At 42.2% G+C, this 288358-nt stretch overlaps 1 protein-coding gene and 4 long non-coding RNA genes across 10 annotated transcripts; 2 read left to right on the top strand and 3 right to left on the bottom strand.

Moving 5' to 3' along the window:
- Window positions 1–9617: 9617 nt before the first annotated feature.
- On the bottom strand, window positions 9618–41867 carry LOC135183305 (uncharacterized). The gene is made up of 3 exons (XR_010305496.1): window positions 41731–41867; window positions 9805–9900; window positions 9618–9684 (listed from the first exon to the last, which is right to left on the bottom strand). It is a non-coding gene; the product is annotated as an uncharacterized LOC135183305 (long non-coding RNA).
- LOC135183303 (uncharacterized) lies at window positions 13790–27090 on the bottom strand. The gene is made up of 2 exons (XR_010305495.1): window positions 26993–27090; window positions 13790–15499 (listed from the first exon to the last, which is right to left on the bottom strand). It is a non-coding gene; the product is annotated as an uncharacterized LOC135183303 (long non-coding RNA).
- Window positions 41868–71624: 29757 nt separating the features above from the next.
- On the top strand, window positions 71625–77059 carry LOC135183491 (uncharacterized). Its single transcript, XR_010305580.1, has 2 exons — window positions 71625–71704; window positions 75416–77059. It is a non-coding gene; the product is annotated as an uncharacterized LOC135183491 (long non-coding RNA).
- A 2434-nt stretch (window positions 77060–79493) lies between these two features.
- DISC1 (DISC1 scaffold protein) lies at window positions 79494–269382 on the bottom strand. Of its 6 annotated transcripts, none has more exons than XM_064158529.1 (14): window positions 269269–269382; window positions 248327–249013; window positions 248034–248212; window positions 242477–242546; window positions 206212–206362; window positions 202001–202121; window positions 197533–197768; window positions 182164–182218; window positions 178845–178947; window positions 166648–166836; window positions 110129–110189; window positions 91045–91285; window positions 84766–84810; window positions 79494–80746 (listed from the first exon to the last, which is right to left on the bottom strand). In XM_064158529.1, exons 1-14 carry the CDS (start codon window positions 269342–269344, stop codon window positions 80519–80521), a joined length of 2442 nt encoding a protein of 813 aa, XP_064014599.1. In that variant the 5' UTR covers window positions 269345–269382; the 3' UTR covers window positions 79494–80518. The 6 variants fall into 6 exon arrangements, with proteins under 6 accessions (XP_064014599.1, XP_064014600.1, XP_064014598.1 ...); XM_064158530.1 differs by having other exon boundaries at window positions 248034–248182; XM_064158528.1 differs by having other exon boundaries at window positions 248034–249013.
- Window positions 229707–233422, top strand: LOC135183490 (uncharacterized). The gene is made up of 3 exons (XR_010305579.1): window positions 229707–229995; window positions 230273–230381; window positions 232193–233422. It is a non-coding gene; the product is annotated as an uncharacterized LOC135183490 (long non-coding RNA).
- Window positions 269383–288358: the final 18976 nt, after the last annotated feature.

The raw sequence follows: 288358 nt of genomic DNA, 5'->3' as shown, positions 1-288358 counted from the left end.
ACATTCTATTCCCATTCCCCTGAGACAGCACAGGAAACTTGGCATAGTGCCACAAAGGATTGTCAGGAACAGCTTTGTTTCTTGCTCTTTGGAGAATCTATGAGCCACCTAGTTAATGTGCACTTTACACCATGCTGCAAAAAAATAAGGCCAACACAAAACCTGCCAAAGCATGCTTAAATCTGACTTTATTTTCTATCCCCACTGTTTCCTAGGGATGAAATCATGCTTTTAATGCCCTGGGTGGAGATGGTTCTGAGGAGTGTGAGCCTCAGAGGTGCTCAAAGAACAAACTTTGCTTCCTGAAGGTACAGAGCTTTCTACCCTTTAGAGTAAGTAGCCAGGCCAGAAGTTCAATTCACTGGTTTGTTATAGGTCAAAGAGAAGCTAATTGTGTGACACTCTGCAAGATGCACCACCATTATTGCTATCCATGTTTATTGTGCTAGTGTCTTAAGACCAGCCATGAATGGATCCTTACAGTACAAGATTAGCTGGCAGTCTCTGACCCATAGAAGTTACAGTTCAATAGTCAGAGAGAAGGTTGGGAAAAGCATCTAACACACTCAAGCAGAAACACTCATGCATCATATTGGTCACAGAGTGCTTCATTTTATTTCTGTTCTCTATGTGTAGGTTAAATAAGCACAGGCAAGAGAAATGGAAAAATTAATGCAGCACAGATGAGAGAGAAAGCACATGAGGCAGGAACAAGAGGGACAGAACACACATTTTGAAAACCTGAGCTTCTCTTTGACTCAGAAACACTATCAGGTCTAGAATCCAATCTGTACATTTGCACACTCACTCTACTGTCACTCCCCAGCCTCATCCACGTGAGGAGGGCTTGAGGAATTTGTTGTGTGAGAGGTGGAGATTGTCTGTCAGCCATGCAGGTTTGTAAGTTGTTCTGTCTGTTCACGTTCATGTCTTCCATCCAGCTGCAGGAACATAGCTCCTAGTTTGATTTCTATTACTGGCAAGTATCCATCCAGGAGTCCATCTGTTATGCTTAGCCTGTCTGACACATGCAGCAGACTCAGTCCTGAGGGCAGGCTGGCAAGGGGCTGGTGCATGCTTGCATTTCCTACCAGTGACTGAAATGTGTATACCAGCATTTTCTGGGAGAGTACTTAAATGTCAGGGGGAGGTTTAACACCAATATTTCTAAAAGTCAATGCTTCACAGACAAGATGGCAACCCCATCTGTACCTTTGTGTCCTTCTACTGTTAATCCTTCCTCCAGAACAGGTCTCCTACCATCATGTCTAGGAACTGCTGGGTTATTTCCAAGTTCTCTTATCTGCCATCTGTGGAATTCAGTGAGTTTCCTCCTTTCTACGCTTTGGGTGCAAAGGACATGACAGCAATGCATGTGGGTATTCAGCAACTTTGAGTTTCATCCATTTTCAGTTTCCATCTGTTTGGACGATTCATGACCCTTCTTTCTTCCACTTCAGTTGTCAGTTCCATCCACACGACTATTTGTTTATATGAAAGATCTATTTCTGATCTTTAGATTGCTTGTGAAGAAGTGTTTTTTACACCACTGCACAAACAACTGTGTCTCGAAGCCTTGCAAGTGATCTGCAGAAGGCACTCCAACTGATCTAAGTGCCTATACTGAGACCTGAGAAACATGACATCATACTCTTGCAGTTGTATAGGGCGTTAGGGAGCTTGGAAACACAACTGATAATAGACCAACAAGCAGAAAAATTACATCTGTCATTAGCTGAGGTCTGCACAAGATACTCAGAGTATTGTGTGCAGAAAACTGAGTGGATGGGATAATATGCAACTATCTTATCCAGTGATACTACAGCAACTGAATAAAGGTACTGCTAGTGATTGTAACATACATATGTGCTAAGTATATGGATATTTACCCAATTAAAACAATGCAAAGTAAGTGCATGACAGAAAATGGAGTCCAATGCCAAGACTCCATAAGCATAGTTAGAATTTGTCCTGGTTTGCATTTCTATTTTCCATGTTCTGATTGTTTAAATTGTTTAATTCTGTGCAACTACTTCCTGTCAATAAAATACCCAAAGAATCTCAAGGAATTGTCCCAATTTTTAAAATATTATTAATAAAATTAATATTTAAAAAGTATTCATAATTAATGACTGATTATTATTTTCCAATACAATAACTGACTACAGCAAGGATGGAGCACCCTCTGCACAGACTGCTGGCTGAGGCTCACCCAGTACTGGCTGTGTATTTCCAGCCCTCATAGTCTGGGAAAAGTCTGCTCAGACCCCAAGGCTGTCAGATCTGCCAGGCAAAAGCTTTAAAGAACCTTCTGCTTTTGTTTCCACCCTCATAACTCCATGCATGGCCAAGTCTCTAGATCCATCCACTGTGTTCCCTGCCCTTGCAAGCCATTTCTGATGTTCTGTTATTAAATCAGCTGTGAACTGGTTTAGATACTGACTCTGCACAGCAGTGTAGCAGACCTATACACAGGTTCTAGGAAGGCTACAGCTAAATTACATCTTTTGCTCATGTAGCAGGTTTTTCCTTCCTATATTCAGTGCAATACAGTCTATTTTAAAGTACTGGACTATCTCAGAGCTGAAACAACATATAGAAGAGTGGTACAAAAATCAAGCACTTTCCCCAGGAAGACTTGGCACTTGATAGCAGCTCTGAGCAGCAGTTTCCTTCTGTGGCAGACTAGCAGTGCTGTATCCCTGGGGTCCGCATAAATTTTTGCTCAGCTCATTGTATTAATCAGTTTTCTGCAGGCCATGTCTCCTTCCACACCTTTTCACTTGTCACACAGGAAAACATATGTCTCTTACCCATTATTGCTTTGTATTTTCCAAGTTCATTCATGGATCCCATTGCCACACCACTTGCAAGCTGTTGTTTATTAAAACAGCTAGACCCAGGTGTTTCTTCCCTCTTTATGCCAACGTAGGCAAATGAATTGTGCAGAGAGGGAGTCCATCTCATGCTTCATTGCATTCTTTCCTGTAAATTCCTTAGAAAATGATGAGACCTTAATGCACATGTGCAGCAAGCTTGCTGGCTAGACAGAAAAAATCCCCCTTCTCATGAGTTCTGCAAAGTGATTAAAGCTAGTCAGATGGACATTATAAATACTCTGAAGTTCTGCATCTGTAATCAGTGGCTGGTGTACAATCAGAGAGAAAAGTGTCAATGATTCAAGATAGAAGTTGAGATACTGGAACTTTTCCAGAGAAGGGCAACAAAGCTGGTAAGAGGCCTGAGGAGAGATTGAGGAAGCTGAGGTTGTTTAGCCTGGAGAAGACGAGGCTCAGGGAGGCTTTAGCCAGGTGGGCATTGGTCTCTTCTCCCAGGCGACACAGTCTCAAGTTGTGGTAGGAGAGGTTTAGGCTGGATGTTAAGAGGAAGTTCTTCCCAGAGAGAGTGATTGGCATTGGAATGGGCTGCCCAGGGAGGTGGTGGAGTTGCTGTCCTTGGAGGTGTTCAAGAAAAGATTGGATGAGGCACTTAGTGCCATGGTCTAGTTGACTGGCTAGGGCTGGGTGCTAGGTTGGACTGGATGATCTTGGAGGTCTCTTCCAACCTGGTTGATTCTATGATTCTGTGATTCCATGTCTTTTCTAGGCACTGTAGCTGAAGAAAGGCCTGACAAATGAGGAATAACCAAAGGAGAGTAAGATGCCATCCACCAGACAGAAGCACCCACATTGCTCCCTCACCTCTGCTCTTCACACATCACTGCATTCAGTGGGTTTTCAAGGCTACAGCTCTTCTCTTTGCCACATAGATGCCATGATGAAGGAAATATGGGGCAGGAGTGGTTCAGGAAGAATTCTATGAGATTTAATGTGCTTTGCCTTTCTCAAGGGCTCCCTAAGGCCCAAAACAATGATTGTCTTGAGAAAACCATCAGTCTGCAGTGCTGCCTTGAAAATGCCAATTAAGCAGTGTAGTAGAAAAGACAAGGCAACGCACCTGGGAAAAAGGCTGTTGAGAAGGGTGAAAGATGAAATGGATTGCCTCTTCACTGGCTTTTAGTGGTTTCAATACAAATGTCCCACTTAGTCCATTCTGGACAGGTTGTACTACAGTGAAGGACATTCAGCATTAATGGCTGAAAAATATTTCCTTTCACAAGGTATTTTGCCTCGATTGGTCTGGTTTTTATACAATAGCCTGTCTAATGAGGCTATTTTGTTGTCCTTTGCAACAGTTTTGAAGTACAACATGTGCTGATTTTCTTGGCTGAACTAATCTGATTTCATTTATAAGTTGCTTTGGTTTGACATATTTTTTTCTTCTCTATGCTCCTTCTCTGTCTGAAGCACACAAAATTGTTTGCAGAGAAAAAAACCAACCAACCAAACATACAAACCATGTAATTCAGTACAATTAAAACCAGTTTGTTAAAAATATGCTTTTAGTATATGTGTAACCCAAAGTTTTTCTCTCTGTCACTCTTTGGTACAAACAGCATTAGCTGAAATTGCTCTGGGATTTCCATTATAAACCTATCTGTTTTCTTTCCCCTTTCTCTCTTCTCTTCTCTTCTCTTCTCTTCTCTTCTCTTCTCTTCTCTTCTCTTCTCTTCTCTTCTCTTCTCTTCTCTTCTCTTCTCTTCTCTTCCCTTCTCCTCTTATTCTGTCTGTAAAAGTCTCACAAATTATTTTCAGCTGAAATTACCTGTCTTTGCATTAGTCAAAGACAACATTTTGTATGAGTTTAAATCAAACTCATACACCTATTACTTTAGTTTCATCAAAATTATGAGACTTATCAGAAACAAACATTTCTGCAGTGGTTAGCCACAGCATGGGAAATCTCTCTATTCTCTTTTTTTCTTGCTTCTTTTTATCCAGCTCAAAGGAAGGCAATGAGAGCTTTGCTATCCTTCCACTGAAAAAGAAGCGAATGCCATCTCTTCAGCTGAAAAATGTTGTGACTCATTCTTGTGAACCAGGCCAACCTGCAAATACAGACTGCCTTTAAATATGTCTTTAACTCAACAGTTTAGCATATAGCATGCCCACAGTCATATACATTCACTGAACGTGATCCTGTATGTCTGGAGCTACTCAGCCACATGAATACATCTAATAAGTGTTAATTATGAGGCAATGTTTCATTCTGGAGATCTATCATTGTAGAAGCTTCCTTAAAAGAGTACAACTGTCTCAGCACTGAGACTGATGTGTTTGGACCTGCTTCTATGGCTTTACTTGCCCAGGCAAACAGCAGAAGGAAGAATGCTTAGAATAAAAAATTCAAAGCCAACGTGCTTTGAATAATGAATAAATAGTGGCAAGCAGGTAGGGATGCAGTTACAACAAGCAGCTTAGGAATCAACCAGCCACTGGGAATCATCTACATCAAGGGGCAAGACAAGGTGCCAAAACCAAGGGCAGATCTCAGAGTTGGGGAGAGAGGAAGAGGAGTCCTAGAGCCTTTGCCAGCCCTTGCATCTCACATCAGCCTGCATCTCAGGCACTTTTGCTTCCCAAGAAGCAGAATTAAGAGCAAGGTATTTGCCCTGAGCCTTGGGAACAAAGTGTGGGGAGCCAGGAGTGGGTGGGCAGAAACGTGAGGGGTGGAGAATGAAGTGTCCCCATTGGGCTCAGAGGCTCTCCTATGGTCACATCACTGTTGCGAACATGGGTATGGTTTAGTTTTTTGGCCATGTCTGTCCCCTCTCCCTCTGTGGCATCTGCCAAGAGGTTGTTCTGGAGGGACTGCATCCACTGCTTAGGAAGGGCTGGGTACACAGATGTTTTGTCTGGACCCTTGCTGGCAGGGGTCAGCAGGATTGGTGGCTGCAACTGTGGGCAGGTACAGGCAGACAAGAGCTTGCCAAGCAGGGCCTGATGTCAAGCTTAGCTGGGGAGAGGGGAGTAAGTCTCCCTTTACTGCAGAGTGGGGATCACAGGTTTTCTGTGTGAGGGAGAAGATGAGTTGTATGTCAGATCTGGAGAGGGTGGCCAGAGGTTGGGATGAAGAGCTTTAGGACAGGCCACAGCAGACAACAGATGTAAGGATTAAAAGAATGGATAAATGCATACAGAAAAGAGAAGAGAAAGTGAACTAAAACTAAAACCAGATACAGATAAAATATTTGAAACTTTTCTGTTCTTTTTATAGAAGAAAAAACAAAGGGACACACACAGACACTCTGGGAATAACAGGCCATGTATTCTGGACAGAGGAATCAGTTTTCAGCCACAGTCTGATGAAACAACGAAGCATGTGGATGTGCCACTGCAGAAGCTCCTGAGGGTCAGGGGTACCTCAGGATTTAAACAGAGGCTACACTTTTGCAGCCAAGATGGTTTGTGGCAACTTTTGGCCTATTAAGGAATAGAGACTTTGGAAATTTCACAGAAAAGATTAATGTCATAACGTTTTCATCTAAATTTACAGACACAAGAAGCTGAGGTGAAAGGACATCTGATGTTTGTTCTCCAGCTGGGGCTTTGCTCTTCTGCAGCAGAGTCACTAGTGTGAGGAGTAGCTTTCACCACTGCAATATTAAAAGAAAGCAAACAGGATCAGATTCATCAAGCTGTTCCCTTAGCACAGCGTGAACTTTGTCTTTAGAGTTTCTGAGAAGAAAATCAATCAGTCTCTTGAAGATAGAAATCCTTAGGTAATTAGGAAGATGGCTTTATTCAGAAGCCTTTGCTTTTAGCACCATTTACTGAACATTTGGGTTTGGGTAATTATAATCCCTGGGGGACAGGTTTCAGTGACTGACAGCCCCTAGCAATGTTTAGGTCTCATTCTTCCAGCTGCAGAGAGAAGTGAAACTGCACACAGAAGCAGATTTTGTTTGAATTTGCAGCAGCAGGGATTTGGGGGTGTATGTATGAGTGTATGTCTGTGGCTTTTTCAGGTTTATCATTTCCAAGTATAAGAGAGAGATCGTGTGAGGAACATTTCCCTTACATTCAGCACCAGTACCACTTTCAGAGTCTCTAAGCAATTAATGTACTTACGGATAAGCTGCTCTGAAAACTCACCAAGCCAAGTGCAATATCCATTAACCTATACATACCATAAGTACAGAATAAGAACCACAGGACAGATTCTTGTTCATCTCTTTGAATGAAAGAAAATCATTTGGACAAATTAATGGATGTATGCAATTCTGCAAGGCTCCTATACATGTGCACTGGAAATTAATAATCGGTTGTGAATTATGACAATTATGTATCAATATTATTTTTTATTAATAATATTCAAAAATCGGGAAAATTCCCTGAGGTTCTTTAGATTTTTCAGTTGACAGGAAGCAATTGCATGAATTAAACAGTTTAAACAATCAGAACTTGGAAAACAACAAGGCAAGAACAGGAAAAATTCTAACTAACGCCTATGGAGTCTTGACACTCACTCCAGCACACATTCATGACACACTTGGTCCCTTAGTAAATCTCCTGTATGAAAGATGCTTTCAAACTCGCCATGATCCCGGAGTAAAATACAAATATTTCAGGCAGAGGAGGAAGGAGATGCTGCTAAGCCACTGGTGTGAGCTGCATGCATGTGGCCGCCTGTTATCACATTGCAAATGCAGGCAAAGGCACGGTGCAGAAAGGCTAGGTGCAGAAAGGCAGAACATAGAAAGGCACAGTTGCTAAATCATCCCCCTTCATATACTTGATATTGAAATCAAACTGGCCAATAGGCACTAGCCCAGGGAGTTGTGTATGCGCAGAGCTCAGCTTCCCACAATACCATTGGCTCTGCATCCATTTATCCTTTAATTAGTGTGATGCCATGTGAAAGCCCATACTCTCCCACATTTTCTCTCCTCCTCAAAGACATTCCCAGTGTATTTAAATCCTTACAAACACGACTCAGAAATTCTTGCTTCCAGTTATTGTGCTTGAATGGTATAAACAGGGAAAAAATATGCTAGTTTGAAGCCAGAGCAACCGAGGAGCAGGAATGAGTGCTGTAGAAAACAGTCATTGGTGTTTAGGCTGACAAACACATGGCAATTATTTGAACTTCATGATTTCTGACTTTCTGAGGCCATCGGACACCAAGTTCATATTGTGATGCTATAAAGACTTTGTATACATGTGAAGGTTCTTCTTGATGCTATGTATGGTGATGAATTGGGTGTTAGGTTGGATTGGATGATCTTGGAGCTCTCTTCCAACCTGGTTGATTCTATGATTCTATGATATTGTGGTGATCAAATTGAACTTGAACCAGAAAATATAAGGGACATCAGAAAAGAAGCGAAACAAGTTAACAAGAGGTACTATGTGGGCAGAGGATAGGTGGGGGCAGTAGCTGCTGAAATAGAAGAATGGACACCTGTAGTGTCTCCAGCTGTTTACAACATCTGTGTCATCTGCTTGAAGACCTTTATAATGCTCTGATGGCAAACTTGCAGTGGTCTTATGAGATTGCCTTGCCTCTGCTCATCTGTTTCCCTCTCTTTGTCTTTTTCCTCATTTGTTTTTCTGTGAAAAAAAAACCACCTGATTTTTGGTAAGCAAACATAAGGTGCTTCTTAAATTTGCAGAAGGAGTACAAAGGGAATTGTGAGCATTTTAGTCAAGGTTTTCTATGCAGTTGTAACACAGACAATGCTGAGGTCAGGATGTGCAGGGAAAACTGCAGCAGAAGGCTATCCCCACTGCCACATGAGGTAAAAGCGCCAACCTAAGTAAAGGGCAGCCAGAAGAAGGACCTGCATGTCAGGAATAATGACACATGCCAAACACAGACCATAATAATCCAAAGGACGAAGGTGTCACAAGAGATATGAGATTGCTAGGTGTCTGTATGACTTGGGTATTAAGAGGAACAGGACCTGCAGAAGTGAACATCAGCCAGTAGACAGTACATAGTGGCAGCAATGCCAGCTCAAAGCACCTGCACACACTTCTGCGTTGCTCTGTGTTCAAAGGACTCCAAGGCTGAAATATCTTAAGCAGCGCAAACAGAAACTATGAACAGCACTAGAGTTTCCCTCCTTTTCCTTACCACAATAATTAGGAGATTATGGGATTCCTGCTTGGAGAGATCCAGAGCTCTTGCTTGCTGGGCACATCAGTTGACATCTGACTGTTCTTCTGGAGAATGACACTTTGGTAGAGCTGGTGTCGACCTGGTTCAGAAACACTTTATACTCCTGAGTTTTCCTAGCCTCTGCTGCTCTTCAAAAGCCTTTCTGCTCCTCCCTTTGAAGGACTACGGGTTTGCACAACTCTGTCCCCAGATGCTGGGAATTCCCATCATCTCTGTCCTAGCACAGCAGCACTAACATCCCAAGTGTGCCACTCCCATTGGGATGCCAGCACTTGGTTAGTCACACACATAGGTAAGCATCATGAAAGACGCTTCCAAAACAAAGAGAGACATGGAGTGGTAGTTTGAGTTTCAGTCAGCTCGACCTTGCCCCTTAAAGCTCACAATAAAGCCAATTGCAACTCAATGGGGGAGGGCTTTAGGGACTACATTTGCAGCTTTGTACCAGGGAACTTTCATATCAATCCCTTGTCACTCAGCCTATGCATTGAAAGAAGATTTTAAATAACAATTGTTTATTTAAAGACCAGAATTAAATATTCTGGGGTGCTGTAGGAGTTTAATTCCCACTACAACTAGCAACCAGTGTCTGTGCACCATCTGCTTCATAACCTGGTTGTGACTGTACGCTGAAAACTGGGGCTCCATGCATTCCTGAGGCTGGATCATAAAGTAGAGACAGAAGGGAAAAGATTAAGATCAACTGATACTTGGCCTATTTCCCATCTCTTTCTGAAGAGATTTATGCCTAGGAGTGAAGAAGGGAAAAGCGATCCTTACCTGAGGGGATGAACCTTGGCAAGGCCAAAGAACAGGTTTGGGAAGCCACTGTGCACCCATACCCCATCCTGTGCAAGAACTGCCTGTGCTTCAGTCCTTGATAATTGAGACAGACAGAGATAGGATTTTTAGCAATGAGTCTGACACATCACATTCCCTCGGCGGTGGCCAGTGCCAGGTCGCATTGACTTCTGCTGTTTTCCTACCAGTCTGGACCTCATCCCAAGGTTATGTCAAGATCAGGATGGGCCATGCTCATCCCTCCAACTAGCCTGAAGAGTTGATCTTTGTTCACTTTGTGAAGTGACTTCCTCTCTGATTATAGTTGTCCTCTTGGAAAGCTGCCTTATTTATCTTTGTGGGGATCACAAAAGGGAGTCAGCTAAATGTTATAAATGATGCATCTTTGGAGTGCATTCCTGTGCTGTATCCTTGACACAGTAAGATTGAGGATAGAAACATAGTAAATTGGTATTCTTGCCTTGTATAACATTTGCATGAAAGTGACATAACTTAGAGCAAAGAACTGAAAGAAGTCTGTGTTAAAATAGCTAACACCTCACTATTACCTCACTGTTATCCAATAAGAATGTCGGGAACAATATCTTACACAATCACTGTATTCTACAACTTGCAGAACTACCACAACTTGTAGAATGGGATATAAAAGACACTGGATATACAATTAAATAGCTTTGGGCCTTTGGGTTTTGGCTTCAACTATTGTATGTTGCTGTTATTTTGTCCATCACTAATTAATATATACAGTGACATAACCTCATTGAAAGTTATTGGCTAAAGGTGACCACATTGTTTTTGGCTCCTGCATCTATTTAGTTTGTGTTGTATAGCCCATGATGATTTCACTTTTGATTTCCAAACCTTCAGCACTGCTTTTCTGCTTCCTTCCCCTTTACCATCATCTTACAGTGTCTGGTCCATGTTAGTCACCCCCTGTCCCTTTCTCAAAGTTTGAACAAATCCTAAACCAGACCAGAAGTAGCTCCAAAAGGGAGAGGTCACAGGCTGTTCCACAGGGATGGAATGATCAAGTGTCTGTCGCTGAGCAGAAGCCTCACCCTTTGTGGTTAAGCAGTGCTACGTTCTGGTAAGAAAAGCTACACAAAAATTTGTGTGTGACGGTTTGGGTGTTACCTTCCCCCCCCCTTTCGAAATCATCCAGACTAGACTCAGCTGGCTGGAAATTAAGGAGTGAAGCTTCTAGCACAATATACAAGCAGGTATTTACAATAGATACAGCTAGAGACAGAAATATATATGCAAGGTAATACAGAAACACAACAGCCCTCCCAGAAACCAGAGTCCCCAGGAGGGGCTCACAACCACTCTTCCACCTCCTTTCCACCCCTCTACTTTATCCCAGAGTTTGCCTTACATTCAAGGTGAGTTTGAAGGATTGGCCCGAGGGGATAGAAAGCAGAAGGATTAGTTACACAGAAAGCAGGCCAGGGAAAAAAGTACAAACATCAGCTGCAACAGAGAGTCAATGAAACTGTGTCACCTATGTTTTGTGGTCTTGTTTTTATACATCTCAGCAAGCCTATGTGTGCAGTAGACATCACCATTGTTTCCTTCTCACAGCCTATAATCTAATCCCTCTCACTAGAATATTTCAGCTAGCCTCAAACTAGCACATTGTGTTAAAATGTCATCCTAACCAAGACTGCCTGCAGCACGCAAGTCTTGACTCCTCTCAAAAGCTTTAATTACAGATTTCTTCATTACTGGGAGAATTGTTAGGCCGTGGGATCATGAGACATCTGCTTTACTTGCCCAGATCTGCAGAGCTTTTTAGGCTGCTATGCATTCTGTCACTCACATCCCCTGGATTATTTTTTCTTTCTGTACGAATTTTGATTACACATAAACCAGCACACTATTTCAAAGAACAGTGATGAAAACCAAAATCAGAGCACAGGTGAAGCTGACTGCAGCACGCTGGTCTGAAAAACAGATTTTATAAGACGGCACATTTGTTAGAGTCTCTTACTTCAGTTAGATCTCCAGTTATAGCAAGCAGTATGACCTGAAAAAAAATGTGTTCCCAGTTCAGCAAATGCTGAATCATAGTGGACACCTTCTAACTAGCCTGTTTCATTCCAATATACATAAATTGGCAGTTGTCATTTTCCCTGAAGTGATGGATCGTGTCATGTAGAACCATAAGAAAGTCCAGCTGAGAAGAACTGAATTTTACTAAGTGTGAAGTTCTGGTTTTAGTTTAGTTTTAGTTTAGTAAGTTTTGACTTATAAAATTACCACAGCAAATTCATTCATGGCCTTCATTCAATCATTGCATACAGAGAAAATCTTGTCTCTGGGTGTAGCAATGTCTCAACCTCCACACACATGCCCGATGGCAGAGAACAATCCAGACTGCAGGCCAGTGCTACATATTAGTCACCAGGTGCCTTTGTGTTTGAGCTATAGGTCTATGATCCCTTTTTAACAGCAATGGAGAGGAATGGTAACTGAAAATGAGCAATGCTGCAAGGATTTTAATCTGCCTGGCACCAAAAGCCTCAGCCCAATTGTGGACTGTTACACAAAATGAGCTCCATAATACAGCTCAGTTCATAGTGCCGCTCAGAGTAAAGGAGTGATGATTCATACCTGTCTTCAGCCTACAATGCAGTCAACATCACAGGATCCTCATTTGCAGAGAAACAAAGCAGGAAGCAACTAAGCACCAAGAGGCCTTAAAGCTGGTACTGGTGAGAAAAGGAGGGGACTTTGTGTTCAGACCATCTTCCTTAGGTCTCTGATCTAAACTCCAGCTACTCATAGGTAATGCAGGAAAGTTAGTGTTTGGTGTCTCTGCTTGCCTTGCATAGAAGATGAGTTAAAGTGCTTTTCCTCCTCTGGAGACAATGCCTCTGCCAGAAAAGCTATGTTATGTCATGGCAGAGTGACCTGGCCTACCCTTGTCCCTGGCGAAGGGTGTGATGGCTGCACCATCTGCCTTAGAGAGACTGGCTCACCTGGGTACAGGAAGACTAAGAGTTGGGATTTCTGGGAGAGAGCTGCCTTGTGAGGAAAGGCTGAGAGACCTGACGTGTTTAGTATGGAGACGAGAAGACTGAGAGGAGATCTAATAAATGTATACGAATATCTGAGGGCTGGGTGTCAAGAAGGAAAGGACAGCCTCTTCTCACCTGTGCCCTGTGACAGGACGAGGGGCAATGGATGTCAACTACAGTACAGGAAGTTCCATCCCAACATGAGGAGGAAATTCTTTACCGTAAGGGTCACAGGACACTGCAACAGGCTGCCCAGAGAGATTATGGAGTCTCCTTCTCTGGAGACTTTCAAAACCACCTGGATGTGCTCCTGTGTGACCTGCACTAGATTATATGGTCCTGCTCTGGCACGGGGGTTGGACTCAAAGATCTTCAGAGGTCCCTTCCAATCTTGTGAGCCTGTGATTCTGTAATAATGATGCCATGACTTCTCACAGACTTCTGTGAGAGTGAAGGGTATGATTGGTGTTGAAATGAATGCATCATATGGGGGAGGAGATGGCAGGATGTACCTCATCCAATCATCTCTCTTGCTAGGCAGGAAAATGTAAACAAACAAGGGGCCATGCACACCACCTGGAGGTCACTCAAGGGACAGGGGAGGAAGACTCAACCTTCACCCCATTGACCACCAAAAAAAGGGACAAGACGACCCCAGGAGTTACACCACGCAGGTGCACAAACACTCTGCCTCTCCCAAGAACTGATTTACATAGTACCAAGAATTGCAATGCATATTCACAGAGCTCATTGTTTGTCTACAGCTTAGTCATACGAAAGGTTAAGTGCAGCCCCTCAGGAGCACACGAGCCAGTGGGCACAGACTGCCCTCACATCCAGTGCCGTTTGCCTATTATCCCGCAAAATAAAACCTTGCTAATTGGCTCATTAATAGCAAACTGCCATATTTATAACATCTGGAAAATGGAACTTGCCCCTTTGCCAGGACTCAGGTGGTACATGAGGGCTACTAGTCCCCAGGTATTCCCTCCCCAGACTAACCATGATGTCCCATGGCACAGCAGGATAGGTAGCATGGATGCTTTGGGGATTGGGACATCATGAAACATCCTGGGACATGTTCTGGAAAGGACAGGAGAAAGCTCTTCACACTCTTATCTTTGCACATTTATTCAGGGATCTGGCTACAAAGCTGTGGATCTGTGCATCTGTTAACACATCTGGAGAGAAGAAAAAGATACATTAGATTTCCATTAAGCTGACAAAACAGCAGAGGGTCCGCCTCTTCTGAGAGTCTGGAACAGAACTTGAAGCTACTCTATCCTGTGTGCAAACAGTAAAACAACAGGCTGCTGTGAAGCTGGGCTGTGCTGCTGCCACCAGTTTGCTTCAAGGCAATGGAGATCTGCATGAGATACAGAGTGTTTTTAAAGGCTTGCAACAGGCCAAAAATCAAGATTAAAAATCTGTTTGCAAGGTTTTGGCTAGCAGCTCCAGCCATCGTGGTGGCAGACTGGAAAGCTGGGCACACAGCTGTGCACACAGTTGTGCACAGCTTCCCACGTCCAGGGCTGGAACATTTTAAGAGGGGAAGTGTGGGGGAAACTGATGAGGCTGGAACCTTCTAAGGAAGATGAAGGCTTGAGAAATCTGGGAGAGGCTGGTGGTTTGGCTTCACTGGAGCAGAGTGGTGGGCTGTTGAGCCACCCTGGCTCTGCTGTTAGTAGAGGGAAGGGTCCTGCATAAACAGCTGAGCAGCAACAGACACTGTAGTATCACTTTACTTACTGCAGAGGTTTCCCACTCAAAACACATTTCAAAAGAGCAAATTATTTATAATTCACACTTTCTAAACGCTTATACACTTCATTTTGTGCTTGCTTGTTCTCAGCTTTGTGCCCGTAGCTGAGCTCACTGTTAGCACCAATTCGGTTTTGCCGTCTTCCCAGAACAGTGGATTTGTCCTGTTTATTGCTCATGCCCACTCTCACATACCACTGCTGAACACACATTTTCAGGCAGATATTTCAAGCTTCAGCATTATACTGTCTAACTTCAGCTAGAGGAAGTAACCGAGAGCAACTTTAAGATAGAGGAGGAATATATGTGGAAAGGACAAATTCTGAGCACCTGGTTTGGTTTGCTTTTAGCTCTGGTCAGCTACTAGATTTCAGACCTAGCAAAGGTGCTATGTGCTAGAAAACTTGTCTAATCCTTCCCAGATGTGCCATTTAGTCTTTGGGGGGAAAATCAGAGTTATAGAATAGCAAAGCACCCAGCTACCATTACTACTAGGTTGTCCCTTCCTTGTAGCAAGATGACCCTGAGGAAAAAAAAGCAGAGAGACATGAGCACAAAACAGGGGTGTTAATTTGTGAAGGCAGCTGTAAACAAGTCCCATATCTGACTCATGTCTTTACAGTATCATGGTTATAGCAATATTTCTACTGATATATTTCAATCATGTCATCCACTTGCCATTATTCTTGTGAGAGGACTCACATTGCCGCTGCACAGCTTCAGCATGTGCAGCTAGAAATAGCTGTGTATGTATCAGTTAAAATTTCCAAGGGCAATACACAAGGTGTTTCCTCTTTTCTTTCATAACAAGGGTATTTCTGACAGCTTCCAGGCACAAAAATTTGTGTGAAAATCAACATAGTCAGTTTTTGATTCTTTTCTTGTAATATGCTCTGTAAATGAAAAAAAAAATAATCACAAAAACATCTTAAACAGGACATAAATAATCCTTATAGGATCACAGGATGTTAGGGGTTGGAAGGGACCCAAGGAAATCATCGAGTCCAAACCCCCTGCCAGGGCAGGCCTTGAAAGTCTCCATAGAAGGAGACCCCACAACCTCTCTGAGAAGCCTGTTCCAGTGCTCTGTGATCCTTACAGTAAAGAAGTTCCCCCTTGTGTTGAGCTGGAACCTCTTGTGCTGCAATTTACACCCCTTGCTCCTTGTCCTATGCAAGGGAGCAAGTGAGCAGAGTCTGTCCCCTCCCCTCCTGGCAGCCTTCAGATACTTATAAACATTTATTAAATCCCCTCTCAGTCTTCTCTTCTCCAGACTAAAAACCCCCAGGTCCCTCAGCCTCTCCTCATAAGCCATGCCCTGTGCTAGTTTGAGCCTAGCTAAAATGTTTTGGTGAGAAGAATTAGATTACAGGCTGTGAAATAGAAACCCTCACAATAAAGAATGGACAGACCCTTACAGTAAAGCAGTTTCCCCTTGTGTTGAGGTGGAACCTCTTTTGCTGCAACTGCTGCAGGAGGAGCTGGAGACCTGCTTTAGGTTGAGTAACTGATGTAATTGTCATCACTGAAACATGGTGGGACAGCTCCCACGACTGGAGTGTTGTCATGGATGGCTATGTACTGTTCAGGAAGGACAGACCAGCAAGATGAGATGGGGGAGTTGCTCACTATGTGTGAGAGCAACTGACATGTGCTGAGTTCTATGCAAGGGGAGAGGCAGAACAGGTTGAAAGCTTGTGGGTAAGAATCAGGGGATGTGGGAAATGAGGTGAAATTGTTGTAGGCATCTACTATAGACCACCAGACCAAGAGGAAGAGATTGATGAGGCTTTCTACAGACAATTGGAGGTTGCCTCTAGAGCTAACTCCTTGGGAGACTTCAATCACCCTGATATTCACTGGGAAGATCACACAGCCAGGCACAGCCAGTCCAAAAGGCTCATGCAGCGTATTAATGATAACTAGTATATAGAATTATAGAATGGTTTGGGTTGGAAGGGACCTCAAGGATCACCCAGTTCCAACCCCCTGCCATAGGCAGGGACACACAATGAGAATGCATCTTTGAAAGTGCAGAACTGCTGCAATGAATCTGCTTGTGGAGGAAGATGCCTTGAAAAGCAATAAAAGTCTGAGAGATGAGCCCCAGTGTTGAAAAGCAGATCAATCCAAAGCCTGTGATTTGTTTCCTGGAGAACTGAATCCCTGGCCAAATGCACAAAGCCATGCACATGCACACACGGATCTAAACATTTTTGTTGAAACAATATTTCTATGATTGAGTATTTTTGAACTGAAGTACTTTGGGCTGCTCCACCAAAACCTATTTGTTTTTTAATCAAAGGAAATTGTGGAGAACCTCAACACTATGAAATTTGTTTGCAACAGTCTTTTATTATTAACTCCTGATGGTGCATCTGTTTTATAGTATTCAATAAAGCCTTTTATAGATTTTGATTCTTTCTTCTGCTTCTTGCTGCAGGCTCTGGATGTACACCCTTTCATTTCCTTGTTTTCCATGTGCTGTTCTTGTCCTCGAGCCAGGGTTTGCTCTCGTTTGCTTCTGCTTTTGTGAGGATCAGACAAACTGCTGGTTTGCCTTTTTTTGTTTGTTTGTTTGATTACTTTGCTCTTGACTTTGTGTTTTTAGAAATGCCTCTAGCATTTCACTTTATACAACAAGCCACTTTCATAAAACCTATGAAGACCAGTGGGGTTTTCAGCAGTTGCACCTCACATTTCAGATGTAGAATAGAATCATAGAATGGTTTAGGTTGGAAGGGACCTCAAGGATCATCCAGTTCCAGCCCCCTGCCATAGGCAGGGACACCTCCCACTAGAACAGGTTGCTCAAGGCCTCATCCAACCTGGTCTTGAACACCTCCAGAGAAGGAGCATCCACAACCTCCCTGGGCAACCTGTGCCAGTGTTTCACCATCCTCACTGTAAAGAACTTCCTCCTAACATCTATTTTAAATCTTCCCTCTTCCAGTTTAACCCATTATGCCTTGTCCTCTCATTACAAGACCTTGTCAATAGTCCCTCCCCAGCTTTCCTGTAGGTCCCCTACAGATACTGGAAGGCTCCTCAAAGGAGCTTCTCTTTGGTCTCCTTGAAGCCTTCTCTTCTCCAGGCTGAAGACCCCTAGCTCTTGTAGCCTGTCCTCACAGCACAGCTGCTGCAGCCTTCTGATCATCTTCATGGCCCTCCTCTAGACTCACTCCAACAGCTTGACGTCCTTCTTGTGTTGGGAGCTCCAGAACGGCACACAATACTCCATGTGGGGTCTGACGAGAGCAGAGTAAAGGAGGAGAATCACCTCCCTTGCCCTGCTGGCCACACTGCTCTTGATACAGCCCAGGACATGCTTATTCTCTGGGCTGCACATGCACACTGCTGGCTCATGTTGAGCTTTTCATCAACCCAGACCCTCAGATCCTTTTCCTCAGAGCTGCTCTCCAGCCATTCCTCACCCAGCCTGTATCTGTGTTTGGGATTGCACCGACCTAAGTGCAGGATCTTACCCTTGGCCTTGTTGAATGTCATGAGGTTGGCCTGGGCCCACCTCTTCAGCCTGCCCAGGTCCCTCTGGAAGGATCCCTGCCCTCTAGCAAGTCAACTGTGCCACACATCTTGGTGTCATCTGCAAACTTGCTGAGGGTTCACTGATTCCTCTGTCCATATCACTGCCAAAGATGTTAAGCAGCACTGCTCCCAGCACTGACCCCTGAGGGATATCACTTGTCACTGGTCTCCAGGTGGACACTGTGCTATTGATCACCACTCTCTGTGTGTGATCATCCACACATTTGGCTGCCTTCCATCCTCTCTTTAACAAAATGCTTCTCAGCCATCCACCACTTGACACAAATTACTTCCTTTGCTGTTTTCACATTATTATCTTTTCATTAGCTTTAAGAACTCCTCAGAAGAGGAACCAATAAAATGATACTGCAGCTATGTCTCTGTGCTATACACATCCATGCACAGGAAAACCCAAGCTTCCACCACTGAAGGTCCAGACTGGATTCCAAGCGATCATGGTAATAAACATCATATTTAAAAGAAACTTTAACTCCATTCCTTAAAAATCTTGAATATTTAAAGGCTCTGAAGTCTTCCTCTAGAAAAGCAAACTCCTTGCAAAAAATACATGTGAACTCTCTGCTTGCTGCTTCACTGTTGAAAGTTAGGAACCTGTTAATTACTCTGGAAGAGAAACATGGCCACGTTGCTTGTATAACTGCAGTTTTTGCTGATACAAAATGATTTTCACTCAATCCAGCCTTCTACTATATTGTGAGACAGTCATTTGAACATGACAGAGGTGTCTAAGCCTTGTACTTGCATCTAAACACAGGTATTCATCATGAACTACCTTACTGTGTCACCAGGGTTGAAGCTAATTCCGGGGACCCAGCGGGGTTTCTTAGCCAGACCAACTGTAGCTTTCTTATCCCCACCTGGGCTACTGTCCAGACACTCCATACAGGTTTTTGGCATAGACACAGACATGCTGAGCTATCAATTCTCAACATAATCATGATTCGTCACTGTAATTGAAGAGACTGTTCCTACTGTGTGCTGCAGTAAAGGCTTTTGCCACCAGAAAGGAGATTAGCTCATATTTACCCAGTTTGCTGACAGCTACATCACTTGAATGATGCTCAGTATCTTCACTGAAGAAGGTTATGTGCAAATCAAAGGAGCCATTTACAAAGCACTTACAAAACAGTTCCAAGAGGTTGTTATAAATCTTGAATCCCTTGCCTAGACAGAGCTGTGCTGGAGATGAATCAGTCTGGTTTGATAGAAACAGTTGTCAAGATCACAGCCAAAGTGGCTGTTAGAAACTGCTTTTGGCAAGCTCTGTTGCTTGCAACTGAACTCCAGTCTCTCAGAGGCAGAGCTGCTACCTTTTGCTAGGAAAACTGCTTTTGCTAGCTCACCACTAAATCTCTGACCTGGAAATCTTTGTACCAAGGGAGTGAGAGATTATTTTGCCCTGCCATCATATGATGCCTCCTCTCCATCCTAGCCCCTCTGGGTCCCCCTGGCTCCAGAAAGAGATGTTCTTCTAGCTCATCTTTACATCCAGATGAGTAGTGGCAACGCTCCTTTAAGGACATAGGAAATAAGTGTCCATGGCTGCAAACTGTAAAATAAACAATGCCTTCCATTGTTACCAACATGGGCATTGAGAAAAATGTCATACTATAAACTCCTTGTTTGCTTTTTCACTTGTTTGATGATGCGTTTTATCCCCTGAACCAAACCTTACCTCAAGAAATTGCTCCTCAGTAATTTTCTCAAGACTCATCAACATCATTCACAAATGTCCTTCCAGAGGTCAAGAATAATCCTCAAATACAGTCAACAAATGTTTTGTTGTTGAATCCAGTAATCTGTGATCTTAGTTACTCCTTGTTTCCCTTCATTCTTTTCTCAACACTCCAGCAATTGAAACCAGATTGCTTTGTGTGTGCACTACACAGACATTCTGCCAACGACTGTGAATCAGACCTTGGGGAAGGTGAAGATCACAGACCCCTAGCATGCACCAGCTCATGTGGGCCAAGCAGCTCTGACAACACAATAAATGGCTGAGATAATGTGATTGTCTGTGATAAGGAACTGTGTAGACATTGATGAAAAATTATCTACAAAATGTGTATTCTGCACATCTCTAGGAGCACTGCTGTCTTTCTGCAGCGTTAGAAGCTAGCCCCCTATGTTCAGACAGAAGGGGACCAAGGACAGGATGTTTCTGATGGTGCAGTCTCAGAGACACATCACCCACATTTGGTAGCTGTTGTAGCTGCTCTCCAACCACATCTGTTTTTCAAGTACTTTTCATTCAAGCAGCTTTCTGAAAATTAAGATATCTACACAGAGGTTTCTGCTTACCCTAGCAAATTCCCCTTGCACAAGGAGGAGTCTTCTTCCAGGCAACTAGAAACAGAACAGTCTCAAGTTGTGCCAGGGGAGGCATAGGCTGTATGTCAGGAGGAATTTCTTGCCAGAGAGAGTGATTTGCCGTTGGAATGGGCTGCCCAGGTAGGTGGTGGAGTTGCCATCCCTGGAGGTATTCTAAAGAAGCCTGGATGAGGCACTTAGTGCCATGGTCTAGTTGATTGGACAGGGCTAGGTGATAGGTTGGACTGGATAATCTTGGAGGTCTCTTCCCACCTGGTTGATTATCTAATACTATGATCCTAGGAGGCTGCAATTCTGAGCCTGTACATGTCTGCCTGTTCCTCCTCTGTGTAGATGTGTCTCTCCCTCTCTGACCCCAAGGTTTAACTACAACAGCACCAAGAAACCTTCTTTGTGCTCTGTCACAAAGAAGCGGTGCTTAAGTAGTCCATAGACAGCTGGTGAATTTGGGGGTATTTCATGCTGAAAATGCTTATGTTTAATAAAGACCACAAAGAAGCCTCAAGGAATATCCTTGAAGGAATTTTACTGATGCAGTTTGTTTTGTTGCTTCCTAATTGGAAGGAGGCCATTTGTGCCCAATTGCACAGACTGTTTACCTGCTGTTAGAGAGCTGCAGCTCTATGTATTTTAGTCAAAGCTTCTAATACCGTTATTTTCTGAGAGCACAGCCAAAAAATACACCAAAGCTGCCCCAGGTTAACATGATGGTACCTCCCCTCAGCTTTGGTCTCCAGCTTTGTGGTTACACAGGGAAAATATCTCCATTCTTGAGAGTTTAAACTTTAGTTTAAGTGGACACAAATGAGAACAGATTTACACTTCCAAGGGTTATTGCAAGAATGATGATGGTTTCAACAGCCTTGCTTCCCAAGCCCTTCTGAGAACCTCTATTTAAGCTCTGGGTGACTTTATCTGAGAAGCAGCTCCAAAGGGCTTAGAAAGCTCTGGCCAATACACACTAGTATCAAAAATTAGGACTGAGAAGAACCAGATTCTGTTTCCAGCTGTTCATCAACGCCTTCATCAAGCATGGCCCAGTGAGGCCAGGAGCCCTCTGACCTGAAGTTGAGTGAAACATAGTCAAAGAAAAGAAGTCCCTGCCCTGGAAGACAGGTAGATCTTCAGAGACTAGGCAACAAGGAACAAATCTGAATCACTGCATTTCCCTGGAACTACTCAGCTTTGCTAGGAGTGGCTCATTGTAGGAAATGAAACAAAGTTATTTTTGATACAGAGAGATGAGGAAGAAAGAAGCTAACTCATCAACTGAAACCATCAGAGAAACTGAAAACTCTTCTTTAAAGGGTATGCTCTCAAAACCTTTTGTTTAATGTAACATGAATGCAGCCATCAGTCTCTCTTTTAGTGACCACTCTCAATAAATTGATATTTTCCCCAAAGCACTCAGAAACATGCCTGTGTTTAGACAGTCAACTCTTATACATACAATAGGATATATGTCTTTACTAACCCATTACATTACACTTCCAGAGTGGGTGAGGAGGTCTGTGTTTGTTTTTTGTTTGGTTTTGAGTTGTTGTTGTTTCTTAAATCAGGTTGATCACAGCCTTTTTTTGTACGTGTGTGCTGTCTGCATCTGTGATGGCAGAGCCCCAAAACAGGCTGAGAAAGAGGGAAGTGGCTGGAATTCACTGAAGGCCACCACTTATTCACATGTTTCTGTTTGAAACAGGTGGATCTGGAGGGAGTTATTTTGAGCTTAAGTTAATGCTGACCTCAGCTGAAATAATTTGCCCTCTCGCTTTTCCTCTGATACAGAGTCAAGAGGGAGTTGTCCGACTGCTGTGTGTGATTGTACACATCTGTCAACAGAACTGAAGACCTGAATGCAGAATGTAGCACTCGGGAATGCTTGTGTGGTTTTCTGACACTCCCTGAAGGACATGAAGACCATAAACCAGTGAATGGATTACAATAAGGCATAAATAGAGCATTTTTATATGTGACAGATGTGATCCTGCTCCAGCACTGCTTATGCTATTTAAAGGAAAATGATCTCTATTTCAGACCAGCTCTCTGAACTTCGTATGGAGAAATAAGTCATAAGCATTTTTCCATGTGAATATTTGTAAACCTCCTCTGAAAGTGGTTTGGCAGCATTGTTTGGGAGGAAGCTGGCTATTATCTCTCACAGAGCACCCCTTCCCCATGAGCAGAAGGTGGGGGAAGGGATGGCAAGCTTTTGTACAGCTTTCCTCTCCAATCAGGAAGGGCTTGCTTTGCTGCCCTAGCTCGCCATTCAAAACCTACAGCATCATAAGCCAGCCAGGCTGTACCAGAGTTGTGAGGAATAACGTCCCAATGCCAAAAAGCAGGTGTGAGACATGCTCCTCTCTTGCACAGACATATGCTACAAAATGTTGCAACCTTTCCCACAGAATATCTTCATATACAGTCATTAGGCAGGACAGAGTGAAGAATATACATATGGAAAATGGCTCTTTTGGAGACAGGAGCACGTTCTTTCCCTTTGATGCTGACACATCAAAGAAAAACTCTGGTATGCCAACTCCAAACTTCCAATCACAATTTGATAAAGAGAAGGCAGGAATTTTAGCAAGTTCTAGACTAGAAACATTTTTCAAAAAGAATCATTCCCTGAAGTGACACAGCTGGAATCTGAGTGACTGGATCTGGATTTCAGTGCACTCATAAATCCTACTGGGAAAATAAATTGAAAGATGAAGAGTGGGAGTTCAATTCAGCTGTGCTAAATTCAGGTAACATGGGCAGATGACATCGAGTTAGTTCACTCCTTTGGACAACCTCTTATGTACTGGCAGCTCTTGAGTCAGGAAGGCAAATGTGTATGCCAAAGAGCTGGGCAAGGAGGTGCAGCAGAGTAGAATATTCATCAGCATAAATGTTTGGATTCTAGCGTTTTTGAACTGCAGGTTTACTTTTCTTTTCCCTACAAGTAGATCTCGATGAACTCCAGTGATATCTAATATTTTCTAGATTCTTTAGCCAGCTGAAAGGCAATCACAGACACTGACTCACTGTAGGGAACAAGCACACAGAGTAGCTGGTGGTTGGGTTTAGGTAACTCTTGCTTGTATTACCAGGCAAAAAGTAGGAGAATTCAGGCAGGACAGAATAATTTTGTCACTGCAAAAGACTAATTAAAGGAACCATATTGGTTAAGGGCTAATTAGCTGCAGATTTTTGAAAGTTTCAAACATCAAGATTAAGAATTATATCTACTAATACTGAGATTAAACCAGGAAGCTTAATTTTGAATTAACTTCAGAAGAACAAACAAGCCAAGACCCATGAGTCCAGGCCATGTGGTCTGTGAAGTAAACTTTCATTGAGAGAGGGGAAGTTTGATTTCTTGGGGTATTTAAAAAACTAGCCCAAAGCCTAGGAAATTACTTGTAAAAGCCAGACTTACATTGTTGTAAAAATGAATCAAATGAAGTGTATGGCACAACAGGCCTTTTTTCATCTCTCTCTCTTTTGCTACAGAGACATATCTCACAGATATAACAATCCAGTGATTTTGTAGACTTGATCTTTTGATACAGACACAAATATACCTCACCAAATACCTCTCCTTTCTCTTGGCCATTGTAGCTTATATTTTTATACAGATCACACCATGCACTGCAGTTCTGTTCCCAGCTGGGGAGATGATTGGTGGCTTCCAGGTCAAATAAATTCAGCAGTGTCTAACAGCAAAAATAACACACTGACGCAAATCTGTGCAGTTATTCAGCTGCCACTGAGTCTATGTTCAGGCTCAGTTCTATTGCTTGCACTGCCCTTTCTGGATACTCTGCATGCATGCAGGAACAGAGATGCGGGCACTGGAGCCACTCTGCTTCCAGCTGTCCTGTTTATTATCCTACTTTCTTAGCCTTTCACCTCCGCTACTCATATCCTGAATGTGCAAAGTCTTGAGCTTTCCCTCAGTGTTGCCTAGAGAAGCAGAGAAAACATTACTGACCTCTACTCTCTAATGAAGCCAATGAATACAGAAGTTACTCCTTCCCTGTGGTTCTGCATGTCCCAGAGTAAGGACAACTTTTAGATGGAGTATTCCTTGCATCTATTCATCAAAGATTAGGTTTGTGCAGTATGGACTATAATTTACGCAATCTCATGGTGGTTATAAGTTAGGTAGTGCCATGGTCTAGATGACTGGATAGGGCTGTGTGATAGGTTGCACTGGATGATCTTGGAGGTCTCTTTCAACCTGGTTGATTCTATGACTGTGAAACTTTGAAACCTAGTGGACTGGCAAAATTTCCACAAAGAAGTAAACCTTGCCACAATTGCTAACTGCACAAGCTACTTCCCACAGTGTACTTAGTCACCACTGGCTCAGCAGTCAGAAAGCTATGCAAACTTGTGAGTGAATAACTCAGCTATGGGCTCAGAGCAAAAGGAACACATATCTGAACTGAAAATATCTCCACATTTGGGTAGGCTACCAAGCTGGGGAAGGGAGTTGCAGTCTATCAAGGGCATTGAAGGAAAGGGATCTCAATGACAAATTGCAGAAATGCATTGGCACAAGTAAGAGCTTGTAAATCATCTACTCCTATTACAAGTGACACAGACAAGTTTTTAAAAGCAGGTCTATTTTCCTCTGACCAAAGAAGTTTTTTCTTTTATTTTTGTGAATGTTGAGAAGGCTTTTTTTAGCTTGAAGAAAGCTGTTTGTTCCCTCCTTTCTCTAGTTCCTGTAGTTCCAAAGGCTTTGATTTGAAACAATGTAGAGAAACATTTCAGTTTGGAATTATAGCAACAGAATTTCACTGGCATAGTTTTGTAAAATGTTATGCATTGAGATCAAAAATCCGCTGTAAAAAATACTGATCCTATTCAAGCTGCTCAGCAGTGGCAGTAAGATGGAAAAGAGGAAAAGTAAAATCAACTGTGTCTGATTTCCCTTGTCCCTCAGTGCAGGGAATAGCAGTCATGAATTTTCACATCAACATCCCATTATCAGGCAGTTCCTCCTTCGTTGCTCCAGGCTCAGCCTGCCAGGAAAGGGATCCCTGCCTTCAACCCTGTGCTCAGCTTCACTACAGAAGGAACTGCTGAGACCACAGATTGTCAGGGACCAAGTGGCCAGAGTGAGTGAGGGATGGGAGGAAGGGCCTGGGTAGGCCAAGACAGAAGTTGGAGAGAAGTGCTGACCTCCACACATCATGTGTTGCCCAGCAGGACAAGGTTGGTGGGCAGTTGGTGTATCTCTCACCTCACATTCAAAAGGGTTGTATGTACAGGTTGAGGGAAGCACACCTGGTGCAGAAAATAGGAAGAGGTGAAGGGAGAGGGCTCTTTTCCACCACTGGGCAGGTGCTACACCTCCTGCTTCAAATCTTCTGCATTGCTATTTGGGGCCAGATCCTGAACAGTGACAGTTTTTTCTGAAGAACCAGGATGGGAACTTGGCTCTCTGTACTGATCTATCAGTTCTTCCCTTCATGCATTTGCTTTGTCCTCATTGTGCACTTATTTACAAGGAAAGTCAATGAAGCTGCTCAGGAGAGGAGAAAAAGCTCAGCTAAGATGAAGTGGTGGTCTTTCTTGGAATTCAGCTTCTTCCTTGCCCAGTTAGGAATGTAGTGGGAGAGTTGCTTGTTCAGCCACACTCAGTGGTATGCCTGCAATTGTTTCTTAACCTCTCTTTACCTCCAGGACTAGACAACCAGCTAATATTGGATCCCCAGAGAGAACTGGCACTGTGCAGCTTTGTCCTTTTAACCTTTTAATGCTCTTCCAGTTTAAGCTGTTTGTGGCAATACCCAGACTTAAATTACTGGCCACAGATGTCTCAAATTGCTTTTCAGTATGCTCTGCTGATGCCTGGAGCTGCTGACAAGACCTGAAAAGGTGAGATTTAAAGAAGGGTTTATTTTGGACAAGCTTTAAACTACTTTCTCCTCTTTCAGTCACTGGTCTCATGAGTGATGAACCAGCTAGTGCAAAGGAAAAATGAAGTGCTTTCCCAAAGAATGGGCTCATGACCTGTTCAACTCTTTGCCAAAAGATGAAAGTAAATGTTATAAAGAAGCAGAGAGTTCTGAATATATTGGGAAGTGTCCTTCCATGGCAATATTCAAAGAGAGAAGAAGAGGAAATGTGGAGCAGGGCAGTCTGCAATTGCCTTCCACAGGATTATTGCCATATCCCTCCTAAGCAGTCCAAGGAGGGGACTGCTAAATACAGGGACTTGGGCAAGTTGAATACTCCTGAGTGATAGGTTGGACTGGATGATCTTGGAAGTCTCTTCCAACCTGGTTGATTCTATTCTATTCTACAATTCTATGATTCTCCCTCCAGTTGGTTAGAATAATTCCTGTCTCCTAATGACCTTTGATGGCTCAGCCAGGAAAAAGGAAGCTCTCAGAACATCACCTGAAAAAGGTATTATTTCAGCACTACCATCACCAAACCCAACAAACTAGAAACACATTTAAGAAAAAATGTGCCTCTTTGGTGCTCCTCACCAGAGTGGGAGAGAAATTACTGGAAAAATCCTCCCTCCAGCACCTCAACACGCTCCTTGCAAGCACTGCCACAAAAACTCTCCATCAAATTCTCTGGGCTTTAACACCATAACACAGGAGCAGTCACAAATTCTGCAAGACACGAGAGTGAAAACGTAGATGCTTATTCTTTCTGGCTTTAGAAAGGAAACTCAGCTTATCCTGTGCTCTCCCTCTGAGGCAGTGAGCTCTAAGCCTCCAGGGCAGAGATAAGAAGGGAACAGCAGCACTTGTACCCTGAGCAGCAGCTCAGAGCTGCACCTAGTCACCGCTGCCCTGGGAGCCAGAAAGCATTGCAACCTTCTAAGCAAATAGTCAGCTATGGTTTTGGAGCAAAAGGAAAGTGGAGGATAAAAGAACCTGAACTGAGAATGCCTCCACGTTCGGGTAGGCTACAGAGCCAGAGAAGGGATCGGCAGCCTAGGAAGGGTGTTGAAGCAAAGGGATCTTGGTGCCAAACTGCATGAGTGGCACAAGCAAGGCAGCTCTCCTTGTCCCTAATGAAAGCAGATATCTATCCTGTCTGGACACAGCTCTGTACCTATTTCCTGACTGCTACTCACAGCCTGCATGTTTATTTAGCTTCTAAACTCAAAATCTCTATGACAAACACCGTGTAGCACACAATAGTGTGTTTACTGCCGCTTCTCCTGCAAGCAGATTTCTTAATTGTCTCAAGTGATGACTGTATATTGCACTAATGCTCCTGGGCCCCCTGAGATCTCACGCTTGCCTGGTTTTCCTGCAGGGCTTTTCTCAGAGCAGATGGTTTTCCTCTCAAAGGCTGCATTTTTTTTTCTAGCAGAAGGAACTGTTACAACCCAGCAGCTGAGTGGTCCCAAAGGCAGGTGTGGGACCATCTCTGGAAAGAGCCTTCTGGCAGGAGCAGGGTTAGATCATATCTGGGGCTGCTGCCTACTGAGAGAGAAAAGGCCCAAAGAACAGAAACAAAGCACAGCAGGCTGGGCACAGCCCATTCCTGCAACAGCAAATCTGAAGTTTCTGCTGACGTTAACAAAATTTTGCAATAACAAAAAAAATGTGATTAATTCTCATTCCATCTGAGCATTTTGCCTTCCTGTCTTTAATAACAGCATTAGCTAATCAGGCAATTTTTATGTATGACAATGAACAACTCTTTCCCATAATGATTTTCTCTGCTCTCCGTGCATTTTGCTTTCTTATATTGAAAAGCACTTGGAGAGACAGTTATGACCACCCTGCAAATGAGGAAGATGAGATGCAGAAAAGTTATGTCACCAGATCAAGACTCAGTCACGGTCACAGAAATAGATAAGAAAGACCAGAAAATCCAGACAGCTGTAAAAGGTCTCTTGTTCTTTTTTCATGCTTTCAGCACTAGTACATTCCTGGGCATGCAACACTGGACAGGGGTATTTATTACTGGTAAAGTTCATCTGCTGTATACAACTACCTGAAGGGAGGTTGTAAGCAGGTGGGGGTTGGTCTCTTCTGCCAGGTAACCAGAAACAGAGCAAGGAGACACAGTTTCAAGTTGTGCCAGGAGAGGTATAGGCTGGGTGTTAGGAGGAAGTTCTTGACAGAGAGAGTGAGTGGCATTGGAATGGGCTATATGGGGAGGTGGTGGAGTCACCGTCCCTGGAGGTGTTCAAGCAAAGCCTGGATGGGGCACTTAGTGCCATGGTGTAGTTGATTGGACAGGGCTGGGTGCTAGGTTGGACTGGCTGATCTTGGAGGCCTCTTTCAACCTGGTTGATTTTATAGTTCTATGATCTTCTGTCTTTAATGGTTGCACATAAACTGAGCACTAAGAGACATTCCCACTCTTGAGAAGGCACTGTACAAATAGTTATTTAATCCATTGCCAATGTTTATGGTAATTTGGGTACATACACATTTGTACATCTGACATGAGCTCTGCATATGGAAACTGCTTTGTGAACGCACAAAGCATTGGCTTTTGAAGTGTCATATTTTAAGTTATGTCCTTAAAGAGCCAATGTCAAAGGAGTGCCCCCTCAAACTCTTACAAAATTCAAGAGCACACAATTCAATTAATCTCTTGCCAAAGTTTGCTTTCAATTGTCCTTTTTATGTATATTTAATTAGCATATACAAGTGCAGAAATGCAAGTCAAGCCACAAGAAATAATGATTTCACACTCACAAAAAGGCACAGCAAAACTGTCACAAGCATATCATCTTCAACGAATTTTGAAACCTTCTCTCTAGAGCAGGGACACTTAAATTTTTGAATCAAGGCTGTTCTTTAATAAAGTGATTTCTCCAAACCCCTCCTATTCTTAGACTACAGGAAGAGCTTAGCAAGACACTGCTTCTCAAAAAATAGCAGCATTATGTGCTCAGTAAAGCAGCAGGGGTAACCACGAGGGCCTCCAACAAAAAAGATTTGACTTGCGTGTGCCAAGGCATTTCCACCAATGTTTGGAGACAAAGTTTTGGGAATGAGTTCAGTCTCTGAGTTCCACAAAGTCCAAACTTGAAACACCTTTGGGTGCATACCATTCTGATGCCCTTGGGACTCACTTGAAGAGTGCCAAAACCACCTTATCCTTACTGGCACGCTGGGGATTAGTGACACTTTCTGAAGGCTGGTCTGGCAGCATGTCAAAAATCAGTTGCCTTCAAATGAGTTGCCAACTTTGACAAATTGAGCATGAATTTTTTAAGTCCTTTCAGCTATAAAGCTGTTGTCCACCTGATCCTGTCATTGCCTTCAACGTGCCTTCCCACCGACTTTAATGGCCTTTGGAGTAGCCAGTTATGGACCTTAATACAAACCTGCCCTCAGGGCTGGAAAGGAACAGACACTGTGAACACATCAGAGGTTTAACACTTTGGTGGTCTGAAGGCAAAATGCTGTGGTAATGAGTTTATGGAATGGAGGTCGATGGGATGCCAATGAGGGTTAAACCAACATCGCAAGAACCAACAGTGAGAAATTGTGAGCCAGTAGCTTTAAAGACACAGTGGTACAGAATAACTTAAATCCACCCAAGTCAACATCCAGGAAAGATGCTGTGAAGTGGTTTCTCTCTGGCTCCTCTACAAACACCCCACTCTTTCTGTTAAGGAGGCAGAGTGAAAGTCTGACAAAAATGTGGGCTTTAAACCGGTTGTGATAAGCAGTGCTCAGCAGCCAGTCACAGTTACCCTACCACAAGGAGAAAATATCTATTACTAGAGATAGCAGATGCCACCATGTCTGTAAATAGGGTGCAGTATACTACATGCAGGTGTGAAGACAGTGGTCTTGGTGGCATCCTTGCCTTGGAGTGGTGATTTGGCCTCCTGCCCGAGACAGATATAAAAATAAGCATCTTCTCCTCAGGGTCTCACTAGCAGTGGACTAAAACTTGCTCTGAGCACCAATGCCTTTATTTCTTAACCTAAGCCTTTAAACACTTGTTTATTATCAGATTATGCTTCATAAGGAGTAGAGTTCTCTAGCAAAACAACAAAAACCTCATGGGTGACATATAAGCAAGCTTGCCTGCTTCAGCTTCCCCGTCCTTTCTGAACAGAGAAGCATGTTTCTAAACCTATTTCACTTCCACCATGCACACAGGAGACAGGGCTAAGGCAACTCTGATGAAAGGCATTCTATGTCATCTGTGACAAGAGAGGCTTTCTCCTCTTGCTCTGCAACTGCCTCATGGAGATTGGTGAGAAATGGGTTTGAGCCATGTAGGGCATGCCCCATTTCAGCACCTCCCAGCCACTCTTGGGAGCCAACAAGCTGCCTGTGGCTGCATAGGCCACACCTGCCATGGATGATAGACTGGTGTAAGGTAATTCCAGAACTGCAGATGCTGTTCAGAGGCCAAACACTGTCTCTAGATTGTTTTTTTCTGTTTACAACCCAGTCACACAAATTCCACGTCAACATGCCCTCCCTTCAAGAACCTCGGAGGCTCATTTTAGAGAGATTAATGAGTGCCGTTACAAGTTGCTGAATTTGTCTTAGTGTGTCCTCGAGCTGGCAACATCTTTTATTTTATTGGAACTGAGGCAGGTTACTTCCTCCACCTCTGCTTGCTGAGAGTAACCTCGAGGTGCTCGACAGTAACACCACTGGGCTATGTTCATCATTCCCTAACACAACTGACACTTTGATACATTTTCTGTCAGGTGAAATTTAGAGCCACATTAACCTGCTTGACAGGAACAGTGAGTCACAAACAGCTCCTGAGGAGAAATGTCCACGCTGTGGAAAATGTTTCAGGGTTTTTCAGACTGCAGTTTGATACATCTACTAATTATATTTGCAGTCTCACTGATACTTTAAAAAAAAACCCAGCAACAAAAACAGACAAACAACAAAAGAAACCCCACCCTAAATCAGAAAAATACATAACCTTCTTAGAAAAAGAAAGAGCTGAGATTGATGCCTGAGTTTCCTAGACTTTTCTATTTTCTTTTGTGCTAGTTTGAGTCTAGCTGGAATATTTTGGTGAGAAGAATTAGATTATAGGCTGTGAAAAAGAAACAATGGTGATGTCTACTGCACTCATAGGCTTGCTAAGATGCATAAAAACAAGAACACAAACATAGATAACAGAGTTGCCCTCTGGCTCTGGCTGCCTCACTTCTCTCCCTAACCTGCTGTCCATGTAACTAATCCTTCTGCTCTCTAACCCCCCTGGGAGGTCTTCTAAACTCACCTTGAACGTAAGGCAAAGAGTCTAGGATAAGGTAGAGGGGTGGAAAGGAGATGGAAGGGTGGTTGAGATCCCCTCACACCCAAAAGCAAAATCAGCTATGAGACTCTCTTCACACCCACTATTCTGCTACTGATTTCATAGTTGTTTGCTCTGCATCATGAGAGCTAGTTGTGACCAAAATTGAAGAAGAAATAACCTTTCTCTGGCTGCATAGGGCTGCTTGTCCCACAGTATCCAGCGCTATTAGTACTGACATTGAGTTGAACGTGTTGCTGCTTGAGACTGTGTAGGGGCCAGCCTTGGTAGCTTTGTTCTTAGGAGCTCTGGAGAGCAGGATAGGAAAGGAGGCATTGTCCCAGGATCTTGACTGCAGCACAGTGCAGGGACTCCTGTTTTTCATTGGGAATCAGCTCCTTCTCAGTTTGTGCCTGAATGAGGCATTGCCACTCAGCTGATTTCTGGAAGGCTTCCTTGGAGACATTCTACTTCCACCGAGGCCTGAGAAGTGCCTGGGAGCAATTTAAGCATACTGAGCAGCTTGGCAACAGCAATTGGTACTGGTTGTTTCTTGTCATGTTCTTGAGGAGGAAGAGTCATTCTGCTGTGATAGCTGTTGTCCAGGGTGTTTAAAAACAGAGTTAATAGTGCCACTCACATCTTTAGCTTGAAAGTGGCCACAGCTAGGAATAAACCTTTCTGTCAAACTGTTGGTTTTCTGGGTTAGTTTCATGTTCTGCTAAGTAGTGTAGTCAAGCCACATCAATCACTTCTTTCTTTCTTTAACTCTCTCTCCTCTGTGTACTTGCATGGCTTTTGTCATACTCATATTCGAGTACCTCTCCCCCAAAGGAATTTAAGAGTAAAAATAACTCTTCATCTCCTTTCCCAGGCTTGGAGAGAAGTGCCTTTAGTTTATAGTTTCCTAAGAGGGCATTGCACATACTATATCCCAAAAGAGCTCCTTTTCTCCACAAAAATAGCTGATGAGGAAGCTACATCAAACAGTTGAAGGTGAACAGAAAAGGGAGAAACCCTAGGGCCTGGGTCTGATCCTAGCGATATAACAGGCATGTGATTTCTGTTATGTTTGTGTAATCTGAAATTACACCACATAAGGTCCAAAAGGCAGTTACATTACCTGCAGTAGTAGAACTATTTAATTCAAGTACAGGATGTTTTGGGACGCATTAGCTAATGCTGTAGGCCACTATGAAGATGTAAAATGCTATGTATGTGCTAAGTATTAGTATTATTATCAAGGCTGAATTGAATAAAGAAGTAAAGACACTGCAGAGTAATGAAAAAGAAACAATTTCTTCCAGTTGTTTGAGAGAACAAGCACAGAAAGATTAATGCCTTCTATAAAGAATTGGCAAACAGTTACCTGCACTTGCTGTAGGCAGTTAAGTGTGTGTTTCTTGGCAAGAGATCTTTCTACATAGCCACATTCATTAGATACTTCCAGTTATATCTAATAACATGTTTATTTTTACAGATGCTTTATTGCCTGATGCTAGTGCTAACAATTTATATGAAAAAAACTGACAGTCCTAGGTACTTGAAAGTAGAGCCACTATGAAGGAAGGTATTTGTCTGTAAAGCCACCTGGCAAAAGCTTGAACAAGAAGATCAGACGGAATGCCCAACCACACTTCCAATGTAAGAAAGTGCAGGGAGGTGGTGGAGTTGCCATGCCTGGAGGTGTTAAAAAGAAGAGTGGATGAGGCACTTAGTGCCATGGTCTACTTGATTGGTTGGGCCAGGTGATAGATTGGACTGGATGATCTCAGAGGTCTCTTCCAACCTGGCTGATTCTATGATGCTATGATCAGTTTATGCCACCACTTTTCTATCTTTACAGTCATTTCTGCCTTGTCTCTGTGGCTTTCCACAGGCTTGTATGCCAGTTCCATGTGTGAACCTATGCATTGCAAAATGACAAGCTTCCACTGACATCACTAATATATACAGAGGGAAAAAAAGATGACAAAAACTAGTCTGTGTAGGCAGTATTCTGCACTAGCAATGACACATTCTTCAGAAGAAGCTGCAAGGAACTGTATGTTGGGTATTTGGAACAGTATTTTCAGAGTAGCTGAAAAGGCAGACCTTGGCACTTGACTTGATGCTTCTTGGTGCTTAACTCCATGACTGCAGCTAGCAATGAGAAGTTAACAGAGCAACTAACAAATGCTTTTGATCATCAGTGTGACAAATGGGCCAAAGAAACTTAGAGCACTTGTTCAGAGCAAAACATAGCTGGACTGTTATGTACTGGTTTATTTACCTTAGAATTCCTACTTAGAAAAACACTGCTTTTCTATATACTAAAAGAAAGCTTACAGCACATGGGAGAATTTTCCTTAGGCTTCTCTGATGTGTAAATGCTGGGTAAGTGGCAACATACATTGTTTATAAGGCAGCCAAATCCCCAGGTGATTCAAATTTGAAGGATGTATCTGAGCTGACTGATGTGTGTAAGAGTACATCTGAAATCAAAGCGGTTGTCCCCGGAAGCTTTGCTGTGTATCCCTTCCAGGTAAGGCAGGGAGGCACCCACATTGTTCTCTGGAAGCTGGCAGCAAGCTCACTGAAATTGAATTGCTCTGTTGAAAGCAATCTCGAGGCTGTTGTATCTGAGTGGCTGAACTCTGTGTGAGGTTAGGTACAGAAAGAAGTTCTTTTGCATCAGCAAAGCAGATTAGATTTTCATATTTTACTCTTTGTTGTGACCTTGGCTATACATAAAATGTCAGTTGGATAAGATCTCATCAGGGCTTGCTTTTTGAGGAGAAGTAGGGAAAAAAAATGTGTGATAACACTCTTGATTCTGCCATTATCTGGGAGAAGACCCTCAAAACCAGCACTTCTCGCATTCCCAAGCATTGTGACTGTGGGCCAGAGCTCTCTTAATCCCCTTCTTCACTTAGTTCAATCATAAAAAGTCAGCATAACACCACACATTTTCAGAAGAGACTTGAGCCTTAATTAATGTTAGTTCAGAGTGCTTGATAAAAATATTTTTTTGCTATTTGCTACTGAACTTTCTTGAAGCAATAAATAACACAAATGCTTTCTAGAGGAAGGTATAATCTGGAAACTCCCCTCAACACTTGTTCACAAAAAAAGTGCTTGCATTTTATTGCAGCAGCAGCAAACCAGAGAAGCCTCAGAGTGCAAAGATGGCTAGACCAGCATGAAATTTTTAGTGTATCTATTCACAGAATCACAGACTGTTAGGGACTGGAAGCAACCTTGAAAGATCATCTAATCCAACCTCTCTGCCAGAGCAGGATTACCTAGTGTAGATCACACAGGAATGCATCCCGGTGGTCTCCAGACAGCTCCCTCTGGGCAGCCTGTTCCAGTGTTCTGCTACCCTCATGGTGAAAAACTTTTTCCTCCTGTTTACATAGAACATTCTATTCCTTAACTTCCACCCATTGCCCCTTGTTCTGTCATCAGGCATCACTGAGAAGAGTCTGGCTCCATCCTCTTGGTACTCAGCCTTTACATAGTTATAAACATTGACGAGCTCACCCCTCAGTCTCCTCCTCTCTGCAAACTAAAGAGCCCCAGCTCCCTCTGTCTCTCCTAGTAAGGAGACTCATTAACAGCAGCTTTTACTGAGACTCTTAGCAGTCTTTTGGCGAGTTTTACCCTTCTGCCAGCTCTAGTCATGATTTGGATAACTCAGGCCAATGGATAGGGGTTCTGGCAACTGACTGAGGCACCATCTCCAGTGGTCAGACTTCACTCTGTGCTGAACAACTGTATATCATCCTGTCCCAAACATTCCATGCGTCCTTTCATGCATCAGCAATTAAACCAAAAGTTCCACTAAGATCAGAAATCATTTTGATTTAGCAAGAGCACAATTTATCTAGTGTTTCTGTGTGAGTGTTCTTTAAATGTATTACTGCTTGGCTGTACAGAATTAAGCATGTCTGCTAGTTAATAAAAAACAACTCCCTCAAACTATGAATTTCTTCAGTTTAGGAATGCTCTGGTGTCATTAAGTGGTGGGAGATGTGGCTGACATCCAGTGTCTTCCATGAGTGAACTCTCAAAATGCCAAACTATTTACAATCAGGCTGAATGAACTGCTTCAATGTATTTCATTAGACATTCAGGATGATACTCATCTCAGCTACAATTGAATAATGAAGACACACAGAACACACTAAGCTAAGAGCCTAAGGCAGGTCAAGAGCCTGTGAGGACTCTGTCTCTTAATTGACAACAGCAAAAAACTAAAAGACTAAGTCTACATCCTGGTCTCCAAGCTGGTGACACATGGGTTTGATGGGTGGGCCACAAGATGGATAAAGAACTGGCTTGATGGCCACACCCAAAGAATGGTTGTCAATAGGTCCATGTGCAAATGGAGACCAGTGACAAGTGGAGTCCCTCAGGGACCAGTCCTGGGACCAGTCTTGTTCCACATCTTTGTCGGTGACATGGACAGAGTGCACCCTCAGCAAGTTTGCTGATGACACCAAGCTGTGTGGTGCAGCAGACACAGTGGAGGGCAGGGATGCCATCCAGAGGGACCTGGACAGGCTGGAGAGGTGGGCACAAGCCAACCTCATGAGGTTCTTCACCATGAGAGTGGTGAGAGCCTGGAATGGGTTGCCTAGGGAGGTCGTTGAGGCCCCATCCCTGGAAGTGTTCAAGGCCAGGCTGGATGGGGCTCTGTCCAGCCTGATCTAGGGTAGGTGGTGGAAAGGGGGAAAAAAAATTCCAAGTGTCACAAACAAAACGCTTTCTTCTCTCCAATGAAAGAAATTCACACTAGAAATTATTCTAGTAGAACTAAATAAGTCTGAATTCATAGCTTTGTTTATGCCACTGTAAATTTTCCATGTAGACTACCCCATACAGGGAAGTTACATTTTACTGGGTAATGAGGTTACTGTGTACTAATCTCCTTGGGCTGAAGCAATTATCACCTGCCTGCTAGGTGTTAAATGCTGCATTACAAGGGGATTATTTTCTGCTTTGTTCTGGCTGAGGGCTGGCCTACCCACAAATTCACACTGGTTCAACTAATTCAGAAGGGAGTTTGTATTTTGCCTCCTCTGAATCAGTTATGTATTGCATTAATAAAATTGGACTCAGTGACAATTCCCTTGATACGTTGTAATTTGAAGTAGTAAAATTATTATTTCTGGGCTACCTGGTCATTTACCATTATTTCCCAGCCTCATCTCTTTTTTCCTTTTCTTTTCCTTCCCCCCCCCCTCCCCCCCTTCCTTTCATTTTTCCTTTTCTTTTTTCTTTTCTTTTTCCTTCTCTTTTCCCTTTCCTTTCTCTTTTCTTTTTATACTTTTGTTGTTACTGTTGTGAGTTTCCTCAGTCTAACTTTGAACTTTGCATTGAAGCACAGCTAAATGTAGTAAGTGAGGCAAATTTGGGACTTTTTCAGTCCCTGGAACGACACAAGGCAAATATAGGTGCAAGGAGAAGTAGGTCAGAAACCTGTCTTTTGTTGTGGCTTCTCAATGCAACAAAATAGTGCCAGAAGACAGCTGGCTGTCAGAGGTGCAATCTTCTGAACAAGATATAAACATCTAGCCATTTGTGGAGTTCCTCCAGCCTTCGTGTCAATCTTCACAGCAATAACAAAAGGTTTCTTCCTCAAGTGTCCTCAAGCTGCAGCTTACATGTCTTGATTTCCTTATAACTTATTTGCATGAAGTAGTTGTCACAAGTCTTTGGTGTAGATATGCATCCAGTTTAGAGGCATCTGTCTACCACTTCAGAGCAGACTGTGGTGGTTAACCATGCACACATTTTACACAATCATGCATTACTCTTCACCCACTGTCTCTGAACACAGACAAGGAGAGAAATACCCACTCCAACGTGTGACTCTAATCTAGTATACCAAGCTAACTCGTTGCCACTTCAAAACTGAAGCTTGCCATTCTGCTGAGTATTCATAATGCTGCCAGCCACAGCTCAGACTCACTGCTCTGGGATACATCTCATTCTATCTATGTTTCTCATGGATTGTAGGACAGACAATGATTCTATAGCCAAGCAATTTGTGGTTGTGTACAGTTGTAATGGACTTGCCCAGTATTTTGAGCATATTGTCTTATTTTGATGAAAGACACCATGTATCACCAACATCCCCTTCATTCCTTAGTTGTAATGCAATCAGAAGCTCCTCAAAGGTCAATGGTATTGTGCCTATTGTTTCAGGAAGTTGGAAAAACGTAGACAAATTATCTCAAACCAAATCAGAGTTTACTGAGGTTGTGTAAATTCTTTTCAAGAGTCTGAGTCCTGCAGACACTGCAGTGAATTGCATAAGTCTGTGTAAAATCATCTTGAAACCCAGTTCATTGTCTTACTGATCAGCTCAGTCCCACGCTTAGTGCAATCAGTGTAAAACAAAGGATCTGAAAAATAATCTGACTTCACATAAGTCAGTACTGAACATTTACCTCACAGATTCCTACTGATTTTGTGCTGTGTACAATCCAGGGATGCTACAGGTAATGCTTATTTCCCCATTAGATAAGCAATATGGTAAAACTCACCAAGACTTCACAGAATCACTGAAAAGACCCTCAGGAGCACCAAGTCCAGCTAACAACTTTACAAGGTTCACCCTAAACTATAGCCCCAAGCACCACATCCAAATGACTTTTAAACACGTCCAGGGTTGGTGACTCAATCACCTCCCTGGGTAGCCTGAGACAGCAGCCTGGCCACTCTTTCTGTGAAAAAAGTTTTCCTAACATCCAGTCTCAACCTACCCAGTTGCATCTTGAGGCCATTCCTTCTTGTTCTATCACTAATTATCTGAGAGAAGAGACCAGCAGCAGCCTCTCCACAATGTCCTTTCAAGTAGCTGTAGACAGCAATGAGCTCTCCCCTCACCCTCCTCATTTTTCAAACTAAACAGGCCCTGCTCCTTCAGTCACTCTTCATAAGATTTATTCTCCAGACTTCCTGATTCTGCTGCTCTACATGATGACACAAACCAAAGGCCAACCCAAATCAGATAACAAAGTAAGTTGAATTGGTTTGTACTGCAAACCTCCCACACTGGCCTGCCTACCATCTTGAGGTGTGGTGCGGTGCAACAAAATCAGGTACATATTAAACCCCAAATTACCTCCAATGTCTACGAAGACCTGAAAAATGCAGGCCCATTCAAAGGGAAGGCAAATGATGTTTCGAAGAGGTGTTGCCATTTAGCAAAGGTCTAAAAGAAGAGAGAAAAAGGACTCTTGCTGAACTCTCTCAGTCATCTCCCTTCAGCATAACTGCATCATGAAATAAGGTAAAGGACATGGCCAGGACTGAGTGTGATCACTGTATTTATCTACAGCAGGTGTCTATGAGCACACAGCCAGAAGACTGACACAATGACATACTTTGCCTATGCTAGAGGCCTCAAGATCCACTGTTGTTGCTACTACTATGGAGGAAGAGAAGGTGGGAAGCTGGGAGAGCACTTGCCAGCACTGAAAAGAGAAGGGTTACTCAGTTATTTTTGCAAGCCCCTACAGTTCTTCTGATGGATGTTGTCCAGCATAATTTTTCTAGGGAGGTGCAAGTAGTCCATACACTAACCCAACAGAAATCTGAGCCACCTCTGATCCAGGGTGAAGATAAAAGGCAAATGCTCCATCTAAATTATCTGTTGACTGAGCTGAGGTCAGTGACAGCGCATAGCAACACAACAGCCAGGGACGGATATCTGCATTTCTCCTCTACCTGCACCCTTGATTATTAGAAGAAGAGCATCTGCAGGTTTATTGCAAAATGAGAAGGAATTATTGCTGTTTTTTCCACAATTGTTTTGTTACTTGAGTCACATCTGGTCTAAATCTTGGAGAAAGCCAAAACTAGAACTGTCAACACTGCTAGAGGATTTTTTTCTTCTGTTGATTAATGATGGCAAATATAATCCTGATGAGATCTCTGCCTTTTGTCTCACAATAAAACCCAGAATCCCATATATTGTGTGTGGCTTCCCTAAAGTGCTTCCCATTCTTGTCACTTTAATGAAGAATGCATTAGATATGTTCTTTGGAAACTAAAATCCTTAACTCCAATTGATGGGAGGGAAGGAAGGAAGTAGAGTAGGAAAGTCTTAGAGACATCTGTGATGGAGAAGGGAAGGAACAGCATTTGTAGGTGATATACACTCCACTAGTTCAGATCTTTGATGGTTTCCCTTCTGCCTGCTCTACCTGTGCAACCACTGTTGGAAACCAGTCTGGCTCCTGCATTTCTACCAGAAAGAGAAGTTAAGAGTGTACAAAGCAGTGGCTAGTACAAGGTCAGCCCCTTTAACTGGGGCAGCCATAGTCCCCAGTAGCCAGAGAACCAATAAGACTGTTTTATAGATCCTGGTATGCCTGGGGAGCCTTTTACCAATGCTGACTCTGCTCTGTCCCCCACTTTCACCAACCATGCCTTAGAGCTAACTGCTTCTAGACTTACTGGAGAACATGCCTGGAGCAAATTCTGCTGACCATGGGCTATAGTTAAGTACATTTCTCTCTGGTTAAGAACAAGGCAGACTGTTAGCATATTCTTTTGCCAACAGTCATTTCAGAAGGCTGTAATTCCTGTCCAAACACTGACAACTTGATGTCAGTCTGCAAATGACACTATCTTCCTAAATGTTGTCATTTTCAAAATGGTTTTGGTTGCCTCTGGCTTGTGGCATCTATGCCCTGATTTTAAGAGACAACTTTAACTTCAGCTCCTTCATGCAGACTTTTGAGCCTCCAGCACTACTCAGAGACAGGCCATCATACTTGAAATTGGGACTTGCACAGCTGATGATACCCCAAAGAAAGGAATAGAGGTCACATAAATGTGACTGTAAGTGTGTAATAAGCCTTTGTCCAGGCATGTGAGAACAATGCTGCAGAAATCCTTGCATGCACAGATTCTGCCTCTGTGGTGGAGTCACAGACACTATGTGTTGATCATCAGCTCATACGAGTTATTTGAACCTTGGAAGCTTTATTTGTTGTTAAGGGAAAACTTCTCCTTGCTCCTTTTCTTTCAAACTTGCAATGATTCAGTGTTCTGTGATTGTAAGCATTAATCTTTTCAGGATCATAAACTCTCTGTGCAGTTGCAATATTATTGAAAGAAGCAGTTTTCCTTGCTCATGCCATCTCTTGTTCACTTAGCTCTGAGTGAGGCGACTTGCAGTTGGACAACAAAGTAAATGGCACAGCATTATACAGTGGTTTAGGAGCTACCCACTGCCCTACTCTAATGAAATCACCTAGACTAGACTCAGCCAAGCTGGAGGTTAAGGAATGAAGCTCTATTTAGCTGAGCACAATATACAAGCAAATTTACAATATATTACAAATATATACAGCTATATATGGAAATGTACAAGTTAAAGGTAGTACAGAAACACAATAACCTCTCAGAAATCAGAGTCCTTGGAAGGGGCTCCCAACCACCCTTCCACTTTCTTTACACCCCCCACTCTTATCTCAGAATCTGCCTTAAGTGCAAAATGAGCTGGGAGGATCAGCAAGAGGGGTAGAAGCAGAATGATTAGTTGAGTTACAGAGATCCAAGCAGAGCAGCAGAAGCCCAGGGAGAAAACACAGATGCCAAACTCTGCCAGATAAAGACTGTCTTATCTGTGTTTGTGTCTTTGTTTTTTATACATCTCAGCAGGCCTAGGAGTGCTTTTTGGTGACTGTCTTGAAGCAAACACAATAGGCCTTGAGCAGCTGTTATGAAGGGGCTAGCTGAAATCCGAGTTTGGGGTGAAATGCAATGAGGCCGATTCAAAAGTCATTAAATAATTTATCAATATACACAAAATGATTCCCCCAAACTTATTTGAAACTGCCCACACAAGTTCTTGGATGCAGTTAGCAGAAGTGTTTTACAGCATGTCTCTGTACAATGGAATGTTGAAAGGGTTTAGGGATGTCTCTGATAGAGAGCCTGGCAGCTTCACTCACCGCTGGTGAGGTCAGTTAAATTCCTTTAGCAACTTGAACAAAGAGTTAAGAATACTCACCGGTCCTGATGTCCGTGGCCCAAAACATAGGCAGGAAAATATTCAACAGAAGTCCTGTGGCGAATTCCATGTGGGCTGCAAAGTGGAATCAGCTGCTGGCTGAGGCAAGGGGTGAGTGAGCAGCAGGTGAGCGAGGAACAACCAAGCACACAAGCTCCTTATTCACCTGTCCACCCCCTTTTATAGGGCAATGGCCGGGGCTAACGGTCTCATTGGCCACACAATCACCCAATCGCCTCTGGCCATCACCCAGATAGGCCCAGAGATGGCAGAACCCACAGGCTGCTCTCTTCCAGACATGGGGGGCGCAGGCGCCTTGCGCGTGACAGGGGCGGGGCCTTCTGAAACCCCTCTCAGGCGACCGGATCAAACCAGACTGCGCTGCCTGGTTTCTCTGTCCTGTTTTCCCGCCTCTGGCTGCAGTGCAGGCAGGCAGGTAGAATAAGACAGGACAGGCTCAAGCCCATTTTATGCCCTTTAGGACTATTCACCACAGCAGCCTGCTCTAGTGGGAGGTGTTCCTGCTTATGGCGGGGGGTTGGAGCCGGATGATCCTTGAGGTCTCTTCCAACGTAGACCATTCTATGATTCAATACCAGAGATGATATTATCACAGTATTATTAGGATTGGAAGAGACCTCACAGATCATCAAGTCCAACCCTTTACCACAGAGCTCAAGGCTAGACCATGGCACCAAGTGCCACGTCCAACCTTGCCTTGAAGTGCCCCAGGGACGGCGACTCCACCACCTCCCTGGGCAGCCCTTTCCAGTGTCCAATGACTCTCTCAGTGAAGAACTTTCTCCTCACCTCGAGCCTAAATCTCCCCTGGCTCAGCCTGAGGCTGTGTCCTCTCGTTCTGCTGGTGCTGGCCACCTGAGAGAAGAGAGCAACCTCCCCCTGGCCACAACCACCCCTCAGGTAGTTGTAGACAGCAATAAGGTCACCCCTGAGCCTCCTCTTCTCCAGGCTAACCAATCCCAGCTCCCTCAGCCTCTCCTCGTAGGGCTGTGCTCAAGGCCTCTCCCCAGCCTCGTCACCCTTCTCTGGACACGCTCAAGCATCTCAGTGTCCCTCCTAAACTGGGGGGCCCAGAACTGAACACAGTACTCAAGGTGTGGTCTAACCAGTGCAGAGTACAGGGGCAGAATGACCTCCCTGCTCCTGCTGACCAATACCAGACAGTACTTTCTATTTTATACAGGCTTTTCTGGCATACATTGCCACAGACACTATGTGAAAAGCCACCTCAGCTTATGACACATGTGAGAAAGCAGATGCCATTTAATTGTCTGTAAGTGGGTTTTACGCAAGATATTGCATCTCACATTGCAGTCAGGCAAGGATTGATTTCTACATGGATAAGAGTTGCTAATAAAACAATAGAAATTAAAATCTCTTCATACCTTTTCAAGAGTGAGATTATGTGGTCACTGCAGTCCTCTGTTGCCACTCTGATACCTCCTCTGCTCTTGAATAATCTAATAATAACTGAAGTTTCCACTCCAAGAAGCCTTCTTGCATTAATCATTTGGTCCTTCTCTATCTCAGCTCAGTTATTGTCAGCCTGCATCTCTGCAGCTAGGAAATTACATTAAAAGCTACTCCAAAGTGACATGTCAAAGTGCAAGAGTTGAATGGAGCAGGAGTAGCTGGGCTTCACATCTAACAGTCAAGCATCCTCTCTGGGACACTGCTGAGCTACATAGCAGCAGTTTCCAAGGGCGGGGGGGGGAGTAGAATTAATGCAATCAATTTACTTCACGTTTTGCCTTGTCTCAAAAATTATTGAGTCATTAATCTTAGCAATGTCATGGTGTTGTCATTCAATGAGTTCAATTAAATAGCACCTATGTGCTCCTCACATGTGGTAATACCCTTCCCGACCGTGAGGAGAGGAGCTCCCCTTATTGCATCAGGAGGAGTTTAAAGGAAAAGAGTTAATGAAGATGAATAAGGTACACTGCCTCAGTGTACTGTGTTCCATACACACCAAACCCTGAGAGTAAGGAGACAAATTCTTCTCATACAGGCACAGGCATTAAATGGAAATGTAATTTCACAAGCTTCATTTCAAGGCCCCTAGTTTTTATGCCCTTCCATTCTCTAATTTCTGTTTTCACTGAACTCATGCAGAGTTTCTGGACCAAGAGGCCAGAGGCTTTCATGAACCAGGGCACCCACTTGCCTTCTTCAGAAAACTCTGCTCTGAAGTGGCTTTCTGCTTTTGTGTTGCAGCAGCTGCTGCTGAAACAGCACAGTTTTACAATGCAGAGAAGTGCTCACCAAAGGAGCCAAGTCTGAAGGAGAACTCCTCCAGGTCTGAGGAGAAATTGGAGAAAACAATGTATGTCGAGAGGTTAATTGAACTGAAGCTAATTTACACTACATGAGCAAGCAAAAGTTTCTGTGATGCCAGAATTAACATGGGAATATCAATGAAACTGCATTACACTGGATCAATAAATCATCAGGGGAAAAAAAATCTGCTCATGTCTAAAGGAACTGCCAGAATGAAAAGTCACATAAGGGACTTACTTTTGTCCAGCAGGTCGAAATCATTTCAGTGGGAATGCTACAAAAGAGGGCACCCAGATTCTGATGAAGGGAAAGTGTTGCTGCTGGCTGCTAGGCAAAGCTTGGGGTAGATCTTTGGGTTACCTCTATTTCATACAAGAGCACAATGCCAGGAATCCCAGGCCTTTATTGACTGATCCCAGGCAACTTCATGTCACACACTGCATGTTATTAGCAATAGCAGATGTTTGATTCCCTAAGGATATATAGCACCCATAGTAATTAATCTTGCCTGTCAGAGAAACTAATCAGCTAAGGTAATAGTGATAGCATGATGATATGAAAATAAGGCTTCTGAATGTGGAGCCATCCTAAAAGAGTGTGCTCTACCAGCATTGTGCAGGACTCATGTCATCTGGTCTTAACTCCAGTCCTTATGCGGTGCTGTGTGTCAGATATCATAGGGAAGACTTTCTAACCTGTTTCCCAAAATTATTGATATGCAATAGAGTCACCACATGCATTGGCTGTACCTCTGTGTAGAATCAGCAGTAGGCAGTATAGACACACATGGTAAAAGGAGGTTTTGGAATCGACTCCTATGATCTTCCCTCAAAAGAGACAGAAGCGCAGGAAGGGGCAGAGCACATAGATACACACACAGAGTCCATCGTGACCGTGTAAACAAGGGACACAGGCAATGACTACAAAGAGATTCAACTCATTACAGGGAACAGAGTGTGTTAAATCCTTAACTGAGTAGTCTGATTTGAATGTGCATTATCTTTTCACTGCAACACAAACCTCTTTAGAGAACGACTGTATTCCCAAAGCATCTGCATAGAAGTTTGATGCACTTTAACTTGTGCTTGTTGACTTTTTATGATTAACTGATTTGTTTTTGCTATCTAGAATGTACCTGAGAAAGATAGAGTCTGTAGCACTGCAGATTTTATCTTCATGAGGGCAAGTTACTGCTCACACTGTCCTTCTGAGAACAAGTGGTACAACGTCAGAGTTGCAAAGGCAGTGCAGTTGCTGTCATTGCTACTTTCCAAGTCCTGTGTTGGGAAAGGAGCACGAAGATCTGAGGAGCTTTGCGCTACCCCTGATCAGATGTAACCACCAGAAACCAGATGTAACCTCAAGAAATGACATATGTATCTTCACGTCTGCTCATTTCCTGGCCTCCCAGGCCAGCCATAGCTTCTTTCTGAGGGCACATTAGGTTCTGGTCTAGCTCTCTATCTATTGCTCAGTACATGCTTTGCATATTTGAAGTGTTTCAACAGGCTTTGTAGTGACTCAAGGCACAGATTAGTGTTCATACAGTAAAGAGTTGTAGCAGCTTAATGCCCTATAATTCCCTATTGTGTGATTAACACTCCTTTCTTGGAGACAGATCCTTCCACAGAAGAGAATACATGTCTGCCTTTAAAAATCTTGGTTCACACCATCTCTCTTAACACAAGCCAGACTTCAGTAGAAGCAGCACCAAATTCTGAACATTAGAAGGAGGGCAGATGTCTTGGCAACACATTCTATCAGAGCCCACTACATTCTCGACTAGCTTAGAACTATGCACCAAGGATGCCTTGGTCAGAGTCCTGCAGTCCTAATGCTGCAAGTGATCAGCAGCTGGTACTCATCAGGAAAACAGTTTCGCAGAGAGCTCTGTACTCTGAAGTCTTTGCTATATTAAGAGGAGGAATGCTTGCCTACTGAAGTACAAATAGTTTTAAGAGCATGTGGGGCTAGTATTGCTTAACTTCTGCTTCATGAAATTGTCACTGTGAAATTGGAAAAGTTAGTAAAAATACTCACAGACTACTCCCTCAACATACACACTCTTATAGCAGCTTCCTTCTCCTTTTTTAACACTGTTGTTGAGGTAAACTCATTATCTTTCTCAGTTATTCTTTTTGACTATTTATGGGCACTCTTTCAAAACTGGCAACTCCTGCAAAGTCTTCTGCTTACAGTTGTGAGTTTTTTGCTATGGGATGATTTATTGTTTGGCAGAGGGCTTATTCTGTATTATTAGGAAGGGAAAAAAAGTATTTACAGAGAGATTAGCAGAAAAAAAAAGAGCATGGAAACAACTGAGAGTGATTCTGGTGCAAGAGCAGAAGAAGAAAGAACAAACACTGAATGTGGTTTAAGGAAAATGCAGCCATAACTCACAGCACAAACTGCAGGGAGATGAAGGGACGTTTTGCTGAGGGACAAAAGTGGCTTTCTTCACATAGATGTGGTTATTTGTAGCTCATAATTTTGAACAGATCTTCCAAGTAATTGGAAATACTAAGTCCTGTATATTTCTGGTTTTATCACCTTACACATTTCCCCTTGTTTTCTGCTCTTGTTTCATCATTGAAAAACTATCAAAGACTAGCAGAATGAAGGAAGGGGGAAAAGCAAGCCCAGAAACATCTTGAAAATGAACATATGTTTATTTTATGTACTTGCACTTTCTCTTGCAGTTCTGATAATAGATTCTCAGCTTCCAACATAGAATCAACCAGGTTGGAAGAGACCTCCAACATCATCCAGTCCAACCTAGCACCTGGCCCTAGGCAATCAACCACACCATGGCACTAAGTGCCTCAGCCAGGCTTTGCTTGAACACCTCCAGGGACGGTGACTCCACCACCTCCCTGGGTAGCCCATTCCAATGCCAATCACTCTCTCTGGCAAGAACTTCCTCCTAACATCCAGCCTTATACCTCCCCCGGCACAGCTTGAGACTGTGTCCCCTTGTTCTGTTACTGGTTGCTGGCAGAAGAGACCAACCCCCATCTGGCTATGGCCTCCCTTCAGTTAGTTGTAGACAGCAACGAGACCACCCCCTATCCTCCTCTTCTCCAGGCTAAACAACCTCAGCTCCCTCAGCCTCTCCTCATATCTACCATGGAAAATTTAGTGTTAGTGAAGTAGTCTTTGAATTTTTACAGGGCATGCCAGGAAACATCTTGTAATGTAACCATTTTAATTGGCTAGTTTAGTTTGACTAATAAGGTGCTAAGAGCAGCAGGGAGCTACCTGTCTCATGCCTTGGCTCCACTGCAGTACTTCAGATGCTGTAGGCAGCAGTCTGTGCTAAACTAAGAGTGTCTGCGCACCAAAGCTTGCTGTAGACTGGCTCACATCACGCTGCCTTGATCATGGGAAGTGACTGGTGTGGCAGCTGCCTTTCTTGCTCCACTATAGGACCCCATTTCAGGCAAGGAATTAGAGGATCGAGTGGGAAAGCTGTGGTGGAGGAGAGGAGGAAAAGAAAGCTGTCACTAACCTAAGATGGGGTTGGGAAGGGGAACTGGAGGAGAGCTGTGGAGGATTGACCCTGAAGATGAGTTGGGAAAACTGGGAAGGTATGGAGCTTCCAGGACTTGGGGAGACCTGAAACAAACTGAAGAGAGGGAGCTATCTGGGCAAAGGCACTGGCACGAGAAGAAATCCAGGGAGCAGAATTTGGGATGGGGTGCAAGGGGAAGTGTATTTAATGCAAGAGACAAAACTGGGGAAGAGAAAGAAGTTTCATCTGCCGCAAAAATCAGTGCATACATGGTGAATTAGGTGTTGAAGTGCAGAAAGTTAAAAGCTCATCTCAAGGAACTGAAGCAACTGATCACTCCTCTGAAAAATCCAATTCTGTCCCTACAGTCATTAAAGAGATGCTACGTCATGCCTGACATGCCACTTAAGCTGAAGCTGGCATCAGAGATCACTAATAATATGTTTCTTTTTCTAGCTTTCAGTATCTGACTTGGGATGCTGGAGCTCTCCCAGCTGCAGAGGCTGACAATGGACAATGACAGTGGGTGTTTCAACTTCTGAAATGCCACATATGCCCAAATCATCACATTCTCCTCGCTTCAAACAAGGTGCTGAAATCAGTGCTGCCTTTAGACCTCAATCGTTCTATGCCTCAGCTGTGAAACAGGGATCAGACAGACTCCTCCCTGCTTATCACTGATGTGGTACAAACTCACACAAAAATACAGCAGGCCCTGAAGTGTGAATCAACCTCAGGGAGGTGGAAGGTCCATGGGACACATCACAAGGCCAGGGGCCCAGATGCAGAGCTGGAAGCAGTGCTGCAGATGATGACATGCTGTCTTGGATACGATGCAAAGGAAGAGGGCTGTTGCAGGACTCACCGGGAAGGCTGTACTGGGAAAAACAGCTTGGGAATTGTTGGATCAACATTTGAGACGGATTGAAAGATTTTAGTGCTCAACTGGCAGACAGCCAGATGAGGAAACATCCAGCTTTCTGAGAAGCATTTGTATAGTGCCCTGAAAAGTAGGTTACATTTGCAGAAGGCTGCATGTGGAACAGAAAATATTGAATATGCCTCTGTCAAGGGAGCACAACCCACTGTGCACGACCACTGCAACAGGCTCTGTGATAACGAGAGAGGCATGGGCAAGGTGACTGCAGACATGATGCATTCCCAATTACCTAAATCTTGAGCACATAATTTGGTGATCTTAATAAGGCTTTTCAGTGATGCTTTTCCCTGTTATGACTGATATTAGGGATTTTTTCAGGACCCAACTAGGACAAAAGCAAAATGTATTCAGCCTCGCTCAGCAGGACTCCTGACAATGGGTGAGACTTCAGAAAAGCAATGCCTGTATTCAGCACAATTAGGCATTTACCTCTTTGGGGATGGAATGAGGTAAAAAGTACAGGTAATGCTGAATTCTATCATAGATTATCTAACTTCCTAAAGAAATTCTTATGAACCACACAGCAATAGGCTTTAGGCTGCAAAAAGCGCTGACAGATAGGGGAGTCCAAAGCTGGCCAACTTTGGGGACAGACTCAAAACAAATCAAAAGCATCATCTTATGGAAAAATAAATGAGATCATTTTCTTCCCTGACCTATGATATTTGGCATTAAATTTCTTCAGAAAGTTGAATCTGTCTCACAGTAGGGAGAAAGAAAGGACCAGTAGGTGAGAAACCTTTACTATGCAGCTAAGGTAAAAAAATTCTAATTGGGAAAGTCATTGGGTCATAGAATTTGTGATCTTCTTCAGCCATTTGGTCTCAGCACATCCCAGGATAGTCAGCTAACTAGTCTTTGTGACACCTGAATACACAGTTCCTATTAAGTGCAGAAAAAAGGAATGTGAAGACACAGATAATGTGGCAGCAGTGCTCATTATAAACAAAGCCAACAAAAGCTGAAAGGCCATCAGGAAAAAATGTCAGATCGGGGGGAAAATTACCCTGTGTGCTCTGGCCACATTGCAAAGTGCCAATACTACACAGGATCATAGAATCAGTCAGGGTTGGAAGGGACCACAAGGATCATCTAGTTCCAATCCCACTGCCATAGGCAGGGACACCCTGTCCTAGATTAGGCTGGCCACAGCCTCATCCAGCCTGGCCTTAAACATCTCCAGGGATGGGGCCTCAGCCACCTCCCTGGGCAACCCATTCCAGGCTCGCATCACTCTCATGCTGAACAACTTCCTCCTCACATCCAGTCTGACCCTGCTCTAGCAGGGGGGAGCTGGACCAGATGATCTTTTGAGATCACTTCCAGCCCCTGACATTTTATGATCGAGGTTATGTTCCTGGAAGCACACAAGTGAACCCATCTCTTTTTTGTTGCCTGGCAAGATGGATTAAGTTCAATAGATATGAAAGGCTGCAAGCAGCTACATGATATGTAAGCAGATTTTTACTTTGAAGTAAACTGTGTGGTTAACAGTAATAAGGAATATTCAGCTTCAATTCCATTTAGAAGGAGAGGAAAAATATTCTGCAAAAATGATGAGGAAAGTTTTCCCTATTAGCTCCCTTTAGAATTGCAGAAACCTTAGCCAGATCCTGAGCTGCTACCAAGGAAGATGTCTCCACTGGCTCTGGCTGAACTATCAATTTCATAAAGACCTGTCTGGGAGTTTTGCAATTCTTTACAAACTGCTTTCAGAGCTCTAAATAAAAACTAAAACAATAGCCATACATCCCCTCTCTCTGCCTTTTTAGGTGTTCCAATTTTAGTATGAGCAGTGCCACATATGAATAGTGGAGGTCAAATGAATCAATTTCTTTTTGTTGAAGTCAGTGGAAAGCTGCCGGTGATCCATGGGAGGTCTTGTGTCAGGAAGATCTGTTGTCTCAGAAGCTGGGGCACAGGGGATTATCTTATTTTTGAAGAGTATATTTTTAGTGAGGCTGAGTCAGAGTGTGACTTTCTCTCAAAGAAGAAAGAGATGGCAAAGTGGAAAGATGTTCCTCTGTTAGTTGCTAACACGTTTGATTTCTCTGCCACAGATGTATGACCGCTGCCAGCGTTCCACTCCAGAGTAACAATTCAAGCACCAATTTGGTTATATCATTGTTCTCCAAATCTCCTTCATTGCAATGATACAGGGACTTATAGGCTAACTTGGAAGAGGTGTGCACAGCGGCTTAGTTAAGGTTGGTACACGTGGGAGGCACAGATAGGCTTAAGGTTATGTGTGAGGTACAGATAGGTTAAATTTATATGAACAGCCCATAGGGTCAGCCTCCTGCAGCCAGCAGACCCTGCCTCCTGCAGCTTGCACCTGGGGGGTTTGTTTCACCATCTTAGTTCCTGCCTCCAGGATGGACTCAAGGACACTCTGCAGCACGGGTTGCTCATGTTTGTCAATTCATGTCCTCTGTTAGCAAGAAATCCATCCACAGACTGCCTAGACTGAAATGAGCATTTGACAGGATCACAGAATTAAGCAGGTTGGAAAAGACCTTTGAGATCATCGAGTCCAGCCTCTCACCCAACACCTAATTAACTAAGCCATGCCACAGAGTGCCTCATCCAGCCTCTTTTTAAACATTACCCTGAGCTTTGCCCCATCTCGGTGGGACAGTGGCTGCAAGTTGTATCCAGGATCAAAATCTGGCCTTTTGGAGATTGGGCAATTGTCAGCATCCCACTGCCCCGCAACAGATTTCCAGGGAATCTCTGTTTCTTGAGGGCAGGTTTTGCCTCTGTAGATTCTTCAGGAAAAAAAAATTCCCTGTTTATGCTGTCATTCAAAGGCTATAAAGCTTGAAGACCTAGGCTTCCTGCATAAATTATCAGGACAATTGAAGTTTGTTTCTGAAAGAAACAAAACCAAGTGTCTGTTTCAATCTCAAATGCTTTGATTCACACATTCTGTATTCAGCGCACTGGCTCTTAACATATAAACAGTTATTCCACGGAGTCATATCAGAGAGAGATCTGCCTGTTCCCATTTCTTTCCCAGCTAACTTCTCATGAAATGTCCTAAAGTCACGGGCCATAGAATTTCTTATTACTGGATACAGAATAGTTTGCCTTAGTGTCATAGAAAAAAAGCAAAATAAATTACCAAACAAATAATTAAGGCTTTAGCTCGCAGCAAATGCAGTTCTTGATTAACACAGGAGCTTCAACATCTCATCCCAACTACCAACATCTGTTATGTTGTGTCTGTAACAGGGCCCCACTTCAGGATCTGACTAGAAGAAGTCTCTCAGTAGAAAAAAAAAATCACAACTGACAAATAAACAAAAGCTTTCTCCATCCTTAGCAGCATTCAGAGGGGAGAGGCGAGTCTGGCAGCAGGCTCACCACTGTCAGGAGTGAGCATAATGTAAATACCTTGACAGGCAGAATCTGAAATTTTGACAGATGTAACATAGCTGCAAAGCAAGTAATAACTGAGTGTTAAACCCCTGTAGTGAGGGTGCAGCCCATCTCTGCTGGCATTCTCCTTATCCTTTCTCCCCTGCTCCTTATTCGTAAGATCTTCTTTGTGCTTTTTAACTCTTTCCCCCACCTCCTTTCTCCTTCCTTCCTTTTGTGCTTTCCCCTCATTTTCTCCCCTCTTGGGAGCAGTTTGGGCCCTGCGATTCTTCACGGTTCGTTGATCTTGCTTTGCAGAGCTTCATTCCTTCATGTCAAACAAAGATTGCAAGGGGGACAGCAGAGGCTATAGGAAGGAGGTTACATCAGGCGCATTGCAGACAGCAGTGAAATGTGTTTGTAACCTTGCCAGATGGATGGACAGCCCCCGCACAGCAGGGTCCCTCCCAAGCAGATTTAAAGTCATACGTACGAGAGAGTGGGGAGGGGGACAGAGAGGCAGGATGTTGAATTTCCATACATTTCCATGAGCTTACTGTCATTTCTGCCTAGCATGTCACTAGCAGCACATTACAAGGCTTTCCTGCGCTACTCCTGCCGATTAAAAGCATACCCTGGCCTAGATACTTCATTTCCCCCTCAAAACAAATGCACACTGTGGAAAGATTGTAGATGCTGCCTGCAGCTGGTTGGAAGCATCCCTTGTCATGGTTTGCTTGTTTGTGCTTGTTGCAGCTGCTGTTCTAAGACATGCAAAACAATTAAGCGACTATCAACAGGGATATCCCAGTCACCCTTTGAGTGCATTGAGGATTTGATACAACATCATCGAGCTACAAAGACACGTTGTGAGAATAAGCAGATCCTTGTCACATGAGCAAGTCCTATAGGTGTTTTAGTCTGCATTGCTCTTGTGCCTGCAGCCACAGCCCTGGATACAAATCCACGGTGACAGGCTCCATCCAGAGGGCAACAGGGAAGAGCCTGGATTGTGGAGATTACATTGTCAAGGCATCTGAACAAGCAGCACCATGGAAAATAGCAATTAAGAGCGTTCAACACTGTTTACAAAAGGAACTTTCAGCAATATCCAGTTCTTGTGACTTCTTTTCTGTCAAAGCACTAGAAAAGAAGCAGCCTAATCCCAAACGCAGTCTCTCTTGGGCATGGGGAGCAGCCCAAGCCCAGCCCTCCAACCCCTCAATGCCAAGCCATGACTATCAAGCTCTGCTCCATTGACAACCAAAGGAGTATGTCTGTTTGGGAAGCCTTAAGGACAGAATTTTCAAAACAGGGCTTTCTTGCAGGCCAGCAGGTCAAGAGAGGTGATTCTCCCCCTCTACTCCGCTCTGGTGAGACCCCACCTGGAGTACTGAATCCAGTTCTGGAGCCACTATTACAAGAGGGATGTGGAGATGCTGGAGTGTGTCCAGAGAAGGGCCACTGGGATGATCAGAGGGCTGGAGCAGCTCTGCTGTGAGGACAGACTGCAAGAGTTGGGGCTGTTCAGTCTGGACAAGAGGAGGCTCTGAGGTGACCTTCTTGCGGCCTTCCAGGATCTGAAGGGAGCCTACAAAAAAGCTGGGGAGGGACTTTTTAGGCCCTCAGGTAAGTGACAGGCCTAGGGGGAACAGAGCAAAGCTGGAGGTGGGTAGGTTCAGGCTGGAGGTGGGTAGTGTTGAATGCATGGACATAGCACTTCAGGACATGGTTTAATGGCCATTGTGGTATTAGTTTGATGGTTGAACTCAGTGATCTTGGAGGTCTTTTCCAACCAAAACAATGATTTCAAGGAGCTTTCCTTGGAAGTAAAGGCAGGGGTTGAGGTTAAGAGCATATGAATTTGCCCTGAAGTGCCAGAATGAGCCTGATTTTGCTTTTACACAGAGCAAATTTTTGTTGTTTTTCTAAAGGCATTTCTCTCATTGGCACTCCTTAAAACAAGGAATATCAAGGCCCTCTGATGTCCCCAGATGCTGCTGAGAAATTTGTCACCAAACCTTAAAGCTGTTGCTTAATTCCTTAGCTCACAGTCAGGTTCTTCTTGCTTATAGAAATTTCTGCAGTCTAGTGTGTGTTTTCAGGCAAGATCAAGCTGTTTTCCAGCAAAAAAAGGTCTTTTCAGATCTGCAGTCATGTCTTATTTGAACTCCAGCTGGGCTCTTTTCTGCGTACAACTTGTCAACGGTTTGCAACACCGTGTCTCCTCCTGTAGCTGCTGTTTTATTGTTCACATTTGAAGCTGACTTTGAGCTTCTGCTTGTCCTGTGCACACATCATTTCCTGGGAGAACATGCTGGGAAATGAGGTCTGCCACCATGCCATGCTTGGTCTGGTGTAATGCAGGCGATACGTAACGATATTATGGTTATGTTATTGTAAGGAGAACACTACAGCCACGTGTGCAGAGCTACATCTAGTAACTGCATGATGCCATGCCTGCTAGATGGCTGGTTTGCTTAAATAGCTGGTGAACAGATGAGAGACAAGAGGAACAGGCAGACGTGTTTAACACCTTCACCTCAATTTTCAATAGTAAGGCAGAATGTCCTCAGGATAGCAGACTTCTTGAGCTGGTAGGTGGGGTCAGGGAACAGAACAGCCCCCCTGTAATCCAGGAAGAAGCAGTTAGGGACTTGTTGAGCCTCTTGGAGCCACACAGTTGGCAGCTAGTGGTGTGCCCCAGGGATCAGTGCTGGGCCCAGTCCTGTTTAATATGTTCCCTGATGATCTGGATGAGGCGATTGAGTCCAGCGTCAGTATGTTTGCAGATGGCACCAAGTTGGAAACATGTGTCGATCTGTTGGAGGGCAGGAGGGCTCTGCAGAGAGATCTGGACAGGCTGGACAGATGGGCACAGTCCATTGCCACAAGTTTTAACAAGTCCAAGTGCTGGGTTCTGTACTTTGGCCACAACAACCCCATGCAGCACCACAGGCTGGGGACAGAGTGGCTGGAGAGCAGCCAAACAGAGAGGGACCTGGGGGTACTGGTTGACAGCTGACTGAACATGAGCCAACAGTGTGCCCAGTGTGCCACAGCATCAAGTTGTGCCAAGGGAGTTATAGGCTGGATGTTAGGAGAAAGTTCTTGCCAGGGAGAGTGATTGGCATTGGAATGGGCTGCCCAGGGAGGTGGTGGAGTCACCGTCCCTGGAGATGTTCAAGCAAAGCCTGTCTGAGGCACTTAGTGCCATGGTCTAGTTGATTGTCTATGGCTGGGTGCTAGGTTGGACTGGATGATCTTGGAGGTCTCTTCCAACCTGGTTAATTCTATGAAATACTAGAATGTTTCCTCCTCTTCCTAATTTCTAAATAATAATAAAATAACCCTTCACCCTACCCCAGTGGGTGTCAAGTGCAGGAGTAAGCAGTCACAGTAATGCTCACAACTAATGCTTCCTAGGAAATCACAGTTCTTTCTAGGATGACTCAGATGTGAACATTACAGTTCAAAGCAAACCTAGACATAGAGCCTAGGTATATCCCAGGTATGAATACAGCAGTGTCAGAAACCCATCCAGCAACCCATCCAGCTCATTTTCACTGAGCATAGAAATAATTTGCAGAAAATTAATTGGTCAATTATCCACTATTTGGTTACATGGACAAGAGAGAATAAAACACCCCCCCATAATTCAGAATACAAATGAGTTAGATATCAATGTAGTATCAGGATGTGTAGGATGACTGCTAACAGTAGCTAAATTCAGAGCTCACATATAGCACAATCTGTTAATTGACTTCTGGCTGCTATCCAGCAGGAGTGGAAAGTGTGGCTGGATGGGAAAAGATCTGATAGAAGAAAAAAAAACTACAAAGTTTACACTATGTTTATCAGTGTCTGCTGACTAAAGTGTCCTGTTAGAGAGGGCCACAGGCAAGTGAGCTGCAGGGTGTTGAAAAAGGGCTGCCCAGAACCCAGACCTTACTGCACCCCACCACCTGGACCGGTTCACTCAGCCAAGGTTGACAATGCAGTAGGCAACATCTCCTTCCACCCACCAGCATATTCACAACTCATTGGAAACTATTTTTTTTTTTCCCCTGAAATTTCAGTATATCTTGCTTGAAAAAAAAATCATGGAGTCTCACAATTTGTGCTTTAGGTGAAGATTTAAATCTCATGCTTACTTACATGTGCAGACAAAGTGGTCATTGGAGAGCACAAAGAGTTAACTCTTCTGGGTGAGTGGTCTGGACCCTGACTCCAGGTCCTCCTGACCCCTCCCTGGGGTTGGGTCTGAACACTACCAGGTGTGGTGGTTAGCTCACTCCCACTTTCTGTCTAAATCCCTACAAAACCAGAGGAAATGCCTGTTTCTCTCCCTCTTGCCCTGCCTCCTGCCTCCCTGCTTGCCAGCATCACCATCCTGTTTCCTGCTGCTCTTTGTTTTACCACGTGGCCATAACCCATGAGGTGGGCAAAACCACTGCCATCAAATCTGCTTGTATTTATGTATTTTGTACCTTGTTTTCCCTTCCCTGTACCTTTTGTAACTTCCCTACCTCAAATGCCTTTTATTTATTGTTAAAATGTTCTTCTTTTAATTTCCAAATCGAAGTGAGGTTATTTATTTGGGTCTGCATACCTTTCCTCTCTCTACATCTAATTCTTTTTTTTGGGGGGAAAGAAGGGGGAAGAGAGGAAGGCATCCTATAATTTTTTTATTGATTCTATTAACTATATTTGACTGTCTGGGAAATTTAAACTTGAACTGAGACAGAGAGGAAAACTATATGGCTTACATAGCCCCAGAAATGAAAGACCTCAGCTCCCACTGAAATTACTGGCACTTGGGTGCCTGTTTTCCTTGGAGTGATGAACTAAACTATATCCCACATGTCCTACAGTTAAAAGAATTCCAAAATGGGAACAAGGCTTGAAAACTTAATTTCTAAAATCAGGAGTGTGCTTCATTACAAAAAAAAAAACCCAAAAAAACCCTTGTATTCTATTTCACTCAGTGGCTGCTCCACAAATACTCTCAGCAGCTGTTGCAGTGTCTTGGTTGGGATTCCTCTCACCTAACTTTAGTTCTCCCAGCTGAGGCCTCCAATCTGAATTTGATCCCTTGGCCTCCTTTGAAGCCAAGTGGCTCCTCCAGATGGTCATCCAGAACTCCAAAAATTTAGTAAGAAGATTTGCTGTGGCTCCATAGTTGGATTTTCTTCAATCAGTTTATAGAGGCTTGCTCTGAGAAAATACCCTTACACTGCATTCTGTTACATGGACCATGAGATGCAGGGAAACCTGTAGGTAAGATAAAACAGCTGCATTTACTCTTTGAGATTTCAACTCTTGCTGTAAATCAGAAGCTGTAAATAAGAAGCTGTAAACCAGAAGCTGTAAACCAGCAGAGAGTTGGCTGAGGATGGCCCTTGGTAGCAAATACGGATCTCCCAAGGACCCCAAAGGAGAGATTCATTAATGGTTTTGGCTTCATTTCACTTTGGAAATGGTGGCAGGGCAGAGTGCTTTGATTTCAGTGGTGTTTGTTTTGAGTTGTGAGAGACAAAACCTGAAGTTTTGCAGTGCTGAGCATTACGTTGAAAATGCCTCTCCTGTGCACGGGGGAGAAAAGGAGTCAGGTGATTTCTCTGGAGTCCACAGTAGCCTTCTGGCACTGCAGGAGCAGCTCTGAGGAAACCATCAGAGCTGACACAGTTTCCAGGGATTGCAAAGAAATGCAGCCGATTCTCCAAGGAGTACTGGGGAAGTCCTCAGCACTACAACTTAGTCAAATTAGTAGGCTGTAGTTAAAAACATCTCATTCCTCCAGGTAAAATCTTATCAAAAGAGTATCTAGAACATGCAGAACTGAATCTTTGATTACTCAGAGACATTGAAAGAAAAATATTAAGACAAGCACCAATTTTTGGTAAAGTGATGAACAGAGCTATTAACCTTAGTTACTACTCTTGTTCTCAACCTAGAAGGTTTATGAAGGTTTTGTGCTTGGGTTTTTGTTCAATTCCATGCATGGTGATGGGGGTGGTTTTGATTGTTCAGGACACCTGAAAGAGGTAATTTAAACTGCCAGTGTTGTACCAAAGCAGTAATTAATCTCATGATTTTTCAGATCTGGAGCCTCCATCGACGAAGTGTCTCTGTCACAGCAACTTTGGGTGCCTGAAGAAGGTGCTGAGAGCAAAAGCAGCAGCTGTCTCTGCTGTCCGTCCTAGATCTCTGCTTACATTTAGTGGTAAGTGTTGATATCTACCTGCTAAGCCCTTGTGCAGCAGCTTGACTGCTGTTAACAGAACAGAACATGGTAAGGCTTGACTGCTCGAAGTATCTGTGTCATTTTTAATCACACCTGAGCATCCCTTTAGCTTTCTGATTGGCAGGTTGTTGCTTTCAGGGGAGGTAATTGTACCTTTGTGTGTTGACATTGTGCTGCCCTCACGTGTGACGTTTGTAGCAGAGTTAAATCTGAGAGTACTCTTTCCTGGTCAGCCTTTTCTTGACCCTGCTAAGGTCTGTGCACTTGCTTCCTTCACATGGTATTTCCCTTTCCTTCAGCCCTGGCTCCTAGGGCTTCTCAGGCTGATGTCACTTCCAGAAACCAGCTTTGTCTCTGTTGGCAAGGAGGGGTCTCAAGCCACTTGTCAGAAAACGAAACTGACCCTTTGTACCTGGATTCTACCTATATAATTTGTGCAAGTCCCTGTGTGTTGGCCCAGGGCTGTAGGGCAGAGGAGTACTTCCAGAAAGGCTTTAATTTGAGGAAGAGGAGGCATTAAGCTGGCAGTGTGTTACTGCTGCTGCAGCTGTGCCCATCTCAGCTTTGTGCTGTAGCTTCTACTCTCTTGGTAATTGAATTGAAATCAAAACATAACAGTATTGCTCTGATGCTCTGGCTGCTAAACAGCACTATGGTGAATAAATCAGAATTACTTCAGAGGATTGCTCTAATGTGACAGAATTGCAGCAATCAGGGGATGGAGTTAAGGCTATCTGGTAAAGGAGCTGATTCGCATTCAAAGGCAAACTGCTTCTGTTCAACCTTTCTGCAAGTGGGGGTAAGCATTGTCCTGAGGAATTAGCAGGACTTGAAGGTCAGGGTAACTCCTCGTTCCTGCTCTGCCTCTGATTTTTAGACTGTGGCTCTATGTAAAAAAAAAAATGGTACCCTATACTTTTCCCTAGTTGTAAGGGCATGCAGTTCCTGGGTTCTTAGTGCTGCTTTAGACTGCTTGTTTCACTGTATAAAGAGCTACACAAGCAGTTGTGTTGGGTTTGGCTGACCTGGAGTTAATTCCCTTCAGAGCCTCTTTCTACTGCTGTGCTTCGTGATGCTGTAGCTGGGCATTAATAATGCACCAATGTTTTGGCTACTGCTAAACTGTGCTTTTCCAACCCTTCTCTGCCCCAAGAGTGTGCTGAGAGGTGGATGTGCTCTTGGAAGGGGACACAGCTGGGCCAGCTGATCCAGACTGGCCAAGGGGGTATTTCATGCCATGTGATGTCAGCTCAGATATGAAAACTAAATGAAAGAAAGAAGTGCTGGAATATTTGTCTATGGCATCTGTCCTCTGGAGAAACCACTATACATGTTAGAGCCTTGCTTCCTGGGAGTGCATCTCGAGTACTGTGTCCAGTTTGGGTCACCACAGTATAGGAGGAACACTGAGGTGCTGGAGCAGGGCGCAGAGAAGAGCGATGAGGCTGGGGAGAGGTCTGGAAAACATGGTCTATGAAGAGCGGCTGAGGGAACTGGAGTTGTGTAGTCTGGAGGAGAGGAGGCTGAGAGGGGACCTTATTGCCCTCTACAGCTACTTAAAAGGAGGTTGTAGTGAGGCTGGAGCTGGCCTCTTCTCCAGAATTACTAATGATAGAACCAGAGGAAATGGCCTCAAGTTGTGTCAGGAGAGGTTTAGGTTGGATGTTAGGAGGAAGTTGTTGGCAGAGAGAGTGATTGGCATTGGAATGGGCTGCCCAGGGAGGTGGTGGAGTTGCCGTCCCTGGAGGTGTTCAAGCAAAGCCTGGCTGAGGCACTTAGTGCCATGGCCTAGTTGATTGTCTATGGCTGGGTGCTAGGTTGGACTGGCTGTTCCTGGAGGTCTCTTCCAACCTGGTTAATTCATGGAATCTATAAACCAATTTAAGAAAAGTAAACCTCATCAGACTCTTGATATTAGTCAGTTTGTGAAGGAAAACTTGTGCCACAGGCATGGTAGGTCCGTGTGAGTGGGGAGGAGTGTTGGCTCACCTGGCACCCAGTAACAATGATAGGCAACAGGTGATTGTTTAGTGATGCAGACCCCTGAGCCTCGGGGGGTTCAGGCACTATACTTTCTGTCTTCAGACTGCTGCAGCCATGCAAATGGTGAACAGGAAAGCTGATCAGAAGAGAACGTGACCTGGGTTCTTAAAACCAGATTATCTTCTGAGTATTCTGTTTAAGTCACTAGTTTTTCAGGGAGGCTGAGTTCTGTGACTTCAACATAATTGAATTTGTCAGGTTTAGAACCTCTGGAGACTTTCATCCTAAGTCCATGGATCAATGACTCCTTTTATTTTTTCCCCCTTTGTTAAACTTGTGGATTTTTTTTTTCCTGCTCAGTTTGAAATGGGCACAAAGACTTTCCATGTAGTGTGAATTGTCAGTGGGAAAGAAGTCAAGCCTCAGTCATGTTGTCACGGGGACCCACATTTTAATGAGTTCTAGTAAATGGCCCTGTGAACAGATAAAAATACAATTTACTTTTCTAACCTCTTTCATGATGGCAGACAAAACAACTCTCAACCTGCCCATTTGAAGATGTTTATTCTCATCAAGGCACATGCAAATTATGGATTTGTTGATTTTATCAAGATTACTGTGATGGTTTGGGTGCTACCCACCCCCCCTACGCTTAAGAAAATCACCCAGACTAGACCCAGCCACTGGAAATTGAAGAATGAAGCTATATTTACAGCTTAGCACAATATCCAAGTAGGCATTTACAATACATATACAGCTAGATGCAGCAATACACAAGTTAAAAAGTAATACAGAAACACAACAGCCCTCCCAGAAACCAGCGTCCCCAGGAAGGGCTCCCAACCACCCTTCCACCTCCTTCCCACCCTTCTACCTTACCCCAGACTTTGCCTTATGCTCAAGATGAGTTTGGAGGATCAGCCAGGTGGGTTAGGAAGCAGACAGATTAGTTAGGCAGCAAGTTAGGGAGGCTGCATGCAGCCCAAAAGCCAGAGAGCAACTCCCTTATCTATGTTTGTGTTCTTGTTTTTATCCATCTCAGCAAGCCTATGAGTGCAGTAGACATCACCACTGTTTCCTTTTCACAGCCTGTAGTCTAATTCTTCTCACCAAAATATCCCAGCTAGGCTCAAACTAGCACAAATAATTCTAGCTTTACCAAGAACTGCCTTTATTCTATAGTCATATTAATGTTGCAAGTCAAAAACAGTCTCTGGCCTCTCCAATCAACTAGACCATGGCACTAAGTGCCTCAGGCAGGCTTTGCTTGAAGACCTCCAGGGACAGCGACTCCACCTCCTCCATGGGCAGCCCATTCCAATGCCAATCACTCTCTCTGTGAGGAACTTCCTCCTAACATCCAGCCTAGACCTCCCCTGGCACAACTTGTATTATACAGGACCACCAACTTCACCTATCCTCGTTCCAGGGTACGCCAGACATTCTTCTCAGATGAATAAAGGAGGAGGGAAAGAATCATACAGGGAAGTAAATCTCTTCCTTACAGATTTTCTATGCAACTACAAAGCAACATGACAAATGGTTTCAGAAGCCTTTATAAAACACCTTTGTTATAATGGTAGCTGCACACCTTGGATGTCTGCTGTTTCAAAAGCTGCTGCCTATCAATACAAATGTTTCCCTATGCAAAGTTGCCAAACTGGTTTTGTCCTGCCTACAGACTTCACTTATTTCTGCTTATGAAGCTAGGTGTGAGCCAGAAGAATCTCTGAAATTGTGTGGTGTGAACCTCCCTCTAAAGTTTCATAAGTGAGACAAATGAATACGTTTGGACTGGAATACAGCAAGAATAACAGGCTGGGGCACTTTTTTACCTGCTTCTGATAAGCTATTTCCTGTGAAATGAAACCTATTTTGCATACATCTGGTGATCTCTCACATGTTGTTACCCAGAACATGGTTTAGAAGGAATCAGAAACTGTCCTGTCAGCGCCACAGAAGGCTCTTTGGTTTCTGTTCTGGCAGTTTCCATCACAGCACACAAGGGCAGTGGTGGAGTTGCTGTTTAAGTAATGTGTGGACCTGGTGCTTAGGGATACAGTTTACTGTTGATCCTTCAGTGCAGGGTTGAGGGTTGGACTGGATGATCTTTGAGGTCTCTTCCAACCAGATGTATTCTGTGATTCTGTGACTTCTGCTGTCTGTGCAACAGGGCTGCAGCAGTGATTCAAGTACCAGAGCAACTTTGCTGTTTCCACATCTGAGCCATGAGCCTGTGCTAAGGAATCACTTTGTATTGTTTAAGCCAGTTGTTACTGGCTTCTTACCTTTATTTCGGGTGGCTGGGTGCTAGGTTGGACTGGATGATCTTGGAGGTCTCTTCCAAACTGGTTGATTCTATGATTCACATAATAAACACCTTATTTTTTAATGTTTTTTTATTGGTGCTTATTAACTGGATGGGAAGATTGAGAAACTGTCTGGAATTATATTTTTGGGGTATGGAGAAGAGCTTTGGAGCACAGCAAGTAACCTCTGTGGTTTACCTATTTGCAGTGAGTGTATGATGTTTCTTCCATGCGTGCAACTCTGCCTCTTCTCTTAAAATCCATCTGGGAAAATAAGGGAATCATTTCTCATCAGGCTATAAGAATGTCAAAACTTCTCTCCAGGGTTCCTTTGACACTCTTCTGCATACATCTTCATTTCCTGTAACAATCCTAATCCACTTCCCACGGGTACCCACGGGGGCCTTGTTATTGAACTTCACTGGAAAAAGGATTGGTTTTCCTCCCCATAATAATTGCCGTTAACTGACAGTTCTTGCCTGTCTCCATTACAGGGGGCATTAACATAACAGGTAAGAGAAAGCAAGCCCTGCCCATGCCCCTTGTAAGGTGTGTCCACAGCACGGAGATGGAATGTGCTGGCTGTGTGAAAGGGAGCTGGTCTAGCTCCCTGTCTGCTCTGGGAGCACTGAGACCTGAGGCTGTCAGAAAAGGCATTCTTTGTCAGCATTCGAGCCCCTGTGTGCACATCTGGGAGATTAATACAGATGACAGACTGGAAAGGTCCCCTGACTGCCATTTTTAATTGCCTGTTCCTCAAGCAACCTCTGGGGTGAATCAGCGCTCCATAGCTTGTTACCTGCATGGCCTCCATTGGCTTCCTGCAGAGCCGGTGGGTAAAAGAGATGCTGAATTGCCCTTGGAGATTGCCTTTCTCCTCTGCCTTCCCAGAGTAACTAGGCACTGGAGTTAGGAAGAGCTGCCAATTTAAACAGCACCCTCTCTCCCACAGCAGTGGAATGAAACACTGAAGTATCATCTTCCCCTCAAGCATTGGGAACACCTGGGCCAGGGCTCAAGTGGGGTGACCAGAAACAAGTTTAATAGAGGAAATAAAAGAATGGTGGAGTCATAGAACCATAGAATCAACCAGGTTGGAAGAGACCTCCAAGATCATCCAGTCCAACCTAGCACCCAGACCAATCCAATCAAGTAGAGCATGGCATTAAACAGAGTGCCTCATCCTTGAACACCTCCAGGGACAGGGAATCCACCACTTCCTTCAGGTACTTGTAGAGATTAATGAGGTCACCCCTGAGCTTCCTCTTCTCCAGGCTAAACAACCCCAGCTCCTTCAGCCTCTCCTCATAGGGCTGTGTTCCAGGCCTCTCACCAGCTTCATCACCCTTCTCTGGACACGTCTCACTATCTCAACATCTCTCTTGACTTGAGGAGCCCAGAACTGGACACAGCACTCAAGGTGTGGCCTGAGCAGTGCTGAGTACAGGGGCAGAATAAACTCCCTTGTCTTGTTGGCCACACTGTTCCTGATAAAGGGCACTTAGCTTGTAAAGAGCCTGTGCTATGTCTGGGACAGGCCTGTAGTCAAGATCTGTCTGGTGCTACAGAACTTGTTGCCTGATGTCTGCACTTAGTGTGTTGTTGTGGCCATACAGACTAAAAGTGATCTATAGGAAGAGCTAAGAAAAACAAGCCTCTGTGCTGGGAAGCATATATCCATCAATCCCAAGAGATCAAAACCATCAAACTTCAGCCTGGATGAAGGAGGACTCGGTGCTATGCTTTCTCTGGGGGAAAAAAACAACCAACCAAAAAAATCCCCAGAAAATTAGATTAGAGAAGTACTGGTAGTTCTGTTCACAGCCAGTACACAGAGCTTTCTAAGAGCTGGAAAGATCTGTAATTGCATTTGCATGGATTATACCAATCCATGAATTTGTAACCTGTGAGACCAGGCAATATTGGGCTACAGAAACAGAGAATTATCAGATGCTGCTTTGTGCTGTGCTAGTACAAGTCTTGTGGATCTTTGTTTTCTTAACCCCAGTAAAACCTTCCTAGTAAGGTACTGCTACCCTCCCACTGTTTGGGTTCTGGTCAATGGTGACACTTTTCCTCTGTGTTTTGGAAGTATAGCTTAAATTGTGCATTTAGGAGGCAGAAAAACTTCAGCACCCTTTAAACTTGTCTTAAGGGAAAGCATAATCTAGGGTTTATGGCAATACAATCCAGAAACTGACTGATGTGTTTTGGTAGCAATTCCAAAGGGGAGAGATAGATGAGAAGCCCAAACAGAGTTAAGATGCAAGTAGGGATGTGGTGACAAAAGTTTGAGCTCTGTATCTTGGTGTCATCTTAGGTCAAGCTTACCTTAAGCAGCTCAACCATTATTCCAAAAGGGGCAATAGACTGCTCCTTGTGCTTGAATCTTATGTTTGGGTCAGGGCTACTTGTAAAGATTCACTTTGGAAATGAAATGCACTTAGTGGATGCCATTGCAGGAACCTTACATGAATATATGCCTAATCTGAGTTTTCTCTAACATTTCAAGCATAAAATTTGGGACCTGTATCAGCAGCATGCCTATTGCCTCACTTTTTCTCCTTACATCATTTTATGAGTCCTTGGAGAACTCTAAGTGATCCTGCAGGCTGTAACGTTCCCTCCAGCAAAACCTCTTAAAGGATTACTTTTGACTTGTGATTAAATGTGGCAGGAAACACTTGGCAGATCTGTGACTTGCAACAAAGCAGTGCAATCTCCTCTATGAGCTTTTTTTCTTTCCCCCTCTTATTTATGTTTGAGGCTGTAGTGGAAGTGGAGCTGCTTGCTGTATGAGTGGTGCCTGACAAAACTCAATCCAAGTCTCTCCCAGATGCAATGTTTTTCTCCACACAAGTGGTGGTGGTAGTAGAAGTTGTCAAGGTCTTCTTTTACCCATAAATGACATGAGGGAAGTTGCTCCACTTCTTGGTAAGATTTGATGCTAGCACTATAACCTCTTGGCCAAGAGCTGTCAATTGAAGTACTGGCATTTTATGTTTTAGGCAGGATGTTAGCAGGAAGTTCTTCACAGAGAGAGTGATTTGCCATTGGAATGTGCTGCCCAGGGAGGTGGTGGAGGCACCATCCCTGGAGGTGTTCAAAAAAAGCCTGGCTGAGGCACTTGCCATGGTCTAGTTGATTGGCTAGAGCTGGGTGACAGGTTGGACTGGATGATCTTGGATTTCTCTTCCAACCTGGAAGACTAGACTCAGCCAGCTCTGAAATTGAATGAAGCTTATATGTACAGCTTAGCATAATATACAAGCAGAATAGTTACAGTATATACAGTTATAGACAGAAATATACAAGGTAAAAAGTAATACAGAAACACAACAGCCCTCCCAGAAACCTGAGTCCTCAGGAGGGGCTCCCAACCACCCTTCCACCTTCTCCCACCCCTCAACCTTACCTCAGATGTTGCCTTGTGCCCAAGGAAGAGTGGAGGGTGGGCCAGGGGGGTTAGGAAGCAAGGGGATTAATCAGAGAGGTTAGAGAGTCGCAGCCTAGAGGTCAGACAGAGGGCAACCCCCTTATCTATGTTTGGATTCTTGCTCTAATACCTCTCAGCAAGCCTATGAGTGAAGTAGACATCACCATTGTTTCCCTTTCACAGCCTTTAATCTAGTTCTTCTCACCAAAACATTCTAGCTAGCTTCAAACTAGCACACAGGGTAAGAAATATGCTGTGATTGTCAGACAGTAGCTAGGAACAAATAGGTCTTATTGCATTACCTTACTGTATTTGAGCCAGGAGAAATTAAACAGAAATTAAACCTTTTAAATTTCAGTTCACAGAGGATGCATGAGGAACTTTCTGGAAATATACTTTAAAGCAAAAACAACAGAAAGGGAAAGAAAGAAAAGTTCTTATTTTTGTTTTTCTGAAAACACAGGAAGTGTCCCTTCACCACCTCAGTGCTTGAGGCACGGGAACAGGTCAGCCCTGGTATCCCCAATTCAGTTTCTGTGGCACAAACTCACGGCACAGTCCTGCAGGAGCCTGGGTCCAGGCTGCTGTTCCCAAGTTTTTCACTGGGACTGCTCCTGTGAGTGGGCACAAAGCTCTAGGTTTTGAAATTGAGCTGATACACTCAAAGTCTTGATTGTATTTGGCAAGAAACCCTAGAGAGGCTTCCTTTGGTGTTTTATACTCTCCTTGTTGGAAAAGTAATACATTTGAGGTTGTTTTCTTCCCCTTATTAATTAAATTGTCACTGTGGGAAGGACTCTGAATTTTGCATTTCTGTAGTGAGGCATATCCTGTGTCTCCTAGCTGTGACTGGTTATTATTCTCTTTCTCCACCTAGCACTCCTCTATGGCTGCTTTGCAGGTGACAGTGCAGAACAGTGACGTATTGACTTTGTGTCTTTGACAATGTCCCAACATCCCCTGCCCTAAGACAAGAAAACAAGGAGGGACTGAATACCATGTATGTGAAGAACTTGGACATTTGTTTGCTCACTCAACCTCAGATGTTCTTTTCCCAGGGCTCATATTCAAGCCACCATTAGAAATCTGAGGGAAATGCTTTAGAATGGCTGCTGGCTTGGCTGCTTTTCAGGTTCAGAAAAAGCCTCCTGTATTCACAGACCCTCTTTTTACTTTTAAATATCTCTCTAGAAACTGGGATTATCTTCCCCAGTGCACAAAAATATCGACATGTGCCTAACATTTTAGAGCTTCTTTGTAGCACATTAATCTCAGACTAAAAAACCTCTAGGTCCCAGTCTCATTTTTAATAGGATAGCAAACTAAGAGGATACATGAGGATTATTCTAATCTCACCCTGGAGCTGCCTCCAGCTCTACTGCCTGTTCTGGGACCTATTATTGAATTGCCTTCTCCAGTACTCTAGAAAAGATGTGCTTATCTTGATTTAACAAGTCATGATAGCAAAAGCAAAAGCCTGAGCTGCCGTGCTTTGGAAGGAATGGATTGGCTAATTGATTGTGAAAATAAAATACTAGGCTGGAGATAAACACTCTTGAGGGCTGTCCCCTCCCTGCTTTCTTCTTTAGTTCCTTGAGAACACCTGTACACTAGAGAGGGGGGGATGTATTAAACACAATCAGACATTCCTCCTCCAAAGCACATGCAAAGCACTGCTTGAGGTGAGCTACTGCCTCATCTTGCATCTCTCCTCAAGCAGTCCATTGCGTGTGCTTTGGAGGAGGTGTAGTGAGAGGATCTAAAGCACAATTCTTACAAGGAGCAGATGAGGGAACTGGGATGGTTTACTCTGGAGAAAAGGAGGCTGAGGAGAGACCATATGGCTCTCTGCAGCTACATGAAAGGAGGTTGTAGCAAGGTGGGAGTTGGTCTCATCTTCCAAGTAAGAAGTGATAAGACAAGCAGAAATGGCCTCAAGTTGTGCCAGAGAATGTTTAGTGTAGGTAGTAAGGAAAAGTTCTTCATCCTGGCACTGAATGAAAGCACACTGAGAGTGTTGCTGTAGCCAGTACAGAGTCCTACTTCCATCCAACCTTCTCCATGGGTGAGGAACTGAGGGAGGATTCAGTTGCCACAGCAAACCTGGCTGAGCCACTCTAAGATTGAAGCACAAGTTTTACCTGTGTGTATAGCTCACTGCATGATGATTTCTCCCTCTTTCACACTGAAAATAGCTGCATTTTCCTGTGAGGCTCTAGTCTTTCACATGTCTTCAGACTGCTTCCAGAAGACCTCACAGAATCTCCCAAGCAGAGAAATGACTGCTGTCAATAGCACAGGAAGAGTCACACACATGGTTTCCCCTTTCCTCTCCTCCTCTCTCCATCCAACCCCCCTGCCCCAGGACGTAATTGACAAAATCCTGTACATTGCACAAAATGCAAACAGACACTGGGCTAGTTAAAGGCATATTTCCCTTTATTTGAAAGCTTTCTATCCACAGATAAAAGGCAGCTGATTTAAAAAAAAAAAACCAAACCCAAACAAAAAGCATAGGGTGTTGCAGATTGCCTTGAGCTGAAGAAAACCACCTTGTTCATCTGTCTGGGGAGGGAGGGGTGCGTGTTTAGAAAGTGCTTTGCTTTAGGACGATCTCCATCTGAAACTGGGAAATGGGAACCGAGTAGCAGAGTCCATGCAAGGTGAAGATCCAAGAGTCTTTGCTTGCAGCACAGATGCTGACCCATATATTACACAACAAGAAAAGTCAAACATGCTCTCACATTCTGAATAACAGGGCTGTAATTCCACCTTAATGATCTGATTACTACAGAAACCACCTGAGCGTTGCTCCTCTCCTTAGACAATCATATACTTCTGGGTGCAATTATAATGTTCTATGTATCAGCTGCCTGGCACCTCCCCCCCTCCATCCTTATAAACTTATTATTGAGGTAGAAGTTTCAATTAGCATTAAAACACATAGAATAAATGCAATTTTAGCAGGCTAGCAGGGCAGTGACCTTCAAAGCTTGCAAACATCCTTCACAGTGTGGCTATGAAATGAGCAATTGAAGTAGCAGAAATATAATTCTTAAAATGTCAGAAAAAATAATGTGTGTGTATATATAAATATACATAAAACCTACAGTAGTGAGTTGTACAACACTTCTTTCATCAGTTTCTCAAACAAAAACTCTTCCTTTGCAACAAAAGGCAGGGGCAGAATTCTTTGTGACATCAGAGATATTAGTATCCAAGTAAAAAGTACATGATTAATTCCCATAAGTATTAACTTTGAGCAATGACCTAAATATAGGTAATTAATAGTAGCTGGGTTCAGTTAGGCATTGCTTTTATACATGTTTATAGCAAAAAAAGGATATATATATATATATAAATACATCTGTATTCTTCCTTAAGTCTGTAAGGAAGATCAAAGCTATATAGTAACAAACATTACAAGGACACTTAAATGATTTATTGTTTGCACAATATTTAAATATAAGGAACACAAATCACAACCACAGTTTTTTTGTTGGTGGTTGGGGGGGCAATTTCTTTTTTTGTTTCTGATTGGTTTGGGTTTGGGTTGGTTGTTTTTGTTTTCTTTACAACCCCTGTAATACTACAGCAAGTATATATTAATATGAAGTGATTTAAAGTACTGCTATAAGGGCTGCTGTTAGTTATCTCCACTTGCTGTTAGTTATCTCCACTTGCTGTTAGTTATCTCCACTTGCTGTTAGTTATCTCCACTTGCTGTTAGTTATCTCCACTTGCTGTTAGTTATCTCCACTTGCTGTTAGTTATCTCCACTTGCTGTTAGTTATCTCCACTTGCTGTTAGTTATCTCCACCTGCTGTTATCTCAACTGTACTCAATACCAAAGAGTAAGCAAGCTCCAAATTTCAGTTGAAAGAACTTGGGTTAGCTTAAAGAAGGAGAAGAGGAGGCACCCAGGTGACCTTCTTGTGGCTTCCCAGTATCTGAAGGGGGCCTACAAAAAAGCTGGGGAAGGACTTTTTAGGCTATCAGAGAGTGACAGGACTAGGGGGAATGGAGCAAAGCTGGAGGTGGGAAGGTTCAGATTGGATGTGAGGAGGAAGCTGTTCATCATTAAAGTGGTGAGAACCTGAAATGAGTTGCCCAGGGAGGTGGTTGAGGCCCCATGCCTGGAGGTGTTTAAGGCCAGGCTGGATGAGGCTGTGGCCAACCTGATCTAGGGTAGGGTGTCCCTGGCCATGGCAGGGGAGTTGCAACTAGATGCTCCCTGTGGTTCCTTCCAACCCTGACTGGTTCTATGAATTTCATCCTATCTATTAAATTGTTGGCAGCAATATGAAAATACATTCAGTGTCAGGAAGCTGTTAAAGCCAAAGGGGAAAAAACCAAACCAGTTATTATTCTTACAGCTATTTTCCAAGAAATTGTTGATGTTCCAGCTTTAGCACTATATTTTTAAACCTGCAGCAGTCAGGGGGGTGGGATCCACGAGTAAAGAAGACAAATACTGTTTACAAGTCTTCAAGGAGAACATGTAACTGACATCAAAAGCAACTTCCCAGACTCGGTTGAAATGTATCAATTTGTAATCTACACATTTACAGGGGCTGCTCTGCTCTGAAAGCTGTTTCCCAATCTGTGCCAAAACATGGGAGGCTGTGTAGAATAGACCTCCAGGCTCTGTTTCTCCATAATTGATTTAGTTATTAGTTATGCAGGGAGAGAAGAGATCCCTGAGGCATGGTAAAAGAGTATTCAGATACTAAAAGCAGCCCTTAGTGAATTAATATCATCCTACCAACTCTTTCTACTCATTATTCCTTCAAATCTTGTTTTCTTGGACACCAGCTGTCACAGAGAAAGTCTCCTGCCTTTTCTTCTCCTGCCTCCTTGGCTGGCTGAAGTTGGATCAGCATGGTCTGGAGCATCTCCTTCACTCCCTGGATCTCCCTCTGCAGACACTGTGCAAGCTTTATTAAGGAATAAATCTGTAGGTGATTGTCAGCCCCTTTCTTCTTTCCAACTTATTAAATAAACTCTTCTTCTGCTGCTCACAACAGATGGCCATGGCTACCTAACTGTAGCTTCAACTTCTTCCAAATTGCTGGGATTAAACAGGAATACATTTCTCACACTTGCTTTCAAAAAACCCATTCCCTGCAAACTGAAGCTCTCAAGAAGCTCTCAAGTAGCATTATTTAGCAGTTTAAAAAGGAGAGGGAAGGTGGGGTACTGTTCTCACAGGAAGAAAGGAGATGAAGAAATTATACCAGTGGCAGCAATAGCTTCAAGTTCCCTGCAGGACTAAGGGTGGATCTTCAAATCAGAGGCACAGACCTGGATGGGTCACACTCCAGGTGAAGGCAACAGGGAGAGCAGGAGCAGTCTGAGTCATAAACCAGATGACCACACTTGTGTGGCATTAGCAAGCTCGGCAAGGTGTGCTATGCAAGGCAAGCTGGGAGTCCAGGTAAGCAGCAAAGGTATCTTACAGCAGATAAAGTGTTGCCACTCCACTTACCTCCAGACGGCTTTAATCTTTGCTGAATGATCACTGTAATGGCAGCACAGAAATCACAGCTACAAAGCTATATGAGGCTCTACAGTGAATGTTCTGAACAAGTTGAAATGCAAAGAGATTAGCAGTAGCAAGGTTGTGCTGTTGTACATCAAAAGGAAAAAGCATCTGAAAATTCCTTAGAAATACTTCATTTGGTTTGAGATGTCCACATTTTATTGGCCATTGTTTAGTTCAGGCTTTCTGCAAGGCAGCACTCAGAAATAAAATTATGGGTAATGGCTCAGCCTCTCAACAGATCTTCCACTTTCCTTTTTTCCTAGCTCCACAATGACAGAGAAAAGGTGTGTGGTGATGACAAGGACATGAGGGCTGCAGCAGTGACCAGACTGGCAGATGAAGGTATGACATGCACATAGATAGTGGCAGCTGCTGAGACATGTGTGTTTTTAGGCAGGTGGGCTTCCTAGGCACTACACCTTTTTGTTCTGATGGCTGATCTCTCCTGGGGATAAGCAGAGTTTGTACTATCAATACCTCAGCTTTTCTCAAGACAATCTTTGTACTCTACCTTTGTACTCCTCAGAGATACACTTGCAGAAATTCTGTGGGCCAAGGCTTGAGAGGGTAAAAAGGAGCCCAAGATAGTTGGTCAATTTTTAAATGCCACTTCCTTCAAGCCCAAGATAGGTGTGTTCCACTGAGTAAAAAGTCAGGTAGACATGCTAACAGTCCTGCAGGGACGAGCAAGGAGCTTCTGAAGACAATCTCATGGAAGAAAGAAGCTCACAATTCATGTAGGAAGTGGCTTGTCTCTTGGGAGAGCTATAGAGAAGTTCTTAGGGCATGTAGGAGGGCAACAAGGAAAGCCAAAGCCCTCTTGGAACTAAAACTGGCAAAGGAAGTTAAACAGATCAAGAAGGGCTTCTTCAAATATATCACTAAATTCTATGGTCCTGCTCTGGCATGGGGATTGGACTCAGTGATCTGTGGAGGTCCCTCCCCTAACATCCTCTAATCCTGTGACCTTAAGCCAATGAGACCATCCAGTGCAAGGACTAAGTGTAGTTCAGTGAGACAACCAACCTGATCCAGCGCAGGGTGTCCCTGCCCAGGGCAGGGAGGTTGGAACTAGATGATCTTTGTGGTTCCTTCCAACCCTGACTGATTCTATAATTCTATGAACCTTCACTTCTGTAGCTTAGACTATGTGGAGAGCAAAGCAAGCATGAGAAAAGTTAGAGCCTGCTGAAGCCCTAAAGCAAGGACCAAGTCTATGCCAACAACCCTAGGGCCCACCCACACTGAGGCTTCCTATACAGGTACAGCTGAAAGGCAAGGACCCTAATAGGCTAACCCAAGTGGGTCAAAGGAGAAAGAAGTAAGTTAATTTCTAGCATTAAGTCATCAAATGATCTCTGAGAGAGCCAGAAACTCACTTCAGGGGAAATGAGAGAGGCTGACACTGGAACAACTCAATTTAAAAACTACAGCACACAGGAAGGATAATGCACAAGGACAGGCTTTAGCCTTTACAGAGCTCATCCATTATGAAATGTTGTTTTACTCGACCCTGATGTCAATGAAATGTCAGGAAAAACAAAAAGACAGCCCCAGGTTATGTGACTGTAAAAAGTGAGCTGCTACTTTTGAAAAATGTCAGTGAGGGAGGACCATGGGAAAGCTACACAAATCACCACTCTTTAAAGCACACTTATGCCTTTGAAAAGCTTTTTGGCAGCTTTTGATTCTACCAGTTCCTCAAAAGTTCACCTTTGTGTATTTACATACACTCACCACGGTGTTAAAATGCTTACCAGGCATATCCATGCATACTTCTGATTTCTGGACAGTTCTATTAATCATAGAATCATAGAATCAACCAGGTTGGAAGAGACCTCTAAGATCATCCAGTCCAACCTAGCACCCAGCCCTATCCAGTCAACTTGATCATGGCACTAAGTCAAGCTTTGTTTGCCTCCTGGGATGGCAACTCCACCACCTCCCTGGGTAGCCCATTCCAATGCCAATCACTCTCTCTGCCAACAACTTCCTCCTAACATTCAGCCTAGACCTCCCCCAGCACAACTTACAACTGTGTCCCCTTGTTCTGTAGCCGGTTGCCTGGCAGAAGAGACCAATCCCCACCTGGCTACAGCCTCCCTTCAGGTAGTTGTAGACAGCAATGAGGTCAGCCCTGAGCCTCCTCTTCTCCAGGCTGCACACCCCCAGCTCCTTCAGCCTCTCCTCACAGGGATGTGTTCCAGACCCCTCACCAGCTTTGTCACCCTTCTCTGGACACCTTCCAGTATCTCAACATCTCTCTTGAATCGAGGGGCCCAGAACTGGACACAGCACTCAAGGTGTGGCCTGACCAGTGTTGAGTACAGGGGAAGAATAACCTCCCTTGTCCTACTGGCCACACTCTTCCTGATACAGGTCAGGATGCAATTAGCTCTCTTGGCCACCTGGGCACACTGCTGGTTCATCTTCAGCTACTATTTACCAGTACTCCCAGATCTCTTTTCTCCTGTCTGCTCTCCAGTCACTCTGTCCCCAGCCTGTAGCGCTGCTTGGGGTTGCTGTGGCCAAAGTGCAGAACCCTGCACTTGGCCTTGTTCAATCTCAAATGTTAAATCTCAAATGGATTCTCTCTCTGATTACAAGTAATGGCAGTAGACAGAAAACTTTGCCTTTCCTACAGTCTCCAAGTACTGCACAAGGACAAATTAAGTATGCTTTGCATCTTCTCTAAAGTAAGAAACGTTATTATCCTCTTATAAATGATCTGGATTGTCCACTCCTCTGCAATTTAATCATGAGGCTCTGCTGAAAATGTAATTGGTAAAACAGAAATTCTTCAGTTTATGAACACCATGAAGCCTCTGAAATTTAATTACTTCTGAGGCACAGTCTCTGACTACATGCTGCTATTTGTAATATCCCAAGCAATTACAAAACTCTTCTCAGGTGAAGAGAATAACCAACACTGAAGAAAAACCTTTGAGCATGAGGACAGAGTCTGTGATTTACAAGGAGGTGAAAACTAGATTAATTACTGTAGACTTACTTCATTAAACTTACTTTCATTTCTTTCTCCAATACTGTAAAATTCATCACAGAATCAGCCAGGTTGGAAAAGACCTTCAAGACCATGGAATCCAACCAATCTCCTAACACCTTCTAATTAACTAAACCATGGCGTTAAGTGTCTCATCCAGCCTCCTTTTAAACACCTCCAGGGATGGTGACTCCACCACCTCCCCAGGCAGCCCGTTCCAATGGGCAATCACTCTTTCTGTGAAGAACTTCCTCCTAACATCCAGACTAAACCCGCCCTGATGCAGCTTGAGACTGTGTCCCCTTGTTCTATCACTGGTTGCCTGGAGAACAGATCAACCCCCACCTGGCTACAACCTCCCTTCAGGTAGTTGTAGACATCAACGAGGATAGCAGAAAAAATCTGAAAGAGTTGTTTGGGTTGTTTTACCTCCTTAACTGTTCTAATTGTTTCTAATAGTTATTACAGCGTCTTCTTCCTCCAAGAAGCTCAGCTAGATGTCCCACTACATAGCTGCATGTGTCTCCTAATCCCAGGAACCACTACACACAGAGCAACCAGCCACTTCAAAAGTAGCTCTGCAGAAACTTTTGATGTCATGGTGAACAGAGAACTGAATTTGAGCCAGCATTGTGTCTTGTGGCAGAGGTGGCCAACAGAGTAAGGAAACTATTGTCAGCAGGTGGAGGGACCTCATCTTTCTGCTCTACTCTGCCCTGGTGAGGGCCCTTCTGGAGTGCAGGGTCCACTTTTGGGCTTCACAGTATGTCAAAGATGAGGACTTACTATGGTGAGGCCAGCACAGGGCTGGTTTAGTGGACTGGAGCATCTGCCATCTACACAGATGTTGAGAGAGCTGGGACTGTTTAAGCTGGAGAAGAGAAGGCTCAGGGAGATCTTACCCTATAAATTTCTGAAGGGTGGGGATGAAGAAGAAGGAGCCAGACTCTTCTTGCTAGCATCCACTGACAGAACAAGAAGCAACAGGCAACAATTCTAAACCAGGAAACTGAATCTGAATAGAAGAAAATTATTTGTTTTTACTGTGACAGGTAGCAAACTGCGGAACGTGTTGCACAGAGAGCTTGTGTAGTCTCCATCCTCAGAGACACTAAAAACCTGACTGGATATGATCTTGGGCAACCTGCTCTAGATGACCCTACTTGAGCACGAGTCAGGCCAGATGATCTCAAGAGGTCACTTCCAATTAAACGATGTTGAGATTGTGCAGTCTATGTGCCAAAGGATGAGGGAAGAGGAAAGACGAGTCAACATTTATTTGGAATGACCTGAGCTTTGACCTTTAAGTTCATGCTTGGGAGTGAAGAAAAGACACTGAGCAAGTCCCTGCTTCTCTTACATGAGGCCTCTGTGATGTCTCTCAACAAAGAGAGCAAAATGTCCATCATTTCTCCTTACAAAATACAAGAGGCATTTATAGGACTGAAATCAGATTAGAAAGTTTCCATTTCCCCCCTCCATTACTGTCTCACTCCTTTGCACCCATGGATCTGTTTCTACAAACCAGCAGAATACTCCTCCCACATCAAACCCAAAATACTCCTCAGTGTTTTAAGAAATGGATCACTTCAGTGGTCTGGATATCAGCTGTCTCCAAATCAGCAGAAAACAGAAGAAGCTGCAGCACAGGGGGGGAAATATACTGATCCACCTCCAATGCAGCATGAACAGTAGAGGTAAAACCACAATGTGATGCATACTGGAAGGACTCACTCTCCTGCCATTGAAGAGGGCAGCATTGCTGCTCACTCCTGTGGGTTCTCCAAATGTCTTGCAGTTCAACTAGGGGGACATTCCTCAGTAAGGCACAGTCAGGGCTAAATTCTCTGCTTGTGATTCTGTCCAAAATCTACACTGGCATAAAGCCAAGACTTACACGAGAGCCTACTGTATGATACAGGTGAAGGGTTAGCAAACTGACCTGCAGTGACTAATGAATGGTTAGGAACAAAATTCTGTTTTCAAAACAACTGCTTAAAACACCCATTTTAGGGCAAGGAATAGAAATGGCTTCTATAATAACAGTCCAGCCAGTGCTCCTAATAAAAGCATTTTCACTAAGAGGGACCATTACATGCATTTCAGATTGTCTATCAAAATGTAACTGCTAATTAAGAACAAAAATGACTGTGAAATTGCAATATAGACTCCATCTCATTTTCCTTGGAATCCCAGGCCTTTGCTGTCAGGAAAGTAACACCTCTCATTAGTTCTGTAGACACCAGGAGGAGTCACCTCTCATCCTTTGGTTTTTCCAGTTAATGATGTCGACTGATTTCATACACTTGCCAACGATTAAGCATAACTGAACATTTTGCAAGCTTATTTGGTTCTACTCCATACCATTTAGCAAACAGAGTGCTACCAAGGAGCTTTTCCTCCCTCTCTGTTCTTTCATGCTTTTAATACAACAGCACAGTTTAACGTTTGTTGGGAAAAGCTGCAGTAATAAACAAGAATCTCAAGCAGGACTGTGCCTATAGTCAGGAGCAAGGATTATCACTGATTTCTCCTTTGTTCAGGTTGTGGTGGCAATTATGACAAGCAGCAGGTTTGATTTAAGTGTACTCTGCCAGTGAAAAGCAGAATCAAAAACAATGACATCTGGGATTTTTCCTTCTAATGCAAACTTAATTATTAATCAAAGCTATGACACACTAAATATTAGCAAATGACTCGAGGGCATCAGGAATTTATTTTCATCAGTGGAGTCTTCAATAATCAGACAGGACCAATCTACATCTATGCAGCTCCCACTCAGATTTTTAACCTGGGACAATTTGTAACGTTCATATGTAAGGGGTGTGGATGGGCTCATGAGGGGAAGGGCAAAAATAACCAGCAAACAAGAATCTGATGACAATTATCCTGCTTTTGTTAACCACATAAAGTTCAATAAGGACAAGTGCAGGGCCCTGCATCTGGGAAGGGGTGGGGGGGGGGATAACAACAGGCACCAGTACAGGCTGGGGGGTGCCTTGCTGGAAAGCAGCTCCGTGGAGAAATATCACGGAGGTGGACATCAAGTTCTGCATGGGCCAGCAATGTGCCCTTGTAGCCAAGAGAGCCAGTGGCATCCTGGGGTACATCAGGAAAAGTGTGTCCAGCAGGTCTAGGGAGGTTCTTCTACCCCCCTACTCTGACCTGGGGAGACCACACTTGGAATATCATGTCCAATTTTTGGGCTCCCCAGTTCAGGAGAGAGAGAGGCCTGCTGGAAAGAGCCCAGCAGATAGCCACAAGGATGACTGGGGGACTTGAGCATCTAACCCTATGGAGAGAGACTGAGAAACCTGGGGCTGTTTAGTCTGGAGAAGACTGAGAGGAGATCTCATCAATATGTACAGATATCTTAGACATGGGTGTCAAGTGGATGGGGCCAATCTCTTTTCAGTGGTCCACAGCAACAAGACAAGGAGCAACAGGTACAAACTTGAACATAGAAGGTTTCACTTCAACATGAGGAAAAACTTCTTTACAATGACAGTGACAGAGCACTGGAACAGGCTGCGCAGGGAGGTTGTGGAGTCTCCTTCTCTGCAGACTTTCAAGACTCATCTGTACAAATTCTTGTGTGAACTACCCTATGTGGTCCTGCTTTGGCAGGGGGGTTGCACTCAATGATCTCTGTAGGTCCCTTCCAACCTCTAATGTTCTGTGATTCATTCCAATTTCAGGTCTTTTAAGTTCCTGCTCTCAGAGTTCTACAGATTTTCAATGCTGAATGTATAATTATCCAGTATTTGACATAAGAAATTGTCTTAGTTAAAAACAAATGAACTTTCATATAAACAATGAAATCATAGAACTAACCAGGTTGAAAGAGATCTCCAAGATTATCCAGTCCAACCTAGCACCCAGCCCTATCCAGTCAACTAGACCATGGCACTAAGTGCCTCAGTCAGGCTTTGCTTGAACACCTCCAGGGATGGCGACTCCATCACCTCCCTGGGCAGCCCATTCCAATGCCAATCACTCTCTCTAGCAACAACTTCCTCCTAACATCCAGCCTAAACCTCCCCTGGCACAACTTGAGACTGTGTCCCCTTGTTCTGTTGCTGGCTGCCTGGCAGAAAAGACCAACCCCCACCTGGCTACAGCCTCCCTTCAGGTAGTTGTAGACAGCAATGAGGTCTGGATACGTTAGCCATAAATTCCTCTGTTGAGGCTATCAACACCAATCTCAGTGCTAGTAACTGCAATATGGATGAGTTGCCAACGAGTAAAATTTAGTTCACAGGCAGTGAGCAGCTTTTATTTAAACCCCCAACCTATCAGTTTGCAGCACTGCAGCAGATTTTTTTTTTCATTCCTTTTAGAAGTACATCACAGCGATTACAGGTACCAGATGGTAACATTTTACACACATTGATCTGGACTACCTCTGAAACAGCAATTGAATGTTAATGAGGGGTAGCTGAATGGATGAACTGCTTCTCTGTGTGTCCCTATGTTTGAAGCATAGATACTTATTTTGTGAATGGTGGTCTTGCTACGACCACGACATTGCACCACGTGCATTTCTGTAGTTGGAAACAGGAGCTGAATTTCACCAACAGAGGATGTCAGATCTACATCAGACACCTGTGGCTTTGAACAAGACAAATCTACAACTCAAACTTTCTGTGACTAGGTTTTGGGTTTGTGACTAACTTTTGCAGTTTCAACAGCTACAAAGAAATATGCATGCTCCATAGAAAATGCAAATGCTACTATTTTAGAATCATAGAATCAGTCAGGGTTGGAAGGCACCACAAAGATCATCTAGTTTCAAACCCCCTGCCATGCCCAGGGACACCCTACCCTAGATCAGGCTGGCCACAGCCCCATCCAGCCTTGCTCCTATAGGGATGGAGCCTCAACCACCTCCCTGGGCAACCCATTCCAGCCTCTCACCACTCTCATGCTGAACTTCCTCCTCAAGTCCAGTCTGAACATACTCATCTCCAGCTTTGCTCCACTCCCCCTAATCCTGTCACATCCTGAGAGCCTAAAAAGTCCCTCCCCAGCTTTTTTGTAGGCCCCCTTCAGATACTGAAAGGCCACAAGAAGGTCACCTCGAAGCCTCTTCTCCATCCTGAACAGCCCCAACTCTTACAGTCTGTCCTCATAGCAGAGCTGCTCCAGCCCTCTGATCATCCTCGTGGCCCTTCTCTGGACACACTCCAGCACATCCACGTCCTTCTTGTAATGGGGGCTCCAGAACTGGATGCCTATGTCAGGGGGGTTGGAACTAGATGATCCTTGTGGTCCCTTCCAACCCTGACTGATTCTATGAGTCTATCATTCTACATCATGTTGGGAAATGCAGGTATATGGATGCTTGTATCCAGGCAGTATTTGGTGCACTACTTATTTACATAAGTGAGCATTACAAACAAAAGGATTTTAACAGTAGAGCAAAGGCTTTTCAGTATCTCACCTCTATTTACAAAGAAATAACTTCTGTTTAAATCAATTAATGCTGGATTAGACCACAGTGAACGTGCACTGTAGGAAAACTGGATACAACAAAAACGCCCACCTCAGCAAGACAACTGATTCTTAACATACGAATCAGCAGTGTGCTCAGGTAGCCAAGAAGGCTGACAGCATCCTGGCCTGTGTTGGGAACAGTATGACAAGCGGGAAGTGATTGTTCCCCTGTACTCAGCACTGGTGAAGCCACACCTTGAGTACTGTCTTCAGTTTTGGGAGCTTAACTACAAGAAAGATGATGATGTGCTGGAGTGTATCCAAAGAAGAGCAACAAAGCTGGTGAAGAGTCTAGTGACCAGGGATTATGAGGCAGCTGGGGGGAACTGGGATTGTTTAGTCTGAAGAAAAAGAAGCTGAGGGGAGATGTTGTTGCTCTCTACAAGTACCTGAAAGGAGGCTGGAGAGAGGTGGGGGTCAATCCCTTCTCCCTAGTAATAACTGATAAGACAAGAAGAAATGGCCTCAAGTTGCACTGGAGGAAGCATCCATAACAAGGTTCTCTAATGCTGGAATAGGCTGCCCAGGGAAGTAGCTGCATCACCATCCCTGGAGGTGTTTGAAAGATGCATAGATATGGTGCTAAGGGACATGGTTTAGCACCAGACTTGTAGGAATAGATAATGCTCAGGCTTGATGACCTTAAAGGCCTTTTCCAATCAAAAGGAGTCTATGATTCTGTCTAGTCCATGTAATGAACCAGTGTTCCACATCCATCTGAGAGGCAATTTCACATACATACTTACGCAGGCTGATACAGAAAGGATATGAATAACTTCTTCATCAACTCTGCAGGCAGAAGTTTGCAACTGATCTTCCAGATGCACCAATTTCTCACTTATTGCTTCGCATTTTCCTCCCAACTCTGCAGAAAATAGGAAGAACTCCTACAAGAGGTTGAAAAAGAAAAGCAAACATGTTTGCTGCTAACTGCATTTTCTACATCAAATTTGCATCAAATTAAGTAGAAAATGAAATATTAGTATGGGGGTGTGATATTTTGCAGTGCCAAGATATTGCCTGAAAGCAAATTACCACTAGAGACAACAACAACAACAAAAAGTTAATATATAATAAATTAGTGATTTATAAGAAATGGAATGAGCTTGTGGTCTCAGTTTATTTCCCAGTAGAAAAAAAATCATCATCTCACTTTCAACAGAGGATTAAAAGACTGTGAAGACAGAACTGATCTCCCTTTTCCCTGGTGTCTCGACGCAGCAGGGCAGGGAAATCTCATGCTGACTACTTCACTCAGGTTCCTAAATTTCAAGTAGTTTATGTAAATATGGGTTACACTTATAGGTCATTTAAATATTTCAAGCAGCAACACTTTTGCTATCTTTCATAAACACAAAATACACTTACTTTTTTGGAGGAAAAATCTGGCTACAATACTTAGGGACTTAAGTCACCAGAGGAAACACATCAGAGTCTTAGAGATTGCAAGCTGAAGCAACTCACCAGTGCAAAGTAAAGGGTAGAATCACCTCCCTCAACCTGCTGGCCACACTTCTCCTGATGCAGCCCAGGATCTGCTTGGCCCTCCGGGCTGCAAGTGCACACTGCTGGCTCATGTTGAGCTTCTCATCCACCAGCACCCCCAAATCCCTCTCCTCAGGGCTGCTCTCCAGCCAGTCACTGCCCAGCCTGAATTTGTGCTTGGCATTGCCTCGACCCAGATGCAGGACCTTGCTCTTGGTCTTGTTGACCCTCCTGAGGTTGGCTTGTGCCCACCTCTCCAGCCTGTCCAGGTCCCTCTGGATGGATCCCTGCCCTCCAGGGTGTCTGCTGCACCACACAGCTTGGTGTCATCAGCAAACTTGCTGAGGCTGACACAAAAACTATTCTGAACAGCTCCCACCTGCAAAGTTCCACTTTACATTGATCAACAACATTGCTAAGAGGAGAGTGGACTCTAGCACAACATGTTAACAAAATACAACTCTACAAGCTTGTCAGGTGTGTCAGTGCTACAAACTACTGTCTTAAGAATTGTTAAGACTTCTTGGGTTATTTTTGCACTAACAGCATTTTCAGGAAGCAGCTATGAGAGACTAAAATGACAGGAAAGAGCTGAGATGCACTACTGATTTATAGATTTTTCTGCATACAAAAGATTAATCTGGTTGGGATTTTACTTTTTTCCTCTAAATCCTTAAGGAGGTGAAAATAGACCAAATGCAGGTGTGGTTTAGTGATTTTGAAGGTGAAATCTCTCTGCCTCTTCATGCGAAGTAGAAATTGTTTCCCTGAGATGTCAGTCTGATGCAAGAAACAGGAAGAACAGCCAGTGTTCCAGTTGATGCACATCTGGAGCACAGCATATTGAATTAAGAGCAGAGGGAATTACTTCCACTTTACTCTTCTGCATTTCATTTTACCCCTTTATAGGTTTTTTTTAGTTACTTATGAGCACCAGCTCCTCAACAGCATTACCCAAGGAAAACGCCTGATCAGCTTTCCAGTGCAAACACCCTCTTGTGCTCTCCTAGACCTAGTCTGGCAATTTTACATAGAAGAATCCATATTGTAGTAGCTTGGTTAATCTAAGCCTATTAGGGATTAGACTCACTATTAGAGTCTTTGGTGACTGTGCTGAAAATCAGGATTCCCACACATATCCTTAAAATTCATTCTTTATACAGAGGAACTTTTGTTAACAGTTGTTGCCTTACTCTCAATCAGCAATACCATAACCCAAACAAGAGAAAAGCTTTAGAAGATCTTCTGAAGGGCATCAAAGTCAGATTTCTTTCATTTGCACTAAATGCTGTTCCTCCTATAATCATAGAATCAACCAAGTTGGAAGAGACCTCCAACATCATCCAGTCCAATCTAGAACACAGCCCTAGCCAATCAACTAGACCATGGTACTAAGTGCCTCAGACAGGCTTTGCTTGAACACCTCCAGGGACAGCAACTCCACCATCTCCCTGGGCAGCCCATTCCAATGGCAAATCACTCTCTTTGCCAACAACTTCTTCCTAACATCCAGCCTAAACCTGCCCCAGCACAACTTGAGACTGTGTCCCCTTGTTCTGTTGCTGGCCACCTGGCAGAAGAGACCAACCCCCACCTGGCTACATCCTCCCTTCAGGTAGTTGTAGACAACATAATACCTTATTTGAATAGTTATCCCAAAATGTAGTTTTTATTTATTTGTTTAATGTTTGCTTGGCTGAAGACTTGTCACTTGTACTTGATAAGTGGCATGCATGCTGCTGTGGAAGGTGAACTGGGGGTTACTTATCCATGTAATTAATATGCTGTCTGAACACAATGCTTGGATACTAAATTTCCTTAACATGTAAATTGCGTCCCAAGGCATACAAATATAAAAATGGTCCAGAGTGAACAGTACAGCTCTTGGAAATATTGTAATTCCTCTTACAGAATCAGAGAATTTCTTAGATTGGAAAAGACCTTTGAGATCACCAAGTCCAATCATTAATTTCACACTGACAAGTCCTTGACTAAACCAAATCCCTCAGCACAACATCTAATCACTATGAATTGTTATGGTTGGAAAGGACCACCAGGAGCATCCATTCCAACCTTCATCTCAGCGTCCTTAATCACCAGACCATAGCCTCAAGCACCACATCCACTCTACATTTAAGCACCTCCAGGGATGGCGACGCCACCACCACCCTGGGCAGCCTATTCCAATGCCTAACCACCTGCTCAGTAAAGAACTTCCTCCCAACATCCAAACTAAACCCCTCTTGACACAACTTGAGGCCATTTCCTCTTGTCCTATCATTAGTAATTTGGGAGAAGAGACCAGCTCCAGCCTCATTAGAACCTCCTTTCAGCTAGCTGCAGAGCTCTTACATGCATATTACACAAGCTTTTAGAATCACAGAATCATTAGTCTGCATGTAGACAGCTTCTTGTAAGCAAGCAGATTTTTCTCATAGAAAATGCATCTCATGTAACTCAATTACCCTAAGCTTTCTTAAACATACAGGCTAGGATCTAACACCTTTTTCTTTATGAAAATAGTGTAAAATGACAAATATCCAGTATTGTTATTCAGATGAAATTTTTACTACCCTGTATTCTGCTGCAGTATGCTTTTGTACTTCACAAGTCAAGTCAAATATATTTGTAGTGCTACACAAAGAAACAAGTACAGCATCACGACTTCGTTCCATTCCCGAGAATCACTGCAGCACTGCAGCGAGGCTGGCTAAATATTATTGGTCCTAGTTTTCTCTATCTTATTCATCCTGTTGTCAGCATGTTTTGAAAGCACTACCACAGGAATTAACTGCAAACTCCCTGAAATACACACCGATTTTGCCACTATCTTCAACGGCTTAAAGAAAAAGCCCATCCCAGCTCTGCCTGCATTGCTTTTTTCATCCTGGCTTAGCACAGCCCACTCCCACAAGCCTCCTGTCACAAGCAGACAGGAAAGAGAGTAACACAAAATAACTCTGGGTTGAGATAAGGAATTTAATGGGCTGATCCAATGCACAATTACCTTTGCCTATATTCAGAAACATACAGCAAAAGCAGAAATAGCAGCAGAAACCATCGATAAAACAGTTCCCCCCACCCAAGCACCCAGCTCAGCAGAAAAGACCAACATGCCAAACCAGAAAATCTGAAGCAGCAACTGGAACAGGAAGCCTCTCATGTTACAATCTGAACTTCAAGCCCCATGATACTGTGCTCCAAAGAGCAGTTTTATTTTGAAGCCAGCATATGGCAGCGTGGTACTGAATCAGCAGATTCAACTCAACCCACAACACTTTGCAAAGTGTTCATGCAAATTGCTCTCTAGCAATTTTTACCCAAAGGTAATACTTTAACAAAACAATTGTCATTAGTTCTAAGTGAGACCCAGGAAAGCCTGGGGAATATCACCACTTTATCCTGCCTAGAAAACACTTACCTCAGATAAATGACCCTCTGCTCCAAATAAAATGTCTTCCGTAACCTGTTAGAGACAAATTATTAAGTACACAGTAGATACATGCTATATAAACAGTTAGATTTCAATGCAACTTAAACAACCATATAGCACATTAAAAGTTAAATAAGTTGAACAATTACATAATAACATAATTCTGCTTCACACACATGAAACATTCCAACTGAATTTATAATGGAGCAGTGGCAGCCACCCAATGCTTAAAGCTAAGTTCGAATACATTGTATTAAAGCCTGTCTTTGGCTTCCATGGTAAAGCCCACAAAGAGCACAGCTATCCAAACTGAAGGACTAAATATAGATTGAAACAAAGCTTTCTACCAAGCTCTTAAGGAGCTATATACATCATTGAAGTGTCTACAGAAATTTTTTTTTTGGCACAAACCCTGTAAATGATTTTGGGCAAGAGAAACAAAAGACCCAACTGATGTTCTGTACTGGTTAACACACATTAACTATAGAGAGTCCCTCTTTCAAAACTTGCTTCATCTGTGAAGTCTGTATGAAATTAGCCAATGTTTCATTGATTGGCTGAGAAGAAAAGGAATTTGATGACAATATTACTGGAAAATCACTAATATTTATTGCACATAATACTACTGGCAATCCTTAAATAAACTGAGACAGTGGCGTTGCTTTGGTAGGGCAATATTCAGTGTCACAGGTGTGTACATACGTAACAAAGTGCAAAATCATTACTCTGCCATATGGGTATTGTTATCTGGAAAGAGGCTGCTCAGGTTTCTTAATACTGATTTCTGTAGTACCAATTTCTGTAATACTAATGTTCTAGTCATATTTGTACTGCAAAATACACAATAAGCATTAAGCTAGCTGAGACACTATGATCCCTAGCTAAAGAGTTAGCTTTTTTACCAGTAGACACTACCCAGAAGCATCACATGTAGCTAAGAGGCATCTTACTGTACAACAGCATGTGTGACTGTATAGCAATGATCTGATCATTATGTACAAACCAGTTGCCAGTCACCAAAGATATCCTTTCCAGCTTGAATCAATACAAAATACAGCCAGACACTGGTTTTCACTGATGCTTAATGCTGACATTTAAAATAAAGATGGAGTTTAAAGTTTCTAAACTATTTTTGAAGCTCCACTAATACAATGTTTAATTAAAACTCATATGCATATACAGTTTATTTAGCTTTCTAATGGTTTTGTCCTTCTCACACTGCACATTGGTCTTCTGGACCACAGGCTATCTCAATACACAGTAATGAGTTACAGCCTGCTGCCAGAGGGGTTTTTGGTGCTTGCTGAAACATGTTGTATCCTGTAATTACTATTTTTTTAATCACAGGCACTACATAAAATATTGGCTTTTTAAATGATAATTCACTTAGTATGACTTGGAACATTCAGTATCTTTTATAAAAGTGAATCAAATGAAGGTTTTGCAATTAGAGAACATATTCCCAACACCAGAGTGATCAACAAAAGACCCCAAAAGATCATCCCAGATGGTAAAACTGAAGTATGCAGAGGTAAGGAAAAGACAGCAGCCCTTTATGCTTACTCCTGATTTCCATTTCTTTTATGGTGAAAGAGTGTGAAATAATCTACAAAGAACTCTGATGGGATAACTACCAAAAATGCTGACTTACAAAAGGTAACACTACTCAATTTTGGGTTTTACCTTGTAACTTTAATCACCTCAATTTTCTTGAAATCTAGTAGGTGTTTCTTCCCTTCATAGAGATTAAGAGGAAGCACTGCACAGCATGCCAGATAGCAGAAGAAGAAAAAAGGATAGGTCAGGAACTCAAGCCTGCAGGTGCACACATACTCATATTCATCAAGACACTTGGCGCTAGGCAGGTCCCAGCACACACACATCTCTCTCTTTATTAGATGTCATCAGTGGTTCTGGTGTTATGAAAAGGTTTTACTTACACAGACATTACCAACAAGCAAAAAAAAAAGAAAAAGGAAGACATCATAAGGAGTGGAATAAGCAGGAGTTAATGTTTAAAAAGAAATCATAGAATCAACCAGGTTGGAAGAGACCTCCAAGATCATCCAGTCCAACCTAGCACCCAGCCCTAGACAATCAACTTGACCATGACATTAAGTGCCTCATCCAGGCTTTTCTTGAACACCTCCAGGGATGGCAACTCCACCACCTGCCTGGGCAGCCCATTCCAATGCCAATCACTCTCTCTGGCAAGAACTTCCTCCTAACATCCAGCCTAAATCTGCCCTGGCACAATTTCAGACTGTGTCCCCTTGTTCTGTTGCTGTATTTCAGAAATCACCTAGATACCTAACTATATAATAATGGTCATAGCAATTTCCACCTCACCTGTCATTTGGGCATAAAAAATTGGCAGTCACTATAAAAATATGGAACATTTCTGGGATGAAAACAAGAACTAGTTTTTAATTCCTCAGAGACTTGGTAAAAATTTAAGCCAAATTAGTCACAAAAACTGAAACTATAACTGCAATGACAGGGTGCTCAAATTTCATCAAAATAGCTCCCAGATGGAAAGTACATGCTGATATGAAAATTCAAGAATCTATATCAAATGCACTAGACAAGAAGCTGACTTTCACATGACTGAGGTTATTGTTTATAGCTTTGCTTCAGCATTTTTTAAAGTTACCATTGTGTAATGATTTATCAGTAGGTGTGAGGAGCACACCTTGATTTTTAAGTAACTCTGAGTACACACAGGATGATGTTTGCTGGCCCCATAATGTTTAGTTTTGACCAAAAAAATAGTAGTGATGTGTGGTGGTAGGCTTGATGGGGCAAACGTGGGCTTATCCATGGTGGCTTGCCCAGACATGTTCCCATCTTCCCCTGCTCCTCCTGTGCTGGAGAATGCAACTGTGGGAGGGGAGGGCAAAAGCCCTGGCTTCATCTAATATGGTGAGGCCTGGCAAAGTGCCACTCCAATTGGCTAATCTATGTCCAATACCCCACTAGTTGCAGGCTGGATATTGATAAAAGGGATAAGCAGGTAGCACAGGGGTTGCTGCTGCTGCTGCCTCATTTTGCATCCTGAATTTGCCTGGAGAGCTTACCAGGAACAGGCTCTAAATGCCTGCATGCGCTTGACTTGTATAGACTCCAGCATGACATTGTGCTGAGACTGCACATCACACTGCATCCTGCCTGCACCTGAAAGTCTCCTGCTAAGACTAAAAGTCCTGGGGATACACAGATCATCCAGAGGAGCCAGGAGACAAGGTCAGAGATTGTCTGCCTCCTTTCCCCAGAAGCCTGGGAAGAATCAAGTCTCAGCAGCCAACAAGACAGAGTTCCCCATGCTCTGGGTACTGTCCGATTTATACTTTGTGAGTAAATACTTAAAAGCCTCTTCCAGTATAATATTTGTGTTTGCCACTTAAAGAAATAAGTGCTAGAGTTTTGCCTGTGCCTTGTGTGTATAAATTTCCAAACTGTGCATTTTTTTACCCTGTAAATAAGTTTCTGGTGAGTTTTAATGTTAATAAACAGTTTCCATAGTTATTAACAATCATCACCTGATATTAACATTAATACAGGTTATTAATTTTGTACAGTCCTTCACATGATGTTTCAATAAGGTGAACTGCCAAAGCATATGATTGTCTCCCCTGGTTATCTGTCCACATTACAAAAGAAAATCTGATTTACTGGATTATTGTGGGATGCCAGAGTCTACCACATAAGCTGGAAAAAAAATAACTTGTACTGTCTTAGAAAACACAGTTGTGAAGACTATAAAGTACCTGTTGACAGTTAATAAACCTGTGCTCGCATACAACAGTAAAATACTGTGCTAGTTTGAGCCATGTTTTGGTGAGAAGAACTAGGCTGTGAAAATAAAACAATGATGATGTCTACTTCACTCATAGGCTTGCTGAGATGTATAAGAATAAGAACAAAAACATAGATGCTCTCTATGTGGGCTTTGGGCTGAACTTCTCTCTCTCTCTCTCTAACCTAACCTGCCATCTGTGTGACTAATCCATTTTGCTTCCTAACCCCCCTGGCTGACCCTCCAAACTTCATTTATATCATTGTGCCATAAAGTAAATCAATCACCTGGGAATCATAGATCATAAAATCATAGAATCAACCAGGTTGGAAAAGACTTCCAAGATCATCCAGTCCAACCTAGCACCCAGCCCTAGCCAATCAACTAGACCATGGCACTAAGTGCCTCAGCCAGGCTTTTCTTGAACACCTCCAGTGACGGCTCCCCAGTTTAAGAGGGACAGGAATCTGCTGGAGGGGGTCCAGTGGAGGGCTACAAGGATGATTAGGGGACAGGAGGGCATGGCTTATGAGGAGAGGCTGAGGGACCTGGGGCTTTTTAGTCTGGAGAAAAGAAGACTTAGAGGGGACTTGATAATTATTTATAAATATCCGAAGGCTGGCCAGGAGAGAGGGGACAGGCTCTGCTTGCTCACTTGCTCCCTGGGATAGGACAAGGAGCAACTGGTGTAAGTTCCAGCACAAGAGGTTCCACCTCAACACAAGGGGGAACTTCTTCACTGTAAAGGTCACAGAACACTGGAATAGGCTCCCCAGGAAGGTCATGGAGTCTCCTTCTCTGGAGACTTTGAAGGCCTGTCTGGATGTCTTCCTCTGTGATCTGTGTTAGATAGCATTGTCCTGCTCCAGCAGGATGGTTGGACTTGATCTCTTTGGGTCCCTTCCAACCCCTAATATCCTATGATCCCATGACCACCTCCCTGGGCAGACCATTCCAATGGCAAATCACTCTCTCTGGCAACAACTTCCTCCTAACAGCCAGCCTAGATCACCCCTGGCACAATTTGAGACTGTGTCCCCTTGTTCTGTTGCTGGCTGCCTGGGAGAAGAGACCAACTCCCACCTGGCTACAACCTCCCTTTCTTGTTTGTTTGTTCATCAGTGATACTTGTGAATGCAGAGGGTAATACCATATGTGCATATACGCCTTGGAAGGCACATTTCATTGCTCCTACCTATCAGCTTCTGAATAGATTTTGGCATGTTCTTAAAATGGGTTTTGTTCAAGATACCAGGATTGGTAAGATCCTGGTCAAAGGCATTTATAACACAAAGTTTGAGCACCTAGATGAGCTGAAATCAGAAAGATAATGTTCCTAGATTCCCTTTATAGTTGATAAAGACAGAGAGGAAATTATCAAAAAGCTGCAAATATGCTTTCCTCTTCCATTAAACAACATAAGGAAACCCTGCACCTCTCTCCAAAACCAGGAATCACCTCACTTCAGCTGCCTACACCAATAAGTAAAAGAAGGGAAAACAAATCAAAAGTGCAGCTGACCACTGGGGAAAAAAAAAACACTCACTATGCAGAGTCTGTCTGTACACCTTTTTCTGTAGGAAAAGCCTGCAAGTACTATTAAAGCCCAAATTAAAACCCAGTATTACTGAGAGGAAATTTTACAGTAAAGCAAAATTTCCACTAAGTCTCAGAGAGTATAAACACAAAATTAGGTGTCAGCTTTCATGATAACGCACAGTTCATTGGTCTTAACACCAGGAGCAATTAAGCACACCACTTTTGTGAGTCAAATTCCAAGGTAATAAAACTGAAAATTCCTGTTGGGAGGTTCTTTTGCCACAGCAGTGCTGTTTGGTGACAAAGCTGTTTTAAACAGCTTGTTTACCTTGGCAGTGCAGTTAAAAGATTATCAAGTAGCTGCACATTTTTCAAGCAAGGCTGGCATTCCAGAGCAGAACATGAAAGCCTGAAGGAAATCTGCCAAACCATTTAAGCCCCATTATTTTTTTCCCTCCTTTTAGTATTTGTTGGATGTCTGGAGCCAACCAGCATCTGAGCTAGTAAGCCTTTGAGCACTTCATAGGGAAGAAAATACTACTCTCCACTTCAGCTGGTGCAGATCCATTCTAACCAGACAGCAGAACTAACTCAGAGTGAAATTCATCAGCGTGATGAGGAAAAGCTGATCATGTGTGTTAAATACTTAGTATTTTTTCCCCTTAAATCCTGATGTAAATTCTGTATCTATTGCCTGAATAATTTCTGCATTTTAGAAAGACTGATGATGAAAGGAAAAGGGCTGAAGAGCTCCTGAGAGCTTAATAAGCTATTTTATTCATGTTCCAATCTGGAGGCCAGATGTTAAGCTCTTACTTAACCTGCCCTACTGACCTGTCACCCAGATTCAACTCCTGTCAAAAGGAAAACAAGCACTTGAATATATAACTGTATATATAACTTGAAATATAACTGTAGAATATTTCAGATACCTTTTTAAGCTCACTGTGTTTGGGGCAGGGAAGAATGTCCCATTCTCTGTCCTTTGGAAAGTGTTTTTTTCTTTTTTCAGAATCAGATGGGCCATCAGCAGTCATCTCCATCTCATCCATTTCATTCTCCTCCTCCTCAAAAGCACAGCAACTGCTTTCTTTCAATTGAAGCCCTTGGATCAACAGCTGACAGGCCTCCAAGTCAGCTTCCCACACTCTTTGTAGCAGCTGGCTCCCACAGCTGAAATAGAAGCCAAAAGAAATTAAAACTGCTGTTCAGGGAGAATAGCTGCTATTTCAAGGAACAGTTGGGGTGACTGTTTATTATTAGATAAACAAAAACAACAACAACAAAAAACAGCATCTCAAGTATTTCCATAGATATAGGACAAGCTATTTCAAACTGAAAAGCAATCAAATTATGTCCATATTGCAAAGCCAATGCCATAAAACAACCTTTGTGCTAAAATGTTGTTTCCAATTCTACAGTCCACACTGGCTGCATGTGGACTTTCTCCTGAATGGACACAAGTCCAGAGGGGTTGTCGCTGCACCTAAAGCTTCCTTCATGTTATCACATAGACACCTCTTACTACAACCAATTATATGGTTTCCCTGCATTTGATGGAGAAGCACATGTATGAGCAATCACACTGCTGACTGCACCAGAAGCACATGTATGAGCAATCACACTGCTGACTGTACCAGAAGCACATGTATGAGCAATCACACTGCTGACTGCACCAGAAGCACATGTATGAGCAATCACACTGCTGACTGCACCAGAAGCACATGTATGAGCAATCACACTGCTGACTGCACCAGAAGCACATGTATGGGCAATCACACTGCTGACTGCATCAGAAGCACATGTATGAGCAATCACACTGCTGACTGCACCAGAAGCACATGTATGAGCAATCACACTGCTGACTGCACCAGAAGCACATGTATGAACAATCACACTGCTGACTGCACCAGAAGCACATGTATGAGCAATCACACTGCTGACTGCACCAGAAGCACATGTATGAGCAATCACACTGCTGACTGCACCAGAAGCACATGTATGAGCAATCACACTGCTGACTGCACCAGAAGCACATGTATGAGCAATCACACTGCTGACTGCACCAGAAGCACATGTATGAACAATCACACTATTTACTGCTGTAATGGGTTAGGAAACTCCTGCCCCACTACTTGAAATTAGCCAAACTCAGAGGGTTTGGAAGTAATGTGAAGCTATGTTTACAGCACTGCAAAATTTACAAGCATATATACACAATATATACAAGGATTTATGATTATATACAAGTTAGAAATAATACAAAACTTCCAGGTCCCTCCCAGACAAAGCAAACTTCCCAGAAGAGCTCAAGGCTAACTCCCTCCTTTCTGTTTCCTTCTCCTTCTATCTCAGAAACCCACACATAAACAGCTTATATGTTAATTGCTGAAACAATTAGAGGTGAGCTGCCAGAACAGGTCAGGGTTAGAAGAAAATTATTAGATCGAATGACACAGAAACCAAACAGAGAAATGAACAGGGCAACATTTCAGGAGAAAATTCCCCAACATTATTTATGTTTTGACTTTGTATCCCTCACAGCAAACCAGTGAATATGGACATCATCAGTATTTTCTTTTTGCAACCAATGATCTAATTTCTTTCATTGAAACATTCCAATTGGCCTCAAAACAGCACAATTGCATTAGTAGAACATGTATGAACAATCACACAATTTACTGCATTAAATCCACTCTAAGTGTTGGGAAATAGATACACTAAATATCTTGTTAGGCTGAAATGTGCCTGCTTCAACCCTGGTGAATAAGACTGAACAGATCAACTCTTCCTTCAGTCCTGCACTTTGGGGTGCTTTTATCTCTCACTGATTAGCTAGGTTGATTGCTTTTTAACTTTGTTATCCCACCAAATAAAAGTATTAGGAAATCAAAAATACCAAACTTCTTCATACTCTAAGTCCATTGACCATCTCTCAGAGATGTCCATGTGTATTACAAATATTGGTCCCGAGATCAGTGTGATAGACATTTTCACATGAAGCAAATGGGAATTTTAGGCACAGATACTTTTCAGAACAAGACACTTATTACTCAGATTGCTCTGCTTGGAAAAGATGTGGTCACATCTCCACTCAAGGTGTAACAAATATATACTGTGTCTAAGGAACCAAAAGATTAATTGGTCTTCTAAAATAGGGCAGATCAGTGGCAGAGCCTGGGATAGAACCCAGAAGAGCTGATTCCCATGGCAATACACACTTCCAGACAGATTTGAATGTTAATATCTAATAACCACAGTTTTTTTTTCAACAGTTCTTTCCAAATTCTACCATTTACTACATAATTGTAAGCAACTACAAGTGACTAAAAGAAGGAGAATAACTGATATTAACTTCTGACTAAATTAAATACGAGCTCATCTTTTATTCTAAATGAAGGATAAAGGAGTTGCACTGCTTGCAATGAATTTATTCATCTAACAAAGGTACATTTTAAACTCTACAAACTCTGCAACATAACAAGCTGTAAAATTAATATAGCAACAGTTTGAGACTGAGAGGAAAACGAAGCTGCAGAAGCTGAGCTGTATGATCTATATCAGTATATATATGTTTATTGAAGGCAGAATGATACAGAGTCCAAAAATCAGTCTCCTCCAAGGATTTCAGAGTATAACTAATTAGAAAAGCAAAAACTCTTCACTTCACACACTTCTGTGTTCCATATAGGCAGTGCTTCCCCTAACAAGTTAGACAAATAAAATACCCCTTGCTGTTTCTCTACTTGACAGCCTCATTATCATGGTTACACAGTCAAAACATTTCCCTACAGACAAACATAAGCCCATTTACTTGCTTTTTGGGGGAAAAAATGTTGTTTGCAGCTATATATGGCTTATTGTTAGAGGCTCATAAAACACACCAGAGACTTTAATCATAATTTCCAGTGGACAGCTTGTTTTGGCTATTCAACTTAATGAAGAGTTCTGCTGACAAAACTAGGGCAGAGACAGTGATCTGTGTGGGGAGGATTAATGGCATATATAAAAGTACAGAATAACAGTGTCTGGTCTGCCATTATGCAGCCATGACTCAGCTCGTTGGTCAATGTACTTTTGATTGTGCCTAGGTTTGATGCTCATTTTAGTAATCAGCAATGACACAGCATGGTGTTAATAGCTTCCTTTGAAGGACATCTTTGTTATGTCATTGTATCTATAAAAATCTAATATATCTTAAACTAAGATACTAGGATATTACACTGAGCTTTTCAACTGAAATCAGTGAATGAGCATGCACTTGTATACTCCCAACAAACCTAAGACCAAGGATCCTGCATCTTTCAGTCTGCATTCCCAGATTCAGGATCTAGAAACCTGGCTACAGCCTCCCTTCAGGGAGTTGTGGACAGCATTAAGGTCACCCCTGAGCCTCCTCTTCTCCAGGCTAAACAACCACAGCTCCCTCCGCTGCTCCTCCTCTGGCCCCCTCACCAGCCTTTTTGCCCTTCTTGGGACACATTCAAGCACCTCCACATCTTTCTTAAATTGAGGGGCCCAGAACTGGACACAAACAGAAAAACAAGCAAAATAAAACCAAAACTGAGTAGATGGTAAAAGATTGGGAACAAACTTGACATTGAAGGTTAGTAGTTAAGTTTGATGCCACAAGACCAAAACCACAAAAACAGTCATTGAAGTGGCAACAGCACTTTGAATGGATCAGAGGAGGGCATTACTGCTTTTGTCAAATCAGAGACAGGGAAAAAAGATGTTGAAGAAAGTGAGACACAAGATTCAACACTAGTAATTTTTTGCCTGGATGGATAGCTGAGGTATGTCTTATCTCAAGGATACTAAGCATTAGAATCTACAAGAGCCATCCTAAGTTGACTTGAAGAATGGCTGAGATGTCCACAGCAACATAAAAGGACACAGCAGGGAGAATTCTGGATTAGGTTAGTGATGATTAAAGAGCTGTCAGAGAAACAGCTGTTTATGGAAAGGAGAAAATAAATGTGAACCATGTAGCTCTCTTCAGAAAGTGGCAGTTGAAATTGTAAATGTAGATGCCTTCGCTATGTCTCAAATATTTTTGTAGGAACGAACACTGGAGACCAAAGGGTACAAGAAAGCTAGAAGATATCTTCAATCTACATGTAATGTTGGGTGAAATTCATGCTGAGATTCGTATTCAGCAAGGATTCTCTTTCTCTTCCTTGAAGCCCAAAGAACACTGGTCCTCTGTCTTTTTACAAGACTCTCAGAGATATCAATGAGTGCTCTCCATGTGGCTCTCACTGCAACGTTATTCTAAAGCTATTTATAGTGCTAACTAAAACTACAAGAATATGACTTTCCTATTGAGGGCTCTGCATACAGACAAAAGGCACATTCAGTTCCTGAACATTATAGCCTAAATGAAAACATGCCCATGTAAAAATAGCCAAAAGATTTTCTATGAAATCCTATTTAAAAACAAACCCACAAAGTGCCTCTGAATCTCCTGAAAAGCAAGTCAGAAACAACACAAGGAGTTGCCACTACTTGTAAGTCTCATCATCTCTAGTTTTTAGAAATACTCCTTGGTGAATGAATTCTTAAAAGTGATTTGTAACACCCTGAAGTCAACAGTGTGAGTTGATAAAAGATGTTGCATATCTTAATGGAAATCCCTGCAAGAAGCCAAGAGTGTGAGACAGAAGTTAAAAGGCTATACAGTGAGCCATCATCATAGAATCATCATAAAATCAGGTCGGAAGAGACTTCCAAGATCATGCAGTCCAACCTAGCACACAGCCCTAAACAATCAACTAGACCATGGCACTAAGTGCCTCAGCCAGGCTTTGCTTGAACACCTCCTGGGATGGTGACTCCACCACCTCCCTGGGCAGACCATTCCAATGCTAATCACTCTCTCTGGCAACAACTTCTTCCTAACATCCAGCCTAGACCTCCCCTGCCACAACTTGAGACTGTGTCCCCTTCTTCTGTTGCTGGTTGCCTGGCAGAAGAGACCAACCCCACCTGGGTACAGCCTCCCTTCAGGTAGTTGTAGACAGCAATGAGATCATCCCTGAGCCTCCTCTTCTCCAGGCTAAACACCCCCAGCTCCCTCAGCCTCTCCTCACAGGGCTGTGTTCCAGGCCCCTCACCAGCTTTGTCACCCTTCTCTGGTCATGTTCCAGTATCTCAACATCTCTCTTGTATTTACAAACTCCACAAATGAATGCCAATTTATAAGAGGAAATTAAGAAGAATACTTAGCTTCTTTCTAACAGGTGAGCCACACTAAGGTACAGATTCAGGAAAGTTTGTACTTACCTTTTCCCAGTAACATGTGTTAACAATGCATTCGCTGACTCTGAAAGTGGCTTTCTCTGACAAGAAAGCAAATGAAATGCAACAAAAATAGTCTGGCAGGAACAACAGGGATTTTCATCACACCAGTTAAAATGACTGCAAAGTTTTGAGGCTTGCAGAAAAAAGGAAAAACGACTGAAAAGACTTTGTTCTATATCCCCGTTCTTTACTGATCTATTGTACAAACTAGGGAAAGTTTCTCTGTATTTTGGTCACTCGTTTCTATATATTCTTTGCACCACAGGGAAGGAACTAGCTCTTCTTACACCACATTTACTTGTGCCTTTGTAGCTTTTTTAGGCAACAGCCATGCAGTGAACAAGAGAGTTAAGTAAAGGAAATGATAGAGCAATGAAGGAAAGCAAGCATAATTCTTTGCTGTTAGCAGACTTTTACCCCTCTCATTTGGTTTATCACAGTAATTCACAATCCTGCATTAACAGCCCTTGTTATATTTAACAAACACTTATTGCTTCAGGAACATGTTTTGCTCTTCTCTTTCATATAAAAAAACAGAGTTTCCAACCTAATCAGTTCTTGATCTTTACCTGTTATATTTTAAGATATCTACCATCAATCTGCTGAACAAACCACAGATCCTCATTGGGTCAAATGAGGCTCTTAGGAGAGGGAGGAACATAGCTCCCTTTCCCCTGACTGTTTGGTGTGCAGCAGTAGACTGATAAGGGAGAGTGTATAGGTAAGGCTAATCAGATAATAGGTCTCTGTTGATGAACATCAGAGAGATGGTGATACAGGAAAAGGAACAAAGAAAACCTGCACTCTGCCCAAAAAATAATTTCTTTACCCTTGGTCTGTGCACTAGAAATTCACTTTTTCTAAATACCTCAGATCAAACCCTTTTGGTTTTCACTTGTTGCAAGTCCCCTAATCCTATAAGACCCTTCATACAACTTTCATTCCACAACCCAATTCGTTGCACTGTTTCATTTCTCCAATCTCTTCAGGAGCTGAAAGTCTGTCTCATCAACTAACTTCATGCTGTTCCCATCATACAGTGGCACTCCAGTGTAGGAGACATTCTTCCTACTCTCTTATTTCAAAACTCACTGAAAACACTTGCTTGCTGTTCAACGCAGTTATTGCATTTATCCATATAAAAACAAGACTCAGCCTGAGTAGCTCAGGAAACTTCACACTCCCTTTTCAGATGGCAACTTGCTCTAACACTAGCTAGCACTCCTACACAAAGATGGAAGCTTACAGTACTTTTCTTTGGCACAAGCAATTTACTTCTCTGACCTTGCCTTTTCCTTATAAAACATGAAATAAGATCTAGAAAACTGACCCTCTTCAAAGGTGAATGTTTTACCTTCTAGATAGTACTCTGGAACAGAACCACAAGAGAATCATAGAACCATAGAATCAATCAGTTTGGAAGAGACCTCCAAGATCATCCAGTGACATTGAAGTGACACTGAAGAAAACCCAACATACCTAGTAACTATATTTCACAGTGCTACAGAATGAAACACAGTTTTCACAGAATCATAGAACCAACCAGGTTGGAAGAGACCCCCAAGATCATGCAGTCCAACCTAGCACCCAGCCCTAGCCAGTCAACTAGACCATGGCACTAAGTGCCTCAGCCAGGCTTTTCTTCAACACATCCAGGGATGGCAACTCCACCACCTCCCTGGGCAGCCCATTCCAATGGCAAATCACTCTCTGGCAACAACTTCCTCCTAACATCCAGCCTAGACCTCTCCCGGCACAACTTGAGACTGTGTCCCCTTGTTCTGTTGCTGGTTGCCTGGCAGAAGAGACCAACCCCACCTGGCTACAACCCCCCTTCAGGTAGTTGTAGACAGCAATGAGGTCCCCCCTGAGCCTCCTCTTCTCCAGGCTATACACCCCCAGCTCCCTCAGCCTCTCCTCACAGGGCTGTGTTCCAGGCCCCTCACCAGCTTCGTCGCCCTTCTCTGAACAAGTTCCAGTATCTCAACATCTCTCTTGTATTTTCAAACATGCATACCAAAAGCAGGTTAAAAAAAAGGGGAGCTGTGTGTTTAGGCATTTTCTGATTTGGATTTGTATGCGAATTGTTTCTATCAGCTGCTGAAATATATTATTGAGAATACAACCTTTACTGCAGAAGGCAAGGAAAAACACACGTGAGGAGGGAGGGCTAAGAAGTAAACCACTGCCCAGGAACAACTGCAAGTGGGATCAGCATATCTCATCTCCTTCTAGAATACAAATTTTCTCTCTAGTTCCATAGATTTTGATTTAAAGTTATATGCAATGCATCAAAATATTTCTCATGTGAAGAGTCATTAATTCTCATATGAATATTTTAAATTGGTTTGGGGCATTTTGTACATATGCATAACGAGGTTATGCCACTGACTCTATAAAGTGCATAACTACGAAACAAATTGATAAATGCATTCTATTATGATGGATGGATTCTAAAACTCCTAAAGAAATTTCTCAGACCTTGTATGTGCTATCAATTTCAACTCACGTCATAGGACAGCTCTTAAACAAAAATCCTTCTCATTAACACATTCTGATTTTTTCCATAGAATCACAGAATCAACCAGGCTGGAAGAGACCTCCAATATCACCTAGTCCAACATAGAGAGAAGAGCGACAAAGCTGGTGAAAGGCCTGGAACACAAACCCTATGAGGAGAGGCTGGGGTTGTTTAGCCTGGAGAAGAGGAGGCTCAGGGATGACCTCATTGCTGTCTACAACTACCTGAAGGGAGGCTATAGCTAGGTGGGGGTTGGTCTCTTTTCCCAGACAACCAGCAACAGAACAAGGGGACATAGTGTCAAGTTGTGCCAGGGGAATAGTCTAGGCTGGATATTAGGAGGAAGTTGTTGCCAGAGAGAGTGATTAGCATTGGAATGGGCTGCCCAGGGAGGTGGTAGAGTCACCATCCCAGGAGGTGTTCAAGCAAAGCCTGTCTGAGGCACTTAGTGCCATGGTCTAGTTGACTGGCTAGGGCTGGGTGCTAGGTTGGACTGGATGATCATGGAGGTCTCTTCCAACCTGGCTGATTCTATGATTCTATGATCAATACCTTACAGTACTTTCTGTTAAATGTCTGTTTGTTCATTTTTTAATGAAGCTACGCTCATTATCCACAAATTCTTCCGTTCAGTGAAACCCTACCTACTGCATCTTGGATACTAAAGGGATAGAAGCTAAACTGAAATCTAAAAATAGTCTGCTAAGAATCATGACATCTTTCCCTTGTCCATAGGAAAAAACCCTGACCTATCCTAACAACAGAACAATCACCTTGCATTTTACATCAAGCTTCTATATGCCTTCTGTTTCGTTCCTGAAAGGCTCATTCAAAACAAGGAGAAAGAAGATTTATTTATTTAGTGCTTAAAACCTATAATGGATATTTGATTAGTGTTATTTAAAAGAAGGAAAGAAAGAAAGAAAAGATAGCACACATTACTGAAGATTTTTGTTGTTTTCCCTTCAGTCCTCTAGACACATATTTTACCCAGAAAAAAAACTTTAATCACAGCCTGCCATCTTTCTATCAATATTCCATGTCACTGTGTTATACTTAAATTATCTCCACTGGAAACACAAAATGATAGACTGCTGCATCTGATGGTTTTCACTTCGGTCCTTAATGTAAGGTGGATGCAGCAATGGGATTGACATGTCAAACACAGGAAATTAAGTCATTTACAAGGGAAGAAGGAAGGCATCTTGCTGCAAGAATTTACTACTCAGTACTGTCCCTACATTTATTGTACAGTTTATTTTAATATATTACCTAATCTGAAATTTTACTACCTGCTTTCAGGGCTATTTATTTCTCTTTTTAAAAAGGAACAGAGTAATGGTCCTCTGCCCCAACCTCCACTGAAAAAATCTATTCTAAATAACCTATTCTAAGAGTAAAATGTTTAATTTTGATAGATGAAGAAAAATCTACCAGGGAATTCTTACTAAGGAGTCTACATAAAGCCAGCCTTTCTTCACAGAGAGAGTGATTGGCATTGGAATGGGCTGCCCAGGGAGGTGGTGGAGTCACTGTCCCTGGAGGTGTGCAAGAAAAGCCTGGATGAGGCACTTAGTGTCATGGTCTAGATGACTGGATAGGGCTGGGTGCTGGGCTGGACTGGATGACGTTGGAGGTCTCTTCCAACCTGGTTGATTCTATGATCTAAGCTCTGTTGAAACAGAACCTAAATGCTTTCATGAGCTTAAACCTCACAAAGGATTCAACCTCTGTTGACTCCCACTGAAATTTCAGCATTTCAGCAGCTTTCAAAGTCACAACCAGTTCTTATCCCAGGAAACACATTTGTTTCCAAAAGCCTGCCACAGGAAGAAAGCATAGCATTTGCATTGAGGCTACATTCTCAGCTGCCACAAATCCACACTGCTGCAATAGCAGCAATGTCTATTTATACCAAGAGAACACATTCTTATTGCAAAGCAATTAGAGTTATGAATCTGATCTCTTAGTTTTTATTGCAGTCTCTGACTGCAAATGTTAGGAAGCATATAGAAGGAGCTTACAGTTTTCCCTCCATTTTATTTACCTCTGTTGTCCAATATAAAATCCAACAGTTTATGATAAACTCCCCACTCTGAAAGGTTTAGACTTTCAGAGTCAAGTGACTTTGAGAATGTGAATCATCCTGTGTACTACTGACTGAGCAGGAATTAAGCACACATGATTAAAAACAACAGGACATAGAAATGCCCTTCTAGAAGAGATATAATAGGGAGAGATGATATATTGCCATCATGTGGGAATGTACCTTGAAATCCAGCCTTTGTAACCAGGAAGGCACACCTGGAAAAATAATAGCATTGGCCAAATACTGATGTCAACTGCTGTGGGCTTATACAGTTCCTCTGAATATCTCAGGGCATGATATGAACTGCTGTATCTGCAGGGTCAAACAAGGTCCAGAGTCAAATCCTGTTCTGGCTCCAAAAAAGCAAAAGAGAAAGGGCAAGGTCTGCTGATCCTCTCTGGTTGGACTGTTAGCCACAAACTCTGCACTGCTGAGGACATCACACTGCGAATTGCTGAGGCCTGAATATCTTCCCAAACTGGCAGAGTACATTCTCAGCAGTAAGCATATTAAGTCATCAATGCTTCCAGATGATAGTGGGAAAGACTGGCCCAACTGCATGCAAGATATAGCTATCCTTCATTTTTATACTCATGCTAAATAGGTAGTGATACTTCATTTTTTTTCTTCTTGTTTAATTATCACAACAGTTCTACATAATTGGAATCAGGTCTTTTCCAAAGTATAGTGCAAGCAGAGGACAGGAAGATTTAGCAACACTATTGGACAGCAGGTAGATAATGTCAGACATCCACCCTCATCTTCCTTGATAGTTCTGCAACTGTTACTGTTGGTAGTAATCCTGCTTAAGAGGGATGACAAAGCTTCTGAGCACAAATTGGTTTTAAACCTTATCTTCAGGGGTGCACTTGAAACCAATACCAGTGGGGAAAATACAACTGTACTTTTGAACAATGAGAATAGAATAGAATCAACCAGGTTGGAAGAGACTTCCAAGATCATCCAGTCCAACCTAGCACCCAGCCCTAGCCAGTCAACTAGACCATGGCACTAAGTGCCTCAGCCAGGCTTTTCTTGAACACCTCCAGGGACAGTGACTCCACCATCTCACTGGGCAGCCCATTCCAATGCCAATCACTCTCTCTGGCAACAACTTCCTCCTAATATCCAGCCTAGACTATTCCCCTGGCACAACTTGAGACTGTGTCCCCTTGTTCTGTTGCTGGTTGCCTCGGAAAAGAGACCAACCCCCACCTGGCTACAGCCTCCTTTCAGGTACTTGTAGACAGCAATGAAGTCAGCTCTGAGCCTCCTCTTCTCCAGGCTAAACACCCCCAGCTCCCTCAGCCTCTCCTCATAGGGTTTGTGTTGCAGGCCCCTCATCAGCTTTGTCGCCCTCCTGTGGACACATTCCAGTATCTCAACATCTCTCTTGAATCGAGGGGCCCAGAACTGGACACAGCACTCAAGGCGTGGCCTGACCAGTGCTGAGTACAGGGGCAGATTAACCTCCTCGTCCTACTAGCCACACTATTCATGATACAGGCCAGGATGCCACTAGCTCCCTTGGCCCCTGGGCACACTGCTAGATCATGTTCAGCTACTGCCTACTATCTACCAGTACCCCCAGGTCCCTTTCTTCCTGGCTGCTCTCCAGCCTCTCTTTCCCCAGCCTGTAGTGCTGCTTGGGGTTGTTGTGGCCAACACAAGATGTATAGGATCTGGTAAAAGATACCTTGGGTTCAAATTTTGTTTCTTCATCAGGTTGTCCTAATAATGCACAATCCCCTTCACACCTCAGTGAAAAGGGAGCTGTGCAGGTAAGCACAACTGGCATCAAGGCAAGACTGTACTGCATTTCCTGTACCGTGCTCATCCATGAGATGAGAAAAGGCACCACTAGCACAAAACCAAACTTTACTGAACAGAAAATAAATTGAGACAAAGAGCAAAAGAAACTCAATTAAAGAAGAAAGGTTTTACACACTTGCAAAGTTAACAGGTGCTGTATCATTCAACAATGACAAAGCTCAGTCACTGCAATATTACACCTTGCTAGCAGACACATTTATTCACTTCCCCATTCTTGCTGAATGGCACAGACAGCAGCTCAATAAAACACCTTTGTGTAATTGTCACCAATTATTCTTGAACAATATTATTTCCCAAAAATAATTTCATGATTCCTATCTGGGAATTAAAAAATGTCACTGAAAAGCCCAGGTTTTGTGATGAATGGAAGTCACAGCATAATCTTCTGAGGCCTGGAAAACAGTACAACCACATTAAACTCCCTTTGCTCAAGAAATGTCATCTTTACATCGTCTGGTACAAAAAAAATTGTTTCCAGCCTGAGGCAGTTATGATAAGGGATTTAGAAGCCATCACCATGTGGGCCAGGAGATATAAAGGAATGCATCACTGCATATAAAGTGTTTGCTGCTCACAATTTCAGAGCTAATGTTCTCACAGCTGTGTCTGACTTCAACCACCTGGGAAAAAAAGAAACTAAATGACTCACTGGAAGGATCTAGTATTTTGTCTAACCTGCATTTACCACTCCTGAAGCCCAACTCTTGGTAAGCAAAACATGACCAGATCATTACCCAGCAATGGATGAAGCTACATGCCCTCTTGGAAATGAGGTAGAAAACACAGGCTTGAGAGAAGGTAGGCAAAGATGACATTTCAGTCTTATCTGTGTGCTCCTAAGATGCTGCCAGCAGCTGAAACAGATCTCAGTGCAACTGAGGTGGGTCACAGGTTACACAAAATTAACGCAGGCCATCTGGCACTCTCAAGCATGCCTGTGCTGCTGTGTATACAAGGGGGGAAAAGCTTCTGGAAAGCCTTATTCAGCAGCCTTAGCGCAGCAGTTCTCTTCTAGCAGACATCAGGCTTTCCAGACAATGTCATACAGGACATGAATGGTGTAAGATAAAATCTTACCCTTACAGAAGATAAGAACCTATAGATAGCCACAGAGAAGTTTTGGCATTAAAATATCCAATATGTACAGGGTGATTCTTGTAGGTTTGAATACCACAGGCTGCTCTTCAGCAGCAGTGTTGGACATCAGACAGGGCTCTGGGTGGGTGCAGCAGGCTAAAGAGCTCCAGTTGGACTCAGGGATCTCATTTCACTGCAGAATATCTTTTTGGTTTTAAGAAATGTTTAAATGCCTAATTGTTCAAGTAGTGATGAAGGCAGATCCTTCTGAGGTTTCTTCTGCCTGAGGGTTCAGTTCTTCATGACAGGTCTAGCTTTTACATTCTGAGTGTGTGCAGAAAGGCAAAAGGGAGTCCCAGGATCTTTGGTTTCTCCTGATATTTTATCTGGTCTCTGCCTTCTCTTCCCTCAAGATGTATTTTCACTTGTGAGATGTTCCTTCACTGAATATTGTATCCATCCTTGCTTAAACAATTCTCCCCACTCAAATTTTCTGCTCTTACAGCTCTATGGCACTCTTTCCTGGGTTCAGATCATGACCCTCTACCATTTGCCTAACTTCAGTTCATTTACAGGAGAACTTGGTGGTTCTTGAAAGAGTCAGGTTGTTGAAACTAGATTCAGTCATGCCCAGCAGTCTTCACTCAGAGTGGAAAGAAGTGAGATGAAGAATCACATCTTGTGGACCAACAAGTGTCCCTCAAGTAGATGCTCATCTGACTTTCGATGAGCCAGATCAAACAACTAAACAGAACTCTTAACTGTCTCAAGTGATGAGCTGAAGTTATCTAAGCAAAACTTCTAGCAGGTCACATATTCAGCCACCTGTCTTCACTGAACACATTTTTATTATGTTAGCACTGACCACTTTTCCACATCTCCTCTTTAGTCACAAAAGCTAAGTGGTTTGCAAGGTCTACCAGGAAGCAATGGCAATAATGGTAGTTACACAAAAAGGCAGCTGGCAATTTAATGTATAAGCTCTAGGAGTACCTCGATGTATAAGGGAGACTGAAAAAAGCGCCCACCAGATTATTAAACCTGGTTTTCATTTGCTCTTCTCTTGAAGGATACTGTCCTCAACAACTGTCAATCCACTGCTCAGAACAGAAACTCTGGTGTAAAGGACAAAAAAAAGTGTCAAGTAACCTGTATTATTTCTCTGCTAGTTTGAGCCTAGCTAGAATGTAAGAAGAACTAGATTACAGGCTGTGAAAAGGAAACAATGGTGATGTCTACTTCACTCATAGGCTTGCTGAGATGTAGAAGAACATAAATATAGGTAACAGAGTTGCTCTCTGTCTCTTAGGGCTGCATGAACTTCTCTCTAATCTAACCTGCCATCTGTGTGACTAATCCTTCTGCTTCCTAACCCCCGGGCTGACCTTCCAAACTACCTTGAGCATAAGGCAAAGTCTGGGGTAAGGTAGAAGGGTGGGGAGAAGGTGGAAGTGTGGTTGTGAGCCCCTTCTGGGGACTCAGCTTTCTGGGAGAGCTGTTGTGTTTCTGTATTACTTTTTAACTTGTCTATTTCTGTACATATAGTAACTCTCTGCTTGTATCTTGTGCTAAGCTGTAAATATAAAGTTTCATTCAATTTCCAGAACCACTGAGTCTAGTCTGGGTGATTTTCCAAAGAGTGGGGAGGTGGGTAACACCCAAACCATCACAATTCCCTTTTGTGGCAACGCATATTTGGCCTTCTTATTTCTTTCTGTAGGTGCAAGGCTATTAAAAGCATACTGTTCTTAATCAGATTAAAAAATCCACAGTATCTTACCAACAGAATAAGCTACTTGGGAACAGGTGCACCTTGCAGACTACAGTCAAAAGTATTACATATAAGAAGAAGGGAGAAACAACAACAAAAGACACTCTAGTGAGTAAAATAGATTCCCCCTCCCTCCTAAATAAAAGAACCATGTCAACAAAACCCAACCAACTGAGAACAAAAGCAATATATTCCAAACAAAAGCCATATTTTCTTCAGAAAAGAAGCAAAACAGAAAAGGGGGAGGGGAATTTAAATTTATTAAACTGATAGTTTATAAATTTTAACCTTCAGTAAAGCTGTTTTCTTCATTAATTCTTTTCTATTATAGAAGTAGTAAAAAGTAACATTTCTATCAGTTGTACTCTATTATGAAGTTTTATCTTAAATTGAAGGGGCCTGAATTTAGGTTGTTTCCATTGAAAACATTATCTAACCACATTATATGTCTCATCTGGAGAAAAACTTTAGAAGCTTATTGGAATTCATGCTGCACAGACCTGATCCTCTACCAGTTTTCAAAGGCATTCAAAAAAGTGTGTCCATGAGCCAGATGCAAATTTTACCTCTGTCTACAATACAAACTTTAAACTGTCTGTAAACTTTCCTCAGAGAGCCTTTCTTTAGGCCATGATATATAAGGAGTAATTTGAGAATCTACATGAGGAACCAAAAAAAAGAGAAACAGTCTCTCAAGTTAATTCCTTAAGAGGGAAGGAAAGAAAAGCAAGCCTCTAAGGCTTTTGCTTATTGTCTTTAATTACTTAAGCTGTAAATCAGGTGGAGTTAATTACACAAAGTCCAAAGAACCTTTAAAAAACAGCCATTTATAACCACTCTATTAGCATAGATATAAAAAAAAAAAAAATCACAGATGTAGTATCTTAAGGATTTATTTCTGGCAAAACTACTGCAGACTTTATCTTCCCATAAATATTAATTCCTAGCCCTTAATTAGTTAAGATAAATTATTATTAGAATAATACCATTTGTACATATTGCAAAACTGTCACTGGTTCAGGACTGAATCTTTGCCATCTGGGGGCTTGGCCAACCCTGTGGTGTGTTTTGGCAGGGGAGGAGATTTTTGTTGGGTATATTTTGTGACTTTTAAGGATTTTTGTTATTGTCAGAAGAGTTTTTTTCTTGTTTTCGGTTGTTGGTGCTGTTTTTTAATTCTTAAGTGCGAGAAGAGAAATTGTAGAAGCTTGGCAACACCAACAGTTAGAGAAAGGCTGATGGCAAGCTCTGAAGCGTATCTTAAATACACCATAGAATCAGTCAGGGTTGGGAAGGACCACAAGGATCATCCAGTTCCAACACCCCTGCCATGGGCAGCGACACCCTACCCTAGATCAGCCTGGCCACAGCCTCATCCAGCCTGGCCTTAAACACCTCCAGGGATGTGGTATCAACCACCTCCCTGGGCAACCCATTCCAGGCTCTCACCACTCTCATGCTGAACAACTTCCTCCTCACGTTGAATCTGAACCTACTCACCTCCAGCTTTGCTCCATTCCCCCTAGTCCTGTCCCTCCCTGAGAGCCTAAAAAGTCCCTACTCACCTTTTTTTGTAGGCCACCAGTACAGCTGCAGTGATATACTTGGATTTCATGCATTTGTGTCCTTGGCATAGGCTAGGAAGAAGACTCATTTCAACAACAGAACTTTGAAGCCTGTAGCCTGATTACAAAAGAGAACCTAGACCGAAACAGGCCCAGACCTCTGTGGTACTGAGGAAGGCAACCCTTGCATATAAAAAGCAACAAATTATATTATGATATTCAACACCACTTATACCTGCTAAGGGAAGTTTGAAGTGGTCAGCTGCTGTTCATTAAAAAAAAAAAATAAAAGTTCCCAAATATAAAGCAGTGCCAAGAAGAGAGTTTAAATTTCAATCTCTCCCTTGAAATAATACTCCCCACAGAATCAGGATAAGCACCACAAGTTCAGCATGGAAATTTCTCCCATGAAGATGTAAAAAACAGCATGCTGCAAGCTCATTAACACCTATTGAGACACATAAAAATCTGCTGCAATTTAAGCTAGCAATGTAGAGAAATCCAGATAGACAACCCAAAGATTATAAAAAAGGCATAAATTAAAACAAGCCACAACTGCTAATTATAGCTGATAAATTCGCAGAAGGAGAGAAAAAAGTCCATACAGATGCTCCAAGTATTTAATTATTAATGAGAAATGTGCTTCTTTCTGGGAGCCCAATAAGTCAGTGTCCTGGTAGGGTATAAATCCTGCCAGGTTGGTTTAACCCTTGCTGTCCTCCTCCTGTTGTGAGTCGGGGAGTGAATCAAATGAGCAAACAATAAGGGTTTCACCCCAGCAAAGCCTTGAGGGATAGAGAGCTTAGCATCACCTGTCAGGTGTCTTGTGCTGCCCTCAATGTGCCTGAGTGGTCAAAGGAGGCAGAAAGCTTTGAATTCACTGGCCAGAACAATGGTGCCAGTGCCTGTTGGCCAGTTGGATTTGCAAACTGAAATATTTAAAGGGGGATGATTTAGAAACCACTCCTTTCTATATCAGCCTTTCTGCACCAGCCCTTGTCTGCAGGGAGTCTTCCTGCCTCTCATCGTTTGCAGTTCATTAAAGGTGGCCAAGTGTTGCAGCTAACACTAGTGGCTTAGCAGCAACTCCTTCCTCCCTGCCTGAAATATTTTGTATTTTACCCTGGGATCATCATCATGAGTTCAAAAGTGTCTTTGATACAGGAGACTTACTCAGGGACCAAGAGCATCGTGAGTACATCTGCTGGAGTGAATGTCAAGACTCCATAAGCATAGTTAGAATTTTTCCTGGTTTTGTGTTACTATTTTCCAAGTTCTGATTGTTTAAACTATTTAATTCTGTGCAACTGCTTCCTGTTGACTGAAAATCCAAAGAACCTCAGGGAAATTCCCCACGTTTTGAATATTAATAATAAAACCTAATATACCTACAGAAATTAATATTCACATTTGATAACAATTATTAATTTCTGACACAGTTAGTTAAATCCACACAGCCTAAAAGCATCAATAGTTGTTACATCTTTTATATTTTAATAAACCATATGGTTCTCAAAAAGACAATCCAAAGTACTCAAGATTTGGTTTAGAATTATAGGTTGGAACAAATGGAATATAAATATTATTAAGAGAAGGGTTAGACAGGGCACAAACACAGAGCTTGATCTTCAAGGTCTGTTTCCACTATTTTTCACTCAATTCTCTAGATTACTTTTAAATTTAAGAGTTAAGCAAGTTAAATACTTCTGTATTCAAAAGTATAAACAAGCAAATCTAAATAGCTAGAGCTCTCTCCTTATAAATACAACATCAAATAATGAGGGCAACAAGTTTATTAATTACACCTGCTCACTAAAAGAAAATGAAATGGTGTTAGGATATCAGGGGGTAACAGGGCTAGGGGGAATGGAGCAAAGCTGGAGGTGGGTAGGTTCAGATTAGACATGAGGAGGAAGCTGTTCAGCATGAGAGTGGTGAGAGGCTGGAATAGGTTGCCCAGGGAGGTGGTTGATGCCCCATCTCTGGAGGTGTTTTGGGCCAGGCTGGATGGGGCTGTGGCCAGGCTGATCTAGGGTAGGGTGTCACTGCCCATGGCAGGGGGGTTGGAACTGGATGATCCTTGTGGTCCCTTCCAATTTTGACTGATTCTACGATTCCATGATAATTTGGCAAGTTACATGTTAAGACACAAACTGCAATTACTTCCTATAAAGTCCTTTTCCACTAGAAATATACTTGTGCAAGGCAAAGTCAACTATAGTAGAGGTTTCCATTACAACAGCAGAGCAGTATTTACTAACCACATTTCAAGGAACAGCCTAAAACCTGAGGATGATGTACAGCCCCCTTCACATGGAAAGAGAAGGAAATATAAATGCTAGCTTTTGTTTGGAGAGAAAACCCCAAAACATTAAAAAAACTTCTGCATTAGGATTCAGTTCTTAAAATATCTCCATTGTTGTCTTGGTTTCTATTTGCTTTCTGCAACCCTCCAAAATAGCGTTCTTTCAAAACTGTTATACAAAGAGTCACTACTTGTCCAAGACACCCAGAATACTGGTAAGGTATCCCTTGGCTCTGCTCAGAGTTGGGATCTGGAGAGACACACGGCAGCCACAGGCATGCTTGCTTTTCTTTGGCTGTACCACCATGGCCCCAGAGCAGTCCTACATACTACAGAACACAGCAATTCTTTCTTTTCCCTGCATCCATTGGCAGTCTGGTGGTAAAGCTGTTGAATTCATCCATGAACAGAGATCTTAACAATAACACTTGTGGGATTTCCAACTCTGACCTATTTTTGGTTCCAAAACATTCCCTAACAAATTTATGCACATCAATGCTGCGTTTACAAATGGTTTTTAGCTCTCAAAGTTTTCCATTATATCATCCTTACCTATGAAGTTTATCCTCCAGGATTTCTATGTACTTCTCAGCATTTTCTTTCACACTGGCCACTGCAAAATTGAAGTAAGGTAATGGTGTAATTATACAGTTATGTTTTGTCTTGTTTTTTATAAAACAACTCATCTCTTACCCACAAATTTTGCATACATCAGTTAAAAATTATAATTCTATTAGCCTTGTCCATAGACAAGTTACAGCATGGGTGTCTCTCTTCTATTTTCTTGAAAGACTATTTTATCCTTATTACATTAAATTGTCTAGTGATTAAACCAGTAATGACTTCCTGTTCATGTAAGAAAACTATTGAGACTAACAAGGGGCATGGTTTGTAGGTGTTTCCTCCTGACACATGAAACTCCCCTCATAAATCAAAAGAACTCAATTCCACACAAAATAAGAAAGAAGAATTGCACATGTAAGTCCTCCTGGCTACTTTCTGTGATGGTTTGGGTGTTACCCCCTCCCTCCACACACACACACACTCTTATGAAATCACCCAGACTAGACTCAGATGGGTGGAAATTAAGAAATGAAGCTTTATATTTACATCTTAGCACAATATACAAGCAGATGTTTACAATATATACAGCTATAGACAAGTTAAAAGTAATACAGAAACACAATATCCCACTCAGAAACAATTAAGAGTCCCCAGGAGGGCTCCTCACCCAATTCCCCCTTCCCCCTCTCTCTTTCCTTCCCTTCAGAAATAACCAGATCGACCCACGTGTATCTCGTATGATAAATCTGGAGATCTGAGGTGAGATGTCAAAAAAGATGACAAGGAGATTAGAGGAAAAAGGATTAGGTGGATTAGAGAGTTAAGGCAGAGACAGCCACAGAGACCAGACCACCAGAAAGAAGGCACAGCCAGAAGTGAGAGTTGAGCAGTGTGTGAGGAGTGTCTTATTTTGACTAGCTGTGTTTCTCAACAGAAGAATGGGTGATGCAGGGCACATGTTGTTCTCTTTTTTCTCACAGCTAAGGATGTAATTTCTCTCAGTAAAATATTCCAATTAGTCTCAAACCAGCACACTTTCAGAAGAAGCAAGCAAGCCTAACTGATTTGCCAGTCCATGTACAAGGGTCCTTTAAAATGTTATGAGTCTTGTATCAAACTTCTAATGGAACTGAAAAGGCTACAGAATAGAAAGAAGAACTCAAGACTGTTATGAGATTTGGTGAGGGTGGGGGCATGATTTTATGTTTTGGGGCCTTTTATTTATTTTTACCTTGAGACCTAGATATGGTCTCATGAGAGTCCTTACAACTTCCTCACTCAGAAGAAACTGAGATAAACTACTTACCATAGCAATAAAGCAATTCTTTTGGATGACCTTTGGTACTTCATCATGGGCACAAACTGGGGAAAAGGTAAATCCCCTCCAGAAAAAGGGAGGCTTTTAGAGGATAATAATTTTCACACTATGGCAACTGCTTTTTCCATTCTCTAATAGCTGGTTGCCAAGTCCAGATCTAATATCACAGAATCACAGAACGTTAGGGGTTGGAAGGGACCTCAAGACATCATCTAGTCCAACCCTCCCTGCCAGAGTGGGATCACTTACAGTACGTCACACAGGAACACATCCAGGCAGGTCTTGAATGCTTCCAGAGAAGACTCCCCTCTCTGGGCAGCCTGTTCCAGTATTTTCCATCCTCACAGTGAAAAAGTTTTTCTTTCTGTTCAGTAGGACTGTTAATCACTGTGTTACTTTTAAACTCTTTACATGTTGTACATCAATTAAATATCAATGTTATAGGAAGATGCTGTTTTATCAACAAATCTCTGTTTTTATAGGCAAAGCTTCCTATGTGGATAAAGTACCTTGTAAATTTACCCACCCATCTCTCTATATCTTCTCTACAGTGTAGTAGAGCACAGTATGTCCAGAGAAGGGCAACGAAGCTGGTGAGGGGCCTGGAACACAAATCCTATGAGGAGAGGTTGAGAGAACTGGGCCTGTTTAGCCTGGAGAAGAGGAGGCTCAGGGGTGATCTTATTACTGTCTACAACTACCTGAAGGGGCATTGTAGCCAGGTGGGGGTTGGCCTCTTCTCCCAGGTAACCAGCAATAGAACAAGGGGACACAGTCTCAAGTTGTGCCAGGGTAGGTATAGGCTGGATGTTAGGAAGAAGTTTTTCACAGAGAGAGTGATTTCCCATTGGAATGGGCTGCCCAGGGAGGTGGTGGAGGCACCGTCCCTGGGGGTCTTCAAGAAAAGACTGGATGAGGCACTCAGTGCCATGGTCTAGTTGACTGGCTAGGGCTGGGTGATAGGTTGGACTGGATGATCTTTGAGGTCTCTTCCAACCTGGTTGATTCTATGATTCTATGATTCTATGATTCTATGATAAGCAACATCTTAGACATATGAATTGTTTCACATATTTCTCACTTCCCCCCTTTATTTTTTTTATTGTTTTTTTTTTCCTTCACAAAGCAGATTGCCACATACTAAAGCCTAATCTGAAAACTCTACATTAACCAAATAGGCTATGCTAAAGTAGTGTTCACATACACACACAGAGAAGCTTACTAACTGAAACCACATAGATAATACCATTAGCAGTTAAGAGTCAGGATCAGTGTAACACCAACCATCTGCAGAAGGTGGTGTTCCCTCACTGAGCATATCACATATCACTGAAGCAGTCCTCCCTTGCATTACCAAATATAAGACACGTTTTGTAGAGCTACTTTAGAGGGAGCTTTATTTTATGAGTTTATAGGATGAGGGAAAAAAAAATCCCAACCAACTAAAACAAAACCAAAATAAACAAAAAACCCCCAAACCCACCCCAAAACACAAACTCAAACCCAAACCCACCACAACTCTAGTACTCTGGAAAGCACCATACTTTGTCCTTACTATCTTTAATTCACGTTCACTGTCAAAACATCTTGAGCCAGTAGGATTCTGGAAGACTATATTGTACACAGACAACCATATTAATTTCTACATCCACAGACCCATCTTCCATTGGAAGAGGACTGGTGAATGTTATGCAAAGGGTTCTACAAAAAATTTTGCAGTGGCACTGGAGACTGAGTAAGTTTCTTTAGCTTGAAGCAGTTCTGTAACAACTGCAGAGCTCAGTAGAAGTTCTCAGTTTGCATATTTGATGGTTTGGGACTTAACCACACACACACCCCACTCATAAGAAATCACCCAGACTAGACTCAGACAGATGAAAACTAAGGAATGAAGCTTTATAGTCGCAGCTTAGCACATTATGCAAGCAGGTGTTTACAATATATGCAGCTAGATACAGAAATATACAAGTTAAAAGTGATACAGAAACACAATAGCCCTCCCAGAAATCGGAGTTCCCAGGAGGGGCTCCCAACCACCCTTCCACCTTCTTTCCACCCCTCTACCTTATGCCAGAGTATGCTTTACATGCAAGGTGAGCTTGGAGGATCGGCCAGGGGAGTTAGAAGCAGAAGGATTAGTTATGCAGATCCAAGCAGAAACACACCCTCCAACAGACAGAGACACACACACTGTCTTATCTGTTTGTGTTCTTGTTCTCAGCAAACCTAGGAGTGAAGTAGACATCATTGTTTTCTTTTCACAGCCTACAATCTAATTTTTCTCATTAAAATATTCCAATTAGCCTCAAACCAGCACAGCATACCATGCTTTTATTAGTATGCTTCCTGAGGAACTGTGGAGACTGTAAGGCTGCAGCTCCTCCTGTGGCTTTATATAAACTGCCAAACTCCCTATCCGCCAATCCCCAAAGCACTAACCTGAAAATCAGCACATGCTTTGGCAGCAGACAGTTTAAAGATGTATGGCTGCCATACTTCCTTTTCTCTTGCCATTGTTGGAATATGCTGCATGAGCTGTTACAGAGCAGGAGCTTATTCTTTCAGATAATGAACTCGGCAGACATAATTAACTTTTGGAGAAGGATGAGAAGTGGTAGAGAATCTGCCTCACACTCACTTTGTTTCTAACCGATAGAGTGACTTCTGTGTTACATGAAAGACAAACCTTGCTTTCAATTTCGTCTTCTGTGCTTGTCACTTTTTAATTGGCTATGATCTGATAGAGCAGTTTGCACTTTCACAGCTCAGTCCTGCCCCTACACGCAATTTTACAACGCCCTTGAAGCACACAGCTCTATATATCAGCATTATTCAATGACAAAAAGTAATGGACAGGAATACACCACTAGACAAAAGTAGGTCAGTAAAAAGCTAATACTCATTTGGAAATCACCTCACATCACCTAACCCTACTCTCTCCTGTCAAATGTTTTAACTATGTTAAAAGAAATGCAAACTTTGTTGCTGAAAGAGAAAGCTCCCTAGACTAGCTTTGTCTCTTTGCCACCTTCTGCATGTAATTGGAAAAGCTGTGACCTGGAGTTTTTGCTGGAAGGAAAACACTGCTTCAAAACCCAATGGAGGTTACTTCTCTTGTAACAAACAGCAAGCAGCACTACAGCAAATACAGAAATACGTTCAGCCTTTTCTATCATCCATTTGAAATAGAAGGCAAGCAACAAATCAGCAGATTTCTTTTGCTCTACTTTTAATGAACCTGTTCACCACCACTTCCAAGCAACAAAACCATGTAAACAAGAAGCTGTGCACACCTGCAATCTAGCTAAGTACCAGATGACAGAGAAAAAACTAATTTATAGATTCTCTTTTGCATAAATATGACAAATGTTACATTTTTACATTTAAGTGAATGGGATTGTTTTTTATCATCAGTTCTCAAGGGATTTACATGCTTAGCTCATATTGGCCATGAAGGGAGTTATTAAAATAGTACAACTACAGAAGAGCAGATACCAGGGTATTTGCTAAGATTAAAAATAAGACTTTCCTTGTGAAGCTTTAATTGGAGATAAGTGATTCAGCATTTCTTTGTCTTATGCATTTTCTCTTCCTATTAGGGCAGTAAAGTCTTGGAATCAACCTTGATCAGACACAGCTGAGGAGCAGCTGTGAGCTGCTGCGGTGGCCTTTTAGTTGTTACCGAGTGTAAATCTGCCATTTTAAAAGGAACATAAATATTTTCCAATAATTAACCTACACAGTGTTCTTTTAAAATAACATAATGCTTTTTTTTTTTCCCTCATGTGAAAGCAGCTCCACTGAGGTAATGCTATTTCTATTACTTACAAATATTACTTGAACCTGCAGATGAAAGCCTGTCATCCTTTTTAATCTTCCATCTTGCTCCTCACAAACTGAATTTACAAAGACCTACAGCCCATAACATATGCTTTGAATTCTATGATCAATGTTTTCAAAAGCTTTCTAAAACTGAGTAACCGACTGAAGAGACACCTTGAACCCAGTGTCCACATCAAAGCTCCAGATGTGGATGTTGGGCACCTCAGAGAAGGTTTTTAAATTACATTAGGCACCAAATAAAATTGGTAGCCAGCACCACAGCAGTTTTTAAATGTTAGCCTGTAGGCCTACAGTTCTCTGTCAGACAAATGAGTCATACTTTGAGTCACAGAGATACAAAGTCCTGTGATGCTTTGGGTGTTGCCTGCTCTCCCCCCCCCCCTTACAAAATCACCCAGACTAGACACGGCCAAGCTGAAAATTAAGAATCAAGCTTTCTATTTACAGCTTAGCACAATATCCATGCAGATGTTTACAACAGATACAGCTAGATACAGAAATATACAAGTTTTAAAAGCAATACAGAAACACAACAGCCCTCCCAGAAATCGGAGTCCCCAGGAGGGGCTCCCAACCACCCTTCCACCTTCTTTCCACTCCTCTACCTTATCTCAGACTTTGCCTTACGTTCAAGGTGAGTTTGGAGAATTGGCCAGGGGAGTTAGAAAGCAGAAGGATTAGTTGAACAGACATTAGGTTAGGGAGAAAAGTGCAGGCAGCCAGAGAGCAATTCTGTTATCTATATTTGTTTTCTTGTTTTTATACATCTCAGCAAGCCTATGAGTGCAGTAGACATCACCATTGCTTCCTTTTCACAGCCTGTAATCTAATTCCTCTCACTAAAATATTCTAGTTAGTCTCAAACTAGCACAAGTCCCAAGTTAATTTTTTGCCTCCTGTTCTAAAAACAATTATTTTTTTTTTTTTTTTGTGAGTGAAGAGTGAGGTGAAAAGTCACATACTTCTCACACAACATTAAAGGCTGGAAGAACCACAATGGCTGATAGCAGATCTACACACAGCATGGAAAGAGCTGCCAGATACTACCTGCCTGCACGACAAACCTACACAACTAGCCTCTCCAATCCACAATCATCACGTTCCTTCTCAAATACACTTTTAGTTGGGTACAGAAAAACTTCCACAGGCTTCAGTGAGATTTTTGCCCAACTTAAGAATCTAGGATGAGATCTAGCTCTTAGGAATGATATAAAAATAGGCATGACTGCGTGGGCATGAATTTATCCACCTGGGGTAAAGTCTGAGGGCAGAATTAGGTGTGAATACGGTTGACAGATTGCTGCTTCTGTCACTATTCGAGTTTTTAAATGTAGAAATTATTCTTAATGCTAAGAGAAAGAAAAAGTAGGACAAGATTAGTTGAGAGCATCTGATCTTGCCTGTTGTGTAAGATGTGCTGCATTCATGTGTGAAGTCGAGGCCTCAAAAACTATAGAATGGCTTCAATGTATTTAAAGGTTAACTTGAAAAGGCAGTCAAACTTCAGAGACAACATCTCAGCTGCTCAACTACACATCAAGACGATTTATCAAGTCCTAGTAACAAGATTTTGGATTACAGAATGGAAAGGACTTTTGCATCTTTCAGACAGGCAGGGGGGAAGCCCAAAGAACAAGCTCTGCATAAAGAACAACATCCTCTCTCCAGTGCATTATTCCAAGGCAACTTAAGTAGAAAGAACAGAAAAGGCTAGGATTAAAGAGTGGAAAGTAGGTAGCTTGATGCACATGTGGATGTGCTCTGAAAAAAATTAACATTCTGAGTTAAGTCCATTAACCAAATTCTGTGCTGGCTCACTGATGCCTTCCAGTAATGAAGTTAGGAGTGAGATATGCAGTTACTACCTGCCTCTTTCAGCAACTGTGGTTCATTCTAAGGAATGTGCTAATCCTCTAAATATCACTGCAGAACAACATAAAATTACCCTGAGGAAATTTCACTGCCACCAGAAATGAAGTTGCCAAAAGTTATCTAAACGGATTGGTTATTCCATGAATCAGAAAACTACATAAGGGTGAGCCGGAAAGACAAGAATTATTACCAAACATCTATGAAATTAAAGCCACATGTTTAAAGACATAAACCAATTTTACTTCATGAAGTTGAAGATTCTATCTGCCTAATTGGAGGTGATTCCATAACTCAGCCACAAGGCTTTTTCCTCCTGAAAACAGCTGGCCTGGAGAACAGGATGCTTCCCTGCTATACAAACATGAGCCTGTGCTTTGTGGTGACATGCCACCAGTGGGTAGTTCAAGCACAGCAGCTCTGCTGGGACTGAGTTCTGTAAATGCAGCAGGGCTGCATCACAGAAGGCTGTGTAGTGCTTCTCATTCCCTTTGGATGGAAGAGCCTGAAGCAACTACTGGGTGATTTGGTAGTATTGCTCTTATAAACTCATCCCATCAGAGCAAAATGGGCTTCAAGAATCTGTCTTCAATGCCACCCCACTATATTGAGAGCTCTCAGAGAGATGCAGTATGTTGCCCCTTGTCCATATGGACATTTCCACCATCGAGTTCATGTGCCTCTCCAACATGAGACCATGAACTGCTCTTCAGATATCAGAAACAAACAAGTAAAGGTTCTAGCTTGAGCACTACTATCTTAAAATACTTTGCTCACTCTTATATTTAAAGTCTTACAGTATAATTGTCACTTCATACCCTCAGCCTTTGTAAAAGTATGGTAAATTATAAAAACACATCAAGAGTAATAAAGAAACAACAAAACTGTCAAAGCACAGGACAGTGTAGCATTTTACCACTCATGCTGCACTGAAACAGGAAAAGAGGAAAAGAACAGAGTTAACTATTCATCTTCCTCAGGAAGTTCCCCTTGAGGTTGTTGATACAGAAGGTCTAGTGTTAGCTTTCTCTCAAACACATGGGTACATCCTGAACAGGAAGAAGCATACAGACTAATCTCTAGACATGCTGGGAGTGAGCAAGCAATGCAGTACCCAAGACAAACAACTTCCTCTCTTTAGGAGACCCCAGAAAGGCCAAGTACCAGCACACTTGGAGAGATGGAAGTGTTTTACACATGCAGCATAAGCAGGAAGAGAGGAAACATGCTCCATCTGCTTTGTCTCCAAGGCTCTCAGTGTATTTACAGATGCCTTAATTTGCAGGCCTTGGTGCAACAATGAATTTCAGCCTGCAACAAGTCGGATGATGCGAAACATCACAGATGAACCAGTATACAGAAGACTCTGATTTGAACAAAGAAGCCATGTCCTGCCCTCAAGTCAGGTGTCAGGGCAGATAAAGGAATAGAAAATCTCAGCATGAACAGTAGTTTGACAAAGGAAATCCAGAAAACCAGTCCTTTAAAGATAAATGACAGGAAGGGCCAGCAGCTCTGCCTATAATAATGTACAATTCTGTCTCTGGACATGCCATGAAAGGTGTACAGAGAAGAAAAGGGAGGGGAACAAGTCTCTGCACAAAAAGGCACCTTGGAAAACAGACATTCTCAGAATTTATCTCCTGACCCTTTTTCCTTGTATGTGGTACTTTTCATCCAAAGAGACAGGTGACCCTTCAAGTTTAGTGATGATTAAGTTGAAGACAATCCCTATACTTTCACAGGGTTTCTAAGCTTCTTTTATATTTCAGTGGAACCTAGTGAGTCTGACAAACAGTGGCTCTTCCCATGCTACACATGCAAGACAGCAGGTGGAAAGAGATAAGTTACTTTCTAAATACTTCCAGTATATTGTCTACCTTATTGTTTTTTTTAATCAGCTGAGAGTTTATAAATTGTTTTTTTATGCAGTACCCAAGCAAGCACACTACTTCTAAATTAAAGGGGCGGTAGGTGAACTTATGGGCCAGTAATGACCAGAGCACTGAAGCACACAATAGACCTGCCTAGATAGTTTAAGAGGCTATATAAAGCATAGGGAGAGGTTATGAAGTGATTAGTCCAGTATCATCCACTCATCAAGCTGCATGTCTGAGAGAAACCTCCAGACCTAACAACTTGATTTTTTCTCCTGCACATACCACCTCTGCAGTAACTACAGGCTGGGTGCAGACTCATTATCACAGGGTTGGTTACCTGGGTTACTTTTCTACCAGTTATTCAAAAGCTACAAATATTTGGAGTTCACAAAATGGAACTGGCTAGACTGGCTGCAGACTTGGAGCAAACCACTATGACTTCCTCACACACTTGATACCAGAAAGCAGTATTCCCACTGCAGGGAAATTTGAACTCAAGCCCAAACTATGTGTTTTACACTTCTGACATAAACACACCAATCTTCCTGAGAAAGGGTTTCTCCATTTCAGACAAGTTTTACTTCATTTAAAATGAGTTAAGATATAGAACCAGGTACAATAGTTAGCTCCCAAGTGACTGCATAACAACACTTATGGAAGGATGCTGGAGATTGACACCAAGAACACCCTCTGGGCATGGAGGCTCCTGAGTTCTCCCTGCAGGCAAGGCAAGGGTTGAGTTTTACTCTCCCATCCCATCACAAAGGCAGGACTCTCCTATTTTGATAGCTCCTCTGCAGCCACCCAAGTTACTGGTTATGTAGAACATCATGCAATAATTTAGTAATGTACCTTTATGCTGAAAAGCTCACATCCTTTCCAAAAACCACAAGGAAAATTGCACTTTCTATTTCACTTCAATCTTCTACTGAGCAATCGGGAAGAACTGAAGGAGAATGCAGAGGGAAAGAGAGCAATGTGCTTTTCTCCACATTTCTCTTACCTGGTTGTCCTCTCTACCTGCTCATAACCTACTACTTCAATCCTCTGCTGACCATCTGTTCAGACCTTCCCCCTCCAAAAAAATACCCAAAACAAGAAAGCAAACAAAAACCCACCAAAAAAAAAAAAAAGAAAACAACCAAACATTTTCTTTTTTCCCTTATTTTTCCTTGCAAATCACAGCCTGAACATCAAGGAGAGATATGTGTCCCACTTGCCCTCTGTGGACTGCCAGCAGTCACAAGAGATCATCTGGAAACCATTACACAAGCTAACAACTCAGCATGTGCATAGGCACCAAAAGAGTCCAAATTTGTATCTTGAATTGCCAGTTTTTTTTCCTAATTTAACAGTGTTAGATAAAACAGAAAGACCCAAAATCACTGAGTCATTGATACAGCTATCCAAGATAAACAACAGGGAACTTTATGCAGGGTCTAAACTCTACAATAATAACTGACAACACTTAGAGCTTGTATCACAAAAAGAGAGAAGAGTTTGAAGGTTTTTTTGCCTCAAGAGACAAGTTATAAGGTAATTGAAATTACAATCCCAGATTTGGTTTAACAGAATTGTAGAATCAACCAGGTTGGAAAAGACCTACAACATCATCCAGTGCAACCTAGCACCCAGCCCTATCCAGTCAACTAGACCACAGCACTAAGTGCCTCATTCAGGCTTTTCTTGAACACCTCCAGGGATGGAGGATACCTTATGACTAAGAGGGATCACCAACAGACCATCAAACCTACGTTACAGCTGCTCAGCAACATCAAGGCTTCTAACATATACAGTAGCTGGTTTAAAGTTCTCCCACAATGGCTGTTCTGCTGAACTTTTAAGTATTCAGCATTACACCTAATGTTTCATTTCCTTAAAAATGAAATGTTTTAGTTAAAAAAAAATAAAATTAGTAATTTGCTTTGGCTTTTTAATTTAAGGTCACAAAGAAAAAAAGTCAAAGATTTCTTTGAATCATTCCAACTCCTCCAGATTTTTCTTTTTTTTTTCCCAAAAGGACTAAAAAAAATCCTTCTAGTCTTAATACTGCTAATTATCTTTTCTCTAGCTCAACATCTTGGTGAGTCAGGCTAGAAAAATTAGCAAGAACCTAAGCATCTCTAGAGAGACAATCCTCAGCTAGAGGATAAAATAGGTATCGCTCCAGGTTAATATACTCTAATACAAAATGTTATTAGGCTCCCAGTTGAAGATCCTGAGCTGCATCAGGAGAAGTGTGGCCAGCAGGTCAAGAGAGGTGATTCTCCCCCTCTACTCCGCTCTGGTGAGACCCCACCTGGAGTACTGCATCCAGTTCTGGAGCAACCATTACAAGAAGGGTGTGGACATACTGGAGAGTGTCCAGAGAAGGGCCACGAGGATGATCAGAGGGCTGGAGCAGCTCTGCTGTGAGAGCAGACTGAAAGAGTTGGGGCTGTTCAGTCTGGAGAAGAGTAGGATCCCAGGTGACCTTCTTGTGGCCTTCCAGTATCTGAAGAGGGCCTATAAAAAAGCTGGGGAGGGACTTTTTAGGCTCTAAGGGAGTGAATCTGGAGATGGGTAGGTTCAGACTGGATGTGAGGAGGAAGTTGTTCAGCATGAGAGTGGTGACAGCCTGGAATGGGTTGCCCAGGGAAGCCGTTGAAGCCCCATCCCTGAAGTTATTTAAAACCAGGCTGGATGAGCTCTGGCCAGCCTGCTCTAGGGTAGGGTGTCCCTGCCCATGGCAGGGGCATCTGAACTAGGTGATCCCTGTGGTCCCTTCCAACCCTGTCTGATTCTATGATTCTAACTACAATTATTTAATGCAGTGATGTTTGTGCTCAAAACTTACTTACAGAACAAAACCACAGCACTGCAGCACACGCACAAAAATATATAATTAGAATTTGCTCCCAGATTCCACCATAGAATCTGGCTACTGAAAGAGATGAAAGGGAAAGCTGAGTGCAAGCTAAAGAGCTTTGAAAAACCACCCCAAAAGTGTTTAAATAAGACCAGTGTTACCACTGACAAAGAAAAATGAGAAACTCATCTTCACAACAGTAGAACAAATGGCTGCTTCAACATCAGTCCTTCTGGTTATTTTTTCAGAAAGCAAAGCAGAGCTCAAAGGTATCCACTGAAGGCAGAAGTCATACAAATTGCAATAGCAACAAGAAAAAGGAATATTCAGCACTGCAAGCAAGTTTTAACAACCTTGAAATGACACCAAATAAAGCAGGGACTTCCTGTGCCAACATTTTCAAACGATAACTGCAAATAGCACTACCTTGCGTTTTAGCACTGCTGTTCTCTCCAAGGATCTAGAACAGGTCTTCAAACTACAGAGAAGCAGCAATTTCTTTTGTAAAAAAATAGCTGACAATGAGCAGTGATACAGCAAAGCAAAGTGTCCCACTTAGATACACAGCAGTTTTTAGAATCCCTTTGTAAACTGCTTGGCCACTGTTGGTGATATCAGGCATCCTTACTGCAATGGAATCGCTAAAAGGCTTCTAAAAAGAAACAAAAAAAAAAAAAAAGAAAAAATGAAGCTGCCCAGCAGAGAGGCTGAACAGAGCCTGCTCTACAGCCAGCCCAGGCACAAGGAGTAAAGCTAACAGCTTTCTCATATAACTTCACAGGATCACAGGATATTAGGGGTTGGAAGGGACCTAAGGAGATCATCGAGTCCAACCCTCCTGCCAGAGCAGGACCACACAATCTGGCACAGATCACAGAGGAAAACATCCAGACAGGCCTTAGAAGTCTTCAGGGAAGGAGTCTCCACAACCTCTCCAGGGAGCCTGTTTCAGTGCTCTGTGACCCTTACAGTAAAGAAGTTCCCTCTTGTGTTGAGGTGGTACCTCTTGTGCTGCAGCTACACCCATTGCTCCTTGTCCTATCCCAGGGAGCAGGTGAGCAGAGCCTGTACCCCCCTCCTGACCAGCCTTCACATACTTAGAAACATTTATCAAGTCCCCTCTAAGTTTTCTCTTCTCCAGACTAAAAAGTCTGCAACCATTTCTTGGAAAGAGATTAATTCATATTTTTCTTAGAGAGATGATTAAAAAAGCAGAATTATTACTACTTCAAAACCTCCTTCTAGATCAAACCAGACAGTTTCAGCATCAATAGACATTTATTTTATTTGAATTAAACCCTAAGACCTCTGTTTGAACAATGTCCATAAAAGCAGGGAATTAAAGACCTTGCCCTTCACATGCAGTCTCAGTCCTGCCATATTTTAAGTAAGATGAGTGGATTCATTCTTCAAAGCAACATAATGGTTTAACACAGTCACTTCGTCATTTTATTTCTTCCCAGTGAAAATAATCACTTCTGGCTGACCTGACACTTCTTCTTGACTATTGATTATGAATTTCTCTTTTGTGTGTTTTGTCTACCATACTATCCAAGGTGTCTTCCTCCCTGACTCCTAAGTCTACAGTGTTTGTATCTCCTTTTCTCTTGCATTCTTTTTTCTTTCCATTCCTCTGCCTTTCAAATTCCTCTTTTCCAGTTTGTCACCTTTGCTCTTTCACTTAAGCTATAAATCATTCATTACCACAAGGAATTTTACTTCTGGTTTTGCTCTCCATATCAAACCTTCAGTGCTTCGATTACTGCCAGAAAAGAAAACTTTTAGCACAGTCTAATCGACTCTGAAGTCAGTAGTTTGTGGACATTTTACATACCACACTCTAGTGATGTGTAGAGATTCCTGCAAAAGCTTAATTTATCATTTTCTGATACCAAATGTTCTTTATATATAAATTCACATGCTTAGGTGATCTAACACTCATTATACACATTATTTTTTGAGTGGCACCTGGAACTAGAAGTCCAACTCTAGTAATAGTCAAGGTCCAAATACTCAGGACATCTCAAGCCCCCTAGCACCAGTAGTATTATAAGGCTGCTCCAAAATGTACAGAATTGGTCTCTTCTCCCAGCAACAGAACAAGGGGACACAGTCTCAAGTTGTGCTGGGGCAGGTACAGGCTGGATGTTAGGAGGGCGTACTGCACAGAGAGAGTGATTTGCCATTGGAATGGGCTGCCCAGGGAGGTGGTGGTGGAGTTTCCATCCCTGGAGGTGTTGAAGAAAAGACTGGATGAGGCACTTAGTGCCATGTTCTATTTGACTGGATAGGACTGGGTGGTCTTGGAGGTCTCTTCCAACCTGGCTGATTCTCTGATTCCGTGAATTTCGATTGTGTGCCTCCTCTCTCTCTACCCACTATTCTCACTAAGGCATATCAGCAGCAATAACTTCTACATCTTCCAGCCACTGTCAGGAGAAACTAATCAGCTCTTCAGACAACATCCACTTATTTCTTATTGCTCCTTCATGGAAAAGGTAGCCAGGTAGATGGAATTGTCTGCGAGCCAACAGCTGCACCACACCAAACTTGGGCTGTCATGACTATAGAATGAAATTTTCCATCAAGTCCTACAGTCAGAACTGAGAGAAGGTGGCTTGGGTTTCCATTAGGCAGTTAAATGTGTGAGGCAGTCCGCCCAGGAAGAGACTGCAGCAGTACCAGAAGTGGATGGGGTCACATAGGAGAAAAAACACAACCAAAAAACCAACCAAAAAACAGTCATAATGAAGAGCAGTTTGGAAAGTGCTGCTGGAAAAACTGAGTCCAACAGGAACTCTGTTGGTCTGAGCTGGTGTGCAGCTGATGAGCACATTACAGCCCACTTCCTAGGGCACTCTGTTCAAGTCTTAGCAACACTACAGAGCACCAGACTGGACAGTATTTTTTCAGCTGAGCTGTTGCCTCCTTGCTCTCCTGGATTCATATGTCAGTTGAACAGTTACAGTGGTTTGCCTGGTTGAGGTTTTTTTGCCCTCAATTGAATTGTAAAGGCTGAGGTAAAATGTCCACAGTCCAATGGAAGAGGATTTGTACCAGCCTGTATATTTATGCAAAGATGAAGAACATCCAACAGCTTTCTGAACTTTAGGGTCTCCTATGGATTTTGCTGCTCTCACCAGGTCAAACTGTAGAAATGAGAAATGCTCACACAGCAATGCTGCCACAGTGCTGGATTGCAAGGGGCTTTTTCAAAGCACTGCTTGTGCATTTCAGCTGTAAAACTTCTAGTGATATCAGTAGGAGTCACACAGCTAAATTCCCTAGCAACACTTTTGGAAGATGACTTCTATTTAAAGGAGGATTAGAAGAAAATACTTCTTACACTATTTTCCATGTAACATTATCAGCCTTAAATTCAGAGAAATATGGAATCATTTGGGGGAAATACATGTTTCACTGGGCATCAATTTTTCCATCCAATTAGGTTGGGTGGCTGAGTGTTCAACACATAACCACGCTTCCCTCTCCCTTTCCACAGAGTGTATATATTAAACAAAAGTTAAGGCTCCTAGGTTTTCAACTTTGTTGATTTTACATTCCTTCTGGGATTTAAAGTACTATTTTGTTTAATTATTTTCTCTCTACTCATGCACACTATTGAATGACAGCAATAATGAGCTCAGAATCACTGTACAAATCCCAGTAGGAACCATTCATAGTTTGCTAATAGGACATTATATTTGCATTACCAAGTTCAGTTCAAAGCAAGTTGTGTAAATTAGCTCTGAGGGTTACTATCATGAATCTAAAACCAGAACATCAGGTCAATTAGCACAGCTCTAAAGCACATTAGTTTGGGTGAAAACATAAAGGATATGATTAAAATTCTAGGAAAACTTCTCCCTTCTTTGGCTAAGTGCCTCTCATAAGAAGTCTGCTTTTGCTTCTGGGAGAAACCAGAATGCTTCAGCTCACAGAAGTGCATTCTGATGCCTATGACCCTGATGGTTAATAAGCAGCACTTGGCTATTCTAAAGAAGGGGCAAAATTAACAAGGTGGTGTTGAAACCCTCAGAACCCCATAGAGATACTTTCTTCCCCATCCAAATTAAAAGAACAGGTGAGTTTGATGAAGACTTGGAAGATCTGGGAATTTACCACCAAAAAAAACCATCACTTACAGGAAAATGCAACACAGAAAAGCTATTTAGTTTCTACCACAGAGACAGCACCAAGCTCACAGCCACAGACCAAAAAGTCACAGTTAAATAATTAAGAGACCCACAAGAAATTAAGGCAGGGAGATCCCAGTAACAAATAAGACACTAAACTAGGAGCAGCTGTGGATCTGTTGGAGGATAGGAGAGCCCTGCAGAGGAACTTCAACAGGCTGGATGTGTGGGCAGAGACTAATGGATGAGATTTAACAAAGCCAAGTGCAGGGTTCCACACCTTGGCCACAACAACCCCAAGCAGCACTACAGGCTGGAGACAGAGGGGCTGGAGAGCAGACAGGCAGAAAAGGACCTGGGGGTACTGGTAGATAGTAGCTGAACATGAGCCAGAAGTGTGCCCAGGTGGCCAAGAGAGCCAATGGCATCCTGGCCTGCATCAGGAACAGTTTGGCCAGTAGGACAAAGGAGGTTATTCTTCCCATGTGCTCAGTACTGGTCAGGCCACACCTTGAGTGCTGTGTCCAGTTCTGGGCTCCTCAATTCAAGAGAGATGTTGAGATACTGGAATGTGTCCAAAGAAGGGCGACGAAGCTGGTGAGGGGCCTGGAACACAGCCCTGTGAGGAGAGGCTGAGGGAGCTCAGAGAGTCGACTGGTCCAAAGCCGCTAGTCAATTCAGGTCATTCTTACCAAGTCAGGACAATAGATGGGCTGTACCTCTGCCCAGCCAAATATGATCTCAAGACTCATTCCTCAGATCATTTTGTGGTTAGCTTCTGAAATTTTAGCTAAAACAACTGCCTTACAAAACTGCTTATTCTGTAAGTGCTAGTCCTGCATTTTTCTCTGCAGGAATGTACTTGAAGTGACAGCTAAGTGACTTCCAAAACTAAGCAAGAGGATTTTGGATGACATGAAAGCAATCAATCAATGCACAGGTTTCATAGTCCACTGCATACAAATGGTCATTCCTTATGTGCTAAGATGGATACAGCTGACACAGAAGGGGATTTTATCATTCATATTTGTATTTCCTTTCTTTGTACTCCATGCACACCTGTTTGGCAATTGCCTAATTATCTTTAGACGCTGAACTCACCAAAGCTTCTGAGCATCTCCGGAAGAAATGAGTGTGATACATACAGAACCAGGTAGAAAGGTATTTTTAAAAGAGAAGAGAAAGACACTGGAAAATTAATTTGTATGTTTGAGTCAAGTAGCTCTGTGACTCTGTGAGATGCTTTCAGATCCATGACCATGACCAGCTAAACAGCTGTAACCTCCTGGTGGATGAAATGGTGAAAATGTAAAGATTTATGAAACACTGGGCATGCTCCTGGGGAGAAAACAGCACACATAAAAGATACCACTCTCTATTTGTAATACAAACTGATGCCTGAAACAGAAAATAGGCTTTAAATAAATTATAAATAGCTGGCAAGGACTTACGAATACTCAGCTGGGTGAAATATGCTTTTATGGAAGACAGCAAGACATGAAATATTAGAAACCATGTGTAAATTGAAGGAAAGTAATTATATTGCCAGAATACAAACTAACAAAAGGCTTATTTCAGAAAGTAAGCACTATCAGGTGCTTACTATAGCATGAAAATTCAGCAACAAAAACAGATGAGGTAGAGTGCCCAGCAAAGTAAAAGCTCCTTAGTATAAGAAGTGCTTCTGAAAACAGGTCGAGTAACACAAATCAGTAGATTGCTTACCATATCTACCTATTTAGTAGTTTAGAAAGGGTTAGATTAACCTTAGAAGCACAAATGTACTAACAGAGGCAGAGAAGCAACACGTTCTTGCAAGATTCAATAGGATATACTATGAAGAAAATCCTGCCTTTGAGGACTACTCAAATGAATTTGAATTTTCAAAAAAAAAAAATCAATTCAACTGAGTTCTTTTCTTTCCTTATTTCATTTACAGCTGTTCATTTATCTCAATTTCACTTATTTCAATTACAGCTGTACTCAGCACTGGTCAGGCCACACCTTCAGTGCTGTGTCCAGTTCTGGGCTCCTCAATTCAAGAGAGATGTTGCAATACTGGAACGTGTCCACAGGAGGGCGACAAAGCTGCTGAGGGGCCAGGAGCACAGCCCTGTGAGGAGAGGCTGAGGGAGCTGGGGGTGTGCAGCCTGCAGAAGAGGAGGCTCAGGGCAGAGCTCATTGCTGTCTGCAACTACCTGAAGGGAGGCTGTAGCCAGGTGGGGGTTGGTCTCTTCTGCCAGGCAACCAGCAACAGAACAAGGGGACACAGTCTCAAGTTGTGTCAGGGAAGATCTAGGCTGGATGTTAGGAGGAAGTTGTTGCCAGAGAGAGTGATTTGCAATTGGAATGGGCTGCCCAGGGAGGTGGTGGAGTCGGCATTCCTGGAAGTGTTGAAGAAAAGCCTGGCTGAGGCACTTAGTGCCATGGTCTAGTTGATTGGACAGGGCTGAGTGCCAGGTTGGACCGGATGATCTTGGAGGTCTCTTCCAACCTGGTTGATTTCTATGATTCAATTATTTTAATTTATAGGTTTGGGGGTTTTTTGTCTTCTTTCCATCGGGTTCTTGATGGTTAATATTTCTTCTACCACATTTTATATCAATTAAAGAGGCAGAGAAACTGCTAAATATTTAATCAGGATAGAGGAAGGTGAGTAAAATTTATAATGTGTTGCTATTTTGCATTTCTGTATCCCCACAGAAACATCAGATACAACTTTAACATATAACACACAAATGTAAGAGAATTCATGTCAGACCTTCTTCAAGATGCACCCACATAAGTGCAGGATAAGCACAGATGGGGAAAAGCTTCTCTCTGCTTTGTGTTTCACATGAGGTTGTCAGTCTGAAATTGTCACTTCCCTGATGAGTGGTGTAACTATTATTCTTAATTGTGCATTATTTCAAGTTTCAGCATTTTAAAAACTGAATTACCTATAGAGATGTCTAAAGGGGAACCATTGCCTAAGAAAATGCAGTTGAGTAGTAGCAATTAAATACACCTTTTCGAAAGAGTTGTGAGGCAGAATTGCTAAATAATGATTCACTTCAAATTATTCCAGACCTCAGAATTTTTTAATAGCTTCATTCTCCTTGTTCTTCCTCAGAAGAAGCATGTCAGCTAAGGAAAATACATCTGCTTAACCTTGATTTCTGGCATTGCATCTTTGCTCAAAATACATCATAGTGTTCTCCCACCAAATTGGACAATGTGTAGGAGTTATTGCCAGATGAACTGGTCAAATAGACAACACAGGGTAAGGTATGGCTATTTCAGATGACTACTGCCTGAAGTTACCCCCTTGTTTCCCTGGGCTTATTAAGAGGTTCTTAAAATCCACTCCCTATGGTGTGAGTAGCTATCCTAAAAAACTTAGCTCATCCTGCCCTCAGTTACTGCTATGATCATCCATCTTCTACTTGGGAGAACAGGAATTTCTCCTTCATGAAGGTTTAGGATGAGGAGCATGCTATGCAGCAGACACCCCAGGGCATGGTCTTAGCTCAGAGTATCCTGGCAGGACTCAAGCCCTACAGAGAGTGAACAGTGCCATCTTCTGACCCACTGTCCTGAGCTGTTGGAGCATACCAGCCTTCTGCAGTCAGCCAGGCGCGTAATGACTTACCCAGATTCAGATGGCAGGACAGACCTGTCAAGCTTGAATGGTGCAAGCAGGAGCAGAGAGGCAGACAAAATGAAGGAGATAGAGAAAGAAAACTCTCTGTAATGTCTTCTGTCACCTTGCCATAAAAATCTCCTCATAGTCTAAGTAAGAATCTTCTATCTCCTGGCCTCCTTAGTCAAGAAATTAGCAACAAAGGCATTAAATGACATTGCATTTGTTGTATTTGATTCATACTGCTTTGGTACTCCACCCATTCTGAAAGATGTTAATGTAATCTGCTTTCTCCCACAGCATGGAAAATACAACACAGATATAACTCATCCACTTCGTAACAAAAAAGAAGTCACTACCCTATTTCATCAATTACTTGAAAAATATACTTGTTGTTTTGACCTAAACTGTGCAAGAAACAAGTTCTGCAGTTTCAGTGTTTACCTGTAGTGCATATTTACAGGCATTTCTAGGAAAGGATTGCTACTCTCAAGTACATTTTTATGGCAGACTGCTGCTTTCCCCAAGGGCAATTTCATTCTTAGAAACAACACAATAACACAAAGGTTATTTAGAGGAAAAATATACAGAAACCCTAATAGGCTATAAATCCTTTCCACAAACTTCTGCTGGCTTTTCTAAACTCTTAAATTATCTCTAGTGCTGTGGATTGTACAACCATGGCATTCCAGATGTGGAGGAAGAGAACAGATGGAAAATGGGAGGAAAAAAAAAATCCTTTAGTGTCAAAAAAAGTCTATTTCAGGAAAAAAAACCTTCTTACAAAAAGTACAGAAGTAGCAATATACTTTGGCTACCACGATGGGAATTTTAGCTGATGAGAACCACGACTCTTTCAGATCACATTGCTTCAGAGGAAAATGACAGCTTGTATGTCTGGGTTGTATTTAAGGGCCAAGCCACCATCCCTGCAGGTGTTCAAGAAAAGCCTGGATGAGGCATTTAGTTCCATGGTCTAGATGACTGGATAAGGCTGAGTGCTAGGTTGGACTGGATGATCTTGGAGGTCTCTTCCAACCTGGTTAATTCTATGATTCTATGCTTTGTCCACTGCTGAAATAAAGCGAAGACTCTAATTTTTGTCTAAAACAGCGAGTGGAGTGAGTCTTCTGAACTGGCCAAGATAGTTTGCAAGATCTCTTTGAGAATTATCTCTTGGGGAAAACCTAACCAAAGCAAACAAACAAAATACAGCAATAAAAAAGCCAACTAACTGACAACAACAAAAGCAACCAACCAAAAACGCAGCAAAAAAGGCAGCTCAAGCTTCTGCCCAATATTGGATAATCTGCATGTTACCTCTTCCATAAGGAAGCTCCTGGATCAAGAGTTCCTCCTTGGTGTCTGTCTTGGTTCTAGTTTACATTTCCCAGAGACTCAAATATAGTTAATAGAACCAATAACAATTTATTGGATGTCTCCCCCCCCCCCCCCCCCCCCTTTTTTTTTTTTCTTTTCAAAGAAAAGGAATTAGATGTAGAGAGGAAAAGGTAAACCACACCCAAATAAACAGCCTCACTTTGATTTGGAAGTTAAAAGATAAAACTTCAGCAATAAATAAAAGGTATTTGAGGTAGCGGAGTTACAAAGAGGTGTAGGGAAGGGAAAACAAGATACCGAATATATATATGCACACAACCAGACTGATGGCAATGGGTTTTGTCCACCACATGGACTGATGGCCAGGTGGTAAAGCAAAGAGCAGCAGGAAGAGAAGGGTGGTGTTGGCAGGAAGGGAGGCAGGGCAAGAGAGAACAAAACAGGCAGTTCCTCTGGTTTTATAGGGGGCTAGCCAGGAAGTGGGAGTGGGCTAAGCACTACACCTGGAACTACACCAGGTTCAAATCCACCCCCAGGGAGCAGTCAGGAGGACCTAGGGTCAGGGTCAAGACTACTCCCCCAGGAGGTTTAACCCTTTACAGTGTCCTGCCTTTAAATAAGCAACATTCACAAGACTTCAAGAAGTTACATTCTTCACAAAGAGAGGAACTGTTTCACCATCTCACAGTTACATGAACAGATCCAGAAAGATGTGCACCTGCATCAGCCAAGAGAACATGAGGTAGAGAGAGGAGCTGGATCCAAGTGTCCAATTGCCCAGTTTGTTGCTCCAAACTGTATGCTGCTTCAACAGACCCAAACTCTGTTAAACACAATCAAAATTAAAGCTATTTATGACATTTCATTTCTAAAAGCGTTACTGAGGTGAAACCAAATCCATCCTCTTAGTTGTAAAAGAGAACACACTGCATCCTCCCAATGCACATTTCACTGCAGACCACCATGGCACCTGAAGTGCCAGAGTGACTCAGAAGCTCAGTGGAGATACTCTCAACACCAAAAATAGTCAGTGCTCAGAGAGACTGCTTTCCAGTCTCCTGCACATGGACACACTGCCCCTCACCAAGGAAACCCGAGACATGCCAGCAGTTCATGGAAGCTGGGCATCCTAGGCAGCAGATGTGCCCATCGACTGGGATTGACAATGCTTACCAAGGCAGTCCTCAAACTCTCCTCAATGAGAGGCTGTAACTTGCAGAGGTCAAAGCAAAAATTTAATTGGATAGTACATATCACCAAAACAAGCCCACTCCTCTCATCATCTCAGCAGGGCTCTGCTTCTGACCTGGATTTTTTTTCTTCATTTCCCTATCCTCCCCTTTCCATTCACCCTTCCTCAATGGACTCAGGGCTCCAAGTATCCGCATATTCCTGCAGTGATAGTGTCAGCATTCACCTTAACTCAGAAACCACATACAGAATATTTGCATCTAAGGTGGGCTGGTAGGAAAGGCAGCCTTTAGGGTGGGAGGCATGTCAAGGCATATCATAGCAGAGGAACTGCTGCTGGGAGAAGGGGTTAGGTGGTATCAATGTGTTTCATTTTGAATCCAATAGATAGTTGTTGGAATAGAAGAGGGAAGACAGCAAAACAGAACTGGCACGAAACAAATTTCCCTGTCTGTTCTGCACAAACATTAAGGTCTCTGTCCCTCTGAAAGAGCAATACATACAAATAATTTCAGTAAAAATCTGTTTTGGCAGCATTCATTAATATGCTTCAAGCTCAACACTAGAGTCACAGGAGCACAGGATGTCAGGGGTTGGAAGAGACCCAAAGAGATCATTGAGTCCAACCCTCCTGCCAGAGCAAGACCATGCAGAGTCTCCTCACACACACAAACGGCCAACACACACAAAGGCCAATCTCAATGTGAACAGCTGTTTCTATTGCTGCATCAGCAAAGCTCACCATGGGCAAGTTATTTTCCACAGGACATAACAGGGAACACCCAATCCACCCACTTGTCATACAATATTTCAATGCTTCTGTTTAGATTTCATCTTATTGCTACCAGTTTTCACATTTCCCTTTATAATTCTAATGGAAATTCTTCCCCTCCCCCAAGCAAAATGTTTTCAGACTTTATAGCAGAACTAAAAATTAAGACCATCATCATCACTTCTCCAGAATCCTGCTGAAAAACTTCTTTCTGTTCTGATCAGCTTTAGTTAAATTGAAATATTTATTGATTTATCAGTGGAACAGAGAGATAAAAACAAAAGCAGAATATCCTCAAGAATCAATGCAACACAAAACACAAAATGCAGAGGGGACCCACCTCATCAAAGGCAAGTATCTTCACAACTCATCTTAAAAATATCAGCAGCTTTCAAAACCAAACCAAACAAACAAGAACAACAACAAAAAACAAACACCAGCTAAGCCTGAGACAAAAGTTTCAAGCAGTTCTATGTTATCGAGGTGTGATATTCTTCATGAGAAGGCCTCTCCTCACATAAACAAGAGAAAAAAAATTACCTACCCCACTAGAGAATCACAGAATCAATCAGGTTAGAAGAGACCTCCAAGATCATCCAGTCCAACCTATCATCCAGCCCTGTCCAATCAACTAGACCATGGCACTATGTGCCTCAGCCAATCTTTTCTTGTACACCTCCAGGGATGGTGACTCCACCACCTCCCTGGGCAGCCCATTCCAACGCCAATCACTTTTTCCACACAGAACTCCTCCCTTTCCATGCAGAACTTCTTCCTAATGTCCAGCCTAAACCTGCCCTGGCACAGTTTCAGACTGTGTCCTCTTGTTCTGTCACTGGATGCCTGGGTCAAGAGACCAACCCTCACCTGGCTACAACCTCCTTTCAGGTAGTAGCCCCAAAACATCAGCATATTGCATAAAACCGATAACAATTAAAGACAGTATCCTTTTAAAGTTGTTGTCAGGAACAAGGAGCAGAATTCTGAATTTCTAAAGAAACAAAAACTTTTCATTGTAGGATTTAAAAGGACTCTCTCACCTCTTTCATGAAGCCTGCATCAGATTTGGCAGAGAGAGCATCAGAACAACCTACCAATCGGGTGAGGCATTCAAATAGATAGTGCTCACAGTACTGCCACTGGAAAGAGAAGTAAAAATCTCTTTGCTATAATCATAGCTCCTTTGTCCATCTGCATAAAACTCCCAGAGTGGGGAAGCCTACTGCTTCAACTCCTGATGAGCATTCATGGTTCACAGTAGGTAACTAGCACAAGAAGATGTAACAAGGATGGAGCAAGGGGTCAGAGGGTTGAATTCCTCTTAATGTCAATCCATATGGAATGGGAAGTCAAATACAAAATGTAGTGGCTCTGGGGTTCAACTGGTGTATACAGAATGGACCCAAATGAGATAGGAAAGCTATGGCAACAGTTTGCTTGTGTAATATCCTTCACACTACTCTCATGCAAGTAACTGTAGATGGATTTATGTTCATAATAATTCTAAGAAGTAGTAAGTCACCATTTTCTTTACTGTACAACACTGTTCTCTGATGAAACTTAAAAAGTTACAAGTCTCAGTAGCATTAATAAGTTTTTGACAGAAGGGCACTACTTTATTTCTATTGCCATTACTTCTTACAGATCTGTTTTAAATTAACCAATAAAGCACAAAACAAAGATAAAATTAATTTGCTAGTGCAGTTCAAATATAAATTATTTTTCCACTCAAATGTTTTAGAAGCATCCAAAAAAAAAAAAAATCAGGTCAAGTGAGGATAAATTTATCCTTCTTGCTGATAAACAAACCTTCCCATATATTACCTCAGAATGTGTTTTATCTAGTTAACACAAACAGCTTTGACATGGCAATTAAGGACAAAAATAATTGCTTGCTAATCTCTTGATTATTTTCAGTTGAGATAAAATAAAACCTGCGGCAGCCAGTTCCAAATATCATTTACTTGCAGAAAACATATCTATTTCCATCTCAAATATTCCTAAAGTTGCACAAGCATGAAGCCATGCTAGAGACCACATTTTAAAGGAAAACAGAATACAGCATACAGGCACACACAAAAGCTAGGCTGCTTCAAAGCCTGGAGAAGAGGAGCCTTCAGGGAGACTTAATACCAGTACCTGAAGGTCACCTACAAGAAGGATGGAGAGAGACAGTTCACAAAGGCCTGCAGGACACAATGAGGGGCAATGGCTTTTAACTAGAGAAGAGCAGATTTAGACTGGATGTCAGGAACAAGTTCTTTATCATGAGGACAGTGGAACACTGGAACAGTTTGCCCAGGATGGTGGTTGGGGCCCCATTGTGCTAGTTTGAGACTAGCTGGAATATTCTGGTTAGATTATAGCCTGTGAAAAGGAAACAATGGTGATGTCTACTGCACTCATGGGCTTGCTGAGATGTATAAAAACAAGAACATAAATACAGATAACACAGTTCCTGTCTCTGGGTACCTGTACTTTTCTCCCTGACTTGCTTTCTGTGTAACCAACCCTTCTGCTTTCTAACCCCCTTGGCCAATCCTCCAAACTCACCTTACACACAAGGAAAAGTCTGGGATAAGGCAGAGGGGTGTAAAGGAGGTGAAAGGGTGGTTGGAAGCCTCTCCTGGGGACTTTGGTTTCTGGGTCTGAGTCTAGTCTGGGTGATTTTCTAAGAGTGTGTGGGGGTGGGTAACACCTAAACCATCACACCCATCCTTGGAGATATTCGAGGTGAGGCTTAACAGGGCTCTGGGCAACCTGATCTAGTTAAGGATACCCCTGTTGACTGCAGAAAGGGTTGGACTAGATGACTTTGGAGGTCGCTTCCAACACAGATCATCCTATGATTCTGTGAAAGAAAACAGGAAGTTTATCAACAAGATTTTCTCTTTCTAATCAAGCCATTCACTGTTCTGGCCACTATTAACAAATCACTTTAGCTCAGTAGTAGAAGTGCATCAATCTGAATTAAATGTTTTTGTGAGTTCAAATCACATTGTTTGGACTCAGGCTGTTCCTGACGTGGAACATTGCAAAAAGCTTCCAAAAAAAAAAGAAGTTTCAATCAAAAGACATCACTTCAGGGTCCGCAGGTTTTAAAGAAATGACAGTTCCTTCTGTAGAGTCCTAGAGCCATGACACTGAGATAAGCATGGTTAAACCCATGCACTTTCTGACATCACACACAGTGTTGAGCTCATTTGACCTCAAGATCTCAGGATGGAGATGTGACAAAGGCTCAGAAAATGGAATTTGCATCTTTGTAACAGATTGATAGTGATAACAAGACAATGTGAAGTACAGCACATAACAAGACAGTGTGAAGGATTGCACACATCCCTCTCTGAGATTAACTATTTCAGTAGCCTGCAGGCAGAGGCCAAGGTGAGCTGGCTGAACATACAAATTGCACCAAGCACCGTCAGTAGCTGTTCTCAGTCCTTCACCATCCTAACACTAATGGATCACCAGGGTATATTCACATCTAGGGTGCAGGAAAAAGAAATGGAGAGGCTTGACTTGGCAGGAAAAGAAAGTGAGTGAAAAGTGATAATACCTTTACACAGGCTTTTTTAACACCTTGATGATTGCCCCTGTACTCTTGGACAACATCCAGCATGCCACAGCTGGGTCTCTTTGGGTTGGATTTTATCCCCTCCCCTCATTCTCTCTACTGTTTGGGTTTTTAAAAAAGCTAACACTGGTATTAGAACAAACTGAAGACACAAGAAAGTAGATGTTTAAGGCCAGGCTGGATGAGGCTCTGACCAAGCTGGTCTAGGGTAGGGTGTTCCCTGCCCCTGGCAGGGGAGTTGGAACTAGACAATCCTTGTGGTCCCTTCCAACCCTGACTGATTCTGTGATTCTGGGATGTACAGGTAATGATTGACCTACTATTTGTCCAATCAGCTCTTCACAAGGGGCTCACTCTGTATGACAGGCCCACAAGTGAGGTGCAGAGTCCTATCCAACTTTACAGACTGGGAGGATTTTGGAGTAGCGGTGAACTTTAGCAACTTTCCCTCATGGTCTGCCAGCTTTTCCCAAGGGGATAGGTTGGACTGGATGATCCTGGAGGTCTCTTCCAACCTGGTTGATTCTGTGACTGTCTATACTGTCAGTGCACCTCACATCCAATAAACTCACCGAGGGAGAGAGCAAAAAAATGCAGACACATGCAAGTGGTGCAACATCAGGAGGCAGAGAAAAGCTGAAACTGCATTTTCTGGGAAATGTAATCAGATCAGCAAAGAAAGTTTTGCAGTTTACCAGTAGAAAATGTTAAGGGAAAACCAGAGCAGAAAGTATCCTGACAGAAAATGAACAAGCCTGTCTGCAAGATATGACCAAGCGGCACAAACCACCCTGCAACAGAGCAGAAAGAAAACCAACAGGAAGTTTCCCTGCTGCATCCACAGTTGTAATTGCAAATGCTTAGGCTGGCATAGTGCTTTGAATCACAAGCATAATATTGAGTATCAACTGTACTACAGTCATGTCCAGGGTTTGCTCTAATCCTGCCCTTGAATATCAGTATGAAAATGCTACACTTTAAGTAAAACATTGCTCCTCACAGAATAAAAGATGGAATAACCCAGTGAAGTTGTTTTGGTTGTAAAATGCTGGCTAGCTGAAAAACCACATAAGAGCATTTTTTAAAGATAAACTCAAAGTCTGTATCAAAAGAAAATCAGAGTTTCTAGTTCACCATTTTAGAGCCCTCAAAATCCTCTAGTCCAGATACAGAACATGAGCTCTTTCCTGCTATGTTACAGAAGATTAATGTAGTTTTGACCATTCACTACATACTGTAAGAATCTAAGTAGAAAGTAAATCTGAAAAAAATAAAGAAACCCACCAATGTTAGCTCAGAGTTAATCAAAGACCATCCTCCTGCAATTAAAATTAAACATTCTCTCTTCTTTATTGGTGATACTTACACTAAAAAATAATTGTTTCAGTTTCTCACCATGTAAAGAATGCTGGGGAGGTTTTCACCTAAACTCTCTAATTCTCAGCTACTCAATTCTACTGAATCCTAACATTAGCTGAGAGGGATACAATTAGTATAAAACTCAAATCTATTTCTTTGTCATTATACAGGCCATAAACCCCATTGCTTTCAGCACAATTTTACACATACATGAGTGAAGTGTCACCACTTCAATCTTCCATATAGCTCATTCCTTAAAGTTGAGGTATTGATGGGCAAACTACAAAAGCTGGACTTTCACTAAATTCTAAGGCAATTCTTATTTCTTCCAGAAAAGAACTCTATACCTCTATAATTTTACTGCAGATATAATAATTACCATGCAAATCTTTTAACTCTACATGGCTACCCAGCCATAGAATTCATTGTAGATTCATCAGAAATACAGTTGCTCAATCTTCTCTTTCAGATACATTGAAATTTAATATTACCATGAGCCACAGGATGATGCCACAATATAAACATTCTGCTCATCACAAAGCTTTTGCCTCTTTCATGATTACTTTGTTATTAATAAAACTTGAGATTATACCCATTGTTGTAGATATTTTTTTAAGACAATGTCAACAAAGAAAAAAAACCCAAACATTGGAAAAATTCCCTATTTGAAAGAACAGTCTGCAACATCCCCCAAGGAAGCCCCACTCTACTCATGCATTTTACCAAAAATATTAGGAGAGAGAATCACAGAACCACAGAATTTCTTAGATTGGAAAAGACCTTCAAAGTCATTGAGTCCAATCATTAGTTTCACACTGACAAGTCCTTGACTAAAGCAAATCCCTCAGCACAATATCTAATCACTATGAATCGCTACGGTTGGAAAGGACCACCAGGATCATCCAACCTTCATCCCAGCATCCTTCACCACTTAGAAAATTTTAATTACTTTTCACAGATAGTGGAGTGTCAGAATACTTTATTTTTTTTAAACAGGACAGTTTGAAATTTAGAAGAAAGTAAAGCATCTGAGCCTTGGGGCAAGAGGGTAACAACAGTAGCTGTGGTTGTTACTTCTTTCAGGGGCACAGATACTGAGATGAGGGAAGTAACCAGGATGCACCACATAAGCATTTAATTAAGTACTAACCTAAACAAGCAAGAAGTACCTCCAAAATGTATAAGCAGCAAAATAAACAGCAAAGACATCTCAGAAGTATAAAAGGTTATAACTCAGATGCTTTGATGCTATTTAAACCTGGGAAAGCTCCAAGTCTCACTGTATTTTAGGTTATTACTGACTTAATGTTATTGCATGCAGCAACAGTTAAATCTCCAAAGTAAATAAGGAGTGGGTGCTTCAATTCAACATTCACAGTAAAATTGGTGACTTGATACAGTCTTTAAAAGTGGAAGAGACTTTAATTAGGTAAAATTGACAGTGATGAACAGCAAAGATGAGAAACAGATTCCTGCTGTGGACATGAATTCTGCTTAATAAATCAGTGTAATCAAATGCTTTAAAAGTCTTCACTCAAGAGCTGCACACAGCAATTTCCCAGGAAAGGAGCAGAGCAATTTCATCTGCCGCTGGGGCAGGCAAACACAACATTGGGCTTCACCTACCACGTAGGCTGAAACTCCATTGCAGCTTCATCTGTTACAATCCCTTTTGTTGTTCCAGACAAATGAAGAAGGAATCACAAAAGGTACTGAAAACCATTATCACAGCAAATTGGAGAAGAATAAAGGCAACCATGGCAAGTTCACTGCAGAATGCTGACAGCAACCCAAGCTCAGAGATTATATAATGAACTTCTGCAAAACTTCACAGCAAGGCTGTTTCTCAGGCAATACAAATATGCTGAAGGCTGAGTAAAAGAGGAAGAGGGAGGAAAGTGGAATGATTCATTCAGCACTTTCTGTGTGAGAGAAGTGTATTTGTTCACTGAAGGATAACTCAAAACACATCTATGCCAAGCTGTGCAATGAGGGAGGGAAAGCGAGAAAACTACACAACTGCTGTCTCAGAGTGACAGAACTCAGGATGAAAATAATGCATTCAAAATGAAACCAAAATATACACACACAAAAGAGACATTGTTCTTTTTTTTCCTTTTGTGGAAAAATGAAGGTAATTCTAAAAAAATTGTTTGATGCACAGAATCATAGAATCAACCAGGTTGGAAGAGACCTCCATGATCATCCAGTCCAACCTAGCACCCAACCCTATCACTAGACCATGGCACTAAGTGCCTCAGTCAGGCTTTTCTTCAACATCTCTAGGGACAGTGACTTCACCACCTCCCTAGGCAGCCCATTCCAATGCCAATCACTCTCTCTGGCAACAACTTTCTCCTAACATCTAGACTAGACCTCCCCTGGCACAACTTGAGACTGTGTCCCCTTGTTCTGTTGCTGGTTGCCTGGGAGAAGACCAACCCCCACCTCACTACAGCCTCCTTTCAGGTACTTGTAGGCAGCAATGAGGTCAGCCCTGAGCCTTCTCTTCTCCAGGCTGCACACCCCCAGCTCCCTCAGCCTCTCCTCACAGGGCTGTCTTCCAGGCCTCTCTCACCAGCTTCGTCACCATTCTCTGGACATATTCCAGTATCTCAAAATCTCTGTTGAATTGAGGAGCCCAGAACTGGACACAGCTATGTTAGATCTTTCTAAACAAGATGAGTCCCTGGAGGTGTTCAAGAAAAGCCTGGCTGAGGCACTTAGTGCCATGGTGTAGTTGATTGGACAGGGCTGGGTGCTAGGTTGGACTGCATGATCTTGGAGGTCTCTTCCAACCTGGTTGACTCTACAATAAGCAGGTAAATATAAAAAATTTATTTAACATGTCATAGCAACCTTAAGTCTCTAATGCTTCATAAAATCATTATCATTAAACCAAATGCAAGATCATGTGTTTTCACCTTCATTTCTAAACACACCCTTATTAGTTGGGAGTCTGTAGGTGGTGGCTGGGACCGGCAGCCTGTCAAAGTGCTGCACTGCACAAGGCACCAGTCTGAAGCATGCTGCCAGGACAAGCTGCACTTACCCCAGCCTCTTCCCCATTGCCCTTCTATCTTCTTGTATCTTCTGCTACACAGAGGATATGAACCATCGCTGCAATTCCCTCAATGCACCTCAAAATAATGAGGGTTTAATGCAGGAGCATTCTTCCTTTATCCTTCCCAAGGCCACATATTCTGATTGCAACACTCCTCATTTTCAGTGTGAGAATGTATTGATTTTAATCACAAGTAAATAGGGCACATCTACAGAGCACCAGTTCTTCTGGCTGCCACTCCCCTAGGGACATCTCCACCACCAATACACTCAATTTGGTGTTAATAAACCATAATGAGTCAGCAGAAATCAATCTTACTCCAACCACTCTTATCCATTAATCCCCACTGCCTAGAACACCAGCAGATGTTCAAAGAAGAGATCAGCCACAGAGCACTGACAATCACCTCAGCATTATTTTAACCTTATTTATCTGTTCAGCTTTTAACTGTCTACATTATAAAGAGGAGGTAAAAACCCCAAAACTTTTCAGTGAATATATTCACTTCAGTGAAGACAAATATCTAGACAATTCCATTCACAGTTTCATGGAAAAATATAAACAATATTGTTTTATCACCTGAAATAATATGAAGCTGTTAGCATCTGAATCAATTGTTCTCCTGTTTGCTGCACAATGTAGTACAATAAAGCTCAATGGGTTTTGTCTACATTTGCAGAGAGCTGCAAGTTCCCCTCTGCAGAGCTCTGGCACAGGGACATATGAAATATTGCATTCAGTTCTGGACACCTCATTACCAGAAAGATAACACATTAGAGAAAGTTACTAGAGAAGCTCCAAAAGTAGTAAGTGGAGATTGAAGAGACTGATTACATCAAGCCACCAGAAGGTAATGACATAAAGGTTGGTTATGGAACAACTTTGCAAAGACACTCTAACAGCCTCTAGATATTTGAAGGATACATACACCAATCATAGAATCATTTAGGTTGGAAGGGACCCTCAAAGATTATCTAGTTCCAACCCCGTCATATGCAGGGACACCTCTCACTAGAACAGGTAGCTCAAGACCTCATCCAACCTGGCCTTGAACACCTCCAGGGAGGGAGCAGCCACAACCTCCCTAGGCAACCTGTGCCAGTGTTTCACCGCCCTCACTGTAAAGAACCCTTTCCTAACATCTAGTTAGAAATTACCCCCTGTCCTGTCATTACAAGACCTTGTCAGTAGTACTTCCCCAGACTTCCTGTAGACCCCCTTCAGATACTGGAAGACTACTATAAAGTCTCCTCAAAGCCTTCTTTTCTCAAGGCTGAAAAGCCCCAATTCTTGTAGCCTATCCTCATAGAAGAGGTGCTCCAGACCTCTGATCATCTTCATGGCCCTCCTTTGGACTTGCTCCAACAGTTTAATGTCCTTTTTGTTTTGGGGGCTCCAGAACTGTACACAGTACTCCAGGTAGGGTCTGCTGAGAGTAAAGGGGGAGAATCCCTTTCCTTGCCCTGCTGGCCATGCAATAAGGTAAATTAATTATTTACAATACCAAAAACTAGGCAGAGTTAGGAATAACAAGATGAAATAAATAAATTTAAAAAAAAAAAACCAGTCTGTCTCAAGGGAAAAAAAGAAGGGTTATAGAAGGAAGGCTTTGAGAAGTCTATCGCCTGGATGACTTAATAGGTCTTTTGTATCTCTGCCTCCTGTAACTCAATGATAATAATGATGGAGCAAAAGAAAAGACTCGAAGTATGAAATCCAATTAATTCTTTGCCAGTAGGCAAACCATCTTTATCAGATAGTTTGGCTTAGCAATAAGCTTAAGCTTGGCATGATAGATCCCACCTGTCAGTTATTCAGATGTAGCTTTTTGTAAAGTCTTCAGGGAAGCCAAGTGTATTTTTATACTTTCATTAAAACTACATCCATCAAAGGAGGAAGTTATATTAAAAAGATCTGCAGCATTTTAAGACTAATCTGTGCATCTGACCAGCGCCACATTTAGTGTTATCTAATCTGTTTTGTGCATCTAACAGACTGCAAACCCTTTGGGGCAGAAATCCCATCCTCCTCTTTCTTTATATTACACAGCACCAAGCGTGTTGACAGTGCTCAACAATAACAGTCAGTTTCGAGGGAGAGAAGTCTGTGACAGCACACACTGTGCAGTATTACTTTCAAGAGATGAATCTTTACATTAGTAATGGAGTTGGGAGTCTTCACGTACATTCCAGTAGAATAACTACTCTTACTTCTCTCAGCAAGAAAAGGCACTTTGTAAAAACACAGAAAATGCCTCACAACACTCTTGAAAGAAAAATCTGTCATCTGGATAGATACAGAAACTGGCAGGAAGCAGTGACAAAGAGGATACAAATTATTTAGAAAAGGAAGAAAACAAATTAAATATTGAGACTAACATTTGGCACTCGCAGCGAAGGGCCCTGTTTAAAGACACACACAGGCGTTTTGTACACATCATGATGCCTTTGTATGCATCTTTAAAGGTACAGTCAGGCATCACTTCTCAAATTAACAATTCATCACGGTGTACTTCTGTATTTCCCAAGCCATATTTCATCCAGAGCTCACACTATTTATTAACAGGACTTTGGCTTATGCACAACTCTTGTAGAAGCAAGTCCCATCTCTGGAGCCAACTAGTCTGCTCTCCATTCTAGTAACTGCCAAAGGTCATTTTTGAAAGAGCATATGTAGTTTTATATCGACATCTTCTGAATTAAAATACAGCAAGCACAGGTTATTTATAAGATCAGTGGGAGCAAGTTCTTTTATGACAATCTTCATGCTCCTATGACAAACCCCTCCCTTTAATATTGCACAAGCATATTAATATATTTACCGACTCCTCAAGTTTACAAACTCCACCTTGGAATCATATACCAGTAACAAGTCTGCCCTCCACCATATCAAGCTTTTGGGTTTGGGCAGAGATGCTGCCTATGCAGCTCTTAGATGAACTTTTAGGGTGCCTTAAATATATGTTAACTGCTCTGAAACTAAAACTGTTTAATATACTGCTATAACAGCAAATAGTAATGATATAATTGCAACAAATTAAAGAACTCAAACAAGCAGTGTTCCCCAGAGCTCAGTTTTGGGGCTGTCTTGTTTAATGCATTTCCCAGTTATTTGGCTGGGGTAATTCAGTGCATCCCCAGTAGGTCTGCAGATAACACCAAATTGGCATGGGCATGCTGACTTGCTAACAGGATAGGAAACATCTACAGAGGCATGTCAACAGGCTGGTTCAATGGGGCTGAGGTCAACTGTATGAGGTTTAACAAGGGCAAGTGTTAGGTCCTGCCTCTGGGTCACAACAACTCCATGCAACTACAAGCTTGGACAGAGTGGCTGGAAAGCTGTCCTGCAGAAAAAGACCTAAGGGTACTGGCTGACAGCTGGCTGAACATGAGCCAGCAGTGTGCTTAGCTAAGGCCACTAGCATCCTGCCTTTTATCAGAAACAGTGTGCCAGCAGGAGTAGGGAAGTCAAGTCTATTGAATTAGGTTCTGGGGAAAAACAAACAAAGCAAGCAAACAAAAACAACAATGAAGAAAAAAAATAAAACAAGAAACCCAAAACTCCACCAACAGTTCTGCATGGTATTGATGCAACAATGATTGCCTTCTGAACAGACAAACCTATTTGCATGTATTCAGAGAGGAATGTAGATGCATGCTTTCTAGTAGCCACACAGAACACAAATTCATCTTCGTGTTCCTATCCTTGTCTAGTCTCAGAGTGAACTGGAAACACCAGAGTACAGCAAGGCAGGCATTTTGGACATGCTAGATTAACTATATGCATGCACGCACACCAAATGGCTACACTTACAGTGGCCTTTTAAGGGCAACCACCTAAATTTCTTTCCACCTATATAACCTTTCTGGACGGAAGACAAAGATGTCTTTACACCAATCAGATTCTGAGCTGCATCAGAAGAAGTGCAGCCAGCAGATCAAGAGACACGATTCTGCCACTCTAGTCTGCACTGGTTAGATCTCATCTGGAGTACTGTGTCCAGTTTGGGGGCTCTCAACACAAAATGGACATGTACCTGATGGAGAGGGTGCAGAGCAAGGCCACAAAAATTACCAGAGGGCTGAAGCAGCTCTCCTAAAGTGACAAGCTGAGAGAGTTGGTGTTGATCAGCCTGGAGAAAAGAAGGCTCCAGGGAGACCTTATAGCAGTCCAGTGCATTCTATAATTCTATGTGTCCCAGCATACGCAGACCAAACAAATTATACTGAGTCAAACAGAGCTTACTCAAAACTCAACAGAAAAATGGTTCAATGAGAAGCCTGTTATAAAAGGACTTTTAAAAAAGACTAAAGTGTTTAATAATTAAAGCTTTAAATAACTGATGGCATATCACCCAAACCCACAGGAAGGCAAACTACTGACTGCAAGACTTGGGGCTTGAAAACCACAGAGGTTCTCTAGGTCCTGCCCACCGTCTTGAAATTTCCTTAAGTGGTATTTTCAGGGTAGGTAGGTGACAACGACTTGGCTTTCAAAAGCCATCCTCACTCTTTCCTTAGCAGGCATTTTAACTGGGCACAAAAGGAGTTTGTAAATGTGTATTTGTTATAACTATCCACCTTTTGCCTTATAGTAGGTGTTCTCAGCCTAGATTAAAATAAAGTCCAGAGAGCAATTTAATTGCAAGCTGAAAGGAAACTTTTCCTATCTTACATACAAGAGAATTAGCAAACTCATTAAAAAAAAAAAAAAAAAAAAAAATAATTATAAAAGCAATAACCTTAGTTTGGCCAGCTACAGAATTCACATTTTCTTCTTATTAATAAACAAGTGGCTAAACACTAGAACTGAAAGAAAAATGGCTGCATACCTCAACATAACAAATTATATTCTGAAACAGTAATTTGCCTGCAAAGTTTGTATTGATTCTAGCAGATAATATCTCTCCTTAAATCATATTTCATGTTGTCTTCACTCCATTGATCAGGAGCATTTTATAAATGTTTCTATCAGTCTGACGAGGCTTTTGGCTACCTATAAGCTTCTTAGAAGTTTGAGCTCCAAAAACACACAGGTAGTGCATGTTAAGTAACAAGAACTTGCATTTTTGATGGGGGTTTTGTCAGGGCTGTTTCCTTCTCTATATCCACTACCTCGCTGCTAACATGCTACACTGGATTTACAAGTAACAATCAGCTGATTGTGTCTTCTACAAGGAAGCAACTGTATGAAAAAGGAGGGGGTTTTCAATACATGTTTTATATGTTTGGTAAATGACTGATATTTCAAGGTTCCCAGATATTTTGTCATCCTAGCTCACAGTTCTAGTTCAAAACCTTACTGACATAGTAAGTCTGACACTCTATCAGTGCAGTATGTTGCATGGGCATATCAAGAAACAAGCAAGCTGTAACACTTATGAAAATGGAAACTACAAGTATTGCACAGATCCTAAAATCAGAAGCTTGTATTAAGGTAAGTACTCAAAAGAGAGACACTTTGAGAGCTATTAAAATCATTAATAATGTCTATAATGTTACTGGACTACAAAGATGTTAAGTCTGGCACTCTGAAGTCAGTATAAACACCACAACTTGCATCAGCAGCTGCCCGATTCCATTTCACTATCCCAATGAACTAAAATCCCAACTTTCTGGGAACAAACACTAGCAACAAAGAAAATAGTGCTTTCACCTCTGACAGTAAAAATTATCATGGACAGAAGGCTACTTTTACACAGTCACTACACAGACACAAATCTAGAGCAGTGTCAATGCACTCATTTGTCTCTCTTGATACTGATATTTGAGGAAAATTGTCATCTCAGAAGCACCACTGTATAGACCTCAAGCACTCAGTACTATACAGACATTTGTAAATTTGGCTTCATTACATGTTGCAGCATCACCATCACTGACCAGGAATAATAACTCCCTTTCAAATCACCATTCAAGCATGTTGAAAGAGAGTCAGATAACACCAAGACTCACCTAGTCTCAAGAAACACTAACTCTAAGTATCTATTTACAAGTGAGAAAATGGATCCATCCACTCTAGGAAATCTGGTGCAGAGGCAAAGGAAGGCTAGAGGCTCAGCATGATCTCTTTACTTCCCCACCACCTCGTTCTGTAAAGAAATCACTATCCAAGATGCATGGATCTGTACAGAGATAGCATGTTTCCCAGACCACTTGACTGTTTTGTAGCCTTTGCTTGAGGAATTTGTAGTTATGAGCAAAACATTCTCTGATGCTCCAAGACATGAAAAAAACTAGCCAAGGTTTTACAAAAAGTCTTTTCAACAGAGAGAGAGATTTGCCATTGGAATGGGCTGCCCAGGGAGGTGGTGGAGTCTCCACCCCTGGAGGGTGCCCCCCTGGATGGGGAACTTAGTGCCATGGTCTAGTTGATTGGACAGGGCTGGGTGCTAGGTTGGACTGGATGATCTTGGAGGTCTCTTCCAACCTGGTTGATTCTCTGAACAGTTCTACTTACTCCACAGCCTGTACTACACATTTTACCATCCAGCATCTAAATTAAGAAAATGCCTCACACTTCTTGATGATCTGTTTTCAAACAGGTACATATAGGAACACAGCATATAATTATTCCATCATGCAACATCTGAAACAGCACAAAACATGTGTGGTATGCACTCTATCTCTCTGTCTATGGTAATTTTAAGAGTCTGTTTTTAGTGTAATGAACTAACTTTAGCTCAGTCATGAGTGTACCTACCTGTGTGTGACACTTTCCCACCTAATTATAGAAGTTGGGCTCTTCCAGAATTAACTCACCTGTGAGCGAAACTTAAAAACAGATTTTTGAGTCTCTGAGGCATATTCCTCCCTGTGAAACAGCTCCAGCTCTTTTGCTTTAATAATTTACTAATGAGAAAGGTGCTGACATACTATCCTACGTTAAATAGCTATTTGACTCCTTGCAAAATCCTCAAGTGTTTAGGATGCAGCACCAGGGCATAGCAGAGTGTGAATAAGAAATGAAAGATAAAGAAGTGGATTTAAATAAAATATCCCTTATTACCATTCTTATCTCTCGTGAAGATGACAGCCATCTGGAATATTACAGTACAATGTGCTCAAGAGGAGCCTGGACAGAACAGAAGGCGATTCAACCCTCTCAATGACAATTGCAAATTGGGTTTTAAGAAGTCGCCTGGCTATCAGGACACGCCGCGGCCGTGACGGTGTACCGCGTTCCGCCCAGCCGCACTTTCCTGGTCGTCAGGAGCGTGAATGAGAGGGGACCGTGGTTCTGCCGAACTGAGAGGGGATGAAGACAGCGCAGGGTTCCGCAGGACCGACGCGGGGGGAAGCGAAAAGGAGGAAGGCTTTTGAGTAGCACGGAGAGGGCAGTGCAGGGCTCCGCAGGACCGACGCGGGGGGAAGCGAAAAGGAGGAAGGCAGAACCGCACGGAGGGAGAGGGCAGTGCAGGGTTCCGCAGGACCGACGCGGCGGAAAGCGAAAAGGAGGAAGGCAGAGTTGCACGGAGGGAGAGGGCAGTGCAGGGCTCCGCAGGACCGACGCGGGGCAAGCGAAAAGGAGGAAGGCAGAGTTGCACGGAGAGGGCAGTGCAGGGCTCCGCAGGACCGACGCGGGGGGAAGCGAAAAGGAGGAAGGCTTTTGAGTAGCACGGAGAGGGCAGTGCAGGGCTCCGAAGGACCGACGCGGGGGGAAGCGAAAAGGAGGAAGGCAGAACCGCACGGAGGGAGAGGGCAGTGCAGGGTTCCGCAGGACCGACGCGGGGGGAAGCGAAAAGGAGGAAGGCTGAACCGCACGGAGGGAGAGGGCAGTGCAGGGCTCCGCAGGACCGACGCGGGGGGAAGCGAAAAGGAGGAAGGCAGAACCGCACGGAGGGAGAGGGCAGTGCAGGGCTCCGCAGGACCGACGCGGGGGGAAGCGAAAAGGAGGAAGGCAGAACCGCACGGAGGGAGAGGGCAGTGCAGGGCTCCGCAGGACCGACGCGGGGGGAAGCGAAAAGGAGGAAGGCTGAACCGCACGGAGGGAGAGGGCAGTGCAGGGTACCGCGGGGCGCTGCTGGGAGCGGGGAAGACTTTCACGGTAACAGCGCCGCCTGGCGGTGGGGAATGAGCTCCGAAAGGCTCTAATTGCAGCTTAATTACAGCCTTTCACCAAGGGTGAAAGGAACGTTAGGAGGAGGCATAAATGGCACTACTGTGAAAAACTCATATTAAAGAGCTTTTTTTCTGTTTGTTTAATATTGTTAAATTCGGCACTGACTGCTTTAACGAGTACTTACAGAGGCTGCCCCTCACACCACATAAAATCCTGCACCTGTCTCCTGTACCAAAACAGTGCCCCTCTAACCCACACACCACACAGAACTCAAACGTGAGGCTTTGCTCTGAATTAAAGCACTCTTGAAAATAATTTTCACTTAAATCAATTCTTTCCCGAATGAGATGGGTCAATAATGTTACACCACCTGTAATTATATTTATGTGTTACCTGTAAAAAATATCAAACTTTTAAATAGATCCAATTCAGAAGCAATGGCAACAGCAGTGCAGATTGGCTGTTGAGTACAAGCAATAAATCATATAAATTTCATTATTACAGCTTCCCATGGCTCCAGAGATAGTTTGGACTAGGAAAAGCAATGAACGATAAAGTGGGGTGAGTTTTATAACCTCTAAACAAGAAATCTCTAGTACAATAGTCAGGACACTGTGTCCAGTTCTGGGCTCCTCAGCTCAAGAGAGATGTTGAGGTACTGGAATGTGTCCAGAGAAGGGCAACAAAGCTGGTGAGGAGTCTGGAGCACAGCCCTGTGAGGAAAGGCTGAGGGAGCTGGGGGTGTGCAGCCTGGAGAAGAGGAGGCTCAGGAGTGACCTCATTGCTGTCTACAACTACCTGAAGGGAGGAGTTACCATCCCTGGAGGTGTTCAAAAAAAGCCTGGATGAGTCACTTAGTGCCATGTTCTAGTTGATTGTACAGGGCTGGGTGCTAGGTTGGACTGGATGTTCTTGGAGGTCTCTTCCAAACTGGTTGATTCTATGGTTCTATGACACAGAGTGATCGCACAGTCCCTCCTCCAGTGCACACTCAACTATTGGGAACCCACCACCCTTCTCTGTCCTGCAAGTCAGGGGAGACAGAGAGATGGATTCAGATCCCAGACACTGGAGAAACTGAATCCATGTAGTGCACACTGAGATAGCATGCTAATCATCAGACCACTAATCTCCCACCTCGTCTTTGGGGGAACTAGGTGCAGGAATTAATTCACCTGATTCTGCAGGTTTGCAGGGAGAGGAGACTTTGGAGATTTAAGCTTTGTTTTTGGCTGTAGGAAACATTTCAAGTATTAACTAAATCAAGAGCTTCTTCCCACCTACAATACTTTCTCTTCAAATGTATCCTCAGCTTTCATGCCTTCTCCCTGCCCCCACTCAAATCTTCCACTGCAGCTTTTTTTAAACTCCCTCAATTTTCCGGTTCATTAGATAAAATTAAATATAAATTATTTGCGGTATCCAAATCACAGCTGCCCCCTCAGGACGAAGGAAGAACAGCTCCTTCCCTTCATTGTAGCTGTCTTACTACCAGTCACAACTGAGCTGAGCCGATATACGCTGCCACGTTCTGGATGTTCTCTGATAACAGAGACACAAAGTGGCAAAACAAGAACCAGCATAAGGCTTCTCATAATACTTAGCTAAGTTGGAGTAGCTGATGATACAAGAATACAGTAAATGCTGCACCAGTTTAACTTAGTGTTGCTTTCTCTCTGCTGGCAAATTGCTCCTGTTTCCCAACCAATTTACATCCCACATACCTCCTCTGCTCTTATAACTGTTTACAGTAAATCAGATTCGCCTGCGATTGTTGAAGCAATAACCCTCAGCAAAAGAGACAGCAAGGACGTATTTCAATCTAATAAAATAAATTATGGCAGATCAAGCTCTCTTTTAAAGACTGCTTATGAAAACCTACAGAGAGAATGCCATTTCACAGAGGCGGGGGGTGTGTGGGGGATGGTTTCCAAAGCTAGGAGAAGTTAAAGAGCTTGCTGTCATTCACACAGTGTGCCAAAATATCAAAAATAGCATGTGAAGAAAGCAATCACCTACAGTAGGAATGGGGAACAAAAGCTAAATGGGTTTTGCCTGTGCTAGTGACCTTTGACTGCTAGACAGTCAAATAACTTTTCCTACTTATTACAGAGTTATTCTCGAACTGCAATTCTTCTATCATGGTGCTTTATAACTACTTTATGTCATTAAAAGCTCACAATACTCAGACTCAACATATTCCCCAAAGAACACCCTATGTACTGAAGCAGAATTCTTCATTAAGCAATCATTTTAGGCAGGTTGTTTCCAGAAATGTATCTTTTTGCCTTTTAAAACTTCACAGCTAATGTAATTTCCAGAAATATCTTAGAGATACACATTTATCACCAGTTCTCTTCCTCAGCAGCTAAACACAATGGAGGAAATAAAGACTGAAACAAAAAAATAACTCCAAAGCCAAGTCATCCTGGCCTCCCTGATGCTTATACACAGGAGAAATACTCTGTGGGATCATTGCACTCTAACAGCTTAGTACTTCTTCACAGCTCAACATAGTCCTTTTTCTAACAGAGAAGTAAAAGAACAGATGGGAACCTGGAAAACATCGCTGAGGGAAATACACATTTGGGATGTGTGATAGCATAACTAAGCCAGAGTCACCCAGTCACAAGCCCTTTAAGCACCACATCAAAGAGGGATAATGGGTATGGTAAGAAAAATACCAGGTTTGTGATAAGGAAACTCTACAACAGTCTATATCTACCTAAGAGCTGCGCAGTGTTGCCTCTAGCCTGGTTATCATTAACAAGAGCAGACCACCTTACAGCAAAGGAGATTATTATTTTGAGTGAAGACATTTCATCACAACATCCACCTGTTCAGGGACAGGAAAAGGACCTTGCAGCATAGAGCACTACTTAACAGAGATGGGTCTCCTGCTTTGAGGATTTCAGACATGTTGCTGCTGGGAGAGAGAGCAGTGGAATATGGTTAGTTAGTGGCTGCAGGTTTCCATTGTACAAATAGTAAACCCAGCCTAAAAAAAATTTCTTGGAATAGCATATCTGAATGTAAAAGAAAGATAGAAGCAAAAGATAAAGAAAGGGAAAATACACAACAACTGGAATTGGGAAGATGAAGTCTTACAATGACAGTAAACATAACAAAAGTATTAAGAATTACTACAGGTGGAAAAAAAAGGAAACATTGTAAACAATATCCAGGTTTTAGAGGTTAAAACTCTTTTTTTCTCCCACAGAGATGCATGGTATTTATCAGAGACAGAGGAGTACGCTTCACAGAACATTTAATGCAAGAAAGAAGCTATAGAATAAACATAGGAATGTCAAAGTCAGCAGACTCTGGAGGTTCAGAACTTTTACAACAACTCCCAAGACCCAAGAAAATATTAGAAAATTATAGATTTTGTTAATACTTCTTTGAAAGGCATAAAAGGATGCCTGGAACTCTACCTAGGGAGATGCCACAGAAGCAAAAGACATGCATATACTCTGATGGTTCTCAACTGCAGTTCACTGTTTTAGCATTATGAAAAAGTATTCTAAGACAGAAGAAGATCCTGGTGTCCTGGTACTTTATCCTGCAAACCTGTGAATATATTCTCCATTCAGACCAGTGAATATCATTTTTCAAGGTCAGGCAGACAGCTTGTAAAATGCTCTATGCTTTTAGAGTGTTCTGTGTTCTCTTGCAGTCTCCATTTCCCTAACCAATCCACTCACAGGCTACGTAAGTAACCTCAGCAGGGGTCACCATGAGAAGCAAAAATGCAAGCAGCATAACAATAAGGTAACACCCACATACTGTGCCTTGGAGGAAACATAAAAGTCAGAGAAGACATGGACATGGCTGCTTCTTTTCACAATAAATAAATCTGGCAGAGAGAGTGGCCTCGGTGAATTGTGCACTGCCCTGGAAAAGGTGTGAAATTGTGCTTCACTTGCTTAGGATCCCAGATGAGCAGAACTTCAATGAATTATTGAATTGTAAGAAAACAATTTGATATAGCGTAAGCTACACAATAAATCATGCAGAGATTGAAAATCATATTGGAAGACAGCAAATTAAAGGAGAGAAAAATGGGAGAAGGAAGAGAACCAGGAGCTACTTGTAAGACCTGGCTGATTGTAACACTAACAGAAAATAACATTCTGCTCTGGGCTTCACTCATCTAAAAAACCCACCCAATTAGGAAGAGCTTCTCTAGCTATCATCACATTAATAAAACAACAAATCCAGAACACAAGTGTAACAAATCACTGCATTCACTAATCCTGGTCATCTACCAAAACCAGGAAGTCAAATTTCTCTGAATTAATTCCAGCTGGAACTAGACATTAAAAAGAAAACAAAACAAAAAAAATCACACACCACTTACTGGGAATTTACAACGTTTTTTCTCTGCTGAGCTCTGGCAAAAGCTAATTGTCCTGTCAGTTAAAAGGTGACTGACTCATTTTTAAATCTGAAATTGTCAAGCTTCAATTGCTAGCTGTTAGAAATCACAACTTCTGCCTTTGTCTATCACCATAAAGATCTTTTCACTTTCAAGTTCTGGTCTCTGAGCAGGCAGTTTGCAGACTGCCATCAAATGACTTCAGACTTCTGTTTATTAGGCTGAGCAGATATACCAAGCACCTTGAGCTTCCCATGACTAGGCATGTCTCTCAACCCTTTAATCTCCCATGAGTGCTCTACAAATTGATTTTTGAAAGAACTGACTTCATTCCACCATTGAGCACATCTATGACATTCCAGAAAGATATGAAACAGAACTATTTCCAAAGTTTTGCCTGTAAGTCAAGCCCACAGGAGACATGGCTGATGCCTAAACACATTTTTTTCCTATACAAAAGGTTTCAGAATACAGGAACTAGTTAAAAATTAGACTGCTACTAAGACTTCTGATCTAGATACAGGATTATCTCCACAAAAATACACATAGTTTCAGCCTGCCATTTCCAGCTTACATTGTTAATTATATTTCAATGCACCTCACTAGATAAGAGACATAATGCAGCTAAAAGTGTATAAAGGTTGTAGACCAAATTATGCAATGTGTCTTCCAGCTGATAATTCCAACAGGTAATGAACTGTTTAATCTTATGCAGCTTGGCAAACACTGCCTGTTTATCTTTACACAAGCCTTGAAATGCACATCAAACCTAATATATTCCACAAATATGGTGGCTGAATGCTATTTTCAGTTAGCATCAAAATTTTAACTGCTTTGCCTACTACAATAAAGGAACAAATCAGGATGTGAATACAACAGAAAAAAAAATGTTAAAAACAAAAGCAAATCCATCCAACTAAATAAAAAATCCCCAACACCCAAACAACCACCAAAAAAAAAGGAAGAGCCTTTCAAATGCCCCATTTGATCCATTTCTTACAAGAGCTTGGCCTATCAGTTGAAATCTGGCAGGTCATCAAAAATACTGATCTCTAGCACCTGCTGCACATGGACCACAGATTCTTTGCAACTTCAGGTGACAAAATTCCTGAGTTTATACTATATCCTGTTACTTCTGTCTCCTGTACCAAAGTATTGAGTCCATGGATCACAGACCTCACAACATAACTGCAACTGTGGTCATTGTCTCTGCTTCCTCATACAAGGAAACTATGGTGGAAATCAACTGAAACATAAGCAAATCCTTTCTGCTCCTGCTACAGTGAGAAATCAAATTGAAGGATACAAAATCCTAGTTCCTGACTCCAGGAACTAGCAGTTCCTTGGTTTTCTGCCTTTCACTCCAGTTTATGTCTCCAAGAACAGAGGAAATAAGAAAATTCTTGGATGAAAACTTTCAATTGTTACCCAGGAGATACAAGCTACTTACCACTCTAAACAATAAGACTTCCATTGCCTCAAAGAAATCAGTTAGGTTTTAATAGAAGTATAGAAAAAGACAAAAGGCTTAGAGAAACAAACAAACAAGCAAATAAATAAAAATAAAACCAACAACACCACCAACAACAAAAAGAACTCCACAAACAACCAAAAAAAAACTCAAGAACTGTGTCCTGGTAGAGTATAAATCCTGCCAGGCTGGTTTAACCCTTGCTGTCCTCCTCCTCTTGTGGGTCCAGCAGTGAGTTAGATAAGCAAACAATAAGGGTTTGGTCCCAGTAAAGCCTTGGGGGCTAGGGGGCTTAGCACCACGTGTCAGGTGTCTTGTGCTGCCCTCACCATGCCTGCATGGTCGAAGGAGGCAGGAGGCTTTGAATTTGTTGGCCAGAACAATGGTGCTAGTGCCTGTTGGCCAGTTGGATTTCAAAATGAAATATATAAAGGGGGATGATTTAGAAACCATGCCTTTCTACATTAACCTTTCTGTATTTAGCCTTTCTACGTAAGCCTTTGTCTGCATGGAGCCTTCCTGCCTCTCCTCATTTGTGGCTTGTTAAAGGCAGCCACTTGTTGCAGCTAACACTAGTGGCTTAGCAGCATCTTCTTCCCTCTGCCTGGGATCATCATCATGCGTTTGAAAGTGTCTTTGATACAGCAGACTGACTCAGGGACCAAAAGAGTTGTGAGTACCTATGTTGAAGTGAATGCCAAGACTCCATAGGCATAGTTAGAATTCTTCATGTTCTCATGTTCCTATTTTCCAAGTTCTGATTGTCTAAACTGTTTAATTCTGTGCAATTGCTTCCTGTTGACCAAAAATCCAAAGAACCTCAAGGAATTTTCCTGATTTTTTAATATTAATAATATTAATACATAAATTAATAGTCATAATTAATAACTATTATTAATTTCTGATACAAACTGCAAATACATTTTCTCTGGGAAATCATGGTCAGGACAAATAATCTTTCTTTCTTTCTTCCACATAAATTCTCTGTATTTCCACTTCTGTATCTTGGTGAAAGGTGTGAATTGGAAGAGATTTTCTGTTGTAAAACAACATGCACGCAGCATTAAAACATTTTTGAGGATAAAATGCAGCTATTCTGGAAGGGATTACATTTGTCAAGTTTTTCTGGTTGTATTATCAGATATTACACCTTTCCCATCTATTTTCCATTACTCTGGATTTGGTTATACTTCTGCATATCTGTAGGTATAAAGCCTGCAGTATGCTTGGAACCCTGTGGTGACCCAGGTAAGCTATGCAGCCCATAGTCACTTCAAGTATACAATTATTAATGAAAAGTCACTTGAGGAGGCTAATGTCCCCATTTTACAATATCCATTTAACTGAGGCTGTGCCTCAAAAAAAACCCTTGTATCAATAACAAGAAGAAAGGATAAGGCAGAAAGATCTAACTACTCTGTATCTGACAATAAACAGAAACAAAACTGGGAAATAAAATCACTGTTATTTTATGAGAGACATTTTGCTTTGCAAATGGAACTGTGTTGGGGGGGGCTTCTTTTGCTTAGATGTTCCTATTCCTAGGTGCTGTTGCTAAGTATTGCCAGTCGATACCAAAGCAAAAACGAAAGGTAATGTTTCAGACAATTAGCTGACTGTGGTGAATTTACCACCCATGTAAGGAGGTAAAACTCTTTGTAAATTGCATGCATTTATGCAAGGATAGAGTTAGATTTGTATACTGTAACTCAAGAACTCTGTCAAAACTCTTAGATGAAACCTTTTTGGATTTTGAATCAAAATACAGGTTTGGTTTTTAAGATGTAACGAAAAAGTTAAACAATACCTGCACTCCCTGATGCTATTGCAGTATAATCCTGTTACAGGACATTGATTTTACATTAATGATGCCAGATGACCCAGAACTACATTACTTGCTTAGGGCTAAAAAAAAATAAATCAAATCCAAGGCATCTGAGTGTAAAATACTGTACTATTTCTATCTTCAACTTGCAGAATGCCTGAACTTTTTAAAATACAACTGGCTGATTGGTTTCACTGAAGTACTGCTTGAAAACAAACTGACACAAGTCCTTAGATACCCTATCCATCTTTATACACATCCTCAAAAGAAAGTGAATCAAAGCATCCTATAATCTGTTACTCAAGCATCTCAGTTACCTCGTTTGTGAGACAAGGAAAGCATTATTTACCTTTCTTGGAAAAGTATTTCAATCCTATTTGTTAAGCATAACAACAGTTTTCTTCTGAGCACCCCACCAACCCTCAGACAGGTTCCACCTCTCTGACTGCCTCTCAGCAGGTCCAGCCATACGCAATTTCAGCATAGCTTACCCAAGGGCAAATCCTGCCTGACAAACCTGGTGGCCTTCTATGAACAGATCACAACATTAACAGATGAGGGACGAGCAACTGATGGCATTTACCTGGACCTGAGCAAGACCTTTGACACTGCCCCACACCACATCCTGGTCTCCAAGCTGGTCACACATGGGTTTAATAGGTGGACCACAAGATGGATAAAGAACTGGCTTGATGGCCATGCCCAAAGAGTGGCTGTCAATGGGTCCATGTCCAAGTGGAGGCCAGTGACAAGAGGAGTCCATCAGGGAACACTCCTGGGACCAGTCTTGTCCAGCGTCTTTGTCGGTAACATGGACAGAGGCATTGAGTGCAGCCTCAGCAAGTTTGAGGACAACACCAAGCTGTGTAGTGCAGCAGACAAGCTGGAAGGAAGGAATGCCATCCAGAGGGACCTGGATGGGCTGGAGAGGTGGGCACAAGCAAACCTCAGGAGGTTCAACAAGACCAAGTGCAAGGGCCTGCATCTGGGTTGAGGCAATCTCAAGCACAAATACAGGCTGGGTAGTAAATGATTCTATGAAGTACGGTGCGGCTGAGTTGCTTACTGAGGCTATAAGGTCAACTCTCATTGCAAGAGAATGCAATGTTCAGTAACAATTTTCACTCATAGATTGCACTTCTATCATTTCAGCAGAGCCACTCTGTATTTCTGTGGCACTACAACTCAGGAAAACTTGATGTCTTTACTATTTATTCTAGATAAAAATGAGATCATTTTCCTTGAAGAGAGCCAGCAAAAATCTCCAGACCAAGCTATTATTTCTTGCACCTATGACATAACTACCTCTATAATCGCCAAACCAGTACTAGATCATTTCAGGGTTTACTATTTACTGTGTAATTAGATCATACTGCTGTCTAAAAAAGAAAAAAGAAGAAGAAGAAGAAAGGAAGAAAGAGAGAGTATTACACAGGTATACAGGACATTTCAGTAAAATTCACAACACTGCATCTCAGAAGGAGGCAGAAACTCACTTTTGAGTATCAACAGAAATATGGTCTATTCAGAAGGCATCCACAGATATCAATGGGCTTCAAACCAAGCTGTTGTGTCAGTTCACATTGCTTGAATACATATTTCAGAGTTCCTGCACTAAAGATATTTGCATCTAATTATACAGAATGACCAGGTTAAATCTAATCACTCCATTACATTTATATCAACTAAACCTCTGTCCTCCAAGTAAAAATAATAAAGTATTTTGCATGTTTAAATGAACAACATTGGACAAGAGGAACTTTATTATCACTATTACAAGAAACACAATTACAAGTGACTTAAGACATATGGCCAACTTAGTTATGCAAAACAGAACGGGTTCAAATCTTTTGAATCTTGACAGAAAAACAATGCCTAATATAAAAATGTATTATACCTTTTAGTTATAGGAAATGTTTAGCAGAAATTACTTCTTTGTTACCAAATTCTATAGAAAATATTTATCAAAAAAAGGCAATTCTACAACACAAGAAAATCCTCAACTACTTATAATTTGATATTATTTAACAGATATAGAATCAGCCAGGTTGGAAGAGACCTCCAAGAACATCCACTCCAACCAATCACTCAGCCCTGTACAATCAACTAGACCATGGCACTAAGTGCCTCAGCCAGGCTTTCCTTGAACACCTCCAGGAACGGCGACTCCACCACCTCCCTGGGCAGCCCATTCCAATGCCAATCACTCTCTCTGCCAACAACTTCCCCCTAACATCCAGCCTAGACCTCCCCCAGCACAACTTGAGACTGTGTCCCCTTGTTCTATTGATGGTTGCCTGGGAGAAGAGACCAACCCCCACCTGGCTACAGCCTCCCTTCAAGTAGTTGTAGACAGCAATGAGGTCACCCCTGAGCCTCCTCAAGACTAAAAAACTCAGCTCCCTCAGCCTCTCCTCACAGGGCTGTGTTCCAGACCCCTCACCAGCTTCATTGCCCTTCTCTGGACACCTTCCAGTATCTCAACATCTCTCTTGAATTGAGGGGCCCAGAATTCAAGGACACAAGACTCAAGATGTGGCCTGACCAGTGCTGAGTATAGGGAAGAATAACCTCCCTTGTCCTACTGGCCACACTGTTCCTGATCCAGGCCAGGATGCCATTGGCTCTCTTGGTCACCTGGGCACACTGCTGGCTCATCTTCAGCTGCTATCTACCAGTGCCCCCAGGTCCCTCTTTTCCTGGCTGCTCTCCAGCCACTCTGTCCCCAGCCTGTAGTGCTGCTTGGGGTTGTTGTGGCAAAAGTCTAGAACCCTGCACTTGGCCTTGGTCAGTCTCATCCCATTGGCTTCTGCCCAACCATCCAGCGTGGGCAGGGCTCTCCTTTCCTCCAACAGATCAACACCTTCTCCTAGCTTGGTGTTATCTCAAACTCACTGATGCTGGACTCAATCCCCTCATCCAGATCATCAATAAAGATATTGCACATGACTGGGCCCAGCACTGATCCTTGGGGAACACCACTAAAAAGATGTTACTAAAAACATATAGATTTTATGGCAGCATGACACCAAATAAAAATTATCAGTCTGAGTTTGATCCTTATAGCTCTGTAACAAATTCAAAATGTAGTCATTACTGTCAAAGATTTGTAAGCCCAAAAGAGGTATATAGTATTCTTAACCTGCAAGATTCCAAGTGCTTTAAAAATAACCAAATAAAATTAGAATCATGATTACAATTAATGAAACACAGACAAGCACACAATATTCATAACAGTACAAGTCCAAGGAAATGGGAATATACCAGTACTACAAAGGAAACAGCAGAGAACACTGATGAGCAAAGTGCAATTACTCATGATGTATTTGGCTATGACAACACAAAAGGAGCTCTGAGAGGCTGGGCTCCTTGTGGCTTTTTTTGTGTTGCTTTGTTTAATCAGTTGGGGTTTTCCTTTTGTATTGTTTTAGTTTGGATATATTTTTTTCTTATATTGACCTGGCTTTTACATGCTGCCTGACAGAAGGCTGCTACTTTGAAGCCTCAATTGAATGTCAGCTCAGAATAAAAGATTCTACCAGCTGCAGCGCCGATCTCATTCTTACCTCGCAACGGAGGTTTTTATACTTTGTGAGAAAGCTAAATAGAGTGAACACTGGCTAAAACTGACAAGATCACTCTCTAAATAGAGACAGTCACAGACAGAAGCAATAAGGCATTCCATTTCACCACTGCCTTGAATGACAACAAGCATTTCATATAGGTATGACACACAGAACTTAATGACCCTGCACAAATTAGAAGTGGACACACAATGAGACTCAGAACAGCTTCTTGCTCATGGAAGCCCATCTGTTACACACTATGTGGTTCTCTTTTAATGATTTATTTAAACAGAAGCAATCAAAAGGTTCAGCTTTTCAGTTTAGAATCAGATAATTACTCAGACAGAATGAACTGTGGAAACAATATGGAAAGCCTATTTGATGCAAAAAAATACAGCACTGATGAAAAAAATAATTAAAACTGCCACTTGGGGGAAAAAAATAGGGAAGTAAAACATGGAATAATTTTTGCCATGTCATAGGCAGATACTGAGTCGATATTTTTGAAATAATTAAAAGCAGTCTAAAGATTTTAATAATCTTTAGATATTATCAGAAGACATTACAAAAATCAGTTACAAAGAGATCTAGAGAAGCTTTTGTGTAATGGCTGTTATTAAAACAAATATTTAACCTGAAAGAAAAAAAGAAAATAAAGGGAAAAAAAAGAAAGAGAACAACCATTTCCCGGTGGGAAGCACATTGCATGTGCTCTATAATATAACTATCATTGTTCAACCTGTCAGAATGAAAATGTGTCTTTCAAAGAGAATAAAAATGCTGTGCAGTAAGTGGCCATTAGCAGTTTGGTAAATCACATCCCATACAATTATATATGAAGCATGGAACCTGCTGTTTGTAAATATTTCATCATGCAAAGCCAGCACTACCTTAAGCAGCATCACTAATGGTTTCTCCTGTCTACATATTTTAAACTGATTAATTGCATCCTCCATAACACAAGAAACATGCAGCTTTTTGAACAATCATAGAATCAACCAGGATGGAAGAGATCTCCAAGATCATCCAGTCCAAATGACCACCCAGCCCAGTCCAATCAACTACACCATAGCACTAAGTGCCTCAGGCTTTTTCTGAACACCTCCAAGGACAGTGACTCCACCACCTCTCTGGGCAGCCCATTCCAATGCCAATCACTCTCTCTGCCAACAACTTCCTCCTAACATCCAGCCTAGACCTCCCCCACCCCAACTTGAGACTGTGTCCCCTTGTTCTTCTTCTGTTGGTTGCCTGGCAGAAGAGACCAACCTCCACCTGGTTAGAGCCTCCCTTCAGTTATTTGTAGACAGCAATGAGATCAGCCCTCAATCTCCTCATCTCCAGGATAAACAACCCCAACTCCCTCAGCCTCTGCAAAGACTGTGAAGAGACTAGAAGATTTTTTGCTGTTCTTCAAAGTACATTCTGAACACATTTTATTCTTAAGTAGCCAAGCCAAAACATGTGGGGTTTTTTTTAAGGCAAATATTTTTAAATGGACTTGGATAAGTTTCTCTTCTGTTACAGGACACAAAAAGCTGTGAGATATTTTGTGCAAGTGTGCAGAGTACATGCATTAAACAAGAGAAAGAATGGAAAGTGAAGGAAAATTCCTGCTTCCAAAGAAACCCCTCTGCTACAACTAATTAATTTTGAATAAATATATCTATTTAATTCCAGAAAGCTCCACTCTACAAGCAGGCTGGTAAGAGCTTTAAGACTTACACATGCGATTTCTAGGACAATAAAACTCAATTATGTCAATGATGGCTGAGCAGTACAGACAAGTATTAACCTCCAAACAATAGTTTATACAAAAAGGTTAAAAGGCTTTTTTGATGAGCATTTATTTCATATTTCCTCCAGAAATTAATTTGGTATAGAAATTCTACTGAAGATGACTTGACAAGCATAACTTAGCAATTAGATTGTGAAATACAGTCCCCTCAAGTGTTGTGCACACATACATTATTTACCAGGAGATGCTTTCCCAAAATTGTAATAGGGGCAGAAAATGGCTGAGGGTAGCCAGAAAAGGAATTCAGCAAATGAGGCAGGAAAGCCTGCCCATCAATACTGGTAATGCGGAAACCAAGATGAGAGGTTAGGTTTCATTTCCAGCCCTCAGTTACAAATGCCAATCAGCCCAAGCCAGGATTTATAAACTCAATCCACAAGTTTGGCAGACAGGCAAGTAATTAAGTGTCACTTATCTGGAACATAGGTTTGGCTCTTTTGGGCTGCAAAACGTTTAGCTCCTTGCCATAACAGAGCCTGACTTTATAAGGTAGATGTGCTCAAGGTAAGGCACAAAACCTTCAGTGATTTTCCCCAGAAGGATTATGTCTTAGACTATAGAAACACCCACAGTCTAGAAGAACACAGAGAATCACTTGATGTCAAATCTGTTTATTGCAAGCAATTAATTCAATCATAATTGATGCTGGAGCAATCAGGAAACTTGGTTTCACCACCATTTGAGGTAAAATTACATGACCTCTCTGTCCTTAGCTTTTCTGTCTCTAAAATGACAGAGAGTTAATGATGCTCCCAGAAGAAATTACTACTATTCATCCTAAAATGCTAATAAACAGCATCACTTGTCAATGCTTCCATTATCCAAGGGGAAAAATATCTTTTTGAGCATCTCTAAAAATATGAAAGGATTTTTGTCAAATCTTTACAGGGAGCACTGACAACTCTGCATAGTAAGCCAAGCCTGATTTTTGCACTACATCTGCAATATCTTTTATACTTGGGCAGCTGGCACAAAGTGAGAAAATTCATTAGCATGCTAATGATATGTCCTATTTAAAATTCCAGCTCTGATTATTGTGTGATTAAGTCTCTTCCCTTGATGTCTGCTTCCTTATATCTGCATTGCTGTGAGAAATCAACAAGAGGTGATCAACAATAGCTGATCGATTTATACACAAGAGAAGGTCAAATGTATGCACACATTTGAGCATCTCAAATTCTTACTTTAATTTTTTCAGACAGAGTCATTTTTCAGTTGCAAAAACAAAAAAAATCAAAGGAAGTTTTCAGGAAGCTCAGAGATACAAAAAATAACAGTTCAAGAGGTAGATAATGCAGAAATAGCCATGTGTAGGAATATCTGCACAGAAAGTTTAAAGGTGTGATATTAACAAAATAGGAAGAACTCCTGATGAAGAGAAAGATTATTCCCTGTAAACAACACAAAAGCAAAAAGGAGAGGAGACAACAGCTCCAGTTGATTGGATTGCCTTCCCTGGAGAGAAATGAAGCATTTCCTTTCTACACTGAAAGACATATAAAACTCACTGACTGACTTAAAGTAGCATAAACTTTCAAAGATGAGATGACCAAGGGACCTCTTTCTCTAGGACATTTTCAGTAACCTTTGTTTAGGTTGTCAATTCATACCAATTGGTGTCTATTTCATAAAGCATCGAGTCAAAGCCTAACACAGCTGTGCTGCAAAGAAAAATCACAGGTACATCCCTGCTGCACACCAGGACACAGATCAGACAGCCTAGTCCATATAAATTTTGCCATTTAGGCTAGCATGGCTAATTTGGCCTTAACTGCCCCCTAGTGAACTTCGAGCAGATATCATAAAAAAAGGACAGTAATATTGTCAGTTAGTAATTGGATGGAGGAAGGAAATATCTCTCCTTGAGGACAGAAGTCAAACTAACCAGGAACCAACTGCGCCAAGCAAGGAGAACAATCTCTCACACTACCAATTTAACTCCCAACAACAAACCAGCTGAGCCCACGCTGCACTACTAGCTCAAGCTGAAGCATTTGAGAAGATGTTTACCTTCTGTACTACACACTCCCAAAATCAGTGTCAGCAGATCAACACATTCCCAATCATCAGCCCCACACCCGTGCTACATTCATTATGCCTATACTGGCAATCCCACCATGTGCTGGTGAGTTTCACAGTTGTGCTAGTGCCCTGCTTGAATGAGGTTTCTGGTCAGCACTACACTGGCATGTGGGTTGGGGCAGGACAAAGAGGAAAAGACAAAAGCACTCATCTCAACAGAAACATGGATTTTACTGGCTTAAATGAACTACAAAGCCTGAGGCTACGCAGTAAGTGAGGTCTGCTAGCATGACCCAAGTCACACTGTTCACAGCACAGACAAATCTAATAGTAATATCTAATTCTTTTGAACAACAAAACCAACTAGTAGTAAAACCATGCTCCAACTTTTTAAAAAAAGCTTTATTCCCCAAAAATGAATGTACCATACACAATAAAAGAGTGATTTATAAAAGTAGATGCCATTTTCAGATGCAATCTGTTTACTGCTTTCCAGAGAGTATCAGAAGGCTTTTACTCAATTAAATATGTTGGTACTAAACTCATGCTAATGTTCTCCAACCTAAGGGATTTCCATTGCTGTCTACAGCTACCTGAAGGGAGGTTGTAGCCAGGTGGGGGTTGGTCTCTTCTGTCAGGCAACCAGCAACAGAACAAGGGGACACAGTCTCAAGTTGTGCCAAGGCAGGATGTTAGGGGGAAGTTCTTCACAGAGAGAGTGATTTGCCATTGGAATGGGCTGCCCAGAGAGGTGGTGGAGTCACCATCCCTGGAGGTGTTCAAGAGAAGCCTGGCTGAGGCATTTAGTGCCATGGTCTAGTTGACTGGCTAGGGCTGGGTGCTAGGCTGGACTGGATGACCTTGGAGGTCTCTTTCCACCTGGTTGATTCTGTGATTCCATGTGTGCTGAAAGGAATATTATTTTACAGAAGAATAATTTTCTCCTTATACCTACAGAATCACAATAAATTAAAAGACCAATCCACACAATTTTGCAATTGTGCAATTGTTTTGCAAGTTGTTGTTATAAATTGTAGGACAGGAGAGGTCAGGTCAAGAAGACACCTCATTACAGCTACATAAATGCAAAAAAGAACTTCTGAATTGCAACCAATTCTGTTGCCTCAGCAAGTCTTGTGCAGGTTTTATTTAAAACCCTGAAGAAGAACACAAACGAGAAGTGCATGTGTATTATAGGAAGTTTAATTGTCCTAGAAACAAAGGAGTAACACACTGGAAGGTCAGAATCCACTTCAACTCACATGCAAATTCAAGCAATGAGGAAATATTGTCTGACGTGGGTTTGAATGACACAGCTTAGGCAACAATGTACTGCTATGAATAATCATTTTTTACATTTTTAACCATCTAGTTTCTAAGAAAGTTCTTATCTAGTTGAGTGTGTGTAGATATATATACATACATACATTCCTTTATGCATCTTCAAAATATTGTCTTAGATGTATTCCATCACCTATCTATTACCTAGAATCATAGAATCAGTCAGGGTTGGAAGGAACCACAAGGATCATCTAATTCCAACCCCCCTGCCATGGGTAGGGACACCCTACCCTAGATCAGGCTGCCCACAGCCTCAGCCAGTCTGGCCTTAAACACTTAACTTTATTTCTAAAATACTTCTTCCCTATGAAGAAATTTCATATCATTTTAAAACAGGGACATTTTCCTCTCTTCCAACAACGTAGTACAACGAAAAAGCATTTCAGACATCTGAGAGCTTTACAGTAGGTCTCAGATTTAAACTTAGCTGTTCAAAAGTAGCTGCAGTAACTGTACATTTGTTGTCAATTAAATGGTTTTCAGCCTTTTCATGTAACCAAGAAGCAAGACCACTTTATCTGCTTAAGTTTGGGAAAGGGTACAGCAGACAAGAGGATGAGCCAAGTCTAGGAATGACTGCTTTTCTATCAATAGCTTTCCCAGCAATTGCATAGGACTTCTCCAATTCAACCATGAATCTACAACTCAAGCACACTGCTTATAACTGTATGCAAGTTGTGTTTGGCAAGCTGCTTAACCCCCCCAAAGCATAAAAAGAACTCCTGCATTCTAGAAATAGGCATCTTTTGCACTGTATACATTCAGACTCCTCAACAAATACATGTTTTCTGTGTATATATATATATTAAAATATATATATAGCACATATATATATATACACATACACTAAATAGTTATATGTAAAGAGACAGTTTTATTGCCACAAGGAACTGCATCTACTACTTTCACACACACACAAAATAATTATGTTTGTCTATATGAGAATAAATATACAGTGCCATCATCCTTACAAAAAAAACAGGCTTAGAAAGACAGGTTTTGATAAGTGGGCTAGGATAGATATCCAAAAGCTGTATATTGATGGGATATCCTTTCTCTCACCAACCTCTCCAGCTGAAAGCTTACCCAGCATATTGCTTATCTAGGTTCTGTCCAAATGTTCCTCTAAAAATCAGTATGTTTTGTGAAATGTAGGATGGCTTACCCAATCCAGTAGGAAGCTTCAAGACTGAGCAGAAGTTGTAACAGTCTGTGAATTACTTACCAAAAACGGCCACTCCTTGCTCAAGCTCTTGTTTCAGTCTGGTGTAATCATCTTTAACTCTCTCTAATTTTTGGATGTTTCTGGCACTCAGAACCAACAGCTCACTGAGAAGTCCTTCCAGCCCCTCCTTCTCAGATGTTAACAATCTTATTTCTTCTGTCAAATCCTTCGCAGTGCCAAAATTACCTCCTGCATGTTTTGTAGGAGCATGGGCAAGAAAGAGGAAAGAGAAAATGAAGCACTTGCAGTATCAGTAGGTTACACAGCAAATGAGAAATGAAGCAACTAGACCTACCAACAGCATCTGAATGATGGATTTGGGGGGGAAAAAAATGAAAACACAAATCAAACCCAAAAAGCCAAAGAAAACTTCTTTGCAAGCTTCCATTTCATTAACTTACTACAAAAAGAATCATAATTGTAGCACATTTAGCCTTCTGCACACAGAAAGAGTCTTTGTAAATTATTATTGATAACATTTCCATTTCCAAGAAAACTTCTTCTTAAGGTCAACACTTCAGAAAATGTCATACATCAGTCAGACAGAAAATGTCATTCACGAGTCATGATGGTGTGACCTGTAAGTTCATTTACTTGTTTTGGGGGATGCTTGAACTCACAATACTTTTGCAACAGATGCTGTCAAACTTCTAGATCCTGAAGTATTTTCTCCTTGAACAAACCAGCACTGCACTGAATAAGCACAAGAAGGTTGTTTATAAATGACATGCTGCTTTTCTTAAATGGCATCCTGTAAAACGATCACCAGGAAGTGTTCTTCTGAGAGAATCATAGGATCAGGCTGGAAGAGACCTCCAAGATTATCCAGTCCAACCTAGCACCCAGCCCTAGACAATCAAGTAGACCATAGCATTAAGTGCCTCATCCAGGCTTTTCATCAACACCTCCAGGGAGAGAAAATCCACCACTTCCCTGGGCAGCCCATTCCAATGCCAATCACTCTCTCTGCCAACAACTTCCTCCTAACATCCATCCTAGACCTTCCCCAGCACAACTTGAGACTGTGTCCCCTTGTTCTGTTGCTAGTTGCCTAGGAGAAGAGACCAACCCCCACCTGGTTACAGCCTTCCTTCAGGTAGCTGTAGACATCAATGAGGTCACCCCTGAGCCTCCTCTTCTCCAGGATAAACACCCCCAGCTCCCTCAGCCTCTCCTCACAGGGTTTGTGTGCCAGGCCTCTCACCAGCTTCTTCGCCCTCCTGTGGACACACTCCAGTATCTCAACATCTCTCTTGAACTGGGGAGCCCAGAATTCAAGGACACAGCACTCAAGATGTGGCCTGACCAGTGCTGAGTATAGGGAAGGAATAACCTCCCTTGTCCTACTGGCCACACTGTTCCTGATCCAGGCCAGGATGCCATTGGCTCTCCTGCCCACCTGGGCACACTGCTGGCTCATCTTCAGCTGCTATCTACCAGTACCCCCAGGTCCCTCTTTTCCTGGCTGCTCTCCAGCCACTCTGTCCCCAGCCTGTAGCACTGTTTGGGGTTGTGGCCAAAGTGCAGAACCCTGCACTTGGCCTTGGTCAGTCTCATCCCATTGGCTTCTGCCCACCTATCTAGCCTGGCAGGGTCCCTCTGCAGGGCTCTCCTACCCTCCAGCAGATCCACAGTCCTCCTAGCTTGGTGTTATTTCAAACTCACTGATGCTGGACTCAATCCCCTCATCCAGATCATCAATAAAGATATTGAACAGGACTGGGCCCAGCACTGATCCTTGGGGAACATCACTAGTGACAGCTACCAACTGGATGTGGCACCATTCACCATATATTTAAAAGTCAAATCTCTCTATTTCTGGCTCTCCCTGAAGCGTGAAATGTGAGGAAGACAGAATGCCTCAGTTTCATCAGTTCACTCTCTCTTACAAATAATTACATAATGAACTAACTAAAAATATGCTTTACTAATAGTAGAATCTGATATCCTTCCAGTGCATTTATTGGGAAACATCATGGATTTTTTTTCTCCTCTGTCACATTTCCAAACTAGAAAAACACAGCAGCAAGATAAGCAAGACAAAAATCTGTGGGAAAATGGAAGATACTCATGCACTTCTAAGGCAACAACATTTATAATCAAACAGTGCATCTTTATGCACCTGAACTCATCCCAAGCAGCAAAGCACAAGAGGCTTAATAAATTATGAAGGCAAGAAATCCTTCATTAGCATCTGGAGCCTTCCCTTACATTTCAGCAGACAGCAAGCAAAAAGGTGTGATATTACATATGAAACTTTTATATAGACTGAATGGATCTTAACAGACAACACCAAAATGAGTGGGAAGGTGGACGCTCCAGAAGAGAGAGCCACACTCCAGGAAGACCTGAACAGGCTGAATGAATGGGCTAGCAAGAACCTTATGAAGTTCACTGGGGACAAATTGTCCTGGAGTCCTGTACCCCTAAATTCCTCTCCTGCCCGGACTTCGGGGGGGAAAGGGGAAAAGCCGCCTGGTTTCCCCCCCCCTCGCCTGCCCTGCAGCCGAGAAGGGGGCGGCGACTGCCCCGTGAGTTCCCGCGCTGGAGCCAGGCTGGGATTGGCCGTGCGCTTTCGCGCCTAAAGTGTGGTAACTCTGCCCTTTGTCTAGCGAAGGGTATAAATATTGGGGGTCTTCCCGCCTTTGGGGTTCCCGCTTTGGATTTTGCCTGTGCCTGGACGAGTTCGCTCACTCTCCTGTGCCTGGACTGCAGAGAGAGACCAAAGGACTTGCCTTGGTGTTAGGCACACCTTTGTCTGCCTAACGACCCTTAACGACCCTTAACGACTCCTGTAGCCGCTGGAGGAGGAAGACCGACTGCACGAGCCAGCCTGAGTGAGTTATTTGGCTTAGCTTAATTTAGTAAGAAAACCGCTATTAATTAATAGCTAAAGCCTTTTCCAAAAACTGACTTCCAAATATATATAGTCAGGTTATTAATGGTATCCTCGTAGAATTCTCATGCAACTTAACCTGTTTATCAAACGAAATTAATCTTTGTATATATAGTTGTGGGGGCGGGGTTTGTAAAAATAAAAAATATCTATTTTTGATAAATTTTCGACTCGGCCACGAATTATTACTGCCCCTCCGCAACATTATGGCGCAGTGTATGCAGGGTAGTTCAATCATAGAATTTCTACAAGAAAAGGGATGCCTAATCACAGGTCTTGATTTAATTTGGGCTCAGAAAAATTGTAAAAATCCGGAGAAAATCCTGGAGAAATTAGCTGAGCGCTCAGACCCTGTGATTTCTGAGTCTCCAACGGAGCATTTCTCTGTTGTTCTGGGGTCAGTCGTGACCCAGACTCTGGCCGAATTTGAAAATTATGAAAAAAGAATTCAGGCCTTGGAAAAGGATTTATTAGCCGAAAAAGCTAAATGCCAAAGTATATGGGAAAGCATGCTGGCGCAGACAAAGAGCCTGACCGCGGCACTGACTGCCCGGATGAAAGAAAGGCTTGTAACGCCTGCAGACACCACCTCTTCGGTCTCCGTGTCTGAATTTGAATGGAGTGATTCGCGGGAATCGGGGAGAAAGGCAGAGAATGCCCCGAGGGGCTCTTCGGGGGAGAGGAGTTCCCCGAAACCAGGCACAAAAGACTCTGCCAGAGACTCAGAGAATTCCTCTGCACATGCCTCTGCGCGGCAGAAAGCCTCAAAGCCACGCAGAAAGCGCAGGTCCCGACCGGACTCTCCCGTAGCTAGCGGAGAAGAGAGCTCCGGTGAGGAGGGCGCCGCGGTGCACAAGCACGTGTTGCCTGTTATAAGGACTGAGTCCGTGAAGGGCAGAAAAGGCGGTGCAGGGACCACCGTGATCAAAAAGCAGTTCACAGATGCACAGCTCAGTGACTTACAAGTCAAATATGCGAGAGATCCTGGGGACTCAGTCGCTGACTATGTGTATCGAGTGTCCCGAGCCGGTGGGGACCGGGTCCTTCTAGACTCGCAGGAAGCTGCTGGAGACTGGGGGGACGATGTGTTCCTGACACGTGAACCCGAGGGGACACACAGCCTCACCGCCCGGATAGCTTACTGGGCAAGCAGTGTCCGTCCAGCCTACCGGGGGGAGCCAACGGAACTAAAGGTCACCAGCTCCTCTGAGCTCATCACTGCTCTCCGCAGACTTGCCTGTGTCCAGGCTATCTATGATAAGGGACATTATGATTGCCCGTTTTATGCCCCTGTGGACCCGGAGAGACTGCACCCTATTATGAAGGGTTTGCCAGCAACTCTGCAAATCCAACTAATGAAGAATGTTGAGAAAATTCAACGTGTGCTTGGAGAAAATGCAGAGAACGATGGTGCTAAAGAGCACGTAATGACTTGGGCTGAACTGTTAACTGACTTGAATGCCCACGGGCTGCAGTTTGGGTTTGGGTCTCCTGAAGAAAAAGGGGCTGGGGAGAGACAGTCTCGTGCTTCTCCCCCAGAAAATCCCAGGACTCTGCGCAGGCAGGTCCGGCCAGTGCAGGACTGCCCCCCCAGGGGGACCGGTCCTTCAGGCTTCTCCCCGAGGGGAAGGGGCAGAGACCCACAGAGTGACTGGAGACCCAGAGGAAAGAACAGTTGGTATAGACAAGCCCTGACTTTAGGGGTACCAAAAACTGTTTTAAGGCAGCTGGCAGACTGGCAGCTGAAGGATCTAGTGCGGTGCCTTCAGAAATCGGCTGCAAAACCCAGAGGCAGCCGCGAGAAGCCCAGCGGTGGCTCCGGGAGCGGCTCGCCTAGAAGCGGCAGCCCCCCCGCTGGGAACTGCAGCTCGTCCCCAGACAGAAAGGTTAACCCTTTCTCGTCTCCCACACGGGAGGCAAAACACTGAATTAGTGTAACGGTGGCTCGGCAGCTTTCAATGGTCAGCAGTCACGGGGAGAGCTACAGAAGCCCCCAGAATAAAGACCTGCTGCCTAGGTGAGCCACGTGGTCACTGACCACCTGCCCCAGTACAAAAGGCCAACCTATAGGGGTAGTGCCAATGGCATGGGGTAAACCCAGAGGCTTATATGCCTGGGAAGCCCTAGATGCAAATGGAAAAGGCCACCGGATCAGTGCACGGTGGATCGTCCCCAATTATTAATTGTCAAGCCTGGCCTTTATAGGCCGAGGCAGGTTTTATCTCCCTACAGGTTAAGGCCGAGGCAGAGGACCAGTTCCTGACCACCTGACCAGCACCTGGGAAAGGGAGAACCAGCTACACAAGGGATGGAGTCATATCACCGGGGTGGCCAGTGGATGATGGCATCCGGACCCACGGACTGTGACCTCCAGCCATGGACTCAGAGCATCTAAGGCTCTGCCATGAACTTGGTTGCTCTACCAGGAACAGAGCAATCTTCAAATTGACTGTGTAGCTTTATTAATACTGTTTGGGCTATTGTTAAGCCTTGTTAAGTATTGTTAAATATTGTTGGGGCGATTAATGTGTTACATATTGTTAATGTTGGAAAAGGCTAAAGCCATATATATATTAATAGGTTCCTAAATTGAAGGGGGATCACTTCTCACTCAAGTTCTAGACAAAGATGCTCATTACCACCGGGGTGGGATGTCCTGGAGTCCTGTACCCCTAAATTCCTCTCCTGCCCGGACTTCGGGGGGAAAGGGGAAAAGCCGCCTGGTTTCCCCCCCCCTCGCCTGCCCTGCAGCCGAGAAGGGGGCGGCGACTGCCCCGTGAGTTCCCGCGCTGGAGCCAGGCTGGGATTGGCCGTGCGCTTTCGCGCCTAAAGTGTGGTAACTCTGCCCTTTGTCTAGCGAAGGGTATAAATATTGGGGGTCTTCCCGCCTTTGGGGTTCCCGCTTTGGATTTTGCCTGTGCCTGGACGAGTTCGCTCACTCTCCTGTGCCTGGACTGCAGAGAGAGACCAAAGGACTTGCCTTGGTGTTAGGCACACCTTTGTCTGCCTAACGACCCTTAACGACCCTTAACGACTCCTGTAGCCGCTGGAGGAGGAAGACCGACTGCACGAGCCAGCCTGAGTGAGTTATTTGGCTTAGCTTAATTTAGTAAGAAAACCGCTATTAATTAATAGCTAAAGCCTTTTCCAAAAACTGACTTCCAAATATATATAGTCAGGTTATTAATGGTATCCTCGTAGAATTCTCATGCAACTTAACCTGTTTATCAAACGAAATTAATCTTTGTATATATAGTTGTGGGGGCGGGTTTTGTAAAAATAAAAAATATCTATTTTTGATAAATTTTCGACTCGGCCACGAATTATTACTGCCCCTCCGCAACACAAATGCAGGGTCTTGCACCTGGAAATACATAATCCAGGACTGCAGCTCAGACTGGAATTCGCTTAACTGGAGAAAGACCTGTGGAAAGGGACCTGAGAGTCTTAGTGAATAACAAGCTCAGCATGAGTGAAGAGTGCTGCAGCAGAAAAGAAAGCAAACAGGATGCTGGGTTGCATTAACAAGGGATTAGCAGCAGAGGTAAAGTCATCATCCCACTCTACTCAGAGCTTCTCAGGCCACACCTGGAGGACTGCATTTAATTTTGATCCCCACTACACAAAAAACATTAAGACCAGCTGGAAAGTATCCAGAGAAGGGCCACAAGAATGACCAGAGGACTGGAAGATCTGCTGTATGAGGAAAGGCTAAGAGAAATGGGTTTGCTCACCCTTGAGAAGGTTTAGGGAAGACCTTGTTACCATGTACCAGCACAGAAAGGGTGCCTACCAGGAGATCAGAGACTTCCTCTTCACAAAAAGTCACATGGAAAAGACAAGGGGCAATGGGTATGAGTTATTCCTTGGGAGATTGTGATCGGACTCCAGAAAGAAATTTTTCACCACGAGAACAGATAGACAACAGAATAATCTCCCAAGGGAAGTAGTGGATTGTCCTACACTGGACAGTCTTAAGACTCAGCTTGACAAAGTGTTGGGCCATCACATTTAAACTACACTATCACCTAGAAAGGTTGGAGTGGGTGATCCATCGGGTCCCTTCCAACCTGGCATTTTGTGAGAGTATGAAATGCTTGCAATGTTATACTTATAACTTCTTCTGAACATGATAAGAGCTACTCTAAAAATCAACTGTTACAATAATCACAAGCAGGTTTCTAAACACTGTCATTAAAATGCTTTGTTTTAATAAAAATCCCTATTAGATGCTGAACCATAAGCTTTCATCAAAAAGTATTTGCAAACATTTATGTCAACAGCAACATCTCATGCAATCAGGAGTGCTTGTTAGCAACAATTAACTAAAGCTACTGACTTTAGCACAGTGAACGCTATAATCAGATGCTATTAATTACATTTGGAGAAAAATTCTGGCCTAGCATCTCAGGAGCATTAACTGCAAGTTATTTATCACAATAAGCAAATGCCAGTCAGAAGTAAAGGAGTTTTTGCTTTGACACCATTCCAACATTATTTAACTCTGTCTGCTTCTTCAAGGAAAATTCTATGTTAAATAAAAATGGTGCAACATGTCTTTAGAGAAAAAACACTTGTTCTCAGGATCCACTAGTATTGCTGTCTGAGGAAATTGTTTGATTGGATTAGCTAATTGCTGTATTTTTAAAAAGCAGAAAAAACAGGCACTTATCCCTGCTTGATGCTTCCAGATTTGAGGGAGGTGATTCTCCCCTTCTACTTTGCTCTGGAGAGACCACAACTGGAGTACTGCATCCAGTTCTAGAGCCCCTATTGCAAGAAGGATGTGGAGATGCTGGAGTGTGTCCAGAGAAGGGCCACGAAGATGATCAGAGGTCTGGAGCACCTCTGATATGAGGACAGGCTATGAGAGTTGGGGCTCTTCAGCCTAGAGGAGGCCTCAAGGAGACCTTGCATTGACCTTCCAGTATCTGAAGGGTCCCCACAGGAAGGCTGTGGAGGGACTGTTTACAAGGTCTTGTAATGACAGGAAGAGTAATGGGTTTAAACTGGAAGAGGGGAGATTAAAACTAGAGGTTAGGAAGAAGTTCTTTACAGTGAGAGTGGTGAAACACTGGCACAGGTTGCCCAGAGAGGCTGTGGATGCTCTCCCCCTGGAGGTATTCAAGTCTAGTTTAGATGAGGCCTTAAGCAACCTGTTCTAGTGGGAAGTGTCCCTGCTTATGGCAGGAGGTTGGAAGTAGATGACCTTTGAGGTGCCTTCCAACCTAAACCATTCTATGGTACACAACCTACGATTCTATGATACATACAGTGTCTTGATTAAATTTTAACCAGCAGTTAACAGGTTAAGACTTATTCCTTAACTATACATTATTTAAGAGTTGTCTACAGATTACTGTTTCCACCTTAAAAGAAAAAAAAAACATGCAAACTATTTTTATCTCTTCCTTCCTCTTTCCTCTTCTGCATTTACCAAATCTTTCTTTCTCACTTGCTTCTCTGCTAGCCACAATTCATTCAGCACCTCAGAACATTGACTTCTCCAATTTTTTAACTTCATGCTCTAAGACTATAATGTTAATTTTATTTTTTAATTTTAGGTGTTTAGACAGTCAACTTTTTTTTTCCATTTTAGATTTCCACTGTATCCTCTGCATATTACTCTACATTTATCATAAACAAATGCCATCACATCGACTGATGTAAAGAAATTAACAGTATCCATTGTCACCAAATTAACAAGTTACCTTTTGCCCTTGATTTTCAACCACTTACTTCCAAAATTTTGCCTTAGTAGCAACTTAGAAAACCTCAGTCATTAAAATACCCTGAAGCAAGAATTTTTCAGAGTAAGAACAAAAATAGTAAAAAAAGAAACAGTGCTTATCAGCACAAAGAAACAGCACCAATACTTCTTCAAAAGCATAGAAAGGCAATCATAGCTACAGCAATGAGAAAACAGTTTATAGAATTGCCTTTTGAATTCAGTCCTGAAACAAGTAACTTTTAAGGGCTACCAAGTACAAAATATTGTTATGAATGTTCTGGAAATCATCCTCAAGTTGGCATTTACTCTCTCAAAGTGTCAGGCTGAGGTACATCTTTTTCAGCCACATCCAGTCTGACACCTATTTTGTTCTCAAGAAAGTCACAAAATAGCTGGGAAAAACTCTGACCCCTTTCTGGAAGGAAGGAAGGAAATGGCTTACATTCAAACAGGCCACAGGCAGAGAATGGGGATTGTTGAACTTGCCATCACAGTTGGACACAAAGAAATAGAGAGGGTTTCCATTTCTGAAGGTGTTGTGAGAAGGAAATAGAACATGCTCTGCACCTTAAATTCCTCTAAGATTTTGCTCAAGGGTGATGTTATTCACTTTTACTAAACAAATCACATCACGCTGCATAAAGTTCCACTTTAAAACAACTTGTTTATGCTGGCACTAGACTGTACTTAACTGAGAAGGTAAATCACCAACAGATAGCTACAATGTGTTGTCTTGATGTATAACAAATTCTCTAACCTTTCTTGCTATAACACTGGAAAATTTCTTGTCCCCAAGTAGCCACTTCCTCCCATTCACCTTTCTAAGGCAGGTGTCTAACAGAGAGACTCCAACTTAACACATCTGCAAATAATTTGCTGCATTAGAAACCCCACTTCTTCTAACTAAGAGACAGAACTGTGCTGTGCAGGGCAGTAATTCCAAGTAAATGGCATGTTAAGGTGTTATGTATCAGACTGTGTAATCACATTTAATGTTTTCCTGGTTGTAAATAACATGCACAAGTGCTCCAAGGACCAAATTGCTCTTTTGCTGCCAACATTAGTTGTTTAATGTTCTGAATAGCAGAGGTTGCCAATTAAAGTATTCCATTTAAAAGTGCCATTTAAAGCCACACTTTTCATTATTAGGCCTGTGATGTAAATTTATACTCTTAGCTAGAAAGGTCCAGGAATCTCATAGAATGGTTTTGGTGGGAAAGAGTCAAATTGTTAACCTAACACCTTCATGACCATTAAGACATATCTCAAAGTGTCATCTCTATGCACTTCTTACATACCTCTAGGGACAGTGACTGCACCACTCTGGGCAGCCTATCCCAATTTCTTTTAGTAAACAATTTTTTCCTAATATCCAATCTAAACCTCCACTGGCACAACTTGATGCCATTTCTTCTCATTCACTTGATATTAGGGAGAAGAGACCAACACCTACCTCACAACAATCTCCTTTCAGGTAATTGTAGAAAGTGATGAAGTCTCCCCTCAGCCTCCTCTTCCCCACATTAACAATCCCTGTTCCTTCAGCTACTCCTCACAAGACCTGTTCTGCAGCCCCTCCACCAGCTTCACCTTCCTTCTCTGGACATGCTCAGCAACAAAATGTCTGTTGTGTAGTGAGCACCACAAAACTGAACACTGTATTCCATGTGTGGCCTCACCAGCGCTGGGTACAGCAACATGATCACTTCCTTACATCACTAACCCAGGACCCTGGGAGACAGCAGACTTCCTGAAGATGTGGGTCTAATCTGCATATCAGGCTTTCCATTCCCTTCAGAAATAACTTGTAAATTGGTCAGAAATAGCTATGGATAATTATTTATTCATTTCACCTATGGAAAAGTACCATGTACTTTCCACATTTACTGTCTACCACACAGCATTCAGCATTCACTTCACTGCTAGTTCCCAATGATGGCCTGAAGTACCTCACACAAGGCATGACACACCCTGGATCTGCTGAACTTGCCTTAACTTCAGAGGATATAGACAAATGTACATCAATGACTTTTCCTAAGTAGTCTCAACTACAAAAAGGTCAATAACTGCTCTAACATCACTGCTATGGAAGGCGAAAATAGGCCTAAACATGTCCTGGGCTGCCCAGATATGTTTTTCTGCTCTCCCCCTGTTGGTGGGGGAAGCAACCATGGGAAAGGAAGACAAAAGTGCCTTCTGCCTCCATGTCTGTCCAAGCTTGTTTACAGGGTGCCCACATATGTTCATACACTTGTTGGTGTTCTGCCCTAAAAAGTTAAAAGCAAGCCCTGACATGCAAGTGAGGCTCTGGCCAACCTGATCTAGGGTAGGGTGTCCGTGCCCATGGCAGGGTGGGTGGAACTAGATGATCCTTGTGGTCCCTTCCAACCCTGACTGATTCTGTGACTTCACCTAATATGGTTAAGCTTGGAAAACTGCCATTCTGATTGGCTGATCTGTGGCCAAAGACCCGTTAGTCTCAGGCTGTATTGATAAAAAGAGATGAGCAGGTAACAACAACGTGTTGCTGCTGTTGCTTTTGCCTTAATGTGCTCTGTTCTCTTGTGGCAGTGTGGCTGCCATTGCTTCTGCTGTTGTATCCTGCCATGCTCAGCAGTATTATGTCTGCTAAGCTATAAGATGGCCCTGATGCTTTGGGTTTGTCTACTTGGAAACCTGCCGTGTCTTGCATTCATCAGGAATAGACCTTAGGTGCCTCACTTAGCCAGCATGACCTTGTGCCAAGTCTGCACATCCGCAAGACATCTTGCCTATACTTGCAAGTTTTTGTGCCAAGTCTGGAGGCAAGAGGAATCAGGATCAGGTCAGAGATAGTCTGCTTCTTTCCCAGCACCCTTGATAGAGCTTGGGAAGAACTAGAAGCCCTAGCAGCTAAGAAGACACCAACAGAACTCCCTACAAGTGTTTGGGTACTGTCTGGGAACCGTAGTGAGTCCCAGGAATCCAGAGATTAATATTTTATGAGTAAAAACTCAAAAGCCTCTTTAGCAAAACTGTAAAATACTCTAATTCTAAGGTCTTCTGCCATAAGCAGAAAGGAGCTTCTCCAGTCCCTCTAGTAGGCAAGTGGTACAACTGACCACAAGAACCTCTTTCCACTGCAACTGAATTTAAGGTTTGTTGCATTATTGCTAGTTATTTCTCAGATGTTCTAGATCCTGCTTATCTTCTGTATAATGTTTTCATGACCGTGCAAAGAACCCAATATTATTAAAAGTTACTGGGCAGGTGGCAAGAGTCCTGAATATCAAAATTAATAAACAATATTAACTTTGGAAAAAATCCTACCTGGCATCATTAACACACAACCACTCGTCAATGTTAGTCCTTCTATAATTAACATGGACTAAAGTGTACAGGATCCCAGTCACTTGCCTGTCTATCCTTAGAAACAAGACCATAACAATGTTTTGATTTCTAGAGGCAATCTTCTGAGGTTATCTAAAAATGGCTTTTAATAACAAGCATAGTCTTTTCAGTCCTTTCATTAGTGTAAAAGCAAGAAGAATTTGGAAAGGGCACATTTATAAGAGTGAAAAGAAGACTCACCTGAAACAGCCAGCATTCTGGCTTCAAGCAGAGCTGGTAACTGGCACTCGATATCACTCACTTTCCTCCTCAAAGTACTGCAGAGTTTCTGACTAGTGCAAACCTAGATTGAGGCAGACAGTCATGACATATGATTCATTCAAGTAAAAGTATAAGGCAATACAAGCAAGGCTTCAAATATTCTTGGTTTGCAGACATGACATAATATCCTACAGCAACGTGAAGAAGCCTAGTAAAAAAGTCGTATCTTACAGAAATATTGAACATGAATCAAAATTTCCAGTCTGTGCTGCACATTATGCTGTAAGAATAGGGAATGGTATCAGCATTAGCCATCTGAATCACAGAGGACATGTTTCACAACTAGAAACCAAGGCCCTCTCATAAATTTTGTACAATTTTAGCATTAGCAGTGATGCCTGGAGCATGAACAAATTAATATTTGGACTTTCAGATGTCATGACACAAAATGTACAGCAGTTTGTACACAAAATATACCACATTGCATATTTTAACTAAAAACAAGAAAGGCAAAGGTGCCATTATTCATTCTCTGAACAAGCAATTAATAAGTCCACACCACTGCAATATTATATTCAGGTTTCTGACTTTTTCCCTCCCTCTTTTTCACCCTTTTAATTGCAAGCTCCTTCAGTAATGAATTGGGAATGGCATTAAAAGCACTGAGAGATAAGAGGAAAAAGGAAGGAAGTTTGTCTCTTTCTGTATTTCACATTTAAGCATACATTTCCACCTTGGAAAGACCTTTTATACAGCATATACAATTCATATTAACTCCTACATATTCTAATATGTTGGTTCTTACTCCATATTGTGAAGGAAAGCAAAATGAACAGAGAAATCCCTCATCAAGCTAAGGCAAGTCTCTTGTTTTGAAGGCAGACATCAAACACTTGCTTAAAATTGTAGCTGACACTTGGGAAAACATTCATTGGAACCAACGGCAGAGCAACAGCCACGAGAGGCACAAGCCAGCTGTGAAGAGATCAGATGTGAAACAAAATCTCCAGAGGAAAGTTTCTCTGGCCCCCTTGACTTTTGTTTCTGTCCCTAAAAAACAAGTGTATATACCACACTTAATAACAGAATCACAGCTATCACTTCACTTTTTAAGAGCAAAAGCCTTACAAGTCCAATGACTTATCTGCTTGCACAAACAAAGTGTACTAGTTCAGGTACAACACCAACGGTAAATGCTTTTAAATGAATAACACTTTCATGCCTTAGGCTGAGAGCATCTGTTAACCATAAACGGGTCATATTTTCATCTGAGTTAACAGAACTATCCTCCAAAGCAGTAATTGTTGCTATCTAAAGACATCAGAGTTTTCCTATTAATTTAAAACCACACATCTCATCACTTCTTTTGTAATTTTTCAATTCCCAGATATTTCACTGCGTTTAGTATCCTGTTCTAAATGACTTGTCTACTAATCTATTTAAATACTTTTAAAAACCCAAACCTGTCAGAGATGAATAAGTGTGCTCAAAAAAAAACCCCAAAGGCCATTTCTTCTCACATCTCCAAAATAAATCTGAGTGTTTTTAATGACTTCTTTCTAAGCAGAGCTTTCTCTTTAGTGGCACTGAATGGCTCAGTGAATTGCAATTAGATGGGGAATCTTTCAGCTCCAGGAAAACTGCATTAATATATCCCATGCTGGTAGTAACTTAAAATCATTACCAGCAGACAGCTGTTTGGCAATTATGCAAAATAAGCTGGGAGGTTTAATCAGTTCCTAGTGAACATTGTCCACTTTGTAAGCACTACTGTCAGAATGAAGCTCACTGATACTTTTTATTAACGGACCAAATGCAGGGACCAGAGTCTGAATAGAAGTTCCTCTAGCTCACAGAGATGATTCTTCTGGAACATGAGATAAGCACATTACCAAGCCACTGCTTGTATCTATGTCACGTGTATTCTGTAGATAAATGACCAACATTCATCTTCAGAGCTATCATATGGCACAGCTCAACAAAACTAAATGAGTGACTCGGAAAGACAAAAGGATGTAACATCCTCCAAACTAATAGCACTGGGTTTATGTTACATCAGCTCTACTCTATAAGCTCCAACTCTTTTCATTTTTTCTAATCCTTTTGTCCAAATAACAGCTACTATTATTCACTACAGTAGCTTATTCAGCCACTCAGGAAAGGTTACTTCTTAGCTAAACAAGATGACAAACATTCACAAAGCCAGCACCCTCCTTTTGTCCCTAGAGAACATGCATCCTCACCACTCAGTCTGATTGCAAGCGCCTGTGTCCACAGCCCCAGCAATGCCCTTTCACTGTTTTCAGTGACCGCTATTGCTGCAGCTCATGGACCAACAAGCTCCATGTCCAAAATAAACTCCCCTTCAGTTTTATTTCTTTAAAGCCAGACATTCCTGTATCTGTTTTAAAATCTTCTTCAGTGGGGCTTGTGTGGAGATTTAAAGCAGACTCTCGAAACAAAAAAATATACCTTACAAATCTGTGTTCAGACACATAAATGCTGCCCCAAAAAAGCAGGTTATCTGAAACCAGTAGGATATTGGTTAGCAAAGCTATGTGGAATTGAGATGAAAAGCTGCAAAATAACAAAAGCAAGTTTGCCCACTGTCATCCTCTTCCATCTTTCCAGAGTATGATATTAATCTAAAGCAGCAGAAACTGGGACAAGGACACTGAAAAAGCATTGAAATTTATTCTTTTTCCAACCACCTCAAGAAAAGAGGAAAAAAACAACAACAACAAAAACCCAAACAAAACAAAATAAAACCCAGTAACCTTCACATTTATTTACAACAGCAACTCAGTAAAAGAGAAACTCTCTTTATGTTGCCTGAAAAAAGACAGTATATCTGGAGTTTCTGTGCAACACAATTTTGCCATTAGCAAAAGTGGATATCAATTTCTGAAGGAAATTAATGGATAAGGGAGATTATTCCCTTCACCAGCAACCTCATCTGAAAACACAGATGAAGCAGAAAAAGACATATAAATAGTCGTGTCAGTGGAGACCAGCGAGAAGAATGATCAGTGGTAAACAGAAGCCACAAAACAATAGATTACTCCATCTGCTGCCTTAAGCATAATCTTTATGGCCTGTCCAAACAGAAAAAGTTGGGATAGGATTTTTTTGGAGTGTAGGCATAAAAATATTTACACACAACATTTGTTTAGGCAAAACACCACAAAACCAACTTTCTCAAATCCCAACAAGTTAAGATGTAGGCTGTTATCTGCTTAAAGATAGCTTACAGGTAGTCTGCTTAAAGGTAAAGAACTGAAAGATGATGTGTACTTACTTTGGCAGTAGTTTCTTTAATGGACATGCTGAAGGATTTTTCTTTTTCCTGAAGGCTAAAAGGGATTAAAATAAGAAAAAAAAAATAAAGTTGGTCTCTGCTCAGCAGCAGCATCAGCCACACAAGGCACATTTTCACATGGAAGCATACAGAACCGATATCAAGACAAAATTTGTATGTTTGGTTTCAGTATTTTTTCCACCCAATTTCTACTAACACAATCCTGTTTGTTTGCAAAGTGGCTCATGTGCTAGCTTCACAGTTCTTCATGAGTTTGCATGCATTTTACATAATACTTGAAACACAGAAGTTCCCAGCAGTGTCCAGGACCAGTGCTCTTCTAGGCTACCATCCAAAAAACTAACAGAAAGGTGTTATCTGACATAAACAGTTTGCAGTTAACTATCCTCTTATAACCCAGTTTCCAGCTCTGTCAGGGAAAGTTCAGCTGCAGCCACCTGTTTACATGAAATATCACTAGTCAGGTTGTTTAGTTTCATTAAAAAACCCTGCAGAGTACTTGTACCAAATTGTGGGCTGAAACCAGGACATCATCCATATGAACAAATTCAAGGTTTTCTTCCACACATGAAAATAGGTAGGCTCACTACTTTCATATTACTGAACCTAAGCTAAACCTATGCCTTTGATACTTGTAAATAAATCCTCGTTATATTTTTAGCAGAACATTCAAAAATCCAGGTCAAATAAAACATTGAGTTACTACAGAGATTATTTTTGTAACAGTAACACTTCCCTCCATCCTACTTACAAGTGTACACTTTTAATACAATGTTCAGTTACTTCATGACAGTTCAGCTGACATGACAGTGAGCATTCCCCAACAGAAACATGTCAATTAATGCTTTTAGCTGCATAGTAAAAACTGTGCTTCATTCTTCCTAAATAAAGAACTACTAATTTACTTCTGAGCTCTCCTTTAGTGTTTGGCACTGAAGTATCCAAGCGTTTCAGAAACATCACTGGATTTACTACAATGATATGCTTGCAAGAGAATGCATCTCTGTACTCCTTTTACAGGTGGAAGAAATACAAGTCATTGTTATTCAGACAGCATATTAACACTAAGTGCCCATTTTGACAGGCACAGTCCCTGCTGCCTATCCTCTATGCATTTCAGTTTTCCTTCAAGAACCTGCTCCTTCACATATTTGAAGCACAGTACACACTATGTCCCCTCTCAAGAGTCAACACTTCAGTAATTCTGAACCTCAAAGCACACAAAGTTAGACCTGCAGTCAGTTACTGACCACCTCACCCAGTTGCACATGAGTGAGATAGCAGCTGTCCAGCATATCATTTCATGTGCTACTTGCATTGCTTTCCCTATTGACCTGCTGCATGGAGCAATCCTTTTCAATCTACAGCCCAGCAAGGCCAGTCACCTCATTACTACCACAGCACATAGGGGCACCTCCAGCGCTAAATGAGGCAGTCCCTTCACAAATATATCACGACAATGTAAGTCAATGTCTGTGTAGGGCAACAAAAGAAGTGGTTTAATAACATTTCCCACATAGCAGTTTCCAATTTCTTCCATTTCTACAGCAAAATATAACATGTGCAATGATGCCATTATTAGCTTCCTGCCTGCCTCTGGGCATGCCAGAGGGAATGAACTATTTAGCCACAGCTTTTCTCAGGCTCTGGAGCAACTTTCAGCATCTCCCACAATCAGCACCTGAGCTGGTCAGGTTATGTAAAAAAGATCTGGCCTTTGTGTACAGAAGTCAACAGGGAGCAGCAAGGCTACAATGTGTAATTGAATGATTAATGGTTGACTGACACAATTGTTCTGAAACTGCCTTGTAAAATTCAACTCTGAAAACTCAGGCCATAATAAAATGTAAAGTGCAGTTATAGCCAGAAGAACAGTATAAAGATGGTACCCCTAACAAATCTCTTCCATGTGCTTTTCCTCTTATCTGTTTACTCTCTTCACAGAAAGCTCCCCCAGGTTCATACAACATTTCAGTCCTTTGTAGGACTCAAAGGACTAACAGGAAGAACAATCAATTTTTAATTTCATTCTAAATAAATGGTCCAAAAAAAGTTGTAGAACTAAGCCCCAGTTGTAGATTTCATATTGCTAACTAGGATGCACAAGCCCATGTGGACTTTCATGGCCAGGGGTTGAATGGGGGAAAAACACTCTCTCTATACCTGGATTTATTTTTTTAATGAACATTTAACAAGTCACTGAAAAATACATAAGGAATTTCACACTGCTATCTCAATGGCACATCTATAGTTTTGAGAGATTTTTGCAGAATTATAGTTTTAAAAGCGCTCTGTATTAAATCTGAGACATATCGCTAAAGAATATCATTAGTAAATCACTGTTTGACTCAAGCTAGGAATAACTGCATTAACCACAGACTTAACTCTGAAGAATCCTTTTGCTAGAGCATTCATGAAGACTCTTACAAGTATATTTTTATTATTTATGGTACATATTTAATAGTAGCATCCCATTCAGAACCTTTATTAGCCTTCAGAGCAATACTGCAGGAATCCCTTAGCCCATTTGGAAACCAGTCCATCAGACAATTCACATACAGCTGTCAAAACCATGTACAAACAAGCCATAGATACCAACTATGAACAGCTTTTAACTAAGTTTATTGCTGAGATGTTTTCTTCTACCACAAAAGACCACCTCAGAGAAGTCACTCACAAGCTTTCCAATTAACTGACAAGTGAACTACCTGCAAGAGAAATCAGTCAGTCGATATTGATTCATTCTACTGACAAAGGGCTTTAATAGCCACAATCTGTTACATGTGACTTGAACAAGAAACAGTTTGGGTTTTCTTTTACTACCATTCTGGAGCATCATATTTCACATTAAGAGGGGTATTCCATACGCTTAAAGGTTGCTTTACTACCAGGGGGAAAGGCTTTAGAAAGAGCTTCTTGGAATAGCACTAATTCTTACTTGGGATGATGTCCGTAGTTTTGACTCATTACTATTTTTCTCTGGCAGAAGAGCTAATTAAGAATTCAACTGCTTGTTCTCACAGTTTCTGAAATCTATTATAAGGACCATTTAGAAGATAACTCCACCTCAGGGAAAGCACATGGAAGGACTAGAGTAAGACAGGAATTCAGGTAGTGCAAATTTAATTGACTAAGTGAAGGAAAAGTTTTTAATGCTTGCAGAACTGACACCAATCCATACTTCTTGTGCAACTTATTTACTCACACACTTAGCCACGTAGGCCTATTATTTAATTGGCTTGCAAAGGATTTATACATAATAGGATCCATAATGAACAGTGAAGAAAATTAAAAGAATGTAAGCAGGCTGCATTCTAGAGTCTCATTGTATACTCCTGACAGCAGTACAGGAAAGTAGGAGATCAGGAATTAACCCTTTATGTATGATGCAATATTTTGGCAAATCATGGTCTTCAGCTGAAGAACTGCAGAAAGATGTGGGAATGCTGCACATTCAAGAGCAGAACTTGATTTGGCATGTAATGTCAAAAGATGCTGGGAAAAAAATTGAGATCCAAATACTTCAAGCAATCCAGTGCCTTTTAAAAATCTCATTTTAGTGACCTTGAAGAATAGGAACTGAGTATGTTGAGTTGTAATCACAGCTGGAACGTGTTGTGTGATGGTTTGTGAACCTGCCCCACACACTCTTATGAAATCACCCAGACTAGACTCAGCCAAGCTGAAAATTAAGAAACAAGCTTTATACTTACAGCTTAGCACAATATACAAGCAGGTATTTACAATATATACAGCTAGATACAGAAATATACAAGTTTTAAAAGTAATACAGAAACACAACAGCCCTCCCAGAAACCAGAGTCCCCAGGAGGGACTCCCAACCACCCTTCTACCCCTCTACCTTATCCCAGACTTTGCCTTATGTTCAAGGTGAGTTTGGAGAATCAGCCAGGGGGGTTAGGAAGCAGACGGATTAGTTACACAGGCAGCAGGTTAGAGAGAGAAGGGAGGCAGCCAGAGCCAGAGAGAGCAACTGTGCTATCTATATTTATGTTCTTGTTTTTATACATCTCAGCATGCCTGTGAGTGCAGTAGACATCACCATAGTTTCCTTTTCACAGCCTATCATCTAATTTTTCTCAGTAAAATATTCCAGCTAGATTCAAACTAGCATATGCTGAACAGTCACATTCACAATCTCAGGAATGGAGTGTTGGAAAAATAAAGGCAAATTCAATGGAATAGGGAAGAGAAGGAAGACTGGGTATCAACTAGTGTGGTTCACACATTTGTCACTATCACAGGCTTCCCACATGACCACAGAGGACTTTAAATGTCATGGCAGAGCAGACCACGTTTTAAAAGAACACTGTGAGAAGCTGTGATTTACATATAGGAATCACAAGTACCATGGAAGTGGCTTTGTTCAGAGGAAGGCTGACTAGCACAATACTGGGAAGAATGGCTTTCTACTAAAGGAAGACATGTTTTTGAATGTCTTTCCTTCCATTTTGCTAGTACACTTCCCTTTGCATACCAGGCTATTGTGCACTGCTGCTCCATTTCCTAAGGAAAAATTCACAGAAGGAAAGTGGGCAAAAGGCAAGTCATGCTGGTTTTTACATTAAATATACATCAATGTGTGTACTGCTTAAACAAAAACAGTTCCTGCATTAAGGACAAAATATATATACAGTGACCAAAGGAAAAAAAAAAGAAAGTCATCAGAATGCAGTTTCCATATTGACCAAAGAGAACATACCACACACATGGTATCAGCTTAAATAAATTCTCTACTGCAAGTTCCTATTTCCATACGGAAACTAAGCAACAACACAAGGACAAAAGGATGCCCATTAATAGCAACTATTCTTCCTTACTGTCATCTAAAAGATTGTTCTAGATCTTGTTATTTCACTCCCTATCTCCACACCACAATGCAGTTCTTCAGCAAGAAGCACTTACTTAAAGCACAACTTAAAATTGCCCGTATTTGAATCCTAATCTAAAAGCAACAGTCTAGGCACCTATGCTCAGATGGGATGTACATGAGAAAGCATGCTGGTCTAAGACCTCAGTTCATGTGAATGTATATTCCCTCATATATTAAATTGTTAAAGAGTATTTTCTTGACTATCAGCAAATTTCGGTTTAAGAGTAAGTCTGAATTTGGCCCAAAGTAATCAGATTGCCTGGAAATGAAAACTTATTCTAATGGTCACAGCCTGTAGAGTGCATGACTCTTCTAATTTGAGTCTTCTAACATGCTTCTTTCTGATTCTGAAGTCACAAAAGCTGTACTCACTTAGAAGGTGAAAATATATAAACCAAGTTCTACACTTGTTAATCTTGCTTTTAACAGCAAACAAAAGCTGACCTTCCAAAAAGAGTCTTTGTCCAGTCCTTTGGAAAGGAAACCACGTGTGCTTCTAGGGGAACATTTGATGTAAACATTTGCTGCAGTACACATCAAGGCAAAAATCCAGCGTAAATCTTAGGTCTAGGGTCTACATTGGGCCTTTAAAGAAGTTCACAATACAAAATGAAATCATACAATCAATAACTTTCCTGTACTTTTACAGTTCCCTTTATGTGTGTATCTCAGGGAGCTTTGAAGACAGATAGGAGAGAAGAGCTTTTGAACAAAACTATGCTTCACAAAGAGGCAGCTTTAAGACAGACATATACTATGACTCAAACATACATACCCAAAGTTTCCTTAAGTAAAATCAACAGATTCATTACTACAGACACCACCTGCAGTTTTTTAATCAGAACAAGATCTACATTTCTGCTCAATTAAGAACATTCAGAGATATATTAAATGCATTAAGGTGAAACAAGGCTTCTGTTTCACTGCTCCATTGCAAAGTTTGGTTTTAACTAATTAAGGAAGACACTCAGTATCAAGATTTTCATCCTATGTGATCCATCCATAAGCCTGGTTGGATTACATATCTTGGTATTACCATATTAGGAAAGCATTTTTTTAGTCAAACATGTAAGTTCCTTTCCATCTTTTTTAATTGATCCACAAGACTTTAACATCTCTCTTGAATTGAGGAGCCCAGAACTGGACACAGTACTCAAGGTGTGCCCTGACCAGTGCTGAGTACAGAGGAAGAATAACCTCCCTTGGAGATAATGATCATTTCAAAACAAATTTTCATTGTCAAATTTTAAGAAATCTTCTGGTCCTATAATATGCTGTCCAAACAACTAAGCTGGCCACGTTTCAAACAACCATTCACATGCTGTATTTCCCATTACTCTTCTGTCAGCTGCCACCACAGAGTAGTTGTGGCTGTTGTTACTCCAGCTGCTACCTGAAACAGGAGCATGAGACTTAAAGGCACAATCAAAAGAGTGATCTGCAGTAGAAGTTCATCCCGTCCACTTTTCCCAGATTTTCTGACATGTAAAGAGATTCCCACTCTTCTGCAACATCTGTCTGGAGAGCAACAGAACTAGAGCTTGCCTACAGCAGCTGCAATTATTCTCCTAAGAATAATATCCATTGTACTTTGCTGACTGAAAGAGTCTGTTCCTGGGTATTGTTGTTCACTGTTTTTCTTTATTAGCTACAAAAGAATTCAGTATCACACACGGATTGGGACAGCTGGTCAGTTTTCCCCAATGAGAAATAGATCTCATCGTATGCATACCCAGAGGAATCAGCTCATGTGTAGCCTGGACTTTATAGGCTGTTACATCCCACTGGATGTGGTTCAGGCAAAGAAAGGGAAACAGATGCAAAGCAGGGAAAACCAGATTCCTTATTACACTGCACACATGGGTACTCAAGCTGATGGTATTCATCTTTCTGCTATAACACTCTAAGATGGGTTCAGTATACTTCAGATCACTAACAGTGGCTCTGTCCTCCAAGTTGAAAGACTTGCTCTGTCCTTTCCCTGCTGTGTTACCAATCCCTCTTTCCCACAGAAAACCAGTGACTACGGTGTGGGAGCAGACTTTGCAGAAGCTCTTTTTCCTCTGTACAATGGCAACACCACCAGCCTCAGTGGGATCAGAGTCACCATGAATTACTGAACCACAGAACAAAGGCTTCTGCTCAGACCCAGCCAACTCAATCAAGAAGGCCTCTGCCACGATTTCCAACTCTAGAAGCTCTCATACAATGACTTTTGTCTGCAACTTTACAGGAAGCAAATTCACTTCAGGCATTAAAGCACAGATATTCCATTGCATGCCAGGTATTCAGCACAGTTTCTTCTAGAGTTGTTCCCACAAGTGAGAAAAAAAAGAAACAAAACCCACTTGCCCAAGGAGTCAATCCTTCAATCCTGGACATTAATTCTAGTTAGACAAAACAGAGAGGAAAACCTCTATCTATTCACAAAAAGAATGCCAAATCCCTGATGATGGTTTCCTCAAAACATAAAACCAGCTGAAAATGAGACAATTATCTAAAGCTTGTATGGGGTTATAACATTTGGCAGGAAGAAGAAGCTGGCTATGTGCCAGCCACACTGCAGGCAGGAGGTCAAGGGAATTCCCAGCACAGAATCCTCCCCAGGTGAAGGGGAATGTACTTTCTGCCTCTGCTTCTCTGCTGCAAGCACGCTGCTGCAGGTTTTGTGAAGCTGTCCCACACAGAATTAAATGGATCAATGGATCATTAAAGAACTACACTTAGAAAAACAGCACCATACCACCTATGTGATACCACTGCTGCAACTATAGCTATCAACTATAGTTCAGTAATGTCAAAATTGCATTTCAAATAATCTCAGACAAAAACATATTTCCTGCCACAGAGAGCAGCTTTAAAATTCTTCATTAAGCATTAAAGAAAATAATCAGAGCAGCATGAAAGGGCCCTAAATTAAGGAAGTAAGGCAAATACTCAAAGTAACCTGTGTCATGAAAGATGAGTTCTCACCGACTGAAATTTAGTCAGGATGAACAGTGCTGGTGGGGACACAGACCTGAAGCTGTGTCACAGAGTCAGTTGAATCTGCTGCTGATAGTCAATACCATGCTGCTATCATGCCAGCTTCAAAATCAAAGTGCTGACTGGAGCAAGGTATTACAGGGCTTGAAGTTCAGATGGCAACATGAGTGGCTTCCACAGGATCACAGAATGCTAGAGGTTGGAAAGGACCTCTGGAAATGTTTGGGTCCAACGCCCTTGCCAGAGCAGGGCCACATAATCTAGTGCAGGTGACATGCGAATGCATCCAAATGGGTCTTGAAAATCTCCAGAGAAGTAGACTCCACAGCCCCTCTGGGGAGCCCATTCTAGTGCTCTGTGGTGCTTACAATAAAGATCTTCCTCATGTTGAGGCAAAGTTCCTGTACTGTAGTTTACATCCATTGCCCCTTGTCCTACCATAGGGCAAAAGTGAGAAGAGTCTGTCTCTTCCTTCTTGACACTGAGCCCTCATACTTATATACATTTATTAGATGCCCCCTGCAGACTAAAAAGCCCTAGGCTTTCCTCATAAGGCTTGTGCTCCAAACCCTTAAACATCCTTCTAGCCCTTACAGTTGCTGCTTTCAGTTTCTGGGTTTGGGTTGTGGTTCTTTGCCACTGGGCTGGTTGCAGGATGAGAAAGATTGGGGCATTGGTTGCTGGCTTCTGTTGTCACTTCTGCAATGGTCTAACAGAATTGTACATTGTATTAACTCATTTTTCTCAGTAAAGCTTTTATCTCTACAACAAGGGTTTTTCTTTTTGGTGTGTTACTTTCCCTCACTCCTGTATTGGATGGAAGCAAGCTCTGTTAATTCACCACAGTCTATATATTTGGTGCCCCAACATGTAGCTCAAAAGCAGCTGTCTTGAGCAAGACAGTCAATTTGGGGAGGAGACAAAAGGGTTGAAATAAGAAGCAGCGAGGTCATGAGAAGATTCAATTAAGGTTTGAGGCTTTTTAAGAGAGATTTATGTAAGTTTCCTTTTTCAGTGGTGTGTTCACTATGTTGATGCATTTGGTTGCTGGGGGCAGCTGTGGCAAATGTGCTGGCACCTCAGGGGAATGGCTTACAGCTGTGCCATTACTGCGCTGGCTCCTGGCAGCCCAGGTTTTGTTCAAAGCAATACAGGACTCTTCCAAGAAGATCACTGAGAGATCTGAGTGGCAGTGGTCCCCTCCAGTGGTTTGGAATTTCACCCCTGAGCAAATGCAAAATCCTGACAAGCTGGTGAAATGCTTGGGAAAAGCTTGTAATCATCTCAGAGCTTCCCAAGAGGCAGTAATCACTCTGACATGGTGGGGACTGGCCCCTGCCTTTTAAGCCCTTCTCATCGCTGTCCAGAGTGCTCAGGGACAAGCAAAGGTTTCTGGGCCAACAGACAGATCAACAGGCATGGCAGTTGCACCAGAGAACCAGCCTGGGCCAGTATCAATTGGTGAATGACAAGGGAATTCTCCCCCAAAGAACACTGCCCCAGTTTCCAATGGAAAGTCACCCAAAGAAAGCGGAAGAGCTGATACTGCTGCAAATCCTCCTGAAGGGACTCCCACAGCATCTTCACAGGATGCAAGTGATTCCAGTCAGCATTAACCTCCAACAAGATGGAGGAGAGGGACAGTTGGGTTTATTGGACTGCACAGAAGCAACGGCTTGGCAAGTTGAACCCACAAGAGTACAAAGTTTTAGTAGATAGAGGTGCCCAGTATAATCTGATGTGATCAGACTATGAGGGGTGGAACCCACCTGTGTTTCTGTTGTGACAGGGGCATCCTCACACCTGGATGAGTTGGAAGCAGAGAACTGGAATGCAAGCCACAGTTTGCTTCTGCTTGGAAAAGTGAAAAGAGTCAATGGATTCAAGTGCCCCAAGGGTAGAAATGCAGCCTCACTATTTGGACTGTTCAGGAACCAATCCAGACTTTACTGGGACAGAGCAGACCTTCAGAGCATCTGCAGTGAGAAGTCTTCTGTACACTGCAAAACAGTCTCATTTTGAGTGAGAATGCAGAGTGACCGATGTATGATGTATATCGTTTGATGTTGACTGCTGCTGGGCATGACAGAGATGGTATAGAATAAGGGGTGGACAATGCCATGGGTTGAGTTGAATCTGCTGCTGGATATTCAAGACCATGCTGCTGTCATGCCATCTTCAAAATTAAAGTGTTTGCTGGATCAAAGTATCATGGAGCTTGAAGTTCAGATTGAAACATTAGAGGCTTCCTGTTCTGGTTGCTGGTTTCCAGTTTCCAGGTTTGGGGTGTGATTCTTTTCTGCTGGACTGGATGCAGGCTGGGGAGTAGGTTGCTGGCTTCTGCTGCAGCTTCTGCATTTCACTGCGATTTTCCTGCAAATAATCTGAGATGATTGTGCATTGCATTATCTCATTTTTCTCAGTGAAGCTTGTTATCTCAACCCAGAGGTTTTTTTGGTGCGTTGCTTTCCCTCGCTTCTGTGTTGCGGGAGAAGCAGTTTGTGTTAAACCACCACAAGCTGTCAGAAGACTTGAAGACTCCCAAGCTCAGACTTTATGACTGGGGCAGAGGTGACCACGAGCAAGAGCAGTTTCTGGGACTGAAGAAAGCAGAAAGAGCTTGAGCCCACCTAGTGGGCAAGCAGAATTTGACCACGGAAATAGTCTCTCCTAGTTCAATTAATGTTTATATATTTTGCTGGTTATATTAGATGTAGATATTATCCATAGAATGTTTCCATAACTGTGTAAGAACCAAAATATTATTAAAATTAGTGGTCAGGGGTGGTGAGAGTTCTGAGGATCAAAATTAATAAACAGTATTAATTTGGGAAAATATCATCTCACATCAATTAATTTCCCCTCTGCAACACTAATACACAGAAAAAAGACTCTCCCTATCTTCAGAAGATCTCACACACCCACTGTGGAACAAATCCCACTAATTAAAAATTGTTCCATGGGAAGGGTGAAGGAAGAGGTGGAGCATTCAACTATTTTGAAAGGTATTTAATTGCATTTCTTTCTTTCAATCAGCACTCAGTACCCAGACAATAGTCCAGATGGAACTGTGCAATTTATTTTAAGGATGACACGCTGCACAGTCACATACATCTGTAGATATGGATCAAACCAAGCAAAAAGAAAATGCCAAGTGAAGCTAAATGTGAACAGAAGTATAACAGACTTTGCCAATTTTCATTGTGAAATGAAACAACAACAACAAAAAAAAGGAACAGGTACTGAAGAGAATAAATCAAATCATTAATATGGTCTTATTTTATAATTAGAAGTTTCAAGTTACACTAACTAATATATATGTGAGAAATGGTGTCCTCTTCAGTAGAGAATACCAAACTATGTATTTTGTTATCTCTTGCAATCTCCAGGAGAAAGTACTCCACACCAAAACACTCAGACCTACGTTCCCCTGATTTCCCTATGTCGTCTTTAGTTAAAACGCCAGCATATGTCACAGTGCACACAACACCAGCTGCTCCCATCTTGTAAACACATCTCTGTACAGCCCCACAAGCAAATTGAGCTTTTCCACTGTAATTTCCTCATTTCATAATAATGATTACACCTTCTAGTTTAGCAAGAGCAATTAGGCCTGTTTGGATGAATGAAATGACCATTTTCTGTGGTCTCAGCCTTGATGAGAATCCCTGTTGAATTGCAGAGATTGTTCACACATTACCTGGCCTGGTTTTAAACCTCAGCTTTCAACAGCTGAAGAAACGGCTCAGGATGATATATCTAACATTTCTCAAGTATGCTGTGGTTACTGACAAAGGCTTTTTGTTTTCAAATAGCCTGCCACTTATCAAAAGTAAGCAAGACAAAACAAAAGGATTATTAATCTTCCTGAAAATAGCAACATTTGCCAAGAAAAATAAGTTTAGACACAATGCTCAGCCCAGTGTTACACTGCCTTGCTCTCCTGCTTTGGCACACTTCCGTCTGGGCAATTCTTCATTGAAGATGTTATCTCACCTTCCCTGAAATTTGCTTTAATAAGTTGATATTTAATAGCATTTAGACCAAGAAAAGCAAAATAAGTTGTATTTTATAGTGAGTTGCAAGCCACTCCATACAAGTTATTATAGCACAGATTATCTTAAGAGATGCTTTCACATCAGGCCTGTGTTATTCCATTGCTGAATACCACTCAGGTACCAAATAAATAATTCTGCAAAAGCACATTGTAACAGTACTTTACTGATTAGCACAAGGTAGTTAGGATAAATACATAGTATCCTGCCACCCAGTAACCAAAGGCTTGCAACTTACAGCCCATCAATATTGAATTACTTTCTACATAATCAGTGATCTTTAGTGTAAGTGCGTGCGTAATAGCTTTATTTCTCACACACATAGCACTCTACTTCAGAAGACTTTGTTTCCAGAAAAATCTCTTTCACATTAAACATCCCAAGACCTTGGAATTTAAAACCAATATGCTAAATTGCCTTCATCAAATATTTAGACCTGTAACTTAATATACAATTGCCTTTCACAAGAAGTACCGATTTAGAAGCCAATGCAAAGTTGCAATTATGGAAATGCTGGGCAGATATGAGACAAAAAAAAAAGGAAAAGACTCACTGAAAGGGTGGTGAAATGTAGGATGTCTACCTAGCAAAGCTACAAAATCTCTGTCCTTGAAGAGGCACAAACCTCAAGACAGGTGGGGCCCTGATCAACTTGATTTCATTTGGAAATGATGACCCTGCTTTGAGCAGGAGTTCAACCAGATGACCTCCTAAATGTTTCTTTATTTGTATTGCAATATAGAGGATGTCCGTAGGCACATAGGAAGCATGTCCACACCAGATGTATTACTAGCTGCTTGCTATTTTTTTATCTTACAGTAAGACAAAACAGAGCACGACTGGATCAGACGTGAGATCGCTAAACCTGAGGTCTGATGGACTGCACAGCTTTGAAAAGAAAGACACCTATCACTTTGTTCAGTTTGATGGTGAATCTAACACTCACTGTTAAATAACTGCAACAATTGCAGGAGCATTTTCTTACCCTCAGCCCTTACACACGTACAGTCTTTCCTGAAAGCAAAAAGTGGCAGAGAATTCATGCTGGAAAAATGCCTCCTGACTACCACAGAAGTACAGCTCTGGGATGCGCTCAGCTATCCAAAGCAGCAAGTGGTTTGAGGGAAGCTGCTTGAGAACCAAAGGTAAGAAACAGGCCACATGATCAAGTCAGGTGGCTGAGTTACACAGCTGGACTGGAGATTTCAGTTTGTGCTCCCAAGACAGCTAGTAGTTTTCAACAGAGCTGCAGAGACGGCATACACAACACTTTGGCACATTTGGAATTGGATGTAGAAGAACAAGAAGCCACATCATGTAAAGGAGACACTGCAAGAAGATTTTGATTTAGAGAGAGCCATCATCTCCTGCCGAGAGAAGCTTTCAAGTAGACCATGAGTCATACCTTGATTCTATGAAAGGTTGTATCAATCAGGTTGTGATATGCTCCAACCAGCTCACTTTTTAAATTGGGAAGAAGGAAAAAATCATCAGCCCAGTATTTCATTGATGGACTACTGCCAACACCCTCAACAACTATTACCACCAGCCCAATCTCTCATCTAAGCCAAGTGCTATAACCATTAATCCTCTCTACTTTCTCTCTCCCAGTCAGTCACATCTCCTGCTAGCCTTGTGGCTTTTTGCCAGATTTCTGATTTTGCATTCCTGGATACGTTGCACTCCAGCTTGAGATCTGTGAAGAAGCACACTCCCTATCAGGACATCAACATCCTTGGCAGGTAAGAGGTTGCTTTGAGTTTGTAGGTTCAGATCTGTCCAGGCTGCACAGGACATCAATACAGAGCTTCCATGTTTTGATACAAGGAATTTATATTGCATGGGACCATGCCATAAGTGGGCATCTACATCACTGTCCTTAATTCTGATCAGAAAAGGCTTTGAGATTGGACAAGAGAGCCCAACTGTAAACTGATAGGGGAGATTTAGCCTGTTCCCAAAGGCTGCTACAGATTCCTGCTGAAGTCTGCTCACTTGTGGTACCCAAACCAGAGTACAACTGTCCCCACTTGCAATAGGGGAACTCCAGCTATAGCAAAGAGAGTAGAAGCACCTAACCATTGGCCCTGGTGGCACAAAGTTAATCAGCAAACAAAACAAGAAAGAAGTTCTAATCAAGACATCTTTTAAAAGTGGACAGAAAGGAAATAAATTAATTATCAATCTTCATTCATGTTCTGAACCCACTTTGAATAACAAATGCTTACTTGCCCTCAAATGATTGTGTTATTCATGGTGCTAACTCAGAGCAAGTTCCTCCTGAACCAACACTAATTTAACTCATCTTTAAATAAGCTTCTAAAGAGTTAAATGCAAGTCAAATGTTGTATCAACAAAGTGGAAAATGATAAATCTTAATATTCTTTTGTAAGTAAATCCAAACCTAAGAGAAAGCTCACATCACAGCACAGATTCTCAGCTTGATGAATAAAATGTCTCAAGCAATCTCATAAACACAGGTATAAGAAACTATCAAAACAAACTAAATTCAAAAACTATTTCACATAACCTAATTTAATATGTCAAATTTCAGAAGAGAGGAATATGTCCTCCACAAAATATTCTACTGATTTATAGTCTGCATAAATTAGTACACATGAGCAGCAATTTCTCATGAATGGAATTATAATCAAATTAAACCAAATAACCACAAGGGGAGAAAAAAATGCAAGCAACATGGTTATTGCCTAACTAGAAGAAATGCAAGTTAGGATAAACAGGAATTTTATTTTGCCCTGATGGTGCACCAGCAGCACTTTCAGAGCTGCATCATTAACATGCCACTGACTGTTAGTACAGTTTAGGCCCTGAACACATGCATTGTTTTTGTAAATAAAGATGAGCATAGCAAGAAAAGCTGCTATCAGCTGTACATTAAATGACAGGTATTCCAAAAGTAGTCATGTTGCTTTTCTTCCTTCATTACCACAATGTCAAGTGCCTAACACTCATCACAATGGACTTTATTATGATTGGAAGATCACTGAAGAAATAAATCTCTCTAGCATTGATTTGGATGGTTCCCAGCTGTGAGAAATTTATCTTGTAATGAGTGTATTACCAAGCTGGGGAAAAAAATTCCACCAGTTAACAAGAAACAGTTTAAACTGGTGACAGGTATTAAGGGTTCATTGATGATATAGACACATTCTGCAGCCAGCTCTCTAAAACAAAAAAGTATTGAGTGCAAGACCTTCAAATAACTACAAGCTCCCTTCCTGAGGAAGTATATTAATATTTGAACTTCAGCATCTGTTCTTAGAAAATTTTAGTGTCTAAATCCAGATAATTAGCTGGTAAAGTTATGAAGAAAACAATTGATAGCCAATTCAACAGTACACTGGGGAAGACACAAAATTTTACATCACTGATAATATATTGAAATTTAAATACCTCTTTATTGTCCCCGGAAGATCCAGACTGAAAGCAATTCCATAGGAGGATGTTAAAGTTTCATCCACAGCCTTGCTTATTTCCTGTAGTTCTCTCAAAGAAACATAGCCAAGTAATGCAGTCATTTCACAATCCTGTGACTGAATAACACTATCTTGTTCTTCAATTTCTCTCCTTAGCTGTTGATCTTTTGCTTCTAATATGGCCAGTCTTTCTCGGAGGTCTTCGATTTCTTTCTGCACAGAATAGAAAACTGAGATTACTAAGAACCCTATTAAAAGAAACTCCTTTGCACCTACAAAAATGCAGTACAAGTCTCAGAAGTAGCATGAACTGAAGCTGTCCATTTGATTTAGCCCATTAAATGAGAAGACGCTCTTTTGCTGACACGCAAAATTCCTTATGCCTCTTGTATTTAGAAACTCTACTGCTTCCACAACCTGGAACACCCTGTCTCCACTTTAATACCAAATTTCAAGTCACCTTTTACCTTTAAAATACACAGGTATTTCATAGAATCACAGAATCAGTCAGGGTTGGAAGGGACCACAAAGATCATCTAGTTCCAGCCCCACTGCCATAGGCAGTGACACTCTACCCTAGAGATCAGGCTGCCCACAGCCTCATCCAGTCTGGCCTTAAACACCTCCAGGAATAGGGCCTCAACCACCTCCCTGGACAGCCCATTCCAGGCTCTCACCACTCTCACGCTGAACAACTTTCTCCTCACATCCAGTCTGAATCTCCCCATCTTCAGCTTTGCTCCATTCTCTCTAGTCCTGTCACTCCCTGAGAGCCTAAAAAGTCCCTCCCCAGCTTTTCTGTAGGCCCCTTCAGATCCTGGAATGCCACAAGAAGGTGACCTTGGAGCCTCCTTTTCTTCAGATTGAACAGTCCCAACTCTTTCAGTCCTGCCGAGTTAAGAACCTCTCCCTGAGAATCAAAAACCTCAGTTCAATCATGACAACAGAGTCTTGCTACAGACTGGAAGCTAAAGTGATCAATCACTTATCTGTCTTCCTGCAGAATACCCCCTGCAGTAAATATGCAAGGCTCCAACTCAGTAACAAGCACAATATGCAAGTAGCGTATCACTGACTCTCTGGCCAGTCCTTTTGGTTATTACTATTTTAACCAAAAGGACAAAATCTCTCCCTTGACTTAAAATGGCCAGAGCTTTCATCTCAGTTGCACTCATTCTTGCCAGGAGTTCAAACTCTGTGCATTAAGTTACTGATGTTTCTTGCAAGAGCATGTTCTGATATTCACTTGAAAATCAAAAGACACTTTGCACTCATGGAAGGAGCACTCCATGAAAGAGCCTGAGCTGCTGAATTAATGAAGTTATTTAATATATGGCCTTTGGCTCTTTTGTCCTAGAACTTGAAATATAGGAGGGGAGAAAAAAAAAAACCAAAGAAAAAAAAAAACACAAAATGACAACCCCCAAACCCAAACAAAACCAAAACACTCACAAACAAACAAAAAATCTAAAGCAAACAAAAAAGAAAATAGAAAAATAAAAATCTACTTGCTAGCAAAGTAGTTGAATGCCATAGTGGAGAATATGGTTCTATTTCTGTGCTTCTCAAAGTCTCTGTGAAGCTTTGCAAATCACTATTATCTCCTCCCAAAGCCACAAATTGAATGCTCACCACATTCTATGCAACAAGAGGTGTCTATGAAGTGCTAAGTATAGACTCTTAACAGAAATCAAAGCTCATCATTCCATGCTCTGACCAGATTCAGCCCAGCTAGCAATAAACACCATCAAAACAAAACACATTTTGAAGTAAACATCTAGGCATTACAAAGCTGGCATTAGAAACGACCACATAGCTTCTTATGGCAATTCACTTCATCCTCTGTCTGCAAAACAGCAATAGGAGCACCTCTTCACCCAAAGAGATTTTTACAAAGATAAAATTAAGTGGTTTCAAATCACTTAGATGCCATGTTGATTAATGCTGTAAAAAAGAGCCCACTGACAAATTAATAAATCTGCATCCCAGAGAGGATTTGAGTGGCATACAGGAAAAGGGTTCTGGGACCAAACACTGAGTAATGATCATAAAATGGTATTCTGAATATCTGAACAAGCACTTTCCATCTTCAGCAATGTATGAGAGGCAAAGATCTGGGGGTGGGGGGAAAGGCACACACGTAGAATTAAAGACTCATGAAACATACTTACCATGCACAGATAACTAATGTGGCATTTCTTTACCTTTTCAGTGTTTCACTGTGAAACCTTAATATTCTTTTCATGTTTTCAACATAAATTTAAGTGAAGCTTAGTTTGCTATGCTCATTTTGTCAAGAAACACTTCCAGGTTTGCTGCACTGCAGCAAGCTCCCTGAGTATCACTTAAAACAAAAAGAAATAGTCCTTGCATGTTAAAAGATTGACTGTCTCCAAATTTTCACCTTATCTTAGTATTGTGCACCAGATCCATCAATTACTTTTGTCCTTTTTTGGTATGAGGTTTAGCAATAAGAGAACAGAGTGGCCCACGTTTCAACCCACAGGCAGTTTTCAAGGACAGAAAGGTCATCAGGCCAAAACCATCAGTTTTATTTCTTTCAGTCTCAAATTAGGCTTTTAACACACACAAAGGACAATTCTGTCTCTGTATTACTGTTTTGGGAACACTGCCAAAAAAATTTTAATAGGTCCTACTTAACACAAAGACTGTCATATTCTGTGAAAATGTCACACTTGCAATCACTGCAATGTGCAACCTACACAGGAACAGAAAGGAAGAGGAACAGAATTTGGGTTTACAAACACATTTTTAGTACCAAAACGTTTTTACAACACGAACAGATTCCAGAAGCACACAATCTGCATTCACAGAGAGAAAGCTGTTCTGTTTTAGAAGAGTTGAGAAGCATTCTTGGGAGAATAAAAATTTTAGCCAGTAAACCAGCATTCTCCTGCACTCTTTTCCAGAAATACCAAGAAGCCTTTGATGTGCTCTTGGTCAGCTTCCAGGGACAAATAAAAAGGACTTAAAACTCTCACCATGCAGCAGCAACATATAATATCCAGCTCACTAAATCTAAGTTGGAGTTCTGCTTTGTGGTTTTGAGTTTAAACTGAGATCTGTAATGTGACAACTACTCAGTACTGGTTGTAAACCTTCAGCTTCACTCATGGGCTAGTGTTCTACATGAGGTACTGATTGCACTAGAAACATGAATACATTAATTTTAGACACTGTCACAGGCTCTCAGTCCCTGAAGATAAATACAAACCCAACAGGACAGAGGGTAGAAGGAAAGCAAAGCAGTGCTGGGCGGGGGAAATAAATTCAGATCATGCAAGATTTTGGGCAGAGAGAAATCTTAAGGCAATCTGGGAGCCACCAAATATCACAGGTCAACCTTCTTCAGAACTTCAAATTCATTATCATTTTGACTGAATGCTTATAAATAGCATACTTGTACAACAATGGGTCTAATTTGTCCCTAGTGTAACTATATAGGAATAACGATTCATCTGGAGCAAGTATAAAAAGATTAGCTGATATGGAATCTTAAGTACAAGTTTTCAGGTTGATATCTTGAAGTGTCTGACTGAATGTTTAGATTATCAAAACCAGTTTTCTGTACATGGGTAATGTTGAATTATACTATGTCTCCCCTTGTACATTGATGAAATAAATCTAAACAATACCAAAGTGAAGACTTGGATTAAAAAAAAATAATTTAAAAAAACACCAAAATTTTCTTCATTTAAGTAAGAAATTTCAAGACAAAACCACGAGGAAAAAAAAAGACAGTTAGACCTGCAAGGATGTCACATTGTTAACTGTGATCACCCCAGTGTTTAAAAGGAGGTGAAGCCAAGACTTGTACTAGATGGTAAAATGAGATTCTTGGACAGGTAAAGAAAGCTAAATTTTCCTTACAAGTCTTACAGATTTAAAATTGGACAGAAGCCATCTTAAAAGATTTCATTTGCCAAATTACCACGTTGTGACTTTGTATCAGGGTAAAGTTATTGTTGGCAAATGCTGGCTGCTATGCGATGATTCCTTCATCCTTATGAAATGCATCAATCATCTTTCAGAAACAAAAGCTGGTAAATCAAGTATTTACAGTCAGCTCCAACGAGCAATGGATGAAACCCTTTTTTATTCTTATAAAAATATCTGAAGATCAGTGAAATAACCAAATGATAAATTAGAACATAAAGAGCACATTTGAAAATGAGGAAAGTTAAAGCACGTACACAAGCCACTGTGCCTCTCAGTTCTGCTCCTCCATAATGAGATTAGCACAACTCCTGTGGCTGCCATCTCCAATCATCACTTATATGATCAACTGGACTACAGCCAAGGCTCTAATTGCTGCACAGAAGCAAAGCCACTATTACAATTAATTTGTTTAGTTCTGTGTGACAGCTTACAAGCTTTTCCCCACACAGCCTAGGTTCTTACAGACAACTTTTCAGTCCCGTTACCTGTAAACATTTCTTTTCTTCAAAGAGTTGGTTTCGTTTTGTGGCTGAAACCTGCATCCTCTCTTGGTAAGTGGATCTCAAAAGTTTGTGTTTGATTTCATGAGATTCTTCATGTCTAATCCTTTGAAAATAAGGACAAAAACTACAAATTAGCATTATTGCTGAATATCAACATCTCAAAGATTAAACAAATCATAATACCCATGTTACCTTCAGAGCCATAACACTGTCACCAAAGTGGAGAACATTTTTTTTTTTCCTTTGGCATATCTTCCTTTATTATCTCTAACATATAGACTGTTTTTACAACACACTGGAGGAAGAAAAAGGAAAACTTGTATAGCTTCAGGCTTCCCTCAGCTTTATCATATTGCAGAAATTTATCCAGCATTGCCTTGAAAGAGACAAAACTAAAGCATGTAATTTCCATCAATACAGAGAAAATTCTCTCTTAGACAGAAGTTTAGAAACTTGCCAAAGCCATTTTTGCAGCTTCTGTCAGCTTTTGGAGACTACATTAGAGATCATCTGGAGTGTATGCTCTACAATGCCAACTATTTCTCTCTTGCACAGTGAATTCTTTCAAAATTGCAGTCAGTGGGATTCCTCACAGTGGTTGGTACAACCCTCAGCTGTAAATCTTTGCATGATTGGACCCCAAGGTAGTCGGTTGTTAAATGTCAGGTCTACAATCAGCCTCTCAAAATGCACCTGCAAACAATGCAAAACTACACTGTCTTGCTTTCTCCTGCATAAGGGCATGCAAGCTTGCAAGGCCAAGTGCATTTCTATAGTCATCTCTAGAGACAAGTGTGTGCATTTCCACATAAATGGTAGAGGTGCATTTCAGTATCTTATTTTAAAATGTACTCTGTCTCAAACAAAGAATGTTTTCGAAACACAATCCCACCACAATCTTGCAAAGCAAATACATTCATGGCACATACAAAACACGCATCACAAGTCTGGTTTAAGTATGATTAACTACACCATTACGATCTCCACGCACAGCTGCTTAACAAGTGTGCAGAACAAAGGGTTGCTGTGTCTTCTGCATTACCATCAGAACATAAGCATGCTTTACTCTCTCTATAGACTGAGGAATGTACTGAAAAAGCTAAACAAAACCCTGGCACTAAAACAAATAGTATTAACACTTAATCAAAACAGGCATAATAACAGCGTAACTATGTTTTTGTAATAACAAAATTGATCAAAAGGACACTCATATTATGAGGTGCTAGGTCATTACTGTGTATTTGCCTTACGATCACCATAGACTACTGTGGCTCCAGCAGACCACATTAGCAGCTCTGGAGCTTCATTTAGTAAGAGCTGTATCTTTCCAACAGCTACATGCAATAGAAATTTGAGTGGCTGGTCAAAATTTAGTGAACATTCCATGATACAAACAGGTTAGTTGGAGCTCTTCAGCCTGGAGAAGAGAAGGCTTCGAGAAGACCTTGTAGTGGCCTTTCAGTATCTGAAGGGAGCCTACAGGAGGGCTGGGGAGGAACCGTTTACAAGGACTTGTAATAACAGGATGAGGAGTAATGGGTTTAAACTAGATGTTAGGAAGAAGTTCTTTATAGTGAGGGTGGTGAAAAACTGGCGAAGGTTGCCCAGGGAGGCTGTGGATGTTCCCTCCTTGGAGGTGTTCAAGGGCAGGTTGGATGAGGCCTTGAGCAACCTGTTCTAGTGGGAGGTGTCCCTGCCTATGGCAGGGGGTTGGAACTGGATGATCTTTGAGGTCCCTTCCAACCTAAACCATTCTATGATTCTATTCTCAGAACCTATTTGGAAATCCCATGTGCATCCACCTACCTGGTACTGAAGGAGCAGACACAAGATCTCTCTGACCTCACTAAACCTGGTGTCTATATTTAGCTGTATCTGAACCTAAATGACAGCAGTCACTCTGTCACCCAATGAGCCCTCCCTGGCAGAGAAGGGGAATCAAGAAAAAGAGTGAAAATACACAGGTTGAAATGAAAACAGATTGAATGAAATAGTCAAACCAACACCAAGGTATAGAAAGTCATATTCAGCTCAGTGATGGTACAGCAGTCAGGACATACAGGAAGACAGTCCTCAAGAGCTGAAGGAAGAGGAGGTTGAAGGTGATCCTAAGCAAAAGGCTCCCCTCTCCACAGCAGACTTCCTCCTTTATACTGAGTGTGACACTCATGGCATGGGATATACCTGTGAGACACCTCAATCCAGCTGTCCTGGCTGACTCAGAACTGCTAATGGCCTGCAGCCCATGTCTGGCCTCTGATTCTGTCCCAGAATAACTAGGACACCTGGGTGATTTCATGAACATGGTATTGTCCCTAAGCTCAACATAACCAAACCTAGCTCCTACCACCTGCCTCCAATATCCTGTGAATGCATTCACCTAAAACCTCATCTCACAATTTAGTCATGTAAAACAAAACCAAGGCATGAATTTTAGTCTCATGTATTAAACAAGTAAGATGCCATATGAACTTTTAAAAGTTCTTTATTTGCAACAGTACCAGACTGACACAACTACAAGCAAAACTGCAAGAGTTTAGTCTTCTAATCATGTTTCAAATTTTCCATGTGAATAAAAACAAATAAATCTTGGCTGTATTTTTTTCCCAGTTCAAAATGAAAACAAAAACTGAAGCACACACATCTTTCTAAAATAAGTGTTCATGTTTTCCATCTTGTATTATCTAAAACCAGTTGGAATAGAAAAATGTTGAAGACAAAGGGTACATTTCCTGCATCAAGATTACAGGTGTGAAAAGCCTCAAGAAACAAGAGAGGGCAGGAAAAAAAAAAGGTGAACAACGAGAGTCAAACTCAAGCTCAAAGGAGTGCACAAGACAGAAAATTGAACAGGGTACTTAACAGACCCTGAAGAACAGTGCTACTATCAGACCTGTGCAAAGAGAAGTTACAGATAAAATCATCTGAAGAACAAGAACACTTTCATAAGTGTAAATACTTCATATATAAAAGTTATACATACATTATAGAAGAAAAAAATCCAAACAGCCTGTGTATTTCAAAGATGCTTTAGTGACTCAGTTTCTATGACACCAGAGACAACACTACCTCTAAAGCTAGTCGTCATTGCAAATTAATGCATAGCATACATATGTCTTAATGACAAAATACAGAACTTTGTATCCTAATCTCTAAGGAACCAGGTTCTTAGAGCCTCAGAAGGTAGAAGGAAGCAGCTCTGAGTGACTGCAGTTTGTTCTAAACCTGCCTTATTAGTAAAGAGGCTAAAAATACCCTTAGAAGGCTCACATCTTGCAAGAAAATTCTATTATTTTTACTGATTTTATCCAATTATCAAAAACTACAAGCAGGTGGAGCACACTGCAGCCTTTATATGTACAAGATTCCAAAAAACAAAGGGTTTTTCTTCTTTTATTTGTGTTACTGTGTTTGAGAATAGTTTCCAATACCTATGAAGAATCCTCTTCGTTCTAATAACAGTAACCAGTAGCATAACTAAAAAAAAAAAAAAAGACTTAGAAATAGAGACAAATTTTCCTTCCTAAGCTAACTACCTCCCTTGGGTCATCCAGCACATCTCACATTTTGCTGGCCTTTGAAGTTGTTATCCCTTCAAGAGAAGGCTGAGAATTTATTTTTGTGGCTTTGTGCAGTGTTAAGCACATTATTGCCACCTAACAAGTGATAAATAAAAGAGAGCTCTCAAAGATCTATATATATCAAAAAGAATCTATTTCTACTTGATGTTTAAATATCCCTTCATTGCCTGATAAGGAGCATCAGAAATAACTCTATGGGGAACCACTGCTCAAGCTGTGTTGCTGTCGCATGCTCAAGACATCAAGTCAAGAAGTCAGCTCGTTCCCACTCAAAACCAGACAGAAGAATCATAGAATCAGTCAGGGTTGAAAGGGACCACAAGGAAGATCTAGTTCCAACCCCTCTGCCATGGACAGGGACATCCTACCATAGAGCAGGCTGGCCAGAGCCCCAGAGATCCATTCAAATAATGAATTCACAATAATCAGTGTTTTTCAGGGCAACTCTGAAAGAACAGTAGAACAAAAAGGGGGGCATTTTCACAAACAATCTTCATAATGATATGTGAGAAGCTCCTTAAAACTTTGTATTAAAATCATTCTTAGATTGTATTCTGCCTTTTGAGAAAAACAGAAGCATCATTTCACATAATATAGACTCAACAAACTTACCGACAATCAGCAGCCCAGCGCAATGCTGCTTGAGTTTGGGTAACAAACCTATCCAAAAAACTGCTAATTGAAGGATGCCTTGAAGGGAGCTGAAATTTAAAAGACTTCTTCTCTTTCTCCAGTTCTTCCAGTTCCTGTCTAAATTTTTCAGCTATAAATTAAAAACAAAAGCAAAACAAAGAGAAAGTTACTTAAGAGTGAAATAATATTTCATTTTACCCCAAGAAAAAAAGGTTGATAACCAGGATGCAAAGCTACTCTCTTCTAGGAGAAGGACAAAGCTGCAGGCTGCCCAGAACTTTCATAGAGTTTTAATTTGGTAAGGCTCCAAAGAATTGGCTCAAAGTTATCCTCTGGGCTCTTTTCCTAGAATAACAGCTCTGAATCAAGTTCTAAGATCCTACTCTTCACTGCTGTAGTTTTAAAACAACCTGAGATAGTAGTTACACATTTAAATTCTGGTATTTTAAAATCAAATTGCATTGTTAGCCAGCCAAGAAACAGCACATGTGATGCTTTATCTCAGCCATGTATTTCAGCAGAAAATGCACAGACAATTAGAGCAAACAAACAATTTTCTTATTCCAGGCTGTTTTTAGAAAAGATGTACTTTCAACTTCAAATAGAAATAACAATGTGTCTTAGGACAGTCCTTCAACCCTACTATAACTACCAATTTCTGAAACACTTCTCTATATAAGCTAGTTCTTTGTTCTCTTTCCCTGCAATGGAATATAGTTCCAATTGGAAATTATTAATAGTACTGTGATGGTTTGGGTGCTACCCACCCCCACACACTTTGGAAAATCACCTAGACTCAGTGGCTCTGGAAATTGAATGAATCTTTCTATTTACAGCTTAGCACAATATATAAGCAGTTATTTACAATAGATACAGAAATATATACGTTAAAAGGTGATAGAGAAACAGAACTCCCCTCCCAGAAACCTGAGCCCCCAGGAGGTGCTCTCAACCACACTTCCACCTTCCTCCCACCCCTCTACCTTACCCAAGACTTTGCCTTCCATGCAAGGAAGTTTGGAGGGTCAGCCAGGGGGGTTCAGAAGCAGATGGATTAGTCACACAGATGGCAGGTTAGGTTAGAGAGAGAAGTTCAGCACCAGAGATAGAGAGCGACTCTGTTATCTATATTTATATTCTTGTTCTTATACATCTCAGCAAGCCTGTGAGTGAAGTAGACATCACCATTGTTTCCTTTTCACAGCCTGTAATCTAGTTCCTCTCACCAAAACATTCTAGCTAGCTTCAAACTATCACAAGTATCTATATTCTCTATAGTGTCAGCATATTAGCAAAATCACACAGATGACAGATAACAAGCCTGGCTGGTCCAAGCCACAACACCTTTGATGATATATCAAAGAATTTGGAGAGCGTTGAGCTAGCCCACAAATGGAAAACCTTTACAGTTCAGTACTTCCCTCATGACCTTGCTGCCTACAATTTTGCATAATTAGTGTCATGTTGTATTAAAGGGGAAGAAATGCTATCAGAATAGCATCTATCTGTATATGCTTTTTACTGGTTATTTGCTTTCTCTGTCCTCAAAGGGATTTTATGAAGAGGGATTGCTTCCATTTTCTGGTTCAGTGAAATGATCCATTTTTACAATAATCTATCATCACTATTGATCTCCCTTCTGCTTCTATGCTGATGGGGCGGAATAAAGACACTTCACATACTGAGACTGTATCTTCTCCCTGGACCGGCAGACTGCTTTAGGGCAGTTAAATTCATCTGGTTAATACTAGGGTGAAAAATGCTACCAGAAGACACCCAAGCTACTGCAGTGTTGAAGTCTTGCCCCAACAAGCACAAGTACACGTGTGCATGCTCTTCCTGCACAGAAGAAACACCTTTTCAGCAGAGATGAACCACATCTGCTACACATTTCTCAGGGACCATAGCTGAAGAGATTCATCCTATCCTATCACCACAAGAAAACTGCAATTTGAGGCCAGATGAGACTTGCAAGTCCATATTTTGATGAGAAAAAAAAATAGGATTTGCATTTTGCATGGAAATTCAAACATAACCATCAAAAATATCACTTGCTACAAACAGAAAAACAAGGGCTGGAATGTGACCAATGACCACTGAATGCCACAGTGCTGCAGAAACACCTTATTTTACTCAAACCATTCACCACAGGGCTTCCTCTGTGTGGTAGATTAAGGGATCCCAGGTCCTCCTTACAAAAAAAACCATAGGGACCCAGGGGGATGGACCATCTCATCCCAAGATATTGCAATATTGTTATTCTATTCCTTTTCCAGTATCACAGCTTAAAAGATAGCACTTGACCTGATCCCTCCCTCTTCTCCCCCCTGCTTCTCTTGCTTCCACTCCTCTGAGCAGCAGGCACTCTTATCTTGGTTCTTGGGGGAGTTGGCAGACAGGGAGTTCAGAATCACAGAAGCAGTCAGGGGTTGGAAGGGACCACAAGGATCATCTAGTTCAAACCACCCTGCCATGGGCAGGAACACCCTACCCTAGGTAAGCCTGGCCTTAAACACCTCCAGGGATGGGGCCTCAACCACCTCCCTGGGCAACCCATTCCAGGCTCTCACCACTCTCATGCTCAACAACTTCCTCCTCACCTCCAGTCTGAATCTCCCCACCTCCAGCTTTGCTCCATTCCTCCTAGCCCTGTCACTATCTGATATGGCAAAAAGTCCCTCCCCAGCTTTTTTGTAGGCCCCTTTCAGATACTGGAAGGCCACAAGAAGGTCACTGCAGTAGGCCCATCTTGGGGGGAAGTGGTTTTAGCCCGCCTTAAGCTGACCAAGGGTGGAAGGAGTGAGGGATTCTAGAGTCTTGTACTTATTTTACCTGATTGCCTTGTGTATATATGCTCTTGTAAACAGACCTTCTCTTAAAACTTCCAATCAGTGTGCAGTATCCTCATTCTTACTCCTGGGAAGGGCTAAGAATCAATTCTGTTCTCCAGAGGCAGGTATGCTCATGGCCCAAACTGGAACACTGTGTTACCCAGGAGGCAGTTGCAGCAACCCCCTACAGCTATGTTCTTTGACATAATTATGCTTGTAATGTGTTTGTGTTCAATTGCTTCATCCTTCTCCTCTGGCCCATCCTGGCCCCAGAAACAGGCTATTTTTGGAAGAAAAACAGATGAGGAGATCCACATGCCAATTAATTTTCTCTTTCATTAATTCTTGGCTGCATCCTGCTTTATATATTCTAGTCCACACAGTATTCAATTAGTTTCTACTAACAGACGTTTCTAAATAACCTGTTCCACTGGCATTTTATAAGTGCTGTTGCTGGCCGTATCCACTTCTTGCGTCTCAGCACTACATGTTTTTCATTCTTTCAGTATAGAATCAACCAGGTTGGAAGAGACCTCCATGATCATCCAGTTCAAACTAGCACCCAGGCCAGTCCAATCAAGTAGACCATGGCAATAAGTGCCTCATCTAGGCTTCTCTTGAACATCTCAAGGCATGGTGACTCCACCACCTCCCTGGGGAGCCCATTCCAATGCCAATCACTCTCTCTGGCAACAACTTCCTCCTAACATCCAGCCTAGACCTCCCCTGGCACAACTTGAGACTGTGTCCCCTTGTTCTGTTGCTGGTTGCCTGGCAGAAGAGACCAATCCCCATCTGGCTACAGCCTCCCTTTAAGTAGTTGTAGACAGCAATGAGGTCATCCCTGAGCCTCCTCTTCTCCAGGCAAAACAATCCCAGCTCCCTCAACCTCTCCTCACAGGGCCCCTCACCAGCTTTGTCACCCTTCTCTGGACACATTCCAGTATCTCAACATTTCTCTTGAATTGAGGAGCCCAAAACTGGACACAGTACTCAAGGTGTGGCCTGACCAGTGCTGAGTACAGGGGAAGAATAACCTCCCTTGTCCTACTGGCCACACTGTTCCTGATGCAGGCCAGGATGCCATTGGCTCTCTTGGCTACCTGGGCACACTGCTGGCTCACGTTCAGCTACTATCTGCCAGTGTGGTTAGCGTTTCCATCTCAACAGACTCCAGCAACACTGAACCAAACACCAAACATTTTAGGCTTGTCTCCTAGAAAGTAGACTCCTTGGCTTGACCTGACCTATGTCTTCAGTGAGAGAGACCAAGGCACCTCATTGCCAGCTGCAGAGCAGGGAGCCACACAAATAATGCTCATCTCAGTCCACCTTTCAGCACTGCAGTTCAAGAGTGATCTTGATCAAACAGAAGTAATGAAAATGATCAGTGTAGCAAACAGAACCTTTGAACAAGAGGGCAATAAGCAGGATTCCTCAACCTAGTGGAGACCAAGGGGAGTAAATTTCAGTACTATGGCATACCAGGAAGCTGCAACAAGAGTGATGCTTTTCACCTCTCCTCAGAATGTGAGTGCTAACAAACCTGACTAGCAATGAAAGAGGTGAGAAAAATACATTAGAGTAAAGCACAAAATCTAATTGTTTGGGACAGACAGGAAATCTCCACTAGTGTTGGTTTTCAGGCCAGACTAACATGTGTCAGGAATAGCTCCTACATAGTTTTTAAGGGTGAAACCAGCAAGACCAAATGTGATTTTTCCGAGATCACTTCCCACCATATTTTCTAGGATTTTTCAGTCAAGAAGCAGATACAGAAGGCCTTTGTTATTCCTAAGCCATCTGACTCAGGAACAGCACTTTTTAACCTTCATTTTAGTCTTTCAAGTGTATTATTCCATCACAGAATCCCAGAGCTCACCAGTGGACTAAGATATCGAAAGAAACCACAGGCCCTCAGATCACACACAAAGGCTTAATGCTTCTTTGTTTTATTCCATACTTTGACTCAAAATAAACCATTTAGCATGCAGTATACATTAAAAAAAAAGCAATCCCCTAGTTTGACAAAGTTCTTAAATGAAGCAACTTTAACTTATGTAGTCAATACATATTGTTTCACAGACTAGCATTTAGAATAAGGCTTAATTCTCTTTACCAGACTTTTATTTCCCTGTAGCTAGCTATAGCTAGGTTGTTGCCTTACAGCAACAACCTCTATGGATACCCTAGAGGAAGCTTCCACTTCAATGCAAACAGCAGAAGTTAACCCTTAAATTTAAATTATCCAATATGTTACTGCCTGGTGCACTTCAGCCATCCTACTCAATTTAAAAATCAACCTAGAGTACAGGCTTGGAAGATGCTAACTGTTCTTAATTAAATAATCAACAGTCAGAATTGCACTGTCTCTAAATATCATGTTCATTAACAGCTTTGAGCAAAAGAAACAATTCCCATCACTTTTAATTGACTGTGTGAGTACATCTGGCTTCCTCTCTCTTTTTTACATATTCCAATATTGGGTTTATTCCTTCAAAGACAAGGCTCAGCTTTGTCAGAACTATTTATCTTTTCTTTTTTTGCTAATTATTTACAAAAGTCATCACAGCAAGGGTAGAACCTTATTTGCTACATACTGCTATTTATACTCATTTATGTCTGTTCTTTGCTGATAGGTGGGAAGATGATCAGCTATGCTACTCTATGAATTCCTCTACATTACGGAAGTGTTTCTTCAGCTGTTTCAACTACATAGGTTATCTGATCCTGCCACACAATCCTGTAAATTGCCCTCTCCTCTTTCCCTCACTTTCCCTAAAAATTTGAAGGACCCCATGCATCAGAAGACAAGTCAGCAGGGCAGAAGACATGCCTGGCTAAGCAGACAGCTTTGGATAGAACTCGGGAAGAAAAGGAAAGTCTACTGAGTATGGAAAGATGAGCAGGCAACTCAGGAAGAGTATAAGACTCTTGCTAGGATATGTAGGGAGAATATTGGAAAGGCCAAAGTTCAACCAGAACTAGTGTCATTAAAGACAATAAAAAGAGCTTTTATTAGTATGTTAACAGTAAAAGAAGAGTTAGAGAGAACCTCCACCCACTACTGGATGAAGGATCTTGCACTTGGTCTTGCTGAACCTCAGTCTTACATCCAATCAGTAAGATCCAACCACATATGTAAACTAAATCATGCTCCCAGTGAAAGGTGCCAGCATGGCAGAAGAGCTGGCTCTGCAGCATGTTCAAAGAGTGCCAACATGTAAGGATGTTGTTCTTGGCACATAGAGCATGAAATTGGTCAGCCCTTCAAGGAATCATGCACTCTGCATGCATCCAGCAGCTCTTTGTAGAACAGTGGCTGCAACATTCCATAATTTTCTGTATGTTGGAGTAATTACTTCTTTTTCAAGTGCCTAACATGAATAATGGTTGCTGAAATTGTGGATGGGTTTCTATTTGTGACACCACCTTACTCTTCTCTGTAACTGCACTGAAACAAAGGTATAATTCTGTGTCTATCCCAAATAGTCCTTAGCTTCACATTTGCTGCATTTGTAAATTTTTTTAAACAGCACAAGGGTATTTGTGCATTTTTAGAGACATCACTTCTGTTTTAGTCATGTCACAATACAACAAAGACAGTGCCCTGTTGACTGTTTGCTTCTCATATTCTTCTGTAAACATCAAATTTCCAATGAAATCACTGAAATGCTACCTTTCCAGTAGGAATTTACAGCAAAAAATAATTTACAACAACATCAAAAGATACATTAAGGGGAAAACCAAGCTGATTGCTGGTGCACTTTGTCTGTTATCAAGATTACTTTGTAAGCAGTGCTGACAGTACTGTCACTACATATGAAGTTGTACAGAAATAAAACAGACTCCACTGATTCCAGGCTGATTCTGCATTTTTCAAAAAGTAAGGCTATGCAGCACACTGGCAATAACTTCCTGCTCTGAATTAAATTCTACTCTTAAAAAGATCCCACAGGACAAGGAAGCTAGCAGAAATCAATGCAGAGCTCCTCTGCTTGCAATATAACTCGTTTTTTTTTTTAATCAGAGAGAGCAGAGGATGAGCTTTGGTAAAGGTTTCCAGTCGGTGCACATCACATCTACGAACAACCATCATCGATATATTAATGTTGACTGAAGACGATTCAATCCTAGTTCACTCTGTCCCTTTTCTTGCTCCGGAAAGCTCTAAGCAAACATCTGCTTTTCTTCACTACCTCTGAATAAATGCCATGGGTTGATTAGAAGACAGGACAGTCAATTAGCAGTGAATCAATGGAACACTCTATAACCAATTGCATTATACTGTGACATACCAACCATGTAAAGGTTGACAAAGCTGGCAAAAAGCCTGGAACACAAACCCTATGAGGAGAGGCTGAAGGAAGCTGGGGTTGTTTAGCCTGGAGAAGAGGAGGCTCAGAGCTGACTTCATTGCTGTCTACAACTACCTGAAGGGAGGCTGTAGCCAGGTGGGGGTTGGTCTCTTCTCTCAGGCAACCAGCAACAGAACAAGAAGACACAGACTCAAATTGTGCCGGGGGAGGTCTAGGCTGGATGTTAGGAGGAAGTTGTTGCCAGAGAGAGTGATTGGCATTGGAATGGGGTCCCCAGGGAGGTGGTGGAGTCACTGTCCCTGGAGGTGTTGAAGAAAAGACTGGATGAGGCACTTAGTGCCATGGTCTAGTTGACTGGCTTGGACTGGCTGCTAGGTTGGACTGGATGATCTTGGAGGTCTCTTCCAACCTGGTTGATTCTATGATTGATTTTGAAAAAACAAATTCTATATACTCTAACAAGGAATATAAATAACTAAATAAGATAATAGACTAGAACTGGGCTTTTCTAGCAAGGATTTTATAACTAGAGAGAAATTTAAATAAATAACTAAATAATATAATAGAGTAGAACTGGGCTTTTGTATCAAGAATTTTATGATTAGAGATACAGTTACATTATGTTGACTTGCTATTGTTCCTGTCTGTATTTAAGCACATATTGTGAATCGAAAGTGCTTTGTTCCAGCTGTCAAAGGCTCTATTGTTATTGCCTAACCTGGATATAGTGAAAATAGTATCCGAAAGCACAGCACTTACAAGATGTACTAAAACTAGTATAGATAATTTAAGAAGCAGTCTAGAAAGGTTTGTCTTTATAATTTCAAAAGGCATGCTCTAAAAACACACAGTAAAGAAGCAAAAAGTCTAGGATAAGAAACACCAACTAGTAGATCTAGAGTTTGCTTAAGTTGAAATTAGACATAAAACAGCACAGATTTTTTTTCCAACGTGGCATATACTGAACTGTGCATTGTTCTCCAAAGACTGTAATATATGAAGAAATTTGTTTGCAGTTCAGCATCACACATGAGCTGCACATCAGCACCACAAAATACTGTCTTACAGCATTTTGGTTAATCTTCCCTCTGTGGCAAGACATCCTGATGAAAAGGTATCAAATGTTCTTTCTTACAGAAAGGATATTCCACCCAGAGAACTATAAAGAGAATATAAATACATGTACACAGCTGCAAACCAATTCTCTGAGAATTATGGTGGAGAACTCTACAAGGAAACTTGAAACTTTGCTCTATAAACAAAAGGAAAGAGAGAAGGTAAAAGAAGTCTTTGTGGCTGAAAACGGCATTTGCATTCATTAAGGATGAGTACCTGAATGCTAAAATGTTGCTTTGGGTTAAAGAAAACCTGTTTTATTGCTCTCTTGCTCCCTGCATTCCCTTTGATGAGGTCCCAGTAGTGCTCAATGTTTCCTTGTATTCCAGGTCTTCGCTCTCATGTTTAGTAGTCTATATAACCTCAAATATATCTATCTAATTTCTTCTTTCATTGTTCCTTCCTTATCCCTGATGCTCTGCAAGAATTAAAACCTCACCCTTGAGTTAAGCTGATACCCTTCCCAAGCAATCTGGATGAGTAGACACAAAGCAAAAAAACCTGTTCAAAAAACTACTGAAGAAGTCAGCTTTGTTCATTCTAGACAATTTTTCTATTTTCACCAACCGTCACCATTCCAGCACCCAGAAATGTTGCTGCTCTACTTCATCCAGAAAAAGTCATATTCTAAGAAAGCAAATAAAAAGAGAGACAACTGTTTATAACATTTGTAATTTGCTCTCAGAGTATTTTCCCTGTCACAAGTTAAAAATCAGGTTACCAGTTTTTAAATTTCATAGAATCACAGAATGGTTTGGGTTGGAAGGGGACCTTTAAAGGTCACCTAATCCAACTTCTCTAAGGTAAGCAGAATCATCCATCCACCAGTACTTTTATAAAATTTCTTGTGGAATTAGTATCAAACATACTATAGGAAGCAAAACAGCAAGTAAGAGTTGTTTGATTTTCCTGTAGGGAGCTCACAAAACTATTCACCTACTCTGCACTAGAAAGACTGTAATGAACATGTGAAAGGAATTAACATACAAAACCTCATGAACACAGATATATTTTTCCTTATTGCTGGCTCCCATAAGACTCTCAAAAAACACTGAAACTAACAAAAAAACTTGCAAATATTAAGCAGAGAGTTAGGGAAAAAAAATAAAAGGAAAAGAAACACCCAGGAGTAGTTTCAAGTGTAATCAAGACAGCCCATGTAAAAAAAAAAGTAACTTTTTTTAGCCTATTTGTTTTGTGCATGTACCTACATTTTCACACACAAAGAAAAACACCTCAAAACCCAAAGAAAAAAACAAAAAGTAGGGGTATACAAGGAATCTACAGCATCATTTAATGGAAAGGGTTCTGCTCCTGGGTATGCCAGGTGGCTTCAAGTCACACTCTGTATTCTCTCATAAGCACAGGCTCTCAGATGAATGACCTCATTTCCTTCAGCTTCTAGGTACTCTGTCTGTAAAAATGTAGATAGTAACAATTGCTCCAGAGGGGCTTCATTAGGCTTAATTAACACCTGTGTGAGACCTTCAGATAAAAGGATTGCTGTAATTACAAAATCTGAACTGCTTCTTGCATAAGAAATTTTGTATTATTGCTTTCATAATGTGACCTTTTCTTATAAGTTATTGCCCTTTTGTTCCTTTACTGGACTCTGTTCCCTATAAAAGACTACTACCTCCTGGAGTCATCTCTTCATTTTTTAAATTTCAAAAGCAGATAAAACCCAGCCTCTGCTTCCTATTTGAACAAAAACAACAAAAAAAAGATCCTGGAGTAGTTTGGGGGATTTGCTGCTGTTGGTTTTCTTCCCTTTTTTTCTTTTTTTTGGTGGTGGTTGAATTAAAAAAAAATATTGTCCCCACATCTTCCTCCCTTTCATACTCACTTTACTTTATTCACTTTTTTTCCATCATAATCTTTTTTATCCCCATTGCCCAGCACAGAGCACTGAGAAGTATTTCAGGCTTAAGAATTACCCCTTGAACACAGAAGGGAGCAGGGAGGGCTGCACAGGAATACGTCAGCAGAGGTCTGTGATGGTTTGAGTGTTATCCACTCCCCTACACTTAAGAAATCACCCAGACTAAACTCAGCTGAGATGGGAATTAAAGAATGAAGCTTTATATTTACAGCTTAACACAATATACAAGTAGGCATTTACAATATACACAGCTGTAGACAGAAAGAGACAAGTTAAAAAGTAATACAGAAACACAACAGCCCTCCCAGAAACCTAAGTCCCCAGGAGGGGCTCCCAACCACCCTTCCACCCCTCTACCTTATCCCAAACTTTGCCTTAGGTTCAAGGTGAGCCTGGAGAATCTGCCAGGGAGGTTAGGAAGCAGAAGGATTAGTCACACAGACAGCAAGTTAGGGAGAGAAGAAGTGCATGCAGTTAGAGCCCAAGAGCGACTCTGTTATCTGTTTGTGTTCTTGCTTTTATGCCTCTCAGCAATCCTATGAGTGAAGTAGACATCACCACTGTTTCCTTTTCACAGCCTGTAATCTAATTCCTCTCACTAAAATATCCCAGTGAGGCTCAAACTAGCACAAGGTCAGTGTGGAGAAGACCAAGAAGCCCTTTAGGCAAGTTCCACAGGCATTTAACTGCACTTGAGTCCACATTCAGTGAAGCAGTTACGAATGAGACAGCATCAACTACCAAGCACAGTCAGAGGCTTGCCTGGACTGTGTTTACATAGGGAAGGCAGACCTCATCCAACAACAGCTACTGCAAAGAAGCCTGCTCTCCTCCAGGCCGTGTATCAGCAGATGAACCTCTTGCATGTCCAACCTGAGTGGAGCACAGCAGTGCCAATACACCTTCATTGATTCTCCATGCTTCAAACTATAATACTTTAAAATTTTAAACCATAGACTTAAGGCCTTCTTTCAGCTTAAGACTATGAAGTTTCACTATGCCAAGCAGCCTCTCCACCTGCACATCAGAGCCTCATCAGGCTGAAAATTAAAGATGCCAGACTCCTATCTGTGCTAACTGAGAGCCAGATGAGAATCAGTCAGAAGGGAATAGGATAAAGAAGCAGAATGAGAATCTGATGGGACTTGACCTGTAGAGGCAAGGGCAGGAGCATCTGCTAGAAACCAAGTTTGGGGAGAGAGGTTTGGCTATTGATACAGTCTCCAGAATGGGTTCAGAAAGCAGGTACTCCAGAAAGGACTCTGGGCTTTCTATTTTCATATTACCCTGATGGAGGCCCCAGAGTTGCAGCTAACCAGATGCATTTTTTCCTCCAGATCTACATCTGAACTTTCTTTGTCTCCTGCATGTGCATAAAATAAATGCATTAAAGCCTACTATTTTCTATAGCATGCATTAACTACAACTTAAAACACTGCAAGAAATACATTTTTAATTAGCATGCAGCTTCACTACAACTAATCCCCACTTTCTTAATGAATTACAATTAAATTGCATTGCTACTGGAGTGAATCTTGCTATGAATTTCACTCCATGCCAGTACACCCTCCCGCTTAACCATATGGCAAAATAAACATTTCTATTCAGCCCCACACCTTGACTCTGTCCAGCAGCACTCCCTTCTATTCAAATTGTTTGAGCAGACTTCAAAATAACAAAGGACTACATTAATGTCTCTAAACAGCAATCTCTGTACACTTTTTTTTCCACCCATCCAAATAGCTCCTGCAAATGTCACAGTATATAGCTGAGTTGTTTTTCTTTCCCCCCACCCATTCAGCTTCTTTTTACTTCACCTCAACTGGACAGTTTGAGAAGAACTGTGGTAAAATATGTAGATCTGACAGATGGTGTTTGATGTTCTTTTATCAGCCCTGCTGCTCAATAGTTTAAGAAAGTCATGATAATTCATTACTTGCCTAGTCTCTGATAGATCCTATGTTCTATTATCCATCTTACCCAGTTTTTTAGGCGGAATTATTTTATTTACATGAAGTATCAGAACCTTCATCCAGGGCAGAATGAGATACTGTGTTTTAACAAGACTTTTGAAATAATTCACTTTTGTTCTTTGCTTCTAAATTTCCTCTCAGAATCACAATCCTCTCCCTGTTTTACTTCAGCAGAGAGAAGCAGCTGACCTCTGTACCTTCCAGCTGGAGCAGTGGGGCAAGGACAACCTGACCCTCCTTTATGGTTTTCTTCTTTATCTATATCTACCCTCACTTTAGCACATGCTCCTAGCTTCCCATTCTTCTCTGTAGTCAGAATTTTTCTCTTCCTAGAATTATATCTTCCCATTATCTATTAAATTCATAATTAGCAACCAAAGATTACAATATATATATATACACACACACATACAAAGAAGAGAAAACATCTTTCAGAGAAGTGTATTCATAGAATCATCAAGGTTGGAAAAAAAACCTAAGATCATCAAGTCCAACCTTCAACCCAATATCACCACATACACTACACTGTGCCCTGAAATGCGATGGCTGTGTGTTTTTTAAACAGCTCCAGGGATGGTTAATCCACCATTTCCCTGGGCAGCCTGCTCCAATGCCTGGCCACTCTTTCAGTAAAGAGCATTTTCCCAACATCCAATCCAAGTTTTGGTCTCTTCATGCAACTAGAAGCCATTTCCTCTTGTCCTATCACTAGTTACTTGGGAAAAGATACCAACAACCACCTTACTACAACCTCATTTTAGGCAGTTGTAGAGAGCAATAAGGTCTCTCACCCTCTTCTTCTCCAGACTAATCAATCCCAGTTCCCTCTGCCACTCCTCAGAAGACTTGTTCTCCAGGCCCTCCACTAGCTTCATTGCCCATCCCTGGACATGCTCCCAAAACACAATGCCCTTCTTACAATGAGAGGCCCAAAACATACACACACATATATCCTCCCACCCTCTTGGAAAGTGTTTTCCTTGTCAAATGCTGAAAACTTTATCTGACTTTTATTCCTCTTCCTTTTATGCACAGAGGTGTTATGACAAAAAGTAAGGTTAAAGTACAGAAAGCCAGGATTATTTGATTATAGAAAAACAAAGAGGAAAAAAAGAGTTAAACCAATAGATTCGACTTTGAAATATCACCAACTGAGGAGTATTTTGCTAGAAACTCAGTTAATTAGTGTTCATATTGCAGTTTAGGTAGCAGTCATTTATCACTAAGAAACACTCTGCTTAGAAAAGTTAATTTCATACCTTTCATCATATTATTTACTAGAGACTCTGCATTTCAACACATACCTTCTTCCAAACAATAAGCTCCTGTCAAGTTAGCGTTCCATCAAACCTGTCAGTTGCAACTCATTTGCTGCTACAGGACAAGCTGGCACATTGTATAAAGGTCAAGTGGAAAAATTTCCCTTCCACTATGTCAATGTCATAAACTGGTAAAGGTCACTCCATACAATAATTGCTACTACAGAAAATAACTTTGTTAACATCTACTGTTCAAATCACTCAGTTTTTTTTTTTCCCTAGATATCTTTATCCCAAGCCATTCTATGATTCTCTATGACAAACTGACATTACAGTCATTATCTTGCAGCCTACACAGTCTAATGAGAACAAGTTAACCTACAGGCTCTCTACAGCTTTCACAACTACATCAATTATAATGCACAAAATTACACAAGGACAACTTTTCCATAAAAAAGTGAAAATTAAAATGTCAGCATTTACTGGTAGCCAACACCTTACAACTCTGAAGTTCCAAACATGACAGAACCTCAAAGGGCTGTACAGTATTTAATTAAAACTCTGAAGGCTCTGGTATGGCAAGTTGATAATATCCCCATTTTAGAGGCAGCTTATCTGAAGCAGAATGAAGTAGCTTGCCTACAGTTAAAACAGCAAGAAGCAAATATGATCACACAGTTTAACAGAAAAATCATAAAAAGAAAATCTGTTGTACTTTTCTTTCTTTTATCTTTCTATTCCTGTCTAATAATTTATTCTCTCTCATCAAATCTTCCACCTATTCTCCATAAAGTATTGCTCTATCATTTAGAACATCACAGTGTGCTGTAAAATGTAAAATTAAGATGTACAAATACAGGAGTTAGCATTAGGCCACCATAACACTGAAATTCTCAGGATAAGCAAGCAACAACCTGATTTACTCTGATGTGTGATGATTTTCACGCAAGCAAGTCTGGGTTGCATTGCGCAATGATGGAAGAGAAAGGAAAATGAGATGATCATAGAATCACAGAATTAACCAGGCTGGAAAAGATCTTTGAGGTCATCGAGTCCAACCCATGCCCCATCTCACTGCACCAAAAGAGATTCACAGACAACTCTATTCTGTTATTAATGAAAGATTAAAAACTGAACTCTAGTGCATAAAATTCAGATCCTATATCATCAAAACAAGTTTGGAAGAAATGTTGCAGTTGCTGGGAAGAGTAGTATAAAGATTTTACACACTGGACTCTAAAACCAAGAAAGCCAAACAAACCAACAAAGCCCAACCAACCACATAAACACAAAACCAAGAAAACCACCACTACACCAAGGACCTTCTCCACCATAATGTGTAATCAGTACTCTCATAGTAAGGCACTGGAATGCTAGATAAGTTGTAGTGCTGCTTAGATCTTACCCAATTTCCCAGGTGGTAGCTGGATACAACTAAAAACAGTACATCCTAAGCAAGATTTAGATTAATTTCAGAAGAAGTAACTTTTTGTTAAAGAAACAGAAAGTCAGAGACAGCTGCAACTCTGTCCCTAAGATACAGAATAAATGTAACTCCCTATCTCCAGAATGAGGCTAATGGAAATTACAATCAACACTAAAACCAGAATGAGGCCATCCTATCAATAAGTACTGCAAGAGACACAGCACAGATATCTGATGCCACACACCACTCTTTCAAAGCATTATTGCTCCATCAAAAAGAAAATCTGCCATATCATGGTAACATATAGCTCCTTTCACAGGTTTTCACTTTAACAGAGAAGAGGAGGCTGGAGGCTGGCCAAGGGACATGGCGCCATTCATCAGAGACCTCTTCTCTGCCACACGCAGGAATGGGAGCGATGTTTGGTTTATCCTCTGGCACATTTCCTAAGTGTGTCAAATTCAACTAGTTATTCAAAGACTCTCAATAACAACACTATCAAGACCTTAGAAAGCCATACTGTTTTCTTCAGTGACAATCACTCTGAATGACGGCAGTGCTGCAATTTTAGGTTGCAAGTGGCATGCACTTAGTGCCATGGTTAAGCTGATTGGCTAGGGCTGGGTGCTAGGTTGGGCTGGGTGCTAGGTTGGACTGGATGATCTTGGAGGTCTCTTCCAACCTGGTTGGTAACAAAAGCACATCCAGAAGAAAATAAAACTAGTCTCAATGAGTCTTATTTTCTAGATGTTTAGTAATGACAAATGTTTGGTGAATGCCCCTTGGGATAAGGATGCTTTAACCTTAAGTGCATTAACACTCATTCTGGAGAAAGTTATTTATATTTGTTTTCTTTAAAACTTTATCAAAGAGATGCATTCTTGTGTACATAAAATCTGGCCAACTGTCTCCTACCTGAAGAGGAAAAAGCTTAAAAATTCACAATCCAAAGAATTTGATATGCACTGAAGTCTGTGGGATCTCAGGTGCACAAAAAAACTACAGGCTGGTTACATATCTCAGTTCTAATTTAAATTTCCCAGAGCTTCAAATAAAGTTGATAGAACCAATAACAATCTACAGGATGCCCTTCCCTCTTCCCCAAAAGAAAAGGAATTACATGGAGAGGAAAGGTATGCAGAGCCAAATAAAGAACCTCACTGAAATCTGGAAGTTAAAAGAAGAAAAGTTTAACAATAAATAAAAGCCATATGAGGTAGGGGAAGTTACAAAGATATAGAGAAGGCAAAACAAGATAGAAAACATGTAAATATACAACCAGATTTGATGGCAGTGGGTTTTGTCCACCTCATGGGTGATGGCCACGTGGTAAAACAAAGAGAAGCAGGAACAGGATGGTGGTTGCTGTTGAGCAAGGATGGAGGAAAGAGAGAGAACAAACAGGAAGTCCCCCTGCTTTTATGGATCTTAGGAAGGGAGAGTGGGCTAACCACCATCACCTGGTAGTGTTCAGACCCACCCCTGGGGAGGGGTCAAGACCACCTGGGGTCAGGTTCACCATGACTCCCCTAGGAGAGTTAACCCTGTACATTATACAAACCTAAGCTGCAGGGGAAAAAATGGAAGGGGTGAAGGGGGTGGTTTTTTCACTTGTTTTGGTTGGTTGGGTTTATAAAGAGCTAAAGTTTACAGATTATATTTACATTTATACCTTTCCAAGCACAATCCAACACGACATAAGTACATACAACAAAATATGGGTATCTTACACCAGCAGAAGAAATAAAGAGGCTCGAATTGACAAGAACTGCCAGACTAGATCAGACTCAGGTCTATCCAGCACAAGATCCTGCCTGGAGCAGTGACAACTGGGTATTTCAACATTTCAGAGGATGGGGAGAAAGGCTTACAAGGGCAACCTGCCAGCCACTGGAATACTGCACATGCATTTGGTGCCAGGAAACCCTGCAAATCTCTTCAGCAGGCTCCCAGCACTACCACACTGCCATACCTTACACTTAATGCAATTACACTATGATTAACATTAATAAAGAAACCCTTAAGCAAAATTCTATAGTGCTAAGTTTTGAAAGCCTTTCACAGAAATACTTTTTAGAAGAGATTTAAGCCAAAGGTGCAATCAGGTATGATAGGCAATGCCTCAAATATGTAAGAGTAGATAATAAAAAAATGCAAGAAAGAATTTGCATAAAGTTTCCCAACAAGTAATAGTCTGAATGTTATGCTTTTGGAAAACTCCTACAGAATATTTTTCTCTGTAAAACTGCCTTGTCTCCTACATTACAGCCCTGTTACTGAGTTTCACTGGTGATCAAAAGCCTTTTTTATTGTTATTTTCAAACAAATTATGCAGAAATTCTCCCTGATGATACAAAATTTGCACTGTCATCATTATAACTTAGCCTCACCTTCTTCCTCCAGTTCTATCAGATGAGAGAATTAAAATCAGCAGTCCCAAATCAGCAGAAAAAAAAATCTTTTATGAGTAGCAAAAATATGGCATGTCCAACTCAGATATTCCTGGTCATTCCATCCAGTCTCACAAATCATCTTCTTTTGGGAGTCAAACCAACCATTATTTGTACTTAAACTACTCTTTTTTATTATTTTCTGGGGAAAGAACTAACATATTTAGATATTAAGATACTTTCTAGCACTTCTCTTTTCCTACCATGCTTTTATTTTCTCTGCATATAAACAAGACTTTGGCTTATTTACCTAAATCAATGAACAATGAGCTCTAGCTCTGAAACAAGTACAGTTCTTCTCGAATTTTGGCAAAAAGGATTGGAATGGGATTAAAATCTTGATGGTGACTAGCTGTAAGGCTTTCATCAAAGCAGAGTGTGAAGTTCATCCAGTGTGGTTAGAGCAAGGGGCAATTCTGGCTGAATCCCAGAGGTGCAGGCTGCCAGCCCACCTGCAGTCACATCAAGATTATGGAAGCAATCAGACCACCTGCAGTTTTAGCTTCAAGCAGTGACTTGGAAAGGAAAGGAAAAAAAATGAACAACAAAGATGCATGAGCTTCAGGAGTCAGGTCCTCCTAGCTTAGTACAGATGCTCCAATCCCCATATCAAAGCTAGTCTCAGAATTTCCTGGAGATACTGGGCCCAGGCAGAGTGACAGCACAGGCCTAACAGAAAGAGAGAAGGAGGGAGGAAAGAGAAGAACTGCAATGCAAAGAATTAAAAAGGTGCAAATGTAGCCTGCTGCAGTAGAAAATATGGCAGAAAGCACCAAAAAATGACAACTCCAAGCAGCAGGCAGAGACATTTGAAAGAAAGTACTCCAGGTTTAGTGGTCAGGCTAGGAAATAACAGACAGCAGCAAAGGAGCTAGAAGAGAAGTAAACTATATGAGGCCAGACATTTAATACATATTCCACCACCTCTTGGGGAAAGAAAAGAGAGTGAAAAGTATGAGATTCAAGGTAAATATTGGATTAAAACAAATGAACAAAAATAACAAATAAACAAACCAAACCAAGAAACCCAACCCCCTGTTCTTCCAATGCGAGAAGTTCTGACAATGCAAAGGACAAAAGGTATAGGTAAAGAGCAAGGCAAAATTAAAATCCTGATTTATCACCCCCAGAAGAGCAGGGTAGCAAAGAGTGAGTTTAACCCGGCCTCTTCCTATTACATCTTCCTGCCTGAATTTTATTTCTACCATCACACACAGAAGCCTGAAGCCTCAGAAAGGGACAGGGAACTTTGTCAGGAGCCACGAATGGCCTCGAAGAATCCAACTGAAACCTTTTACAGCCAGCAGAAAAACAACAGACACCACCACCACCCAAATACTTGTTACCACTTTCTAGAGAGAACAGATTGAAACTACCAGCATCGAATTTTGATGCAAGTAGATATATGGGAGGCTCTTTCCCATACTAAAGAGCAGAATAGCTTGACCCCTAGCTCCTTTCACTCATGCACTATTGTTCCTCAGGCTCCGGGTAGGCTGCTGTAAATAAAGGAATGCAGGGAATGCATCACCTGCTAAGCTTTCTAAGGTCAACATCTTTCTAGTCTGGTGAAAATTAACTCATTGAAAGAAAGGGAAAATGAAGATGCACCTTGTCATCATGCCCCTAATCTTAACTTCAGATTACAGGAAGGCATCTGAATGACTATTTGCATAAAATGGAAACCTGCATCCTTGAAGAGAGTTACAACTGCAGAAATGCCGCATAGCGGAGGGATGAAAATATTCACTGCCACTCCTAGGAGACCACAATTAGCAGCTGAGGAACAAATTCAAGTCCTGCTCACCAGGTGGCAAGCAGAAACAGCAGCAGCACAGGCTAAAAAAGCCTTCTGGCTGAATAAATACATAGGAAGCACACAGATGAGGAAGAATCTGTAACTCAGGAAGAGATAGAACAGACACTTATCAAGCACCTTCTTAAAAACGAATTGGAGGCAGAAAAACTACTGCTAGGAGATATCCTAATGCTGTAAAATAGGGCATGGGAAGAGAGGACATCAGAGTGGGAGACACAGGGAAACAATCTTTCCTTACAGTCACTAGTGTTTTTCATATTGCACTCTTCTTCAGGCACAACTCCTGTATCTGAAAGACTGGAAATCTTAATTTTGAAAAAGTAACCTGCTGGGGCTAAATTTGAAGTCAAAGGCCTGTCAACTCCTCATAACCAAAGCTAAGGTGGTAAAGAAATATGTTTGTTAGCCTTTTCACCATAAAGGAGCATTTCTGAATGAAGAAGTGCAATACCTCAGAGTACAGAATCCACCCAGGGACAGCAGTTTCACAGAACCGTATTTCCCACTGGGGTTACCTTGGTAATTAACACTCCCTTTTTCAACACAATCGCTCTCAAATACTTCAGTAGCAAGCAGCTGCTTATCCTTGGAAGCAGCTGGGCAATAAGGAAGGAAGAGGCTATTTAAATATTATTGGAAAACAAGCATGGCAAAAGCATCACCTGCACAAAGACCACGCACAGGCAGTACAATATTGCATACATCGTAATACTGCTAAACATATCCTAAATCCACATGAGGCTGCTTTTCCAAACAGGTATTCAAGGGCAAATTGGCCTTCTCACTGATAGGAGGAAGCAGTGTAGTCATGAGAATTGGCAATGATGAAATAGTTATTCAACTTTTTGACCTTACCCAGAGCTCCCAAGAACATTCTCTGACTAGAAATAAGTACTGCCATAGCTTTGTCCTAGCCTTCAAAAGAAATCTGCAGCAGTAGTTAAGCTTAGCTGAGTAGAGTATTAACATCAAGGAAGAACCAGCCTCTCTGTATCTTTCTTCTGCAAGTTGGTTTGGAATGTTGCTTCTAAGCCCCCTTTGCACAGAAGTAATGATTGGTACTTTTTGTCACCTTTAGCTGGCCCCAGTATCTTCTGTCTACATACTGGAAGCCACAATTATAGGTTTGTACACTATACATCACTTCAAAACAGACCTCCAACTGTCAAGAGTCAATCAGCCCGCAGATGAGAACTGAGGGGGGAAAAAAAACCCAAACTAGTATTTCACACTGCTTTCTTGATTTTTTCCAAATGTATAGGTAGTCTTAGTTGCCAACCAGGGCTACATAAATGTTTTCTTTTCTTTCCTGTCCCAGGTTAGGGTGGATCCCTCCCCTGGTAGAATAAACTCACCACAACACAGATTTTTTTTTTTGAAAGTCGGGGAAAAATGAAATTGTATTTCTAATAATTTAAATATAACAGTATAAGGAGAAATAAACTACTACAGAAATATAATAACCTTAGCAAAGATGGGGAAGGGGTGAAACAGCAACGAAGCAGCTAAAGCAGCTAAAGCCAAAACAGCAGCAGGGGAAGATAGCAACGGGCACAGCTGAAACGACAGAAGCAGCAAGGGGAAGGTACAAGCTGTGCTTCCAGACATAAAGCTCTTGATGCTCCAATGAAACGATATTAACTTACCCATTGTTGCCATTATATAGCCTGTCCCTAGAATGATCACCTCTCCCCTCAGAGCTTCCACGTCTAAGTTTCTCTGTTCTGAATATTTTTATGTCTCAGCCAGAAATCTAGCTCAAACAGCCACACTTTCCCAACTTACTTCAAAATATTCTGCACTGCATATCACACTTAGCAGTATTTCTTTTAGGTAGGCATTGGAGTTATTAGGAACAATTTGTGCTGTTGCATTATATCACAGATGCATTTTTTGGCTATTAAAAACCGATTTTTATGATTTTAGGTAGAAATACAGCGTATCTTTGTAATGGATGGGGGAAAAGAAATTAAGGTGACATTAAAAAGCATGAGAAAGAAAATGTTTCTTAGAACTAATAAGCATCAGCTACACCTACTTGAAAAAGCAACCACCCAAACAATGACTCTTTAGCTCTTCATACAGACAAAGAAATATGAACCCTGCAGGCATCTGCTTTAAGACAGGATCACAGGCTGTTAGGAGTTCACAGTATCACAGTATCATCAGGGTTGGAAGAGACCTCACAGATCATCAAGTCCAACCCTTTACCACAGAGCTCAAGGCTAGACCATGGCACCAAGTGCCACGTCCAACCTTGCCTTGAACAGCTCCAGGGACGGTGACTCCACCACCTCCCTGGGCAGCCCATTCCAGTGTCCAATGACTCTCTCAGTGAAGAACTTTCTCCTCACCTCTACAGATCATCAAGTCCAACTCTCCTTGCCAGAGCAGAACCATGTAATCTAGTGCAGGTCACACAGGAACACATCCAGATGGGACGTGAAAGTCTCCAGAAAAGGAAGGCCTGTTCCAGTGCTTCGTGACCCTTACAGTAAAGAAGTTCCTCCTCGTGTTGAGATGGAACTCCTGTGCTGTAGTTTATACCCATTAGCTCTTGTCCTATCACAGGGCACAAATAAGAAGAGTTTGTCCCCTCCCTTTTGACACTCAGCTGTCATATATTTATAAACATTTATTAGATCCCCTCTAAGTCTTCTCTTTACCAGATCAGAAAGACCTAGGTTCCTCAGCCTCCCTTCATAGGGCAGTGCTCCGGCCCCTTAATCATCTTTGTAGCCTTCACTTGGACTCTTTTGAGTACATCCCTGTCCCTCCTGAACTGGGGAGCCCAAAACTGAACACAATACTGTGGTGAAGAGTCCTAAAGGGCATAAAATGGGCTTGAGCCTGTCCTGTCTTGTCCAGACATATTTACCTGCCTGCCTGTCTGCACTGCAGCCAGAGGCGGGAAAACAGGACAGAGAAACCAGGCAGCGCAGTCTGGTTTGATCCGGTCGCCTGAGAGGGGTTTCATAAGGCCCCGCCCCTGTCACGCGCAAGGCGCCTGCGCCCCCCATGTCTGGAAGAGAGCAGCCTGTGGGTTCTGCCATCTCTGGGCCTATCTGGGTGATGGCCAGAGGCGATTGGGTGATTGTGTGGCCAATGAGACCGTTAGCCTTGGCCATTGCCCTATAAAAGGAGGTGGACAGGTGAATAAGGAGCTTGTGTGCTTGGGTGTTCCTCACTCACCTGCCGCTCGCCCACCCCTTGCCTCAGCTGCCTCAGCCACCTCAGCCAGCAGCTGATTCCACTTTGCAGCCCACGTGGAATTCACCACAGGACTTCTGTTGAATATTTTCCTGCCTATGTTTTGGGCCACAGACATCAGGACCGGTGAGCATTCTTAACTCTTTGTTCAAGTTGCTAAAGGATTGCAATTGACCTCACCAGTGGTGAGTGAAGCTGCCAGACTCTCTATCAGAGACATCCCTAAACCCTTTCAACATTCCATTGTACAGAGACATGCTGTAAAACACTTCTGCTAACTGCATCCAAGAACTTGTGTGGGCAGTTTCAAATAAGTTTGGGGGAATCATTTTGTGTATATTGATAAATTATTTAATAACTTTTGAATCGGCCTCATTGCATTTCACCCCAATCTCAAATTTCAGCTGGCCCCTTCATAACAAATACTCCAGGTGAGGTCTCACCAGGGCAGAGTGGAGGGGGAGGTGAACCTCCCTTGATCTACTGGACACACTCTTTTTAATGCATCCCAGGATTCCATTTGCCTTCTTGGTCACAAAGGTACATTGCATTTGTTACTCACCAGGACTTCCAAGTCCTTCTCCACAGGGCTGCTTTCCAGTCGATCACCTCTCAGATGTACTGGTGTGGTTTATTGTTCCTTCCCAGCTTCAGGACTCCGCACTCCTTGTTGAACCTCACTAGATTCCTCTTTGCCCAGCTCTCCAGTCTGCCCAAGTCCCACTCAATGGCCACACAGTTTCCAGGTGTGTCAGCCAAGCCTTCCAGTTTGGTATCATCAGCAAACATATTGAGCAGACTTGGCCTGTCTGTCCATGCCCTCATGAATGTCATTGATGAGGATGTTGAACAGGACCGGACTCGGCACTGATTCCTGAGGGACTCCACTAGTTACAGTTCTCCAGTTGGCCTTGGCAACCACTCTTTGCACTCTATTGTGTAACCAGTTCCTAATCCATCTCACTGTCTGCTTCTCTACCCCACACTTCCTGAGCTTGCTCACAAGGATGTTATGGGAGACAGTGCCCACAGCCTTGTTAAGGCTAAGGTTGACTATATCCAGTGCTCTCCCTGCATCTACCCATTTGATTACAGCACCATAGAATGCTGTCAGATTGGTCAAGCATGATTTCCCCTTGGTAAATCCATGCTAACTACTGATAATCTTCTTCTCTTCCAAGTGCCTAGAGATAATATCCACAATGAGCCACTCCATTGTTTTTTCCAAGGATGGAGATGAAGAATTAGAAAAAGCCTACATCTACCTTGCCAAGACTACCTCAGCTTCTAGGATCACTGCTGCTGCAGTGTGGAATGTACAAAAGCCACCAACCCGCCCACATCTGTTACAGAAAGAAATAGCTCAGATAAATGCAGAGAACATCAAGCAGTGGGGAACTGGGAGCACAAAACACAAATAAAGAAAAGGCTGTGTCATAGGAAATGAAGAGTGGAGAAAGTTTTTAGGAGAAAGGAAGGTAAGTTTCTCCAAAAATCTAATTTTCCTTCCCTCCTAACTTCTGAAATAAAAATTGATTTTGTAGGCAACTATTCAGTTAATTATCAGTCACTCGTAACAGCATTCACTCTGAACAACAATTAGCAGCACTTTGTGAGAAAGTTTCTATTAAATAACAGTACCCTATAAAATTACAGCAGTGAAAAAAACCAAATTAAAGCAGGGTTAGTATGCAAGGCAGACTTGACCTCTAGCTTCCAGGAGACAGGAGATGCAATGCTATTTCTTGCACACAGGGGAAGCAAGGAAAAGCAGCTGATGCACAGTCCCTATAGCAGTATACATGGAAGTACAAGAAACCTCTTGCCCCAGGCTTGCTGAAGTCCGTGTTTGCTTCCTTAAAAGGTAAAATCCAAGGGATGCTTGACCAGCAGAACCAGACCTGCTGTGTTATACCCACTAAATTACTCCAGCTACATGACCCATGCCTCCTGTAGCCATTCTGTAACTGATCTCTGGCTTGAATAGAAACTGATTTAATTTTTTTTTCCACATCTAAGCAGAAGCAGCATTCTACAGGACACTTCAACAAAAAAGCATCATTTCATGGTTTTGGACATAAGGAAAAAAAGTGTTTTTTCCTACATTCAACCACTAAGCATGCCAAAGGAGAAGTAAGGAACAGTGTGGCCAGTAGGACAAGGCAGGCGATTCTTCCCCTGTACTCAGCACTGGTCAAGCCACACCTTGAGTACTGTGTCCAGTTCTGGGGTCCTCAATTCAAGAGAGATGTTGAGATACTGGAATGTGTCCAGAGAAAGGCTACAAAGCTGGTGAGAAGCCTGGGACACAGCCCTGTGAGGAGAGGCTGAGGGAGCTGGGGTCATTTAGCCTGGAGAAGAGGAGGCTCAGGGGTGACCTCATTGCTGTATACAACTACCTGAAGGGAAGCTGTAGCCAGGTGGGGGTTGGCCTCTTCTCCCAGGCAACCAGCAACAGAACAAGGGGACACAGTCTCAAGCTGTGCCAGGGGAGGTGTAGGCTGGATGTTAGGAGGAAGTTCTTCCCAGAGAGTGATTTGCCATTGGAATGGGCTGCCCAGGGAGATGGTGGAGTCACTGTCCCTCTAGATGTTCAAGAGAAGCCTGGATGAGGCACTTAGTGCCATGGTCCAGTTGACTGGACAGGGCTGGGTGCTAGGTTGGACTGGATGATCTTGGAGGTCTCTTCCAACCTGGTTGATTCTATGAAATACTGCTCAGCTGCCTTCCTGCCTACACTGTTTCTGAGTAATCTGTGTGTGCTGACACGAGTGAGGTATTAACCACAGACAGGCAGGTTTGTCTTCTTTTCCATGCTTGATTTAAAAGGAAAAGGCTTTAAACCTTGCCTGCTCCTCACAGGAAGTAATAGCAAATATAGCATTTTGTTGAGCATGTGAGGCTGGCCCTAACTACTCAGGCTGAGTAAGTCAGACAGTACAATACCTATAGGAATAGAGCATAAGTATTTTGAAAGAGAAAGTCCTCTTGCATGCAATAATAGGCAGGTTCAACAACAAGCAAAGTGGCACATAAATGAAAACTATTAAGGCGCAAATACTGTGCCTGACATGGGGAACGAAGATGATTTATTCCTCTTCCATATTTCTCCTCTTATTTTGAACTGCATGATTGCTTTTGAAAATGTCAAAAATAAGCCATTTAAATGAAATTGCTGCATCCTGTGCAGTCTTGATTACAACTCCTGAAAGTTCCAGATGGAGGAAAAAGTACCTCAGACAAGAAATCAACACTCAGAAGACACATCCACAAGCAGACACAAACATATTTGTGGTGTCAAAATGACTAGTATCAGACAGCTACTGCAGTAGCAGTGCTTGTGCAGGCATAGTGCTTCAAAACAGAATTAATTTCTAAATCTGGAATAATTCTACTTTGGATTGTTAGGGGTTTTTCCCTCCCAAAGTGTTTTTCATGGTTTCTTCTCCTCAGCACCTTCAGCACTTCTTTCCCTGGAAGTACCTGTAATTTTATACAAACTTATCAACCTTTCTTTTTTTTTGTGGGGGAGGATGGGGTGGGGGAGGGATTGGTCTTAGAGTTTGTGGTTGGTTTTCTGGTTGTTGCTGGTTTATGGTTGGCTTGTTTGCTGGGTTTTTGTTTGTTTTAAAAACCAAAACCAAACACTTATACATCTTGCCTCTTCTTCCCTAGGTCCTGTGGGGCTGGAAACATGGCATGACTGGAAACTCTTTTCAGAACTCCTCACTATTTTCAGTCTTTTTAGTTAGATGGCACCAGAATAACTACATATTGAAGTAAGCCTGCCTGCAACTGGGGCAATTTCAGCTCTTGCTCATACATCTTTTCTCTAGCAAGGAAAGGTCATAATTAAAATATTTCAAACCAACATCCCCTGCACTTCAATATTCATTTGGGTTTGATTTTAATTGCTACTATGTGCTTAAGAGATAAGCTTTTTTTGTCCTGGTTCATTTGTTTGTTCTTTGAAAGGACAGCACAGAAGATTCTCTATGAAATGCACGCAACAAAGCATGACATTTGGCCTACGAATGCAGAATAGCAGAAACTCCTTGCACACATTTGGAGAAGGTCAGGATCAGTGTAGCACTCTGAAGTCATCAGAGCTACTTTCTTAAACCTGCAAACCTAAGACTGCAGTAGAATTATTAATATGCTATTGAATTGCTTCCAGTTTACCACTTTGACTCGTAGTCAGATAAAGGATTGAGAAATTGCTCCCCTTTAGTGCTACTTAACAGAGGAGGATTTTTCAGCAACAAACTCCATTAGCAGGCTCTGTGCTACATGATGGTGTACAGCAGGAACCTTTTCTCTCTGTATTCCTATGCACACATCATTAAGAGAGATAATTAATTCCAGATGATTTCCACTTCCAGAAAGTTCTCATTGTTGCTCAGGGTTCATGCTGAAAAGCCCAGTGCAGAGCAGCTGCTGAAAGCCATCCCCCTCCAGCACCACAGTATTTGCCCATACAAGAAGTCACCCAGACCCTTGAGAATAAGCAGGTGAAGGTCAAAATATGAAAAACAGAAGAAAACAAACAAAAAAATTTCTTTGGTAAAACATTTGGATGTCATTCAGGGGACAAAACCACACCCTCAGATACTTGATCTCTAACAGGACGTCATATACATTGCAGGTTCATACAATCACAGAATACCAGGTTGGAGGGGACCTCAAGAATCCTCTGGTGCAACGTTTCTTGTGAAAAGCATTGTCTAGAGGAGATGGCCCAACACTCTGTTTAGCTGAATATTTAGATTGCCCAATATTGGGGAACCTGTTTGGTATAGTAATATTAAATGTAGTGATGTTATAGAATTGTCTGACTGTGGTACAGCTACTGGAAATTGAAATAGTGGAACATAAGCCATGGACAGGAGAGAGAGCACGAGCTCAGTAAGTGCTGAATAAAGTGGAAGGTTGGAATGACCTTGGAGAATGGTGTAACAAATATAAACAAATGTAAGGCTGGAGTCTGTAGGTTTTGCCTATCTCTGCTGACAGAATTGCCTAGACACAATGTACATGTTGCTGAGAGAATATGAAGAATGTCTACGCTAATTAGTGTGTAATCCTAATGTAGTCCTAACGCAAATGTATGTAACCAATCAGAGTCTAACATGATTTGTAACCCTGTTACGTAGCCTACTGATAGAAAGTTTATAAGCCCATGCTTGGGGTGCAATAAACTGGATTGGAACTTGCTTATGTTAAGCATTCTCCCCATCTCTTCTTCTGTACCCATGGTACTTGGCTTTATATCAAATCTAGACCTCCTCTGGCAAAACCTTAGGCCATTTCCTCTTGCCCTGATGCTAGTTACTTGAGAGAAAAGACCAACACTGGCCTCTCTACAACTTCAGGTAGTTGTAGAGAGCAATAAGATTTCTCCTTAGCCTTCTGTTCTCCAGACCAAGCAACTCATTTCCTCAACCACTCCTCATATGATGTGCCACTCCAAACAGCATTTAACTCCAGGAAATCAACATTTGTGCCTAAAGTCTGAGACTAGTGTTATCTGACTGCCTCACAACACAAGAGAAAAAAAACAAAGAAACATTTCCTACGTCTTTGGAACAACTGAAATCCTAGAACTAGGCATATTGTAAAATATTGATTCACATATTTATTAAGTATTGAAACTACACTACACTGTTATACACACCAAACTCAAGCCTCTGCTGTGTGCTTTCACTCACATGCCTCATGTACATCAGTCTTTCAGGATACATCTGAAAGGTGCTGTTGCAGTACCTCCTTGCAACATGCCTCTGTAAAGTTTCTTCAGGCAGAGACAGAAATTTGAATCAAGATTGTCTTACATTTAGATAGTGCAATTCTAAAGTTTAGATCAGCTGCACCTCTTCCAGATTTAGGGTTGGATATCAGGATGCCATGACAAAAAATAAATCCAGCAGAGACTCACTCAATTATAAGTAGGTCATATTGTTGGGATCATTATCCCAGATGCTCTTGTCTACAACACTGACTCTGGTGCAACATGACAAATGCTTTGCATGGTGCCATGGCACATAGAAGCCCAAAATGGTTTTGCTCTTTACATCCACTGACACAGTTTCTGAAGAAATTGCATTAATCTTCAAGACCTTCTAGCAACCTTTTCTCTAAGATGCTGCTTCTCCAGTGAACTACCATTAGCAGGGGGACATGCAGAGGCATTTGGGAATGTCAAAGTTGCACATGAATGATGTTCCAACATCATGTCTGAATTATGCCTCTGAGTCACAGCACTTCATTTTGCTTTTTGCTCAACTTTGTCATACACCAAACTAATTCAACTTATTAACTTCATCTACTATTTCACACTTAAAATTCTCAGCGAGCATGGAGATGTTCCAGTGACCTCCTACTCCTTAAATCAAAACCTGCCAGGCACCCTGACTAGTACTGGATTGATACCATGGTATCAACAGTAGAAGTTTAAAACTGACATTATCTGGCATCAGTTTGGATGCTTGCACTGTCAGTATTTCCTACAGACTCAGTAACTCTTTATCCAAAGCATGCTATCATGCGAGTGCTAGGAATTTCAAGTTTCCCCTCTTCACCTTTTTGATTAGTGCTCATTACCACAATCCTATCACTATCTAAGAGGACTAACAATGTCTATAAACAGCACATTTGCTACTTTTACCTTCCACAAGGCTAAAGATCAGAAAGGCATACACAAAAGCTTGGATATGCCAAAGGCAGGGAGACATCAAAAAGGACAGATTTGTCTGTAGAATTATGAACACAATCCAATATGGGCAGTTGAGTCTGGGCATGTGGACAGGGAGGACAGGAGGGAAAACTCAAGAGAAAGCAGAAGTTAATAGACTTGAGGCAATTGCATTTTGCAGAGGAATTTGGCAAGCAATGGAAGGACTGTGGAGGTTTCCAGTAAAAGGATTCTATTAAGGAATTTAAGCGGACACCATCTAGGTATCAGCAAGGAGTCTTATCAGTTTCCCACAGAGGATCTGCACTGGAAGACTTTTGTGTTTGCTTTGAAATGGCAGTCACAGACATTCAACATCATTTTTATCCCCAGTAACAGAGAAGTTGCATTATCGTGCCATCTAGAAGTTTCTGTCCATGTCCAGTCATTTATTAAGCAGACAGTAATTAAACAGAGCAGGTGTCCCCTCAGTCCCTTAAAATGTTTATGTTCTAAATGTAAGACAAGGGTAGTAAAATCAATTTCTAGGTGTTGATTGAATTAATAGTAATACTGTCTCCAGTGGTCACAGTAGGAATGAAAGACAGTTTTCTTATCTGGAGTTAATATTTCTAAAGAGCAAGGGAAAGATACATCTGTCTTGAATACAAATTTGGGCTGAACGATTTTGCAAGTGCAAAGTAAACAGATGGGCTTAGTAGCAGGAAAGCCATGTCACTCATACAGTGGGTACTGTCCAGATAGCACATCAACACTTCTTCTGAGTTACACCCATCAGAGCTCTATGCTTCAAAATGCAATTCAGCAAGCTCTTAAATTATCCATAATTGCTTATTTTGTTCAGATTTTTTCATGACTTGTTTGTTTGTAAAAGACTAGTCAGGCTGTCTGGGAACAGCTTGGCTGCATCATGGACTGAGAAATACAGCCCAGCTATCACAGGAGGGGTAGCCCACAGTGTCAGTTTTAGACAGCAGATGGCCAGGAGCAGAGAAAGCTTCCAAGCACACGGTATGCCAAAACTTCAGCAATTTTCTTTTTGTCAAAAGCAGCTTCCAGAAACACAAGATGTAGCTGAACCTTTTCATGCTGGCTAAGATTAAAATAAGAGAGTATAGTAGAATCCCACAAAATACTACCACTTCCTAAAAATATTTAGGCTGCACTATCTAAGCAAGATACTGCATGACTACAGCAGCTTCCTCTCCAACACTGGCTAAGGAATGGAAGGTGCAGAATAGATGACTGCATTTTCAAACTGTGGGCATAAGCAGACCAACAGTAATATCCTGTTCTGCCTCAGATACACCTTGAGGTGGCAAAAAACTAAACAACTGAGCTAAAATGAAGATTCGCTCCAAAAACATTTTATGGATTTCTGCAGATGCATGTGCTACATGAGTAAAGATCACAAGCAGAAGTAGCTAGAAACATCTACCAGACCTTCCTCTTATAATTATTGGCCATTACTGTATTCTTTCAGCATACCAAAAAAAAGCCCCACAGTGTTCCAGCTGTCTACCTGAGGAGTTTCATGGCTTTACACTGTGACTGGCTCAACTGCTCTCCAAGTTTCATGATCTCAAACAACCAAACAAAACCAGACAAAAAACAACCAGCAAAAGAAAACCAAAAGACAAACCCACACCAAAAAAATAAAAGTGCCGAACAAAAGCCCAACACAGGCTGCTTAAAAGGAAACATTAATGTTATTACTGCTACTAATACATAAAAGTCAAGACTAGGCATCTGAATGAATCTGAATGACAGCATCTTGGTCCACCTTTTCAGCTGCAACCAAGAAAAAAGCAAATGAGTACGGCCAACAAGAGTTCTATCTTTTCGCTTCAGACTTGTGTCATAGAGAAACAGACCAGGTGGAGATGTTACAAGGCTCATGCCGCCTCTCATTTGTTTGAAAGAAAATTAAGTCTATATTATACTTCACATAAGTACTTGCTTTCCTTAACCATCCAAAGCCTTCACCCTTACGTGAGGTTTACTGGAGTCTGTCAGCGAAAGGCATGACAAACAAGATCCATGCAAGGAAGATGTGGTTTTGAGAATTTGTACAAGCCCTTCTCTTCACCTTCCAGCTTTACTGGAGAGATACAAAAATGAAGATTTAAACCCAGACTTAAGCCACAGATTCTAGGAAGCTTCTACAACATTTTGATGGGACAAAGGTCTTACAGGACAGCACAACAGAAAGCCCTGTTTGTTCCAATTTGTCCACCTCAAAGCCATTTCCCACTCATTGGCCTGCCACTGCAACTTACAAGTTTGCAGTAACCCTTTTTTCTTTACAGAAGCACTGCTCCTCCAGTGTCCACCATCTTTTATTTTACCAGTATCATCAAATAGAGAGCTTCATTCAACGTACAGCTGGGTTTAAGGATTTTATTTCCCCAAGTGCATGCCAGCTTGCAACAAGTATAATTGAAAAGAACATGTTCTTTGAGAGTTATTTCCAGATACAGCTTCTCTCAAATTCACTGTCCTTCCTCAGAAAGAAGCTAGCCTGCCTTCATTTCTGTGTCCTGTTATAACAGCCATCTGTCAAGCAAGCATTTTCGTTTAGAATAGTCAAAGTACAGTAAAGCAGAGATTCTGTCCATACCTCATTTGCAAATAGCTCTTTCAATGGGGGGAAGGGGGAGAATAGATGATTAGAAATAGCACCTTAAACAGGAGAAGGATTTTTCCAGTTTAAAATGGGAAAAAAAAATGGGAAGACCAAACAACTATACATCTCACCAGGAATTTGAGGTTGATGCATAACTGAGCATATAGCAAGGACAACCACTAGAAGTCGTTGCTGTGTACAACTACTTGAAGGGAGGCTGTAGCCAGGTGCGGGTTGGTCTCTTCTCCCAGCAACAGAACAAGGGGACACAGTCTCAAGTTGTGCCGGGCGAGGTCTAGGCTGGATGTTAGGAGGAAGTTGTTGCCGGAGAGAGTGATTGGCATTGGAATGGGCTGCCCAGGGAGGTGGTGGAGTCACCATCCCTAGAGGTGTTCAAGCAAAGCCTGGATGAGGCACTTACTGCCATGGTCTAGTTGACTGGATAGGGCTGGGTGCTAGGTTGGACTGGATGATCTTCGAGGTCTCTTCCAATCTGGCTGACTCTATGGTTCTATGAGCCTGTAGTATAGTTCAACAGTTCTGATACTTAGTTGCCAATCCACTTGGCTCTTGCAATATCACGCAACATTGAGGAACTCATAGCAGGAAAAGGAGTTTTAACTGTTTGGGCAATACACATGTAGTGAGTAAAATACACTTGCTTTCACTGCAAGCACAAATCCCATAGAAACAAAAATATGCCTTTTTGGTTTTTTTTACTTCCTGTATTCAGCAGTGTGTTTAACCTTGGAGCTGTCAAGCTCCATCATGAATAATGAGCCATGACAATGCTCCAAGTGATCCTTGGAGACCAATTTTTACTATATTCTACGCAAGGCAAAGCACTGTTATCATATTCCCATAGTACCGTATTTGCTTTGAAAATATACAGTAATGTGGCCATCAAGAGGAGACCACTAGTAAATGCAGTAAAAAAAATAGGCTATTTTCTGATATTTCATCACCTACAAACACAGAACAAGCAATAAAACATGTAACAGTCCTAGTGGTTCCTATTAAAATTAAACCAGGACTGAGAAGATTTGTTTCACTGAATATACATTTCACACAACCACTTCACAACTGAGGAAATCTGCATTTGAAACAGCTCATGGTGGCTACAGGTATGAAGAGAAAGCAGCATCACGTTCGGGGACTTAGAGCACATAAGGATGATCATGGGACAGGAGGGCAGCCTGTGCCCCAAGCAGCCTGCAATTCTCTCAGCATAAATCAACCCTCTTCCCTCAAACACATGGCATTGCCAGAAAGCACAGGAATAAACTGCATTTGCTTGAACAACTGACTGCAGCTCCTCTGCACCAACACCCTAACCATGCCAATGCAGGTCTAGAAAGGCACAGCATAAATGAACAAACAACAGCAAAAGCTGTTTCTTCTGTGCACCTCCCAAGCTCAAGAGGAGAAATAATCCAGAGCAAATAGATCCATCTAAATAAAATATAAACTGAACAGAAACAAGCTGAAGATTTAAAAAGGCATTTACTTCTCTACTAAATGACAACAGAAGACTGAAGTTCCACATATTCCTTCAAACAAAATTATTAACTGTTCAGGAAACAAATGCTAATTCATTAACATAAGCCTGGAAAACACACATGCTTTCTAACAGACCCAAGCAGCAAGTAGCTGTTCTCTGTTTCTGCAAAGGGGAAAAATGAATCCACTCTTACTTTTGATGTGCTTGTGACAAGGTATTTGTTCATGGCTTAGTAATGGGAAAATCTTGCCTTCATTTCTGTGCCATTTCCTACCCTCCTTGCCACAAGTGAAAACAGGGCATCACTTTCCCACCTCTGTAGGGACACAACTTTATTCATACTTCAATACTTTAAAACTATGAGAGCTTTCAAAAAGCAATAGAGAGCAGGAAAGCAGCGTCAGTTCCTTAAACTGCTGTTTGTAGTGTCAGAAAGCAGAAACCAGTCCTGAGCACTTCTGAGGAATTTTAAGTGCTAACACATCTCCATCTCACTGAACTGCTGTGTGCTACTTTGAGCCTAGATAGAATGTTTTGGTGAGAAGAATTAGATTACAGGCTGTGAAAAGGAAACAATGGTGATGCCTACTTCACTCACAGGCTTGCTGAGATGTATAAGAGTAAGAACATAAATACAGATAAGAAAGTAGATGTCTGGGCTTTGGGCTGAACTTCTCTCTCTCTCTCTAACCTAGCCTGCCATCTGTGTAACTAATCCATCTGCTTCCTAACCCCTCTGGCCAACCCTCTAAGTTTACCTTGAATATAAGGTGAGATCTTGGGTAAGGTAAAGGGGAGGAAGGTGGAAGGGTTGTTGAGAGCCCCTCCAGGGGCTCAGCTTTCTGGGAGGGCTGTTGTGTTTCTGTATTACTTTTTAACTTGTATATTTCTGTATATATTGTAAATATCTGCTTGTATATTGTGCTAAGCTGTAAATATAAAGCTTCATTCAATTTCCAGAGCCACTGAGTCTAGTCTGGGTGATTTTCCAAAGTGTGGGGGGATGGGTAACACCCAAAACATCACAACCTGTTAAAAATTATGCCCCCTCCTGCAAGACTGGATGGCTATTACAGAGCAGAAGTCAGTAAATCAGAGTTCTTGTCTATGGTTGAATCTGGAGAAGAGCCTCTACCACTGAAGTGATAATATAGCTACAGTGATACATTTTTTGACAATCCAGTTTTCCATTCAGGCATATAGGAACCCCTTCTCCTCCTCCACCTCCTCTCCTTCCACTGTTCTCTCCTCTTCCCTGTACAGGACACTTCACAGCTACTCACATCATACTATATTTTCCCTTTCTCTACAGCACTCAAAAATCATCAAGACCATGCTACCACCATAAACAACACTGCCACAGTTTCTAGGTCAAAACAGTTCTGCTTTTAACAGAGTGCCTCTCCATACTCAAAGAAGTCTCCCATATTACAGGGACCGTAATTTTCTTTGTAGCATTATAGTTAAGATATCCTCAGCACTTCACATACACTGTGTCAGTTTCTCCCACTCCCTGATAATACATTTCCATTTATGGCCCACATCACAGCTCTGTACATTTAGCAATTCCATTCCCTGCTAGCAGTATCTGGCAATAAGATCTCTTTAAAAAAGGCTAATTACAGATTTCAGTTGAGTAGAAAGTGGTGCTGGGTCAATCTGTAAGCTCTTTAATAACTTTTCAGACTTCATGCCAGGCAAGATTTAGTTTTCTACCATGAACAGTGATGTAGCTCTAAAAGCGAAGGTGGAAAGCTTGTCACTGCAAAATGAGAAGAGAAGGTCACAACTCCAATTCTTGCAGCACTGCATCTTCTCCTTGAGAAACTTTCCCTGGAGATACACAGTCAGTGTTTCACAAAAGAAAAACCTAAGGAAGCTAGTTCCAGTACCATGGAAACAAGGAAAAGTAGTCATAACCCCCCCACACTGACACTTGTATCAGGAAAGAAACAAAGAGCAGCATAATAGAAAGTGAGCCCAGGAATCAAAAACTAGGAATTGATACAATTAAGGACGAATGGCCATGTGCATGCATGGAACATGGCATTTTCTGAGAAAGCTTCTATGAATATGGAGTTCCAGTTTTCAAAGGCAAAGTATTTCAAGTACCTAAGTAGCTAGTCCCATATCAGGACAAATACTTTCTACCTATAGATGCCAGATTTAGCACAGAAAACAGAAATCCAAGCTCTTCCCTGTGGTGGAAGGTCCAAATTATACCTAGAACACATATCCAAGACATATCCTAAACACCTCCCTGAATACCCACCTTGCCCTTCCCCCACCCCACTTCTTCCTGGGTGGAAGAAGCATGGGAAAGCAGACAAAAGTCTATCACAAAGACACCATATTTGGCCTTGTTTTGCAGCCTGCTTTGTCTTTGGTAAACACAGGTCATGGATGCTAGGCAGGAGGATCTCCCTTTTTTTAGCGAAATAACTTGGGATTGGTTCTAGGGCTGGGTACCAAAATATGAGTACCTGAACACAGACTACCATAACAGGAAACAGTAAGAACCTCAAGATGTGCGTTATAGATGCTGTCATTATTAAAGTGTGTGCACACAAAGCTTTGCAGAGGTGCCAAGACATATGAGAGAAAAAGCACTACTCAAATGCAGTCATTTGCCAGCTACTGTATCACCCCATAATCTCTAGCTGGTTTTAACTTGAAGGACACCACAACCTCACAGGACATTATCATTCGCTTTTCTAATAGCTGCTGACCTGATTTCTGTGTTTGAGCCCTGCTGTAATGTCATGACTAAATGTGGCAAGCAACAAATCACAGTCAGCAGCTAGTGCCTGTCCTTTCTCCTTTCAAGCTTTCATTCATTTCTACATTTTTTAAAGTCATGCTGCTTCAAAACAGCTGATCCAGATGGTGGATATTTGGATTTCAACCTTCCCACATGGTGATGTGGCTCAAGAAAATAAAAACTGTTGCTACCTGCTGTTGACCTACTTCATTTTTTAATTTGTTTCCTGCCATATGACAGAATAAATAATACAGTTCATCGAATCAGTCTTCCACACTTACCCACCACTAGATACATAGAAAATTAATAGAGGAAGGAGGGAGAAGGGGAAAAAAAACATCAGCATGATCCAGTGGGGGGTAGGAGAGAGCAATTCTCACCTCTATCATAGTCATCTTCCTCTACTGCTTTTTCCTGAAGCCTCTGAAGCCGTGAGATCAAGGATATTATCTACACAAATATTAAAAACAAAGGGGGAAAAAAGTTAATTATGAAGAATCATAGCAGTGTTTTGGTTTGAAAACACCTGTAAGATCAGGAACACCACTTGTGACTGGCTGGCAACTGGATTTACTACACCAACACTCTTTGGGCCTGGCCATTCTGCCCTTCATGAACCTATGCTGACTGGGCCTCATCATCTGCTTGCCCTGCACATGCTGCATAATGGCACTCAAGATGAACTGCTCCATGACTTTTCCTGGCAACAGGGCCAGACCAACAGGTCTGTAGTCTCCCAGGTTCTCCATCCAGCCCTTCTTGTAGATGGACATCACTTTTGCCAATCTACAGCCAGTTGTGACCTCCCCACTTAGTCAGGACTGCTCATAAATGATGGAAAGTGGCTTGAGAAGCACTTCTGCCAGCTTCCTTGGGTACCCTTGCATATATGACATCCATCCCCAGAGACCTATGTATGTAAGTGGTGCATCAGGTCACTAAGCATCTCTTCTTGGATTACAGGTCTTCATTCTGCTTCCCATCCCTATCTTCCAGCTCAGGAGGATGAGTACCTAGAAAACAACTGGTCTTACTACTAAAGACTGAGGCAAAGAAGGTATTGAGTACCTCAGCCTTTTCTTCATCTTTGACCACTATGTTCTCTCCTGCATCCAACAAAGGACAGAGATTCCCTTTAGTGCTCTGTTGACTATATTTGCAGAAGCATTTCATATTCTTTTTAGCAGATGAAGGCAAATTACTTTCCAGTTGGGCTTTAGCCCTTCTAATTTTCTCTCAACAAAGTCTCATGACAAACTTTTAGTCCCCCCAAGTGGCCTGCCCCTTAGTGGCCTGCCTCTTCTTTCAGTGGCCATAAACTCTCCAAACTTTATATGGAACTGCAGCTACTTGAGCCAAGCATAGCCTTAGTCCAAATACATACAGAGAACAACAAACAATATATTTTGAAAAGTAAAAGGCATCTTGTGATCATAGAATCTGTTTTTACCTTTTGAATGAAGTAAGGATTATTAAAGGATTCTGTTAACATGACATGTACTTATGACCACATTGTACTCAATAGTGGGTTATTGAGCCAATTCTAACAATCTTTTGTCCATATGAGCTTTGCAGAGAACAAGTCCAGAATTTCCATATGAAAACCACATTTTCTTCTCCAAGTGAAGAGAGAAAAAAACATCATGAATATTTTGGAACAGGTATACTCAAGCTGTGGCACAGAAACTGTGTAACTGTGTTCATACACAGCCAATGAAGTTTCATTAAAATATAACTTAGGGTCATCCACACAATGTTGAATTTCCATTTTCAGGAAGGTTTGCACTGCAAATGTTAGGTGGGGGTAAAGAAAGCAAAACACCAATAATACTTGTACCACATACAGAGGGCCCTTTCACATCCAAAAAGAAACTCTTACCATAATAAAAGTGTAGTTTTAGAAGTTACTGCTTATCTACTTACTACCAATTTGTAAGACTAGGTCTGCATTCAAATGCTACTATAAGTTTTTACTGCTAGAAGAATTTGTTGAGAAAGTAGGCAGCCCTCTCCTCATTGTCATGCCAGCCACGGTTTAGCACAGATACAGTTACAACACTGAAAAGTCTTTGCTTCTTATTAAATTTAAACATGACCTATAGCAAGCAAACCATTACCAACATGGACAAAGGCAAGCCTGGAAAAAGAAGTAGTATAGATTCTCATAGCCTGAAAGTGCTTGGGAAAGCATTTTCCAAGACAAGAAAATCCATACTTTAGACATTCTGCATTAACAAAAGATTTTGCTCCTCTGTTGAAACTCTTTCATATTTAAATCTCTGTGTTTAAACTCTAAATTGCATAGAGAAAAATAGGTACAGCCAGTCAGCACCTCAATAGAAACACTCGGTTACGATAAGTACACAGCCAACACATAAATTAGACAAGACATTTTAATTAATGGTATTCCTTCTAAAGATGGTATGTGAAAGTGCACTAGTCAGAAAAGAACTCTAAAAAAATAAAGCCAGAAAATTATGTTAAAATACTTGATTAATAATAGACTATAGGATGCCTCAGAAGAGAAACAAACAAAACCCCCACAAAAATACCACACAAAGCACTTCCAAACAATGTCCAAGGCCCACAAACTCCCCTTCCCCAACACTGTATATACTCCCTTTTCTGCAATGCTTTCCTTTATTTTGTTTTTCACATCCTGAAACTCCAACCTTTTTTCTCTGAGGCTGGTGAGAAATGTGTAACATATTGAACAGAGGAGCTGCGAATCCTCACCATAAATTATTTTATCTATGTTATGCCACTCTTTTGATAGAGTTTTCAAAAAGCCTGCAGTAAAAATAATTCTAATGACACTTTTTTCATATATATGATGTACAACAACCATCTATATACTGTGAGCACAGCTTTGCTGCTATTTGCAATGTTTATTCCATCATGCACTCACACATATCTAAACGTCATTTTAAGCGTGCTTGGCTATCACAGCCCAGGCACACCCAAAGCAAACTGACTGATGCTGTCACATCAAAGTGCTTTCTATTTGCAGGCTTGGTAAGACATTTGGAGCACAACTAATCTAACAGTTGCTTCAGCATGTCCTGTATCTGTACCAAATGATGGCCACAACTTTTAAAACATACTGAAAAAGCATCATTTTAGCAACTTTTATACCATATCCGTTTCCTGACTACATCTACCTTTGTTCCCTTCTGAAAAGTCTGAGACTTGCTCATTATCATTACAATAGGAAGGTGCTTCAAATTCAACATACATCACTGGCTTACCGAGGGCAAAGACATCTCCCTTCAATGAACTTATTAATACAGAAATTAAAGGTAGCAATGTTTCTCTTGGGGTTGGCAAAAAAAAAGCATACTACTTTTCTATTTTTATTCTGTTATCTATTCTCAAATTTGCAACAAATTCATTTCCCAAACCACCTCAGACTATTGGGCACATTGCCATTCCAGGCACAAGGCCAAAGAAAAAGCTCCATGTCAATGTGTGTGAAGTCTACAAATAGGAGAACCTAGCTGATGCCTGCATGCATTCTCTCTGAAAAATATCAGAGCACATCATAAGCCCAGGTCAGATGTCATGGAGAGTAATGGAAGAGTAAGAGTTCTTCAACCTTCTGTCTCATACAGCAGAGTTGTGCAAAGGCTCTCACAGCACAGAGTATCATTGGGCCTAAAGACAGTACAGTGCATCTCAGCAAATATGTCTAAGCTGAGAACTCACAAGAATCTCAGCTTTTGAGAAGCATTGCAGAAACTAAGAGTACTTGAAAAACACACAAAAAAACCCACTACCAAATCAAAAACAATACCACAGAATTATAGAATCAACCAGGTTGGAAGAGACCTCCAAGATCTGGTTGATTCTATGATTCCTCTTCTTAGATGGACAGGGAAAAGGGGAAAATATAACCAAAGGCCTGTGAGTCAAGATAGAAGCAACTTAATGGGATGAAAATCAAAAGCAACAGTCTCACACAGAAGCAAAAGCAATCAAAGATGTTATTCTGTATTTCCCATCAGCAGAAAATGTTCAGTCACTCCCCTGGAAGCAGGGCTTCTATATGTGTAATGGCTGCTCTGGAGAACAGAGCATATCAACAAATGTCCCCAACACTCTCTTCTTTCACTTAGCTTTTACATCTGAGCTGGCATCATACAGCATAGAATACCCCTTTGGTCATCCTGGTTCAGCAGGCCCAGCTGCGTACCCTCCCAAGATCCTGTCCACCCCTCAGCCTACTACTGGGGGGTGGGGAAATGCTGGAAAAGCACAGCCTGGATGCTCATTCAGCAGTAGCCAAAACACCCAGCTACAGCACTGCAAAACACAGCACTAGAAAGATGCTCTGGGAAGAATTAACTCCAGCTCAGCCAAACCAAACACAAACAGAACCAAAAACTCAAACTAACAGGACACATAACACAAAAAAAACAGTCAAACAAATTAATAAAACCCCCACATATGTTACAGAAGGGACTTTGACCCCTGGTTTTCTTCGAGCAAGGAGAATACCCATCTATTAGCTTACAAGCTACTCTCATAGAGGTGTCTCCCTCCAAGAGGTCTTTGTAATTGGAAATGTGTAAGTTCAGCTAAAGTTTAGTGTTGTTAAGTCATGCTGCTTCAAGGAAAGAGTTCTTACAGCCCCAAACTTTGTATTATGTACACTTTGAACTGCTAACAAAATAACCACCTGTGAAATAAAATGCTATTTGTGGAATCCAGGAATCTATGTGTGACATACTAGAAAAAAGAGGATCTTAGGTTTGGCAGAATGTAGGAACAGGATACTGCAACAACAGTTACTTTCCAAGAACCAAAACCTCTCACCTTTATCATGTAGAGTGCTACTGTAACTTCCAATGAGCAGATGCCACAAAAGAGATGAATATCCCAGCTCCCTGTTGCGATTTGAGGGCTTCTCAGTTATCCCAGACTCCCTAAAAAACCTACAGAGACCAAGACCTATCCCAGGGGATGAACTGGATGGCCTCGGATATCAGAATTATGTTATTCAAGCCCATAATCCTACAAATACTTCAAAAGTAAGCAGCGAGGTCAATTTGTTCTCTTTTCTCCCTGTCTCTCCAGCTCTCCTTATCTGTGGAACTATGGAAGTACGTGCCTTGTGGGCTGTGGCCTTCAAGGTCATGGGACACAGAGAATTTTGGCCTGCTTAGGCATTATGGCAGACAATGGGGGATGGGAGGAAATGATCACTGGGTGGGTTTTTTTATTGGTGTTTTTTTGGTGGGGTTTTGTTTGTTTGCTTGCTTGGGGGGGCATGTTTTGGGGGAATTCTTATGTATCCTGTATCATAGAATCAACCAGGTTGGAAGAGACCTCCAAGATCATCCAGTCCAACCTAGCACCCAGACCTAGACAATCAACCAGACCATGGCACTAAGTGCCTCATCCAGGCTTTTCTTAAACACCTCCAGGGACAGTGACTCCACCACCTCCCTGGGCAGCCCATTCCAATGCCAGTCACTCTCTCTGCCAACAACTTCCTCCTAAGATCCAGCCTAGACCTCCCCTGGCACAACTTGAGACTGTGTCCCCTTGTTCTGTTGCTGGTTGCCTGGCAGAAGAGACCAACCCCCACCTGGCTACAGCCTCCCTTCAAGTAGTTGTAGACAGCAACAAGGTTCCCCCTGAGCATCCCCTTCTCCAGGCTAAACAAGCCCAGCTCTAAGGACTGACATATGCTGTATCTTTTCCTGCACATTTCTAAATATGACCTCTCTGCATCTTCATCTCAAATTCAGGAAGAGCATTATTATTTTACTGCCCTCTTTCCTTAGAAAAAGAGCAAAGTAAGATATTCTCAGTCTGTCACGCTCTCAAACAAAAATCTTCAACACTCCTACATCAGCATTGTCTTTGGCACAGTAAATACAAATGTTTTGAGGGCCAGGGGAGAGGAATCAGAGACAAAGGGAGATTACTAACCTTTAATGTACTGCGGTTGCCAAGCAGGCAGTCCTGTAGCACTGGTTCATATTTTTTCATCAAAGTATCCCAGTTATGGTCACTAACAGTAAAGCTACTTTCATAGCCTGAGGTGACAGAAGAGCCAGCAGATGCTGCATCTGAAGAATCTGTCGAATATGAAAATGTTGCATCTGTATCTGAGAGAGAAACACTCTCACAGTTCTGTAGTTTATCATTTGCTGCAACGTCATTTTCATACTCCAAATCCTCACTAGGCCTGGAGGAGCAATGCAAAGCTCCCAAGTGCTTACAAGTTTGTGCCACCTTTTCTGGGTTCTGCAGATTTCCTGTGGTGCTCAGATCCAGAGCATACTCAGCTTCCTTGAGAGCTGGCTTGCCTTCAGCACCACTTACTCCAGAGGCAGAGTTCAGGGAGAGCTGTATGAAGCTGAAACTTGAACTAAAGCTATCATGGGTACCAACAGAGTAAGAAACAATATCTTCATTTTGATATTCACAGTTGTTATTCACTTCTCTCTGATCCAAAGCACACATGTTTGGGGACTTGCAAACTTTAATGCCATGGCTTTTCTGCTGGGTATGGCACACAGCAGAAAGATCTCTTTTGCTTGCTGTTGCAGTGGGGTAAACTGTTATCACTGGGTTTTCTGATTGTGGACTCTGGCAACACAAAACGTTTTTGCACTGTCCTGCCATATTTCCAGTAGTGGCCAATGCTGTTACTTCATTAGCAGGAGCTACAGCACTACTTGCTGCACTACAGCACAAGAGTTCAAAGTTATTTTGGCATCTTCTGAGTACAGAGCAGTCTCCAGATTCCTGTCTGCCATGTTTCAGCTCTTCTGGGCTGAACGGTTTGCAGGCACTCAGGGGCTGAAGTTCTTTCTGTTGCTGAGCTTCAAACCTCATGTATCCAGGTCTTTTTGACAGTTTCTTTTTATGACGAGAGCCTGCAGACATTAAGTGTTGCTGACCATCTGAGGGAGGGAGAAAAAGTCATTAAAAATGCTTCTGCAGTTTTCTAGGCTTAACATATTGTAGCATCTGAAAATAGCTGCTTCAGAGATTTCAAACAACACACCACCTTCCATTTCAACAGAACAAAGACACTGACCATGCTGTCCAAGTGAAACTGATTCAATGAGATTTGGATATACTGCACTGGTTCTCTGAAGAGGACCACTGATTAGGAGCTGGTAAACAAAGCATGTCTTGTTATGGACTATATCCTTCAAGAGGGGTTGAAAGATTGATGATGCCTAGCCTGTGCTAGAAATGCCCAGCAAACAAAATGCTGTAAGAAAACACTAAGAATACCCTTACCTGGGAAAGAGTCCCTTGGTTTGTGTATGTGGGGGAACATCCTGAGATAATGTGTCATCAATCAGGACTCTGGCAAGGGAACTAAGATCAGAGGCACCCTTTCTGTGAACTACCCTCATTATAATGTTAAATCCCACACCTCCTGTATAGAAAGCCCCCTACCCTAATAAAACCCTCAGCCTCTGAGCAGTGAACTTAAAGAAGCTGTATCTTTAATGTGAAGTAAGAAATAAACTACCTAATATCTAATCAGTAGGTATTAACACGAGGCATAGCTAACACATTTTACTGTACAAATACCTGCTGCAAATTTCAACTGGTGTGGAGCTTTGTGAGGATAGCCCCTAGCACCCAAACTTGCACAGCTTTGTACTAAATCAGTGTCTTGTCTCAGGGCATGAGATTGGGTTACTGCACACCAGTGGAAAGAATCCATTGCTGGGACAACAAATACAGCACAGAGAGTAAAGAAAAGGTGTTGCCAGAGAATGTAGTGTGCATTGATTCACTTTTTAAAGAGCTTGCACCAGCTTTTAAGTGAATTTGCTAACCCAATCAAATCCATCAGTACACAAACCCAGGAGGAATGAATCACACCATCTTCCCTACTCATGCCACCACTCTGTGCTTTTTCATTCCAAATTTACTTAGCAGCATGCTAAAACATAGACCTCGTTTAAGTCTTTGAACCAGAATGACTTTCAGACTTACAAGCATGTCTAGGATAGGACTGAACCTGTGAATCTGAATCAAAAATATGAGAACTACACTCACAAATAATTTTTTAATGTATCATGTGTTGCTTCTAATGTCCAGTTTTTTTGTGTTCATATCCATGTTTTATTAGCATGAGCGAGTGATTCAGACTCTGATTCCAGAACAGACCTAACTCTACCACTCTGTGGCTGCAGATGTCAGTCTAAATGACAACTTACAAAATATCTCATTAGATTTATTGTACTATCTGTTGTCCAAAATGCAAAGTTAATGCTTTGCATGCTGGACCATCAGTATCAGAAAACTACCACCACCATACACTTGGTAGCATTACTGTGGTATTAATATATCACCATGAAAGGGCCTCTGCTCAATAGCATAGTGAAAAGATAAATTTGTTGTTTGCAAAAGAGAATAGAAAGAAGCAAGATTAAAAACCACAATGAGCTTAAAAGGTAGGAAATCAGAACGTGGTATCTTCTTTTTGGTTTCTGTATATCTCTATGGAAAGGGGGAAAATTATATGGTGACTGCTTTATTTGTGAACATATGATCAACCAAGTTGGAAGAGACCTCCAAGATGATCCAGTCCAAGTCCATTCATCCATCCCATACACAGTTAAACAGAATCCAAGCTCTGCACCATTATGCATTTTCTGACACAACAACATATAGACTGGACCTATTTGCTAGGAACACCCTACAAAAGAATATTGTATCTAGCTAAATTATACTCTCAATTAACTGCCCTCACCCACCGAAAATCAACTACCAGAATTTTGAGTGCTTGCAATATTCTTCCAAAAGCACAAGTTTCAGCTTCTATATGCAATATATTTAATATTATGCTCTAATCATAACCCTTTGATAATTTTTACCTTGATAGAAGTGCACACAGTCTGAACATCTTAGCAGCGCCTAACACGGGTCTATGGCACACTTCACTACAATTACATCCTACCCAAAAATTTTAGCATTAGACCTGAAACTTCCCAGGAGACTTTCCCCAACATTCACTACACTCTCTTCAAATAACCTTCAACAAAAGTGATTTATACATTTTCCACATACTAGGATAGAGGCACATCTCACCATGGGACTGCAGTTAAGCTTCTGTATTCTGCTTCCTATCACCATAAATTTGAATACCTTAGCTGTCTCTTATGTTCTTTTTTTTTGTCAGAAGAAAAAGCATCACAGCAGTCAGAAATAAAAAAGGTCATAGAGTCTATCAGCCTGACTACTATAAAAAGACAACGAATGCTGTACTGGGAGCAATAGAAATACAAATTGGAAACACTCTCAGAGTAAGGGAACAAAAATTGAACAAAAAATTCTTAATTCTTATAGTTGATCTATAAAATAACAGCCTAAATTTGCCTTCAGCAGAAGGAATCAGTCATGCACCAAGTGAACTGGATGAAACTCTAAAAATTATTTGAGCTAAAGTGGTTCATTTCCAGTATCCTGAACCAGTTTACACAAAATCTACATCTACACTCCTCTCAGTGTTTGCAAGCAACCTTCTAGGCAGGTTTATGATTTACCTCCTTTACGGACTCTAGGTCTGTCTCCTGGCAAGTCCAGCAACAAACATCCTTCATCTGGCTACTGAAGCAGCATCACTGCCTGAATTATACTCAAGATTATAGACCAAGCCATAAGCCGTTCAGAGGATGCTATAAAGAAAGGACTGCAGGTCCTTAGCCTCCACGTGCTCCTGAGCACAAGGCAAAGCAGGAGTGGGCAGACACAGAGCTGGGGCCAGCACCTTAATGTGAACACCCAGACCTTTCTCAAAGAATAAGGAGGGACAAGGGAGCCTAACCCCTAGCTCCAGCTAGAAAGCAAGTGACAGTGCACTCAGCCATCACAGAATCCAACCAGGATGTTACTATAGCTATGGGTATATTGCTTGTGCACTGTTTACCTTCCTGCCATGTCCCTTATCTGAAGATTAGAGTAATTCTGATTCTTTATTATCACACACCTGAAATTTTGTTATACTTTATTTTCTGCATAGCCTTCTGTGATGGTTTGGGCTCTTACCCACCCCCTCCCCACTTTTAAAATTGCCCCAGCTAACTCAGACGGCCTCTGGGAATATAAATGAAGCTATTTATTTTACAGCAGCAAATATACAAGCAGCTATTTACAATATATACAGTTGTATACAGAAATATACAAAGGATAAACAACACAGAAGCACAACTCCCCTCCCAGAAACCTGAGTCCCCAGGAGGGGCTCTCAAACCACCCCAACACCTCCCCTTGCCCTCTCAACCTTACCCCAGTTCTAAGAAAGAAGAGAGGTGCAGCCAAGAGGTTAGGGAGCAAGGTTAGTGGGAGCAAGGGTAATGAGATGTGACTAGGTCTGAAGGCAAAAGCAGAATGAAAGACAAAAATGGAGAATGTTTTACTACTTCTTCCCAGAGTTCTCAGCATGACTGTGAGAGGAGACACAATTGTTTTTCATTTCACTGCCCATTATCTACTTCTTTTACTAAAACATTCCAGCTTGCTTCAAACTAGCACACCTTCCAACCACAGCTTTGCCTGCACATCAGATACAGAAACTACACTAAACCAGTTCAGTTAGTTCATCTTGGAGGTCTCTTCCAACCTGGTGGATTCTATGATTCTATGTTAAACCAAACTAGCACCATCTCTTCAAACAAGTAAGCTTTCAAAAAAAAAGTTACTTTAGAAAAAGATTTTTGTAATTGTCAAAAGCTTTATTTATTTTTCCATCTTACTTACTGAACGTTAACTATACTTTACCCAGCATCTTCTAAAGTGTCCCTATAAAAGCAATATTTGAGCTGTATTGCATCTGATTACCACCTACAAATTATTTCCTCACTAAGGAATTCCTGTGATTTCTAAGGTCCCAGGCTGGGTTCAGCTATCCAACTCAAAATTTCTAAGATATCACATCAAAAATATTCTCTGAAGTCATTAAATGCATGTTAGTTTATATTCTTCACTAAAAACTACTACAGGAGTCATGCATCTTAGAATCATAGAATCAACCAGACTGCAAGAGACCTCCAAGATCATCCAGTCCAACCCAGCCCTGCCAATCAACTACACCATGGCACTAAGTGCCTTGTCCAGGCTTTCCTTGAACATCTCCATGGACATCGACTCCACCATCTCCCTGGGCAGCCCATTCCAATGGCAAATCACTCTCTCTGTCAAGAACCTCTTCCCTTTAGGTAGTTGTAGACAGGGGTAAAAATCGCTGGTCCTACTGGCTTCACTGTTCCTGACACACACCAGAATATTGTTGCCCTTCTTGGCCACCTGTGTGCCCTGCTGGCTTGCGTTCAGCCAGTTACCAGTCACCACCCCCAGGTCCTCCTCTGCTGAGGAGCTTTCCAGCCACTCCCCACTCCTGTAATACTGCCAGGCTCTGTTGAATGTGAGGTGTAGCAACAGCCTGAGAACGAGACGTGTGAGGACTATCTTTAAGAAGATTATGCTGAGGTTTATGGGGTCATGGGCTTCTCTGGAGCTTCCCCCCCCCCGCTTGGGATCTGTGTAACAGTGACTGCATGAAATAAAAAATGAAAAGAGCAGGTATATTTTTTACTTTCAACAGTATCATGTTAAGTGGTCCTGCTTTATTGAGGCATCACAGAATCACTTTGCTGTTCTAGAGTGAGTCTGGCCACTTGTTTTTTTGGCCAACAAAACGAGTTTCCTTTTAAGGCTGCAGCGGAGGGGTTGGGCAGTGTAATTTTCATTCAGTTTGGAGAAATACAGTTTTCTACAATAGCCAAGCTGTGAATCTCAGATTGCCAGCCACAGCATGTTGATGAGTTATCAAACTGACTTTCACAGTGCAACTGTGTGCTTTTGCAAGCTGGATGCTTGTATTTTTGAATTTGAAAAGATCAGAAAGGCATATTTCTGGGTTTGTCACATCAAGGCCCTTTAGGCTCCGATTAAGCAAGGCACTTACTTGAGAAAAAAGCCTGCTTTTGTGCATAGTCAATGTGCTGCTGAATACTGATCATGCAGATGTGTTTTAAAGTGTTAATAGTATCGAACAAATTGTAATTAAGGAAAGGCATGCTTCTCTTATTCCCCTTGACTAGATGCTTGTTACTAGTGTAAGAAATGTTTAATAGTTACATGCTTGATTTTCCATACATATATTGTTTTCTTAATGTCAGGGCAAACACAGGTTTCAAATGCTTTTTTGTTTCTTGGGGGGGAGGGAGGGGGAAGCATATGGACTTCCTGAAACTGATACCTGCTAATGCAATTCTTCCTCTAGAGAGAGGCTTAAAAGGAATTGTTGCATTACAGAGGTAAGTGGCTGATGTGTAGCAACTCAATGCCATGTGCTTTATAGGAGTGTGCCAGTGAAGAAGACAGTTATTCAAACAAAGGCTAAGGAAGACCACTCTACAACTACCTGAAGAGAAGCTGAAGCCAGGTGGGGGTTAGTCTCTTCTGCCAGGCAACCAGCAATAGAACAAGGGGACACAGTCTCAAGTTGTGCCAGGGGAGGTCTAGGCTGGATGTTAGGAGGAAATTCTTGACAGAGAGAGTGATTGGCATTGGAATGGGCTGCCCAGGGAGGTGGTGGAGTCAACATCCCTGGAGGTGTTCAAGAGAAGACTGGCTGAGGCACTTAATGCCATGGTCTAGTTGACTGGATAGGGCTGGGTGCTAGGTTGGACTGGATGATCTTGGAGGTCTCTCCCAACCTAGGTGATTCTATGATTCTACTCAGCACTGTTGAAGCCACACAGCAAGTGTTGTGTTCAGTTTTGGGCCTCTCACTACAAGGAGAACACTGAAGTACTAGAGCATGCCCAAAGGGCAGTAAAGCTGGTGAATGGCCTAGAGCATATCTTATGAGGAGTGGCTGAGAGAACTGAGCTTGTTTGACCTATTCTCTACTACTACTTGAACGGACATTGAAGAGAGCTTGAGTTCAGTCTGCCCAACAAATAACAAGTGATGGGATGAGAGGAAATGGCTTCAAGTTGCACCAAGGGAAGTTTAGAGCAGGTATTAGGAAGAAATTCTTTCCTGAAAGGGTAATAAGGCATTGGAGAAGCTCGCTCAGGGCAGTGGTGGAGTTCCCATCCCTGAAGGTATTTAAAAGTTGTGTAGACATAGTGCTTAGGGATATGATTCTGTTGACAAGCTCTCAACCAAACCAACTTCCAAACTTTTTTCACCCCACCCAGTGCTATCAGCCCACACTACCTGGAACTGGCAAACTCACATTATCATCTGCCTAACATAACAGTTACCTTCTCATACTCCCAGTCATCACCCTATGCAATCCATCCCATGGGTGACTTCACGAACGATGAAACATCCCAGGGAAGAACACAAGCGAGCCTTGGAAAAAAGTCAATACAAGCACTGGGCACCTTCACCACAGTCAGCAACAAAAGACACTTCCCTACAAATATCCAGCCCCATTTCTTTTGAATATTACTTGTTCAATCATTTAGAACAATGTATCCACTTTCCAAAGAAGCAAGAGGACAGGCAAGTTGCAAGCCTACAGAGAACACTCACACTAGAGAGCCAATGATGATTTTAGTAGTTTTGGGGGGGTTTAAGATTTTTGTTATTCTTCCTGAGGAAAAGTCCTTTTGTTCCCAGTTTCAGTGTAAAAGGCTTTAGAGGTAGAACATGCAAATGTCTCAAGTGGAGAGAACACTTGTCTCTTTCAGTGAAGTTTTGAAAACAGTTTTAAATATTACACAGAAACAGGGGACCAATAATTTTGCATAGAAGCTGTGAAGTTTGGTTACATCCTCAATTAATTTGTGAACAACACTTAATGGGATTGAAGTCATATCCCATAAAAGTATTTCACCAACTTTGCATTAACTAGGAAATTAGTACACAGCATTCTCTTTCAAGGCTGGTCTATTTAACACACCACATTTCTCTTTCATCACTCTGTCTACGGAGTGACAGTGTGGATTCCCACTACTTCTGCTCAGTCACATCATCTACAGCAAGGCTCTAACATAAAACTCACTGGGTGGGGAAAGGAGGGAGGAGATGTAAAGAAAAAAATAAGAAGAAAGAAAGAGTGAAGTGTGAGAGCACATTGACAGCAGTCAATTTCTAATTCAAGCACAGTTTGAGTGCTCCAGCTTGGAGATTTGAATTTTTAATTTCACCAAGAGAGTGGGTTCCAAATTAAGCATCTGATGCACAGTCAGTCTGAACCAGAATTGAGTTTACTGAAATAGAAAGCAATTTTCTCTTAACAGCTCAGTAGTGATCGCATATAATGAAAATAAAACAATGTGGCAGTTCCTATATTGCCAGGGGTGAGGAGTCAGAATGCTTTTAGCTTTACAATTTAATATCAAAGTCCCAGGACAAATGCTCCTCTTTTGCCTGTTGAAGGAAGTTTGTCAGGACGTGATAGGAATGCTGTCTAGAAAAAAAGAAAAAAGTGGAAATGGAATGGAGCTCCAGAGATCAGGAAAACAGATTAGTAACTTCCCACCAAAGGCACAGCATCTTAGGACATAGCTTAAATACTGCAAGAAGTGGGGCATGTCCACAAACGGCAGTTACAGCAATGCATAAGACAGAGCCCATATGCAGGGAGGAGGTAGGCAAATGAGCAGCACTGGTCCCTCAATCTGCTCTCCCCAGCAGAAAATCCCATGGCTTTGCATGAACTGTTAATTCTTTAAGCTCCTACAGAATTTCTGTACTTGTGTTCTCCACTCTTTGCAGCAGTAATAGCATGGATTGTGCTTTTGCTGGCTAACAATAAATCATCAGACAAGCAGCAAGATTTTCAGCTGAACTTGCTAGGCAGAGACTGCAGTAGAGCTCTCATATCCTCAATAGCTACACAGACAACATCAATTAAAGCAAAACCTTGCTAAAGGCCAGGAGATTACTCAGCATCACCAGTTTGTAGATAATACAGCCAGTGAGGGGTCAATCTTTGTGCTCCAGCAAGACAAGTAAAGTTCCCTTAAAGACTTACAGGGGTAGGCAGGAAAGACGCACATGAGATCCCTTTTGAGATCTTCAGTGAGCATATGGCTTGACCTTTACAACCCTTAACCAAGCCTGCAGACAAGACAAAAGAGAAGCTGAAAGTGTTTTATTGGACCCAAGAAGTGAAGACTTCACCTACATGCTTTTCCTCCAGGATGGAGGAGGAAAGTAGATGGCATAAGTACAGAAGTACTATAGCAGATGCTGGTGAAACTGCAGCAGAATACTACCCGCAGGCAAGAACACCTCTCCTCTAGCAGAAATCACATCTCCTTCTAAATAAAACTGCAAATAAATCACTTCACCCACCATATGTTAGACATCTAAAAAACACCCCAAACCACACCCAGAGAAAATAACTGTTTGGCAAAGAATTTAGTTTTTCTCTAGGAAGTAACTGCATTGAATTACAGAAATTAGCATACATGACACTATAGAGCAACAATGGCAATTGACATCAAGGATGAGAAGATCCCAAATAGAGCTGGCAATAGGTGCCACCCAATAGGTGGCATCAACTTGCATTAGACAGCTGCTAGTCTTCTCCTCCCCAGATAAGAGCCCTGGCATTACAGGCCAAACTTTGTATTGCCTACCTACACCACCAGGTATTGCAAGAACACTGCCTCTGTAACCACTTTGGAAGTGACTCAGAGGAGATCTAAGCAACTGTCTACTCAGATCCAGGCCTTGCACTGGGACTGGAGACAAAAGCCCTGTCTTCACACACATTCAAAAGCTATGCTCACTAGAGGTAGACAAGGATGAGGGGATACAGTCAAGCAGCAGTCAGTCAGAACTCTGGCTAAAGTACAACACATTTTGTTATTTAGTCATTTTTGTCTCCATCCCAACTCTGCTGATACCAATGCTGAACATGCTTTCCATGGCTCTCATCAAACCCAGACTTCTTTTTCATCAACTTCCATTGCATTTCTCTCCTTGGTCCCCAGTTAATTCTCACAAATCAATTGCTCACTTCAAATTAATGAAAAAGACAGTCCAGCCAGAAATCTTTCCTATCACTGCTCTGGACTTTTAACTGAACTCTGTATGCATCACATTTAATGTCACACAATTCAGGATGTTAACCACCCACAAAGCTCCCAAAAAGTGCTCAAAGCTATACAGAGATACTCTCTCTTTCCCAACACTATTCCTCAGCACCACCTCTTTGGTGCTTTCTGGTTTATCCTTTTTGTCACGCCCCCAACATGTGTAAGTATCCCCCAGTCCCCTAAGAGCATTCTGCTCACAACAGCAAACAAGCACATATCAACTTGGTTCCAAAAACCCTTCCTGCATGAGCTTCCAGGCCCTCTAGCTCCCCAGTTCCCTTAGACGATTCCATCCTTTCCTGCTTCAGACTCCTGGTCAACAGGGCTCAGAAGATTTTAGGCTTTTTCAGGTGCATTTAGAAGCCACCCAACTCCATTCCAGCTGTGTGTACTGATTTCAATGCTTGCTTCCAGGTACTCAGCCTTTTAGCTACCAGGACTTCAGCCAGTTCTCAGGGCACCTGTTGACTCCTTTCACAGCACACACATTGTCCATACAGGCATCTAAACCAAACCTCACTCTAACGGCACACTGGATCCATTCATCCCCTCTGAAATAGTCTGAATGGAAACACTCTTGTAAGAGCTTCTTTCCTGTAACTGTAAATCACCATTATGCACATCTAGGAAATCAAGACAATTACCTGCCACAATTTACTCTGTCAGTCTCCCTAGGCCAACATATACTAGCTAATACAGGTTATGCTTATTAACATATGCCTACAATGATCAATAACAGAACTGATTTTTGCCAGAGTTTTTTTTTTTTAGGTTATTTCTGTCATGTGCTATTGGTAATTGACTTCAACATTCCTACCTAAGTACAGGGCCATAGGCACTGTCACCTTCTGTTGAACTTTACCTGTCTGCTTTTATTATTCAAATAAATTAAAGAACAGCAGTAATCTATAAAGAAATCATATCCTTATAGCAGATAGCTTGCAGATGTTTCTTGGGTACCAGGGACTCTGTGTAATATCGTAACAAAACAAAGGCTTAAGCAAAATACTGCAAGTAAAAAAAAAAAAGTTAGAAGTCAACTCAAAAATCAGACTGACCTTTCAAAAATGCTCTCTATATTAAAAGAAGATTGCCTTGAATAAGGCAATAAAGCAGTTTTTCAGGTCAACGTATTGTGGATTTAGCTTAGCTTTTCTAACCAATAAAAAAGGCACAGATTGTACCATATGGTGTTAAATATGCACACCTGAAAAGATCTGCTTCAGTAACACAAAAAGCTTGGCAAAGAAAAAACTTTTGAGTATTATTCAAACTGGTTTCTAGAATAAGTACATATCATTAACTCATTATTTCAAAATCCAGGATTAGCAGGGTTCTGTGCAAGGCAGCTCACGTTTGCCTATCCCTTTCAGTTGTACAGGACAGATCTCTTGAGTACTGCGAGTGTAGTAGCAGCAGAGGACTTCTTCCCCTGCTTCTTCCAAGTTTAGAGACAGTACTCCTGACTAGGAATTTGAAGCAAATGAAAGCATCCTATTTAGATGACTCCTTAACATATAATACAGACCAGCACCTGCCTACATTTCAGTACTCCAAAACTAACCAAGTCTATATGAAGCCACAGATCTGATACAGGACAGTATATTTATAAAATATCTGTGTCAGGTCAGTCCAATGCTCCTTTAATTCCCAAGTGAAACAGTGCCACCTTTAAGCTGGAAGCCTTTTAAATTCTCTCCTGACAAGGGGGAAAGAGAAATTTCACAACCTGAAAAAAGCATTGTCTCCTCCCAAGCCTCAATGCATGTACAGCCTTACAAAACAAAGAGGTGTCAATAAAACAATAAGAGTTACTGACAAGACACATGGATTTTCATTTCTGCACAATACAAGTGTCCTAGTGCTTTACTGAACAAAAACATATAAAATATCTTAAACTACCTTAAAGTCCCGGTCATAAGCAAGGATCTCTGTGCCAGAGAAAGACATGAAGGCAGAACTAAGGACATCTGTAAGGTTAGAATGCCCTCTTTGGGTATAAAGATATATTTGCAGCAACAGTAAATTTCAGCAAATACAATGCCATTTTATGCTATAGAATGGTAGAACGGGTTAGGTTGGAAGGGACCTCGAAGATCATCTAGTTCCAACCCCCTGCCACAGGCAAGGACACCTCCCACTAGAACAGGTTGCTCAAGGCTTCATCCAACCTGCCCTTGAACACCTCCAGGAAGGGAGCATCCACAGCCTCCCCGGGCAACCTGTTCCAGTGTTTCACCACCCTCACTGTCAAGAACTTCTTTCTAATAGGTAGTTTAAATCTCCCCTCTGCCAGTTTAAACCCATTACTTCTCATCCTGTAATTACAAGACCTTGTAAATAGGCCCTCCCCAGCCTTCCTGTAGGCCCCTTCAGATACTGGAAGGTCACTATAAGGTCTCCTCGAATCCTTCTCTTCTCCAGGATGAAGAGCCCCAGTTTTTGTAGCCTGTCCTCATAGCAGAGGTGCTCCAGACCTCTGATCATCTCTGTGGCCCTCCTCTGGACTCTATCCAACAGTTTGGTGTCCTTCTTGTGTTGGGAGCTCCAGAATTGCACACAGTACTCCAGGTGGGGTCTGATGAGAGCAGAATAAAGGGAGAGAATGCCAAGTATGATACTCTAAAACTTTAAGATGTTATAAATGGCTTCTGCTTACCCCCTCTATTAGCAACAACGTTCCTAAGATGCTACATTGCAATAGTGAGACTAACAGCAATCCATACACAGCAGCACACACGAAACAAGGACAAGAAAGAAACAGCAGTAACTCTAAACAGGAGAGGTTCAGACTGGGTACAAAGAAAAGCTTTTTCACCCTGAAGGCAGCCAAGCAGTGAAGCAGGTTGCCCAGAAAGACTATGAAGTCTTTGGAGGTTTTGAAGACTCAGCAGGATAGAGGCTTGTGCAATCAGGTTACAATTTCAGTCAGTCCTACTTTGAGCAAGGAGTTTGACCACAAAACTCCTGAAGTGCCTTCCAATCCAAATCTGGTATCAGGTCTCTAGGCTTTAAATACATCTCAGGATTTGCAGTATTCCACTAGTTATTTATAGACACAACAAAAGTTTAAGAGTTTCATCTGTGAAGATGAATCCAGCTTTGCAAGAAAGCAATATATTAAACTTAACTCCACAAAGGATCCACAAGGAAGTTAGTAAACAACAGTTCCATCATATCCTGGAAGATGGAAACAGCCAACTTGATGAATAAAATTAAGAATGAAGTTCAGGCCTTGAAATAAACAGGTTCTTAACTATTATTTAAACATTCAGATCACACACACCTACAAACAGAGGAATCACAAGTGTCAATGATGGTCAGAGCCTGAAGCAAGACAGACACAGCAAGGCATAATAATATCAGAACTCCTTTTGCTCCACAGCAGCAGACCTTCAGTATTCAGCTGGTGATGAAAGGGCACTCATGAGCATCACTTAAGTGTCACTTTGATCTACTGCAGTTATTTCAAACAATGTTTATTACCGAGGCTTTTTAATTGGTCATGCAAACATTGGAGAGCATTTCTCTCAAGACATTATTCAGTTGGCTATATTATTTTGATACCTTTTCCTAGGCTGCCTGCCAACTGGAGGACAAGACAGAGCCATCTTCAAGACTATAACTGTCTGATGACACTTGCCTTTCAAAAACATAATCCCTTAAATGGTGTCAAGGGCATTACACACAAGAAGAAAACCAGAAAATCTAACATCACTTCTGAACAGCTGCAACAAAACCTGCCTCTCACAAATTTCCTGGCAAAGAAAGAAGGGGGATCATCTCTGCCCAGGGAATACTGCCACTATCCTATCCAGTCCCTGGAAGTCTAATTATAACATAGGCACAGAACAGGCAAATCTGAGTACTCTGCCACACAGCTGTATCAGGCAGCCATAACTGTATCCCAGATGTAGATATTCTATACAACTGAGTAGGCAAATGCAGTTATTTCTGTATTTCACAGTATCACAGTATCATCAGGGTTGGAAGAGACCTCACAAATCATCAAGTCCAACCCTTTACCACAGACCTCTTCTCTTTCTTGGTTTTGTTTCAAATTTGAGGAATTACTGGCACTGATCTCTTTCTTCTTCCACTATCTTACAACGCTGGTGCTTAAAATACATATGCAGGTTGCCACACAGAATTCTTTAGAATAGTCTTCTGCATTGTCTTTACCTGGTCTGTTTGGGTTTCTATTATTATTGCTGCTATTATGATTCCCTACTTATCTCTCTTCTTTGTAATCTGCCTTTTAAAAAGCATTTCTTATATTCAATATCATGTTTTTAAGTCATTAGAGGTGGTTTTGAGACAGGTAACACATAGAATATTTACTCCTGAGGTGATACCTGGAAGAAAGACAGCAACTCCATGTACTTCTCATACAGCTTGCATTAAAGTCATACTGGCCACAGTCAATCTAGTCATTAGACTTAACACCTAGCAAAGCACATGGTTTCACTGAGACTTGACAGCACAGAGAGCAGCAACATAAGAAGTGTGTGTCCAAAGTCAGCAGAAAGGTCTCAACCTTCAAGATATCCAGTACCATGCCAAGCTCAACAGAAACACAGGGAAGTGTTGTTAGGCAACAAAGCTGGTGAGAGGCCTGGAACACAGCCCTGTGAGGAGAGGCTGAGGGAGCTGGGGGTGTGCAGCATGGAGAAGAGGAGGCTCAGGGCTGACCTCATTGCTGTCTACAACTACCTGAAGGGTGGTTGGACAAGATGATCAGGAGTCCCTTCCAATACAATGCATTCCATGATTTTACACTTGTGCTTGCTGCACACAAAGGAAGAAGCAAGAGACACTCTTCTATTCCCTTACAGCAACTGGAGACCACTGAAAAAGCAGGATTTTTTCACCACCTTCATTCTCAAAGTAAATAGACAGACAGCTCTGATTCACTGCTCACACAGCACCATTAGGTGAAGCTGCTCTTCTCATGGACAAGTCTGTACAAGTTTGGCAGACCACAAGCATGGGAGCACTACAGCAGCTGTTTCACCATGACCATGTTCAGATTTCACAAGGAAATTCAATACCTGTTGATTATTAACCAGTTTGGGAGCAAAACCACAGAGAATCAGCTGCACTTAGGCCTTTATCACACAATTTCATCAAGGGTTTCCTCAAGACTTTTATCTTGTTCTAAGCAAACAAAAATGTATTGCTTTCCTAAACAAGCACTCTGGCAGAATAGGAGCAAAAGTTTTAGCATAGTGCCTTGACAAAACAGTGCTGCCCCACTGCATGACAGCAGTCTGGGACTGTCCAAGGTGTTGGACAGGATCTCATGCCCTTGAGACTCCATACCAATGCTGATGCACAGATGTTAGCACCCCTTCCATATCACCCCTACTGAGGACATGAAAACCTAAAGATGTTAAAAATATGGAAACATTGCCACAGAAATGGCAATCACACTCAGCACATGTCTCTTCTGCTCTCCTGAAATTGGCGCAGGAGCACAACCAGGAGTGCAATAGACCCATAGCTCAGCAGCATCTGATCACAACCTCAGCTAGTAGTGCAAATACTGACAGGTATAAATGGGAATGACCAAGTCTCAGCAAACAGCTGTGCTGCCCATTCCCCCCATCACCTAGGTCTCCATGGGCCATTAGCAACAGGAAGCATCTGGGCTTGAGCCTAGTGCATGAAATTCAACTTCATCCCTGCCTCAGTAAGTATCCCTGGCCAAAACCAACGGAGAAGAAAAAGCTCTTTTTCCCAAAGTCACACTCTCCAATAACTGGGAAAATAAGCCCTTCCTGATATCATCAGCTTAACCTTCACAACAAAAAGTCAGATATTTTATGGAGCTGAGGCTGCTTGGATTCACCACTTCTAATAGGCTCCTTCCTTGGAACCTCATGGTGTTTCCCTGAAGTAAAACATTTGGGAAGGAAGACAACCAGATTACAAGAATTAGATAGCCATAACGTATGAGAAAAGCCTGAGCTACAAGCACATGGCCTTGCAAGTAGTCCTCACAAACACCATTTCAGGTGCCTGTGTGTCTGCAGTAGTGGTAATTTCATACAACTAAGCTGATATGTCAATGAAAAGGATGCTTACCATCATATTATTAAACATTAGGGGAAAAATGCTTTCAGTATCCCACTAAGACAGCAAGAAAGCAATTTATCATCAGGAATAAGCTGTTCTCCCACTTCCCAAGTTCTCTTGAGACTACATCTTTCCAAAAAGAAAACAACAAAAAAAAGCCCCACGGTTTCAATGCTCAAAAATTACTTCTCAGAATCAAAAGCCTGACTACCAATTTAAATTCTAAGTGCTGCCAAAAGAGCTGAGCTAGAGACCACTACTGCTTACCTCAGCAAAGTTGTGAAGCCATTGTCAAACTTCATTATCTGCAGGTACACTGAAATTATGGCTACTGTTTGACTCTACTTTTCCATTATTATTATTATGCAGAATTTAGCAAGGTCTTCAAAAGCTACACCACTGCTGGATGCCTCACCTTACACAGATCTGGAAACTCACAAAACAACTCAGAAAATCTAACGATAGCAACTTCCAGTTCCTGCCTCTCCCACAGATACTAACCCTTTTGTTCTTACTCAGCTTTACAATACTCACTATCAACTGCTTGACTTCATTCCATAGGTTGCCTTGAAGTCACTGTACCAAAATATTTTCTCCTCTGTAATGGTTTCCTGCTCCATTGACATCTAAGCTCTGTGAAAGAAAACTTGCAACCACTAAACCCCTCCAAACAACCGACTCTTCTGCTATTACAGAGAGCAGGGAAATTTCACACATCACATTCATTCTGCTCTTCAATTTTTGAGCAGCCACTTCTCCCATGCAGCTCTTTTCTGAGGAGATTTTAACACCTGGGTATATACACACACTGTGTTAAGCAAATTATTGTTACATTTGCAGGTTTATTTCAGATGCCATCTGATGCAATCTGTAAATACAGGTAATGCATACACTTGCAAAAGGAAAGGCATTAGTTAAACACTATCCAAAAAAATACATTTTCCACTTTTCATCCCTAATTCTGTTCACACAGTAAATACTTACTTTTCACGGTAAAATCTATATATTTTTACCATTCTTGTTACAAGCAAGCATATTGACAGCAGGCAAAAAGAACAGTCACCAGCTGATTTGAACAGAGTAACTAGATGATTTAGTATAACACTAGAGTTGCACGACTAACACACCTATTTGTAAGGCATCAAGAATGGAAGGAAAGAGAGGAGGTGGTGAGAATACACAGTGCTACCAATCATATTCATTAGACAGCAGTCCCAATTAGTAATTTATCACACAGAGATAATAAAGGATGTACTGGAAGGAAGCATGGCTATAAGACAGAGGAGGGTCTGAAACAGAGAGAGTAGCACTGTACAGTATGCACAAAGGGAAGCCAGAATCCAAATTCTGCATGCCCCAAAGGAATTGCACGGAACAAAGAAACCCCAGTGAACAAGCATGTGATCTCACTCCTCTGCCTGCAGACTTCAAATTAGCCATTAAGCCACTTCACATTCTCAGCATTAGTTAATAGCGGAGTAACTCCACGTCAATAGCCAATTCAATTTACATACAGAAAACACATGTTTAACAAACAAAGTATGTCAACAGAAGATCCACAGCAGCTGTAGCTAGGAGGCTCAATAAAGAAATGTTTCTCCCTCACACCATTTTTCAGGGCAGGTTTCAATGGAATCTGTGCATATATGGTAATGGGGGGGGGGGGGAATTAAGTGTCAACTAGTTAAGATTACATAAAACTACATAAATACCTCCAAATAAAGACACTACCAAGCTTAACGTGGGCACAGTAAGTAGCCTTTGTTCAGTGCCAGAGGGCCAAGTTTTATCTCGTGTGACTGCTGATTTACAAAGGGCACATTCATTTTGAATACACAGGAGTTTGCAGCAGTTTTCCTTCAGGAATATCGAATAGTATTACAACATACTCCAGGCTCAATCCTAAACTAAGTGACACAGCATAAAAGGGCTGCTCTCTGGAAAAAGACACAAGATGCTAAGGATGAACTTGGAAATCACTATGGCAACTCCACAGGTTCACTTCTGTTCACCTTCGAGGTGGTAAGGAGGTAAGAAAATCTCTTTCCACAGGAGTACTTAATATGCATTACGGTGGAAACCAGGAAAGGCCACAAGGTTTGCTTGAGGAAACCCAATGCTAAAACGAAAAGAAATCCTGAGAAGTGCTTGGGAGGTGTTACACACTCCAGTAAATTTCATTTGAAAGGTAGTTCAGTGGCTGTCAGAGACTCAAGTTATAGCGATCAAAAAAAAAAAAAAAAGCCTAACCAAGTGTGCTTAATTTGTGAAGAAAGTCAGAATTAACCTTTAGGGGTTTTGCCTTTGTGAGTACAGAACACTGTTTGCAGTGCTTTCTGTCTCCTTCATTACAATTAATTTATCACAATGATAACAAATCCTCTTTTCTTACACTAACCCACTGCAATTCCAGCAGCAGCTCAAGACCAAACCTTCAACTTCATTTTACTGAACAGAACGGAGGCTAATTTATCTATATTTAAAGAGGGAGGAAGCCAGTGGCAATACAATACTTTCTTCTGACTGCTCTTTAGAGTGTTGCTCTGCTGGAATCATCAGTACTCTGTAAGAGCACTTTGTTTTCACTGCCTAAGCAGTGAACTATACAGAAATAGATAACTTTGATAGTACCAGCACTGGGAAGCAAGAAAAAAAGTGACAATGTTGGACAGGGTCTACATCTCCAGCACATAAAACACCATTCATAAGCATTTCGGGGTCACTTACATTGTCTCAACCTACCCTGACCACAAAATTTAAAGTAACCACAAACCTCTAAACTCAGAGTTTTTTTCTTTTTTAAAAATAAATATTTCAAACATCACAACTTTTCAGTTTTATAAATGCCTGGAAGCCCTATCAGCAGTAAAAATCTACTGCAGCTTCAACTGGAAAACCACTGTCAACACCTTCCTAGATGGAACTCTAATTTTAACTTCAGCAATGAGATGAGGGAATATCTGTACAACATCACAGTATGTTAGAAGTTGGAAGAGACCTAAGGAGAACATCGAGTCCAACCCCCCTGCCAGAGCAGGACAACACTAGCTAACACAGATCACAGAGGAACACATCCAGACAGGCCTTGGAAGCCTCCACAGAAGGAGACCCCACAACCTCTCTGGGGAGCCTGTTCCAGTGCTCTGTGACCCTTACAGTAAAGAAGTTCCCCCTTGTGTGGAGGCAGAACCTCTTGTGCTGCAACTTACACCCATTGCTCCTTGTCCTATCACAGGGAGCAAGTGAACAGAGCCTGTACCCTCACTCCTGACCAGCCCTCAGATATTTATAAACATTTATCAAATTCCCTCTCAGTCTTCTCTTTTCCAGACTAAAAAGTCCCAAGTCTCTCAGCCTCTCCTCATAAGCCATGCCCTCCAGTCCCCTAATCATCCTCATAGTCCTCTGCTGGAGTCTCTCCAGCAGATCCCTGTCCTTCTTAAACTGGGGAGCCCAAAACCGAGCACAGTATTCAAGATGGGGTCTCACCAGGGCAGAGTAGAGAGGGAGGAGAAACTCCCTTAATCTGCTAGACACACTCTTCCCAATACACCCTAGGATCCCATTGGCCTTCTTGGCTACAAGGGCACATTGCTGCACCATGGTTAACTTACTATCCACCAGTAACCCCACATCCCTCTCCACAGGACTGCTTTCCAGCAGGTCACCTCCCAGCCATAATTAAAGGGACTTTATTATATAAATAAGAAAAGTTTAATAAATCAAAAGAACTCCCATTTTCACAAGTTACCATAAGGCCACTCTCCAATTAGCATGTAAGAGAACAAATACTAAAGCACAAAACCAGAGATAACGTGTCACAGCACACTCTGGTAATTTATTTGCCTCATTTACTTTTAATTACCAGTAGTGCTTGCTGGTATACGTTCTGCAGCATACTTTGCAAAAGCCTTTATTATAGAAGCACTTCACTACAGCGCTCTTAAATCACTATTCAGAAGCACAGCAAAAAAGTTACTCAAACAACTGTACACAAAGATTAACGTGGATTACCAAAACACAAATGAACTGGTTTCCACTGGCAAGGACAACTCAAGTGTTTGCAGAGAGCCTAAGGGAGCTCAGAGAGATGCATATGCCAGACAAGCCAAAAGGGAGTGGAGGCACCCAAGGAGTGACACACCTTTCTTGCCCTGCTCTCCTGGGAAAGGTGAAATGCTGGAGCTTTATTCCCACCACTTTCCCACAATTGCTCCAGCACATCACCAGCACCAGTGTTGGTAACGTGGGCAGTTGGGGCCAGCCGATGACTGCCGCACTGAGGCAGGAGAAGGAAGGCAGCTCATCCACTTAAGTTACGGTCTTCTAAAACACAGTTACTCAGAAAAGTATAAGCACAGCTTCCCTGTTAAGAAGGTAGTTTCCTTCTTCTCTCTTTAAGTCAAGGTTGGGGGCACTACATGGGAGACTCTTCTAAAAGCACCACTACTTCCCTCTTTGCAGCTGGTTATTTTTAAACAAAATACCCGAGAAACATCCTTGCACCAGTATAACCACTTTCCCACTGGCTGAAGTGGAATGAAAGGATTTATTTATTTTCGTTAAAAAAATAGTTGTTTCAACGTTGTAACACAGTTTCTTAGACTACATTTACTGTGAAATAAACGCTAACACCACAAGGCACATAAAAACCCTAGAACTTCCAGACTGCAGAGCGCAAGTTCCATACTCTTTCACTTAGAACACCCTAAATTCCCCCCTACTCAACACGACTTAAAATGAGCCGCCGGCCCTCCCAGCCGGAAAGCAGAGGCAGCCGAGCCGCCCAACCACTCCAGCTGTGAGAAGTGCTGCTGGCCCCGGCCCAGGCACGGCTCGGACTCTCTCCCCAGCGGCTACTACTCCTTCACGGGCTTCACTCGGCGCCTCGCATCCGTTCCAGCCTCGCCAGCCCGGCGGCCTGAGCAGGGTACAAGAAAGAGGGTAAGGACGGGTTCAATCGCCCTTACCCCTCTATGCACCTCACGCCGCCTGCCGAGCCCACCCTTCCCAGCCGCGAAGCCCTCAGGACGCCTCCAGCTCACCTGAGCTCACCGCCTCCCCCGCGCCGCCGCGGCGCCGCCTGTCGGTACCGCCCAGCCGGGGCTGCAGCCCCGACATACCGATCCCCCCTCCCGCCTCACCGGGGCGGAAAGCGGCGCTGTCGCCGGCCCCTCCCAGCCGGGGGCGGGCCGCAGGCAGCTGCACCGCCTTGGGCAAGGAGAGGGCCGGGAGCCGCCGAGCGGGAGGGGCTTGGGCCGCAGAGTGCTGCGGACCGTGGCGGGCAGGAGGAGCGGTGCCGTCAGGATTGTCCTTCACACAGAAGCCCGAACGTGGAGGCGGGCCCCGAAAGAAAAAAAATCATAGAATCAACTAGGTTGGAAGAGACCTCCGAGATCATCCAGTCCAACCTAGCACCCAGCCCTATCCAGCAACTAGACCATGGCACTAAGTGCCTCAGCCAGGCTTTTTTTGAACACTTCTGGGAATGGCAACTCCACCACCTCCCTGGGCAGCCCATTCCAATGCCAATCACTCTCTCTGTGAGGAAATTCCTCCTAACATCCAGCCTAGACCTGCCCTGGCACAACTTGAGACTGTGTCCTCTTGTTCTGGTGCTGGTTGTCTCGGGGAAGAGACCAATCCCACCTGGCTACAGCCTCCCTTCAAGTAATTGTAGACAGCAATGAGGTCAGCCCTGAGCCTCCTCTTCTAAACACCCCCAGCTCTCTCAGCCTCTCCTCACAGGGCTGTGTTCCAGGCCCCTCACCAGCTTTGTCAACCTTCTCTGGACACATTCCAGTATCTCAACATCTCTCTTGAATTGAGGAGCCCAGAGCTGGACACAGCACTCAAGGTGTGGCCTGACCAGCACTGAGTACAGGGGAAGAATAACCTCCCTTGTCCTGCTGGCCACACTGTTCCTGATCCAGGCCAGGATGCCATTGGCTCTCCTGGCCACCTGAGCACACTGCTGGCTCATGTTCAACTACTATCTATCAGTACCTCCAGGTCCTTTTCTTTGTGGCTGCTCTCCAGCCACTCAGTCCCCAGCCTGTAGTGCTGCTTGGGGTTGTTGTGGCCAAAGTGTAGAACCCTGCACTTGGCCTTGTTCAATCTCATCCCATTGGCCTCTGCCCACCCATCCAGCCTGTTGAGGTCCCTCTGCAGGGCTCTCCTACTCTCCAGCAGATCCACAGCTGGTTCTAGCTTGGTGTCATCACCAAAGGTTTGTCAGGCCAAGGAGGGTCCCTGCCTGTGCGGTGTCTCAGGCTGTCCAGTCTCTATATCCTGGGGTTTGCAGGACACTGGTGTTAAGATGGAAGAGCAGGCAACTACAATCCCACTCCCCATCTGCATTAGCCCAAAGGGACCAGCACACCAGAACAACCAGCTCTGCCATACATGCAGAGGCACATGGCCTCCCTCTCGCCTGTTACGGAGAGCTGAAGTCTCAGCATCAAGGAGATGAGTATACCAAATTACATATACCAAATATGCTACTGAGAACTCATTTGCTTTTCAAATTTAGCCATACTGTGTGTTGCTTGGGTTTTACAGCCCATTCACAAGCCCAGCTCTGGCACTGCATTTTGTTGCTGATACTTGCTGAAAGATTATGGAATGGTTCATCCAGAGTGTACTCACATGCCACATGCAGGACAGCCTGGGCATCAGGCCCAATCAGCATGGAGTCATGAAAGACCAGTCCTGCTTGACCAACCTGATCACCTTCTATGACCAGGTGACCTGCCTAGTGGATGAGAGGAAAGCTGTGGATGTTTTCCACCTGGACGTCAGTAAAGTCTTTAGTAAACCATCTCCCACAATGTTCTGCTAGAGAAGGTGGTGACTTACAACTTAGGTGTACTCTTCACTGGGTTTAAAATTGACTGGATGCCCAAGCCCAGAGAACAGTGGTGAGTGAAATTAAATCCAGTTGACAGCTGTTCACAAGTGGTGTTCCTCAAGTCTCGGTTTGCAGGGCAGTCTTATCTAATATCTTTATTGATTGACCTGGATGAGTGGATCAAGTGAACCCTCGTTAAGTTTGCAGACGACACAAAATTGAGCAGGAGTGTTAACCTGCTCAAAGGTAGGAAGACTCTGGACAGGCTGAATTGATGGGCTCGTGTCAGTTATATGAGGTTTTTCAAGGCCAAGTGCCAGGTCCTGCACTTGGGTCACAACAACCCCATGCAGCACTACAGGCTTGATGCAGAGTGACTGGAAAGCTCCCTGGCAGAAAAGGCTTTGAGGGTGCTGGTGGACAGCTGGCTGAACATAAGCCAACAGTGTGCCCAGATGGCCAAGAAGGCCCACAGCATTCTCAGCTGTATCAAAAACAGTGTGGCCAGCAGGAATAGGGAGGTGTCCCTATGCTCAGCACAGATGAGGCCACAGCTTGAATGCTATGTTGAATTTTGGGCACTGCGTAAGAGAGACATTAAGGTGCTGGGCCATATTCAGAGAAGAGCAACAAAGCTGGTGAGGGGTCTGGAGAATGTGTCTTATGAGGGAGCTGGGATCATCTAGTCTGGAGAAGAGGAGGCTGAGGGAAGACATTATTGCTTGCTACAACTACCTGAAAGGAGATTGTACTGAGGTGGGTGTTGGTCTCTTCTTTCAAGTAACTAATGATAGGATGAGAGGAAATGGTCTCAAACTGCACCAGAGGAAGTTCAGATTGGCCATTAGAAAACATATCTTTACTAAAGCACTGCTCAGGCATTGGGGCAGGCTGCCTGGGGAACTGACAGAGTCACCATCCTTGGAGGTGTTCAAAAAGTATGATAAAGTCACAATTCAGGACATAGTTTAGTGGTCACGATAGTGGATAGTGCTAGGTTCACAACTGGACTTGATGTTCCTGGAAGTCTTTTCCAACCTTAGTGATTCTAAGATTCTGTAGGGCTCTGGTCTGGGTTTGTGACTAATGCTGGTAACACAGGAGTGGTTTAGTTACTGCTGAGCAGTACCTCAAGGCCCTTTGCCCTTCTCATGCTGCCCTGCCAGTGAGTAGGCTGGCAGTACACAAGGAGCTGGGATGGGGTCACAACTGGAACAGCTGACTCCCATGACCAAAGGGTTATCCTGAAATCTATGTCCGTATAACCTCACGCCCAGCAATAAAGGTTGGGGCAAAGAAGGAGGAAGGGAGAACATTCAGAGTTATGACATTTGCCTTCCCAAATAACCATTATGAGTGATGGAACCCTTTTTTCCTGGCAGTGGCTGAACACCTGCCTGCTGATGGGAAGTAGCAAATGAATAGTTTTGTTTTGCCTTGCTTGTAAATGCAGCTTTTGCTCTACCTATAAAATTGTCTATACCTCAACCCATGAGTTTTCCCATTTTTACCTTTCTGAATCTCTACCCCATCCCACCTAGAGAGAGGGGAGAGTAAGCAAGTTGTTGCATAGAGCTTAGATGCTTACCAGAGTTAACCCACGATAATATACAGCAAATAATTTCAAGTCCTTTTTGTAAGGTCTCTCTAACTTTCTTGAGGCTGTCCCCTTGACCTTACGTGTCACTGCAACAACAGATTTCTGCTAAAGTCCCTTGTCCTGTTTTGTGTTTTAGTTAATTTTAGCCCTCCATCATTCCCTGTGTGTCTCCTCCTCCTTAGTTAACACATGCATCACCTTTTGCTATCTTTAGTGTTTCTCTACTGCCAGTTCAATATCTATTGATACCCATAACTACAAGCTTGATGTAAGATTACAACTGTCCACTGACTATAGCTGTTTATTAACTTTGCTCAAGTAGTACCTGCTTCAATCATGGATCACCATATGCATTATACTAGCCACGTACATGAAATCAGTGTTTTTCAAGGTTACCTCCATCCATCCAAGTCTTCAAGAATGCTTCTGCCTTCTTTGGTGCAGCAAATGCTATTTTAAGTTAAAAATACCATCCTGTGCACAGGAAAGTTTTCATAACACTCAAAATTTAGCAAACAACTGATAGCTCGCAGGTGTTCTCTAGTTTCAGTCCATTTATTAAGAAATGCAGGACATGCTAAGGGAGTTTTAACCTCATGTTCCAGTCTGTGCCCTTCCTGCCTTGTGAGAGAAGATAACAAGCAGCGATGCCTCACGTGCCAAGAATAGCTACACGCCCTTCTTCCTTCAGCATTGCTGTAGTTCATCTGATTCAGATTATGTCAGTGATAGCTTCCATCAGACAGAGAGAAATATATTGCTAAAAAAGCAGCTCTTCTAATGCAGACTAAGGGCCCAGCCTTGTCTGCAATTCAAACCCAGGACAGTTGCCTCTGCAAGAGCAGGAAAAAGGCAGCACACACAACACTTCCCCTTTAAACTCTCCCACCATCTGACCAGCTCAGTTCAGTTTGTCAAATCAGTAATTCACAAGAGATTTCAGCCCTTTCAAGTGGTTGCACAGTCCACAGTCCTGCCTCACACAGCATGCATGGGTGAGGGGTTCCCTAGTTCTCACCCACTGCACAAGGCACCAGCTCCAGTTGCTTACTCTAAGCCTGGTTGTGGCACACTGCCTTTGAAAGCTGCCAGATTCTTGTGCTTGAAGAAATAGAATTTTCCCAGCGTGTCTGTGCCTCTGATGGTTCCCATATGTGTTATTACATCATGTGATCTCCTTTACAAACTGCATGGTGCTAAGCTACCCAGACTGACCTTGTACAGAAGCTGCTGCAAATCTTTGATTAGCTTTCTTACTCCTCTCTGCTTTTTTTCCCTTTTCTGCTGTTGGAGGAGACAGCTAAGTAAGGGTGTAGGTTAGCTATGGGTTTCTACAGTGGCATCTTCATGTTTCCTGTTGTATTCTGTGTTCCTTTACCAACAGTCTGTAACACTTGCTTTGTTCTGACTGCTGCCACACAGTTAGCTGATATTTTCTGGTATATAGCTAATTTCCACAGTCTGCTTCTCAATGGCATTGATCATCTCACAGTTTTTCATCTTATATATGGAGCTAGGATTGTTCCTGCTGGTGGGTGCTTATTCGGTTTATATACAGTGAATTTCATCTGTTATTTGATTGTCCAGTCATTCAGCCTCATGAAGTCCTTCTGCAGTTCTTTGCAACCAGCCCTTGTTTGTGCTACCTCAAATAACTCATCAGTAGCAGGAGACTTGTTTAAGGGGTTTATATTTTGAACAGCAGAGCTTCTGGTGATGCTGAGCAGTCCAAAGCTACCAAAAGGTTACTATTCTCTAAACTAATATTCAAAAGAAGCACAGCATATCCATAGTCAAAAAGAAGCCTTATTAATGGGTTCTTTGCATTTGCTCTGAATCCACTTAAGAAGTTACTCACAGCATGATAAAATGGTTTGGCTTAGAAAGAACTTCAACACTTTTCCTTCAGGTGACTTTGTCTTATTTCATGTGTACTCGCATAAATGTGTGTAACTGTAGTGGTTCTGGGAGTTACCCATCCCTATACATAATGAATTTACTAGATTAGACTCAAACAGCTGGCAGTTAAGGAATGAAACTTTATATTCACATCTTAGCACAATATACAAGCAGGTATTTACAGTATGTTACAGATATTTACAGCTATACACAGAAATATACAAGTTAAAAGTAATACAGAAACACAATACCCCTCTTTGAAGTCAGAGTAGCCAGGAGGGACTCCCAACCAACCTTCCTCCTTCTTTCCACCCCCCTCTCTTATCCCAGAATCTGCCTTACATGCAGGGTGAGCTGGAAGGATCAGCAAGGGGCGTTAGAAGCAGAGTGGTTACACAGATTCCAGCTAGAAGAAGCTAACATGGCAGAAGCCAAGGAGAAACACTGACTCTCTTATCTATGTGTCCTTGGTTTTATATGTCTCAGCAAACCTATGAGCGAAGTAGACATGACCATTGTTTTCTTTTCACAGCCTATAATCTAATTTCTCTCATTAAAATATTCCAATTAGCTTCAAAGCAGTACAGTAACAAAGAAGTCCTACCACAGCAGAATACTCATCAGGCTGTAATTCATCGCCTTAGAGATAGTCAGCAGCATGTGTGACTAGTTGGTGTGCGTATATACATACATATATATATATACACATACCTGTATGTGTGTGTGTATATATATATATATATCTATACACACACAACAAGACAATCTGTTCCTTTATCAAGAGAGAAGCTGGGTTTGGGGAATTGCTCTCATTCAGTTGCCAGGCTATTGGGAAGGAGTCAGAAGGAGGCAGCAGATAGTTTCTACTGGGGATTTTAAGCATACCTGGAGAAAAAGGTGCAGAAAATAGAGTTATGAAGCAAATACTAGCAAGTGACAATAGTACTTTGGGGATTTAATACTGTTTGAGTTGTGTTCACCATAGAAAACCTGATTCAAATAACATGGTGAGACATCCAGAGGTTACAAAGAAATCTACCTACCTACAGTTTGTCCTAACGTGCTGTTGGGCAATACTTACTTGTTTAGAGTGTGACAGATCATGTAAGAAACTACAAAGAAGAGCATACCTAACAGCAGACACCAGATGGCTATCTTGTAAGATTAGACAGGAGGGATCTAGAGCATTTTGTCATTTCATAACTTAGAATTGTCATTATGATAGTATTTACAGGCACAGCTTCCAAAAGAAATGTTCTTGGCTGCTCCCTCCACTACTTCTGCAGTCGTTCCTTCCTTCCATTCCCCCCATGCTACTGCCCACTTTTTGCTGGGAAGTGTTTCTCTGTCTCTACAGTAAACTGGGAACAGATGTGGATTTAAACTTCTATTTTTTTCATCATAAGCCTTTTTCCAGTTGAAAGGGATTGTGAAACTATGGCATTACGTGCTGCACCAGAAATCCCACCAAATTTTAACAATCCTTCCTGTGTACTAAAGGCAGTGCTGCTGCCTCCTTCCTTCTCAAATTACTTCCTGAGCCCTTGTGCCAGCTCAGAATTACCCTCTCTGTTTTCCACAACTCATCTCAGGGTCTGCCTCTCACTGTCTGCACATAGCTGCTTCTTTGTGTGAGATCTTCACTTCCAGTTGACATCAGTGTATGAGAGCTCCTCTCTGCACCTGCTGCCATAGTGAACAGATTTCCTGTAGTTCTATGCCTTGTGACCTCTGGTTCATGTCGTAGTTCAGCTGCACACTCTTGCTTTTCTTCTTCATGCATTCATCTTTGTTTTTTGCTCTTTGCCTCATCACTGCAACACCAGAGACTTTTTCTGTTTCGGTAGTAAATAACATATTCACCAAAACATGGCACTGAAGGGAAGCCAAGTCTACTTACAAATTCAGGTTAAACTCAGGGAAAAAAGAGATTGCCTAGTATAAAACTGAGGGAAGCCTGGACATATTAGACTTGTTTATTTTCATTTTTCCAGAACCAAGACAGCTTGATCTTTTTAATCTAGGCTTACATCTGGCACTGCAGCATCTATCACAGAGCACAAGAGTCATACTCATGTCCTCATAGGATCACAGAATATATCCGATTGGAAGAGACCTCAAAGATCATCCAGTCAAACCTTCAACCCGGTACTGAAGAGTCAACACTAAACCACATCCCCAAGCACCAGGTCCACACACCACTTAAACACCCTCAAAGATGGTGATTCAAGTACTGCTCTAGGCAGACCATTCCAATGTTTGATAACGTTTTCCAGTAAACAAGTATTTCCTGACATTCAGTCTAGGCCTCCCCCGGTACAGCTTGTAACCATTTCCTCTAGTCCTCTTGCTTGTCATCATGGAGAGGAGGCTGACCTCCTCCTCACTTCACTCTACTTTGAGGTAGTTGAGACAGCAATAAGGTCTCCCCCTGCTCAGCCTGCTCTTCTCTAGACTGAACGCTCCAGCTCCCTCAGATGTTCCACTTAGATTGTGTGCTCTGGGCCCTTCATGAGCCTCCACTGCCCTTCCCTGGACATGCTTCAACACCTCAATATCCTTCCTATAGCGAGGGGCCCAGAGCTGAACAAAATACTCAAGATGTGGCCTCACCAGTGCTGAGCATAGGAGGATGATCGCTTCTCTGTCCCTGCTGGCCACAGTGTTTCTAATACAGTGTTACCAGGGAAAGGTTAGTACACGGTGCAGAGGAATCAAAGAGGAGAAGGAACAGCAACGGTGCCAGTGCCCAACAGCCAAGAGAACAAAATGCTTTATACATTGCTATTTTGTCTCTCTTATTAAACCAGTGAATGATAGAGGCTTTATCGTTATTTTCTTTTATACAACCAATGCCCTGCACATTCAGTCTATATTCAAAAGAATATCCAGAAAGTTCTTCTCTCTGATTTATAATTTAGAACCAAAATAGAGCTTTAGCTCTTGAACTGCTACACCCAGTATAAGTATTTGTACCCTAGGTGATGAAAGCTGGTACTTTCTTCCTTTGAATAAATTAAACAAAGCAAACTCTGCAACAGCTGATACAAGGCCTTTTTATTCCAGGTCTTCATTTCTGTGACTCTGATGTGCTGTCAGAGCATCTTCTGTCTTTTTTTTCAGTGGGAACACTCCAGTGGGGTAAGTACTCCATCAGTGGTTTCAAGTGATGCTTTTGATCACTACTCACTTCTCACCAGCTGTGTATCCAAAGACAGTCAACACCTTTCCTGCAATCACACTGGGAGCTCCTACTGAGTTGCTTCTCTGCTTTGACCTCTCCAAACTGTTTCACAGTTGCTGCTTACCCTTTGAAACTCACCTTCCTGCTTTTTAGATGTTTGCTTTAGCTAGTACAGTCCCAAGATAACTAAGGCGTTACTTACCTGGGTGGGCTGTCCACTGAGAAATCGTGGCCACTCTAGGTAACTCTTCATTATTATTTGTCAGTGTCTTTTTGCACCATCCAATTTCTTAGCAGAAATGTTACACCTACTCTCAGATCTTGATAAAATTGTTGAACTGCAATAAGTGTTATACTGCTCCTCGCAGAGCTCGTTATAATAACTCCCATTCCTTAACAGTTCTCCTTGAACAACCATTCCTCTTCAACACACCAGGTCTTGTACCAGAGAAATGTCCTACATTTATGATGATACATATCCACCAAACTTATGTCCTCATCAATAACCAATACAGAGTATCAAGCCTGACAAGGCTTGTTTTCATTAATGCCTTCTACACTTATACATAAGCATCTTCAGTTAACAACTGAAAACATGATTGGGTTCTTTACCAGTAATTAAGTTATTTTTAGTGGCTTTGCCCAGGGCAGAGGTTAGGCCAACATGCCTAGAATTCCTAGAGGCTAATCTGCTGTACTAGAAGGGAGCTGTCATTAGCACAGCCTGACCTTAGGCCCACCAGAGAGACTTCCTTGGCCAAAACCTGTGACTTAAGGAGAAAGCAACTCAGGCCAAACAGTGAAGGGCCTGGAACACAGCCCTGTGAGGAGAGGCTAAGGAAGTTGAGGTTGCTTAGCCTGCAGAAGAGAAGGCTCAGGGGTGACCTCATTGCTGTCTACAACTACCTGAAGGGAGGCTGTGGCCAGGTGGGGTTTGGTCTCTTCTCCCAGGCAACCAGCAATAGAACAAGAGGACACAGTCTCACGTTGTCTAGGCTGGATGTTAGGAGGAAGTTGTTGCCAGAGAGAGTGATTGGCATTGGAATGGGCTGCCCAGGGAGGTGGTGGAGTTGCTGTCCACGGAGGTGCTGAAGAAAAACCTGGATGACGCACTTAGTGCCATGGGATAGGTTGGACTGGATGATCTTGGAGGTCTCTTCCAACCTGTCTGATTTTATGATTTCAATTTATAGGGGCTTTTTTTGGTTTTTTCTTTCCATTGGGTTCATGGCAAGCATATAAGTATTTCTCAGGCAATAAGGGGAAAAACTCATACTCTCTTCTGTGACCTTCATGCACCTTGGTTGTTCACAAGTATTTTTCTGACTGCGTGTCTCAGCTCTAAATTTCCCAGAGACTCAAATATAGTTGATAGAACCAATAACAATTTATAGGATGCCCTTCCCTCTTTCCCCCTCTTCCCCAAAAGAAAAGGAATTAGATGGAGTGAGGAAAGGTATGCAGAGCCAAATAAAGAATCTCACTGTCATTTGGAAGTTAAAAGAAGAAACGATTAACAATAAGTAAAAGGTATATGAGGAAAGGCATACAGGGAAGTTACAGAGGTATAGGGAAGGGAAAACAAGATACAAAACATGTAAATATACAACCAGATTTGATGGCAGTGGGTTTTGTCTGCCTCGTGGGCGATGGCCATGTGGTGAAACAAATTGCAGCAGGAAATAGGATGGTGGTTGATTGCTGGCAAGCAGGAGAGGCAGGAGAGAGAGACAAAGAGGAAGTCCCCCTGCTTTTATGGATCTTAGACAGGAAGGGAGAGTGGGCTAACCACCATCACCTGGTAGTGTTCAGACCCACCCCTGAGGAGGGGTCAAGACCACCTGGGGTCAGGTTCAAGATTACTCCCCCAGGAGGATTAACCCTGTACACTGTGCTAAGCCAGTCCTACTGGTGATAGTGTTGTTTCTGCTTGATTAGAACTGTAAAGGAAATATTTCTCTGGTAGGTTATACAAACCACATGTAACAATTCTGGGAAACGTGGTTGCTAGAAATAGATCTACTGTTTAGGAAATAAACTATATGAATTAAAAATTGTCCTCATTTTACTCTTCGATTCAGGAAATGTCATGAAATGACACAAATGTTTTTATTTGTTAATGCCTGGAAGGAGGAAGGCTAAGTTCCATTTCAGACACCACCAGATAATACCTTTGCCTGAGGATGTTATTACAGTTTGGGGCTAAATATACAACATAAATATTGTGCCTTCTGCTGTACAAAAAAAAAAAAATATCTACTAGCTGGAAGCAATTATTGTGGGATAATAGATGGAATTTTGCCAGCTAGGCTTGTTAGGATTTCAAACTCTACATTTACAATTTACTTTAGTTCATAGCACTATCTTGTGGCACAGCCAAGGCTCTATTGCTCTATTTATGAGCCTATTTTATGTATCAGTGGTAAAATTACAGTATCAAAGTAAACCACGCAGTGAACTAATGTAAACTAAATCCTCAGAAGAGATTAATTTCCATACAGGAAATAAACATCACCTTTAAATGGACTACATTCAATATGAGTGAATTATTATTCCACTTATGTGGCCAGCTTTGTGACTTGCCAGTGGCTCAATGCCAGGATTTAACTTAACAGGTTAATAAAATATTGATTATCAGAGCCACCAGGTCAGCTGCACACAGAACAGCAGTCAGAAGGCAGAGAGCAAGCTGTAGCTGTAGAGAAGCAAGAAGTTTGAGCAATATATACAAAAGCTCTCATCCCCAAACCCTGACAAATGGGCAGCTGCTGAATGCGACCGCAGGAGTTACCAACTCAGCCATCTGCGTGGGGCTGGAGGGAGGCTGCCATGAAAGACATTGCAGCTTGGACCAGCCAGGCCACTCCTGTGATGACCTCTCCTGCCAGGCTTCTTAAGAGCAGAAACTTAGCACTTGGTAGTCAGCAGACAGAGTGTGAAAGAACCTTTCTTCATGGCAAACATACAGCACTGTTTAATGGACACAGGGCAGGGGTTATGGTGCACAGTACCAGCAGAAGGAATGTTTCAATTTTCTGTTTTCATTCTTTCTTAGATGTGAAAACATTGGCAAATTATTCAGGGCTTTCTCCTTGCTCTGCTAGCAACATTTTTGCAGGATGATTAAGAAAAGGTAAGCACAGAGAAGGCCTCCAAATATATTATATGGGTGCTGGGAATCTCTGGAAACACCTCTGATTTAACTGATTGTGGCCATTTGCCTGCTTTTGGTTACAGCGGCCGTTTGAGCTAGATTTCTAGCTCAGACATAGCGGGGAGGTGAACATTCTAAGGATAGGCCATATAATGGCAACAATGGATAAGTTAATATAATTGCATTGGAGCATCAAGAGCTTTATGTCTGGAAGCACAGCTTGTACCTTCCCCTTGCTGCTTCTGCTGCTTCAGCTTGTGTCAGCTGCTATCTTCTCGCTGCTGTTTTGGCTGCTGCTGCTTTGCTGCTTCACCACCACTTGTCCCCTTCCCCATCTTTGCTAAGGTTATTGTATCTCTGCAGTAGTTTGTTTCTCCTTATACTGTTATATTTAAACTCTAAGAAATACCCTTTCACTTTTCTCTGACTTTCAAAAAAAAAAATCCATGTTGTGGTGAGTTTATTCTACCAGGGGAAGGATCCACCCCAACCCGGGGCACTGATAAAAGTCTTGCCTACCTACTGTACTTGGAAGGTTACACAAAACCAGTGGATTAAAAAATCACTTACTAGTTACACAAATCAAGTGATTAAAAATCACTTACTAGTTATTACTGTAAACATACTGCTGACTGGCAAAGTTAAATACAGTTATAAGAGAAAAAGAATGTGAGACAAAAAGCAGTGTAATTGCTTCAATACAGTTTATTATCTTTCATATCAGAAATTAATAATCATTATGAATTATTACCATTAATGTCTGTATGAATATTAATTTTTATTATTACTATTCAAAAAACGGGGAAAATCCCCTGAGGTTCTTTGGATTTTCAGTCAACAGGAAGCAATTGCACAGAATTAAACAGTTTAAACAATCAGAACTTGGAAAATAGGAATGCGAGAACAGAAAGAATTCTAACTATGCCTAGGGAGTCTTGGCATTCACTCCAGCAGATGTACTCACGACTCCTTTGGTCCCTGAGTAAGTCTCCTGTATCAAAGATACTTTCAAACTCATGGTGATCCCAAAGTAAAACACAAATATTTCAGGCACAGGGAAGAAGATGCTGCTGAGCCACTAGTGTGAGCCTTGAACGAGCTGCAAGTGAGGAGAGGCAGGAAGGCTCCATGCTGAATACAGAAAGGCAGAATGCAGAAAGGTTTAGTTCTTTAAATCATCCCTCTTTAAATACTTCATTTTGAAATCAAACTGGCCAACAGGCACTGGCACCATTGTTCTGGCCAGTGAATTCAAAGCTTCCTGCCTCCTTTGACCACGCAGGCATGGGTGAGGGCAGCACAAGACACCTGACACATGGTGCTAAGCCCCCTAGCCCTCAAGGCTTTGCTGGGGCCAAACCCTTATTTTTCGCTCATCTAACTCGCTCCCAGACCCTGGCATAAGAGGAGGAGGAGGAGAGCCAGGGTTAAACCTGCCTGGCAAGATTTATGCCCTACCAGGACATCTTTAAAGGAGGTTTTATAAGTACACACATGTACAGACACAGGTGATACCAAATCAGAAGTAAAACTCTAGTAAAGCCAGCCACAACTTGATTATTAAGACCATTGATAAAGTCCACTTGCAGCTGGATTGCAAAGTACTGTAAGGCATAACAAGATGCATTTTCTCTTTGAGAAACCTTCCTGATCACCATTTAATACTGTGAGGAAGTGTTGCTGAAGGGTAAGCCAGCACACCTGGGATGTGAGTATCCAGGTTGTGGTTATGCAGTGCAGCAGAATAATGTGCCACAGAGCTACAGTGAGAGGCTGAGGGAGGGAGGGAGAGAGGAAATTCTCACAATCGCCTATTTCCCCACACCCCATTAAGTGACTGAGTGATCACAGACCACACTGAATTACAGGAGTGAGTCAGAGTTCAAAACAAGAACATCCACTAATTGTTTCATGGAAGAGGCTCAGGGAAGTCTGAAGGAGGATTTTTGTAGGATATTCTTTTACTCATTGTGAGCTTTGTAGTCTTTTGTAGCAAAGCCCTCTGTTCTGATCTGAGAGTTTATTCTTTGGCTTGTAGCTCAGAGAAGGCTGTGCTCCGTGGCAGGGCATCCCTCATGGGCAGCATTTTGTGCAGTGAGCCTGGAATACCTTTGAAGCTGCTCAGAAGGAGCTCTCAGACACCATCTGATGATGGAAGGCATTCCAGTGAGTTCCATGGGGGCAGGGAATGCTCTCACACATGGGTAGCCCCCTCTGGGTACAATTTCAACACTTTATTATAGCTCAAATACTAAAAGCATGCAAAGAATGTTTTGCTGGAAACTACAATGCGTATAGCTCAAACACTGAAATTATAGAGAGAAAGACATATGCTGAGTAGCTCTATTGATCAAAGAGCAGGTTATACTCACCCCATCCAACTGACCAGCACAACTCCTGAGGTGCATGGACTGCAGGGCTGGCAGGCACTTATCCTCTTAATGTAGGCATCCCCACTGGGAACCACACCATCATGCTGGTAAGACCGGTGCTGCTCCAAACCAGCTACTGAGGCTCTCGGTATAGATGAGTTCAGAATTCTGTGGCATTGTAAAGGGTTAACCCTCCTGGAGGGAATGGTCTTGACCCTGACCCCAGGTCCTCCTGAACCCTCCCTGGGGGTGGGTCTGAACACTACCAGGTGTGGTGGTTAGCTCACTTCCTGTCTAGCCCCCTTCCCCCCCAGATGATTCTAAAAATGAGATTTGCATTTTGATAAAGATATACAAAGGCAAATTTGCTTGGCAGAAGCTCATCTGATTATTTTGGAGAGAAGCAGGAAAGACTTCATAGAATAGAATCATAGAATCAGTCAGGGTTTGAAGGGACCACAAGGATCATCTAGTTTCAACCCCCCTGCCATGGCCAGGGACACCCTACCCTAGAGCAGGCTGCCCACAGCCTCATCCAGCCTGGCCTTAAACACCTCCAGGAATGGGGCTTCAATCGTCTCCATTGGCAACCCACTCCAGGCTCTCACCACTCTCATGCTCAACAACTTCCTCCTCAAGTTCAGTCTGAATCTCCCCACCTCCAGCTTTGCTCCATTCCCCCTAGTCCTGGCACTTCCTGATAGCCTAAAAAGTCCCTCCCCAGTTTTTTTGTAGGCCTCCTTCAGATACTGGAAGGCCACAAGAAGGTCACTTGGGAGCCTCCTCTTCTCCATCCTGAACAGCCCCAACTCTTTCAGTCTGTCCTCATAGCAGAGCTGCTCCAGCCCTCTGAGCATCCTCATGGGCCTTCTTTGGACACACTCCAGCATCTCCACACCCCTCTTGTAATAGGGGCTCCAGAACTGGATGCAGTACTCCAGGTGGGGTCTCAGCAGAGTGGAGTAGAGGGGGAGAATCACCTCCCTCCATCTGCTGGCCACACTTCTCCTGATGTAGCCCAGGATCTGGTTGGCCCTATGGGGCTGCAAGTGCACACTGCTGGCTCCTCTTGAGCCTCTTGTCCACGACACCATGGCACTGACAAATATGTTGAACAAGACTGGTCCCAGGAGTGATCCCTGAGGGACTCCACTTGTCACTTGCCTCCACTTGGACATGGACCCATTGACAACCACTCTTTGGGTGCAGCCATCAAGCCAGTTCTTTATCTATCTCGTGGCCCACCCATCAAACCCATGTGTCACCAGCTTGGAGTCCAGGATGTATGGGACAGGGGTACGGCACAGCATCAAAGGCTTTGCTCAGGTCCAGATACTCTGAACCTGATGCTCTCACTGAGATAATATGGGCACAAAGGATTTAGTGACTGAGGGCTAATCTCAGCTCTGCTCCTTTCTGAGTGAAAAAATTAAACAGTGGCTGCTTCTGGACCTGTCTTCTTCTCGAGTCTCACCTGTGGGGCAGGATCCCTGCTGTTAGCAGGAGCTGGGCTTACTTGCATTTTTTTTCCTATCTGAATTGTTATTAAAAATTAAGACAAACTTTTTTTTTCTTCCATGTCAAAAATGTGGAAACTCTAGCAGGCTGGGAAGGTGAACAAAAAAACTTTAAATCCTGCCAAAGAACAAATATTTGTACTTGCTAAATTATTGTCAGAAAAATGAGAGTTAGCAAAGAGATCTGCCAGGAAGCAGGAGATCAAGTTAGTGGAATATATCACATTTGTGGACTAGATTGGTAACAGCTACGGTCTTGTATTTAATACAACAGCTTGGGCTCAGCTGCATAGAAAAACCTCATTGCATTGCTGCCAAGTCATTAACTTACAAAGCTCCAGGCCCTGTCTACACACAGGTCTGCCATCAGTTTAACTAAAATCACTATTTAATCCGTTTACAGCAATCAGCACAACCCTTTTTTCTTGGGGGGGGGAGGGCATAACCAAATTAACCTAATTCAATACAAGCCTATTACAAACAGAGACAAACAATTAAAGGACATCAACGTCAAAACCTGCATTAGCTCAAGTGATGCAAGTTTTGTGGCAAGGTGAGAGCTCAGAGAAAGCCTGGGGGCTGTGGTGATGGTCCTATATGAGCTGTGGAGCTGTGCCTGGAGCATATCCAGCAGTAGCTCTGCACTAAGGTACACAAGTGGTCCCCCCTGTGCATTGCTACAGGCATAGTCTGGACTCCCACTGCTTCTCAGGGCTGTTCCCTGTTTGGAAGTTGTGGCTGCCCTTATCCTGTTCTCTCCTCAGCCTTGAGTGCTGCGTGAGAAAACCAACAAGGTTGCTTTGGGACCTTGAAGTAGGAGGCATAAGACATAGCTGGCTCTGATAAAAAGCATTTGGCTTTGATGGCCCAGGAAACCTCGTTTAAAATCTATTCTTCTGTGCTGAAACATAGGGCAGTGTAAATATGACCACAACAGTTTATGGCAACAATCTTCCTTCTCACATTTGTGGCTGCTTCCTGCATTCTTCTCCTAGGAAGGAGAAAGACACCAGCAGTAGCAGCTGGCCCAGAGTACAGGCTGTTTTCCCCAGGGTGTGCAAGGTCCTGGTCGCTGTCACTGTGCTCAGCCCCTTTTGGGCTTGCCCTGCTGTACAGCACCCACCCGCAGTGGGGCAGGGTGACCCTCCAGCTGAAAGCAGGCTGGGCCCACATGGGCCTCAGGAGCTTTCTCAGTTTGGTTTGATTTGTCAGGTCAGTAACACACAGTGGATCTCACACTCTCCAATACTTGCCCAGCATCCCCTTAAGTCCACTTCAGCTTTTGGTCCATGCAGCATCTTCAGGTGAGGGGTTCCCAGGTCTCCATCAACTGTGCAAGTCATCAGCTCCTGGTGCTTGCTCTGAGCCTGGCTGTGGCCAGCTGCAGTTGATGGTGTCTAATTTTTTTTCTTGGCAGAGACAGTGAATGGTTGCTCTATACTCACCAACTTGATGACACATGTAACTTACTACACCTCTATTATACCCTCCTTAAAGTACTTTTTTCTGTGCTGAAGGATTCCAGTCCAATGGACTTCCATAGTTTCCTTTCACAGATAAACTCTTCCCTGCTTTCAGTTATAACCTTTAGTTATGTTATCCCCTTTAAAAGCCCACTGCAATGTATCATTATCCCTCTTCTGTAGTGCATGCCCCTGTGCAGCCCAGGGCATGGGAGAGCTGATAGACCAAGACAACAAGAGGAAAACTGACTCAATTTTAGCATCACCTGGGCAATGACCCAGGGCTAAAACACCAACCCCAGTCCCACTCTCATCACAGAGCACAGCAGTCACTTCTTGTATGCTACAGACACAGTTTTGTGGGTTTGAAGCTGCTTGTGCTTACTACCCAAGGGGTCTGTGTGGCAACCACAGTCATGGTAGGGAAGTACACAGGCACCTTCACAGGAGTGGAAGCATTTGATTTTACACCAAGAGTTCAACAGCTTAAAAAAGCAGCATTTTTTAATGGATAATATGATTATAAAGCAAATTCAGGAATTTAAGGGCTGCATTCTACAGATCCTTCATAGGACTGATACTCCATAAGAGTAATAGTTCAGATAACAGCATATGAATAGTTCACGAGGGTACAAGAACACATTTAATCAAAGTTTCTCATGTCTTTATCTATTTGTCTTCAAAACACCATAGATGTATATGATGAGATATAAAATAAAACACAAGCCCTGTGAGGAGAGGCTGAGGGAGCTGGGGTTGTTTAGCCTGCAGAAGAGAAGGCTCAGGGATGACCTCGTTGCTGCCTACAACTACCTGAAGGGAGGCTTTAGCCAGGTGGGGTTGGTCTCTTCTCCCAGGCAATCAGCTAAGAACAAGGGGACACAGTCTCAAGTTGTGCTAAGGGAGGTCTAGGCTGGATGTTAGGAGGAAGTTGTTGCCAGAGAGAGTGACTGGCATTGGAATGGGCTGCCCAGGGAGGTGGTGGAGTTGGCATTCCTCGAAGTGTTCAAGCAAAGCCTGGATGAGGCACTTAGTGCCATGGTGTAGTTGATTGGACAGGGCTGGGAGCTAGGTTGGACTGGATGATCTCGGAGGTCTCTTCCAGCCTGGTTGATTCTATAATTCTATATGCTATTCCTTGGTATACCTGAAACTTCCAAGTAGTAGAAGGTGCTGGGGACATCAGCTATCAGGTAGACCTACTCTCAGAGGTCTGCCTAAGTCTAAAAATGAAGGTTCTACTGCAGCACTGTGTTTGCAAAAACTTAAAGAGAAAACAAAACTCGTACCTCGAAAAAACCTCCCAGAAGCTTGGTCTAAGTATTTGTAGAGCTGGACACTAGGTGGCAGAACAAATATATGTTCTTCAGCAACTGACAAATACGCATCCTGTAAGTAAGGCTGCAGGTCCAGAGATGTTAAGTATAGCATACAGCTATACACAGAAAAACAGCTTTTAACTGTGCTGCATTCCCTAATCTGTCCCTAACAGGTCCTGTTAAGGTTGGGTTTAGAGCTTATGTATGTTCTTCACACACAAGCATTAAGGTTTAGTCACAACCTTGGGCCCCCCTCTGCAAAGGCCTATTGCTCCCCTTTCCCCATACAATGCATTTTTGAAGTTGGACCAGGCAACCAGGAATCACAGAATTGTCAGGGCTGGAAGGCACCTGAAATGTCATCCAGCTCCAACTCCCCTGTCATGGGCAGGGACACCTCACACGAGGCCAGGTTGCTCAGAGCCACATCCAGCCTGGCCTTAAAAACTTCCAGGGACAGGGCTTCTACCACCTCCCTGGGCAGCCTTTTCCAGTGTCTCACCACCCTCATGGCGAAATACTCCTTCCTAACATCCAATCTGAATCTATCCACTTCTACTTTTGCTCCATTCAAGATGCTAAATGTCTCTATAGACAAGTATGAGTCTCAAATGAGCCCAACTGATTTAGGAGCATGGGTGTCACCACCAGTTGGTAGGACACTGCAGAGGTAGCTCACATTAAGAAGTAAGAATCGAGATTACCTGCTAGTAATTGTTTTGCACCTGGTAAAGCCACATTCCTTCAGCTGCCTGGGGCCTTGGTGGGCAAATGCTG

The sequence above is a fragment of the Pogoniulus pusillus genome, chromosome 18, assembly GCF_015220805.1.
Source record: "Pogoniulus pusillus isolate bPogPus1 chromosome 18, bPogPus1.pri, whole genome shotgun sequence".
Taxonomy (NCBI): Eukaryota; Metazoa; Chordata; class Aves; order Piciformes; family Lybiidae; genus Pogoniulus; species Pogoniulus pusillus.
This window is presented reverse-complemented; position numbering and strand designations above follow the sequence as displayed.

Coding starts and splice junctions, on each gene's coding strand:
- DISC1 (XM_064158528.1), bottom strand. CDS start 269,344: ATGTCGGGGCTGCAGCCCCGGCTGGGCGGTACCGACAGGCGGCGCCGC. Junction 178,948..182,163: donor TTAAAGAAACTACTGCCAAA/GTAAGTACACAT, acceptor GCCTCAATCTAG/GTTTGCACTAGTCAGAAACT. Junction 84,811..91,044: donor AACACAGTGAGCTTAAAAAG/GTATCTGAAATA, acceptor TGTCTCTAACAG/GTTACGGAAGACATTTTATT.